Consider the following 247,374-nt stretch of genomic DNA (forward strand, 5'->3'; position numbering starts at 1 on the left):
GTTGTTGGGCATCACGTGCTCCATATGTGGCACAGAGCATCACGCAGCTCATACTGCCCAGTGAATGGGAAAGGAAAATGGAAATTCTAGTTCAGTGAAGCCTGTTTATATGTATGTTAGTCAGCAGGGTGGGAGGGGGGTTAAATAACTGTTACACACTATAATATGTGCTATCCTACAGCAAAATTTCATAATGCGTAACTCTCCTTACTCCTATTGATGCAATAAAAACACCTCAGGAAGCTCCATAATGCCAAAATTAGGAGCCAAGTCTCCATTCAGATCTCAAACTAGGAATAATCCTGTATGGGGACTGTAAAGTTGTCCCTGTTGTCCCCAAGGGAGACCTTTGAGCTGTGGCACATCTCCTTTCCCGGCAGCAAGCCCACAGGTCTGGCTCACGGCTCGTCAAAATGCAGTTCAAATATTGTATTTTCTGGAGGCCAAGTCAAACACAATACTCAAACAAGAAGAATGTGGATAAGGGTGACCACACTCAGTGGATCCAGGAGATAAATGCCATCTCCAGCCTGGGTTCTGGGGGCCACTGAAGACTTACATCCCCCCCAGTAGCTGGAGAGCGGATGGAAGGGGAATTCCCTTGCCTGCTCCCCTGCCTGCAACAGGGCTCATTTTTTAACCAGGAGTTGTATAAACCACGAGAAATGCGATTGAATCATATGCTTCAGGGTCCTGGCTAATCCCTGTTCTCGTAAAACACAAAGGTAAACAGAGATCAGTTGTTGCCTGGGTTTATCAGGGTGTATTTGAGCAGAAGCCAGGCTGTTGATGCTTTATGTGGACAGGGAGGATGCATCCCTACATTAATCTGCTTTTTTTAATCATAAATGACATTTGTTTCTCTTTTGCTGACTTATTCACTCCTGGTTTTTAATTGAAATCTACTTTACTGAATCCAAAACGAGGAAACAAAACTCTTCATTTTCCCACATGCTCTGCACAGAGTAGATGGCACCAGCTCCTTCCTCAGCACAAGTTTCCAGCTCTGTTGAGGGCTGGTTTCATGAGACTGAAAACATCACCTCAGATTAGGTAAACCTTTTCATCAAAGCCATTAACTCCTCTGCAGAAAAGCCCGGTGGATTTTTCCATGAGATGTAATTTCTAAAAGCCTGTCTTTATAAATGTGCCAAGTTAAGGGCCAAGAAAATAAGTATTAAAAAAAACCAACACAGAATGGGTCACTGTAAACAGCATCTCATTTATGTACAAGCCACCTGATTTCAAGAGCTACATTACCTCTATTATCTCTACACCCAGCCTGCTCCAAAACTCATTCCTCAAAATGCGTATTTTTTAGCATTAGACCTAACTGATTTAGAAGCAATACTATTATTTTGTTTGCGTTCTGGATCAACCTTTTTTTCCTATCTACATACTAGTAGAAAAACTTATTTTTTTCGTCAACTTTCCAATCCTTTCCCTGCATTGTAAAAGCAGAATCCTTTTGCATACTAACTGGCACATCAGTGATGAAAAACATGCTGTCCTAATATCCTCCCCCAGCACTGCAGAAGATTGCTTGAAACCTATTTACTGCTAGGGTGTGCATATTAATGTCTTGTCTTATTTGCCTCAACAAACAGAAAGAAGGCTATTTTAAGTTACTAGAAGATAGACAAACTAACCGAAAATCCAATCTTCATTTTCTAGAGAAGCCATCTGGCTCACATTCCTTCTTCTGCATTAGAGTTAAAAGTATTTTTGGGGTACGCTTATGGACAGCACACCCCTGTGTATCAAAGGAGGGTGGTTAAAGGGTGGCAGCCCCATGCCATGGGTACCTACAGCAGAGACCCAACATGTACCAAGTCATCACACCAAAGCCAGCGGAGCCACAGCCACACGACTCGAGATCCCGTTAGCACCTTGTAAGCAAGCTGAGACCCTGATCACTGATAATGATATAATGAATACCAAATTAAAACCTAAAACTATGCTACCACAGGCTACGATCTTATCAGTCTCCCCCGAAAGCTGAGCTGCATCAGGCCCTGCCGGTTCTTCAGTAGGAGATTTCAACTAATATCCTGCGGGTAATTCAATCCGTGTCACCCTGCTCTTCAGCAGCACTCAGCCAAGGCTGCATTATGATATTAAATACATGGTGACTTCAGAGGTGTAGGCTTTGGCTCATTGTCCTTCAGCTGAGATACCAAATCAGGTTGAACAGACCTGGAATGACCTAGCCAAAATAGTTTGGCTGAGCTTCAACTGAGAAATCGCCTTTAGTCCAAGGAAACCTCAACTATGGTTAGATCTGGGTAACATTTTCGCCTTCAGTGCTTGACCCTTCCCAACACTGCCCTTTGGCTTCAGCAGTGAGAAATCGTCAGGGAATAGTAGATCAATAGAAACGTCAATGACAACAAACTGTCAGATCAATAGAGTCCTCTTTTTTTCTGCAGTGCCACCGGTTTCAGAGCAGATGTGCAGTGCTCTCCTGTGGAAGAGCTGATGCCATTTAGTTTCAGCCCATGGGATATTCACAAACCTTTCCTTTCCTGCTCCTGGGATGACCGCAGTTATTCCAGACATGCAAAAAGCCACACTTCTGTGAAAAACAAACAACAGACAATAAACTCTCTTATTTGCATGCAAAACAAATGCACTTTCACAAACAGCAGCCTCTTTTCAAATCCGAGGGTGAGCAAAGCCCTGCCCATTATTAGCAGCAAGATGGATAAATCAAGCAGCAAATTAAAATGTCCAGGAAGCATTCACTTTTTTTTTCCCCCTCCTTTTCTGAGGTAAAAGAAGGTTTGGATTTTTTTTTTTCATTCAAGCAGAAGCAGTTCAGTCTCTGGGTAAATTTCAGCAAGTTAATGCTAAAATACTCTGAAGACCACTAATATTAACCTGACGCTCTCAGCAGTAGCAGGTAAGCTACTTGTGTACAAAACTAAAACAAATGCTGTGGCCTAATACTGCTTTTACTGAGGACAACAGAAACAGCTTCTCCTGTGCGTGGGCAGCCCAGCAGAGAGTCAGCTGGACCTGTCACCATAGTGTGTCACAGCTGGGACAGGTGGCTAGTGGATGCTCCCAGCCCTGTGTGTGGCACGGTAGGTACTGTTGCCCACAAGATGTGGGTGATGGGAAGCAGAAATGAGTCCAGGACAGGGGCCATGAGAGGCAAGAGGGGAAAAGCAATGGAGATTTGACACACCCTGGTGTGTGCAACATCACATCCAACCCAAGGTGGCTGGCAGGTTTTGGAGAGCTTAAATATGCCGCGTAGGTGCTGCTCCTCTGGACGGTACCCGACAGGAGTCAAACTCTTGCCTAACATAGTCAGAGATGTTACCCAGTGGTGAGTCTACATCCAGAGTCATGTAGTGCTGCCAATAAATTCATCAAACATCCCTAGGTTGGTACTGGTTTTGTGCTATGGTACTTCATCTGTCACTCTTGGACCAGATAAATAAGAGCAAATTCTGCCACCAGCTGCACCCCTGTTACTTCAACTGAAATCCAGAAGAGTTAAATCCACCCGCAGGACAATGGGAAATGATACTCAGCAATGTATCAAGTTTCACTTGGTTAAGATATGATCATCATGGCATACATGGTGTGACCTGGATGGACAGGTTGCAACTACCAGCTACACAGTGGCCCAAAGCATTAATGTTAAACTGTGGGATGAACAAAATGAGAAGGCAACAAACACACTTCTGCCTGGTTTTGTTGTTAAAAACAGTCTTCTCTGGATAAGAAAAAAATAGCATGTGGTCCTTTAAATAATGCAGCAGCCTTCGAACACTGAATCATTTAATCCCCTCTCTCTGGCGGCTGCTTTATCCCAGCCTCTCCCAAAGGCACATCTGCAGCCCCAGCACAGGAAGGGGTGCCCCCCTGGGAACTGCAGCTCTCAGTCCCCAAGCTGGGGTATCCCCACATGTATCCTCCACCCCACAAAGCCCCTGACCCCATCACATGGGTCTTTATCTGCCCGCGGCTGAGATTAATGTAGCTGTTTTGGTGCTTTCCTAAGAGCCAGATGACACTCTCCAGCCATCTTTGCTAAATGATAAGTGTGTGATGGAGACTGTGCCTTCAGGCCCACTTGTCCAACAGTAGCTGCTGGAGGGACTGCAGCCAATGGACACAGCATGGGAGAAATGCTGCAGCTTTTCCCTGTTGCTGCCTGGTGGAGCTCGGGACCAAATGTTTGAAAATACATAATATGTTTCAATTCTTATGCCAATTTCAAATGCAGTTTCTGACTGGAATTTGATTTAATTCCAAAATAGTTTTTATTCTACAACTTCATTTGTTTCAAGTAGCTTTTTCTTTGTAAACATAACCCAAACCAGTGTGTCTTTGCAAAACCAACAAAAATATGATGGGTTGACAAAGCATGCATGTTTGAAGCCCAATGTAAATTCAAGGGGAACCCAAGCTATTTCTCTTGAACAGCCCATTAGTCAGTTTTAATGACGTCAAAACATTTGGAGACATGGCATTAAGGAAAATTCATCAAAATAAAGGAATTAGAGAGGAGCCTTTCCTTTCTGAGGAGTTTTCATGAAGGTAAAGAGGGCTTACGTGGTGTTGATGCTGGAAGCCCTAGAGGGACTTGTAGGCCAGCAGGCCAAGAGTATGTTGACTGTTCTAATAAAAAGCTCTATAGACAAAGAAATAGCTCAGAAAACTGCAGGAACTGTGATATTTAAACAGAACAATTAATTAGTCAGAGATCAGACAAGTATAAGGGGATTATGAGAGAGGTAAACAAACATTTTAAGAAAAGGAAGAAAGAAAGTAAATTGGGTGGCTTCTGCCCATGTGTATTCAGAGTCATAAAAAAGACGCTTATGTCCCACGAAGTTGGAAAGGCCACATTTGACGCTAATAAGCAGAAGAGCTGAGATAATGAGATAGCAGCTGATGGAGATCCCTGCTATAAGGTGCTATTGAGGCCAAAGCCTTGGTCAAATTCAAAATAGGATCAAGTATTTAAATTACTAGTCAGACAGCCACTTGCTGTTACTGAAAAATGGGCAGAAATTATTTTGATCTAGAAACTAACTAGTGCCTGGGAACAGAGGAAATTCTGCCACAAAGGTATCATCGTGTGCTTGGTTGCTATGGGAAATTTCACTCTAATCTGAGGGTGATCTTGCTGATAGGACTTGTCTAGAGGGTGCCTTGGCCTCATCCAGTTCTTTATCTAGATGACAGACTCACCTTTAATCAACTTGAAGAGCACCATTAGAGGGACAGCTGTAGAAATTCATCTTCCTGCAAGGCTGGAAGTTAGAAAACTCATGAGAACAGGGCAAAGATTAATGAGGAAGAGCTTAAGTGAGCCTCTGACAAAACATTTGTGCCTGTTATTACTCAAGGTGGTGGCAGGCAGTTTTGAGTAGCTAAGGGTGGGTACCACTTCATAAAGCAGAGGCAAACGTATAAAAAGCAGATCAAAGTTGGATTGCAATGGAGTCTGGAAAATTATTATACAGCAAAGTCTACCAGAGCAAGAGGTCTGAGCAGCAAAGGGAAGGTGGAAAGCAGGATGATATGGTGGTGCTACACAATGACTTATAGAAACTTGGATGCTAGGAGTATCTGCTAAGAGGACACAAAAGCCCCTCTCTGCTGATAACAACCAAACGATGATAGGTCAGATGTGCTGATAGCACAGCCTGCGGTTCAGCCCTCTGGGTGTGCAATCCCACACTCTGGTACATCAGGCTCAAGGAAGAAATACGACTTGAATGACTCTGGAGCCACACACACTGATAACTCCCATTAAAACTCAGCCACACTGACAATAATTTCAGAAACATCCCCCCCTGTGTCCTTTACTCACACAATCTACAGCCGCAAAGGAATTGAATGTGAACACAGAAGGCTGTTGGTGCTGCCAGCTAGAGTCCACCATGGTCTTAGAAGTGCTGCATAACAAAATGCAATAGCAAATGGAGAAGCTTCTCTGTTTCCTCAGATTTAGTCAAAGGGAAGGTCCCAAGATCAGCCATCCACAGCTGTGTCTAGTGTCCACAGACTGAGCAAAAGCAGCTGGGGAAAGCCAGTGAATGAGAAGAGAAACAAGAACCAAATAGGAAACATGGGGACTACACACAGGAAAGCAGCTGCAGCTCTGAGTGCTGCTTTCAGGCAATCAAAGAATAAGGAAAAGGAAAAAAAAAGGGGTTTCAGAACTGCTGCTTGTGAGGAGGGTAATCAGCTGGCTGCACTTTGGCACCAGTGAGGCTTTTTCTGCTGTGTCCTATATGGTGTGATGTGTGCTGGCCAGAGCGGCAGGAAGGGAACGCAGCACTGTGTCATCCTGTGATGACACCTTCTGCTGACCAGCAATAACCTGGGAGAGATATTTTCTGATCTTGTTTGGGAAGAGAGGGGCTGCAAAGGGACTGTTGCAAGGGAGGGAAGAGAGGTAGGCAAAGCCAAGCTGAAGAAAGGAAAGAGCCTGGTAAAAAAAACTGGGAAAATTATGGCACTCATCTGAAAAGCCACAAAAAAATGCCACAGAAATCAGCAGCACGGGAAAGGAAATCAGAGATGACATGTGGTCCACTATCCTGCCCAAAGACAGATCATGGACACCCTGGCTGGGTTTATCTGTGTGTGTCACTGTCTGCGGGTCGCCAGAAGGTCACTGCTACTGATGCAGTTCTTGTCAGTGTCACTCGTCTTGGGCAAACATTGGCTTCCTGAACTGAAGCTGAAGTATCACACCCCTCATTTTTACCAGCAGACGTTTATTTCAGTGTTTAGAAAATTAATAGCTTCTTTCCACTTGAGACACACCTTGCACCCAGGAATGGGTCCTGTTAGATGTTACAGCATGGAGCTGTAATGGAGACTGAAACCTGATCCTCGCCAGACATCACTGGAGCTGAAAACATTTTGGATTTGATGCCAATATGGTAAGAATACAGATACAGAGAATAAGTGCGAGCAGCAAGAATCAATAAATAAAAATGCAATAAGGAAAAACAAGGAATTATCTTGAACATGAATTCCAGCTACCCTCAAAAGCAGCTATGGATATAAAATATACCCTGCACCTGATATCTAACTCCTCCCAGCTGGACCATGCAGAGGGCTGGACAACACGGCACACTGCAATACATGAGGTATTATTTTAGTCCTAATTCTGCCTGTTCCGGGATTACAGTATTAACACCCAAATCTCACAGTGCGGTTCAAGGAGAAAACAAAGGGGGGATCACCGTCTTCTGTCCCTGGGGTGAGAAAAACCCTGTTCCGGAGGCAGCAGCCAGGAGAGCTATTTTTCAACAGCCAGGCGATTTGGGGGAGGTCGCCCTCAGGACACCTGGGCAGACAGAGAGCACTCGGTGGGTGGGGACGTGGCCGTAGGGGTGGCAGCCCCATGCAGGGAGGTCTCCCGGGAGCGGCGCGGCTCGGCCCGTGGGTATTGCCGGGCGGTCACATGCAGCAGGCGGGGAGAGAGCAGAGAGGGGGAAGCGCTGAATAATTGAGGAACTGCAGCGCCCTCCTCCCTCTCTCCTTCCCTCCCTCCTCCCTCTCTCCATCCCTCCCTCCGCCCTGCGTGCGCGGCCGGGAGCCGGGGCCGCCGGTGCCCAGCGCAGCCCCCCCGCCGGCTGCAGCAGCGCAGCCGCCCCCGCCGGGGTGCGCGCCCGCGGCTGCTCCGCAGCATCGCTCGCCCGCTGCCCTCTGCGCCCGGCGGTGAGTGCCCCGGCACCGGGAGGGGAAGGGAAGGGGGATGGAGGGAGCTGGGGGGGAAGGCGCTTCCCCACGCTGCCACCCTCCTGCCTGGGGGGAGCAGCTCGGAGCCTCTCGGGGTGCGGGTGGCCCGGCTGCCACCCCGGGAAAGGTCTGGCCCAGCGCCCGGGGAAGGGTGAGGGCGGCCGCGGTCTCCCCGCGCATCGGGGGCGGCTTCTGCCCCGCTCGGGGCCGGCGCGACAAGGGGAGAGCCCCGGCACCTCCCGGCCGCGGGGGACCGAGTTCGGGGGACCCCCAGCCCGCTTGGGCATCCGGCTGCCCCGGCCAGCCTGCGGCCCCGTGTTTACAAAGTGTCGGGGCACTCACCGGGGAGGAGATGGGGAACGTCAGCGCTGACGGCACGGGATTGATAGGAACAGGGGAAAAAACAGAGTGAGAGGAGAAATACCAGGTGGGCTGACTGAAGCGACAGCTCTCGCTACAGGTTGCCGCACACAACACGCGTGGAGAAGGTCGGGACACTACGGGCAGGGGGACAAGAGGCAAAGAAGAAACCGAGAGGGAGGCGGGAGCAGGTTAGACCCGCGCGGGAGGGAGCTGGTGGCGGCGGGGGCCGCGGTCACGCGTGGGGCCGGGCGGGCGCTGTCCGCGGTGCTGGAGCCCTGACGGGGCAGCCCCCGGCGAGGCCTGTCACCCCACGGACCCGCGTCCGGCTTCGTTCTCCCGCCGGCGCCTGCAAAACTCTCTCTGACTTAAGAGTCTGGTAATGGAGTTAAGCTTCCTTTTTACGTCATCCGCGACTCGGTGCTGTTTATTGATTCCACACGGGTATATTCGAACTGCCTAATGCTGACTGTCTGCCCGCCTCAGCCCTGGGTAGGTATGCTTCAGCATCACCGTATTGAAAAATCTTAATCTCTTTTTCTCAGAATTGCTTTCCAGCTCAGGTTTTGTGGCCTATTAAATGCTAGTTTATACAGATTGACTTAGTGCCTTCCTGTCACAGGCTGTACCGAGAGAGCTCTAATATAGGGCTTCCTAAATCAACACAGACTCTGGGGAGGAGGAAGCAGCATCACTCTTGGCGACCCCAGAGAAGACTTTTGGCTCAAAAGGGCCATGTCTGATTTAATCTAGCATATTAACTAATTAATCCTCCCAGTGTCCCTAAGTAGTAGACAAGTACATTTTAGCATGCAAGAGCATTTGTTTAATTGCCCAAAAACTGTCATGAGACTGAAAGTCTGATTGCTAAAGATATTTACACATCTTTATTGGTACACATTGCTGAAGCATATGACTTACTGTAGTTGAACAACATATTGTAAACAAACAAAAAACCTCAAACAAGCCCAAAACAATAGCTGAGTGAAAAGCTACCTAGATTGAACTCACTAATTATCTGTTCTTAAAACGTACTGCTCCATGGGGAATCCTTGTTGCATGAGAAGAGAGAGGAAGGGATTCTTGTGAGACCCAAGTGCTATTTCCCATTTTCATCTATCAAAGGTGCTGATCTTTGCCAACAAAACAGAGACTGATGAGTAGTAAATGATGCCAACAAAGAATCTTGGGTCCTCTCAAAGTCAAGTCAAATGTACAGTACATATCTGAGAAGACAGGATAGAGGCAATATCTGCAATATAATAAGCTCTTGAATAAGACTAAGGAAAAAAAAGTCTCATACAATTGCTTCTCAGTAAGGAGAGATGTAGGAAGGAAATTTTACCTCAGCTCTTGGAAACTGAGACTGCTAGAGTGCAGCAGACATCAACAAAAATGACAATAGAATTGGAAGGATAAAAAAAAAAAAGAAAAAGACAAAGCCTGTCAAAGAGCGGAGAAAGGCCCTTACAATGGAGGAACTACAGCACCAGAGCAACTTACTTCATTAAAACAAAGGGTGGGAGGCAACTTGATTCTAGAATCTAAGAGGCTCTACAGGAAGCAATTTCTCAGCACTGAGTTATTCCTCCATCTGCCAAAGGCAGGCATAACGTGAACTAGTGCCGAGATGCTAAAGCCGAAACATTCTGATTTAAGTGAGGGATCACATTTTTGAACAGCGGAGGGCTGATGACCTGATGAAGGAGCTATCAGAAAACCTGCTGGATTCTCCATCTGTTTATGTCAAGACTTGATGTCCTCCCAAAAGATGCAGCTTAGCCAAAGCAAGTCATTGTGCTCCCTGCAGGAGTAATTGCCTGGAAGCTAATGGCCTGCAATTCAGACAAAGTGAACTTGATGAACTTAATGGTACCTTTGATCTTTAATTCCTCAAGTTAGGCACAGAGATGTACAACTTTGCTGGTGCCCCAGCCTCCCCTTTAGACAAGCACAACATTCCCAGCAGGTGGGATCTTTGACCACATACCAAAAGAACAAATCACTGACTGACTTCTATTTTGACCCCCCCCCAATTTTCCAACTTATTTCATTAATTAACTCTCCCTAAAAATAGCCTCTCTCTTTGTGCACATTGCAGTAAAGTGAAGTAATGTAAAACATAAATAATTTTCCTTAGTGAGTCAGTTATGACTCCTAAGTCAAGACATATCTTATCTTTCTCTGTTTTATTAGGATCCTATGAAAATGATTAAAATTCATTCTTTATGGAACTCAGAGTCTCTGATGGGATTGTATCAGAAAGTATTCCAGCCCAAAATATTTTTAAAGATATATTTATAGGCTAACTTGACGCTACTTCCTTCTTGAAGCACAAGACAGTCTGTTTTCTCAGTTCTGAAATCACACACATATAATAAGATTTCATTCGTTTTCCCTTGAAGGCAACAGGAGCTTTTCTAGAAAATTCAATGAGAACAGGATAACCTCTCAATACCTGAATTAATGGTTTTCCTGTGAAGCCTTGCAACATTCAAGCAAATAGGATGACAAATACTTACACAAACATAAATACGATCCTGGGCTCTTTGTGAAGAAAAAGAGGATAACAGAGAAGTCTATAATAGGATATATTTAGTCTCTCAGACTTCTTAGCCCCCAAATAATCAAAACTTTGCCTTCAGGGCACCTGAGCTATTCAGATCATCATAATGTATATGTTTAATCAACATACTGTTGTTTGGATTATTAAGACATTTTAAAAATTAGAATGTAAAAACAAAACAAAACACAAATACTTCTTCATCCGTGTGTGGTAGTGGGATCCCTATGTCACACCAAAGAAAATTAGCAGGTAGGTAGCATTTGTGTCTTTCACTGATTAAAAAAAAATAATAATCATTTTTTTAAAAAAATCAGTCCCAACTTGTCTCTCTCTCTAAAATATGAAGCCACTCTTGGGCCTTAACTTGTTATTCTTGTGAGAGACAGTAGATCTAGGGATGCAAAAGGATCCAGAATCAAGAAACAGAGTAGGCATTTTTAAGCTCATTCCTATGAATACAAAAACCTGGCCAGAGTCTCACCTCGTCCCAGGGTGAGTCTGCTGAACTCAATAAGCCACCCACAGTGCAAATGGGAGCAGATTCTAGCTTAGATCCATGAGCTACAGAGATTCCTAAAATATTTTTAATTTACAAGTGATGAGATATAGCTAAACTGTGGTTTTCAGCTGGAACCTGCCTCTCTCTGGCACTCTAGTACCAGTTTTTCTCTTCTATGTGTTTTCTTGGCTCATGGAATATCAGCCCTGCCTCTAGACTATGCGGCCATCAGCACAGGGCTGGGTGCTCCAGCTGTCATTGACACTGCCACCACAGCCCGTCCCTTTCTGTCACCAGGTTGGAACATCCCTAGGAGAAAACTATTTTTTCCTGTAATAAAACTGTCAGAGTGAAGCCCAAACACTTAGGAAACAAAACCAGTGAGGTGGAGCCAGGCAGCACGTGACTCTATTGTTTCTGTTCCTCTGCACAGCAATTCTATCAATAATTTACTGAAATACATGACACCACAAATTAAATCTACCTGGCAGGTGTACAGAAGAAGAGCTTTTGCGGAGCAGGTTTTTCAAGCACTACATCTTAATTCTGCAAGGACAGAGTTACAGGATTGAGTGCTTTGCTGCCCATAGCGAAATGGGTCACTGCTGCCACACTACAAGTGTTTATGGGGGTATCTGTACCAAAACTTTAGGTAAAAGTCTACAAAAGCAAATGTGGGGGTTTGAGGGTGGCTCCTCTCAGCAGCCATTGACTCCTGCTTGTTGGAGCCATGACTCAAGTTGGTGGTTTGGTCCATTCCTCCAGCTCCCTGAGTGCAGGCTGGGTCTTACTCAACAAGGTTTTTTAAACCTGGGGATGGAGCAACCTTCCTGTGTTTAGATGCCACTCGCGCATCTAGGCACGTTCCACCTACAGCAGCACAATTAAAACTTATCTTTAGGTGTGTGCTTATGAATATTATTGAACTGGGTCTTAATGAGGGACCTGTTAAGTTGTACTAAACGAGCAACTATTCGCTAGTGCCCAGCAATACCAGGGTGGCCTCCAGGTAGGATTAGGACACCCTAGGCTGGTAATGAAGGAAATGTGTCCTTCTCCAGCCTGTTCTTCATCCTCAGCTGGGAACAGGCAGGAAGCATTAGTGACAGGTCTCACACCACTCCAGCCCTGCAGCAGGATGCTCAGGAAGCATCTGGGGATGTGAGCACCTTGTCTAAGGCACCTGGGCAAGAGCAGGTGTGTTCCACTCATTAATCTGCCTTGGAAGCAATGGGGACCAGGAGATGTACAGTTAATAACAAAGGTCAACAGCTCTGCAGAAAGTAAATTAAGACCGAAAGCAGAAATGTGTTAAGTTCCTTTGGCTGAGAGCTCTGGCACAAAAAAAGAACTACAGCAATAATATTTCAGTGCCTATATTCTCTGCTCTTAATTGCATGTGGGCACACCAGATGAATTATGCTTGCCAGGCAGGGTGATACGCCATGGGGAGGTTCTTGCTGTAGCTGGGAGACAAACATGTGTTGCCTCAATGAAAGGTGTTGGTTTGGGGGTCTTACTGGTAAGACATCCTAAGGGCAAATATGCAATGAGCTACCAGAATTTCAATTACAAGCAAATTTTAAGCTGAAGGAAATCATGTTTGCTCATGCTGATTCCCTTGCTACACAAGAACATCCCCAGGCATGTGTGTGCATCACTCAGGAATACTAGAATACCTTAATTTTTATCCTATTAGCATTTTTCAGATTCATTCTCCATTTAATTCTGCTTCACTAGTACCATCCTAGACACTGATTTAGTCTTGGTTGTGCGTTTGTAACTCACTTACCGGGAAATGTCAAAAAGCCCTCATGCTACAACACCAGGTGTTACTCACACTACACACTGCTCCAGTGTTGCAGTGCTTCTGCCTGACTGATGATAAATTACTAAACACAGAAAATCTATTCTAAATCATCTTCTTTGATCAACTTGTGCCCACATTACTCATATAATCGGTTGTGTTGAAATGCAGGAGGATTACTCATGTAAGGCAAGGATTTTTTGTCCTAGTGAATAAGAAGAATAAGCAGCCAAACGTAACAGAAGCATCAGAAGCTGCTATTCACTTCCTTGGAAGTGCGTTGGATCTACCTCACACTTCTGTTGAGGAGTTTAGTGACACAGGCTACAAACAGCCAAATTACTCCACAAGCTCTAGGCTCACTTTTTCATATGCAAAACACCCCCATAATTTGCATATACTACTATTGCTTCTTCTGGAGCCTTTGGCAGGCTCAGGGTTGAAAAATGTGTCTTTCCAGCTTCTTCTGAGGAAAGTTTCTCTTTGAGAACCTCTCATGCATTCATTAGATGATAGCCAAAATCATGGAAACAGGGCAGTGAGGCATAATCAATTACAATTGTATAACTGCTGATGGAACACGATAACTAATTAATGAGACCATGTGCACATACAAAAGAGAAATGCATTTGAAAGCCAACAAGAGCTGAACCGTGTTGGTAAGCCTGATGTGTTTACAGTGTAAAAGGCCAATGAAGACTCCTAATAAATTATTACAGAAAGCCAGAAAGGCTGATGGTAAGTGGGAATCAGTGTTGAGAACAGAAAAAAAACCCACCAAACAAAAAACCCACCAAACACAGTTCCTTAGAGGGGAGTAAAAGAATCTCTGTAAAAATGGCAATCTTCAAAATAAAAGTAAAGGCTTAAAAATAGTCAATTTTCAGATCCTGTATTTGATACACAAGTTTGTTTGTTTTTTTCCAGTTTGGATGACAAAGCCAAAGTGTTAAATTGGTAGTTCACTGAAAGATTTGACTTGGGATTTTGCCTCTGAAATTCAACATGCTACCCAGAAATGAAATAAGTTGTCGTAACGATGCATCAGCCAAACTCTTGCAACAGTAAAAATCCATTTTGTTTATAAAGCCTCACACATTAATAAATAACCCATTCTGTGAATTATGTCAAATGAAAAAAGCTCTCATGGCTGGCCTGGAGCAAACCATAATGACTTTCCTTCTGCAGTGTAAAAGTATGGATCCACAGAGAAAAGAAAAAGAAAGCACAACCCAGTAATTACAGAGATTTCCTCCAGCATGTTGTTAAAGCAAAGGCAGTTTTAAAATGAGTATAATTCTAGAAGAGACTGTTTGGTAACCCAGGTCTAAACATTTCAGTGACACAAAGACAGCCCTTGTCCACTCTGACAGTGAGACTCATTACAGAAAATGTGTATCTCATCAAAGCAGTAATTACTGAAAGTATAACCCATCACCCAAAACCAGGAAAAAGCCCAGAGCTGCAAACACAAGGCTGAAACTGCCCACTGATGCCGATGACAACTGCACTGCTGCGACCATACACACCTACCAGGGCAAACAGGCAACTCACTACCGTCCAGAGAAGATACCGTACGATCAGGAAGATGCTTTTTCCTCTCGTGACAGCTCAGGGTCTGGAGCTGTTACTGTCAAAACCAGAGGAGAAAAATATGTGCCAGCACATGAGATGAACCTTGGTTCCCGGGCACCCGGCTCACAGCGTTTTAAACGCCTGAATTTCAGAGGTCAGAACATTAGTCCTTGAAACAGCCTGAGCACCCAGACCTGTGAGCCCAAAACTCCTTGAGGAGTTTCATGTGCTTGACCATGCCATGGCTCGTGGCTGCAAAAGGATGGGGGAGGCTGTGTCTGATCATTGGTATCAATATCTGCACTTCAGATGCAAAAATCATGCAGCTGCCACAAACGAGCGCTTGAAGGTGCACAGAGCCACAGGGTCCTTCTGCCGATGACCATGAGCAGGTGCAAAAGCAATATTGTTTTCAACAAGGTACGAACAGATGAGAGTTTATAGTTTTTAGCGTGGTTTCTCTCTTTAGAAAGCCCAGCTGAATTAACCACTCTGTAAGGTAGCTGCTTTCTCCATGTTACTGATGGAGAAGCAAATTTACTCATTTCATCTGGTGTCGTCACTCTCATAGAGGGAGCCTGTCAGAGCATTTACAAGAAGTTCCTGGTTCCCTGTCTCCTGATCAGCTCACCCCTCTATTGATTTGTCATTTCCCTGCATTAGCAGTGTCATTACATTTTTTAAGGCTTTTACTTTGCTGTCTTAAGACAACAATGACAAACTAGACCTTTTTAAAAATGTGCAAATTGATTCTCTCTCTTTCTCTGTAATTATCTTTTTTTTTTTTCTTCTGGTGATTAAATAGCTTTTTTGCAAACACAAATGGAGCACTTCATGCATATTGCATTACTTACAGCTCGGCACTCATGGACTATTGTATCTGTCATAAATACCCTATACACTCAGGTCTATGCCACTCTGCACCATGAGGAAACATTGGTACCCATAAAAAAGGGCAGAAAACAAGTGGAAAACCAAAATTCCAGGCATAGGACTGCCTTCCACAGACACAGGGGAAAAGGACAGTAGAAACGCTTATGTCTTGGGGAGATGGATTTACTGTCTAAGGGGAGGCGATGGGCCTGCAGGGATGCCCATGAGCACCTCAGAAAGGATGAAAGGTGCCTTTGGTCCCAAGGGACCCTGACAGCCTGGACAAACTGCTCATGAGGTTGGCATGTAGTTAACCTTGGCAAAGTTCAGAACAACCCAATATCAAGGAAGCTGCTGGCCCTCGCCATGACCAGCTCCAATTTCACCTCTGAACGTGTTACTTCAGCTCCCACCCATTCTTCATCCAGGCAGGAAGGTGAGCACTGAGACACCTAAACCCCCTCATTGCTCACCTGCATATACACGGGGCCCAAAGATGGATGCTGAAATACTAAATCAGCTATTCAGCTTAAGAATTTGGACCCGCCAGCTGCAATTATTCCCCAGTTATTCAGGCAGCCCAGTCTCTCCTTGGATACAGCAGCAGGTAAACCAGCACACTGTGTTACTCCTCTGAAGGCTGGAGAGAGGCAAAAAGGGTGATCTCTATGTGCATGCCAATTATTTTACTGGATTACATGTCTATGCTCTTTTGACTCTTTCTTGCACTAGAGACTAGAATACAAAGTTTAAAGACTACTAGGGGCTGGCTCTGGATGTGTGGCTACCTTGCCTTATGTCTTTGGTCAAGGTAAATATTTCCTCTTTTATTTTACTTATTGTCAAAAGATTGTAATGGTGTTTATCCATTTTACAGCAGTGTTAACACTGGTAAAGCACTTCAAGTAACACAGATGGAAGTAACACAGGAAAGTGCTGTTCAACCCCTCCGTTTCCATTTTGTTAAGAAGACACACAAAAAACTCTTCGAATATAATTTTTCAGTTGATGCAAAATATAAAGTTGGTCTTAAGCCTGAAATACATCATTAGTTTAATTTAGTAAGAGCTTTAGTTAAATTAACTACAGCTCCACTTGAATTGCTCAAGCAGAGGTAAAAACGGAATGATTAAATATAAAAAGAGCCCAAAATTCATGGCAAAGGCACAAGGCCAGATTGCTGAAGCTGGACCCATGTGAGAGGCACTGGGACCAGCAGGGACCAGCCCTCACTCTTGGCTCTGTGCCCGGCTTTTAAATCCCTTTAAGGAGGGCTGATGATGGAGACAGAGCCAGTTCTTACAGTGGCAGCCCAGCTGGGGATCAACACTAGAAAAACAAGCACAGAAAACTCCAAATCAAATTGCATCCGCAATGAAAACATCAACGTGCCGAGCAGCCGCGGCAGAAGGCATCCATCCCTCTGCTCGGCGGCTGGAGCTGCCGCCCCATTCCTGCCGCGCCGCATCGCCCCGCTGACGTCATTCCTCTGCCTGTAATGAAATTGAGTATCTTGTGTCTCTTCACAAGTCCGCCCCACTGTTACTGAGCCAGCAATTAAAATTAAAAGGGGAGGGGAAGCAGGGAAGTCAGACTGGCACATTTCTTCCTCCCTCTCTTGTCCTTTACCTGAGATTGCAGTGGGTTTGCTGACAGGAGCCGCCTCTCACATTGTCTTGAACCACCTCTCGCATCCCCTTGAGGCTTTTGGGCTCGCTTTCCCCAGGGGCAATGCTGCAACCCAGTTCTGAGTGCATCCCCTATGTAGAGTGGGGAGGCGGTCTGAGGGCTGTTGCTCCTGCTCTGTAAACTTCTGTGCTACTGTTTCTGAGGTCCACAGCAGGCAGTGACTCAGGGTTTGAGAGGAACCTGCTTCTGTCCCGCATTTCTGGGCCCCATATCCCCTGGGTGAGGAGGAAGGGGCTTCCTCCATAAAAACCCCTGCAGCAGACTGGGTGCTACTGTCCCCTGTGCTAGGATCATCCTGACCCAGCTGCTTGCCAGGGTATCAGCAAGATTTTTCTCTATAAGAATTACTTCTGTGACCCATGAAAACCAGAGCAAATCCAACCTCTTCCTCTTAATGAATGTGCCTGACTGGCTTTCTATCAATACACCACCAGCAGCTCTCTTTTTTCATTTATAACCATCAATGTTCTGTTTCTTGTTACATTCCCAACATTTTTTTAATAGGCATTTTTGCTTAAGGATACCCCTATGGACTCCCGGACAGAGGGGAGTCATTAACAGGAAAAAAACATCAAATAAGCCATCTCAAAGCACCAGACAAGGTTTGGGGAAGCTGGAGCCATGGGGGGTGACAAGAATGGGCAATGCCAGAAGGTACCATGCTACACCCCACCAGCATGGGACAGCTGGCAGAAAGCAGTTTTACATCAGGAATAGTTAAACACTGACCCCAGCACCAAACAAGGTCCATGCCTGGGAATACCTAAGCCTCTCCTTCTGACTTGATTGCTGTTTTAGTTAATTTACACTAATGAAGAAGAGTGTTTCGGTACAAACAGGAGTTGCTAACAAGCACGCGGTGGCAGCAGTAAGTGCCAGCCGGGAAGGTGGCAGCCGGGGAAACATCATGCCAGCCTGCCTGATGATGGAGAGCTGAGCAGCTCCCTTGAGCTTCCTGAGTTTATAATGAAGAGAGAAGATAAAAACCACAAATAAAAACTCTCCTTCACTTTCACTGTGTGCTTCTAGCTAGCAAAGGTTAGCGGAGCAGAGCAAAAATGAGCCATCTCTACCCCATGTAAATGGTTTCCATCCATGAGATAGTTTTTTATGGCTTCAAGTGAGGTGAAAGGATGTTTTCCAAGCTACAGAGCAGCAATATGCTGATCTCACTTAAACATCTGGAATAGTTTCAAATGATCGCTTTTGATTGAATATAGCGGCAATTATAGAATTATTTCGATTCAGATGCTCTGTAGGTTTTTCCCCTTGGTGACTCAGGAGGGGCTGATGAATCCCAGGGCAATGGGGAGCCATGTAGGGAGCATCCAGTCCCAGCCTGGCCCCGGGGAGCTGGAAGAGTTCAGCAGCCTAAATCTGGGCACATCACAAATCCACCAGCCAGTTCCTCCTTTAAACTTAAACGATTTAAAATATTTAAGTTTTTCATTATTTTAGGCATTAAAAAAATATTTCTGGACAAGACTGACATGTCTTCCCTTGAGGTTCTTTGCAAGAAGTGGAAAGACATTTCTGTACCCTGCTGTGCCTTGAGAGCTAACTGGGCTGTCTGAATCAGTCATGCCCAACTCTGTTCAGTTTGGGAGATGCACTGATTGTTCAGGTGTGGATGTGGATCCCTCCTGCAAGACCTGAGCATATGCCGCCCTTCCCAGTCTCTTCATCAGCCACCCACAGACACTGCAGATGAGATGATGAAAAACTGCTGATCTCAAACCACATCAGTCCCAAACCCCTTAAAACATAGGGCAGGTCTGCCCATGCCAAAGCACAAAGCTGGTGAGGGGACCAAGGACCAGCCCACAGCCTTGGCACTTCCATCCCACACCATCCTACCTCTTCTGGTGGCCTGTCGGCTCCTCTATGACAAGCACAGCCTTCACAAAAGCACCAAGAAATGGTATAAAGACATAAAGAGACACAAATCGGCTCTTCCTAGTGTTCATCTCTTCCTGTGGTTAACCACCCAACTTTTGTTTTTCCAGCCTCAACTTCCAGACACTGATTCTCATTATGTTTTTCTGTAGAAGAATTAAGAGCTGACTCTTCAGTATCTATAATTTTCACCTTGCAATGTTTTTTCTGTAATGAGTAAACCAAGGATGGACACACTTGGGAAAGATATTTTCTTACAGTACAAACTACATGACAAAAACTTTGCAGAAATAAGGGTGTTTAGATTGTAACTGTTCAAAAACCAGACAGATACTTCTGCCCAGTTTCTTGGCTAGTTTAAGTCAAGTTGGTGCTAACCTAGGCATAGCAAGCTCAGCCTTTCAAACTCAGCTAGGAGCATCCTAAAATCCCAGTAAGGAAAATAATTAAATAAAGGATGGGAAGTGGTTGGGTGAAGTGCAGCAAGACCTCTTTGCCAGCCTGTGCTTCAGAAAGGCTGTTCTTTGGACAAAAGGAGGATGAATTTTGGGTGGTAATCACTTTGATTAGAAGAGTTATTTCCTCCATGGCTGAGACACAGCTCTGGCAAACCAGAGCCACCCTGGTGGCACCAGCACAGGGACATGTTGTCCCAAGGGCTGCTCCGCCTCATCCCATCTGGCTCAGCTGTCTCCATCCAGCATGAACCTTCCTTTAAACCAGAAAGTAAAACCTAGTCTGAGATCCAGCCCATGCTGCAAAACAGCTGACCCCTGGAGCAACCCAAACCCAGTTATTATTCTCAACCCAAAGATGGACATTTGTTCAAGAGCAGTCACAAATTTTCCTTATTATTATTCTTAATTAGAACACCCAGCCTTACAGCTTTTGGTTGCTTGAGGTAAAAAACTCAGCACAATTTGAACTGTGATCAACCAAAACATGAAATGAATGCTGTGTTTTATTTAATAAACTCTAGCAACACAAGGCTGCCTGGTAGACACAATGTAATTTGGTTTGAATGCAAAGATGGGAAAATAATGGGTTTGTCTTCAAAGCACTTTAAAAGAAGAGATTTCTGTATTAACAGGGAAGAAGCTGCCAAGCTAAAATTCATATTTAATAAGCTATTTTTTCTGTTCCCTTATATTAGCATTCTGAGATTGTAAATTCTTGTTATTTTCCTCAAAGTCCAGAAGTCGTCATGTGTCACTAGAAAGTCATTACTGCTGGTGTTAGGAGTTAGCCTGAGAACTATGCAGTTTTCTAAAAAATGGCAGAAAGGAGAGTGGGAAATGGCAGTTGCTGAATAGTTCTTCAAAAATATGACTCAAGATGAAAAAGCACACAGAAAGAGCAAAACAAGATAATTCCATTGTTTCTAAGACAATCTCATGTTTTGGAATAATAAGACAATTTTAAGACAGTCTTAAAGCATCTGCTGGCCTTCTCTCTCAGCTTGGTTTAACTACACAGAAGACAAACCCCAGAGCTTGTTGCAGTTACTCCAGGGAGGGGGGAAAAAAATCCTAAAAGAGTATTTAGATAACTACAAAACTGAAATGATAAATTGAATGAAGAAACCACACCAAGGACTCTTTTTAACTGCACGATTCATTGTGACCCTGACAAGCAGCACCCTTTAAAACTTTCCACTCTAGAGTTCACCAGGATAATGGTAACATACAGAAAAGAAAAAACAACCAGAGTAATCAGAGCTGCAATGCAAGAATCGACCTCTATAGCATGAAATAAATCACCTGTCCCTGTAAGGGCTACTTTGTGGTGATCATTTTTTGCAATGCAGATGGAGCACAGCAATGTCCTGCAGAAGGTCCCATGTGGTCAGGAATGGCGATGGTGCCTGACGCATGGTGCCCACAGGAGCATCCCCACTCCCAGGATATCCTACAGTGCTGTCCAGCTTGGGGTCAGGCTTGGTCCCCACCAGCACCTCATGGTTCTACAAAGCCATCATTGCTTTTAGCAGCAATTAAACCACATAATGAGCACTTGGAGAGTATCAGGTTCCTGCTGCTTATGGAGCTGTATTAATAACTAAAACCATACAGACAAAGGGGGGCAGAGCATCTCCATTGTACAAAGCAATTGGGATGGAGAAAGGAGATTTCTCCAGAGCAGCAGCCCTGGCAAAAGCAAAGCTCCCCTCAGGACCAGGGCTCTCCCAGTGCTGGAGCTCAGCCAGAAACCAGCTAAGGGCCCCCTTTTGGTTCCTCCATGTGGAGCACGTCCCTCTTTCTTTGCTGTTTCAGTTGAAAACTGTGTTACTCTCTCTTGCAGACGGGCCACCAGTGCAGGAGGGAGATGCAGCCGCAGCCCTGAGCAGGTGCTGCCGAAACCATCTGTGACCGACCTCCGTGGAGCCCAGCACCAGCCATGAGCGGCTTCTTCTCGCGCCTGGACCCTCGGCGGGTGCCATGGGGGGCCGCGGGCCATGCCCTGCGCACCCGCGTCCTGCGCACCAAGCCGGTGGAGTCGATGCTGGAGGGCACAGGGACCACCACCGCCCAGGGCTCCAGGCTGGCCAAGGTCCTCACAACCCTTGACCTCATCTCCCTCGGCGTTGGAAGCTGTGTGGGCACTGGCATGTACGTGGTGTCTGGCCTGGTGGCCAAGGAGATGGCAGGGCCCGGGGTCATTGTTTCTTTCATCATTGCTGCTGTTGCCTCCATCTTGTCAGGTGAGTTGTGCGAGTGGGTTTTTGAGTAACGTGACATGTCATGCATCCTCTGGCTCCATTTATGGGTGGACAGCTGGTAGGGTCCGTGCTCAAGAGCATAGGCTACAAGGAAGTAGCGACTTCCCCACAGACTGAAAAACCATTTTCCACTGGCCTTACCCAGCTCATGGAGTGCACTGTCTCTCATTGCCCAAACTTCAGACAAAACCTTGTACTGGGAGCCAGCAGCCCAAGCGTAATTACCCTGATGAGCTGCTGATGGCTTCCCCAAAGATGGAGCCTGTGGTCAGTATGTTTTGAAACATTTGAGAGTTTTGCAGCATGTATCCCAGGCAGAGAACGTGGCCAAGCCACAGCACTGGAGCAAAAGCATAACATGGCTTGTGGGAAACTCTGTTTCAACAGAAAGGGAATTGGTGGCTTGGGTAGCACCAGGCCTGGCTTTTTTTATTCTGGACATGGCTAACAGTTAGAAAATTCTTCAATTAGTTTTGGGGTTGATTTTATTAGCTCCTGTTTGCACAGGATGACACACTGAATTTCCAAAGAAAAAACCCAACAAACAAATGTATGGAGAGAGAGGAATTACATATTTGAGTGAAAAGCTGGTGAATTCTGCCTCCTCTGTAGGAACCCAGCTGAGCATATGGCTCGAGCTGCGGTTTCCACATGAAGCCAGTACTGCTGGCATTTGTCCTTTCCAGATCAGTGCTAACACGATGATGTGATGTTCCCTTTCTCCCGCTCAGAGGACTTTGCACGCTGTGTCAGTCTGGTATCCAGCTTTTATCCGCAGGTTGAATAAGGAAATTCGAGTAAATGGCAAAGGGCTTTGATAGAAGATGGGAACAGCAAACACAGCAAAATGACCCACCTCAGCTTTTCAAGTCTCTTGATTTTTGTAGCGGGAGGTGGAAGCATATCATGCTTTGTCCCTGGGGGTTGCGGTGCGGCTCCATGGAGACCCCACCAGAGTCTGTGTGAGTTTGAACCTCCTACGCCCCTGCACTGCAGAGGCACAACCCTGGCAGAGCCCGGGGAGGAGTGTCATGCTGTCCCCAAAGCCATGCCAGGGCAAGATCGCAGCGATGCTGGCTGGGGACCACCACACCAACAGTCCTGCCTCTCTGCTCCCCGGTTAGACCCCAGTGACAGGGCAGCTCAGACAGATCTATCACTGGTTCAGTCCAGAACAAGAGCTGAGACCACGCAATGAGATCCAATGCTCATTTGAGATTCCAACACAACAAATGAATGAAACCACTCATTTTTTAACCAGGGCAGTAGATAACATCAGCGTCTTTATCCCTTCCCACCATCTGCTCTCTCTCCTCTGTGAGGGTTTCACTGGCCATGAGGGAAATCAAGAGCAAACAGAACCGGGGTGGATCTCATCTTAAAAAAAACACACTGTCCTCCAAAAGGGGCTTTTTCACCCCAAATGCGAGCCCTGCCCTGCAGCGGGGAGCTCCTCTCACCTACAGGAGCCCACGCCGCTTCCCGCTCAGCTTTCATCTCCGCTTGCTTTTATAGCCCTGGGAAAGTGTTTTGGGAAGGATGTGGTGTTTTGATAGTCTCCTTGACCGCTTCCTCACTTCATCATTGACGCTGCTGTTGTTTATAACAGCAACACGTTTTTGGCAAGTAAAACCGAGTGAGGGTTTGGGAGCTGGATGGGCTATGGGGCTCACGGAGGAAGCGATTTCAGCTCTCATATCACAGTCACTCCCAGAGCACTATGTACTGAGCTCATATAAGTGTGCACAGACAGATTTTAAGGAGTTTCTCACGGTTTTAAGGCCAGATGGGACCACTAGATCACCTGCTTTCTCTTGATGTATTGAAGATCATAGAGTCAGATCCCACTGCCTGCAAACTGAGTCCAGGAGGGGTTTGAGTAAAAAAAGCCCATTCCAGAAAGCCGTCAGCTCCCCTGACAAGCAGTCGCAGGGAAGCCCTGCCAGGCAAGTCCCACTGGTGGGAAACCACTCTGCACTGTTTAGCCTGGTTTCAGGTAGAGATTTTTCCAGTTTCATCTACCTGAAAAAATTCTAGTTATGCTTTTCCCTTAGTTTAAGCAACATGTGCCCCATGAGGGTACTTACAGAGATAGTATAATCAATTAAACTGATAAATTAAATGAAATCGATCTCTCTCATTTTCTCACTAGAATGCCTTTTATTCAGGTCTCAATCAGAAACATTTGTCCAAATTCCCTCCACAAAGCCTCCAAAGCTGCCCTGGGGACAGCTCAGGCTCTCTCCATCAACTGTGACCACTGGGATTCTCTGCCCTCACCCCCATTTCTAACCAAAACCACTTCTTGTAAAAAATCAGCAGTTTGCATCTTACCCAACACTGTTACCCTCTCCACAGCCTTTTCCACAAGCTGTTGCTTGTCCCTTTAGTAATCTCCTTTCTTAAAGTAGTACAGCCTCGTTGATCACATCTTACAAACTCTTCACTGTGAGCTGAGGCTGGGTCCTCCCCCACAGTGGTTACCAGAGTGGGATAGTTTGCTCTGCCACACAACCCCACAAGCTTGGGTGCCACACTGTGCAAGAAAAGAGACTTTCTCTCCCATGGGAACTGCTCTGCTACTCCAACAACCCTTCCTGGGAATTTCAGGCACTGAGCCACACAATTTTGGAGCACATCATGATGCTCTTACCTGGTACTGCAGACTCAGCAGCAGCCAAGAGGCACAGTGGAGCAGGGGAGAGCTGAGCATGTGCCTCAGGTGCTGTCACCCTGCAGGACAAGAGCCGGGATAAGGGGCTCCAGCTGCAGCTCGTCATGAGCTGCTTGGGTGGTCCTGGAGAAATGGGAGTCCTTTTTTTCAGGAAGCTTTATTTATGGAGTTGCCTTTTATATATCTGCACACAGTGATCATGAAACACCCTGGATATGCTCAGCGGCTTGCTGAAAATGGGATTTTGCCCTATACCTGCCTCAATAAATTGGCTGTTCTTCTTTAACAAAGGATAGTCCCTCTGGATTTCTTGTGTGGAAACATGAATTAATTGGTGTTACCTCCAGCACTGCTGAAAGGCCCCTCCCCAAAGGCTTGTTTCACCTGAAACATCACTCCCATAGTGCCAGTGGCCTATAGAATGTCTCACGGTGCCTCTGTGTCCTCGTGCCAGGTGTCACCTCTTACCCTCAAACAAGATAACCAGAGAGTGGAGAGGTCAATTACTTCTGAAAAATGGGGGCTTGTAGATGGGAGCTAGGAAGGGACAATGTCATGGACCAAACTGCTCAGCTGTGTTTGTGTTCTTTGGAATAATGTCAATAACACTATAATTACACCAGCAGAATGACTGTCACACCAATTACACAGTGTAGCTGATATTCAAGGAAAAGAAATGGTCTTCTGTAAAAAAACTACCCTCCCAAACAGCTACTGTGTTGGTTTGTTTTCTGCAGAAACTTGCAAACACTCTTGACTGGTGGAAAAAAATAAAACTGTCTCCAAATTCGAGGAATTGTGTCAGGAGTGGGTGCACTCCCAGAGCTGGGCTGGCTGTGCAGGGCCAAAGGGAAAGCTGCATCCCTCTGGGTGCCAGGGGATGAGATGCCAAATAGCCAGGACTGCCAAGGAGTAACTGAGCAACACAGTTTTATTTAGCAGTTTAATAATAATAATAATAATAATAATAATAATAATAATAATAATAATAATAATAATAATAATAATAATAATAATACACTGCTGATGCAGCAGAGATTAGTGAGATAAAATCTGCATCCTAATAAATTATATATTGTCTTCCTTTTTAAGCAGAGAGGGAAGGTGGTGTGAACCCCGTTTCTGATGTAGGACCTGCAGCACCTCTAAGTGGTTTGATTAATGTCACCCAACATGGGCAGTGGCAATCAGGGACTGATGGCAGATCTTGCATCTTATGTCCGCTGGACTGGATAGTGCATATTATTATAGAACCAGTTTGTTTTCTTAATATATGTTGATACCTAATGCAGATATCCACAACATGTTGCAATACATGGTGAAAGATTACTCTTCTATTTTGGAACCCTAATAGAGTAATTGAAAACTCAAGCATTTTATACACATTAATATCCTTGCTTTGCTGTTATCATTCTGTATCAATAACAATCCTCTTTAAGCTTTATCTTGTCATTGGCTAAAAGTAGAGCTGCCTTCAAGAAAGATTATATGATTTTTAAGGCCATCAAAGAGAGAAACTAGATACTTGTCCCCATCAGAGCACCTGTTTTATAAATCATTCAGGCCTGTAGTTATCTGTGAGTGTCTTACCTTTGCTGAGTGCATGCATTTTTCATCATCTTTAAATAATGACTCTGTAGGGCTGGATGATTGGGATGTCTTGCAGCTCCTGAGGTTGGGCCTGCTTTACAGAAATCAAGTTTTGAAGAGTCCCATTGAAAAGCATGGCCAGCAACGTGCATGCATGTTAAACAGTGAATGGAATACCAAAACCTTCCAATACCAAGAAAAGAAGTAGCACCAAATTCAGCTTATGGGTTCAATAATTCTGCAATGTGTCGGGGTCAGGTTTTTATTGAAAAGTATCCTGACGTAGTAAGTACACAAGGAGTTTAGAAATTATTAAGGTCTACTGAAATCTTTTCCTGAAGAGCTGATGCTTCCGGGCTCCCCCTGATGCTGCCTACAGCCCTGGGCACCTTCTGTCACCTCCAGGCAGGTGGAACAGAGACAGTTTTGCTTTTTCCTTTTCCAAGCACATTTTCCTTACGTTGCTTCATATTTTAAACAGGTGTTTGCTACGCTGAGTTTGGTGTGCGGGTCCCCAAGACCACGGGCTCTGCCTACACCTACAGCTATGTGACAGTAGGGGAGTTTGTGGCATTCTTCATCGGCTGGAACCTCATCCTGGAGTACTTGATCGGCACGGCCGCAGGCGCCAGCGCCCTCAGCAGCATGTTCGACTCGCTGGCCAACCACACCATCAGCCGCTGGATGATCAACAGTGTCGGGACATTGAACGGACTAGGTGCGTCACACTGTGTGTAGCTACCTGTATTCATTAAGGCCTGGAAAGTAATTGGAAGCTTGTCAGAAGACAGACAAGGATATTAGGCTTCATTCATTATTCAAATTTCTTCATAGAAAGGGTTGTCAGGCATTGGAACAGGCTGCCCAGGGAAGTGGTGGAGTCACCATCCCTGGAGGTGTTTAAAAGACACATAGATGAGTTTCTTAGGGACATGGTTTAGTGCCAGTGTTTGTTTCATGGTTGGACCTGATGCTCTTGAGGGTCTTTTCCAACCAAAATGTTTCTATGATTCTATGATAATTTACAATCCATCTGCCTCTGGTATTTTGCCTTTGCAGTTTTTTCCCATACTGGATTCAGGATGTGTGGGATACACCTATAGTTTGAGTTCCTTTGGGATGAGCTGGCACTTAGCAGAATAAGCACATGGAAAAATTAGTGGAATGTCAGAGGCTAATGACGGTGCACGAGCACTTCACCCAGTGCAAGCACTTTGCTCGGTCCCATTAAGAGTCTTTTTAGAGAGTACAAGCCAGTGCCTGCCATGCTGCTGTGTAGAAACTCATGACCAGCAGTTCCAGCAGCAGGCCATGGTTCCTCCCAGTGAGTAAAACGGCTAGCTATCCTGTACCTGTGTCATGAAAACTTAATGTTTGAGTTTTAATTAGTAGTTAGCCAATATATTTTGTGCAAACTGGGACCTGATCATTTGTTTGCTGCCCTCACAAAACTCCTAACAGTGTCTTGAGGGATCAGGATTTATCACCTTAATAAAACAGTGTTAGCTAGCGGAGGCAGGGGCATCTGGAGACCACCTTTGCAATGAGGTCAAGGAGTTTTGCAAAGCCTCAGGGTCTGAAAAGCATTTCTAAAAGCTCCTGTAGAGTTTCTGTAGATAGTGTCCACAGCTATGGATGAAGAGTTACACACCTCTTTTCTCTTACCTAGGGAAAGGAGAGGAGTCCTACCCTGACCTTCTTGCTCTAGTCATTGCTGTCATTGTCACCATCATTGTAGCCATGGGGGTGAAGAACTCGGTGGGGCTGAACAACGTGCTCAACGTCATTAACCTGGCAGTCTGGATCTTCATCATGATTGCTGGTCTCTTCTACATCAAAGGTGACAACTGGGCTGAAGGGCAATTCCTGCCGTTTGGATGGCCGGGGGTAAGTCCTGGGTGCACAGACGGACATGCAGCACCTAAGCAGTGCCACCACCTGCCACACACTCAGCTTTGCTCTGGTATATGCACCCCACTTCCACTGCCCTCCCCAAATCTCAACCCTGCCAAACCCACCTGCACTTTGGCCAGGGACCTCCAACTTCCACCACTGCAGCCTTGGATCCAGACCTCATCACTCTTCCAAACCCAAAGGGTATGGCAATGCTTTGTCCATGTCTCCTGCCACCTCTTAGAATAAACTCAGAACTTTTCCAAAACATCCTCCTGGAGAAACAAACTCCACATGAAAATGTATGTCAGGAAATGCCACTAATTGCCCGGCAATGGAGCAAGATGCGGTGGCCATCCAAGACAGGGCGCTCAGGAGGAGCTGGCTCAGCCTCTGCCGAGGGGGAAATACTTATGTTGGCTGGTTCTCAACAACAATGTTCTCAAGCATTTGTTTTGAGCACTTCATAATGCCACCTGCCAGTACTTACTTTATGGATGTTCCCTCAAAGCTTACTAAGAATTTGGACATATTTGGCTTTTTTAGCTTGCTTGCACTGGTTTGTATCCAAGGATGAACAGAGACTGAAAATATCTCTGCTGGCCTAAACCCAAGATAATTTCTCAGATTTACACTGCTCGACTCCATCAGGGTTTTGTACAGAAAAAATAAGCAAGAAAGAAAAGTAAACTAAAATTCTTGATTACTGAAAGGTTCCCAAGCTGCCATACAACCCCTGCACCTCCCTTCAGTAACTCAGTACCTCTCTACCAGAGAACAACACTGAGGAGAAGAGCACTGAGGCCCATTTGAAAGCAGAGATCATATTAACCTTTAAATTGTGCTTGGCTTTTTATGCCACACAATAGAGATGAAAAAGACCAAACAGAAAATAGCTGTTTTGCTCTAGTTCAACCCACCAAATATCTCTTGGCAAAAATATATATAGTTTTAAAAGATACATATCCAAAGCACATAAAAATCAATAGAGCCTTCCCATCGTTTTCAGCTGGTTGTTTGTCTCCCAAATTGTTTTTAAAAGGAACTAGGAAATCCACCATAGCACAAGCATGAGATCCCCAGGAGCATAGGGTGTACTTTGAAAAGGCAATTACAGGTAGTCACCTGAAATGAGTGAATTTTACTGTCTGTTCCATCACTAGACAGTTGAGATGACAGAGATGTGATGGACATGTGGTATCCAGCCAGCTAGCTAGATGTATGTGAGAGTTTTACAACTGCAGATCAGCTTACTCCTTACACCCACACAGTCTTTACCCTGCTTCAGTGTTTCTTCCATGTAAATGTCCTTGCAAATATTTTATATTTTTTTAAAAATCACATTAAAAGTAACTAAACAGTATAAATAATTCCTCATCCAAGTGCTTCAATGTGTGCTCCCAACCTGTCTGCAGCTTCCAAGCAAAACAGAGGTTGTTTGGAGAGCGGTGCATCTGACTGTTGCTGCTCCCTCCTGCTTCTTCCACTGGCGGATCTTGCTGCCACATGAGACATCTCGCTAAGATGGAATCTGTAAACATGCTCCAAATCCATACTAATAGAAACAGATTTGGGGTGGATTATTGTGAAAGAAAACCTGAAATTAGTTAATTGTCTCCTCTATTGCTACTGGGATCTCCCAGCACATTCGGGCACTGCATGGATGCAGGTCTGTGGTACATCATGGGTGAGCTGCAGATGCCTTCAGTGACTCGGGCCACACATTGAAATCTTTTCCGTAGACCAGATCACTGGGTTACAGGAGCTCCCAGGGTCAGTCCCCAGATGGTAAGACCCAGCTTAACATCTGTACCTCCTGATCTGCCCCCCTCACCCCTTAACTCAGACTGAACAGAACTGGGCTCCTTCATCTTCCCTCAGTTCCCTCTCCCTGGGTGAGTGCCAGCCTTCCTCCTGTCACTCAGATGCCTGATCCTCCATGCAGGTGCTCAAAGGGGCCGCAACGTGTTTCTATGCCTTCATCGGCTTCGACATCATCGCTACCACAGGAGAAGAGGCGAAGAGTCCCAACACCTCCATCCCCTATGCCATCACGGCCTCACTCGTCACATGCTTGACAGCATATGTCTCTGTAAGTACCAGCTATGTGTAAATGTACATAAATTTATATATATGTATATATATTTTTTAAAAAATACATATAGAGCATGCCCCTTCTGGGTATCTGCATGGCTTCCGTCCCCATGAGCTGGGGTGCCAATCTGACCCTCAGACAAGGGCCCTTTCTTTGGTGGGAACTGAGACATCAGCTGTGCTTCCATGTGACTGCAGTGTCCTGCTGAGGCTCCCCTCGGCTCCAGCTGGGTTTGTCCCCAGGCTCCTGTCACCCTGCCAAGATCCCTCTGCTGGCTGCAGGGAGATGGTGGCAGCATTTTTTTTCCCCATGCCTCATCCCCATCTGCAGCTGGTTTTGCATCCAGAAGTGCAGCAAAGCTGAAGGAGCAGCAGCATTGCAGCAACATTTGTCCATGTTCTTGAGGGAGATGTGGAAGAAAGATGTGGAAGAGGGTCCAAGTGGAGGAGTAGGATGGGCAGAGATGGCTATGAGAAAGATGTGGCAGCAGCAATGTCCAGCTGCTCTGCACTCCAATAAATGCATGTTCGTACTTAGGGATTTTCTCTCTAAAAGAGAAAAAATATTTTTCTGATCTTTTCAATGAAACTCAGCCACTGCCTCTCCTGCAGTATGGTGGGCTTCCCTCAAAGCCAATTTGTCCTTGGCTCAGATAAGACCAGTGTTCCCAAGTGATGCCATCTTGGGTTTGGGGTTGTCCTGTGGGGGTGCACGACTCCAGTAGCACTGTGTCCGCACAGGAATATGGCAGATGTGATTGTTACTAACCCCACCGAGACCCACCAGCCTCCTGCATTAGCACTGCAGCGAGGTGCAAGGTGTCACGTTCTTGCCTTCAGATGGCAGAAACCGAGGCCCTGCAGTCCCCTGGATTAACCACCCCACAGCAAAGCACACACAGGCCTTACCTCCAGAATTTACATCTCCTCCACAGGCGACATCCGGGTACAAATGCAATCAGACTTGAAATTTTTTAGCTTTCCACCCTTTAGAAGCAGCCCTCACACCCTGTGAGTCCCCGGTGGCATCCAGAGCTGCTGCTGACATCTGTGCCCTGTTCCTCTTGCCTCCCCCAGGTGAGCATCATCCTCACCCTGATGGTGCCATATGATGCCATCGACACGGAGTCCCCACTGATGGAAATGTTTGTGGTCCACGGCTTCTACGCAGCCAAGTTTATCGTTGCCATTGGGTCTGTGGCCGGCCTGACCGTCAGCTTGCTGGGCTCCCTCTTCCCGATGCCGAGGGTCATTTACGCCATGGCTGGTGACGGGCTGCTCTTCAGGTCAGTCATGCCCATGATGGCATTTATTTTTGTTCTATTGGGACCTGGATGGGAAAAGTGCTGGCTGGGACGGAGTCTGTCCTGCACCCAGAGAGCCCTGTGCTTGCAGAACAGGGCAACACCAAAGCAAAATCCTGGGGAAAAAGAATCGGGAGAGATCTACGTAAAGGTTTCCCATTTGGTGATGGTACCTCGAGATTCAGCTGAAGGGAGGCTGAGCATTTCATTCAAGAGTTACTTGCGAAAGAAAGAAGTTTATGCATAAAATTTTGGCACTTATTTGCAAGAGTCCTAGTGCCCATTTCAGATTGCACAGAACTGGTTAGACCTAGATCTAACTCCAGATCCAGCCTCAGCAGTATTTCCAGTCTCTGGCTGTCTGGATGTCCAAAAGGAGCAAAAGGGTTCACAGCTCTGAGCCTGGCCCCTCCAGCTGGGTCAGGGTTATTGCAATAGGGAACTGCTACAATCTGCTGTTTTAACTTCCTGCAACTGTTTTGCACTCCAGATTTTTGTCCCACGTCAGTTCTTACACGGAAACTCCCGTAGTGGCTTGTATCGTCTCCGGATTCCTTGCAGCGTTGCTCTCCTTGCTGGTCAGCCTGCGGGACCTGATAGAAATGATGTCCATCGGCACACTGCTCGCCTACACACTGGTCTCCGTCTGCGTCCTGCTCCTCCGATACCAGCCTGAGAGCGACATCGATGGCTTTGTCAAATTCCTCTCTGAGGAGCACACCAAGAAGAAGGAGGGCATCCTGGCTGACTGCGAGAAGGAAGCTTGCTCCCCAGCGAGTGAAGGAGAAGAGTTTGCTGGCCCACCAACCAACACGTGTGGGGCAAAAAATCTGCCATCACTGGGGGATAACGAGATGCTAATTGGGAAATCTGATAAATCTACCTACAACGTGAATCACCCCAATTACGGCACAGTTGACATGACCTCAGGGATAGAGGCAGATGAGTCTGAGAACATCTACCTCATCAAGCTGAAGAAGTTGATTGGCCCTCGCTACTACACAATGCGGATCCACCTTGGACTGCCAGGGAAAATGGACCGACCCACGGCGGCCACCGGCCACACAGTCACCACCTGTGTGCTCCTGCTCTTCGTCCTGATGTTCATCTTCTGCTCCTTCATCATTTTTGGGGCAGACTACATCTATGAGCAGAGCTGGTGGGCTGTCCTCCTTGTCGTGCTGATGATCCTGCTCATCATTGTGCTGGTGTTTGTGATCTTGCAGCAGCCAGAAAACCCCAAGAAGCTGCCCTACATGGCGCCTTGCCTGCCATTCGTTCCTGCCTTTGCTATGCTGGTGAACATCTATCTCATGCTGAAGCTCTCCACAGTCACGTGGATCCGATTTGCTGTCTGGTGTTTTGTGGGTGAGTCCCAGGGTCATTTATTTTAAATTTTTTAACTGATACTCTTCTGAAAGGATGTTAATAATAACTTCCCTAATTAGAGTGCTTAGGCTGATGCTTCTTCAGCGGGGACATACCCAGTGCTTTGCATTTGTCCCTTGTCATCCTGAAGTTCTTAGAAACCTCGGTCAATCAAGCCCCTGAACCACAGCTAAATTGCAAATTACACCTCCAGAAAATGTCAGTTTGATGGAAGTAAACTGCTCCATGCAAAGGTGACTATTTTGATGAGTCTTTTGATACAAAGTACTTGGGTTCTGAAAATTACCTCACAGGCAGGTTTTCTACAGAAATCTGCCTGATTTCTTGCTATCTCACCCACTTGAGCTCTTCAGCAGCCCACACCAAAATCTCAGCACTGTGTTTCCAAAATCCAGAGCCACCCAACCCCAGCATCCCTGGGAGAGACAGAGCCGAGGGATCTGTGGACCATATCTCCTTTTCTTGGTCTAAGTCCTAAACTTTGTGGCAGTGGGATCTTGGGACTCACAAGCTCTGTAGTGGGCCTTTTTTTCCCAAATTTAGGCTTCCTGACACATAGCCAGGAGCCTGTCATATCTATAGTTTCCCTTGCTTTACATTGCAACCCACCTACTCCATAGACCCCAGAGACAAAGAGCAGATCTCATAGCTCCTGCGGAGAGCTGACAAGTCTGGATTACAGAGAACTGAAGCAACAAGACAATATCAACGCCAAGGACTGTTTACAGAGAACTAATAACCCTATGGGTAAATGTATACATCGCAGCAGCCCACAGGAGCCCCAGTTGCAGACAACAGACCCTGAGCATGGTGTCAGCACCCAAAAGGTCCATCCCTGGACAAGTATCCCACCGGCAGCCCTCCCCTTTGAGAGCAGGGTTCATGGTCTTGGCTTGAAAGGGAGAAAGTGATGGGGAAAGAGAACAAGGACTGATGCAAAGGTCACAGTCAGCTGCCACCTCCCATAAGGGCAGGAATCACCTGGAGGATGGGTAGACAAGCACACGCCACCACACCGGGCTCACGAGCCTTTGTGCTTTTTCTCAGGTGCTCCTGATGTTTGTAGATATTTTACCTTAGTTGGCAGAACCAGGAGATGACAGGATCAGACCTTGGATCTGCCTGTGGCATCTCAGAGGGTTTAGAGTAGTCACATAGTTTCAGTCTTTCAGGGGGAGGTTGCTACCTCATTTTTCCTCCATTTTGCCATTCCTACTTTTGGTTTGTAATGATGATGGCAGCTATGCTGAGTACAACTGAGGTCTCATAGTGAAGCTCCATCTCTAAGAGTTCTCCAACCCCAAGCTGAGCCATTGGGTAGCGGCTGCCATGTGCACCCTTTGGGCAGGAGAAGACTTGCTCAGTGCTTTGTTAGACATGAAAGGCAATAAGTGAAGCTGCAGACCCAGTAAAAAAAACCTTCTACCTGGAAGCAGAGTTACTCCAAAGCATCAACTCAATCCGCTGTGCTTAAGTACTTTCCCCATGGGTACATTTAACACCTGTTCAGCTGCCAGCAATGGCAACGAGTCAATCAAGCCACTCCATTGAGGTGGATGGGCTCCACCAGCCCCATCCAGGGCTGCTCACCTGTTGGGGCAACCACATTCCACTTGTTTTTCTGGCAGAGACGCGTGGTCCTGCTGCACAGATTCTGAATTTAACCTCATAAGCAGTCTGTGGTGTGTGGAGAAGTCTGTGTTTCTCCATGCAGATGTCTGGGGCAGGTTAATCCCAGAATCCACTGGAAATTAGATTTCCAGATACATTTGCTTCTAGGGAAAGCATTGGCGCAAGAAGGTGAGATCAAGTAGGACTAGAGGGAGAAGATGAAATGAAACTCCTGAAGGGGGAAGGACAGGATTTCAGAGCTGTTTTAATACTGAATACACTGATCCTGACAACCCTGAGGCACATGTGGCTGTGAGCACGAGCAGGAGAGAGACAGAACATAAGAAAACTCCAAAGAGAAAAGGATATCTGGGAGGGTAATGGGGTGAAGAGGGAGACTGTCAGAGCTTGACAGCCTCCACATGTCTTCTGGGAGCTGCTGTCCCACCAAAGCTGCAGATGGCACCATCACATGGACAGCAGTGATCCCAGCTGATGTTTAAAGCATACAGCCCTTGGGTCACAGGTGGCAGCTCAAAACCACAAACTCAATAGGTTTGAAGAGCAGATACCAACTATAAAATAAACTGGCTTAAAAAATATAGGCATATTTAGACACACCTAACTCTCACGAACTGGCACCAGCCTGGTGCTGGATGGGAGGATGCTGGTGGTGAGCTGGGCTGGATCCCAAACCCAGCCCTGATGTGGGTTTGGGGGGCAGGTGCCATTTTGGGGCATGATGTGTTTATAGCAATGTGTTAGCTGGGGTCGTGGGGTTGGTGAGGGCAGCTGGGGTCCAACCCTCTCCCTCTTGCCCACCACAGGTCTGCTCATCTACTTTGGCTATGGGATGTGGAACAGCACATTGGAGATCAGCGCCCGGGAGGAGGCCCTCCACCAGAGCACCTACCAGCGCTACGACGTGGACGTCGACCCCTTCTCTGTGGATGACGGCTTCTCCTACAACACTGAGGCTGAGGGCTACCCAGGCTGGGGTCCCTCCGAGGACAAGGGCTTCTCGTACCAGCAAATGGCAGGAGCAAAGGAAAACCATCGGACGAGTAGCAGGTCGAAAAGCAAAGGCAGGCACAAACCACCGTCAGAGGCCCTCATCGCCAACGATGAGTTGGACTACTCCCCTGAGTAGTGGGGCAGGCAGCAGGGTGCTGCACTGCCCAGACGATGAGGAAGGATCTCCGTGGCTCCCCCGTCCCGTCCTGTCCTCCCCAGGTCCTTCACACCGCCCTGCTCACCTCTGGTCCTGGGGACGTGCTGTGCAATTGCCGTTGACGCCGAACCAAACACACCTGTGGCCCATGCCGGTGCCACTGGTCGGATCCCACTCTGGTGAATTCTGGCTGATCCTCTGGCACCAGTTGATCTCTCAATACCAGCCGCACCAGCAGAAGCGGTGGACTGGGAGATGTGCCAAACTGGGAGAGCATTGAGAGGTGGAACGAGCCACATTAAGGAATGAAACAAGTTGCCCCTGGGGAACATCCACCCGATGGCTGCAGCCCCAGGATGCCACTCTTACATTTTTGGCACTGTCTTAGCATGTGTATTTTTTCCTTTGAACCACCCAGAAGTAATATCTGAGCCAGAGGGACAGAAAGGTAGGTAGGAACGAAATGGAGATGGACAAATCCCTTTCAAGGGAGTAGCTCAGAGGTGGATCCAGGGATGTTGGTCCCATCACACAACATTTCCATGGCCCATTTTGGTGCAAAGGCACTTGGTGCACACAATAGTGCAACCCCTGTGTCCATCCCTACACCCCGAACCCCAGCATCCCAAATACTGCAATTCAAAATTAGTCCTTGTCTCAGTCAAACCTTGAAATCTCAGTGCAGCTGAATATCCCAGATCTGCAGCTGGGAGCCTGGTCCCATTTCTGGTCCCTGCTCGTGGCTTAGTCCACCTTATGCAAATGGTCGACAAGGACCCCACACCATTTCTCTGAGCACCACCAGTCTGAGGCTGAGTGCTGTTTCCACCACGTTGTGTCTTTTACAAAAATTACCTCGTCATAATTCCCTCCCTGCAGTGGGCACGTTTCAGCACTGGCTCTGGCCTTGGTGTTTCAAGGACATGTCCATGCCCTCGCAAAATAGCAACGTCTGTGGGATGCCACATCTTGACAGAAGACTCAGCTGCTGAAATCTCCCTCCCTGCTGCCATCTCCACCTTGTACCTTTTTCTCTGTTTCTGACCCTGGCTTGGTGGATGTTGTATGAAAAAACACCAAAATGTTGCTGATTCTATACATGTCCATATTTCAGTTTGAAACCAAATGGAGCCAGTGGCTCACAGGGCAGAGGTCGTCGTTTGTCATAGTTAATCTCTCTGGTGTGGCCAGAGCATGGCCATGGCCATGACCCCCCCAGCAGCACCATCAGGTTCCCCATCTCCAGCATCCCTGCAGGACTGTCAGCGGTGATGGGGTTTGGTCACAGCCACCACCTCCCCTGACACAGACAGCAGCCACATTGCTGAGTTAGTGATTAGCAGACGGCACCTAGTAGGTCCATTTCTGGAGCCCATTACTGACCTGCTTGGTTTAAAACACTGCAACAGAGGAATATCTTTTTGAATAAATAATAGCAAGGAAGCACCCCATCAGACAGAAACACCCATCCTCCTCCTGGGCGCTGAAGGCTGCTGCTGGATCCATCCCTTGGGCTTCCCTGGAGGAGCCCAGACCAGCCCCCAGTACGAGGGGCTGCTGTTGGCATCGCAGGGGACCATTTGACATTGATGGGGTGTGAGGCAGGATTTCCAACATGTGATGCTGAGAATCGTTGGTTCACTCGATGAAGCTCAGCCCCCCGAAACACAGTGCAGGGCCTGCCTGGCACCCTTCATGAACAAGGGGACTTCTTGATGCAGAGGGTGCCTGGAACTGCAGTCATTCCCATTACTACTGGAGCTCACGGGCTTGATGGAGAGGCCCTGGCCATGTCTGCAAAAGTTTCACACTTGCAAGTCCTGTCTCAAACCGTCACAAACTACAACCCTTTTGCCAGTGGAGAAGAGCATCTGATTCTGCAGATTTTAATCTTGGAGCATCCCAGGCAAGGCAAGGAGTTTGGCCTCTGCTAGGGCCTTAGTATGGGAGCGAGGATTTGGCAAAAGGACACGTAAGCTTTGCTCTGGCACCTCCTCCTGCTGCCCACCCCTACCACACTTCTACAAGAAGAAATCCTGAGCATGTCCCACTAAAAAGCTGTTTGCAATGTGTGCATCACAGGCCAGTTTGGAAAACCTCTCTGCTGGTGTTGAGCACCTCTCGCAAAGGTCACCTGTCGTTTGTGCTTGACTGCTCTCGTCCTTGATGCCTTAGAAGTACCCAGGAGAGATGGCACCTCACAGGTTTGGCTTTACAATTTCAGGGAGAAAGATTGATGCTATTTTCCTACCAGCTCTTGTACTATACCATATCTGGGGTAGTTGTCTTCGTCCTGCTTCCACATGGTATTTAGGCACCTGCCCAGCCACAAACTCACGCCCAAATACCCTGTTGAATCGAAGCCTGCTATTCTTTTTGCAGCCTTAAGATCTTGCTACAGAGCAGTTACCAGTACCAGTGTCTGTCGTCATGTCTGCTCTAATTATGCCGTTTAATCTGTCAAGGGCTTGATCCCTTGCTCTTTGCTGTCTGTAGGAAGCTATCCATTGGACCCATGGACTGGGTAAAGCCCTTCGGCTGCTCTTGTTCACCCATCCTCCTTCCCCTTCCTGGGGAAGTGATGGGCCCAGACGGCTGTACCATGTCCCCAAGACCGACGGGAAACAGCATTTGATGCCACAACACCATCTGATGCGGACGGGCTGCTGTCAGCCCTCACTGTGGCAGGGGGTGGGAGCCGTACCCTCCTTCTAAGCTCATGCCACTTAATGGAGGAATATAAGGAGAAGGTGACCTGGGTTTTGTGACCGGTGTTCAAGGAGGTCAGTTTGCAGCAGGGTCCCCCCACCCTGCTCCGAGTGACGGTGCCTGGGGGACACGTGGGTCCAGCCCCCATTTGGGAGCTCTCGTGTTTTCCCATGTAGAAGGTGTCGGGGTCTTCAATGGGCCCAAGCAAAAGCTGCAAAGACCAAAATATTCAGGCGTGTCCAGCACCTCTGGGCACCGCTGGCCCCAGGGTCGGTTTCAGATGCTGGGAGGAGGTGCAAGTGCTTCTTGTGCTGTAACCGCAAAATCCAGCCTTTCCCCCCGGGGTGTCCTCAGGGAGGTTCTCACACCCCTGTCCCATCAGGAGGACACAGGCAGAGCTGCACCACCCCAATCCCACCACCGGCGAGAGACACACAGCCCCTCCACGCCTGACTGCCCTCCCCGGGGGCACCAATGCATGGTACAGTTGGAGCATAAATACCTCAAGTCCTCCAGGCCGACTCTAAAAGATTTCAGTCCCTCTGTAAATTCACTCCACGCAGTTACAACCACTTGGTTACGAGGCCCAGCACGCAACAGAGGAATCACACCCCGAACAACGAGGGATGTTGTAAATCCAGCTTGTAAATGATCTTCAATTCGTTTTGTTCGGTGTTTCTGGTGTGTATCTTGCTCTTTTTTTTGCAGGTGGTAACTTTCTGGTGTAACAATTCTCTGCAGCTCTGATATGAAATTGATGTATTTGTTAAAAAGAGTTTGTTCTGTTAATTTTTTTTTTGTGGTTTCCAAAAGCCCATTGGTGCATTGTACAATGGGATCTTCTAGTGTGTCATGAGAAAGAACAAAAATATGCAGATATGTTATGGAGTGATTTTTATTTTCAGATGATTGTGTTGTTGACAACTATACATGTAATATATATATATATATAATCAAGATACTGAGAAAAAGATCTAAATTTACCAAAATCTGTATATTTTAATAAATGCATAAAGCTTTATTGTGTGCCTTTACATTTCAAAATCAAATAGGAACTAATGGGTTTTTAAAGAAAGCTGGAGACAAATGTGTCTTAGTTTCCATAGTAATGTAAATCTCTTAAATGAAAGACTAAACCAAAAGATAAGAGATAAAAAATTCCCATATAAATTTTGTTAAGCCAATCAGTACCTGAAAGTCTGATGTTTTTTCAATGCTAAACTGAAGCTAGAGATGAACAAATCTTGACTCAAGTGCTTCAAAATCTCATTGTAGAAGTTCCATTTGAATGGGCTGACTTTGGTATTTACTTGCACTGTTGTGAAAAAAAGTGGCTGTCAGTTTATGCAATAAAAAAACCAAACCAAACAAACCCTAAAGCCAAAGAGCACAGGTTTACTATTGCAGTGCGAAGCCCTGGGGAGCTCCAACGTCTTCCCGTCTGTTCACGGTGCTGCCAGCACCCACCTTTTCCAGGGGTAACTGGGGTGTCACGGCACCGTCCCCCCTGCACAGGCACGGGGGTGGTGAGAAGGCCTGGGGGGCCACGGCCACCTCTCACTTTTGGGGTGCTTAGAGCCACCAGCATCCCCCCATGAGGTCCGTCGTGTTGTTCCTGTTATTTGGGGAACAGGGAGGCTGCAGGCACAGTCCCCATGATGGGGAGCCATGGCTGGTCCTGGTGGAGCCAGGGAGGGCTGCACTGCAGCATCAGAGACCAGCACCTCCACAACAGGGTAACCACCAGAGCTCATACTCACCACTCCACAGCTGATAGCAGGCACAGCATGGAGCAGTTTTTCCATCCGGCAGAATTATGTTTGACTCAATTTTGAGGCTTTGGGTCAGCAAACGAGCACTAAAAGCCTTCAAGAGCCAACAGCATTGTGGCCAACCCAACCCAGAACGCCATGGGGGGGTGGGGAGATTTGGGAGGGCACAGAGCAAGTATTTCAGCTTTGATCCTTTAAAAACTAGAGAAGTTTGATGTTCTTTATGCTTTCTCCAAACACTTCCCCTCTGCAGCGCCAGCACTAATATGCCGTCCCATACTTGGCCCCTTCTCCTTACACCCCATGGTTGCAGATGTCTGTTTTAACTGTGGTTGCTCCAGGGTTGTGTTGTTTTGTTTGGGTTTTTCTTCTCTTCCCTGAAATAAAGTTTCTTCCTTCCTCCAAGTAGTTTGCCCAGGGTCTTTTAAGGGATGGATTTGGGATCAGCTGCCAGTAACCTGCAACCGTGGGCACCAGCCCCTGCCAAGGGTCTCCCAACCCCTGCCAAGGGTCCCCAGCCCCAGGTGCCTGAAGATGTCAAGTTGCAGCCCAATGATTTGGGCAGCAAAAAACCTATGAGTGCTGCGTGGCAGTGCTCATTTCTTGTTGGGTCATGCACTACTGCCCAAGCACCTCCAGCAACACCAGCACCTTGCCAAACCCCCCCCTCAAGAACCTCAGCCAGGTTTTCCCATGCTTTTTCCTCCTGTTCTACTCCAGGGCTGTTTGCAGGGCAGTGTTCCAGCAGCTTTCTGCTCTGAGGTTTCCCACAGCGTGGTCAGCCCTGGGGTTAACCGGCAGAGCCACCTCTCAGCTCAAGCCGCAGTGCACAATCCACAATCCCCGGGCAGCCTGCACAAGCTGGCACGTCTGTGTGCCGTCCTTTCACCCGTGGCACCCGCACATCAATGGCAGCACTTATCGCGCCTCTCCAGTGTGTACAACAACTGCCTGTGCCCTGCCTGTGATGTAATGGGCACAAGTGTCCTGCCACCAGCCCAGTGCCGCTGCCCGCCTTGGGGACATTGTATGGGATGGCAGCGATGCAAAGCTCAACACAACAGAGATGCGTTCAAGACTGCTCAGGGTCTTAAAGGCAGATGCTGGGCTTGTGTGTCAGAGCTGGAGAGTGATGCACAGGCAGCCCAGGACGTGACCAGCTCCTTCTGGAGCCCCCTTGTTCACTTTTTTCATAGAATCATAGACTCATTTTGGTTGTAAGAGACCCTTAAGATCATCAAGTCCAGCTGTTAATCCAACACTGGCACTACACCATGTCCCTAAGAATCTTATCTCCTTGTCTTTTAAACCCCTCCAGTGATGGTGACTCCACCACTGCCCTGGGCAGCCCATTCCAATGCCTGACAACCATTTCCAGAAAGAAATTTTTCCTAATATCCAAACTAAACCACCCCTGGTGCGACTTGAGGCCATTTCCTCTCTCTTGTCCTATCACTTGCTACTTGGGAGAAGGGACCAGCACCCTCCATACTACAATCTCCTTTCAGGTAGTTGCAGAGAGCAAGAAGGTCTCCCCTCAGCCTCCTTTTCTTTCCTCTTCTTTCCTTTAAATGCTCCAGCCTCAGGTTCCTGCATGGAGGCGGTGAGGTGTGGGAGCTGCAGCATCCTTGCCCATGGCCATGTTGCCCCGTTTGGATTCTTCGTCTGACTTAGACCAAGATGAAAGGACAGACCCTAATCCACTGAGGCTTGACTAGCAGACTTGTTTCCAAATTCTTCTCCATCACCTCAAACAGTTTTGTTGATCCTCTCCTCGGCTTGTTCATTCCCCCTCCTCCTACACACAACACCTGGGCTGTTCCCTTCGTCCACACCAGAGCTATTACTCTTTTCCTGCTCCTGAAGCTTGGCTTACACAAATCATTTGAACTGAGTTAACATCCCCGGGAACAGATGGGATTTTGTATCAACGTAATTAAATTGCTACAGCCTCTGGTAAGGACAGAGTTAGATCTTGATCTTACATGGTTTTAATCAAAGAGAGCAATGACCCCAGATCAGACTCTTATTTTAGTTGAAAGCACTTCCAGCAACACGACTTATCCACTTCAGCACACCCAAGCAGTGCTGGGGGCACATGTCCACCGCTTCAGTGGGTTTCTAAGTCTCCCCGATGAGAAAAGTACCAGGAGTCAGTACCTCTGGTGCAAGATGCTATCGGGAACATCGAAAGAATGAATGGATAAGACAGCAGTCAGTACCATGCAGGAAGATTACTCATATTTTAAATATGAGACCCTCAAAAAAAAAAAGAAAAGAAAAGGCCCACTTACTTCCACAGCAGAGCAGAACCTCTCATCCTGAACGGCTGTAAAAAATATCTTCAAAATCATTGGAAAACCCCTGTCATGGAAAAGCTAGCTATGGAAACACACAGGAAGGAAGGAATAAAAGGAGCCAGGGGTTGCAGGTACTCTGTTATTTATTGTACAGTATTTCACTGAAAGTACAAAGGCATCATCAGTATTCACCAGAATTGTAACAGGTACATTATACTCCGTGTTAAAACGTGCTACTTTAATGATGCAAGACAGAACACAAATTTAGAGGAAGAAAGCAAGGAGTTTAAAAAAAATGTAAAAATACATTTTTAGTAACTGATCTGTACAAAGGAAATAAAACAAAACAAAACAAAACAAACAAACAAGAAACCAAACCAGAGTGTGGGGATTAGAGCCCTCAAAGTCATTTAAAACGACGTAAAAAGGCACTGTTATCTACCATGTAATTAGGACCTTCAGGTTCTGCTTCCTTCATACTGATGACTGTGGGGGTGTGGGAAATACTGTTACTAAAATGATCAAACTCTTACAAAAGTATTTACAGAGAAAGGCAGAAAAATTCCCCTACTGTTGTTCCAAAAGAGAAACATTTTCCCGGTTGCAGAGCAGAGCCTTCCTCCCTACCCTCTCGCCCCAACCATGCCAGAGCTGTGACCTTGAACAAGCAAGCGGTGACGGGGTAGGAGAAGCTGCCAGAGTCCTTCTAACAATGGGAAAGTGTCTCTCTCATCTCTGCTTTATTGCTTTAAACTCTCCTATAATCAGGGGAGCTAGAAAATAAAATAAAGCCCCTAAACCCCACATGAAAGCCCCAAACCATCTGAGTCATCCTTGCTCCAAGAAGATGGGGCAGGTGACCAGGACAAGATGGGGAGGACCCAGAGGAAGAGCTGGCTGGAGCTTTCTTTCTAGAGAAGAGGGGAACAGATGGGAACAGTAACATTTCAAACTACCAAACATTTTGTGCCGCTTTTCTAAATCTCCTCCTGGGAGCCTGACAGCGGTGCGTGTCAGTAGGAGCAAACCCAGGGCACACAAACCCAACAGCCAAAGCATCTGATGGCAGCCGTGGGACATCCCCAGGACGCTTACACATGAGCACTCTTTGCGTGGGTTGGGGAGCTGGATCCTGAGGCGTAGTAGAAACGGTTTTCACCGAATGTCTGGGCATCTCCTGAGCAGCAGACGATGACAGAGCCACCAAAGAGGCAGAGGGCAGAGCCGATCCAGCCCGTGTACAGGGAGTAGCCGAAGCTCATGATGGTGGTCTCGCGGTGGGCACACACGGGAAACCAGATCGTTGCAACGACACCACACATGGCTGGGGAGGGATGGAAAGGAGAGGTCAGTCCAGCGTGTCACCCCACCTTGGGGACACAAAGCACACCAGAGGGAAGGGAAGGATCTGCAGGACAGGGGACAGAGACGAAACCCATCCTTTCTTTGAAGTCCCATCGTGGAGCTCAGAGCGCCAGTATCAGGGCTTGGTCCAGGAGATCTCCAAGCAGGAGGCAGCGTGGGAGCCTCACAGGGCGAGGGATGAAGACAGAACAGGCATCGCTTTCAGGAACCAGCAAACAAACAAAAAAAACCAACCCTGCTGCTTGCCACAATCTGATGTATTTATTACAAGGGAAATAGATTTGTTCCCTAGAAATATCTTTAAAAGGGAAGAATAAAAGTCATCCCTGAAATTGATGCTCTGGAGAGCTGCAGAATTAGGACTAGACTAGATATGAAGCAAGACCACAAAAGCCGTATGCATTGGTGAGACAATAAAATCGTTGGGCAATCTCAGCTGGCTTAAATCACTACTACTGCCTGATCTTACGTGCTATGTCCTCAGCCCATGTCAATCAGCATCACTGCAGTTGCCCTACTGAACGATCACATTAACTTTAATGAAATATCCCAGCACTTGGTAAGACAGAGTCGAGTTTATAAAATACAAGCAGAAAATGGGCAGGGACAAAATAAGCAGCTGTACAACATTGATTTGTTGTTTTGTTTTGTTTTTATGGAGAAGGAAATGTCTCTGGAAAGAAGATTCCACTTCCCTATGAAAAAATTCTCTGTATCAAGTGATGGGGACAAATGCAACAAGGCTCTCCAGAAACCTATTGAATGGAATAGAAATAGGACCTCACCTGAAGCAAAACCAGTATTTTACCTAGCGTCTACAGTGGGTCAAAAAATTACTGAGGACTTCAAATTTTGCTTGAAATTTCCTAGTTTTGTTTCCCACGAAAAGCGGGAAGGCTGCTGTGGTGGTGCTGCAAGGACTGTGGGGCAGGTGACATGTTAAGGAGAAACCCTCAGGATGGTAAAGTGGGCTCAAATCCAGCACTTTGCAGGCAGCCAGGCTAGAAATCACCATGATTTCAGGGTGCAGCACGCATGTATGGTTTGCTCCAAGCAGGGACAAAACACGTGCCCTGCATTCTTCTCATGCTACACACTCACTGCCCTCACCGAGGGTCCCATCCCCATCCTGCAAAGTCCCCACATGCACCAAGGGCAACAGGAGTCGATGGTGTTAATCACCTCACAGGAGCAGGTCCTAAAACAGTACTCCTTTATGGCCTGTACATGTGAGAAGAATTAATCTGTCAATATTTACTTGCCTCTGGGACAAGCTGTGCAGGACTCCATCCTTGTGGCTATCAGAGTATCAGAGCAAAACAATAACAGGAGCGTGGCAGCAGTACAGATTTCCACCGACCATGCTAAAAGGTATCCGGAGACAGTGTCAAAAAATTAAGGTTTCAAGAGGAAAAAATAAATATATATGAGATTAAAAATAAAATTGTTTAGTTAAAGTGGAGAACAAACCATAGCTCCTGGCCAGTACAACAGAAAACCCATCCCTGATAGCTGGAGTTATTGTGAGAGAAAATATTTTCTTATGGAAAAGAGAAGAACATTTGAAGGATGCTAATAAAGCCAGTAATAATTTTGGACCTCCTCAAAGCAAGGACCCTGTGGCTTTGGAAGGAACTTCAGGAGAAGGCAGGGAGGGGAGAGCAGCATTTTTCCTGCCTGTGGATCAGTCCTGCAAACAGCTCATGAGCCTCTAACGCTATAAAACAAAAATGTATCAGTTGGAAATCTGCAAAGCATTCTAATGGGCTCCAGAAAAAAAGCTTCTTTGTTATCTGAAAAAAACACAATAATCTTTTCTTTTTCTGTCAGCAGTAATTATACATATACATTTATGTCCATAGACTATAAGAGCCTTATCTACCCAGATCCTCCCCCACAACACAGGACTGAAGAAAACACTTGCACTGGGGTGAGAAGAGCTCTCAGGGACGCCAACACAATGGCATCTCTTGTACAAGGGGCTCAGCTACATGTAAAACCACCTTATCTTAATGCTGACAATACTAGAAAGCTGTGAAACACAAGCCAAGGACTTTGCACGGGTTAGTTTGACCTCGAGGCCACCAGCTGCCGTCGGTCACCGCTGACCGTGTCACTCAGCAAGAGGGACACCCTGAAACAGGACTGGATTTCATCGCTCTGTGTAGACTAGATGGGGTTGTAAATCCTCCGAGAAGATGTGAAAGGGACAGTTTGCAATTGCAATGTTTCTTGGTGAACTCAAATTTTGGTCTAGCTGTATCACAGAGGAAGGCTTAAAAGGCTGATCTGCCAAGAAACCCAAAGGGATTGCAAAAGGCAGTTTAGGGCAAGTTTCAAGTACTAAAAGAGCTGCCTACAAGGATGAACACTTTGTATAGAAATTATTACCCCTTTTCTTTTGTGCTGATGACAAGGGACTCTTTGCCTCTCTCTAAATATGAGCATATTCAGAGAGTAGAGCTGCTATAGTCAATATAATCTAGTGGAAAACTAAAAGAAAAGTCTGCAAACAGAAGGAATATTTTCTATCAGACCATGTCAGCTGGAAAAGCATGCACATATTGGGGCACACACATACTGGAAATCTTGCCTGCTTTTTGCAGCTGGAGTAGGCAGCCCTGCAAAATTAACCTCAGTAATACTCAGTATGGTTGTCCTTGCTCTATCGGATCACTGTAAATCCACAGGGACACATCCCAGGCTCCCGGCATTTCTAAGTCGCTTTTGAATATGGACTTGCAGTAGCTCCATCTGTTGAGCTGAAACTCATTACGGGCATAATTTAATTCAGCGTTATTCTACATATTCTGCGTTACAGGCATAATTTAATCAGATGGAAGTAACATAGACGAGAAGCACAGAAGGTACTTGGGGAGGTGGGGGAGGTGGAGCAGGATTTCTGCAACTCAAGGGACAGTGAGTCCCTGCCACATTCCTTAACAGTAAGTTAAGCCTTTCTGCGGAAGCAAGAATACTTCTCTTTCACTGCCAAATTTAATTATTCCAAGTTGCTGACTCAAAATCACACAGATTTCTCTTTCAAAGCGTTTGGTCAAAATAATAGATACCTGTGATTCCTTTTTTTCTATGTTCAGTGCAATCATTTTATCTTGGTATCTGTTGATGTACAAGTAAATCTCATGCAGTGTCCAGAAAAACTTATTAATATCCTTTATTTAGTATGCAATAGCTAATATGGTCATTTTGCAGTCGTGATTCCCAATAACTAACATATTTTTTCATCTGCGTTTTCCAACGGCTCGAATCCCTCACCTCCATTAGGAAAATGCCTGCTTGGTTACCAGCACGGGGTCCCCCGAATTAGTATCAACAACACAGGATGGGCCAGGGTTTTTCCATCAACACCAACACATGAAATGTTTTCATACTGGCTGAGAGCAAACCTCTGCTGGCGGTTGTTTTCGGCAATAAATCGATTCTCTTGGACAGATGGGATCCAGCAAAGATATAAACACATCAGCAGGCAGGATAGGAGGGTGTGCACACAGGTTGTGCTCTGCAGCCTGCGATTACCAGCGGACAGAACAAAATCAATGGAATCTCTGAGCCCCTTGTTTTCCTGGCAAGTTTTCAACTTTTTTTGTGGTTGGTTATTTTTTTTTCCACACTGTTTCAACCCCTGTTTTCCTTTTTAATTTCAGTGACAAACTGCCATCCCTTCCCTGAGCAACAAATGAAGTTGGCCATGAGGCCAGCTCCCCTGTTCGCATCTCCACTCTGTATCTCTGCTATATTAGTGAGTGTTTGGGGGTTTGTTTTCTTTTAACCAGAGCTCTGGGAGTTGGTCTCCACTTAGAGGAAAAGACTGGAGCCTGTGCGGGTGAGGAAAACCACACATGAGAGTTCAGTGCCCAGAGAGTAAGTAAGAACAGTCCAGGGCACATTACTTCCAGAATATAACAAATTTTAAGTCAGTATTATGACTTTCGAGGCCTGATTCATGCTTATTAAATGCTCTGGAATGGTAACACCTCATTTCGTAAATAACAGATCATTAATCAGCTACAGTAATGTCGAAGTCCCAAGCTCTGTACATGATTCTCCTTCCGGTGGGACTGTCTTGCTGATCAGCCTGGAACATTTGGGGTTTGTAAAAATAAATGTGGGTTAGTTTGGTTATTTAAAAAAAAAAAAAAAATCTTCAGAGAAAAAGGAGCTTATTTATTCTTCCTTTGTGATCTGACAAAAAGAGTATTATTGCAATTGTGACTAAAATATTATTGTAATTGTGACTAAAACATTGTGACCAGGCTGCTGTTCCCAGCCCAAATCATTCAGGGTTTCACCAGCATGAACAAGCCACTTCACCTCCAGAGACTTCAAAATTCACAGGAGTAAAAATCAGTAAGAATTCCAAATTCAACCCAAAGAGCATTTGTCTGCCGGTGTCTCTGTAAATACACATTTCCTTTCCTCACAGGATCTACTTAGCGGGAAAACCATGGTCTGAGGCAGAGAGGAGCCTGGCTTTTGGGGCACCACAACTCCTCTATCCTCTTGCATTTATTCTCCTGCTAGGTGTTACACCCCAGCAAGACCAGGATGGGAGAGGGGCACACAAGACCCCAGACCCTGGTGCAACACTGCAAGATACAGGATTCCTCTTATTCTAATGCAGCGTTAGCCAGTACTGCCACTGCAATTTGTCTGCCGTGTGTGCTGGTCCTGTAATCCTGTTGCCCTTTCGCAATGCAGGTTTAAGGGCAATGCTCTTGCTTCCACATCTGCAGCCATGTGAACAGGGATGGTATACAGCACAGTTCTCCTTGACTGGAACCCAAAACTCGTGCTTTTTGTGACAAAGTGCAGCTCTGCTGGGCTTCCTCCATCCTGTGCAAGGAAATCCAGCAGAGAAGACTTGTCTAGTAGTAAAATTTCATTATCAGGGAGAAAAAAACCCACACTTTTTTCTTTCACTGTGCCAAAGCCAAATACCTGACTCCAGGTTTCAGGACAGAGATGAAGGTCACACATTCCAATACCTAACATGGCTGTTCATGATCGGCATGTCCTAACTAGGCCCTATAAAGCTGATTTTAGGATTTCCAGCTATGACAACGTGCCCTTAAACCCCACGGATGTTGGCCCCTTGGTATCAGTCCCTTAGATTTTGGATGTACTGACTCATACTAACTGCTTCTCACCAATGCATCAGAGGAGGGACCACTTGCAAGGAAGGAGCATCCAGAGGACAACCCCTCTGAGCATGTAGCTGTATCCAGTGCCCATTTCAAAAAGAAAAAATAAGGAGAAGAAGCAAGAAGATGGACATGATGTCAGTGCAGGCTGCCAGCGACCAGCAGAGCCACACAAAGAGGCCACTTTCCCTCCCCCATCCTTCTCTGCCACGCAGAGGGGTAAAAACAAGCCACCGCAGCCTGTTGCTGAGATGACGAGGCTTCAAGAACATGCAGGTGTTGCACTGGGGACAATGAGCCAGTCTGAGCCACTCAAAACAATCTCCTCAGGCACTGAGGGTGGGAAGAAATTCCCAGGGGGACCTGGAGGGCAAGGCTGGCCAGAGGGGTTGGGAGGCACCGGGGACATGCCACCTCCTGGCTCCCTCCGCTGCTGCCCCTGCAGCATCAGCACCCCTCAGCCACGGGCTTCCCCTCTCACACATCTCAGCTTAAATTGACTTGGCTGCATCCGCAATACTCAGAGAAATTTGCAGGATATTCCTTCCCTGTAAGCAGGCTGGGGGTTTGGACCCTTTTCCAAAATTAGCATCATTTCCACAGCACACCAGCAAAACAAGTGCCTCCAGGCGGCTGCCTGTGTGCAACCGCTGTCCCCCTCCCACAGACACAGGCTGTGGCTGTGCCCGAGGTCTCCGCGAAACAACACATAGCGGGGGTTTCACAGCCCTCCCCTCATCTCCCTGCTTCACTCCCTGACTCCTGTCTTCATCCTCCCACTCCCGCTCGTGCCTTTTACCCACCCCAGAGACCACAGCGGTGCCGGAGAGCTTTCAGGCTCAGCCCAGCCTGGACAGCCACACTTTCAAGTGAACGCACTGAACCAGCTTGCACTACACCGTCCTGGAGCAGAACAAACCTCCAGCTCTGCACACACGCAGGGCTGGTGGGTGCCTTACCCAGGAGGATGATGAGGATCCCTCCCAGCTGGGAGCGCCGGTACTTGGCCGCTCCGGGCTCGTGGCCCATCCGGATGCAGGGCAAGACCGTGATCAGCAAGAAGATGGCGGGCAGACCCAGGACGGAGGCGGCGATCATCAGCGCTCGACAGGCTTGGACATACCCTGTTGGCAAGGCAAGGAGAGAAGATTTTGATTGCAACCTTTGGACAAAGGCTCCTGTTTGATTAGCTCCCAAGACTTGCACAGAGAATGGGAGACATGTTCAGTCCTTTGTGTAAGCAATTAAATCTTCACTGTGCATAAGACAGTGAGACTGCAGAGCAGTGGGTGGTGCAGGAACACGGGATGTGCAAGCTCAAACTTTTCAAACAAACAGCTCTGACTGGAAAATACATGCTTTTCCCAGCAAGACACTGAGAAATCACAGAGCTGGGAAATAGGGGAAGGGAAAGTAAAAGAAGCAGCTAGAAAGGAGTTTTCCTACATCTTCACAAAGACAGCCTTGGTGAAATAATAAGAATTTAAAGTATTAAAGAACAGCTTGCTGTGAGCAGAGAAGGTGACTATGGAGAGAGCTGAATAATTGAAGACTCACTACTAAAGCACGCAGGTTCATGAGATACCGCTACCAGCTGCCCTGAGGACCTGAGGATTGTTGAACTGGAGGAGCAGGGATGCTCACCAACAACAGCCATGTCCCGATGTTTATGGTGGAGTCTCAGCCCTGTGGTGGGGTCTCAGGGGAGCCCCCATGGCTTGAGCTGATGGCTGGCACAGCTCTTCCTTAGGATATTTTAAATATATATATATATATATATATATTCTGTCTATATAATTTATTTTATGTATAATTTTCTATGTGTAATTTGTATATAAAATATACAAAACCACATGTAAATAATAAAAAAAAAAAAGGTCATTACTTGCATGCAAAATAAGCAAAATCAGTGCCAGGTTTGCTCCAGTGCCTGGTGAGCCTCCACCAGCTCTCGGGACAACCTCAGCAGGGCGAATATGCTGACTGCCCTCTCTTATTAACAACATGAAGCTGCCACATGCAGACATGAAGCCTTGTTATGCCTCAAACAATATCAGCAAAAAGGGGCCTCAAGCATGTCCCGCTGACATACAGATAAGACATCAGGAATGAGGATTTTACTGTTCCTGGAAATGTAGATTTTGTGTATATTGGATATTTGCTTGATTTTTCAAGAGGAAACTTGACAAAAAGAGCTACCTGAGTAGTTCAGGGCAGAAAACGAGACCCTGTTTAGGGTCTGGAGGGGGCTGGCAATGCCCAGTGCGGTTTCTGTGCAATCGATCCCAATTAAACAAGCACACAAACACTTTTGTTTAAGGACTTGACTCAGTCAACGAAAGACTCTTAGCACATTTCACCTATCAGGCACACCAGGATACATTTCTCCCCCCTGGAAAGCTCTGGATATCCAACAGGTTACAAGCAGAAGCATCTTGCTTTGTGATTTGTTTCTGCTGGAGAGAAGCATTGCATTCTGCTGCTGAAAGACCTATTTACCTATTTATTAAATTTCATTCAATAATGTTTTTTTTCAGGACAAGCCTTTTCTCTGCCTTCTGTGCTGGATCATACTGAACAATAGTCACAATAAGGAAGGTAAACCTGCTAAAATCAGAGTATACGTACACAGAGAAAGGGAGAACAGAAGCTAGTCTGAGAGATTCAGTGTTGCCAAGCACAATGCAATACAGACAAAGCTCTGTGACAGAGAAATTCAGCAATAATCTTTCTAACCTTTTATGAAAACATTTTGAAAACAGTTTAAACAAGTAAATAAGGAAACAGTAAAGAAAACTACAAGGACTGGTTGTTTCTACCCTGTCAGCTATGGAAGAGGCATCTCTGAAATGCGGGAGGAGGTGCAATCTAAAGCAGCAGAATGAAGTGCTAGGGAGTTAGAAGTGATTGAAATAGGTAAGATCATTACCTAAAGTTACACGGACAAGGCCGCACAAGAATTTGGCAGGTTTAAGTGGCTCAGAAGATGTATTAATACTGATGAAACAACTTGCTTAATTTTTGCTTTCAGTAAACTAGATGAAAATTACTAAATAATTAGAAAATATCAAGACAAGTTAAATGTAGTTGCCATGTAAGTTCTGTCTTGTCTTGGAACATGCGGGTTGCACAAGACCGTCAAGACTAACAACAATCTTCCAAAAGGTTAAAAGCCATAGCAGCATTAAAAATAGATGCTGAAATATTCATTATACTAAAAAATCATTTTAAGGCATAGAATCTTAACATCTGTAATGGTTCATCATCATCCCAAAACAAAACTGAAAGTAGTCTATTATATCTCAAAGTACTCTATTATACCTCAATAAACTACGTGTTTTGCAATGCAATCTATATACTAGATGTGAAAGTAACAGCAAGCAATGATTAAACACTAACTGGACTTTAATAGCCACAGATAACACATGATAGCTGGGTATGATTAAAACCAAGTATAATTTAATGAGAATCACATTAAGAGCTATCATTAACATTCTTTAGCATATTTAATGGACCATCTCCTGCGCTGATGAAGTTGAAGGAGCTTCCCCATCAGTCCATCCTGCAGCAGGACCTGCCTGGCTCAGAGCAAGGCTTGGGTGGGAAGGAGGAGGACAGGGATGCCCATACCTGGCAGTATGAGGATGTCCACGAGGGGCTTGCAGTGATAGAGACCTGTCGCCATCACACAGTCTGCCCACAGCCCCTTGGATCCCAGCTCATCCATTTTCCTGCAGGTGGTGATGGTGTAGCCGCAAGTCACCACCCAGTCATTGGTGGACGTGGCCACAATCACCCCGATCCACCCGATAAAACTGCAAACAACTCCAGCCAGGTGCAGGCAGGTGGCCACCATGTCGATCCCTTGGTGGGGCAAGGTGGACAAGGAGGGTGTCCGTAGGGGTTCAGCAAAGCCGGGCACCGAGATCCCGGCTGTGGGGACCTACTGGGAGCAGAAGGGACGGGGTTTGGTGGGAAGAGGTCCCTGAGTGCTGCTGCAGTGCTCGGCTGCCTCTGCCCAGCTCCCTCCTGGGGAGGGGTTAGAGCTGCCTCCAGCCCCATCACGCATGGGAGGAGCGAGCCGGGAGCCCCAACTTCTGCCTGCTCATCAAGAGAGTCGGGGGAAAAGGAGGGTGTGGAGGGGAGGAGACACAGGATTACACCCACCCGTGCTGGAAAAACAAACCAGGCTGCTTGATTCAAATGGAAAAACAGCCTGACTATTGAAAATATAGCAACAAGGGAGAAAAAATAATGCAGCGTTTTTGAGCTAAACATAAATAATCACACTTCATGGAAAGATAAGGCATGGAATGTGGTGGACAGAGTTACTCAAGAGGTGGGACTGATCGCCTCATCAAAGCCACCAGCACAGCTGCAGTAAAGGGACAAAATCTGTCTTGGGTCTTTCCTGATGTTTTCAGTAAATACAACATGATAAAAGACCCATTAGTGCATTCTCTGCTTGTGCTGGGGTTTTCAGCAGTATTAACTAGCACTCAGAGAGTCTTAAATATGTGTTTAATAGCATCTTATTTCCACTTTTGAATGCTAAAATAAAAACAAGCAACTCTTTACTCAGACTGATCATGGGTGTAAATTTTAGGCTGCTTGCTAGAACAAGGAACAGCCCACTTCAAAACGCCAAAAGAAAAACTCCACAGCCTGTTCTGCATCAGGAGAAGAAATAAGCAGGGAGGTTATTTTGCTAACTTTACTTTGTATTTTCACAAGCACGTATATACGCTATTGGGTGCCAACACATCCCTAATGAAATTTCATCCTTGTGCGTCCTCCAGTGCTGCTGATTTTGCAAGGGGAAGTGGTTTTGCAGATAGAACGTGCGTGGAGGGACCACTAGCGGAGAGCTGTCCGCATTGCGGCCAGACGGGAGAAACCAGGCAACGAAACGACAGAACAATGAGTTGGATTCACTCCTAGGGCTGCTAGTGAAAATGAAACACAGAAAGCTACACTCCAGGATTAAGGTGCCAGGAGGGAAATATATCCTGCTCCTCATCCAACAGTATTTTTCCCAGTCTTTAGCAAATAAAGTGAAAAACATGAATGAGACCATTCTAAGCTCCATTTGTCACGTGTTCCTTAGATTGGAAATTCCAGGACACAAGGCCACAGTTTTGTTTGGTCAAAGCTCCATCTGAACACTGGAGTTACTATATAAATAGCTGAAAACAATCCTCGAAGAGGAGCTTTTATAATAAACAGAAATTTAATAGTAGTTTTCACATTTGTTTTATATTGTTGGCTATTTCTTGGGGTTTTTTCTACATTTGATATTATGGTATTTTTGGGAAGCCACACCGCCACAGACTTCCTTGCTGGGATTCCACCTCTCTACATCACTTACTCTTCTTGTGCACACACTTCTGGTTGAGCAAGCTGTTCCTCCCATCCAACCACCATTTTCATGTTGCCTAGGGTCCTAGACATATTTAATCTTCCCACAAACAATATTCCTGCTTATTTAATTATTCAGGCGATAAACTTGCCATCTCTGGGGTGAAACTAGTGTTGTTCCCCTTCTTGGACCACACAATTGCATTGGACAGATCACATGTCACCTCCCAAATTTGGAAGGGGACGGGCTGACAAATGAACACGCTCCTGCCTCTCCCCTTCACTGACTCACTTTGCATTTTTTCAGTCCAATATTTCCTCCATCTAACCCTACATCATTCTGTAAATTAAACACCTGGCCTGTATAACTGTACTTAGCTTAATACTGCTCTTTGAATACCAAGCATGAGGATACTTAATCACTTTGGGATGACTGACCCCAACCTCTATCATCTAATGATACCGTCACCACACAATCCTTTGGAGTTTAAAAACCATGCATATTCTCTAAATCACACTAATACTTAGATTTCTAACATCTTTTAAAGTATTTTTTCTTCAAAATACGAGAAAATTTTGCAACATGTTGATATCCCATTTCATCACAAAGCTGGTGATAGTGCAGGACCATTCTAATGCACACAAAAAGAACAACTTTTTAAAATACAGCAGGATATGAATGCACAGGCTGTGGACATATCCCACTGTAATTCAGCCTCCTGCAGTTCTGTTTCCTTAACCACAAAAGCTTCTTAACACTGCTGTTTTCTTCCCAAATGTGACATTTCAGCCACTGCAACTGTGCAACTGTGCCCGGTGGGCACATTAATTTCATTAATGTCGACAGGGACGTGAAACATTTACTGTTTTGTCACTGTTATAGGTAACACTACCAATATATAAGTGAATATAAGTTAGTGTGCTACAAGTGAAAAATTATTCACAAGATCCATACAATCAGAATCAAAGAATGACTTACCAGCTATACGCTAAGTAAACAGATACGCTTAGGGCAATATTCTTAACATTTGCCATTTTTAAGCAAGTGCTACGCATGCATTTATTGCAGCAAGCTTCAACACCTTAAAAATGAACCTTTTTACCCTGTTACTCAAGCAGCTTTTGCTTGATCAGCAGTTTTCTCTGACAAACGACATGCATTGCAATTAGTCATTCTTGCACAAGCTACCAACACCCTATGACTTTTCCCTCGTACAGGTGACTCACCTTGAGCCTTTTCTTTGTGGGGTTTCTCAGCCCGAGAGCTTCTCGTTGCTCACAAATACAGCACTATCAAAATATAACATGGGATGCAGAAATAAAGAGAGTTAATTCTTCAAGTGATACAGCTAGTTGTTAATTTTCTTCCATACTAAAGGCTGAGCTCATCAAAATGCTACCAATTTCATCTTAATCCTGGTCAATACTGCTCATTTCTCTCTCTTCAGCTGTAAAATACAGGCAAGTACATGGTACATTAGACTTCAGAATAATCTGAAATGTAATGAGGATTTCCTATATGCAAGACCAGTACCTTGAAGCAAGGACAAAGCATTTTTACTCTGGTTTAAGGGGAAGGAAAAATATCTGTCTAATATGTGTGACTGCACTTGCTTATCTGTCAAAAAAGCCCAACGCTTGGCATGAACAAAATCACTTAGAAAATCTCCAAAAAGTTGTATTTTTTTTACTACAATTTGTATGTTTGTTTTTTAAAAGTCACCAACAGAACGCAGACTATTGTTGTAAGTGGTGGAAGCTCAACCTAAAGGAAGCCCCATTGACATACAGCTTACAGAACAGCTCCCTTCTTCCTCTCTACTCTAAATTTTCTATTGAAGTTCCCTGATGGTTGGCAAAAAATGTTAAGCAACTTAATAACGTGATTTACAGAAACACAGAGCTCCTGAAAGTCACTGTAGGGCATATTTTTCATCAGCACACAATGTATAATTCTCATTTCTGATTCTAGCCTTTTATAAAACTCAGGATTTTATATGGTGATGTATTAATTATGTTGCTCATCACTAAGCTATTAAGGAGGAGTGTGAATAACTCATCAAGTAGTCTCAACAGAAGCTGTGCCTCAAGAGAACAGGCCACATATACAAGTGGTTGTATTTACACATAAATACCAACTTTATGTCAAGATACACCAACATTTTTGGGTCAATAGTATCTTCACAGTGCAATAAAAAAAGATTTAGAAGATGGACTCATGGTGAGGGAGGGCTATTGATCCTGTAGATTTTGCTAAAAATGCCTATAATTTGCTAATGAGTTCCACTGTAATCAGGTTTAAATTCACTATAATCAAATGAAGGAAGACTCTGTCCTCCTTAGACAAGCGCTGTTGTTAAACACCTTCCAAAAAGTCAAGTTTACAACTCAGTGTACAAATATATTTCAAAGCCAAGTGTTCTGACATTACAGTTCTTTATTTGTTTTTGAATGCACAATCTATACAGGTATTTACAAGGCATGAAAATGGATAACAGCACAAAATACAATTGAGGTATAAGCTAAGAGCACAGTATGTCATGTTTCAATAAATATAATTCAAAATTTGTAAACTAAGTGACCAGATAGATGCCTCTTGTTTACTAAAACCATATAAAATATCTGTTCAATCTCACGTGAGGTAGAGGACAGTTTTGTGTGTCATGTAATGCAACCACAGCAACTCTGACAAGAGGACTGTACATCATTGGCAAAGTATTAAAAACTGTTGAATGCACTGATCATTGTTCACAAGCTTCCCTCTGGTTTCAGAATAGTCATTCAACCTGTTGCCTCGAGCTAACGCAGACTCTTGTTTTGCAGCTACTTTCTGTAATTTCAAATAATTACACTGGCATGTCAACATCAATAAATACTTTCGAGAGTGAGTATGAAAACAGAGAAACAGATTGAGTCAATCACAGAAAGCAACATAATGGCTACAAAATATTTTAGACCAACTTTTTATTTCCTACAATTAGTTTAAATAGTACAGCTGTGCTTTCCTTTAAGTGAGGTATCTATATTTGAAGAAAAAAAAATCCATTTATATTGTTACATTTAATCAATTCTCAAATAGCAAAATTTATTTGCTGTGCTTGATGAAGTGCCTAAAACTCATTTTTCAAACATTTTCCAACTGAACCACTAACCCTGGAACAAACAATTTTCTAAGTAATGGAGACGCAACAAAATTATTGTGTGATTTGTAAGCAATAACTGCTTTCACAAAAGCTAAAAAAGTGATCTCTTTTTGAAACAGAAATAGGCAGCAAATATTCTACAAGCTTCCTGTAATGAAAACTGATGAATACTTGCATTGCAAACTTAATGAGCAAAAGAAAACCGAAATTTGCAGCTTTCTGCTGCTTACCATTGACAGCTTCAATAAAATTACTGAAATATTGCAAGCACAGATCAACAGGTAGGTGTAATTACATCTTTTGTCAACTTCACCATGTTACAGAAAACTCTGTTGTGTGGATTAATTACACGAATTAAGTGCAGAAAAAATACAATGTTATCTTTACTGACAATCAAAATATAGACTCTACGAACAAGTGAATTCTAGGAAGATGATCATGATGGCATTTCAAGGCCAACTTCATGACTAATGCTAAGAAAGTTTTGCAAAAATTCCAGAACACATTCTAGCTATCCCCTCCCCGATATAAAACAAGAATGTATGAATAAAACATTGTGACTTCCAAAATATGGGCCAAGCCTTATTTTTTCAGGCCACCAGTAGCTTTACGCTCCCACTCAACTTTTCCTACTTCACTAATTGCATTATGCCTCTACTATATACAAATGATTTTACATCTAAGCTATTAATATATTAAATATAGAATAAAATTAGTTTAAGAATGTGAAACATAACTACATTTATCTAAATACTCAAGCTAAACTATATGCTTTACAAAAACTAAAACACAGACTTAGTTAAGTTTGGAGATTTAGATAAAAATCTCTTTCATCTAGGGATACAAGAGTTTCACTCTCTAAGCTCTTATATCTTCTTGTTGATTAGGGTACACAAAGCATGTGAAAGCTCTTTTTAAAAAAGTGTAAGAGCAAAGTAGATATTCACCTTGAATCCTACTTAATTTGTTCCTCAAGGTGCACTAGGCAACTTTGACCTTGGTCTAGGTGTTCAATAATGCAACTTTCTAAATTATGGACAATTTTAGGATTTTTTCCCTACAGGCTTCATGTCACAACTATCTGGGAAAATGACTTTTTGGCTGGGAGATCAGCAAGCAGTAACTGAAGGCAAAACAAATAATAATACATAAAATGAGCATGCTGTGACCAAAAGCAAGGACCAAATGACAATTAGTTTCTACTGGGTAAGTGTGCACTTAAGTGAGGGCCCTTAAGTGTGCATTCCAAGTTTCTGTAAAGTAAACCACTCGATATAACTAGTATAGGTAGTGAAAAAACGTCAACATGTATTTGTTCTAGAACTTATACAGTATTATTTACAATTTACTAAAAAACTATCTTTCAAAGAGTGTGAACACACAAAATCTATGGCACATTTATGTATACATTATTACTTAAAATCAGTATAAAATTAAGTCTACACATATGAAAATTACTTATGTAAAGAGCCTGAAAGTAATATTGAAGAATTTTAAGAGGATTACAATAATTTAAAATGCATTCTAACTTTCAGTTAACTAAATGGAATATTTACAAAGCTACTTTTAAAGTCATTTTAATAAATGTTCCATTTGCTTTTTCAGCCAGATGTTTTAAAACGATTAGGAGGCCTTATCTGCAACTGGAATTGCTAAAAACTTCACAGAGTTGCTTGAGTTCTTGCAACAGTGAAAGTACTAGCACAAACAATGGCCACCAGCATTTTAACGGTCTCCAGCACAAGCCAATTAACAGCTGGTTGAGAGGTGGTTACGTGCTGGTTGAGGCACAGGAACCCGGGCTTACTAGTACCCCACTGCAACTGCCACTGCAGAACATCTACCCGGTGACAAAACAGGAAATTTGGGCAGAATTCACACAGCATAGGTAAGACCTGAATAGAAATGGAATATACAGTATTCCAATATAATAATGCCATGAGGATTCCATACATTCAACAGCTAAGCTATAAATACTGTGGTAAATTCGTTACTGCAGCTGTATCAAATGAGTCTGCACGGCATTATCTACACTGACAATCGAACAAGGCTGGTTCAAAACACTGATCCTGAAAAGCAACTAGAAATTATCTCTTTCAATCCCTTAATAATACCTCGATGAAACTTTGAATTCAGTTTCCCAGGACGGTATTTTTTGACTTGCCCATGTGGCTAATCCAACGTAGGTTCTGCTGATCACACTGGACTACTTCAAACTCCATCCTCTAATAATCATACTTTTATCAACATTCTTGCCAACTCTCCCCATAGCCACAGTTTTGCTGGTTGTTATAATAAAATATTGTGTTTTTAAAGCAAGGAATGCATACACAAGCAGCATCATTTATACTCAAACACTTCCTTCCAAACCAACACTATGCTGCAAAGACAGGCTGTCTACTTTCCTGTTTTCTTTAAAGCAATAATTTGGAGATGGAGTTGAAGAAGGGAAAATGTGACCTGCGTCCTCTTTTATGGTCAACACTGACAAAGAAATTGTTTGATATTTTTTCTGAACTGCTGAACTGCTTGAACCGTCAGTGTAAATATGCCACAAAGTCCATAAACAAAATTATGAACAGTTATAAAAGAATTATCCTATGACTCCACAACATTTAATTTAACACCTCATTTCTCATTCAATGTAAATATATGTGCAATTTTATCTTTCTCTGTGATATTCAGTCCTGTTATACCACTAAAAGAGAAACAAAAAAGAACTTAAAGCTTTTCAGTTTTACTAGTTCAGGAAAAAAATAACCCAGGTAGGCTTTTACTAGTGGTTTCATCCAAAATTAACTCAATTTTTAAGAGAATAATAAACCTAAGTACCTCAACAATAGAAGCTAAAGCACAAGTTAAAATTATATAGTAAAATACCAGAACTACTAAAATATTTCTAGTCACTGACATAATCAGCTCACATCTGTCACCTCTATCAAATGTTTTGCAGAGAAGTGCAAAAAAGTATTTCTTCATCCAACTTTGTAGTCATGCGTCTAATCCACTACGAACCAGACTTCCAAAGTACTCAAACATTATATATACATAGAACAGTAATTCTGTACAATTACACATTTTCAAATGTTATAGCTTAACAAACATGCTGTATTTCTTACTTCATGGTAACATTACCATGCCATTCAAAAACAGAGACTATCAAAATTATTTTCAAAGTGCCGTATCTCAGAATTTTCTTTTTTAAGCTATTATCGCAATGTCAGTTAAGGCCTGTTCTTTGTAATGAAAGAAAAATCCACAAGTTGGCAAGAAGCTCAAAGAGCGGAGGCTTAGGGTACTAAAGAAACGAATATATATTTTTAATATATATTATTTTTCTTGAAAGCACTGGTATCTGAAAACCAGTCAAGTCAAGCTTTCTCAGTTTCTAGAAGGAAAAGCCACACCTTTAAGCCTTTCATTAACGTTTCTTTCAGATCTACTATATAGAAGGAAACAAAAGGAAACGCGTGAATTTTTAATTTCCAAAGATTATATTGCTATTGTAGATTTTTTCATTTACAAAAAACCCCTAATGTTTTCTTCTTCCAGCACGGCAACCAAATGCTGGCTCTAAAACTCTTTAGATTGATAACAAGTTGTTAAATACAAAATACTGAAACTATTAGCTTGACTTCACGTAACGAAATTATGGGAAAATTCCTGCTGGTAAATCACTTTTGATGATCAATCATCTATCATCATGGCAATTTTGCATCTTACCTTACAGGTGAAAAGCTGCCTTTACTTTACCCCATTTGAGAAGACATAATTCTCACTGAAACCCAAACTCCTTTTGACCTTGAAGAATTCAGAATATTTTTGATGTACTTCTATAACTGGATGTGCAATTGATAGCAAACTAAGATCACTACATACATTTCAACAGACAAAAGGTAAAGAGTCCTCATGACTGCATTAGAAATAGACAGAAACTGGTCACTCTAAATTCAAGAGTTTCATATTTTTCATTGTTTGAGAAAAACGCCAGTATAAATAAATGCAGATTTTCATCGGTTAGGAAAATCTAAAAATGTACACCCATCTCTGTTTATATATATATATATATATATATGTATATCTTCATCTGTCCTTGTCTGGGAAATAGAAATCTGTAAAGAATACTTTTCTTATCATGCAGAAACTGCTCACAATTCATTAAAAACCAAAACACCCTGTTTGAAGGACGCAGTCACGCTTCCTCTTCCAATTTCTATTTTCCTTTTCCATTTCTTGAAGATTTCAAGATCTGTAGCTTCAACTCCTTTATCATCATCTCTAACTTTTCCCTTGCCTCTCGTTCTTGTCTCAGTTCATCCTGAAGCTCTTGTCTGTCTGCCTCTGCGTGATCCAATCTCTGTCTCAATTCTGCCAGCTGTAAAAGAGAGAGGACGGAGAGGCAGAGCAGATTTTAGCAAACTTATTTGTAAATGTCAACTATTCATTTCAAGATGCCACTGATGACGACTGTATGCATCAGATACAAATATTTCTGTTCACCGGTACTTATCAGCTCATCTTCTACAGTTACGCAGTTACCTGCTACATCATTAGCAAATGACATTGATATGGAAAGTTGCATAAACATCAGAGTAGCATAAAAACATCGAGAAGTCTAATTTTTAAATACATATAAATTGTATTTATAAGAACTGTCACACTAGACCATGTCAAATATACATATAATCTGTTAGGAAGAGTGTGATGATGTCTGCATCAGATGGTTCACAAATCCCAGAATAAACAGTACTTTTTAATTTCCCAGGTTCATTTCCCTTATCTGACAAAATATTACTTGTTTATTTCAAAGCCTTAATGAATATCTAGAACTAAACGACAATCACTGTTTTCTGATACCCTTTAACATAAATGAAACAGAATTACCAGAAATTAGATTCAGAAAATTTTGAACATACTGCCTGTACATTTGTGATCACAAACATAAACATGAGTACACTCCTTTTTTTGTGAAATACTTTGTGTTTAAATACAGAAATTAGATTTCTTTTTCACCTTTACTTGCTAGAGTGTCATCAAAACTTATTTACAGTAAGATCTGGAAAAGCCCAATGAATTTTTCAAGTGTGGGAAAGTTACTGCCAATTATTTATAGATATACTACCAGCAATCAAAACAGGGAGGAGAATGGAAACCAGTTATGTTCTCTACTGTTGACTTAAGGGATTATTTCTTACAAAAAGACTTCACCAGATCTAAAAAAATCCACATGCCTATATAAAAGACAGGTACCTACCTGATCCAAATCACCACTAAACACACACCTCACCAAAAATGAGGAAGACGGCTCATGAGAATGAAAGAAGCAGAAGCACATGGGATCACTGCTGTTTGCAAATTGCTATAAAATGTACCAGGTACAGAGCTGCTGTGCTGATTTTAGACAAACATCACATTCAGTGAATCTTCATCTCCACTCGTATAATCATAAATATTTAAATGGTTCTTAGTGTCATCAAAAATATTTGAGTGGTTCTTAGACAGCAATATTTTGCTTGCAAATTAATGCCAGCCTTCTGACTCCACTACCTGGATGAAGTAAACTGCTGCAGCACGACAATGCCCACTGCCTACGTGTTACAGCATGTTCTACATAAGCAAGTCTCTGGCTGAGTTTTGATTTCCAGCTCTAAGGAAAGGTTCCAATACTGGTTATACTGCCCTATTGTGACTGACAGGGTAAAGCAACAATTAAACAAGACGATTTAATACATTAGTTAAAAAGGAGGAGAAGACATTAAGTGCATCTTCAGGAAGGCTTAGAAAGTAGAACAGATATTTAACCAAGTTGCAAATCCCAAATTATTCATTTTGCTTAATGTACAAAGAGGGTTCCTCCCAGTCCACAGTTCTCAGAGAGGAAAGGCAGCCTGGGCGACTGCTTCAAAAAGATGGACTAAGGGGTTCTTTTTCAAATGTTGTATACACAGCCTGGGCAAGTTACCTGCTGCCAGAACTTCTGTTTAACTCAGGTACTTCTGACAACTGCTTGGAACCTAAGGACCAAAATCTATTGTAAGGTGTGATAAATGGGAGAAAAAGGTTCAAATTATATGTTGCAAACAGCTCTACCACACAGGTAACAACAGAGTTTTCATGCAAGTTTTCAAAGTCTAACTTCAAAAGAAAGATCTAACCAGTCTCCTTGGGGAACAATCTAGTTTTTACCCTCTAAAGAAAGTGAGCTACACAAGCCATATAAAACATGCTATACATTATTATCTTTGTAAGTTAGAACATGTCGTTACTTGCAGTAATAGGGCTTGTACCAGATGTTTAGTAAATCAGGCCTTAGTCAGAGAGGATTATTTCTGGCAGCAGAGGCTAGGAATCTGTGGAGTGGGATGTCACGAAATTAAATTCATGAGGAGGATTTATGATGCTCGTCTCTGCCCTACTCCCCAAAAATACCAAAACCTGTCTCTCAAGTACTGCCTGTTTCTTAGTTCAAGACAGTAAGAACAGGAAATGTATACAGCTATAATCTAATGATCAAAGCTTTACTGAAGTTTCAGATTTTGTTAATTAAAAAAAAAACTGTGAAGACTAGTTTTCCACGACATGGTACAAAATACCTCAATATACATACAATCATAACTGCAAATGATTTTGAAAAGGGGCATTCCAAGGCTCCCTTTGGTGTTAACTGGATCTTTTCCATTGAATTGATACGAATAACCTCCAATGTGAAAAAAACAGTAGTAAAAGTTAAAAAGAAAGAAAAAATATCTCCATAGGTTTTGACATATGAATCCAAGAGACAGGGATAGAAGACAATAATATGATTATTTCCAAGAGAACTCTTGACACAATCCTTTGACAGAGCACAGAAGAGGGCTGATCAGATAGCACAGAAGATTCTAGCACCGAGGAACAGAAAAAGCCGCAAGGTATGCTACTAACCTGACAAAAAGGTGGTTGTGAGGTTTGGATTTTTTTAACGAAAAAGGAAGAAAAATGTTATAGCTTGTTTCTGTAACTAATACAGGAATGTTTAATACTATAACATGGGCAAGTCTATATACATGAAAAAAAATTTGTTATAAATGACAGTGCAACAGACTTTATGTTTAGGATTAGTACTTCGTCAATAACATCATACAGATACCTGGAAGGAGAATCCTGTAACACTTGCCAGGTGAAGGGTTTCTGTAAGTTGCATTCTACCACAGTTGTAATCAAAGGACAGGGAAATAAATATTGTTCTCACTGTGACCTACTTTGGCATTAGTCTCTGGTATCAGAACACATGGAACAGGTGAAACCTTAAGGTGGTTGAGCAACAGCTTCACTATTTCTTGATACATTAAACACAGTTTGGTTTGAAATAAACTTTCCCTTCTCACCTGTGCTGCATACTCAGCTTCTTTGTCTTTTTCTAAATTGGAGTCACAGCTACACTTCTGCTTCATCACTTGGTCCAGTTTCTTCTCCAAGTCTCTCTGCTCAAAATAAAATTCTTCCATTCTTTGAGCATGCTCTGTTTGCAAGCATTCAAGTTCTTTCTGTAAATTCTGTTGCTCTTCAGTTAATTCCTTCATAGCTTTAGAGTTGTTTAACATTTCCACTTCCTGTCAAAAAAAATCAGGATCACATACACCTTGGTTCTAAGACCAGAAAAGTAAAAAACATAATTTAAATATGTATATGGAAAACAATGGGGCCAAAAAGAGCACATTTATCTATCAATAACAACAGCCGGATAATGGTGTTTATCTACTTATCAATGGCAGCCTGGACTTCTGGAGCAAGCATTTCAATATAAAGAAATTATTTATATTTTCAAGTACACAGAGTTTTCTGAATCAGATTCACAATTTCTAGCAGTGAACCTCGGAAAACAGTTGTAAGAAGCGCATAATCAGAACACAGAATAAGTGAGTTAGATTTCTTTTTCCCCTAGCTTTTTGATAATTTTTAAAGTCTTAAATTTTTTTAAACTTAGCTACAAGCTTTACCTCCAACAGCAGAACAACTTAAAAGCAGCAGTTCTAGGGCCCTATCTGAGCACATGGATTCTCAGCTTAACATAAAATGAAATAAAAAATTAGGTCTGGTCTATGAATGTAAGAAGCCAAGACAGTATTTACCTGAATGTAGAAAACAGAACTGCAAAAATCACAAGTGAACACCAACTTCTAATGTCATCCATTACTAAAAAAAGACTAATAAAATCCCCCTAAAAACAAGGGCCATCAAATAAAAACAGGAGGGCAGTACTCTTTTTTATACAGGGCAGTGAAAAGACCATTCCTAGAATACTGATGTCTGCATCTTTAAAGTCCTGGAAACTGAGAAACTTTAGAGGACTTAAACTATATTTGCCAAAATACTTAAATGTTTGGAAAACATTTTAAAGTGAAAGCGGTACTTTTCATTTGGATAAAATGAATGAAGGAGCTGCTTGAACACAGTAGTTGCAAACTGAAAAGACACCATTTTTTACTGGATTCAAACCTAAGAAGTGTAGGGGTATTAAAGATTCGGTGTCTGGACTCAAGCTGGGGGAAAAACATCAGTGTGTTCTGGTGTTTCTAAATTAATGTAATCTGTGATATTTATTCTAAAACCAACAAGCGAAAGTCAGTTTTCCAATGACAAAAGTGAAATGCACTCAGACTGGCACTGTACCATTTGAAGCTGCTGTTTCCTCCGCAAAATAGAATTTAGTTTTTCTTGCTGTTTGATGTAGGTTTTCATTACTTCTTCCATGATCCTTCCCTTATCATCTTCACAACTGATGTCTTTCATGAGAGTAGGGGACAAGGTTCGCACATCATTACCTACTTCAACACGGCTGGAGTCTCTAGTGATTTTGGAAGAAATGCGTTCAGTTTTTCCACCTCTTGCAGAACGAGTTGACATAGGGGGATCTATAAAGAAAAGAACACAGCATAACAGTTACAGAAAATTAAACTTCCAGAGTTAAAAAAGAAGCAAAGAAAACTGAAGATTTATATAAAACTCAAAAGAGTTTATGGAAAACTGAAGTGACATCACAAAATACTAGCTTGGTGTTGAGATTTCCGAAATTATATGGTATAAAAACTGAAAAATCTTCAACATAATTTTCACTACTCACCTAAACATTTATGCTGCTCCACACCAGTTTTCAAGTCTATTTTTTCCTGTTCTTCAAGAGAAAGCTCTGGATAGGAGGCAGCTTTTTTGTGCTTTCCACTACTGAGCTTCTTCTCTGACTGTCCAGGTGAAGATTTAATTATTTCTGAAGCTTTGACTGTTGTTTTTGCAACATCCTTGTATTGTGATGCAAGAGATACGTTTGGGGCAACCACTTTATCACACATATAAAGGTAGTAACTGAAACAGTAGAACAGTAAAATTAAAGGTAAGGCATAATAAATGATGACTGGTATAGAGCAGTAATTTTAATTTAATGTGATTTCAAACTGTGAAAGTTACAATGAAAAATAGACGTCCTTTTAAAATTTTTCCTATGCAAGAGGAAATCCTAATGATCCTCTTAATCTTTACTGAGTAGATTATCCAGATAAGGTTTTGAGGCTATCAAACAAAAGGATTTTCTAAACATGGCTGATTAAAAAAATCATACAGAAAATCATATGAAGTCTTCATTTAAATGCAAAAAGTGAAACTAGAATGCCACTGAATCCAGACTCTAGCATTTTCATAATCCTTATATTGCCAATGGAGGATGGGTGAAGTGACCAGTGTAGCACAAATGAGCATTTCACTCTTTAAATAGCAAAGCTGTGTACAGACAGTGCTGGGGCATGACAGGGACCAATGTTGTGCACTAGTTTGACGCGTGTTGTTTTGATGCACGCTGCTAGCCAAAAGAGTCTGATCTCACCCAGATACAGTAAATGCACAACCGCATGGGGATGAGGGTAAGAGGTACGTCAAGCGAAAGAGTTTCCCTCGATGCAGACGACAAACTGTGTACTATGTTAAGGAAATGCACTTAGTTTCTAAAATCGTGAAACTAATCAACAGACAATTCAGCTGTAGCCATTGTTCCAGTGTGGAACAAAGCCTTCAAACACCTTTCACAGGTGTTTTTTGAAACGAAATTAAGTTACGCCCATGATAAATAGGCCCTATACAGCTTTCCACATGCATGCACTGTGTTGTAATATGAAAGCTTAAAAATTACCTTCTGTCATTTCTAGTCTGAAAAGGAAAATTGTAATTACCTTTCAATTGTATTGCCTGCTGAAGAATACTCATACTTCAGTGCTGCACCAAAAACCACTCATAAGCAGTTCATTAATATTTACACTAAGAAATCTATTAAAAGTTAGGGTTCAATTATTCCTGTGCAAGCTCTTAGAGTTTTGCTAACAGTTCAGGTTGCAAGTACATTTTTTTCAGTATAAATTATCTTTAAATAGCAAAAAATATTTAAATACTTGTGTATACAGTGCTTACAGTTCTATAGAGGAAATTCAGTTACCTGGGATGGAAAAAGGAGGGTGGTTGAGGATCAGTTTCTGCTTCTTGCTTTATAACTGGATACCACTGCGATAACTCCAGGCTCTGCTGTGATTCTGCCTAAAGAAAACAAAATAAATTGGTAATTGGAAGATGGATACATGTTATTTACATTTTCAGAAACACTCCTCAGCGGAATGGCATTTATACCATTAATACATACACATCAGAGAAACCAGGGTACTGGGAAGTGGAGTGTCTTTGGCAGAGATGTAGGGCGATGCAAGCTACAGATGTTCTTTCATCTCAAATTTCCCATTACGTACAAAGTATCAACAAAATTAAAAGAAAATCTCTTTACAAACCTATATAAATGCTCTGGTGAGCTTCCAGAACTCTGCCAAAGGCATGCTAAAAATGTTTGAGAGAAACATAAAGCAGAAACTAGAATTACCAAAAGCCTGTAGGAGCCTTTTGCAATAAAATATCCATATCATAATAAACACCTGCCAGATACTTTATTACAAAATAAAACCTGTGAATAAAATGGAACAATTACTGGTGTTCCAGAGATAGAACTTTCTTCAGTTGTCATGAATTTGTACTACAGAAGTGAGCAAAGCTGCTGCAGTAACACAACACCACCATTCCCACTGCAGTAAAAAACAAAATTAATTCAGGTGCATCAGAATCTATTATCTTAAAAAACTTCTGTGCATTTTGTGTTTGGAAAGCACTTCTTTTTCTGTCTCCAGAAATATTTTTGGAATTACTAGTGAAACATTGTGCTGAACTGCAAGGTTACTATTACTTTCAAGTGAAAGGTGTCTTGTCATACATTAAACAAGACCCATTGCTAAGAAATTGGTTCTTCTTTTCATCATATTAAAATAGCCTTGGGAAGCGGGTTTTCAGGCAAGGTGTGGTTGGTTGACCCCAGCCAGCAGCTGAGCACCCAGGCGGCCACTCCCTCCTCACCAGCCCAAAGGGGATGGGGACAAGGGCAAGACAGCTCCTGGGTCAAGATACAGGCAAACTATCATTCATTACCTCCCACAAGCACAGTCTCTGAATAACATCCACTTTGGATGCTAAAACATCCTTTCTTCCCCGTCTAGCCCAGTTTTCACCACCAAGCATGACATTATAAAGTATAGAGTATCTCTCTGGCCCCTGCCAGCCAAACACTGGTCTGCTACCAACACTGGTTTAGCCACAAATCCAAAGCACAGCACCATACAGGCTGCTACAAAGTAAGTTAACACCGTTCCAGCCAGACCCAGCACCTTTGGAAGCCAAAAGAGTACCCAAGGACACAGGTGTGGCTGGTACCAAGGTCTGCAGAAGCGAATGTCACTTGACCATGAGAAAGACCAAATCCCATCTACAATATTCTGGTCAAAATTTCCAGCTGACTAAATTCAGCTCTAGCAATGAAACCAAAATGTAACTCCACCCTTGAAGTTCCCCAAATCAGTTCCAAGATAGATAGATAGAAAGAAAAGAGGGAGGGTAACAAGGAAGTTAAGCTGCAGAATAGTAAATTCATTATGAAGCCTTTAAATACTAAAGATCTGAAACACAGCCAAGAACCTCTAGAAAAACAGCCTCATCCTGACACTTGTGAAGCTTTTTCGCCTTAGTCGTATCATTCTAATAATTTAAATAATGTACATATTTTCTTCTACTTACATTACAGCTAGAACACAGTAATCCAATTTTAACTTCTGATTCACATCTTGTCCGTGTTTTAAGACCCACATCTTCCCACATTTATGTATTTACATATAGAATTATATATCAGGTAATCTGTACTTTCAAGTTATTAGGTCAGATTTTTACATTCCCAGCTATTTCAAATGGAAACCAACTGTACTGTCTACCCATTAGTGTACATTTTACAAATGAATTCCATAACTTGCAATAAAAAAATTTTACTTAGGAAAGAAAATGAAAGGTAATCAGAAACAAACATGATTCCTTCCTCACCTTCTAGGTCAACACAGATAAAGCCTCTATGTCAATATACACATGTGTATTTCATAACCTAACAATCTGTTTAGTTTAGATGCTCTTAAATAATTCCATTAAGGCAATATAACCAAGTAAACTTAAAATCGAATTACTCCTACCTAAACTGGTCGAAAGGGCTACATGAAAAACATGTCTTATTTTTCTTCTAAAGCTAGTTGCACAAAGCTGTTCTTTAAGGAAAAAAAAATAGATAGATAGATAGATAGATAGATAGATAGATAGAGTAGTGGGTTCAGACTAATCATTAAGCCAGTAGCTTTAGCAGAGAAGGGATTTACAAAAATACTCAGAAGAAAGGTTAACTCTCCACATCGTGAGCTTTTCCCCACGTGTGGTGACCAACTCAAGGAATTAGTCTGAAAGGCAAGACAAAGCTTTAGCGCAGAGCAATTATCAGAAACTGTTGCAAAGTCAAAAGGAATGAGGATCTGCCAGCACAGAGATCAGCAGCGACTTAGTGACAGCTGTTCCTGTGAAAAGCAGGTGGATGTCACGCTGCAGAGTCTAGAACTCAACAGAAAACAAGAAACACTGAAATATATAGCTTACAGCTTTCGTATTAGCACAAAGAATAGAAGAAATTAACCTTGTGAGTACACTGCCTGCTCTTAAAACACTGAAAGCAAAAGCGCATTTTCACTGATAAGTGAATACACTCAGAATGAAATGCTAAGGAGAAAGGCAAGGCATAGGATCTAGGATGCTCCAGACTATGGGATTCAATTAGTAATTGTTCCTGGATGGACAAAGGCCTAGTCAAGGGCAACTGATCTTCCTGGGCCCTCCAAGATAACCTCAAAGTTGCGTCAGCACTGTTGAGGACTGACTCAGCAAAGGTGGTAAGAAGGTGACAAACAACAAATGGAACATCTGAAAATAAATTTCCTAGAAGTGTAAGAAAAGGGAATGTCTACACATTGTATGCAATACCTCTCACACCACAGAAATGAGGGAAGGAAAAGGCTACTGAAGCTGTGCAAGCTTCCCCAGGACAGGGAAACAAAGGCTGTGCTCCAACACCCCCCTATTAAATTCTTATAATCTTTTGTACTTTCGACATGAATATCCATGAAACACAAAGGGAAAAAAAAAAACACACCACCACCTTTTCCCCAGCATTTTATCTTTTCACAGTTTCTCTCGCATTGTGATTTCATATGCTGCTTCGTAATAAAGAACTACACAGGTCTGCAACAGAAGACTCCAGAAAGTGTTTGTGTTTCATTTGCACTAGTCCAGTCCAAGTTACTGTTACTGCTAATTTCAGCTGTTGTTTTCATCTGTACACATGAAACTGAAAGATCTCATGATCTGAAATCTGCTACTGTGAAAAGGGAGGCAGTATTATAGGTATGAATACAGAAGACTATTTCCACTGATGCATCCATTATACTATAGTTTATGACACTGGCACTACAAGGATAAAGACTGTCAAGTCTTCATCAGATGAAAAGCAAAGTCTCCTTGCTATGAACTTACCCTCATCTTCAACCAATTCCTCATGCAGAAGCACACAATACTGCAGACTTTCATGGAAATTTTCTGATAAAATCCCTTACCGTAAGCTGACACAACTGTAAAAACACCTGTTACTGCAGGAAGCCTTTCCGCAATAATAACTTTTCAGCTTATGCTGAAAGTTTTCACCTTACAGCACACCTTTGTGGGCTCAACCATCTGGACTGCTCTTGCTGCTATTTTGAAATCCACCACAAAACACTCGACAGGCAAAAGGGATATATAATCAAACCAGTCGCCATCACACAGACATCTAAACACCAAATACACAGAAAAGAATCAGTCATGGGGCAGGAACTACATTAAAGCATCTTAAGTTTAAATTATACCCCCAAAATTGTACCTTCTATGAATGGAAACATATATGATGGTCAATATTTATCGTGTGCTTGTCTCATTATTTAACATAGAAGCTCTCCAAGGGAAAAATAAGCACTGTATTTTTGAACCACAGCACAGACTTGCAGCAGTATTTTAGGAAAAAATACAACATCTAATATTAACCATTGTCAAGATACCAGCCTACAGCTCATTACTTGGGCTGCTTAAAACCCCCTCTTTTTGGCATATTTCTCTATACAACTGGTTTAAACAGAAAGCTACTGCTGAACAAGCAGACTTCGGGCTTCTAAATAGCAACCCAGCACGCAAAGTCATGAGATGGGTGGTTAGCAAGCTGGTCGCCACACACCGCACATGTGTGTGCTGGAGTAAAAATAACAAATGAAGAATTAAATTGTAATACTTGACTTTCAAGCTCCTTTCTGCTTTGCTCAGCTGCTGCAACACACACCGCATAAAACATTCTCAAAGGTCAAATGGGAGAATGAAGATTTCCACAATAGCGCCGAATTTTCCAGAGACTGTATACCTTGGAACAGAAAAAGAACTAACAAAGCCAAACCAGCTTGCATGTTACTTATAGCCCAAAGAGGCAACAAATTACGACACCTTTTAACAAGAAATGTATTTCCATGGTGAAGCAATCTCACAAATTTAACTTAAGCTTGATTTGACAAGCATTCCCATTTAAAAAAAGCAAGTAACACGCTTCCAAAACAAGTATTTATGTGTGAGCAGAAAAGATTTGTGAATTTTACAAGCGTAGGTGAACTTACTTTGGACCGAGTTCTTTTCTGATTTTTCTCGCTGAATTTCTCCTTCATTTCCTCCAAGAGATGTTTCAGTTCCCGCTCCTCTGACGTTCCTAAGTATTTTTGGTTAATATGCAGGTAGCAGTGCCACTTGGCCGACTCAAATCCCCAGTGGCACGTTCTCTTGTCTGGGGATCTGTGTGAATGCATCACAAACGTCTGGGGTGAGAACATCCCGTAGCACTCCAAGCACTGGATACACGGATCATCCGGCGCAAGGTAGAACTGAGGTGCAAACAAGCCCTGGCACTTGCCCAGGCATTCGTGCTCTACTTCAAAGGCACTGCCAGTCTCTTTCAATTGGGCCAAGGTGTTCTTACCAGGAAGAAAACTGCCATTTTGTGGAAAAGTGCGAGGACGCAGTAAAGCGTTACATAGTCTCTGAGCATCAGTCAGCGTAATTAGCCCACAGGACGGAGCATTAAATGGAAGAATTCCCAAAACCTTCAGAATATGAAGCTGGTCAGAAGTGCACCTGGAGCAGTATATATACAGTTCGTCACACACTGTATTGATCTGCTGCAACGAAAAATCTCGGAGAACTGAATTCAACACTTGAGGCAGGCAAAGTCTTTTCTCTCCTCCAACTTTAAAACAAGAGATAGATTCCCCCTCCAGTATAGTCTGGGTGAGTTCTGTAGAGCTGTCTGGAGGAATAAGCAGCGGACCAGAAAGTATTTGCGGTGATGGAAGAGGCAAGAAGACAGTGGGCGACATACTTTCCTGGGAATAACGAGCTGAAAAAGCTGCTGGTCCACCCAGTGAACTCTGGCTGCTCAAGTGGAACTGTGCCAACGTGTGTTTCAAACCTGGATTTAAATTCAAAGGCTCAGATAGCGAAGTGCTGTTTGGCTTGGTGGTTTCCCCATCAGCCTCCGCAGGAGTTTCATCATATTCATCCAAGTTTTCCTTCTTTATTGTTGGCAATTTATTTATTACAACTCGTACGTTGCTATTTACGTGCATTTCTGTCATTGCTTTTTTTAATGGAGGACTCCCATCCTCTTGGATCCCACTCCTTTTTTGGTCTGAAACTAGACCTAGAGGGAAGTTTATTTGTGGGCTTTCCATTGCTAAATGCCAGAGCTTTAATTAAGTCAGTCTTGAGTGTGCATTTTCCTGCTTGTTCATACAAAAACCAGTTTCAAGTGGTCTCAACTACCTCAGGTACACCAATTTTGCACTTCCAGTAAAATGTTATTTTACAGTCCAACAGTAAAAACTGTAACTTGTTTTGCACGTAATACCATAAAATTAGTAAGAGAGGTTACAGTTTTTTCTTAGTTCTACAGTTACTTGTTCAATTTTCTCTTATAAAAACTGCACCGCAATATGTATACAAAAGGCTTTTTTTCATACCCTGCCCATTATTTTACACAGTAGTCTTGTACAGCGATTTAGTAAAAAATGATGACTTGATGCAAGAACGTCTGTCCCTGATCATTTTTTCTTTTTAAAAATATATTGTCTTTTCAAATAAGTCTCTATTTAAATACTAAAATAGAAAAATGGGTCTCCATTTGAAGAATGCTGATCTTAATGCAACTGATCCAAAATTTAGTTTAAGTTACATGAAAATTTTATTCAGCACTTTCAGTTCTTGGAGATCAAACACAATCTTAAGGGCTTGCTTTATTGTGCTGCCAACTTTATGATTTCACCATCACCAGAGTTACTATGGTAGTTCACAAATAAATCCTCAAATTAAAAGCTGATCCAGATCGCCGGCAAAAACCTAAATGTCCCCTAGAGAGTCACCTTTCACATAGATGTCACTGGTGTGTGTCAGAATTTGCCCACCCCAAGCTATTAGTAATAGAGGTAAGATCCAGGCCATGGGCTAAATCCGTGTCTCGTGCTAACACAGATTTCTATCAGTCTGTCCAGACAACCTGTGAAAACAGAAAGAGGCCAGTCGTAAGCCACCCAAAAATATGAGTTCGATATGTCAAAGAAGGGATAGGTTTCCCGATTAATTAGGAAACGTGAGCGGGCAGAGGGCTTCCCTTTCAGCCCGGGCAGACGGGAGAAGCCGGCGGCAGCTCCCGGAGCGCCGCATTCCCCGCCCGGCAGCCGCGGGCGGGCCGGGGAGGGCGGCGGCACCGGAGCGGCTCCCTCACGGCGTGCACCCCGGGAAGGAGGGGTCCCCCGAGAGAGGAGGGGCCGCTCTCCATCCCCTCCGCCCGGCAACCGGCTCCTCACCCCGCATCCCCTTCCCGGAAGGGCCCGGGACGCCGCATCCCGCCGCTCGCCCCCTGCTCCCTCCCTCCCCCGCCGTGACTCACCTCAGCCCCGCCGGCACCGCTCCGGGCAGGACTCACCCCCTCCCGCTCCGGGCTCTACCCTCCGCCCTGCCCGGCTCCCGCGGGGGGCCGCTCCGCCGCCTCGCTCCCTCCCCGGCTCCCTCCCCGGCCCCCTCTCCCCGCCCGCACTCCCCTTCCCCCAACCCGCCGCCACCGCTGCTTCTTCCCTCCCCGGGACGGCGCGCCCCTCCCCCCGGCTCAACCCCATCCCCCTCAGGCGCTCCCGCCCCTCCCCCACCGCGGGGCCGCCGGCGCTCCCTCCCCCACCAGGCACCTCTGTTTCCCCCTCCCCGGTAACTCCCCGGCTCCTCACCCGGCGCCGAGGGGGCTCCGGCAGCCCGGGGAGCGGAACAGGCGCCGCGGACGCACCGCCCACCCGTGACCTCACTGCGGAGACGGCGGCGGCAGCGCAGACAGCGGCGGAGACGGCGGCGGCGCGCGGGCACGAACCCGCCGGCGGCGCGCACCGCCCCTCCCCCTCCCGCCGCCGCAGCCCCGCCCACTGTCTGGGGCAGCGGCGGGAGCGGCCGCCCCTCCCCCGCCCGCCGCCGCCTCAGCGCCGGGAAACCCTCCCCCAGCGCTCCCCGCCGGCAGGAAAAGGGGGGGAGCGTGTGTGAATAAAAACCCACAGGAAAATAAAAAGTTATTTCTGTTAGTCCTCCCCCCGCCTGCCCTCAGCTCACCCGGGGCAGACCCAGCCCCAGGCCGCCCTGCCGCCGCAGAGCCCGGGAGGGCACGCAGGGCCGCCCGGGAGGGCCGCTCGCAGCGCCGGGGAGCGCCCGGGCGGCGCCGCTGCTGGGGCCGGCGAGGCGAGGTGGGGCAAGAGCAGTCGTGGCAGAAAGGGAGATGGAGCCAAGGGAGAACGCAGGCAGCGAAGGCGGGAGAGGAGGGAGGGAGGGAGGACGCTGACAGGAGCTGTCAGGTGTGCCGCTCCCCTGAGGCGCGGCGGGCAGCAGCCAGCGTCCCTCAGTGACTGTTCCTCAGCGAGAGCCTCTCAGTAATGGCCCCTTAGCCACTGTCAGTGAGAGTCCCTCAGTGACAGTCCCTCAGTGACCGTCTGTCCCTCAGCGAGGGTCTGTCAGTGACCGTCTGTCCCTAAGCGAGGGTCTCTCCGTGACCATCTGTCCCTCAGTGACCGTCTCCCAGCGAGAGGCCATGGGCAAGGTGGGCTCTGCCCTGACCCGCCACTGCTGGGGGTCATGGGGGCACGGGGAGGTGATGGTGTCTATGCCCGAATCAGCTTCACTGACCATTCCTTCCAGTGATGGGCTCTTGTCAGGCGGCACTAGGAGTGAGGAGATGCTGAAGCATAGAAGATTTCAATTCGAAGACGGTCAATACCATCACCTCTGCAGAAAGGCATTTACATGAGGGGCTTCTCCCACTTCAGGCTTGTTCCTGAAAGGCAAAGATGCTCTTCAGGGACTGCTCAGTCTTTGTACAGCTACTTTATGTATTGCAAGTTTCTTCTGTCTGCAAGAAGCCTTAAGGCTTTTGGTTTACATCTTCTTTGTAAAGGCAGCGCTCCAGCTGAGATTAAGGCACAATCCAATTTGCTGTTGCCTTTCATCCTGTACAGTTACATATTTTGATGCAATGTGAATATAAAAGCACAGCAGATGAAAATGGGGCAGTTGTACAAGCACCAGGCACTGCTCAACACCAGCCAGCACTGCCCACAGTGAGCAGTGTCATCTCCTAATGCCAGGCCAGAAGGACTAGCAGAGAACAAAAAAAACCCACTTCGCTGCTGAGCATCTGATCAACAGAGAGGTTTCATACACTTTAATCCTTGACTTTGCACCTTCAATATGCTCATCCTGGCAGGGTTTACAGATGGAGAGGCCCTTGAGAATCACAGCAAATCTTCTTTGTGAATCACCTCTTAACTTGCTTTTAAACCCCCTAGCAGTGGCAATATTTTCAACAATATCTACACCAATTCCTTCTGATGATGGCCAGGCAAGGAGTGATACGGGACTATTGATCTCATTTTGTGTACAGGTTTTGCCCTTGATGTTAACCTTAGATGGCCACATTGGTAGGTAGGAACTATCCTACTCTATCTTTGCATAGCAGCTTGTGCAATCTTTGGTGGTGCTTTATATTGCAAAAATGATAAATTGCTGACAGTTTTAAGTAGTAGAATAGGGTTTAGAATAACTGTATAAATAGCAGTGTCTGGGCTTTTAACAGTAATTCTGTGATCACAAAGACAATGGTTGTATTTATTTTTTAAAACCTAAAGAGAACCAGTTGACCTTTCTATTATTAAATAATTCAGGTACAGACAAAGGAATTGTAAAACTGAAATAGAGCATGACCTCAATTTTTATATTCAGTGGAAAGTGCTGTAACAAGGATCGTTGTTTTATTGTTGCCATATTGCAGCACTCAGGCAGAAGCATTTCCTACAAACAAAGTGGTACCAGAAAGAAGCCTTCATTTTGTCAGGGGATCACTAAAGATTGACTCAGTCTTTCCTCAGGGAGTATTTATCATAATAATTACCATCATTATGGGAAGGACATTTTTCCTTACTTATGTTTAACCTGCTACTTTCTGCCTCCTTTTGCCAGATTTAATCGCTGTAACTCCTCCATAGCAGCAGAATCACAGATGAAACATATAAACACATCAGGCTCTACATATTATTTGAGTTTCATGAACTGAAGGATGGTCAGGACTGACACGTCTGTACTTTCCACTTGAGATTCACCACAAAGAGGATTTGTGTATTTAAGGAAATTTAATAGATGTTGGACCATAAACCTACTCTTGGCTCATCTTTGCATCCAACAGCATTTCATCTAATTTAGCAGCACACAGTGGTTAATAAACACTGGCCATTCCACCTCAATATGCAGTTTTACATCTAGGCTTGTTGTCTGTACTTTTCAAAGCAGGGACGTGTTTTAAACATGTTTAAATGAATTCCAGCATTGTGCAGCAATGTGTAGTACCTCAGTGCTTTTCATAATGCTGTTCTTTAGTCTGCAGCAAAACAATTACACATGATTGTGCAAGCATCGTCTCATTCTGGCTACTTCATCAAATGCTTCTGCATAATTTCCAGCCTCAGACAGAAAACGGGATTGCTTCATGAAATGACTCTGCAAAAGCATTTTATAAGTATTGGCATTTTTCCTCCATTTATATTTAAGCAAACAACACAAGGCCAAGCAGTTGCCCGAGTACAATCACTGACCTTATACAAAAATGTGAAGTGCTTTTGTGCAGGGAGGCTAAGGGAAGTGATGGAGAACGTGCAAAAGTGCATTTGTGTTTGATCTCAATTGTCTCTCTAAATTCTGATTAATGTAAATGTTTGAGGGTAGGACAACAAATACTTTACAGAAAAATAAACATGTTTGTGAAGAATACTAACACTGTGCTTACTTACTAAACAGATGTGAGACTTGCTTAAAAGCCACAATATAGAATAAAAACAGATTTCTGAACCTATGAGCTTTTGCCGCTGATCTTGCAAGACATGGACCAGTGCAACATATGTAGGCAGATACTGCATCTTTTATTAGACCTATTGATGTCATGGAAGCTTAAGAATTCACTGTCGTTGCTTAACTTGGGGTTTTAAAAGTTCTGCACATTTTCCATTTCAGGTTTCAAATTCTGGTAACTATTGTGCGGTAATGATAGTGTTGCTATAGAGCTACAATAATTAGGCAATGTAAGACAAAGTTTGTAGGTAGAGGATTGTCTAAAAAAAGATGTTAACTCTGCCTACAACTTCTCTTGCAGACTGTAAAAACCAATTCCAAAGAGACTGTGCAGCTAAAACCCAAGTTACAGACATATGCAAGATGTAATAAATTGCACTAAGAGTGTCATGGTTTAACCACAGCCAGCAATCAAAACCATGATAGCTGCTTGCTCACCCCTGCCCCCAATAGGAGAGAGAATCAAAAGGGAAGGGAGAAATGTGTGGATTGAGATAAAAACAGTTTAATAAAATAACGTACTACTAACATATATAAAACGGAAAATAGAATATAAGAGATACTCAATGCAATTCCTCATGAACTCCGTCCGTGCTGAGCAGCCAGTCCTGGGCAGAGGGAGATCACCCTGGTCCTGAACAGCCGATCCCAGGCAGAGAGAGAAAAAGGCAGAAAGGCCCAGAGGCCAAGCGCAAAATGTCAGGGTGGCAAAAGGCTGACCTAAAAAAAACTCCTGAACGGAACTCCCCCAAAATGGAGCAGAACCAGAACAGGTTCCCAGCTGCCTCACACCTGCAGGCAGTGCGCCCAGAAAGACCTTGGCTCCCAGAACTAAGATAACAGCGAATTCTTACATTCTCTTTGTTGCAACTCAAAACCACTGGAAAGTCACTTGAATGAAAACATTAATTCTGTCCCAGGGTGTTATCTGCTTGTTCTCACACTTAATTCAAACAACGACTGCGCTAGCTGTGACAAGAAAAGTTTCTAACTGCATGAAGAAAATTAACTTGTTTTCAGTCAAACCAGCACAGAGCATAGAAGGAATTTTACTTTAACTCCTCTGAGCTTTCAAGAGGTGCTGAAGGTCACAAAATTAACATTTAAGGTTGCCTTAAAACACAGTTCACAAATAGCACCCTCACTGCTTGGTTTCAACACCTTAACAATGAGGCAGCCTGTACAGAATTGTTGTCTTTAACATTTTAAGTCAGCTCTAAGAAAAAAAAATAAACTATTTTTAAAATATTTTTTTTATTTTACAATTAAACAGTGACTATGAAAATTTCATTTTCAGTTAAAATAAAAAATGAGTGATATATAATAATATATGGGAAACCAAGCAGCTCCCTAGGATGTGTGCGATTTTTATTTTATATATATCTAAAATAATATCAAGCAGGACACACTCAGAAATACAGATCTATAAAATATCATGAAGCTAAAAAATGGTGCTTAAAACAAAAAAGAGTAAGTCCCATCCTCCCCACACACATGCCCCTTTGAATTGCTTGTAGGGCACCTTTGACAGTCACTGGGGTTGATACTTCTTCCATTCACACACCAGGAAAGGGGGCAAGTAACACCAACTGATCTGCATTTCTAACTGCAAATAAAAATAAATCCTTTAAAGTACTGCATATAAAGTGCCAAATACCATATTAAAACAAAATGATATTTCAGTTGAGCTGGTTAACAGATATTAAGTTGTTTGTCAAACTGCTAAGCGTGTAAAGAACTTTGTCACTGTTTTGTGAATAAGATTCAAGTTGCATATTTATGAACAAGGGGGTTCCTACAGAAAAAGAACTTTTTTTGAAGTGTTTCCATGTACACAGTCTCTAAAGCACAATTTAATACTGAACAGAGAACAAAAATTGTGCATTTTCTTCTCTCAAGAAATTAGCTTGTGCATTTTAGGAAGAAAAAAAATAACTTTAGTGGTGATTTTTAATGGTAAATTGTAATACTTAAGACCACTCCTGTGAAACCACCTATGACAGATAAAGTAACACAGACGAGATACCATATTAGAAATACGGTAAGATCTATAATCGAGCGAAGCACAAAAAGTTGACAGATTTTAGCATGAACCATATCTTACAGGACAAGTGACTTTGCAAACAGTTCTGTACAAAACACAACAGCTAATGAAGAACCTGAGCTATGACTCTGTTTCTACATCTGAAATCACAGTCAAAATTCAGCTGTTCAGCTCAATGCTTCACCATCCAATGTAAAAGGGATCGAGACAGTTTGATCAAGCTCAGAAGTCAAATGCGGACACAACAGATTTCTGTTTCTATTTATGCATGCAAAAGCCCACCTCCCACAAACGCCAAACAGATCCAGGAGGCAGGTGCTTCTCTGCCTTTAATCACTGGTGATTAAATACGTAATGGTAAGATCACACATTTCAAGTATGCAGTTCAGATTCCTTTATCAGCAGCAGGAAAAAAATAAAGTCTTACCCCTCCCCTCCGCCCCCCCCCCAAAAAAAAAAGGTAACTGAGCTTTTCTCAAGAAAATCCAAGATGCGGTAAAATTATCTTTTTCTGAAAGGGGCCCCAGTACCCCACTCCCTCTTCCCAGGAAAACGTCATTCAACTATAGGCAATTTCAAATCCCTTTCTTGCTAAAACTGCTTACGCTGTCCATCATGAGGTGAGGATGCGTGCTTAGCAGCTATCAAGTATATATAGATTATACAAGCTATTAATTTCTTTTATAGAGCATCTTAACACAAACAATTGCTCAGACTGAGCCGAGAGCAGTTGGCCACCAAACTGAACAGAAACAAGAAGTGTGTGTGGGGGGAGGTTAAGCATTTCAGATATGCAACCATCTGTAGCATTTGCCTGGGACTGTGTTACATATAATAATGAGCCAGATCGCAAGAGGAAATATCTTTTAAAATATAAATACAGAGACACTGAAATACAGATATATTAAAATACTACATCTGTAGCAGGGTATGAGGTAAGCACCCTTGCCCTCTGTGTCAGACATCTCAGAGAATGCAGGGGAGGAGTTGAAGAAACAAAGAAAGGAATCACGCAGAAGTAAGGACAGCGGATGAGAGGGTTGCTCTGAACTCCAAATGCCCAGCGCTGGCAGCTGACACGACATCTTCAAAGTTCCAGCTGAAAAAGGTCCTTGGTCAAGCAAGCTAGAATTGCATTTTATATTTTACTTGAAGCGTTCTATGTCTGTGCAACTGATTGAAGCCTCACTACTTACTTTTGTTTCATCACTGGTGGTGTGATGAAAGACAGAGTCCGCACAGATGCTTTTTCTCCGTAGGGCACGATGAATGCAAGGCCCATGAAGCATGCTGGAGAAGGACTCACATTCTGAGATTTGTTTAGGAAACACAGGCTGAGGGAGGTGTTTCTTAGGTTGCTATAGTCTATTGCAGTGTGATCTTCTAGAAGAAATAAGATTAGAACAACGCTCCCGTGAGACCTGGATAGTTAAGGCTCAGATGACAATCCCAAGCAAAGTCCAGCATTTCACAGTATTTGTTTTACAAGTTAACACACACAGGCCTAATAGAAATGTTTTATTTAAAGTAAAAATTGTGCACAAATAAAGGGAATGATTACACAACAACGTTCAAGACCACATTCCATATGAAACAGTAAAATAGTAGTGACAATATTAACTAGCAGAGCACCCATGAGAATCCAACTCGTATACGCAAAGGAGGTTACTCCACATAAACACATCATGCTTCTGATGCAGACATATTCTCCATAAGACAAAGCCTGCTGCACTGGATTATACACCCAATGTCCCTTCTGAATATTTATGACACAAAGAAAAATAACTGTTAATATCATGGCACTTTGGAGAAAAGGAAAGTTTTAAAATAGATTTACAGTCATTTAAGATGTTTGTCACTTAGCAACATTCTTAATGGTTAGATACGTAAATAGAAAAAGTATCTTTTCTGTGACATTATCTATATAAAAAAAATTGCTTTAAGCACAAAAGACAGTGTTTTACTCCATTACTCTTCTGTGATGAACAGCAGAAATGCCGTTCCTTACATAAAGCCATTTTGCTTAATACCCCATATGAAATTAAGTCACTGTAGAGACAAGGCTTTTATTGATTAAGTAACTTCCAAGTTTAATATCAATGAAGTCCTGATGTCTAATCATGCGGGTGTTTAAGTCAATGACTTAACAATTAATCACGTTTCAAACTGCATGTAAGCAGTTCACTTGACACAAACTAAACATGCTGAAGTTATCAGCTGCTCTTCAAAAATAGGTTCACTCTTATATTTTATACAACTTGAATTTAAGAGAACCTGGTTTTTAACATTGTGGAGGTTCAAACATTTCCTGAAACTGAGGCCCCTCTAATCACTTCCCAGTTTTGAAAACTCAGCTCAGTACTTAAGAGTTTCCTATTCGTGTTGCACTAAAAAAAAAAAAGGAATTAAATCCCAGACCATGACAGTACTGCCTATTTGTGCAATCTCTCTCCTTGAAAAGAACATGTAAGTGAAAAAACAAACACTGGAAGATTTGTGCTATGAATGTACAGTGTCGCCAGACAAGGATTTTCAAGGACAGACACTGACCAAGCAGAATTTTTATTAAAAGCTTCAGATAAGTTTTTCTATCTTGTGCTTACAGATACTTAGATACGCTTTCAGAAACACTCAGCTTGCTTTACAGCTCTTAGTTAACTAACACAGATCTTTTTCTTCAATGTCTTTTAATCCCTTTTCCCTAAAATAAAAAAGTGGTACATTTGGCATTTCTCAGCCTAAGACATTCAAAACTATTCCTTAAACATTAAAAAAAAAAAAAAAAGAATTATCTGTGCTGTGTATTACACTGTCTACTAACATGAAATGTAAGAATCACACCTCCCAGAAGTCCCAGTTTGAACCGTTTTCTCGATCTATTCCAATTGTTTTACTATTACCTTTCAGTCTACTACCAACATTGAAGGTCTGACTGTGATTACAAATCACCACCTCTAAGTGGAGAAGTTAAGGGAGTCATTGTGAATAGCACCTATTTTTTTTCTACATGTGCTTTTTCCACTGGCAAAGTGGAATACACTTTCAACAGCATGGCAATAAGATCAAAAAAAACAAAAAAGAAAGAAAAAAAATGCCCTTATGTAGGCCATAGCTGTAACATATGCAGTTCTGATACAGTTAAGACGTAAGTATAAAAGCAATAAATAATAGTATGAGGTTCTGCATCCATCAACATCAGCCACCCATTGCTGCTAAATTACACTCTACAGATTTACACTTTTTAAAGTATTAATTGAATTCCATTTATTTAGACTGACACCTTATACTGTGTAGAACCCTCACTGAAAGGGGCAGGCTCAGAAAGGCACTCTATGGATCAGCCTACAATTCCTAGTGTATCATTTTGTACCAAAATCTACTGATTCTAATCTTAAATTAATCATCTCTTTTAGGGTAAGATCAATATTCCCTGTGAAAGCAGCCACTCTTGCCCTATTTGGTTTCAAAATCTGCTCTCCGTGCTGTCATGTCAATCTGGAGGGCAATAACATAGCTCTAAGTCTAGGAGGAGAGGCAAACCAGATGTTTAGAGAGAAGAGATTTACAACTACAGAAGTCATAAGGTCTTACTTGTCTTGCTGGAAAAATACAAGTCCTTTAATTATATTTTGTTACATCCCCTAATGCAACTTTTATTCTTAAAGAAATAAGAGAACTTTCCTTTATCAGAACGCTGTACTGGCAGGTTATACAGCCAGACCCCCTTGTTCAGTCAGGAGCCCCGCAGACCAACTTCTATATTAAAATTAAAGTTTGGCAAAACTGTTGGAAAGTTTAAAGTTTTAAATCTGGCAGCAAAAGGTTCAGCGTAACAACAGTCCTGGATGACAATACAAACAGAAAATTAGTTGAGTAATTCGCGCTAGGTGGCAAGGGCAACATGTTCAGTTACTCATTTTATGCAAGTGCATCCAAATGAAGAGATGTTTATCCGTGCAGAAACAGAGTAACAATTGGCACAGTCCAGAAATGGAGAATTCAGACACATTCCTCAGCTGACATCAAAAGAGGATTTATGTATTCAAAGCCTTCAAATTCAGACTGGTCAATCTTCTTCACAATATCACTATTAGGATTTAAAAAAACAGTCATTAGTTCAGCAAAACTGAAAAGATAACAATATTAACTGACAGCTTGTCTTAAAATTTAAGACTGGTACAATGGATTGCATTTACCACTTTTTTTTTTTTAATCAACTGCACCTGCATCAGCAACTTTTCTAAACTTTATTTGTACATTATGCATTTACAAAGGGATAAAGAAGGAACTTGGATCTCAGACCTAACTAAGGTACACAGGTAACATTTAATATTCACTGTTTGTATTTACATACTACATGAGCATTATACAACCCCCCCTCTCCAAAATTCCTAAAATGTGAACAGCGGTGGCTCAGTCAAACTAGAAAGGCCCTTCCCTCCTCATCCCGAATCGGGGCCCCTCAGGAGCAAGGAACCACAAATCCACTAACAAAAATCAAATGCATTATGCATTTTATCAAGGCTTTTCAGCCAGGACAATCTCACTTGACTACTAACAATTTAAAATACACAAACAAGCTAAACAAAGCATCTTCTCTTGTTCAGAACACACGGGATAAATTCAAGCTAAACACAACATTCTAGAAATATCATAGCTTAAAGTAATGCAAAAATAAACCACTTGATAAAACAAGTCTTTTTCCTTCACACATTCATTTCTTGCAGATGATACCTCTGAAACTTGTAAAATAACACTTATTCACCTTTCCCTGATTCTTTATTGCAACTTTCCCACTGTTAATTTTTACATGATGCCAGAGTATAATACTTAATCCAGACATACCAAGTCTACCAGAAGGACACACAAAAAATTTCTCCAAACTAACACAAGAAAATGTTATTTACTTCTTTACAGATACTGAATATACTACAACTACAGCTATTAAATGAAGTTTTACAATTCCAGTGACTTATCAGAACTTCTCAAATTCTGTATTACTTACTCATCATCTGGAGTGAGCTGCACAGGTTCATTGGTGAATTGGGAATCAAAGTTATCCAGACCAAATTCTCCAGATATATTTGGTTTAAATGGAGGCACCACTTGCTTTTGCTCCATCTAAGAATAAATGCACTTAGTGACACCAAGAATGAGTTACGACCTATTGAATTATTTTTAAACGAAGCTGGAAATTACCATTCACTTTGTTTTGTATACTTGCTACAATCATTCTATTAATCTACTGTATTTTGTATAAAAGGGTGAAAAGATTCTGTATTGTCATTATGGTTAAGAGCTCAAGGTTTTTGAAGTTTTTACATCATCTTTCATGCTCAAAAGAAGTTGTTAAGCCATCACTGTATGCAAAGTGAATAAGCCAAGGCAGTGAGCATTCACATACCAGATCCCAATCAACATTGCGGAAGAACGGATGCCCCTGGATATCTGCAAATCCTGTTTGAGGATGGCAGCCTAAACGTTCCTTTGGATCCTGTGCAAGGAAGAAAATATTTCTAAATGGATGCCATGGCTTACAAACAATTGAAGTACAAATGTCACAGATTCCATGAGAAAAGAAATACTGGAGTTAGAAGTGACGCTGAAAAACTAAGTTAGCATTGCTTATTTTGGAAACTGTTCCAATTTACTGTTTGAAATAAGCATGAATACTGTTTGTCACACATCAGTTAGTGAACAGGTTTAAAAAACAAACAAAAAACTGCTCTTGAGAAGTCTTAAATAATCCCCTTTAGCTCTCACCTTATTGAGGAAACTCTTTAGAACACCTGCTGCTTTAACAGAAAGGGATCGGGGAATTCGGATCTGTTTTTCCAAGATTACTGCAAGAAAAAGTTGTTCATATCAGCCTTTGTATCTGTAAAGTCAGATTAAAGGTAAGTAAAAACAAAGCACTCATGGTACATACCTTGGAAAAGATAATCTTCTGTGTTCTGATCAGGATTGTCAGAACTCCCAACTATATCAAATGGTGACCGGCCCGCCATCATTTCAAACATAAGTACACCAAGTGCCCACCAGTCTACACTGAAGCCTAGAATTCACAGGAGAAAACACCACTGCAGATATTTCAGAGCAAAAATACCAACACTTTGGGGGATAAAGACAGAGATGTTTTGAGAAGAAATAATTAATTAAAAAAATTGAGTACTGCCAGTCTTTCTGATTATCTGAATAAGGGGAGGTAACAACTGCACTAGACATCACTTGGTTCATTATGTGCATAAAAAGAGGGAATGCTGTACAAAGAAAAACAAAACACAAAAAGTTTAAAGGTTGGTGTTAGGACCTTAACAAAGGTTTAGATAATATTTAAACCTAGTAATTACCAACCAACGGTGCATTATCCAGGGTGATGGATAAGGACAAGGAGGAAGTATGAGATTCTTTATAGCAAGAAGACTGTCATTTATGGACCTGAACATATCCATTCTACTATTCACTGCTCAAGGGAAAAAATTCCAGTAGCTAGGGTGGGACTGATACAGTCTGGTTGGCTTAGGAAGTTTGTGATAAGGAAGGAGGACATGAAGACAGTCTGAAAGAGACATCCAATTAAAATAAGGTGGTAGATTTTCTCTTTTTTGTTAAATAGGAACTAATTGTAGAACTTCTTACAATTGTAAGGGAATAAAACAGATCAAAGATCTGCTTGGCACAGTATTGGAAGCTTAGGAGGAATGGATAAGTAATAGGAAACCTACACAGCAAGCATTCTATACTCTCTTAGGTCTCTTGCTTCAGGAACCTTGTGGACTTCCTGAAGAAGCAAATGCATAGACAATTTCATCTTTAAAACTAAGATTTGTGAAAAGGATGTCTACTACCTAGGCCCTTTGCAATGCGTTTATATCTAACGCTACCATTGCTGCCAAATGTAAAGCTCCAAAACTGAACACAATTCAAGACTGCAAGTATATCATTAGTAGTATCTAAAATATTTAGAAACAATAATAAATTTGGGAGACTCAAGCTATTCTGCTAGACCAATAGAAAGAATTTAAAACGAGGAAGACAAAGTATCTCACTTGGTCAGACTGATGTTTTCTGCCCTTCTTTTGAAAGCTTGATTTACTTTTTCAGACAGGATGTTGAATTAAGATTGATTACATGTCTAAGGGAGATTTATACTTTCTACTGCTAAACAACTTGAGTAAGAAGTAATAGACAAGGTGAAAGCTATATGGCAGCAGTGAAAAATTCAATTTACCATAATCCTCTCCCCGGAGAATTTCAGGTGCAATATAATTTGGAGTCCCACAGAACGTGCTTGTTGTGTCACCAGGCCTCAGGCCCTCCTTTAAGAAAAGGGAGAAAGAAAATACTTGACAGTTAGCCAAAGATCCCACACTCCCCCCTCTGCAAAGACCTGAATTTTGAGTCAAGTGTCCTGAATACACTGAGGCACAGTGGAACAGCTTATGTGACTGGGGAGTTGCAATGGAGAGATACAAGCTTTTCAGAGAAGAGCACGGGATGCAGATTTTGGGGGAGGTTACTCAAAGAATTTGTGCAGTCTTCAACTATGGAATTTCTGAGGAACCAAACCAAGTAAAGCCCATAATAACCTGGCCTGGTCTTACAGCTTACCCTGCTTTGAACAGGAGGGTGGATTAGGCTTCCTGAGGTCCTTTCCAACCTGTGTTATTTTATGCTTTTCAGTTGCTTAGCCAAAATTATAACATTTTAAATAGTTCTAAGAGATCAGCATAATGGCAATTCCATGGCTAAGTCAAACTTGTGCTCCAGTGTCTTTGTAGCAACAAAGTTTTTTCCAGAGAAAATAGGAAGTGTCACAGAATCCAAATGGGAACCAGTGTGACTGATACATTTCAACCTCTTGTTCTTTTTGAAATCAAGCTATCCTGACTGCTTCAGCCCAGTCAAGTTGACACAGCAGCTTTATAAAAACAAACAATAAAACAAACAATATGCATTGTCTGTGCATTTTGGCATTTCGTTTTCTTTCCATCCATTCGTAGAAGTGAAATGAGTATGCAGCCTATCCACACTGTATATAAATTAATACCTTGATATTCCACATTTTCAAGTCTCTGCATCTTTTAGTTTATGAAATTTCTTAATTGTTGATTTTACTGTTTACCAAGGAACTAGATCTTACCTTGCACATGCCATAATCTGTGAGTTTAATATGCCCTTCAGAATCTAGTAGCACATTATCCAGTTTTAAATCTCTGTAGATTATCCCTCGTTCATGTAAATAGTTCAACGCCAGACTGATTTCAGCAGAATAAAACCTAGTGCAGAAAGAGATATTGATTACTCAAGTAATAAAACCCAAACCACAATAACACAGTCTCGGTAGTATGATACTCTTCTAGATATAATTCCATGTATGCTATTCTTTTTCACCAGAAAAATTGATAAATTGTTTATAATCACACAAACATTTCTATCCACAGTCATTTCAAAATTACTTTAATTAATATTAACGTCTACTGAAATAATCCCTTTCATCTCACCATCTGAGATGTAGCATATGCAGCAAGCACTCAGCATTTGCCTGGACAGCTGGTAGTGGTTGTTGTAGGAGAAACAGTTAAAAACAAAAACACAACAAAAACACCACAAAAAACAACCACACCACCAAAGTGTTTTTCTAGAGGAAAAAAAAAAATGAGAATCAGACTGAAGTAATCTAGGGTAATGCTAATACAAACAACACCTATTTCTACCTTGAAACAAAAATATGGTAGCTTGAAGCATTAAAGGGAGTATGCAGTTTCACATTCCTTAAATCCTTAACATCTGGAGAGGATTTGCTAGCTCATCATCATAATCTCTGCACTGTGACACAAAACCAATGGTTCTGATGTAAGAAATCTGAAATTAGACATACCTGGCATGTTCCTCTGGCAGCTTTCTCTGTCTCTGCATATGAAACATTAGATCACCTCCATTTACATACTCTATAACAAAAAATAACCTGAAACACACAGGAGTTTGTTACAAAGATTTGAGATGTTACAGGTCTGTTATTGAGCAATGTCAATTCAACTCCTCCCACCTCTCTGGTAATATGGCTGGTTTCACCATTTTCCCTCCCTTTGAATAGGTTTCCTAAGTTAAAAATCAAGCACGCGACATTTTTCTAGATAATTCCTTTATTGCTAAAGGAAAGTAAGTAATCCTTCCTGCATCTCTAATCCATTACAGCTACTGCTTGCCATTATTAAATAGATTCATGTCAGTTTCTATACAGAAACCAGAATTCTTTTTTCTCATTTTCCTTCCTGATTCCTTTCATCTCCTTTCTTTGCTGTTAATACTAGTAGTATATTACATATACTCTTTCTTCTCACTTCCCTCCACTAGCTTGTCACCTTTTCAAACAGCAAGGAAATTGTTTCAAAATACAATAACTATATTTTATATATACTGAATATTATTACTGTATATATTGTAATTTATTAATCTACGGCAATGTCTTCTACATATAAACATGCAGGAAAATAATAATCTTTATCTCTTGCTCTGTTTTCCTTTTTAAAATTCAGGTACTATTTTCTGGGTCTTGATCAGAGACTCATCTTCAGAGGGTCCATGCAAGTTTAAGATCAATGTCCTCATTTTTTTCTACTTCTGATTTCTCTCTATAAGCTTTTTTTAACTTTCCCATTCTAGGTTCTGGTTTCTACCTAATTTTCTGAAGGCTTTTTTCTGCTAGCTGTACCTCTTCTTGTCCAGAATCCTTCCCATCATACCTACCAGTACTTTACATTCTTTTGCATCATCACAATCTGAAAAGCTTTGATGATGAAGATGGCCTTTAGCTCATAAAATGCTACAGTGATTTACAGTACATTGACTTTCACCACCTACCTAACACTTAATGCTTTAAACAGGCCTTTGAGGTGACTAACAGTATGAAATATTTTTTTAATAAAACTATCTTCTTATAATGTTATAATCTTTACCTGCTTTCTGTCTGGAAGCAAGAGTGTAGTCCAACAAGAAAGGGATGATTTGAAGCCTGTTCAAAGACGTGTTTCTCTGTCTGAACCCAATCAATATCCTGTTTATTTAGGGAAAGTGACATTCAGAAAAGGATTGTTGCACTTCTTCAGTCAAATATTAAATGACAATTAGCAGAAATATATTAAAGTGTTTTGCCATCCTCATTTTACTTGAAAGAAAATATTATATAGTTCTCCAATGTAAAGTAAGACAATTTAGCATCCTAAGTTTTTTTTCCTGTCTTGAGTGTCCCATACATTCAGCCTCATTGTTCAACTACATTTGGGAATGAAAAAAGACACATCTATACGGATAACATGGTGCAGACAAATGTAAAGTAGCATCAAGAAACACAGAAGAAATCAATGGCAGACTGAGAAATACACGCAAAAGCTCTTGCACAGAAAATTGCAGTCACTCGAGTCTCTTCAGAGTAGCCTTAAGAAACACAAGGGCAATCTTTAGCCACAAGAGGTGTATAAGCTACAAACAAATTGTTAAGATGAAGTTCTGGTTTAAAGAACAATTCAAATAACATTGTGAATTCTCCTTTGTGAAAAGAAAGCCAAACTTGACCATAAGAAAACCAGATTCCGCCCATTTCTTTTTCAGCCCAGCAAGCCAGCATAATAACAGAAATACTGAATACTGTTCCAAAACAAGGAAGCAAACCAGGCTTAAGTTGAATTCTGCAGGTGTACTACTGCAGACAGTGCTGATCACAAAAGACACTGTCAGGGGCCATGAGGCACAGGCAGGGCAGCTGTGAGCTACCAGTTTGTCAATGAAGACCTCAAAATTGGTTATCTATCTTGTGAACCTTCTATAGTATAATATGTATAAGAAACTGCATGTATAATTTCCTATTAGCATTGCAGACCCAGAAGCCTGGCTCCCACTTTGTGGTAGATACTGAAGCCCTTTGGAAGAGCTGCATGATTTATCAATAAAAAGCTCGCCTACCTCATCATCATTGACGAGCTCTTTCTTCACCACTTTCATTGCGTAAATGCGTTCAGTTTTCTTCAATCGAACAAGCAGGACTTTAGCATAACTGCCTCTTCCTATAACTCGGAGCAAATCAAAATCCTGAAGACCCAGACTAGAGGAAGCTTTGCCACTTTCTCTAATGCTCATTGCCTATTGATAAAGATACTTTGAAATTAGTAAGCAGACTTGCCAATTTTAACAACTGCAACAGTTAGCATTTCAAATAGAGCAGCAAAATTAATATAAACAAGTAACTCAATTAATACTTGTTATTCCTAAAACTGCACTGCCCTGGAAAGGAATGTGATGAGAATGGAGGCAGAGCAGACTTGGCAGATAAGAAATAAATGAAACTGGAGGAGTTTGGAATACTTGGTAAATCAAAGCACATCTCAGCTCAGGGTTCAAAATAAAACAGCTTGCAAGGCAGACATTTATATACCTGAGCAAGCAACCCAAATGTGATTGACGGACTATTAACAGTTTTCAGTTTGTGACAAATTAAATTACTAAAATCTTGAAACTGAAAAACAGACAGGCTTTTAGATCTCTGAACCCAGCATGGTTAAGATACTTCACCTCTTTTTCTTCACCAACATGGTCCAAGCTCTCATGACTTGAGGGATTGTACGGAATCACTAGAGGTGCAAGAAAAATTATTAGACTGATGTGACACAAGAGCTCAGAGAGATAAACAATTTAACTGCATCTATGTCAAGTATTCAAACTGTTGGGTTTTGCCTTTTTTTTTTTTAAATTAAACCATCAGAATAATTATTTTGCAATATTGCATTAACAATCAGATATGGTTAATATAAAACCCTGTAATGATATTTAGATTAATCTTAACTCCACACACAAAGAATCTTGTGCAAACAGTGGTTTGTTTGGGTTTTAAACTGATCATTGTCTATATGCAAATTCAAATGTTAGGACCATCACTCTGATTGCTACAAGAATCAACATGTTCAGCTACTGAGCAGGTAGAAACTCCGCTAATTCCATTAAGGGATGTTTTTGTTTGTTTCATCAGAGCATTTAAAGTACACAACTTACTGATGGAAAAACGTAACTGAGAGCCTAAATTCTTCCTTTTTAGGCAAGTTTCTTAAACTGATAAGACATGGAAAACTGAGCAATTTTTATATTTATGTCCCCCTTAGCATTAAGAAGCTGTCTTGTTTTTCTTGTTCTATGAAAAAAAGAAAGGCTTTTAAAATAATTTACTTAAAGTTATTCTGTTTCATTTTAAACCCCAAAGTTCATGTTTCAGCAATTTACAATAATTTAAAGAAAAAATTACTGGTCGTACCTGATTCCACATTATCTGGATGCACTGACGATGGATCCATAGGCATTATTGGTTCCTGCAAATATGAACAGAATTTTTGGAACCGACTGCCCAAGTATAGCAGATGAGAAATAAGACAGGAAAGCTCAAGTACTTCAGCACTACACACATTAGTCAAATGAATTCACAAAATGTAGACTTGTAGCTGTCTGCTTTTCATATCAAACCAGGAACAGTACTAACCTAAACTTTTCTGGGGACTTATAAATAATAATGATTGAATTTTGTGGGAGAAAACTCAAAACTTCTGCACTTCATCTTCCTTTTCTGTAAATGAGAAATAGTCTAATAAGCTAACAGATGTTTAAGAGAATTTGTTTTACCTGTACTTCAAGATGTAAAATAGTGTGTGTGTATATAAATATATATATATATACATACATATACATAAATACACACTATGTAACAACATTGTGAAGGATGAGATAAATATTACTTAAATGTTTATATCTGATACAGGAAAAAACAGCAGATGTGAAACTCAGACTCCCACCTTGCCACTAAACTGCCATTCTGCTGATTCCCAAACTTACTTGCAAAGCATCACAGTACCTATGAAGAATGATGTTTCATCTACTGTGATTATTCGCAGACTATACTTTGAAAACCACTAGTACAAAATGTTTTTTTTTTTTTTTGTTTGAGTGGTTGGTTGTTTTTTAAAGGCAAATTTTGAGATAAGTGTTACTTACTGGTTGCAGTGCATGACGACCACATTCTCTATTGACAAGTTTGTGACACTTCTTGTGAACAAGGAGTTTGCAATTGATGCATTTATATCCCTGGCGACCCAGGCCCCATATTCGGTCAGTGCAGATGGCACAGTGAGCTCTCTAGAATGACAAATCAACAAAACCAATTAAAGAGCAAAACTAAACAATAAAAACTATTCAGCCACATTTTCATTCACAAAAAACACAGGACAGGAAATCAGAGAGATCCCTACTGAACCTAACACTATACCAAGAATCTCTCTGAAAACTTTAAAGACAAACAGGGAGATATGGTACAGAGGAGCTCAAAAACTACCACTGAACACGAAGCAGCAACTGCCACACAGAAAGTCTGCGTTCACACGGAAAGGTGCAGGCACAGAGAGCCTCTTCTGCCGCAGCCAGAGAGACACAACCCAGCTCCAGGTGAAAAGCATCACAGCTGAGTCAGCAGGCTGCTGTGACTGAGCTAATTTGCAAAGTGTCTCAGATAAGTCCTCATGTTTGTACAGAGGAAGCAAACACTCCAACACATTAAACCACCAGATAACAGGAAATGGGAGGATCACCACTCACTGAAGTATATTCCCAAAACAACTTAAAAGAATCATGAAAACAGGGTGCCTACAAGAGCAAGAGTGGAAAGTGATTGAACTCTGGTGCCTTGACAGCCTTTGACCAGAAAGAGGTTAAAAAAAAAAAAGGCAGAAGTCAGATGTGAAGGATGCTCAAGATGAAGTTTAGTGGAGACAATCTCAAGCATTAAGCACACAATACATTAAGCTTAGAAAACAAGGGAAGATTATGGAAGCTGTCAAGGAACCTGGCTTATTAAAATATTTTTGGTTTGTTTTGTTACTCTTGTTTTTTCTAAATGCAGCAGATACCCTTCTTGGTCCTCAGCTGACTGCATTTGACCATGGCGTGCCATCATAAGCAGGCTGCTTGGAGAAACGTCTCAGGTTTTTTGTTTAAAAGTCATGAAAGAAAAGTCTGTGAATAATTTTTACTCCCAGAACTTAAAGAACTGAAAATGTACTTTCAGTTCACAGTCATCTAATGGCAGTGTTCAAGTTTGCCCTCTGGGAACACAGGAGCATTTATATAATTGGTATCACGGTTTCAGAGTATATATAAAGTGAATTGCAACCAATCTATTTTTTTTCTGTTTTAAGTTCCTGATAATTTAATAATGAATAAATTTCCTGAAACTACAGGGTTACAAAAAGTCTACATACTATAGACAAGTAACAAAAATAGGAATGAAACTACCTTATAATTTTTGAAGGCAATTACATTATTATTATGAAAGTAAGACATCCCTGTATCATGGTTTTAAGTACCCGACAAGAATCTCACCCTGTTAAATCGTTTGGCTTGGAAAGTGTGACCATTTGCACAATAGAGCTTTCGCCACCGGCGGGCGCCTCGGCGATAAATGGATTCTAAGAGGAAAAACATATGATTATATCCATAAAAATATAAACACAGAACTACATCATCTTCTCATGGGCATTTCTGTGTAGAGTGATTTGCAGAGTAAAGTTTCACTCCTGCATCTTACAGAAACACAGAGTAATGCTCCAAGTATATTTTTCGTTTTCTAAGTTTTGGAGAAAATTTGAAGTAGAATATCCCGATCAACTTGAAGTTAACTCTGCTTTTGCAAAGTTAAAAGTCAAGAGAAGGAAAACTGCCCAAACAATACAAACACTGGTGTGCACAGTATGCACCTACCTTACCTAAACCTGGGGAGGAGCTGTGGGGAAGGGAGAGGAGGAAAGAGGTCAGTCTTGGGAACATGCCCTGATTGGTAACATTGCTTGTGCAAATCCTCCAGTGTTTTAGATCCACAGCTGCCACTGTTTCTTTGGGGTTTTTTATTTTTATTACTAGAGGCATGTCAACCAAAAGTGAAAATTAGAATATACAAAACTACACCGAGTTGCTAATCTATTTCTGATTCAGTCCGCAACCCCATTTTTTCAGAAAAGCAGCATCGCCCACACTGCCAAATCAACTTGTAAGCATGCATGTTTACATTTGTCAGGGACTTTGATATCAAGCTGACAGATGTCTGTGTGCATAACATACACATGCTCTTTTATAAGACTTTAAAGAGGTAATTTTCCTTCTATGTTAATGTTTAGTACATCAGCTAACAGAGGTTTTCGGAGAATACTCCAGATAGTACCTAAATATAATTTAAAATTAATTAACCACAGATCTCTAAATAGTGATACGACAAGTCATTACCATTGGTTACAACCCTTTGCTCACATTAGTCCGCCAGCAATCTGGCAACTACCAAAAATACGGGAATAGGATAAAAAACTGTCACAAAGAAGAGGCAAAAGCAAGGAAAGCAGAGTGACATGGATAGTTAACAGGAATGTGAAATGCTTATTAACAATGATTCAGAAGTGAAACATTTAAGTTTAGCAAGACTTTATATTATTTTAAAATATTTAATTTGTAGAGATCTGCATTATTAATATTCATAGTTGTAGGGTGCCAAACCATAGAATATCAAACTATTCTAAAACAGGAAGTCTGAATTCCTGATTTTCTGTACTTCCTAACTAAAATGCCTACTTACTATCTTCTCCTGGGCAAGGCATGCCGGGACGTTCTGGTACACAAGGAAATACTGCAAGAAAAACATTAACTTCTGATTAATTTTTACTTCAGACAAAAAATAAAACTTTCTGTTCAATACAACGCTTCTGAAAGGCGTTCAGCCATTTAGGAAAACAGCACAGCCTGCATTTTACCAAAACCTTGCAGGTGAGCTGCAAAGCTGCCACAAAACCCTTTCACTGGACATAACAGTGATATACATGAGAAATACAAGCCAAAAGTAGAACAAAGTTATTTCCTAAGGAAAGTAACTAGAAAAGCATTTTCTTGTTTCTCATGTGACCAATCATCACAGTCAGTATTTGGAAACCTTTACTATAAATATAAATGTATGATCTCATCTGCATTAGCTATTTTTTTCAGTTTATTTAGCTTCAATAACTGTCAGAGACAAGTACAAGGGGGAGGGAGATAGTCCTGGTGCTGGTTTAATCAGAAGCTTATCAAAACACAAAAATAAATGGAGAGAGGTCAGATCAAAAAGCATACTCAAGTAATATATGCTGAAATAGGGAATTATATACGGAGACCGATTACATTCTTCTTCCACTTTTAAAGTTTTTGTGGGAAGCTGAATAGCTGTCTCTTCCTTCCAAATGAGCTGATGGTGAACTAGATTTCTGCATCCTTTTAGAGAATGACCGTGTTAAGACAATGTAGTGTAACACACCCTCTAACACACTTCACAATGATCCTCTGTTCTTCTGCTATAATCTCTGTTAAACTGAAATCTATCTTCTACTTGTAAAGACTTACAAACAGTAAGAAAAATGTACTGCAGAAGCTACTAAAATAGGCCTATAACCCTGAAAAATTAAAATGGAACAATTACACATCAAACAGGGCACAGTGTTATTAAGCTCAAAACCAGTCTAAAGTACTTAATTTTAGAAAAGTCAAACTTTTGACTAATCTGGTATCACAACTCATCAACTTTTTTTCCTAATAGAGATGCTGCTCTAAAGCACTTATTAATAGCAAAGTGTAGAACACTGCACTATACATCTTCTACCATTCATTGCCAGCAAGCATATGAAGGTATTTTGGATAAATAAGAGAGACAGGGGCTGTCTTTCACTAATAACCTGACAGCAAAGTATTTTTTCCTCCCTTAATTTAATAAAGAACACGGACAGGGTGCTGACAGCTAAAAAGTGCAGTGCATGGTCTTCAGCATCCTCTTGACAGAATGCCACAACAGGCTTTAATTGAGAAGGCTGGAACAGCACAAAAGTCACAGATAACATAAGGTAAAAATTCCACTTCTTCACAGGTACCACCATGAGAAGTAACAGAGTAAATTTCACCATACCATGAATTAGCAGCTCTGAATCCTTGTTTAGTTCATACAACCGAAAGGCCTCTTCTAACTCCAGCTGAGAAGAAACTGTACACGGATCTCCTGTAGAAACAGAACAAGACAAAATCCATTCCAATTAGGTCTGCGCCATTCAACAGTTCCCTCACAGTCAGTTCTAACAAATAATAATTATTGTAGTAAAACAGAACAATATTCTGAAGTGCAGTAGTATTTGTTTTTAACACTGTTCAGAGAGTGCATCTGAAAATATAGCCATACTCAACACCTTCAGGGAAAATAAAAATATGAGATATGCACAAGAGGCAAAGCAGATCATAATCACAAAACATCACTGGTTTGTTCTGCTACAAGCATGATTACACACCATTTCAGTAGAGGAGGTGCAGGTTATCGCACCTAAAGTCCTTCCAAGATTCCTTTTTAATTAGAACTGAGTCAAATCTATTTTCACAGCTGCTTCAATATTGCCAAGACCTCTAGTCTTTCCTCAAACCTCAATCAAGATACCGGACAAATCATGTAACTTAAGTGAAAACATCCCATCTTTCTGATATTTGGCTACTATTTTCATATAGCACTATTTGAAGTAAAATTCCTCAAAAAAAGGACATGAAGGCAGGAAAAAAAGCATGGTGGTTGTTTTGTTTGTGGTTGTTTTTCGTGGTTTTCTTTTGTTGTAAATAAAACAATTGCAAGCTTTGTTGACCATTTGAGATGGAAGAAATTATCGTATGAGCATTTGGTACGTATTTTAAAGTTCCTCTGAAAAGACAGCGTCGGATTGCTTAAGCAAATGTGTGTTTCAGAAGTAACAGTTTAGGACTGACTAAGGTCTCTGTAGATATCTACTTTGTATTTCTAAAAAAAACGTATTTCAGAATCATTAAACAACACTTAACATCAGGCAGATTTTGGCATATAGGCAGGTTTAAAACCTGGGGACAGAGCTGGGTGAGGAATAAAGGAGATCAAAGTTTAGGATCTGCTGTATTTACAAGCAGGAGTAACAACAATCTTAAATTTCAGCCTCATTTCATGTTACTTTGGACACGCAGCCTGTACTTTACCTGTTTCTCTTGACCTAAAAGACTTCATCTGATATTTTAACTGTGTCTGTCAGCCTTTGGAAGCTGCTATAAAGACTGAAAAGAACAACCCTGTAATAAAACATTTTCTTCAGTGTCCGATGCAGATTAGTAATGTTAAAAAAATTATGCCCTATAATAAGAAGCCCTTCTCAAAATAATACTACAACTGAAACATTTTTGAAGCAATGTTGAATGTGAATCATCACCACCCCAAAGAAAGCAAATACTTCCAATTATTAGTTCAACTTCCTCCCAACTCCACCTACACAAGATGTGCCACATGAGAATAAGGGATTTATCTCTGCCTGCTCGTAGTCCAGCACGTGAGCAGAACGAGTCTCTTTCTAGCCAGAACCCCACACGGCAAGTCTACTGTCATGTAGCATTTCCACTTTTTAACGTAAATACTACTTTCCACACCCTTAAGCGGTAAACTGGTTGTGGGTAAGTGAACTGGAGGAAGACAGAACAATTTCCATCTCAGCTGAACTGGATCCAATCCAAAAGTTTTGCTGCTTTGAGTCTTCAGTTAAAAGCATAGTTTAAAAGCCAACTAGTAGCTATTAACTATTCTTTTGTTTGTTTTGTACTACAAGATACAAAATTAACTCAGGCGTTGCTAAGGCTTTTCAGTAGAGCCACACACACAGCAGGCAAGTGGACATTTAAAACTCACCGTAAAGTTTTTCCAGTTAATTTCTTTTGTTTCTCATTCTTTTCTATTGCTAAAATATTAGTTATAAATGTAAACTGTCCATTTGTCTTTATTCTTTTCTGCATGTCATAATCTTCGATACAAGCCTTTGAAGCTGGCTGTAGTCATTTTTCAGAACACAACCTGCCCCCTACAATTAGCCTATCTGGCCATCAAACTGCCTACCTGCTGCACAAACTTACACTGTGCAGAGCACAGGGGAGGAGGAACAACAACTATATTCAGAGTCACTATGCGAATCAACAAACCAGTTTTTCCTCATCTGTTTCTGACACCTGTGCAAACGGTTTTGTCTTTCTTTTGGCAGAAGGAGACTCCTGAGAACACACACCGTGTTTCAAACCAAGAACAGAAGGTTTATAGATGTAGTCTTTCAACAAGTTATGAGTAGTACAAATTTTGCAGCCACTCAAAGACAGCTGAGATAAGTGTCATAGGAAAATATTTACTCTATATACATTATATAGCAAGAAACAAACTGAACACAAACATAAGACCAGCATCCATCCTATAGGACATTTCAGAAGACAGAGGTAAGATAAACTGACCACATGCACATAAAATAGAAATTTGCTGAAAATCAGATCAAGTTTTGTCAAATTTCCAGTTGAATCTGAGCATTTTTGAAGTGATTCCACTCAACTAAATCAGGTCTGCCTTTGTGCGCCATTACCTCTATGAAACAGAAGTAGTTATATACAATGCTCTGCATCTTGCAAAGGCTAAAAAGACATTTCAAATATGACAAATAAAAATCATGGTGACTAGTTAAATCCAGTTTAGTCACACATGTGATCAAGCAATTTATTCAGGAACTAGCTAAGAGATGGCCTAGCCATAATAACTTATCTTTTACTACAAGAAGCATGGTTAGTAGTATAACAAGTATCTGTCCACCTTATACATATTTCCTCATGCTACTATTAAAGACTGATCTACAGTTTTAGTGAAGAGGATGTGATACAGGAATTTTCCAAGAAAGCAAATTATGAGTTTCTAGAAAGAAACTCAACTAAAAAGTGGTGGAGACAAGAGGAGGAGAGGAGGCAGGGGTCTTGGCAAGAAGCCACACATTGTAGATACAAGAATTACTCATAATAAAGACAGGGATTTTTTTTTTTTAAACACACTCCTCATCACCAGATTAACTTCTCCACTGACAGTAAACTGGAAGTCAATGATTAAAGCGAACACAGATTGCTTGGGGAAATTGAATCCTACGTGAATACATGAAAAAAAAAAATAGTCTAATGCCTCTTTTTTAAAGCCAATCTCTGAAGAGCAGAAATTGAGACAGAATAGTTTCTTCAAGTAAACCATTGAATCCACACAAAACTTTCTACAAATGTTTCTTTAAAAAGATAGGTACTTATTACTATGACTGACTGTCCATCTTCAGTTAGAACTCTGTTCTACCCAGGATAAAACAAACCACCAAACTTACTATGAAGTAAATGTTCAACTCTGCACGGAACTTTGGTCATAAATATTGTTCACTTTCATGCTTCTGCCTGGTGTAAAAGACTTGGGAATGAGGAGAGGAAAGACAGGAAAAAAAAGAGAGGAAAAAAAAAGAAACCTGCTCAGATTCCCAAACCCACGTAGTCTTTAACACACCTGCCCATATAACACTCCCAAAAATCAGCTTTGGTCTGTGTTTAGCTTTAAGCTCTGAATAAACTGGGAGTCACTGAATTTTGAATGGGAAAGCTGTGAGAAGGGGAGGAAACAATTCTATAAGCACCGTTTATGCTAATCACTGCATACAAATACTAATCACTACCGACAAATCACTGCACATTATGGCCTTTTATATATTGCATCAAGTACTTAGCATGCTAAAATATCTCAACAGCTATTTCATAGTTCAGACACCTCTTTGGTGTAGCTCAAAACCTATGTGTAGAATACACCAATTCCACAAAGAAAACAGGAACTGCAAATAAACTTTTCAAAAAATTACTAATGTATACATCCAGTTCAAAACTGGATTACATATGTTGAGGAAAAGGGAGAACAGATTCTGAACTTGTTCCATTCAAGGTAAACTTTAACATGGGTAATATAAGTGCTGGAGATGATGAGTTCTCAGCCAAGGTTGTTACTACTACACGTTTGAAAAAAGCTACTTGGACACGTAGTTTCTCTTTCAATAGTCAGAAAAAGTTTTACTAATACCTATGTGTTAATACCTTGCTAAAAATATTGTACATAAATACTATAATTTGCATCACTTAAGGTTAGTTTAACGCAAAGATATAAGACTTAAGGGGAACCGTGTGCTTCTTCAGCAGTGTAAGGGAATACTCCCCATTCCCTTCCTAATAAATGCTATCATTGAATTCATGTTTTGATAATCACTGAGGTTTAATTTATTTATTCAGTGAAAACAAACAAAACACAACCCAAACAACAGAGGTCCCCACACTAAGTCATTTGAAACAGCGGTCTTTCCTTTAAGATACGCTTACAAAGATATTGGATAACCATTATTTTTAGAGTCAGATTTACTATTTCTAAAAACATACTTATGAAGTATGTTTTATAAGCTTGTCTTATGAAGGCAGAGGGAAAGGAAAAGATTACAGGAAAAAGAGAACTGGACAGCTGAGGAACATATTGATCAAATATTTGTCAAAAGACCAAGCATCGATTTACCTTCTTCATCAATCCATTTCATGGTGAAAAGCTGTTCGTTGTCAAAGGAGCACATGTCTCGAACTTCATTGCACAGTCCCTCAAATGAGATGGAAGGTTCAAAATACGTTATCATGATGTCCCTGAGAAAGAGAAAAATTTATTTGAGAAATCATACTGCAATATGTAGCATTTGATCATCAGCTGCAACACCTTCCATATACCACTAATATAAAACCCATCCCTGCTGCAGCTCCCTAAAAAAAAAATTAAAGTACTGATAGTAAACCATTAGTGCATAAGTTCTCTTCATATAGCAAAGTCAGGCTCCAAGTGATTTTTATTACCAACTACTTGACATTTAATCTTCCAGGTACCTGCTTAAGAAAAATTAAGTTTAAATGCCCAAATAACTATGAAGTGAGTTGCAGCAGATATTAATCCCACACAGAAATTATATATATTATACCAGTGGAAACGAAAGAATTAAATATTGCAAAAATTTTGAAGAACATTATCAATCTATTGCTGGTTTTGCCTACTCTGTGACAGCTATTTTGTTATTAGATATCCAAATGTTGTAAGAATGTATACATCTTATCTACACAATCAACATTTAGTTGTAGGTTATGAAAAAAACAATGAAAAATATTAAAGAGGTTTCCTAGCAGATTAGGATGGATATTCCAAATACTGAATGTGCCTTAAGAAAAAAAAAATAAAAGAGACCCATGATGCTTCACCACAAAAACAGGGAAGGCTGACAGAGACATACTTAGAACTAAAATTTACTACTTTACTGTTATGCGGAATGTGTATTTCTGTTATAATTAAGAGTTAGTTAACCTGGTGTTTTAAATGTTTATGTTAACAAAATGCTGACTCATTGTCCCGGTATTTGCTAGGCCTTAAAGAGGAACAGGTGACGCAGGGTTGCAACCCTTTAAACAAAGGATTTCAGTGATTCAGTTCAGAGGAAGGTGGAACTAAAAAAGAGAGGACTGTTTGCAACACTACTCTTCAAACATCTCATATAAGTCCAATATTTGAGCTATAAGACGAATCTATGATCTTGAGGGTCTCTTCCAACCAAAATGATTCTATGATTCTATCCTCCCATAAAACCTCGGCTAGCTGGGATTTGTTTCAGTTTGTTCCAGCCACCAGCGCTATGGAGGAAAAAAAGAAAATAACTGAAGCAACAGACCAAGTTTCTATCTGGTCAAAATTCACATCAATATGCCTACCAGACTGGAGTGTGCATATGCAGCTAGTTAAATGTCTTTAAATTGTCTTGTGCAGGGCCAGAGTGGAATAATGAAGGTAACTTAACATACTGCAGTCACTGAACCTGAACCACTTTCAGGAGTGGCAGAGAACACACGTGATAAACATGACTGCCTGGGGCTCCTTTAAGTTCAGTAGCACAAATAAAACAAACTAGCAATTTCTCAGTGCTACAAGAACAGCTAGCCTACTTCTGGATTTATGAGCATGATCAGAGTTAGGTTAGTTAGGGGAAAGACTCCAGTAAATAGTTATTGAAGTCATTTCACTATCCTAATCTCAATAAAGCAGTCAGAAAGCTGCTACATTATCTGGTTGAGGAATTGCTCCTCCTCTTTCCACGAGACAAAATGCAAGACAAAACAATATCTAGACCCAAGTACTGACACACAGTGCAGTGCCCTGGGACAGATGGGGCTTCGTCTGCAGTGCCAAAGTGTGCCCACGCCACAGGGCAAACCGTGTTCTCCCCCATCCAAAGGTCTCCCCTCGCATGCTCTCTCAAAACACACAGGCTGCGAACCCAACACTAACGTCTGCCTCTGTGAACTGAGGCAGATTTAACAGCACGTTATGGTTACAGACAGGCAAGCATCAACCAAAGAGCAACCCACAAGGCTGTATTAGGAGGCAAAGTCTTAACCTGTATTTCCTGTTTTTCAGGGAAGGGAATAAAGCATCGCTTACTTTGCAACTTCACCGAAGTTTACCATCCCTTCATTTATTCACATTTCAGTGCAGATAACTTTTTGTGTAAGAAAATATTCCGAAGTGAATGTAAGTTCTGAAGGGCAATGAGAAATCAGAGCCAAGTATTTCAAGTATTGCAGTTTCCTTTGTGATTGAACTAGTCAGTAATTGGAGAGGGTATGTTAAAAGCAGCAGTGACTACATGACTATGATGGTCAGACAAGCAAGAAGAATTGGATGACAGACCACAACCCTGAGAGACAATAATCACTGATGCTCTAGCAAAAGCTGAAGATTAAAAAAAGATTAGTAAAAGCTGTTCAGCAGTTTTTCAAAATTAATTATTTAAGTCCACTTAAAATAGATTTATCTTTATTACAGTGAACAGAAAAAGTCATAATGTTAAGAGGTACTGAACAGCCCAGGAATCCTCAGCATTTATAAAGCAAAAGCTGGTATCAACCGAAAAAAAAAAAAAATAAAAACAACCAAACCCCCTCTTCCTACTTGTTGCTAGCTTCAACCAGCAAAATAGTTGTCCTTCAAACAAAATGAGAGTTTAATTATTTCATAATTTAAGCAAGCTCTCCAGATTACTACTCTAATATCTCCAACAGGACATGTATCAGACACTTATTAAATCTATTTTGGAGATCTTACCAACTCCATTATAACAAACACTAATGGGTCTTTCAGAGTACCCTAGCTAATAAAAAAGTATGTGAGTATGAATAAGGTTCTACAAGCAATATCTATCACCCTTGTCCTAGAGCTGTAAAGCCAGCTTTATGTAACACAGAAACTGAAAGACTACAGGTCTTTCTACAAGCTTTATTTTTCCATTTTAACTACACAGATGACACTGACATTTTATACAGAGACAGGTCTCAGAGTGGTTCTGTTATCACATCTTTGCATTATATGGTGTTTTCCACACTTCTTGCACCTAACACCACATTGGTGATGACTTCATTAGGAAAAAGCTAATACATCAAATTAAACTTTACTGAGCATAAATATGGCATTTTAAACAAAAAGCAGCAGACTAAGTTAAAGAACAAAGGAAAGTCGCTATGGACCAAAGACTGTTGCCTTGCATGAAAAAATACAAAATACTTCTTTTCTACTAAGAGGTAGGAAAAAAAATTCTTGACAACAGCCCTTTCCTTCTTATGGAGATAAGCTTATGTACTACTTTTAATAAACATGTTTGTTATAAGGACATTCTAAGGCATAATATCCTTTTTATCTCTTCATGACACACATGGGGAATTGGAAGAAAACCTGATTCAAGCAGACTCTGCACCACCACATTTGGATGTGTCAATTAGCTCTTAGTTTGGAAACACCAGGTTTTTTAGAATTTACTTTCGTACTGTTATAATAAATCTTAATCAAGGACCTGAGAATAGGAAACATGAAAATAAACAAGAGAGTACTTGTCTTGAATTACTTTCAGTTAAAACGTTGTCATTTGTATCTTCCATAAACATTAATAAAGGATCATTTTATTTATACTAACAAAAGGCCTACCTAAATCAATACCCTGCAAATGTAAGAATCAGTAAAAGATAAGCCATAGGGAGACTGAGTAAATCCAAATGGTAAATACAAACAGGAACAATACAGAACAGATTTAAAATATCTGTAGAAGACAATGAGCCTCATCACTATTTTCCCCACCTTTCCTCTGAGATCAAACAGCTTTTGCTTTTGCATTTTCTTTTGCAGATCATTCAACAGTCATAACATCCTTTAACAAAAAAGACCCCACCTGCAACCAACCAAATAAAATTAAAAAATCCAATGCCAACAGTTAAATGCAATTCTATCCATATCTCATTTTTCACTTCTGAGTTTTGACTTCAGTGAGAACAATCCACTGTATGAACAGAGACTACTGCTGTAGATTTGTTTATCTGTAGCCTGAGATAACTATCACGTATTAAGTATGTGGAAATATACAGATACATAATCACATATCTACATATTCACATATCTATCACAGAACTGGGTCAGTCATCATTAATGCTTTTGATAATGTCTACTTATTATAGTTCACTGAAATTAACCCCTACAAGACTCCTGGCGAATTCTGCTGTTCCAGTACTGTTTCAGTACTGCAAGGTGCCGGCCCTGCCACTCAGAACAATTTGAAGCGTCCCTTTCCCCAGTGGAAGTCTGAGGTCTCAGACTGCCTGCTCCCACAATTTGTTTTTCTGGCAAAAAATATATCACCAGAAAATTAAATTGACGTTGAAACTGCAAGAAGGAGTGAAAATGTTAAATGCTTAAACCAAAGATTTCTTAAGCTGAACACTCTCCTATGTGGAACTTGATCCTCAATAGACAGTGAGAGACATTGAGCTGAAGAATTGATCAGAAAGTGCTCAAGACAAAGAATAACATACAGGATGTGAGAACTCAAAAATTCTTAAGAAATTTATTTCCTGTAAATATTTATGGAGGTGCATTTTGATTTTACAATTAAAGGTTACCATTTTTTTTCTCCACTTTTCTCACTCACATAAATGTATTAAAATTAAGAAAAAGCAGCAAGTTTAACGTGTATCATGAGGGGCCTGTCAGGATTATTCTTTATTTGAACTAAATCAAACTGAAGGTGGGCAAAGCATTGGTAACCTATGACTTTTACTACAGTAAAAGTCTAACCTACGTTACAGCCTACACAGTTAAAAGAGTGCAAAACAGGCACTGAAGAACAGAAGCTAGCAGTTCTAATCATGACAGAAAGAGAGTTCAAGTTTGTTCGTTTATTTTTTTTTAAAAATCAACAGCATTAATTCTACAGGATTCCTAGTGCACAAGCAATGTATTTCTCTACTGCTACAATGCAATCCTCCTCATATGTATTAATGATAACTTCTTGTACTGAACTGACAAAGAAGCATCTACAACAAATGAGATAAAAGGCAAACTCTGAATAATTTTAGAAAGCTGAAGTGGTTGTAATTACAGATGCTGTTCAGTGGCACACATTGGAAGCTGCTACACTTTGTTACTGTATCAACAAAAATCTACGTAAACATTTGGTGTAATAAATTCAGTTCCTAAGAACTCAGGGGACAGCTCTAATACATGCACTGCACAGATTACAGTAACTCTTTAAAACAGATAAGATTATTTTCAGCATTTTAAACAACCAGCCCTATGAGAAAGATCACTGTGGCTTACCTGACAGAAGGAAATACCTGGATAAACTCAATCTAATGCCCTAATTCCCAAGTCTCTGGGAATTCCCATCCTCTTATTCTCATGATCTCAGTTCATTTTAGGAAAATTTTCTGAGAAAATTTTCTATTTTACATATTTCATGAACTTAAGATAAATAATTACCATTGTACAGTTGAATGAAACAAAGACCCTTCAAAGAGTTCTTGATTAAAGTCTTTGTCTCGGCTGAGAAAGGCAATTAGGCTCTAGGCCAGACTTTTCGATGCTTTGGGGATTCAGGTTGGGCTCTTTGCTCTCAGTGCAGCCTCTCCAGCTCCAGGCAAGCGTCCTGACTACCTGATTCCTAACCGTTTCAAGAGTAAATCTGTGTTTCTGAGTTGCTGGTTTTTTGTTCAGTTGTTTTTTACTCAGAAACTCCTTCTGGAAGTTGAAAAGGCAAGACTTTCACATTAACTTCTACAACTCACTTAAGTGCTTCTATTAAAAAAAAACAAAACAAAACAAAACAGAGATTAACATTTCCTGATGAACACCATTTACCATTAAATCCTTTATCCAGCTCTAATCTTGAGATAGTTTATTTGACAAAAGGGGAAAATGTGGCCTTTGGTATGAGCATTTAGATCCTAAGCTTTCAAGTCATTTCAGTAAGTGCAGGTGAAGTGCTGAGCCTTACCCACTTCTTGACAGTGCTAGTCTGAGAAGCGGTCTCATACCTTCTGTTGTAAGAAAGTAGAGAGAATAATTTGATAGATCTCAAAACAAACCATGACTAAGGCACTCAGCTTGTTAGTTTGTTGGTATTCACAATGGTTAACAAACACCCCATATGACTCAGTGTCATTATTAAAGGAAACTGATAACTGCATTAACAGGATAAAAGGTCAGTAGATGAGACTCAGAAGAAACATTCCAGTGTCTGTGAAATTATTACCTAATATTTAAAGTGTCATGAGCCAGCATTCCTGTCTAACGCAGCAGTTTCCATCCTCACTCCCACAACCCTGAGCTGCCATCTCTCTGTTCTTGCACCACAGCCTCCTTGTGCTAAAGCAAGAATTAATGTGATTGCATGTGGAAATGATCAAGATTAAAACTGACCTAGCAGAAGAAAAATAAATGGTTTTAACCCAGAACAGTTCCCACTTTAGTTCACTGCCTCACCAAATGAACACTTCTGCCAGCTGATAGCCAGGGGCACCTCCACGTCCTTAAGAAATGGTGGATTAAAGGGACTGTAAAGCAAAGAGCTTAGAATTTCACATATTATTACTCTGACAGTGTTTTACATGTTCTTTAAAGCCACAGATTGTGCCAGTCTCTACAGTACTTCCACAGACTCTTGCCAAGAAAAGCCCTAAAGCAGACACAAACCAGAAATCAAACTCAGTAGCAAACACCAAATGCTCAGCATAGTTTCTATACCGCTCTTTAAAATTATAAATCTCGAGATATCAGATAGTACATACCGTAAATGTAATAGATATTTTCTGGTACTTGATACAGATAACTGGAAGGAAGCTGTCGAGAGTATCATGTGTACAATCTTCATCTAAAAAATGCAACCTACATTTTTCTCTGCTTAGATCACCTCCTCTTAAGCTTAATGGCCCAATGAACCACTGTCAACCCTTGCACTCTAATTTCTAAAAGCCAGGTCCTGTAACTGTTGCTATTTAACAGACGGTTGTGAAGCCGAAGCAGAACACTTCTGCCTTGTATGCTATTGCTGGAAAGCCACTGAATTAGACCACCAACATTCAGATTTTCATTGTGCAGACCTCTAGCCTTTTTTTTTTTCAGCAGAAGCTTCACTGACAGTAGATGCATCTTAAGTTACCATTCACAGACTCCCTCAGAAGCCACTCAGTCCCTGGGAAACAGCCTAAAAACTGATTAAATAGGTTTTCATCCAAACATCCTCTTCCCTTAGACCTGAATATCACGTAACACGCAGAGACCAGGACCAAAGATGGACCCTGAACATCTTAAGTTTGAATTTTAACATGTGTCCCCCAGTAAAGTGTTATGAAGGAATATGTACTTATTACTGACAACAGGTGAAGAACCAGCGCCCGGGTGTGTGGGAAGCAGGGCGAGCAGGGCAGAGAAGGCCCCGCAGGTTCAACCTTGTTTACCGGGAATGACAGAGACACCGCGGCGTCCGGCAACCGCTCCCGTTCAAACCCACACCCGGGAGAGGCTCTTCTCACAAGTCCTGCCCGTTCCCCCGGTGCAGAGCAGCACTTCAGCACGGCTGCTTAGCTGTGAGGTTCCTGGGGTTTCCCCCTCCCCTTCTTCAGGGCACGGGGCCTGACAGGACAGCCAGTTTAGCTTCAGTCTGGAGGGGAGCCGGGGATCTCCCCGGCCCACCGCAGTACTCGAGGGGAGCCGGGGATCTCCCCGGCCCACCGCAGCACTCGAGGGGAGCCGGGGATCTCCCCGGCCCACCGCAGCACTCGAGGGGAGCCGGGGATCTCCCCGGCCCACCGCAGCACTCGAGGGGAGCCGGGGATCTCCCCGGCCCACCGCAGCACTCGAGGGGAGCCGGGGATCTCCCCGGCCCACCGCAGCACTCGAGGGGAGCCGGGGATCTCCCCGGCCCACCGCAGCACTCGAGGGGAGCCCCCGCCCAGCGCGGCCGCTCCGCCCAGCGCCCGGAGGAGTCTCCTTCAGACCCGGGGTACCGGGCAGCGCGGCGCCATCCCCATTGCCCCCCGCCAGGCCCGGCCGCACCGCTCCGGCCCGGGCTGCCACAGGCGAAACGTAAGCCTCTCCTCACTCCGGCCGCCGCCGCTCTACCGGCCCAGGCCCCACCTCCCGTCTCCGGGACTCCGCGCCTTCACTCACCCTTTGTAGTAGGCTTTCACCCGGACCTGGTGGGCGCTGTCCCCGCCGAAGCCGCCCCCTACACCGCCCGGAGCCGACATCGTGCTGTTCCCGCTGCTGTCCCGCTGCGTCGGCATCCCCCCCGCGGCGGGCGGCACTGCCCGGGCGAGGGGAGGGCTGGGGGAGCAGGAGGCGGCGGCGGCTGCGCGACCCCCGTCGCCTCAAGCGCGCCGAGCCCCGAGCGCGCCGCGGCCCCGCCCCCTCCTCAGGGCGCCAGCCCGGGGCGGGCGGGACCACGAGAGGTAGGGGGAGAACCGGACTGGGTAGAGGGAGAGCGCGGAGCCGGGCGGGACGATGCAGGAGGGGAGCACGGACACTCCCCCAGCAGGAAGGAGGAGCCCCTCCGGGAGCAGCCGGTCAGCAGCTCTGCCGCCTAGAGAGGGCAGCCGCCACGCCTCGTCTGTCGGGTCCCCCGCCCCGCACTACGTGGGCTCGCCCCTCGCGATTCCCACGCACACCTGTGGGGCGGAACGCTCCACGCCGAAGCGGAAGAGGGGAAGCGGCGGCGCAGAGGCAGCCGGGATTCCCGTAGCGAAGCTACCGGAGCGAGGCGCTCCCAGTCAGGCGGGCCATAAGCCACCCGACGGCCCCTCCTCTCCCTTCCCCGCGCCCGGAGCGGGGGCGCGCACGGAGGCCTCCTCGCCACTTGGTGCGGCCCGCGGCGGCCAGGCTGCCGCAAGGCATGCTGGGACTGCTGGGCGCCGGCTCGACGGGAGCCATAAGGGGCTGGCGGAGCCTCGTGCACCGCGCCAGCTCCGGTCCGGCAAAACGCTTCCCCGCGGCCGAGGTGCCCGGGTTCGGTGTGCGGCGGCTCGTTCTGTGGGGCTTCACCACGGCCGGAGCTGCGATGAGGGAAGGGGTGAAGGAGGAACTTGTCGTTTTCCTGAGGCACGACTCGGATTGTCCTTCTTTCAAGGTTTAAGGAGCCAGAAACACCTAAGGTGGTGGTGTTGGTTTCTTGTTGTTGCTGGCGTTTTTTGTCACTGCCAACCTGATTTGAGAGGTGCTACAGAAGATTCGGGATTTTAACACAAAGCCGTTGCAAATGTAGCGGGCTGCCCTTCAGCTGCCAGCGCGGAGCTGAGCAGAAGCAATAGCAACGTGTTTCTTACAACTACCATTCACTAAAATACTTTCTGTAAGAATTCTGAAGAATCCATGCAGCATGCACTGCACATAAGACAGTATATTCAGTTCACATGAAGCTTTAATGACCACATATCGAATGGCTAAGGTATTTTTTAGGAAAGAAACAGGAAAGATGCTTTTGAACTAAAGGGAGGCAAAGAGGGGTGGTTAAAACTGTTAATCATAAGCCACCTTATCACTGCAAGGGGTATTTCCTTCCAGCTTTGCCTATTTAACAATACATCACTAGCTTCTTTGATAACACATATTTATATTGTCCAATGCTTCCTGAATACATGTATGTTCTTTGCAATCCTAAGAAATAGGGAACCTTTGTTTTGTTCTGTTGCAGTAAAAACAATTCATGTTTTTCCTGTCTCCCTCCACGCCCCAGCCAGCATCACAGCAGGATGGCTGCTGGAGCAGCGGGGAGTTCAGCTGCTACATGAGATAACACTTTCCAATCCACACACCTTCCTCTTTCTTATATTGGTGATAAAATAACGTAAGGCCTTATTTGCTGTTTACCTTTGGTGTAGTTACGAAGTACAGAACTTTTTTCATGCTACCTGACGTTCCTGCAGCGGTTGATCTTTTTCTTTTCCCTCAAAATAAAGTTATTTGCTCTACCCAGCTTCCACAGTCTCACATACATTTAATATATCAGGATGCACCTCCCTCTATCTGAACTCACCCATATCTTGCACCAGGACTTCCGACATATTTTCTATTTCCTACTAGGTCTCCAAGAGTATTCCAGTCTAAATCTTAATCTTCCCTACACCTCCTTTTTTAACCCATGAAAATTCCTATATTCTCCTATGTAATCATCATATGATCTTTTACAGAAAAGAGGCATCCTCATTAGACCTGATAAATTCTCACTACTTATCACACGCAGTCCACCTGTGATCAGGGTGACTGCTGCACCCTTCAACAGTTTAAGCTCATCTATGCTGCTTTGGAAGGTATCTGAGTACTGTAAGACACTTGCCAAGATTCTCTTCTTTGTAAACTACTCATCTATCCCAAAAAGCTGCTAGACATCTGGCATTTCCCCCCCACCTTAATTTCCAGTTATCAGCTGGTCAAACTGCATTATGGGAGGAAACAGCAAAAAGAGGTATTGCTGAGCTACATTTTACTATTTGTTCCTATTGTTACAAAACTTTTAACCAATTTCATTTTCACACAACTGGTTCTCCATCAATATTTAAAGTGTCATGAGCCAGCACTTCTGTCCAATGTAGCTGCTTTCTTTCTGTATCATTGAGAATACAAGCAGATTTGGAAATAATACTGTACCTGGAAGCTATGTAATAACATTATGTAATTCAAAGATTTTTGGAATGTATTTCTTCATCAGAGGAGAGCATTTTTTGAAGAAGAGAGGGCAAGATTCTGAGTCTGTCAAGATGCTCCATGCAAGACTGGAATGAAGCCTATGTGGTATAGTGGCTACTTGTCTTTATGGAGGTTGGGCTTTGCTCAGCTGTGCCAGGTAACATGCAGCGGCTGCTACCACCTACAGAGGGGAATTAATTAAACTCAGATCAGTTAGGGTCAATTCAAAGGGTGAGGTGGTTGTCTCCACTGCAAGGAAAGGCTCAGAGCCATCATTTCATAGGAAAGAACTGGAAGCTAAGGTAATGGGGCTAAAAGACTCAGATTTCTGTTTCGTATCTCTCAAAGAAGTTTCCAGTTCACCACCAGAATCCTGGTTGGAGCTGCTGAGGTCCCTTAGCAGACAGTGCAGAAAAGCACTACAGGCTGGTATTGATCCTAACCTCCCCAAAACTTTCAAAACTGCATATATCGCCTCCTTCATTTTCCTACTGTAGCTAAAGCATGAAATAAATAAAGCTTATTTACCACAGGCCTTGGCAACATATAGCTGAACTGTGTCACTGCCACAGAAGAATTAAAGTAACTGTCCCTGCAGCTGCGCTCAGCTAAACGCACAGCACCGCTCACCACAGCGGGTCCTGAGGGAGGCCAGACCCCTCCTCCCCGGCCAGGCCGCTGCTCTCCCACCACGACCCTCCCGCGTTGGCGTGAAGCCAGTCGCTGCCCCGCCGCGGCACCTCACGAACGACACCTCTCGCAAACGACAACATGGCGGCGGCCGGCGTCACGTGCCCGGCGCCGGCCGTGCCCAGCGCGCCTGCGCAGCGCCTCCCCCTGAGGGAGGCGAGAAGATGGCGGAAGCGGAGTGAGCGGCTTGTCCGAGGCGAGTCTCCCGGCGGGACGCGCGGAGGAGGGGGAGCGGCAGCGGCAGGCCCGGGCCGCGGCGGGGCGGGGCGCGTAGGCGGGGACCCGCGCCCTGACAGCGCCCCGCACACTGACAGCGCCCCGGCGGCGGCCCAGCCTTGCTTGGAGAGCGGGTGCCTCCCCTCTCGCCCACCTTTCCGCCCTCCCCGGCGGCGGCTGCTGCCTGCGGGGCCGCTGAGGGGGGCGGTGGCGCTGGGCCGCGGTGTGGCTGCCGGTTTTGGCGGCGGGACTGGGCGAGGCCGCGGCCCGGTGTGGGGGCTGAGGGGGCGGGTCAGCGCGGCGGGGAGCACCGGCCGCGGCCGCCGAGCGACGCTGGCGCTGCCCACGGGACGGCCCGGGTCCCTCAGCGCGCGGGCCGGGCTGCCCCACGCGGGGCCGCTCCCTGCGAGTTGTACCGCGCGGCGTCCATAGGGCACAGTTTCGACTTCCCTTTTTATTGTTTATCTGCTTTTTTTTTTTTTTTTTTTTTTTATTTAAAGCAAAAACACAAGCCCCAAGGTTTGGGCAAGGTTGGCCTATGATTGTAGCTAGAGTGAAGGGAAAGAGAGAGAACTTACTTCAGAGCCTTCAGTCATACACAAAAATGCCTGCAGGGACTAGACTTGGAGGAAATTTTCGTTAAATTTCTGTGTTTCGTACCCTTGCAGGCACAGGGAGAGGTCATGAATGGAAAGAATAAGAATAAACTACATTTAAACAAACAAACAAAAAAGAACCACAAACTATTTTCAGATACCATTTATGGTTGCAAATTCTCAGCACTGCTGTTACCGTGACATTCACCAAAAGTCAAACTTTCTGAAACACGGGTAGTGACGTTTGTGTCCACTGTGAAGGTAGTTTAATGTTATCAGTATGGAATAGCAGGTATTTTTTAAAATTTACTTATTTGCTTTGACCAAAAAAAATAAAACAAAACTTCTGAATATTTACATTATGCACACTGTAATTTGAGATTATGTGGTGTCTCATACCATTACTACTTGAATAAATACTTATTTTCAATATCGTTTTCTGTTGTGCCTTGTATTTTGTGGTTGCTCAAATGCATAGTCATTTTTTAAAGCCAGAGTTCAGTGCATTTTCTAAAACTTACTTTGAATTACAGAGGTTCTTTTGACTTTTAAGTTACTCACGTGCAACATCCTTGTCATACATTTAACAAAATGAACTTTACTACAAATGGAGGAGGTTTGCCTTTTTTACTTTTTTGAATACTTACATGAACAATCTCAAAAGATTATTTTCAGTTGTATCTGAGATATTTTTTTATAACTAAAGGTGGTCTCCGCATATACAACGTTGTAAAGGAAGTGAAAGCTTCACTATAAAGACAGTCTGATTTTAAGCCTATAATGATAAAATGACATAAAATATCCATTTGCTAAATTGTAATGGATTCTTGGTTTTCTTGTTAAAAACAACCACATTTTCTGTATTTTCTCCCTAAACATTCCACTTCTCACTTAAAGAGAGGAGAGGTTTCTAACAGGTGTCATTTGTCGAAACGCTTGACTGTGCCTTCAGCCGAAAGAGGGCACGCGATGTCTGCCGAGGGCTGCGCTGCGTGGTGCTGGTGTTGCCGTAGGACAGAGTGGTGGCAAGAAAATGTGTCGCACCAGCTCCGAGGAGTTAGAGCAGGTCGGGAGATGTGCCTCAGTGCCAGGCCACTCTGAACAGAAGTTTAGGGGCTCTTTCATTGTACATCTGTTGCAGGAACAACTTGGGCAATGACAAAATTATTTTTGAAAATAAGATTATTTCAGATAAAGGCTTAACAGCTCTCATGGGGTGAAGTTCTGATGTAACAGCTTGTAGAGTGGGATACATTGAACTTCTCACTAATAATACATCTAAAATGTGGCTTAGAATGAAGGAAATTAGACATCCAGTGTTGTTTTCTTAGGCTAATTTAACCAGATGCATAACTTTCTGCAAAAACTAGATAGACGAGTTGTAGGTGTAAATATTTTTATGTGCGTTTAATGTCCTCTGGAGGAGACAGGACTTTTTTTCAGTGTACTTTTCATTAGCATTATGTGAAATTGATGTAAAGTGGTTTTAGAAGTGATGTTGGTTTTATTGCAGTTGAAGTGGTTAGCCCACGTATATTAGCTTGTGCTCTGATGTAGGTAGGCAAGTGGCATCAATAATGCACAATAGATGTGAATTTTTAACAATGAAGCCATGTTTTTTATTCAGTTCTAATACTAGGGATCTCTGTTTTTAAAGTACACTTTATTGCAATGAATTTTCTTTGATGGTAAAGCTTATGCAAGTATGCAATATGATAGCTGTGAGGTCCTTAGGTGACCATATATCTATTAAAGTTCAGTTATTCCAAGTACTCAGGAACTACAGCATCATGTGTGGTTCTGTACTTGCGAAGTAGTCGTGTTTGAGAGGTGAGGGCAGCAGCTGGCAGTGCTGCATTCTGCTTTCAGCTGTGTGAGGTGAAAATCCTAATTATTTTCCTGTCCACAGCATCCAGTGGGTGGTTTGTTAAGCACTTGGCAATGCTGCTTTTTAACTTGTACATTGCAGCCCTCTCAGTGATTATTTGTCTGGGTTCTTTATTTTAAGAAGGAAATGTATCTTCTCCCCACCCATTTTTTTAACATCCTTTTAAAAGCAATAAACTGCAAATATGCTATTTCCTTTTAATCATAATACTAATACTGAAAAGGAAACTAAACACCCCTCATATATTGAGATATGTGATTAATTTCAGTTTTAATGACAACATTTTGGGAGAGAGATTGTACTCTGCAACAGAGGAAAGTCTCGTAAGGCTGTGGAAGAACCATCAGAGTTGCTTAAATAAGTAGTTTCTTCCTCGACTCTTGCTGTATTTTGGGAGGTATTGCTGTAAAAAGTAAAAGCAATTTTTCTCTACATCCTTTCCGTATCTTTCCAAATAGAGTGTGCCACAAGTGATTTTTGCCAAGAACAGGTTTGGCTGAAGGTCCAGAATGGTCAGCTGTGCTGTGGGGAGGAGGGATGCGGCAGTGCTCCTGTGTAGCTTGCTGGAAATCTTGCATGTATTCCTAAGTTGCTCACCTGTTGCTACTCTTAATAGATCTTAGGAGGTTATTACCGCATCCCTCAACAAACCCCATCAAGTAATAGTAAATCCTACAAGCTTATCCATTTGAAAATTGTCCATTATTCTCAGTGAAGCTTGGATTTTTTTTTAATTTTTTTTTTTTCCTTTAAAATCAGCATGTTCTGGCTTTATTTATAAGCGGCTTTATTTTCAATTCTGCCAGGCTAGACGAACACTGCCCAGCTATGGAGAATGAACCAAACACAACAACATGTTCTGCTTCTACAACTACTATCACGACCACCTCCACGTCCCGGACACAGCTGCCACAGATATCTGTCTACAGCGGCTCTGACAGACATGCTGTCCAGGTACTGTCCAGGGCTGTGAGGTATTCTTTCCTGTCCTGTACAGTGCAGGCGTTGTGCAATACTTTACACAAGATTAACTTTCCATTCTTAATTGCCATCTTCTTTCTCAATACCTGACTTACTGGTTTTCAGAAGATATTGTTTGCCAAAGGGTATCAGACCATTTAAGAATAGAGCAGAGTGCAGGCCAGCATCCCAGACAATAGAGGGGGAAATGCTATGCTTGAAAGTTTGGATTTTTTCTCCGTTCCCTAGGAGTATGGATTATTAACAAAATACTTGACAAAATACCACAAAATGAAGCTGTTCATTTGACCAACATTGACTACAGGGATCTAGAGGTATCCGTGTATAACTGCTGCTTTGGATCCAGCCCCCTCATGCTGTTCTTTAAATTAGGTCCCCTCAAACTCTGTACAGTACATTGTTTGGTTTAGCAGTAGAGTCCCTCAGACTCTATTTGGATGTTTCAAAAAGGACTTGTTGACGAGAACCCAAGAGGCTTGGATGTTGCATTATGAATGATGCTGTATTGTCAGCTGATTGTCAGGCTTTCCTTGAAAACATGAATACATTTATGTTGACTCTGTTCTGAGAATTGGTTGAGAACAGTGCTGAAACGAGTTCAGTATTACATAATCAGCGTGAAAACAATTTATTTGGTTTTATCTCCTTGTAAAGGTAAACTTCAGCATCATGTCAGCATGGTATGTACTTTGTAATTGTAATTAATTACCTACTGATTCATCACAGGTTATTCAGCAGGCCTTGCATCGTCCTCCTAGCTCAGCTGCTCAGTACCTCCAGCAGATGTATGCAGCCCAACAGCAGCATCTAATGCTGCAGACTGCTGCTTTGCAGCAGCAGCATTTAAGCAGTACCCAATTTCAGAGTCTGGCAACTGTACCACAGGTGAGAGTGAAGATTGCTGAAAAAAAAAATGGTGTACTACTTTCTAGAGTAGGACTATAATTCTAGAGCGTTGTCAAATGTAATAACAGCTTAAGTGCCTGAGCTTAATGCCTCACAATAATTCACTGTTATTTTTAATGACTTCTTTATTTTAAATTGTATCTTCCCTCCAAACTGTTTGGAGGATTTGGTCCAGTGTTATAGATGCTCCAGCAGGCGACCATTCCATGCTTTAGTGCATACATTATAGTGCATCATGTAACTCATCGAACAGTAATAAAGTAAATATTAAAAATACACTACTACAATCTTCATCCCATGATTTTCTCTAAAAGTTGATGGGGAAAGCAATGAATAGCAATGTATCGTAGTGAAATAAAATAAAAATAATGAACACCTGCGTCTTAGTGTGTTTCGCCACAAATCTGGCTTCATTATAAGTAATGGCACAATTCAGTTTTAACCCTTGAGTGTGGAAATACAGGAAGTAAAAGACATTTCATTTCTGAAGCACAGCTTTTAACATTGGTGATCCCCGAAGGAGACCCATTTTGAAAACTCAAGCAGTGGAAAGATTTACTTTGACCTCAGTTGACCATGGATTGAGAATATTATCTTGCAGAGATAGGTAGTTGTTAATGATTTTACACATGCAAATGCTAAAATGGAGTTAAAGATTTCAGGTATATAGCTGTTTGTTGTCAGTACTGGGACTGACTCTTCTATACTCCTGGCTTTTTCTTCTATACCTTTTCCATTAGATCGTGGTAATATATTGATTTGTCATTTTTTGTGCTGGATTTGTGTGTGCATATACAGTTAACAAGACAGAGCTAAGAAAATTGGACTGGGGAAGGCTAGGAGGTTTTGGATTGCAGTCTGTTAATGCAGAAATCCAAGTCACTGTCCTATATTCACCTGAAGGGCTGGAATAGTGTACTGTTATATGTATGACATATGCATACATATAACATAGATGTGCATACATAAAGTATCATTCTAGAATGTGAGGGTGTTCATTACAGCATTTATAAAGTTTGTTTTATATTTAGAGCATTGTAATAATAAAAATTATGATGCGAGTTTTAATAATGACAGTTTTTAATGATGTCACATTTTAAGTTCTGAGCACCATAGGTAGTGAGTGACCTGATCAGTTAGCTCCATCGTTAACAGTTTGATAGACTTTACCTCTGATAGTTTTTGTTCAAGTCTTGATCTGCAAGAATTTGAGTGCCTGAAATTGGGTAGGAATTCAAGGTATTTAGCACCTTGCAGACAGCGTTCCATAGTGCAGAGTACACTTTGCTGAAAACTAATTCCCCTGAATAAAGCATTTTTACTGTTACCTCAGAGAAAAGGTAATGGTAGAGAGGGATGTTTCTGACAGTTTATGCAATAATATGAACATCACTTAAACACTTTTTGATTTCAATATTTGACACGTATTCTTGCTATTTAGGCAAGCCTGTCAGGTGGGAGGCAATGTACTTCCCCCACTGGGAGTGTCACTCAGCAGTCAAGCATGTCGCAGACCTCGGTACGTAACTGAACAAAGCCCTCCATCCATTCTCAACCCCTCGTGGTTAGTATATAATTACTTGGAAAACCAGAAAATATTTGAGTATTTAAATTAATGTGGTTAAAATTAGTATTAGAGAAAAAGTAAACAGAAGTTACGATGATTCTGTAATAGGTGTTGGTTGCACTTCCAGTGTCCACCAGTCATCTCGATGCGCGTTGCGTGTTGCTGACCAGGGTTGGAGCTTCCCCAGTCTCAGCCTGCTCCTGGTGCTCTGGGGGGCAGCTGCTTGCTCCACAAGCAGACCACTGCAGGAGTCACTCCCTGAGCTTTCATCTCTTACATGAGTTCTTATTGGATTTTTCACATTAGTTTCTTTATTCAGGGTGCTATTGTAGGTTAAAATCATAATTCTGTGTATCAGTGATTAAAGAGCACCAAATCTAAAGAATCCAAGTCACTGCTTACATATATAGATATGAAAATGATTAAATGTTTAAAGCATTCATTCATTTATTGATTATCATCTTTTATCATGCAACTTTTATGCACTTTCAATTATTTTATCCATATTCTAGGCACGTGCTCAGGTTTCAGTTATTAGCAGCTCTGTGGTCAGTTCATGCTGTATTTCTTTAAGTGGCGTCTTTAGACATCTAATTTGCACAATCTCTTATGTATAGCTCTACAGTTGCCTTGAGTAGGACTTTGTTAGTCCTGCAGACATCCTGCTTATTAATCATGCCCTCAAGATGTTCGTCACTTCAGTGCATAGCTTCAGTGATTTAGCTGTGTATTTTTTTAAGCTGTCATAGCATTGCTTTGGCTTACAGTTGTTAGAAGTAAAATAATTAATTCATTAAATTTAGGAGGGAAAGTCTTTAAAGATGTCTGATGTTAAACTAACAGGATAATTGGGCTGGGATTTTTCAAGGAAATCTTTTGAGTAAGTGATGAAAAAGAGCTGGGCACTTAACTCTGTTAAACCGGTTAGGGAAAAACAAAACAAAACCCACCACCATGAAAGCACAACAGCTTTTATTTGAGAAGATGCTTAAGAGCAATTGTTGAAGAGCATTCAATACAAAATTGTAGAAAGTTTTAGTCTCCAGTCATTTTTAAGTGTGCATGTGTAGAATGAGGAATCAAAGTCTGTATATGGCGGCACAAAGAATTGTCCTGTTCAGGTTGTGTAACAAGCATAACAGAAGATACCAGTCCAGTCAGATAGTATAAACACTTAAAGATGCTTAAATATTAAAATTCAGGTATTTTTCTTAAAATATTGCAAGCTCATGCTACATATTCTGTAAATGTATGTTTCTATGAGGTATATTTTCAGTTTCATGGTACCATTGTTTAGACAGGTTATTATTATTTACTGCAGAACGGTTGCTTGCAGTTTAAGAATGAAAATGTACAATCTTGCTAGTATCCTGTTTTGTGATGATTTGATCAATATATTTTTGTTATCTTTACAGTTCAGAGGTTTCAACTGCCCCTTCCATTTTTGTCAAAGGCTTTCTGGCTTTAGAGCCTAGGATGAATCAATTTCCATGACAGAAGAAATATTTTTGTTTCCTTAGATTAACCTCTCCACCTCTCCTACACCTGCACAGATAATAAGCCGTTCACAGACCTCCAATACCACCACCAGCAGTATTACCCAACAGACTATGTTGCTGGGGAGCACCTCTCCAACCCTGAGTGCAAGCCAGGCTCAAATGTATCTACGAGCTCAAATGGTAAGTTTCGCTTACAGTTCTTAAGCTTGGTTTTGGTCCTTCTGTTGTCCTGTCCCACTCTACACTCCTCCCTTCTCCCCTCTCCACAAAATAAATCTTAACTGTTTCAGTTTTTATTTTGTTTCTGTTATTTAGAAATATTTTTGTATACTTTCAGGTGGCATTGAGAATTTAGTCACTAATGCCTTGCAAGTTATGTATCTCTCTTTAAAATATTGCATTTCTTTCATATATTTTCAAAGTTTCAGTCTGTTACCAGATTTCTTTTTCTTGTTTAACAGCTCATTTTCACTCCTGCAACCACCGTGGCTGCTGTTCAGTCTGACATTCCTGTTGTCTCATCATCTTCCTCATCCTCCTGTCAGTCTGCAGCTACTCAGGTGAGCTTGTGTATGTCCAGTAGAGGGCCAAAACTGCAAAGTAAGGAAACATTATGCTTAAGTTTTACTTGTTTAGAAAAGCTACTAATGGGTACTGGTTATGTACAACTTCAGTGTCTTCTGTTTGCCATTGTCATACATTTAGAGGTGATCACGTTGTATGTAAAATTTGGATCATGGATATGACATTTTAGGTCTTCATAATTAGCTCTCATCCTTATTTTCTTGAATAACTTCATGTTATCAGCTGAACTTTTATCACCCTTTCATTGCTCAACATATTTGTATATCATCTAGAAAAAATATATGGCACACTGCAGGTATCTACAGAACATATTTGTCACAGTCTTCTGCTGTGGAAAGTGAACATTTAGGTAACAAATTTATGCTGTCATGAGGGATCTTCCCTTCTATCGTAGTTTATTTAAAAGCCTTTGATAAATGGACCTTGTTCAGAAACATTTTGGAAATCCAAGTGAATTATACCAGTTGGATGTTCTCTGACCTTATGTTTTTTGACCCCTTCGGAAGATTCTAGTAGATTTGAAGACCTTAAAGGCATGTCACTGTTCTGAGATAACAGTAAATCATTGACCCTTGTGTTCTCTTTGCTTTTCTAGTAGGTATGTGAGGTGGTCAGAGCTTGCTAGAATCCAACTGTATATTCATGCAGGATGTTGTTGAGCAAGCCCACAAGGTTAAGTTCATCAGTTGAGCCTTTGTTGAAAAGACAGACTGCTCCTTCAGTCACGGTATCAGCATGCCTCATTAGCATTTATCAAAGCTGCCTCGTTCCTCCAGATTCTGCAGATCAGGTTTGAAAGTGCGGAGAGGTTACTGGATGGGCGAGCAGCTCTTTTTGCATTTGTATTTTTTGTCTTTTGCGTTCAAGGTAGAGACATCAGTAAAACTCATCACCTTATGGTCTTGGTCTTTCTATACCATAGGCTTTTAGAGTTTCATTTTGCACAAGTCTGCCCATTGCAGAGGGACAGTAGAATCTCACTTGAGAGCATTATTCAGTCAGACGAGCTGCTGTGGTGACCCTGTCAAACTCAAGCTGTTCCTCTCCCCTCTCAATGTTCAGTACTGCCAGATGTTGTTAATCTTGTCTGGTAGTTTTCACAGCAGCGATGACATTGCAAAGATCCAGTTTCATCCGTAGTCAGTGAGGCAATGGAAAAGCTTTACACCGGTACACTTTATTTTTCTTACCTTGTGACAAATATGCCTTTAGGGTTTCAGTCAGCTGAGTTTAGAGAAATGTCTGTTTACCATTATGAGCAAACCTGAACAAGTAGGCAATGCCAGTTAATAAGGAAAAAAATGCATTTGGTTATGTACCCAGAAGTATATATTGCACTTAGCCAAGATGTTTGTCAAGTTACAGTATAGTGCTCTCGCAGTATCGTCTGCCACGTAGAAATACCGGAGAAACTCAAAAGTTCCTCAGTGATTAGCACTGTCTGGATGGCACACCTAATGCGGCCTGTTAGGCGAACTGACACTTCTACTTATCTTCTTCCCTTCGGCTTACATACTTTTTTCTTACATGTCCTCCCCATGCATGCCCTGGATGTCTCAGGTTAGTTACCTGATCTGTTAAGGTGTGCTGAAGGCTGATTTGTACTCACAGAGATATGATTGCAGTAAATGCCTCATGAATGCTAATAAGGAAACAATTCTGTTGTCTTCACAACAGGATTTGGATGCCTCCTGTGTTAACACACTGAACAGTGAGAAGTAAAATGTCAGCTAGCTGTTCATTACACAAGTACTAATTGTTGAATGAGGAAGGGAGTATGTAATAAAAATAGTGGATGGTGATAATAATTAGTCCTCTTTTTCATGTAAAGTATGAAGTAAATTAGTGCCACAAGGGTAGTCTTTACCCTTGAAAAAAAATTCTACCTCAGCATGTAGGACTGGAAAGCTGGAATCATTCTGCACAGAATCTTGCTATGGTATAAGAGGCATTAAATAATCCATGAAAATAATGTGTGACTGATGTACCTTTCAGAAGGCAAGCCTTTTGTTTCATGTGACATTAGAGGTGTCATGATGAAAAGGTGCATTAGTATTGCTGTAGAAATAAAGAAATAAAGGGTTCAGGTTTGTTAAGGCATGGATAACGTACAGCAGATTCTCGTCCCATTGATTGCCCAGGGCTCTGGTTTATGTTAGTCTCTGGAAACATACTTAGAGACCACTGCACTTCTCCAGTGTCTGTATAAAAATAGAATTGTATTTGTTCAAGATGCTTGTGTCATTCACTTTGAAGGTACAATAAAAGAGAAAAAAACGCAAGTTTAAATTAATATAACAAACAATTTCCATCTCTTTTAAAAGTTCAATAAGAAAAAAGACTTTCCTGTATTTTCTTTATCACTGAAGTAATTCAAGATCACTGTTCTCTAAATCTTGTGGCTTAGAAGATACTTTGAAATGCAGATTTTTAACTTCTCTCATATTTTGATCAGATGGGATGAGAAGCATTATATAACGTTATTTTTTTGCTATTTTTGCCTGGATGTTTGTCATAGATGTTCAAATGGTTTGTTTTTTCATATTTTGCCCATTTCCCAGGTTCAGAACTTGACATTGCGCAGTCAGAAGTTGGGTGTATTGTCAGGTTCACAGAATGGCCCACCAAAGAGCAGCAGTCAAGCACCGTCACTGTCTCTGTGTAAACCTGTAACCAGCTCCAAGGGCAGCCAGCCAGATCCCTCAGAAAGCAATAGAAAAGGCGAGAGCCCAACTCCAGAGTGTCGGAGTACACCAGTCACACGGACATCAAGCATACATCACTTAATAACACCAGGTAGGATGGAACTATAAGAAAGTTATTGTAATTAAATGTAATTTGAATGTTATATATCCTGTCAAAGAAGATATTTCTAAACATAGATCCGAAGGGTTGAAAAAGTTGTGCTGGTCTTACTTAAAGTAAACATCCTTTCTTTTGATATTTTTATAATGTTCTTGGGACTTAAAGAAGTAAATACTAATTGTCACTTTTTTTCCCCCCCTCACAGCTTCATATTCTCCATTGCAACCTCATTCTTTAGTTAAACATCAGCTTCATTCACCACCCCCAAAGATTTCCCATCATCAGCTGATATTACAACAGCAGCAGCAAGTCCAGCCCATTGCACTCCAGACCCCATCGGGTCAGGACCCCCCTCCATCCCAGCACTGCCTCCCACTCCCAAGCCATGGTCTTCCTCCAGCTCCCAGTGGTGTCCAGTCTCATTGCTCACCTATCCACATCCATCCTCCACCTCTAACACTCTCTCCTACCCCATCCCAGTCAGCTCAGCAGTCTGTAGTGGTGTCCCCTCCACCTTCTCACTCCCCTAGTCACTCACCCACAATAATTATTCATCCTCAAGCACTTATTCAGTCACAGGCCAACTCCCTCGTGCCAACAGCTCTTCAGGCAGAACAGGCTGCTCCTCAGCAAACTACCAGTCCAGTTCGACCGATTGCACAGCCACTTAATCTTCCATCGCACCTTCCGCTTCCATCTTCCCCGGCGGTACAGATAGATCAGCCCAGCTTAGTTTCCCCAGGCCAGCAGATCGTGTCCACGACACCACACCAGCAATATTCAGCCTTGCAGTCCACACCTATCCCTCTTGCAGCTCCTCCTCAGCTGTCAGCATCTTCAACCCAGATTCAACAACTGCCATTGCAGTCTGTGCCGTCTTTACAAGTGCAGCCTGAAATTCTGTCCCAGGGGCAGGTTTTGGTTCAAAACACTTTGGTTTCTGAGGAAGAACTTCCTGCTGCAGAAGCTTTGGTCCAGCTGCCATTTCAAACTCTTCCACCACCACAGACCGTGGCAGTAAATCTTCAAGTGCAGCCATCGGTACCAATTGAAACTCCAGTGGTAAGTGGTAATATTGGAGTCCTTTATTCTTTATCTTCAGCTGTTCTGAAGATCTGTAAATCTGGCCCGTTGGCTTCAGATGGAGCTAAACTAGGTGCTAAGACAGAGGACCAGAAGAAAACTCATTGATTACAGGAATGAGTTTTAAGAAAACAGTAGACATCTTCCTCTGTTTTTTGGGGGCTTTTTGTAATGGATTATCAGTCAAGAATATCAACCAAGATTCAAGAAAGTGTAACTTTTGGACCTAAAATCTTAATCTCTTATTGAAATTGCAGAGTATTTAAAGTTAAAAAAGCAATTAAATGTATGTCAACGCTTATGTCAAAATGAATGTTGATAAAATATACCATATGGACTGTAAGCTTTTACCTCTTTATGTTAATAAAAATATAGGCAATTGAAATTTTGAGTAGAAGAATCATCTCTATAGGTAGAGTGAAGGTGTGTAGCAGATTATTAAGATAATAGAGTTCTGGATAATTAATTTTGTACTAATATTGAAAAGATCCTCTTCAGAAAAAACGGGAATTTTTGATGCTATCTTGGCATTCCCCATCACTGCCATTTAATTTAGTTCAATGTCAGTCTTGGGCGTCTGTAGTTTATAGTTGACTGTTTCAGCTTCGCTCACACTGCACTACAATAATCTACAGTGAAATAAAATGATATGCATATAATGCTGACATTTAAGATGGCATTGCTAGGCTTTAGTGGTAACAAGCTAATGAGATTAATGTGAGCAAAAGAATCAACAGCTCTTGTAGGCTTTTTTTCAGGCTGCCAAAAGCTTAAGGAAGAAGATGTGCTGTTAATTTTCAATTTATATTGAGAGGGTAATGATAATCTCAACTCTCTGATATTTTATGTAGAAATTGGACAGAAGAGTAGAAGCCAGGTTTGCTTTTGACAAGGTGGTGTTTTGCACCCTAATCTGATAAACTGGCTGTCAAATAATTCAAGTAAATTTACTTTAACAGTTTTGAGGAAAATACCTTCTAATCTTTTATAACCGCTGATGCTGAGTATTACTTTTCTGTAATACTCAGTTTGATTACACTGCTGAATAAGATAGAGAACTATTTGCAGTCTTGTCATTATCTTATGAAGCTTGCATTTTGCAGAAGTGTTTAAATAGGTGTAAATAAAAATACAGTAAACAATGTAGATAAGACATTGAAAAAATGAAGTTTTCTGGTCCGTTTGATAGGAAAATTCTTGATGCTTTGCTGTCTGTAACAAAATAATTTTGCTCTCATGGACATTGTGATATGCCCAGAATTCAGATTTTTGTATGCGTTATGGAAACTATTATTTTATTAGGAGATTAGCATATTTAAACAGTCTAACTGGTAATTTATTTTAAAAACTGTATTTATGCAACTCTTTTAAGGTATTAAGATAGAATGGAAATCTCTCTAAAGCAATAGTTTGTTGGATGCAGATTTACCAAGTGGAGAATGTATGTGAAGAAGAGATGCCTGAGGAATCAGATTGTGTCCATATGGCAAGAACACCTACGCCCCCCACTTTGTCTCCACCAGCTATACCCTTGGGGAATGGAGAGACACTTAATTCAGAAGATCCTTTGTCAGGTGAGAGATGTCCAACTAAGGTAGCTGTTCTGCTTAGAAACATCTACTAGCTATTGACTGTTTAAAATAAAAATCTATTACTTTGATATTTTGTCTAATTTAGCGGTATCACTTTTCAATTAAAATAAACTATATGAAATATATTACAAAGCCATGTGATAGAACACATGATTCAGTCCAGAAGATGTAACTTACATATCTGTTTGGATAACATGTAGCCCAGAAATTGCATATTTGAGCTCTTTAGCATTTACTTTTATAATAAAAACAGCAGCGTCAGACTCCAGTTACTCTTTTAAGTGCTACCTGTGTGATATGGGCAAAATATGCTGGTTGATCCGCTGTGAAGATTGATTTTTCAGGGTTGGGGTCAGCAATCAGAAGTTGCCGTGAGGACGGTTAACTACATTGTATAGTTCTTAGTGGCACCATTTTCTTTAAATGCTGCAGTAAGGAGCTGTTCTAATGCGAAAGCTACGGATTAATATTTTTTTCTTCAGTGAAATGGAAGATATACGTGCGTATATCAGTTGTCCTGCAAACTAGTGTAACTTCCTCTGATGTGCTGAATATAAAAATATATACTATATATATATGTATATGCACACACTATACATACAGCTGAGTACTTAGTGGCTTGATGTTGTACAAAACTGTAGCCTTACAGGTTTCTGAGGCTCAAAGCATCCCTGAAAATAAATTAATCTCTTTAGAAATACCTCAGCTGCTCAGTCTTGAGAATCCAATGTTTTAAAGTACTGGTTTATGCTTTTCAGTTGTGGACTTTTGATCGGTGTAGGTAATTAATGGCCAATTGTGCTTATAATTAATAGGTACTGAGCAGAAGAAAATGTTTACATGATAACTGTTCATTTGTGGAATAGTCTGTCAAGGAAAACCATCTTGTTTTGAAGGTAAAATCCATAAACTGTAGGGAAAAGCCTGTGTTACAGGATGATGGGTGCAGGGATGAGTGTGTTTATTGCCTCTTGTTTCTAGAATTCTGTGCCAATGGTTGGACATAAGTGTTGAAAGCATAATATACTTAATTGTTTGGGGTTTTTGTTTGGTTTTTTTTTTTCAGAACATGGGGGACTACCTTCAGTGACATCATCAGTCAGTGCCTCAGTAATTAAATCTCCATCTGATCCTTCACATGCCTCTATTCCACCACCACCTCTATTGCTTCCAGCAGCAACAACAAGGAGCAACAGCACATCAATGCCCAATAGCATTCCTAGCCTAGAAAATAAACCTCCACAGGCTATTGTTAAACCACAGATCCTGACCCATGTTATTGAAGGCTTTGTGATTCAGGAGGGGTTAGAGCCGTTCCCTGTAAGTTTAAAAGTTGCTGTGAATTTTTTACTACTAATTTTTTAAACAAACTATTTTTAAAGATGATGTTATTTGTGGCCAGTAGCTGTATAGGCCTTTAATAGTTTTTCAGATGCTGGTTTTGACCTTTTTTTTTTTTTTTTCCTGACTGGTAACCTGTTTCTTACAGCACTTCAGTGTACTTGTATACTATTTGTATTATCTTGCATATATAATTGGAATTCATGCTACAGTTTGGCCTGCCACTATCACTGGATGACAAGGTACTAAATTAAAACAGAAACACAGTTGAGTAGAAAGGCTATATCTGGAAATAACTACAGAGAGTGATTTTTTAGGCTACTGTTTGCAATAATTTTAAGTTTGTCTGTCTCCTAGATTCCTCCACTTAAGTGATAGCTTAATTTAAACCTCTGAAATGAGTCTGTGTTAAAATGTTAAAATATTGTTCAAAGTGCTGGCAAGCCCCTTACTGAGCTTGGTGTGATTAGTACTTTGTCTGGTAAGAATTACTGTTGAAAATTTTAAATCCACAGGCTGATGAGCCTGCCTTATTAACTAATTTAATGTGTCTCTCATTTTCCCATGCCTTCATTTCTCTAGATACAATCTGTTTCTTCTTTTGTAAAATGTAATTGCAAACTCTGCAGAGCAGGAATGTATCTTTGTATTTGAGAACTCGTATTTAAAGCTTTGGCACTTTATAATCATGATTCATTGATACAGAATAGAAACTGTGATTCTAGACTCAGTTACAACCGCTAAGTCTCAAATACTATTTTCAATTACTCATTGTTCAGTTAATCACTGTTGCTTTACTTTTATTGCAATAGGTAAGTCGTTCATCTTTGCTGGTAGAACAGCCTGCAGAAAAAAGATTGCTAGTGGAGGGTCAAATCATGAGTGTTGTGTGTGTTGAATCAGACTTGCAGAATACAAAACACGCAGACAACTCCTCGGACACAGAGATAGAGGATATGATTGCAGAAGGTTTGTAGTTTTTGTTTAAATATCCATTTTTTCCCTTCTGTTCTCTATGTATTACAGAATCCCATCCCGTCTGTACTGCTGTAATCTTTCTCCAGCCTTTACGCTATCTCTACTAGAAACTATTTTCAAATGTTTTTTACTAGCTACACATCATAACAGCAATTGCTGTAGATGCACAGAGATGTCAAGCAACTATGCACTTGTCCTCCTTAAAACACAGCAGTCTCCAGCACAACTCATGAGCTAGAAGTGTCAGTAGCGTTACCCATGTGTACCCAACATCATCATCATCATCATCATCATCATCATCATGGACTTTATAGGACTCAGCAGTCAACTATTTTGGATGTATTACAACACTTACTGTTCAAGCCCAAATGTAGGATACCTCATGAGCATTATGAAATTGGAATTAAACTATGGCCCAGAAAAGCCAAGTTAACTCACGTTTTGTATAAATTCATCCAAGATTTGAAAGTCCAGAATTTTACAACCACCTCTGGATTTTCTCTTCCACAGCTTGAGCAGTTGCCCAGGAGCTGTTTTTAGTGATCTGTTTAAATTTGTCGTAATGCAACTCTTAGTTTCATTTTCTTAAAATAGTTCTTTTCCCTCTTTCATATCAAACTGTAGTGAGCAGGGTAAGAAGGGTTTGTTATGGGAGGTGGCTGGAAAAAGTCTGGACAGTGTGTCCTGAGCAGCGGTAGCAAGTGTCACCATAGCTGTGCTTTGACTACTTCCTACTATGCGCACTGTAAATTGTCTTTTAATTAAAACAGTCCACACCCCTGATCTTTTCTCATGGGAACTCTGAAGATCGCCACACTGATGGCAGGTGTTTGTTACGGTGGTTTCTGCCTTGGTGAATGGTACTGAAGTGCAGTAGGGAAGTTCACTGCATCCTATGTGTATCTCAGCAAACAAATTAGCCCAAAATTCAGTCTTCTAGATTAATAGATTCTGATGCATTAGTTTTACCCCAGTGATTTATATCCATTACTGCTCATAAGTGTATTGGATCAGACCCAGGTCAAAGATTGCTTTACAAAGCATTCTGAATTCAAGAAGAGTATTTGTTGGTAGTGAAGTGGATATTGTTGGAATTTTTGCTTCAGGTTGATTTTCTTTACTGCTCAGGCAATATGTATTTGCTTAAAACGAAGAGTGTATTTTTACTTGTAGCACAGATTTTTAGCAAGAGCTGGTTTAGCTCGGAAGCACATCACTGAAGTCAAAAACTCTGGAAACCATGCCTGAAAATGAAATGTAAAACAGGATTTCCTAAATTATGCCTGATTATATGATTGCATTTACTGGTATATCTCAGTATGGTCCTGAGCCCTTCTGCATTTTGCAGTAACAGCCTAGTTTAGGCACTGGCAGGTATTTTAAGTGCTTTGCTTTTGAACTGTAACTTCCTTTTGATTGTGTTGTAATTAAGTTGTCTAAATGGAAAAATGAAGGAACCATTTTTACGGAGTCCATTTTTAAAATATATTACACAATATTCTACTGTAAAATAATTTGAGGCCCATACCTTATGCACAAACCTTTGCATGGGCATGACAGACTAAATTTTGGAAGACAAGCATCTGGCGTATGAATAGTAGAGGGTTGCAGTGTGTCTGGAAGTTTTCTAAATCTTTGTTTCATTTAATTTAAAGTTGCTGTTATTTTTTGGTATCATCTCCTAGTGAGTGCTTCCAGTTAAGCAGTTCATTGAGAGGCAAGTCCAGTGACATTAAAGCATCAAGCACAAGCAGCTTTAAGAAAAAATGTCATCCAGTAAACTGTATGACTTGTTTGAGATTTTTTTTTTGTTCTTTTACAGCTTAATGGAATTATACTGCTTTTTCTACACACAAAGCTCATGACTCTGCTTAGTAAATTGCTATTAACTAAAGTTGGTTTCACGATCAAGAGTACAACTTTTTTTATTTAGCGCCTTGTTTCACCCAATATATTTCAAACAAAAGGAACTTTCTGCTGTCTGGTGTATCTTCTAGAATATTTGCAGCTCTGTTTGCAATGGTTATTTCGCCTTTAATTTGTTACAGTAGATCTTAATTCCTTTTTCAATAGCATTCCCTAAGAACTTTTCAGTATTAACACTGCATTGTTTCTCAGATTTCAAACGGCTTGTCTGTTGTTTTATGGAATTATTCAAAGGTTCATGTTTTTGTTTTTAGTTACCGTTCCTGACAGGTGGTCTTAGGTTTATGTGTACAATTTGCAACTCCTCATTAGGTGAGCTAGGAAACATCCAGCACTGAGACACATCCACATATGCAGAAGTTGAGCAAAGGAGATTTTCTGATTACTAAATTAGAGTCTGGTTGCATTTATGGTAGAAACACCTGATACGCAAAAGAAAAGGCTCTTGGCATCAATTTTTGCTTCACTCTGTTTTCACATTTTTCCACTTAATGTGACCTTATCTGGGAGTGAGATTATTTTTTTTTTAGAGACAGAATGATTTATTTGAAGGATGCATCTCTGGCATTTATTCAGCTTCATTTGCAAGGTGGGTCAGATTTGGTATGTTTCCAATTTCCAGTTTTTACTTCCTGTGTGATACCAGTTTATGAAGTTGGAGGGTTGCAACTTGGTAATTTTCAGTCTGACACTGCTGGAGGGTTTGTTGGCTTCACTTATGTCATTGAGTCCTGATACATCAAATATGTTATTCAAGTAACCTTTTCAGTATTTTCAGCTCTTTGCTGCACTGTTGCTTTTTTATTTGTTACCTTGTCAGCACAGTAGTTAGTGTTAGCGAGCAGTTTAGTGAGTTAAAATCACTATAACAGACTTTTACAAGCGGCCATGTGGCATGCAGTTCTTTTGTGCTCATTTAGGCTAAGTAAATGTTACATTTCAGTTTGTGCCCATTGTGCTCCTTGTGATGTATTTCACGGATGGTGCGTGGGAATAAGGGTGGGTTTTTTCCCATGCCAGAAGTCAAGCTGTTTTGCAGATATGGTGGCATTCTTCTAAATTGTGTACAAACCATGCTCTACCCATGAAATACACTTCCTGCAGAGGAGAGGACAGACATTCAGCATGTAACCTGTGAGCTGCCTTGTTGCCTTGTACAGCTTCTTTTGGGCTTTTCTACTTTTAGTGGTGCATCTCTCAGTTGGTGTTTTGAGTTCTTCACAGGGAGCAGGGAAAGTCCCTCCTCATCTCACCAATAACATAATATTCTGCAACAGTGGACTGTAAATTGGTAGATACTATAATATTTTTCTTTCTTAAATGCAGCTTATCTTTTTCATAGATAATGCCTAGTTCCCTTAATGAGCTCTTTATAAGCAGTTTATGAGGACTTCTCTTTAATTATTCGCCATGTTTGAGGGCATACTTGCTCATGGACGGCTTGAAATTTAACAAAAAAAGCTGATTAATTGAATAACTTAACTGAAGGTTCAGTTAGGTTCAGTTTGCTCAAAATTTTCTCTATAGAGAGTGAAATCTATTACTTGCTTAGTTTTGAATAATTTTCTGTTAAAGTATTTAATTAAACATATGAGATATTTTAAAATCTTCCTGCCTGCTTGTGATGGAAATTTGCACATAAATTTGTGTCAGTGAAACTGATTTCTTTATGCCTCATTCCTTTCTTTAGAGGGACTGGATGAAATAGAAAGTGATCTTCTGAAGTGTGAATTTTGTGGAAAAATGGGATATCCTAATAAGTTTCTACGGTCAAAAAGATTCTGCTCCACATCCTGTGCCAAAAGGTACTCTGTCTAGTTATTGCTTATCACTATCCGGTTAATGGAATAGCACCCAAATAGTATCTGACGTTGAAAAATAAACAGTAAAACATGGACTGCCTTCTACCCAAATTTGTAGAGTATATGAGTACAAAGGACTATGGTAGATTGTAATAAGTTTCAAGGAGATAGACAGTAGAATTGTGGACCTCTTTCCAGAGGGTGCCGTGAATGCTGTTGGGCTTATGGGAAGGTGATGGGGATCATTGAAAAGAAATCCATTAAGAGTTACTAAGTGTTTGGAAATTGGTACAGAGGTTCATAGGTCACAAATAGTTATATATTTCTCATATTTGTATTGCCTTTCCCTTGATGTTGAGAAATGTCAGAGAAAGAATGCTGGGCTGGGTGGGCTTTCTTACAGTTTTGTGTGATGCTGGAGAAAAAAACTCACTGAATTCATCTTGGCATAATTGAAATGCTGCATAGACAAAAAAAACACTTAAATGTTTTCAGTAACAGTGTAAAAAAACCTTTTTTGCATAGAGTAAAATAGAAATATTCACAAACATAAATAGTTTAGTATTTTCTAAAGGTTCTCCTTTCTTGAAAATAATAAGTGATGCCATTTTCTTGGATGTGGTTGGCAGAGGAAAACGGCTGGTTTCTGTTTCTCTTTGGGTTAAGTATACTGTTTTTTATTTTGTTTTGGTTAAGAGAGGAAGAATTCATAGTCAACATCTGTAAAATCTTCCATCATTGCAGCTGGAAAATTGGTATTTAATCATAGCTGTTTTAGAAAGGGGAACAGTTTCCCATTTGTAATCACCACTTAGTTGTTTTTTTGCATCAGTGAGCCTTGAGACCACCTTTCCCTTATGTCTGGTGCTTTTTCAATCCCTACTGTGAGACATTTTCATTTTAAGTAGTGGGAATCTCTGTGTTTGATTTAGTACTTGTTGGGATGCTACCAGTGAAATAATCTTAAGAAGGGATTTGGCCCTTTTGCCTCCTTCTTCCTTTGACTGGGTATCAGCTAAGTAGAGCAAATGGAAGCAGAAGATAGGTTGCTTTAGGTTTTTAGTGGACATTCAGAGAAGCAGGATCAGACTTGCGTGATAAAATGCAAAGATATTTCTGTAATGGAAAATTTTTAAGAACAGAAGGATGGACATTTTCCAGGGATGATCTAGATGTACTTGATCTTGCATCAAGACAAGAGATTTGAGTAAATGACCTTCGAGATACCTTTCTGTTATATTTTTGTGACATCAGTTGTTGTCTTTGAGTAGGCAGAGTTTCTGTAGACAGCAATGTAATTTTATTGTTACTTGATTGAATGCAGTCCAAAAGCTATTAGTGCATTATTGAATATATCTTACTTCTTTAGGCACAGCCTTAGTTGCACTAAGAAATTTGGGCTGTTTACATCAGACAAGACCAGTCGTTGGAATCGGAAATCAGATAGCCAAAGTCTTGGGCGACGCGGGCGTCGACCGAGTGGCCCTGATGGGGCGTCACGAGATCATTTTCTTAGACAGGTCTGTGGAATATTTGCTTAAAACTATGGCATTGCTTTGGGAATTACAAATAAAATATAATACTGTAGTGTATTTGTACTGCATTTTCCAGCTTCCAATTACTTATCCATCTGCAGAAGAAGATATGGCTTCTCATGAAGATGCTGTTCCGGCTGCCATGACCACCCGTCTGCGAAGACAGAGTGAAAGAGAGAGAGAACGTGAACTTAGGGAACTAAGAATTAGGAAAATGCCAGAGAGCATTGACTTGCTACCTGTGGTGCAAACTGACCCGTCAGTATGGACTGTTGATGAAGTCTGGGCCTTCATACATTCTTTGCCTGGTATGTGCAATAACTTGCCCCAGTTTTTTATAACAGTAAAGCTCCTTTCTTTCTAGCATCAATGTGATGAGGAGGCGGTGTGGCAACAGCACTAATCTACTCATTAGTTGGTGATAAAACTGCAATGTGATTTGTTTCCTCTTGCTTATTCCCTCAGCACAAATCCCATGTTGATAGAACTAGTCCCTCTTCTGCTGTTGCAGCCCAACTGGTGGGGAATTAGAGCTGTTCCTCCACACTTTTTTCCCTTTATGTTTTTCTTCTCTCCTTACTTGCTGCTTTTTCAGTAGAAGAAGCAAGAAGAGAGTTCTTTCCCTTTATACAACTGAAAAATCTGAAAGACCTGTCCTGATATAAGTCATTAAAAAAGAAGCAAGTTTCTTCTATAAAGCTAAACTGCTGGATCTGGGGTTTTTTTTGTATTCTATAAACAAGGTAATCTTGATTTTAAACAAACTTCTCTCTGAGAGAGAAGGAAAGACCACTGGATTGAGAACATAAATATATTTAAATCAGGAAAAACGTGGCTGTGGGGAAAGAAGCTTCAAATAAACAACTGACAATGAGTGCTCTTATTCATGGTGTTAGAAGATGTTTGTCCATGTTACAGAGCTGCCTTACAGCCAGGCATAACTGGCTGTTTCTGCTTAACAGATGTCCAGAACATCTTTTGAGGAACCTTTTGTTTCCACAGTGTTCTTCAGTGGAAAGGGGCCCTCAGTTACCCATAAGAGTTCCCTTTCTTGTGTTGTAGGCCTCAGTAACCTGAGACCATGTTATTTTATGTTCAGAAAAAGAGTTTATAATTTTAAACACCTCCAACTAGTTAAAGTTGCCCTAGTGAAGTGACTTACTGCTATGTATAGAATTTTCACTCTGTAACTGATGATAAATGTCTTCATGAGACAGTTGTGCTAAAGCCCATAAATCAAAATTCTGTTTACTTAACCAAGTGGCGGTAACATACAAATGGAATTAACACCTTTTGGAAATTGTAGCTAAGTGAATTTTCTCACTGAGTTGTACATAGCAGTACAATATGCATATATTTTTATTGATGGAAAGAAGCCACTCAAATTAATGCTCTTACTTGATTCCTATTTCAGTGGTATTTTGCCCGTCTCTTGCAATTGTGAGATTATGATGGTTGTTCGTCTTAATGAAATGAGAAAGCTGTCTTTCCTAGGAATTTCCAATGAGTAATTCTCTAATAGTTACAGTGTAATTAGTGGCTGTAGGAAGAATTACTTTCAGATTATCTTGGAAGTTACTGTCGTAATATTGAACTCTTGCATGTACCTAAAGGCGCAAGCACTGGAAATGTGTAGCTGAAAAGCTCTAGGGTGGACAGAGTCATTGCACCTAAGAATGCATATTTCTCACCCAGTAATTCTTTGTTGCCTTGTAGGTTGTCAGGATATTGCGGATGAATTCAGAGCACAAGAAATTGATGGACAAGCTCTCCTCTTGTTGAAGGAGGATCACCTTATGAGTGCAATGAATATTAAGCTTGGACCTGCATTGAAAATCTGTGCACGGATCAATTCATTGAAAGAATCCTAGGGTGTGAACATGAAGGTTTAAACAACAGTTTCTCAGTGACAGAACTGCCAGTAATATGCCAACATCTTCACTGTGGCATGAGTATTACTGTGATGTTTTGTTAAAAATACGGGGGTTTCCCCACATAAAGACTTTAAAATGTTCCTTTGAATTATACCAGGTAGTCCTCTGTAGTTTCCAACAATTATTGGGTTCATGGTAAAGCATAAGTACTTTGAGTTGAAGTGGGAGTTCATGGAAAAACATGAAGTGAAATATGCTGTGATAGGTTAACTATTCCCCAAATTTATAATGTAAATTTAAGGTTAATACCCCAGCACCCACCCAAGTCTAAACACCATTTAAATTGTGTTGCTGTATTCTGAAAGTTTTTTCCCCACATACAGCAGTTTTTGGACTGAAATAACGGAAGTTTCCACAGAGCCTGTGGAAGCACTAATAACAGTCAAATGCTATGCATTTAGTTGTGCTCTCTGAGTTTCTTTTAGTCTTGAGTAAATTGTAAGGAGTAGGTTGGCAGCCTGTTTCCCTTGTGTAAGCTTACCCTCATCTCTTCCACTGTAGTATTTTCTTGAAGTCTGGAAATACTGTAAACCACATAGATGGCTCAGCAAAATCCTCATCGTCAGGCTACTGAAATGCAATGGCATGACACTCTTGCCAGAGGTAACAGAAGCACATGTTACTTTACTCTTTGTATGCTGCTATGCACTAAGAGGGCATTAAGTTGTTAGGTATGTAGTTTCGCACGCTGCTAGTTAAACTAGACCAGCAGTTCTCAAATAGGGGTTCAGAGCGGATCCTGAGAAGGTGTGAGAACACTCAGGGTTCAGGTTCCTAAATGCCAAGGTGTAAGGGACTGAAAACTGCAGCCAGGTTGAGACAAGTGTACTTTAAAGACTGAGGGAGAGAAGGGACAGCGTAGCTCAGATGCTCTTTTTCCTGATACCTCTTCTAACTGGTCTTTCCCTGTAGTGCATTCCCATTGCCTCACTGGAAGCTTCCAAGCACCTTTTAGTTGTCCGCTGACTGATGTGAGCTGGGCTTGCTGTAGTCTGAGGAAGGCACATGGTGAGTTGCTCAATGAGCTACTGTCAGAGTGGGCTGTTGGAGCTGCTGCAGGAGAAGTGCCACCACCAGGCAACTCTGGGACAGATCCCCAGGGGTCCTGCTTTGTCCCTCTGGCAGGAGATTCTGACTTGGATGCTGCAGACCCAGGCAGTTTCTCCTTCCGTCTTCCTTCTCTCGCACTCTGTGCGGAACAAATATGTGTTTCCCTGGTTACTGACACTCTCAGAAGCTGCTTGGGCTCTGAGGCCTTTACATCCCCATCGCCTGTGTACAGATGTTTGTGGATGTATTTTGTACCTTCTGTTCCCTCCCTTTTGCAGCTCTACTCCCCTGATGTACAGACCTAGATCCCTAAGCTCTTGTACAGGGAAGGAAGGGTATGTGGGCTGATAGAGTGATGTATATTTGAATTAAATATGTGTATGTGTCTGCAAATAATGTATTTTGTGTTTTATGCAAATTAATGCATAATATATGATTGTGTAGGGAAATGTTCAGGGGGCCCCTAAAGTACTCCTGGAAAGAAGAGGAACTGACCTAAAGTTTGAGAACTGCTGACCTAGATCAAAAGGAGTCAATGCGCACACACTGGCTGAAAAGAAGGTTTATGACAGGTAGATTAATATGTATATTATTTAACTGAAGATTTAAAGAGTAAATTGGGATTACAGAAAAATCTGTGCTTTATTTTCCTTTAATTAGACTATTGCTTTGTTTCTACTAACAGACTTTCTACCATTATCTTCCAGAGATCATCATTAGAATTATGGTTTTTAATTACAACTGTTTGAGCTTACTAATAGGAGATGTTATTAATATTTTTATTAACCACTGAAGCTCCAAGTTACGACAACCCATTGCTGTTACGTGCTAGTATGTGGTGAGAGCTCTTATCCAAATGGCACCAAAGGCTTTAAAGGATTAATTGATGTCTGGGTTTATTTTGGAGGGAAATTGCTAAGCACTTTCTAATTTGTTTTTTTTCTGTCTTCAGTTATTGTTGTCAAATAAACTTCTTAGTTGAAGGTTCAACATTTGGCAAGCTCATTTGAAAGTTATTCAGATGATGGAGACAGTAGGTTCCCATTTGTAGCATTTCTGTAAGATACACTGTGTAACATATCTATAACATAAGTTCTAAAGGATGCATTCTGTTTTGATGAGCTAACTGAAGACTAAAGATATCTTAGATATTTATACTTTGGCTTTTGTCTTAAAGATTTATTATTTTTTATACGAAAATTTCACTGGCTAATTTTTATTCTGTCTTCTGATTGTATTGTTCTTTGGCAATGTAAAAAGTAGGTATACGTAAATGTGATTTGATAATGGCTTAAGGCATATTTTAAAATGTGGACCTACGTTACAAGTCTTATGTAGACCTACAGTTAATCACAGTGTTGTTACGTGCATGACAACTTCATGGTTGTTTTAATTTTGTTCTATTAGAGAACTTCTACAACTCATGTTTATATATGACTCAGACATAATCACTGACAGATGCCGGGAGCTCAGAGTAGACCTGATAAATGCACGTCTGTTCTCGTTCTTCTGGTATGCTACATTTTCTCTGTGGTTTTGGGAGACTCACAGATAGTGAGTTATGCTTTAAATATTCATGAACGCAGCAACTAAGAATGTGGGCCTTATGCATATTGAAAGTTTTTTCTCCTTCACTGATTTTGGCATTAAGCAGGAATTTAAGAGCAGGCACAGCTATACTAACCTATACTGATAGAAATGCACATGTATTGGAGTGTTTGCCAGTATAGCTGTGTCAATTAAATCTGTTTAAAAAAAAATCACAACTGTACATGAAAGTAGGCTGGAAAACTTCCAAGTGCAACTAACGTCTACTTCAGAGGTTTTTTAATTTCCTCAAAAAAGCAATATAATACTGAAGAGTAACATTTCCTCTAGAACCATTTTGCATACCAATGGCTTGTTTCTGTTCAAGTGAGGTTTTGCCAGGCTTTTAGTACCATTTTCCATGGATTTCCCCACAAATTAAGCTAGATCCTCTTACAAAAGAGGAAGTATTGCAGGTTTTAATTGTCTGGTTTTTAACACTTTCTCCTGCTGGGTGTGTCTAGAAGAAATCTTTTTTCATTATCTTTATTTCCTGGGGTTTTGTATTCTGTATTCAGACTGCTGCTGTTGTGGGCTATATCTCATGGTAATCCCTGCAATATTTCAGTTCTTATAGAAAGGAATGTAGGATGCTGTGGGATCTTAGCTCACAAGGGAGCCAGGTTGGATGGCTTTTTCCCTTCTTTTTTGTCCTCTGATGGCCATCCTACCCTACACCTTAACGCAAACAGCAGCATTAGCTCAGGGCAAAACCTTCTTGCAGAGCACTGGGCTGAATGTGACTGCCAAGATTTCTTCCAGTAGATTTGTAACTATTACAGTTGCCTCAGCTTCAGAGTTTATTTGGGGTTTTAAAGAAATGCAACTGAATGGTCAAAATGGGTATGCAGGCTGCTTTATCTGGCTTATATCACTCAGGAACGCTGATTTGCAGTCAAACCAGAGAACTCCAGCAAGGAAGCTCAGCCAGCTCCACTTATGGAGCTCTCGGCTGCTCCTTGTTCAAAAATAAGCATTGCAAATGAATTGCCTCACATTTGGCACGTTCATATGACTTTATCACCTTGCTTACATAGAGAATGACAAATAACCATCTTGTCAAGTTAAACTGTCAGTTGGCTTGGATCACCAGAGAATGTTTGAAGGGTTTTTTAGCAGACTGCATTGTAAATCCATTCTTTGCCCATTAATCCATCATAGTTTTTCCAAAAATGAAGTTCTTGATGGAGGCTAAAAGCTTTGCTAGATTCGTGTCAATAAGATACCACAAACAGAATGTTTGTGTCCTGCAAGCATCCGTTTCTTCATCCTATCTTGTGAAAGCAGTTTTTTCCCCTAACTTCTTCTTGGACAAATCACAAGTAGGAATCCAGCCTTTTGGACAGAATAGATGGAGTCCATCATAACTGCAGATGTGGCAGCAAGAGGAAAGAAATGGGATTAAAAATAAGTATTTGAGCAGGTTTACGATAGCTTTTGAATCACTTCTTTATCTCTATCTTAGCTGTAAGGAAGTGTTAGGTATAAAACCATTTCTGAACTGTAGCTTGAACACAAGTTTATGTAGTGAGGCTTGGCTGGGTGTAATGTGTCGCTGCCTGGTGTAGTGGTTAAAACTAAGCTGATTTCAGATGACTGCTCTAATTTTGGTGTCACAATATCTACGCAGAAATATACAGCTCAGTAGCTTAAGAAATTCCTTACACATTGACAAATAGATAGCTCTAAGTGATAAGAGAAATCAGTGACAGCTGTACTGCTAGTCCTGCTTTTGCAAATAATTAAGACATCCACAGAACTTATAATATGAGCAGTTATGATTTGTATCGAGACTATTCATATTAAAATTAAGCACATGTATAGAAGCTTTCAGGGTTATTACCAGTATTGCATAGAGATTTCCTGTTAGCATATATTTAGATATATTGTTGTCACTCACTAGTCAGACTTCCACTCATCAGTTGTTCTAGGCTGCAGATAATGACTCTGCAAAAGAATCAATATAGGATAATTTTTTTTAAACATTCACCAAAATTAGTTCATTAGAGATGGGAACTGACATTTCAATATATTTTGTTTTAAATATACTCTTTCTGTTGAATGCTGAGTAGAACAGGTATGAACAGAGCTATAAATGCATAATTTCAATGTAAGGTGTTAATAGTTGCTCATAGTGAATTAATTTTTAAGTCACTCTTATACAGTGAGCTATAGTTTCAGACAGGAAATATTGTGAGGACAAAGAAATTTAAATTCATTTAATGCTTAATGCATTTAAGCTAAGCCTAAATTAAGTTAATTTTAAAAGAATTTGCCTTTAGTCATGAGAATTTATTTAGAACCTGTCAGTTCTATGTAGTTACATCCACTGGATCGCTTCACATATAGTGACATTTAAGAAAAGAGATGGTAATTGTGATACAGAGAAGCGCCTGCTGTGTAGATGCTATATCTACTTTCTTTTTTGAAAAGCTGTCTTTAGTGTAGTCTAAGAGCTGGTGGACAGCCTGTGCCCTGCGATCAGAGCCCTGGACATAGATTGAGTACAAAAACAGCACATGAATCTGGCTGGTTTGCTTTTACCATCTTCATCACTTCAGAGGGGCTCTATCACATGCCATTTTCTTCTCCATATAGATGTATATATGTTTTTGCCTTGCTGGATGTCAGCTGTGGTGGCTGGAGCATTTTGTGTCCTACTTGTCCCCTGGGTCTCATGGTTGCAATTCCACATGTATTCCAGCCTCCATCCTAAACTGCTGTGTAGGTTTGTGTAACCCCTGCATTAAAGCTTACACACAGTTGCTCATTCACTTGAGGGGTGTGTGTATTTTTGGAGATCTCTTACAGCTAAGTGGAAGGAAAAAACCAAAATTCAGAGATGGGAATATGTTTGTAACTGAAGGTATGTAGGAAGGTATGTAGGAAGCTTTTGTAGCTGTTGATGTAATTTTTCCGAAGCACAGTTCTAGGAGTCAGTGTTATGAACAGTTTTCAAGTTAACAAATTTTAAACTTACAGCATGTATTAGCTTCCTGCTGGATTGTCCAAAATGACTGTGTACAGTAAGGATCTGAAGATATTTTTTTCTATCTAGGAAGAATTATAATTTGTGCACAATTTTACATTAATAGAATAGTGATCATAAATATCGTTTAAGTGCAATACATAACACTTGAGCATTTTAATTGTGCGTAAAAAGCACTGTATTGTTATGTAAAGCTGTTGAAAGGTTTATAGTATTGTTCATGGGTACTAAATCAGGGTATCCTTGCTGATGATGGGATTAGGCGAGAAGCACAAATATCATTGATTCATGAGGCATATCTGTTTTTTGAGGACTTATGTTCTCCTCCACTACCTGGGTAGTGTATTGGCAGCTGGGATGTTGCCATCCTGTGCCAGCTTTTTGTAAAGTCGACATTTGAAAGAACAAGAAGATATTCTGTGCACCCAACTCCCTTTTTAAGCAGTTTTTGTGTTACTGTGTTAGCAAACCAGTACAGATGAGGAAAAACTTGTGTAAAAAATGAAGAGGTTTATTAACAAGTGCCAAATACTTCTGTTTAGAGTTGAAAACACATAGAATATCTCTTCAAAATTAATGTTGATTTTTAAGGGATTCTTTATTTGAAGAGAGTACAGAAATTCCTCATAAAGGGTTAACACTTTAGCTGCTGTTACCATTAATATAAAATAATCCTGTAAGATAGACTGTGATTTATTTGAATGGTATAAAGCCATTAGTTGCCGGCACAGCACCAAGTGATGTCCAGAGTAGACACAGCAGCAGTTGTCTGTAGTTCTTATTATTTCAGATATTAGCACCTTCCTAGCATAGCTTCTCTCCTCTTTCTGTCCAGCAGTGAAGCTGTAATCCTGTTCTGCAGAGTAATAGATTACAGTTACACGGCTGGACTTGAGGCTCAGTGGTAGGGCTTCCCAAAAGCACCAGAGAAAAGAAATTGCACAAAGAGAGGAAAAGAGATCGTCTGTGAGAAGGGTGATAGGATAAAGATCACTTCACAACTGGTAGCTCCCTCCATAAAAAGTCAGGGATAAAAGCAGGCTTACAAAAAGAGCTACTATTCATGTATTATATCTTAAAATAGTTACTTAGCAGCAGGCTTAGACACCACAATGGATGCTACATGAAGACCTGTAGTGCCACTGTTACCTACTTGGTGGGTGTAGCAACAGCCTAAAGGTTGATGAAATTTGACACTTTTCCCCAAAGAATATGGAAGATTTAATTTGATAGTAATACAGTGATATAACATCAGTACCTTAATATTTGCTTTGTCTGTGTGTTGTGGCATCCCTGTAAAAAAATTAAAAGTTTAAAAACTTTGAATGGCTTTAGAAGCACTGCAGCAGCTATGGGAATTCTGTCACGTCGGGATAGATGGGGTTGTGTAAACTTTAATTATGGGTTGAGCTGAACCACACTGATAAATAAAAGACAGCAGCAGCCTTACCCAACTTCTTGCCGTTCCAGTTCCGTGTATGTTAATAAATCAGAACAGAAGCATCCGAAATGTAATTGAAAATAACTTTGCCTTCATCTGGTGTTAAATGGATTTTAAAAGAGGAATTTTCCCTTGCCTGCCGAGTCTGTAGGAATTAGTTATTTCATGATCTTCTGAAATGCCTGGTGCATTGCTATATTTGAGATATTTGCTGGTTTTTAAATGGAATTAGGTTTTGTAAATATTTTGTCAACCCCATTTCAGTGGGGGTCCAGTTTATATAAAACCCGAAGAAATGCTGTGTCAAAAAATGTGTTTAGACATAGTTTATCCTATAGCATCTCAAGTGCTAAATAACAGCAATTACAATTTGAGAGAGGAGGGAGCAATTGCTTAAGGTTGTTTTTTGAAGTTTTGTATGTGCTTTCCTACTTTTAACATGAAAATAGAATTTCCTCAAATAAATTTTCCAGCATAAAGGATGAAATAATTTCTGGTGCCAAACACTTCAAACTCTGTTGCTAAGCTCTGCCTCCTCTTATTGCACTAGTTTTAAAATTCAGTTATTATTTACTTCCATTTTGACAGCCTTTTAAAAATATTTTCCCCAAACCATTTTCTACTGTTTAAAAATGCTCCTGTCCTTTTGATTACATCACTGAAACCTCAAATGAATTTACCACAGACTGTGGCTGAAAAAAGCACTATGTGGGGTGAAGTTATAAATCAGAGTGATAATTGGACTTTGATATATTGCCAAAATGTAAGAATATATGACTGAGGTATGATTGTGTATTCTATGGAGCGATATACTGGAATATTCTTTTATAAGCTATTTTAGCCCATGTAGTGTTAAATTCTGCAATTACATCTATGTCTATAATTGATATATAATGTAAATTATAACCCCCAAATTAAATTTTACAGTTGAAGAGCACACAGTGAACTGTGTAAAAATATGATCTTGACTTTGTGAATCATTTTTTTAAAAAAGCACTTTCCTATTACCAACTAGCATGTGAATGAATTTTAGATTCTCTCATTTGTTATGATCTGTAGAAGTGAAATTTCTTTAATCTGTCTGTTAATGGATAAATTCATCATACAACTGCTGAAACAAAGCACCTTATACTATGCTGCTTAAATTTGCTTGTTATTGCACCTTTTGTTATCTGCAGATTTTTCTTAAGGAGTATTCTTGTGCGATATCATTGTTCCCTGTGGGTCTGAGTGAATGATTAACCAACCTACAGCATCATTTACTTACATAGTTTCTATTTCAATACAACATTGTATTGTGAGGTCAGTGCTTCAGAAATAAATGCTACTTCCATTTGTCTGTTTAGTTGTTTATCATTTATTTCTCTTCTACAAGACCTTCATAAAACTGTAAAAATTTGAAAATTAAGTGGTTTTGCTAGAAGCCTAATTCTTCCCCTACTGAAGTAGTCTCACTTCAAATTTAACTATTTTAATTTTAAAGTAATTTTGGCCCCAAAATAAATTTTAATTTAAACCATTCTTTAACCTGGGGCATGTGTATAGCAACTAACCTTATTGCTCTGACGGTAATGATTTAATTTTTAGTATGTACATATATGCATTAGGGAAGCAGTAGCAAAGGATGAAATATCAACACCTTTTCTATAGTTGTGGAAGTTACACATCTTGCCTTATTTTTGTACTACGTAAACAAAGTACATTTCTGTAGGAGTTGTATCTTTATATTAACTAAATTTATTTCTGATTAAACAGACAACAACCATTAACTTAAATCAAACTGACAAAAGGTTACACTTTAACAAGAAAATATGTAAAAAGATGACAGGAGTTGTTTGAACCTTTGACAGTACGATAAGGGGTACATAACGGATAAAAGGGCTCCAGCTTTAAAGAAAACTTCATTGCCTTTAATACTATAAAACCTGAGATAATTCCATTTAAAGTGAGTGTAAAATTCTAGTAATGAACATAAGGTTTAACTGAAAACTTGTTTTTTGGAAGTGGTGGTCTTTTCTTAAACCCGTACTTTGTAGTTCAGTTCTCTGAACTGGCAGGTGCCTATTTCCCGCTGGCACCCAGCACGGCAGTGTGCAGTGTCCCGCACTCTGGTGCAATATGCGTTATAGTGGTGGACATTGGACTTTTTTCCACGAGCTTCCTTGTATTATCTGTAAGAACACAGCCACAGAACGTCAGAGTACGCGCTTCTCTTGTGGGGCACTGATGTGCAGTCGTTTCAGTCAGCAGCTCATTAACAGATTACAATTACTGTGCCTGGTTTATCAGCTGGCTCTGTGTTTTCATTGTTAAATGGCATAAAGCAGAATTTCCAGCTGACAAATGGATCTGTAGACCACATCTCGTCTGTCAATTCAACATCGTGACATCGACACCAGTACGCTACTGCAATGAGAAAGCTGTTGATGAAATACAGCCAGGGGACATTCATCTCCATGTAGGCTGGAATCCGAGCACCAAGAAACAAAACAATAAATTGAAGAAGAACAAAAGGTGCCCAAGTGCCAAGAAAACAAATGAGGAGTCTGGTCAGGAGCTGCCACTTGAAGCAAGTGCCGTTGTTGTTGGACACATAGGAGAACATCAGAACAGGCTGACTGGCAAATGAAGCCACCCTGACAGACAGCAGCATGGTCAGAACATCCTTCCGGCAAGCCAGGAGAGCCATGCCTATGAGAAGCACCATGGCACACGAGATGGAGTAGCTCTGCACGCTGGCATACAGAGGACACTGATACGGAGAAAAACGGTTCTGAATTTCTAGTTCTTCATAGACAGCGGGAACTTTCAGAATGAAAAAAAGCCCTGATATCCATATAACAACCACAGCAAATACATACAGTAATCTTTGACCTCTTTTAGGAAATTGAGAGGTTTGGGCTATAGTCATGTAATAATCCAGACCAGCCAGAAGATACACTGGGTAATGTAAAATGCCATAGGTCAGAGAAATTATCTGAGTGAACAGGCAAATGTGGTACTTTGTAAATCGCACACCCCAGAGTGCAAAGTCCTCAAAGTGGAAAATAAAAGATATACTCATCAACAGTGTGAAATCAAGAAGTGCCAGTGAAACACAAAAGTATCCCATAAAACTAACTTTCACATTTTTTTGCTTAACTTGCAACGTGAAGAAATCAAGGAACACTTTTCCAAACATAATCAGGAGCAACACGCAGTTGATTTCAAGAGGTTGGTTGACCTGGGTGTAGCGGTACTGACCAGAACAGTTTTCACAGAGTATGGCAGCCATCTTCCAAGGGGAAGAACTAGCAAAGTATGTATCACAGGGCACAGTACTTCATCTCTGAAAAGAAAAAAAAAAGCCTTGTAAAACTTTATTTCTGGGGTACTTCTACCAATCAGTTAATTATCCGTCAAAGCAACTACCAAATTTATGTCTGAATTTTCCAGGTTCCTTTATTAAGGGTAAATAGCTTCACTAACACATCATTAAATTGTCAAGAAGCACCTAAATTTTATCTTCTTCAAATTACATTCTCCTGAGCGTTAAAAGGTCAACATAGACCTTAATTTACTTTTCTAGCTACTTTCCTCAGGAAAAGTTTAGGAAATAAGTTTGACTGTGTTCCTTTCCTTTACAAATCACGCAGGTCTTCCTGTCAGTCTGGGCAGAGGGATGGATGTTTCAGAGCCCTTACATATTTTGAAGAAATTAGATAACCACATAGGATAGAAATCATGCAAGAAACCAGAGTATGGCTTAACAGTTCTTCATGCTCATAAGATCCATATGGAATTGAGCCTGCAGAAATATCCTGAAAGCAGAAAAAGCATCAACCCCACTCATCCTTTTTAGGCACTACAATCCTGGAAGTCTGAAGCAAACCAAAGCACGCAAGCTTCATTAGTTGACTGAGCATTTTTTTGTTTGTCCTTTAGCAATGTGAGTACTGCAGTGATAGACACCTCAGAACAACTGGTTTTCCCCTTGGACTTGTGTGAGTTTCCTTTTGATAACTCCGTGTGTTAATTCCTAAGGAAAATGCACACAGGGCAGCTTCGTGTATGCCAGCAAAATGTTATTAGACAAAGCTCTACGTGCTTATCTCTTTCCTAAAGAAGAAGGATGGTGTCAGCATTCTCAGCGACAGCAGAGAAGAGCTGAGAAGCCAAGGCAGCTGTAAGAAGGAATCGCCTCTTAGGATCCTTGTTAACAGTAATTAATTTGTATTTAAATATGCACCTACATTTTATTACTAGCTCACCAGACTTAATGAACATTTGAGCTAGTGTCTCCTGAAACACAGAATAACTATTAGAAGTACTTGACAGCGAAACTTGAGATGTGTCCGCTGAAATCAGTTACAAGCCTGCTCGGGCTTGCTGCTTCACTCTCCACCTGCACGAGTACATTTCATCCTCTAAAAGCAAACACATTTTACAGCACAACTTAAAATATCTTTCCGTCTTCACGTAACGGATGCTGCACCTGTGTATGCAGAAAGGAGGAAACCTGCACGCAAGACACATGTAAGCGATGACCCAAATCCTTTTGTATTATTATAATGTCAAATCACCTGCGCACAGGTGAGGCCTTTCGTGCCGGGCAGGGCGGCTGAGGCACCCCCCCCCCGGGGCTGCGCTGCCGTCCCGCCGGCCGGGCTTCCCCGGCACCGCCGCCTGCAGCCCCCGGCTGGCGGCGCCTCCACCTCGCTGGTCCCTGACGGGGCTCCCCGGGCACCCCCCGGCCCTCCCCGCCGGGTTCCTGTTCGCTGCAGGGCCCCGGCGGCCGGGGGCAGCTCTAAGGGGACGCCCGTGCTGGGAGCGGCTCCCGCGGTGGGGTCCCGCCCGGGCCGGCCCCTCCTCGCCCGGGAACTCACCTGCTGCGGCCGCCGCCCCTCCGCGCTCCCTCTCGGCGTGTGCTGCGGGACCTTCCCGCGCCGCCGCCGCCACCTCAGGCGGCCGCCATCTCCGCCCCTCCCCATGGCACGGGGGCCCGGGCGGGGTGGGGACGGGAAGGGCTCGGCTCGCCGGGTGCGGCCGGTCCGATCCTGCCCCGCACCGAGCGCAGCGCAGCCGGTCCGGCCGCTCGGCGACCGCCCGTTTCCCGCCGGCTCCGGAGCGCCCCAGAGCGCAGCCCCGGCCGGGCGGTGAGGGGCGGGTGTCGAGGGGACGAAACTGCCCTGAGGAAAAGGGTTAAATATGTTGTGTTTAATCCCTCCCCCCACACACTGGCAGAGGGAAGTGAGACGGCTCCGGGGGCGGGAGGTGAACGCCTGTGGTTACCTGACCAGAGCGGCTCTCCTGGGGACGCTGGAATGGTTAGATACGCGATGATCAACATTTTCTGTTCTAAAAACGTGACGTGTGTGGGAAAATTAAAAGGGCAGCAGAGCGGTGTCGGGCACCGAGGGCCCGTCACGGGTGTGGGTGAGAGCCCGGCCCACAGCGCGGGGCTCAGGCACCCTCAGCACTTGTTTTCTTGGCAAAAAGACTTTTTACAAGTGGCTCTCTCAACTCTGTTTTGCTCAGTCTTAATAATTAAAAGTTTAAGAGAGACGTTAGGGAATACCCATTATTTGTTTTAAGATGGTGAATTGAAGGAGGTTATACTGAAAGTATATCTAAAGCCTTCCAGAGCCCAGTCCTGACACTCCTCTGCCTCCACGGGATCCTCGTTGGTGAGCAGGAGCTGCTGGCGTGAGTCTCTAGGTGATCTGGGAAAAGGTGTCTAACGTCCTGCCTCTCTCAGATATTAGGTACTGGTGGGAATAAATGACATATTTTAGATACTTTCTGCAGATTGGACTGCCTGAGAAATTTAGGCAGAACATCTGATTTCTGGGACCTAAGGAGGGGAGTGAAACCTTTGGGAGCTTTTTGGATTTGTTGACTGTTACTCAGTTTAACCTGTCTTTTGTTGGGCCTATACTTCTGTTGTTGATCATAGACCAGCTACATTTTTAGCATGTCTGGTATCCACCAGGAGGGAAACTTTATTGTCTTTCTTGCAGGGTAGATTGCAAATCCATGTTTGATCTATCTGTGTGTGATCTGTGTGTACAAAAGTATCAAGTGGCTGGTGGCTCTTCTGAAAGCAACTAACTCTCTGGAATTAAATTCAGATGTAAGTAGAACTTTTTTTCTTTTCCTTCCACAGTTCATCTCAAGGATTAAATAACTTCAGGGGAAAAAAAAAGGGTGTTTGGTTTTGTGTTTTGGTTTTGTTGCTTTTTTTGGTTGGTTGGTTTTGGGTTGGGTTGGGATTTTGTTGGTTTGTTGTTGGTTGGTTGGTTTGCTTTGGGTTTTTTTTGTGGAAAACCAAGATGATCCATATTGTATTCTGAAAAAAATGTGACAGCTTAAAGTAATCTCAAGCAGCATTCACATTGGCGATATTTACTTATCCAAACAGTACTTACTAGGACTGTTGCACAAATTTCAATATCACAATAAAATGTTTACACCTGAGATGGGTATTTTACATTCTGAACACCCAGTACACAGCGTGTGTCAGCATGGTCCCACTCACAAGTATCTGAATGGTGATGCCCTCAATAGTAGCCAGTTTTCTTCTTCTTAGTTCTAATCTAAAGTAGAGCAGCTAAAGTGCTTTTCCCAGTGGCAGCTAATGAATTGTTTGGATGGTGTCTTTCTGATGTTGTTTGTTTCTGATCACGCCTGTCTTTATATACTGGCCTATGTAGGGAGGTACTTGGATGGTGGAAATGAGCAACCAGGAGGGGACAGGGACAGTTTAGACATTTTTTTTTCTGCTGATAAAAATCCTATCAAGTGTATGAGCTCCAGGGTATGCAGCGCAGTGTGTCAGCTCCACGGCCTGCAGGAGCACTGTGCTGCCCGTTACAGCCTGAGTTAATGCTGGGACTACTTCTTGGCTTCCCTTTCTCTCTACCAGGGCCCTCTGTGGTGCTTATTTGAAAGTTTGCTTATTACTCGCTGATTACTCTCAAGTGATTATTTTCTGCTCTTCAGTGTTACATCTCATCTTCCTGTTTTTCAGAGAAATGATAGTGCAAGATGGGTTGCCCTGGAAATCAAACAAAGTGCTTGGCGTTGGCAGGTCCTTCTCACTGTGTCAGAGCTGCTTACACCGAGTATCAAATCAGGTCAGGCTCTTTAGCAGCGGCTCCGGTTTGCAGCTTTGCAGGAAAATTTGCAGGTACTTGACAAATACAGTGCTCTGTGAATAATTATTTCGGCCCATCCTGCTTGATTAAAGAGGCTGCATTTATGTTCATGTGCAGTAATAGAAGGGTTTAAGAAATTAATTTATAGTTGCATGCAGGCAGCTGGGTGTGAAAATAAGACAGGAGACCGTCTTCTCCAGGAACAGTGTACGTGAATGATACATCTAATCTCTTGCAAAAGCTGTTTATGTGTTCCTCAGATGACCGTGTTGTGGTTCTATGTCCCCTGTAGTCACAAGATATTTGCATAGACGTGTGCTTCCTTCCTTCTTCAAGACTGTTTCCTGCTGCTAGTTGCTTGTATTTGGGGTTCTGTTGTTGAACTTGACTGTAAGGGCAGGAATTTAGGACAAAGGGGAAAGGAACAAGGAAAAAACCAAACCAAACTAACTTGATCGGTTCCTGAAAGAAACAGAGTGACTGAACAAGTGTCCTCATAGAAGAAAGATCGGTCTCTACCCTCTCCTCCCTTGGGTGACGGAGCTCAGCACTGCAGTTCCACGGTTCACTGCAGCTTCTGAAGTCACCTAGAAAGACCAGTGAGGAATTGCACAGCTTCTGTTTGCTGTTTCTGCTTCATCCGCAGTGCTGCCTGATTTAAGGCCAGGAGATTTCCTTCAGACGGGGGTAGGCGTAGATGATAAATACAACTTTTTTACCATTATGCGAAGGAGTATAAGGTATGCTTCCTGTGTAGTTAGCTGCAAATCTTTACTTTTCCCCAGTTCTTGCTGTTTGGGACGTGCCGTGCCTCAGAAGCTAGTTGCCATCTGCCCTTTTAGCCAATTGAGCAGAAGGAATAAATTTAAACCTCATCTTTTGTATTTCAAGAAGTCTTATGTTGATATCTTGGACACCTCAAGTCATGTATGAGCAAGACAGGGCAATCAGATGCACATTTATACATTTTGATGTCGTGTGCGGACAGCTATACAGTGTGAGCTCCTGGAAAAAATGTTATGAAAAATCAATATCCTGAGCAGCAAGGAGCTGGGTTGTGATGAACAGACATGCCATGAGCAGAGCTCACAGTTGACTGCAGAGAGAGCAGAATGTCGTCCCTGGAACGTATTTGTAGGTGGAGATGAGTGCCAATCTGATACAGCCTTTCCTCAATCCTTTTATTTCTCACAGATGTGCCTTTAATGGGGTGTTGCCAAGCTGAGAACATTTAATGCCCTATTAGATTTTATGCCTTGTCAGCACAGGATTAGCAAATGGAGTTTTGCAATGGCTGCTGAGGAAGCAGTGGTGGAGTGACTGTTCCTGAAAGGCTGGGTGTCTCAGAAAGACAGTATGGTGTTCATGAAGATTTTAAATTTTTAATGATATTTAACTAATAAAATATTTAACTAACTTTATTTTTTTAAAGAAGAAAATATTTGACTAGTGTCCCATTTTCAAAAGGTTTTTATTTATTTTTCAGGTATCTTTTAAAAGAACAGACAATGTGCATTTGGATGTTGATTTGAATCATTCAAGGTGCTCATCCTAAAAGTAACAGGTTTGTTCTTGGCAAATTCTTGTTGAGAAGAAACTGTAAAAATTTCCATAATAATTTTAATTTGAAGGCATCTTGTTATAGAATTCTAGCTCTGCTTATTCAGTGAAAATCTAGTAAATGCAGGACATAGCTGATGAATTTTCAGGAGTGTTTCCTTGATTTGTGTAATGGCAGAATGCTTTCATTGTACAAGGTGTGACCTTTCCCGGTGCTCATGATGACACTGCAGTCTTTTTATTTTTTTCTTGTCTTTGAAACAAATAATTTTTCAGGGAACTAGAAGAAAGATGGGAACCACAAGACTCTGAAAACTACATTACATGAACCAGTAATTTATAAAACCCCATTCATGGCTTACTGGTTACTAAAATCTAAAATGTTAAGCCAACATGGAGTGCAAGGTGTGATTTGACTCTCGTGTTGCTCACAAAAAACCAAAACCTGAGATAGTAATTTTCTACAACCTTTTAGTATATTACTACCTCCTGGTAGACTTCTATTTTAAACAAATTCTGTAGTGGCACTTTTATTTAAAGGAAGGTAAAAGAAGGGAAATGTAATTTTAATTGCACCCTCAATCTGAAGAATTAAAAACTCCGTATTCTGATTCCCAGCCAACAACCTTTCTTAATTATTGGTTGAAGGCTTATATGCCAGAAAGAGAAAATAAGAATTTACTGTTAGGGCTGGTGGGAGTCACTCAGTCCCTGTTCTATAGGACTCTTCTCTGCATTTCATTTATTGACTAGTAAAGGTAAACTGAAACAGTGTCTCGTGAGCACCTACATCCTTCGCTGCATCCAGGCTACAGAGTACTTTCAGGGATCATAAGCGTGACCTTTTTTGTGTTTGGTTTCTGTTTTACATGATGAGGATTAATGGTGGTTACCACCTGTAGAGAATACTTTGATCAGTATCTAAAGCATGATCAGTGTTTACTGAGTGCTGTTAGCTCTCTCTTTAACTTGCACTGAAACTGTTTGCATAGTCCTGTTACTAACTCTAAACTAATTCCTCTCTCAAAAGTCTTTTATCATAAAATAATTATTTTTCTGAGTGATTATTATTTTCACGTAAAGAAAATACGCAGTGTGAAATGAATGCCTGCTGTGTCAGCCAGTAATGGACTGTTTGTGGACACAATCAGGAAATGTGCCTTTTGTTTTCCTGCACCTGTTGCTGTATGACAAATAAAATAATCCAATGTTTTATTAAATAAAATGAGAAGCCTTAATGAAATTGTACCAGCCATTACCAGGAAGTCTATTGAAAACATCCAGCAGCTGCTCAGTCTCAGTTCATTTATACTGATCGGATTGTTTTCTCCTTCTCCTTAGACTCCAAGTGAGAAAGCTGCAGTGCCGTGTCAGTGTACAGCAGAGCCTTGGACCATTTCATACCACTCTCCGCGAACTCTTTTCGAAGAATTTGATCAGAATCAGTAGCAAATCATGCTCAACAGATAAGTACCTGTGACCTATTGTTAGAAATCAGTGTCCTGGGGCTTTAAGTGTTTTGCAAACACCAGCTGATATCCCCTTGCAGCACAGTGGTAAAGCATGTAAGGATCTACGGCATTACTTTGATTTGATAGAGAGGGATTGATGAGAGAGGTTAAGAATCAAATCAGTCAACCCTTCTTATTCAACAAAACCCCTAAGTAGCCTGAGGAATCCTTTGGAGTGAGCTGGGGATCAACTTTATTTAATATTGTTATATATCACCACTCTTTCTCTAAAGAATTGATCTCTCTGTCTCTTCTGTATTTAAAAGTCAATACATCTATCACATAGCTGTGCTGGCAAGTTGGCAGAGACTCTTTTCATAGACTAGACTAGTTCCTAGCAAGAGTTGCCTAATTTAAAAGAAAAGGTAACCCCAGCAGTAATCTCCATGCTAAAAACTGAACAGTAGATCTTACATTAAACCTGCTAAGAAGTTTTATCCTAACCATAGCTGCTTTGGGTGTTGGAAGATGGTTGATAAAGACTTCCTTGTTAAAAAAGTTGGATGAAATGTCAGCCAAGCAGTAAGTGATACAGCCCTCCCTTCCCGCAGCAGCCAGGAAATGGGCAGAAGGTGCGGTGTGAGGACGCACAGTCCCTCAGCATCTCCTGCTGCAGCGTTTCTTTCTGTGAGCAGAAACTTTACCGCCAGAGTCTGCCTTCTGTTCCATTTTTGCAATGTTACAAATTTGTGGATCTAATCTGAATTTATCCCAGTGTAACTGCATGAAGAATTTAAGACTCAAATGTAAGGGAGCAAGGCACATACAAGCTTTCTAGAACTTAAAGGAATAGTATGTAGAGACTCTATATGTATAGGACCTTTCTATCTGAAGTTAATGTGCTGCAGCGTGACTCATGCAGTTGGTGAATGGCTTTGACATCTGCAGTTTGGCCTGGCATGAATAAAGTCAAGCCAGGGATCCACTAGCTCTTAAAATCAGTGTCTGCTCCACTGTGCTTTATTTCACAACTGGTCTTTTTGAGCCCGTCCTACTGATGTTTTCAGCCACCTTGAGATGTCCCTTCTCTTTTCAAGCACTAACCTGAGAAGCAGTGAAAAAGGGAAGTCATTTGGATGTTAAAATGACTTCACTCTCCCTGAAGATGTAAGTTAAAGCCAGAACATCTTTCATGGGATGTTTAGGGGGTGGTCTTTTGTCCTCACAGTGGCATCTCAATATCCTGATACTGAACTCTTCATAGTGCTTTTTTTTTTTTTTTCCCAGGTGGTATTTAGGTGTATTTTATTCTGTAAATTGCTTAGGTTTGTGGCTGGGGTATTTAAACTGTGGCATGGGGACAGCAAGGGGTGAGCAGCTCAGCAACTGCAGGAGGGAAGAAAAGTGCATGGCACAACTGCAAGGTGGATGAAAAGGATTTATTTTGTAAACTCAGCTCACTTGGGATGAACCTGCCAACAGATTCAAGAGGGATTCTGACTTTTCCTCTTTCTTTGCATCTGCTTTTCATCCTTTGTATTTGTGTGTGTACAGGGCCCTGAAGGAGTCAATGAATCCCACGTCTGCTGTGAGGTTTGGCAGGAACCAGAAGTGATCCCTTCCTCCAGTAATGAGCCAGATGATAAAGAAAAGGATACAGCAAGCTATATTAAAAAAAAAAAAAAGGATTTTTTTTTAATGGTAAACACCCACATTGTACAACTATGGTTTAACAGATATCCACTGCTACCACCCACCCAAAGCTGGGGACAGGGGTGACCTTGGGGAAAAATCTCTCATTCTGCAGCAGCATAATGGAACAGTTTGTTCTCACCACATCTCCCCCACCCCATTAACCATGTATCTTATCTATGATTTAGCTCTGCTAAAGAAATACAAGCCAAAGAAAGCTTTAAAATCCTGGTTACACCATTCTTACTACTGAATCTGTACATATATACAGTTATTGGTTTTATTTTCTTGTTTGTTTGTTTGGTTTGTTGTTTTTTTTTTTTTTTAATGGAAGCTGTAGACAAATCTCCACTATACATTAAACACAGGTGACACAAGCTTGTGCTTTCATTCTGTGGCCCAACTCTGACACCCAGTGGCCAGGAGGGAAACATTCTATGTACAGAGACTCCGTCTGGCTATTGCCAACAAACAACGTCCTGGAAAGTGAGAGTCACAAACCTCAGCCCATGTTTATCAGGTAGCCTGTGTTTTCACCCTGTTAGCGATCGCTGATGGTCACTGCCACCCAGTGCCCAGCTGCCAGACTGGACAGGTGAAACAGCCTTGGTACAACTCATCTGCCCAGCTGGGCTGACCCAGAGGGATTATCTAGATGACACAAACAAGTATCAAGACGTATAAGGATTAAAAAAGAAAAAAAGTTTAAAATGTGCTGAATGTTAACTATTTGCAATAATCACAGGGGAAAAAAAATCACCATAAAACAGTAAAACCAAGCATAACAAAGCAGATATTCAGTTTTGAGGCCTGGGATTCAAGAGCAAGATACAAATGTAAAGCAGGTCAAGAAAACATCTGACACATGAAACAAGAACATGCTCCATACCTTATTCAGTAGGTATTTACTCTTCTGCAAAGCTACACTGACACACAGGCACCAACAGTCTCCCAAAATTCCTTGTTTCACTTGTACATCCTGCAGATTGATTGAAAATAACTGAGGAGTAGAACAAATGTCCTAAAATTAAAAGAAGGGGAGTTAAAGCCAAATCCTGTGTGATAGTTTAAGGAGATGTGTCAGGGAATGGGAGGGCTCCAGAAACCTCTCACAAAATCATGCAATTTTTACCCCTGGACTACTTGCTTTTCAGATGCAGCCTAAGCAAGCAATAACAAATTACTGCCTTGTGACTGTTTTTGCAGGTACTTTATGTGACATAAATCTAGTTCCCACATGGATTTTAGTAAATAAATATCACCACCAGATGCTACTTTAGCAGAGGCACCAATAAGTGAAAGACAACATAATTCATCAGCTCCTTGCCAGACATAAGATCAGCTGTGACAGACAGAACTGATGCCATTCACATGGCACTGCACATCCCAAGTTACAAAACAAATCTCCAAATTAGCATATGTATGGGGATATAGCGAAGATTTGGTGAGGAGATTAGTTAAATGTAAATATGCTCAAGTGACTTGGACCTGTCTGTAAAAAAAGCACATACATCACACTAATTGTTTTACTGACCTTGTGTGCTTGATGAGTAGAACCTCTGTGTTAGATAGTCCTGTGAGAAACTCTAGGCAACTTATCACTATGTCTGAGATTCCTGCTTTGTTGTGAGAAAGAGCGGGAGGCTGCGCCTGCCTGAAGCCTTGAAATACAGGTGAGCTCAGCAGGCCGGTGATCATCCCGCAGGGCTGAACTGACCAGCGCCTGCGTCCCCGCTGGTGTCACCTCTGCCTGGGAGCTCAGGTGTGGCTTTGGAGATCCCCCAGTAGAGAGGTAACTAAAATAAAACGTGCTCTTTGCAATGCATTCATGGCCTCTGGCTCTTCTTGCAATGTGCCTGCATATGTGGACACAGCATAGGAGAAAACCTTTTCCTAGGGCAAATAAAAAGAGATTACGTGGTAGCAAAACAGCTGATTTCAAATGCAAGGTCCTGAACATTTAAACAGATCTCAAAGTCAGTTTTTAAAATGGTTCTTTTCTCACCTGTAAACACTGCAAGAGATGGAAAGTAATTGATCAGCCCTCAGTAGTAATCGAGGTGTAAGGTGCAAAAGCAGAAAGGGCACACTGGGCCGCCCTAAAGTAATTTGTTTGCAAATTCTACCTGATAACCAATAGCTCTGTCACTGCTCTACAGCCAGCGCCAGATGCACGGCAGAAAAACAATACCGCTCAGGACAACTTATTTTTTTTCTCCATTACACGTTTATAGCCTTTTTTTTCCCCTCCACACAAAGGCACTACCATGAATATTTCACTTTAAATAAGTGAAACTTTTTAGCTCTTGCATGGCTTGCTCTGAAACCCAGCTGTAAGTTTAAGAGCAATACAAGTCATATGACAAGTTATAACCTTTAAAAAAAGGTTATTATTTCTTTCTTGTTGTCAAAGAAATCGACTGAAAAAAAGCAGTACCCTTCTGAAAAACTCTAAAAGCCAGTTATTTGTTTTCAAGACAGTTATGCAATATATCTAAAAATTTGGGAATGACATAATGCTGTTTTTAAACTTGATATAGACACTATTTGCACAATGAAACACATTTATAACAAAATATCTGGACTTCAACTACTGCCATGAAATTCAAAAGTTCTATATCAGGATTTAAATCAAACCTACAAACAAGCACCCAGACTTAAAAACTAGAACACAGGTATTGTTAACACTGACATACATTGGTTTTTATCACTTCTGTATTTCTAAACAATAAAAACACCCAGAAGCAGTCCTTCATTGACAACTACCATTTACTTACCTTAAAGTTCAGTTCTGCTAAAATCACAGTCTTACCTAACTTAAAACTCACCTTAGGCCTCAACCAAGATATCTGGCCTCTGAATTGGGCAGGTGGGATACAATAATAAAAAAATACAGAGGTATTGCTGGCTGGGAATGTGGGGTCTGTGTAAAGGTCTCTTTTCACCATTATTCAATTTTCCTCTCCCAGCATCTTCAGCACAATCTGCAGTAGCTCTGCCAGCTACTTCCATGACTTTATATTGCCAAGCACCAACCTAGAACAGAAGGTTCCTGAGCACAGGCGGGATTCTGCATCAGGAATTCCATGGAAGAAACGGTTAATTCTCCTGCTCGGAGCTGGAGGAGGAGGGAGGTGCAAGGGTCACCTGAACAGCCCTGAGCGGCTGAGGGAAACAAAACCAAACTGTTGTCGGGAAGATTCTAACAGAGAAACTGTCAGAGAAATTGTTGATCTTCACAAGGTGATTTCCTGGCAAAAATCACATTTTCAGATATTTTATCACTAAATAGTTGTCCAGTGACCAGAGGTCCTGTGGTGCTGACCCAACGTTCAGGCTCCAGTCCTGCAGGAACTCATCCTCAATTTTGTGTTTCTGCTTATGATGATGAATACCTGGCTTTTGCTGTTGCTTTTCCTGCTGGTTCCTCAGTTCTTGACAGACGTATTGTTGCTACCGTTATTGCTGCTGGTCCAGCTGCATCGTGTGGGCTGAATGCATGGAGATATAAACAAGCTCTTTAGCAGCCAATTGGAGAAACCTGTGATTTTACAAGCAGGAAGCCAATCTGCTGGTGATCACCAGGCACTTGGGAGGCACGCCAGGGCAGGCCCCTGGGAGCACACCCCAAACACCACCTGGGAGTGGCTCTGTGTCATAATGCTCTACAGAGACTTGGGGCCCTAGGGTTTGGGTGTTTTTTTGTTTGGTTGGTTGGTTTGGGTTTTGTTCGTTCTGCTTGGTCTTGTTTGTTTGTTTTGTTTTTACCAGTTAAGTGAAATAGCCATGTATTTAAAACCAAAACCGAACCAAACCCAAAACAAACCTCAACAAACAAACCCAAACAAAACAAAACCCAAACCAATCTTTTTTGCTGTTACTAATTCAGATAATTCAGACATAGTTGAGGTTGGTAGCACAAATGGTCACTATCAAACTGTGTCATGACTAATTACTCTCATCTTCCATATTTAGATGAGAAGCCTGTTGTAAATATGCCAGCTTTTTTGTGACATGTTTTAGAGCACTGAACATTGGTTCTGTTTAATGATTGGGGAAACCCTAAAACACTCTGACAACAAAGTAAATGTAAGATAGATAAACATTTAAAAAAAACCCCATGATAAACATATTTTTCAACCATATTTTTAAAAGGACAGCAAACACAATAAAACGTTTTTTATATAAATCCGGTGGCTAAAAATCTTCCTAGCTGCAGATACTCTTTCTGATCAGCTTACGTACCTAAAAAAATACCAGAAGAATGCAATGCAATGCAATGCAATGCAATGCAATGCAATGCAATGCAATGCTCGTGTCCCTGCGGCCGCAAGATGGTGCGGCGACACCGCACGGCAGCCCCGGCGCCGCTGGAGAACCGCTCGGGAGCGGGGGCTACGACCTGCGCCTGGTACACACACACGCATATGCAACTAAGCAGTGTGCACGCACACACACACACAGACACACAGATACAGACACAGACACACACAGAGACACACAGAGACACACAGAGACACAGACACACAGACACACACAGAGACACACACAGACACACACACGCATATGCAACTAAGCAGTGTGCACGCACACACACACACAGACACACAGACACAGACACACACAGAGACACACACAGACACACACAGAGACACACACGCATATGCAACTAAGCAGTGTGCACGCACACACACACACAGACACACACACGTATGCAACCAAGCACGTGTGCGCACACACACACACACACACACACGCACACTCGCTCACTTGGGGAAGCACCCACCTTACCTGCCTTACCCGCGATGGGCAGCTCTGCTGGGACGTTGCGATCTCTCCGGGGCACGGCACAGGGTGGGGCTGAGGGCCAAGCCCGGCCAGGTGAGTGCGGGACTTGCCAGCGCAGGGCCCTGGGCTGGAGCCCACCCTGCAGCCACATCCCTGGCTGGGCAGGACTTACCCACGTCTCCCTTGGACACCCCAGACCATACCCGTGCCCCGGGGGTCGGTGCGAGGCTGCACCTGGGTGTCTGCGCTGCCGAGGGGAGCGGGGTGGGCAGCGGGGCTGGGGCGGGCAGCAGGCAGAGATGAGCGCACCAGAGGCAGACACCCACCCACCACCTGCCCACCACCAGGCACCTGCAGCCAGGCCACACCACACACAGCCACAGCCCAGTGCCCATTGGACCTTAGGGACCTTCACCACTTCCAAAAGATACACAGGCAGAGGCAGTGGAAAGAGTGTTTCTCCACCACAGGAACTGTTTGCGCAGAACTAATATATACGTTTTAATGATATTTGAAATATACAGGAAACACAAAGCTGGGAGAATAAATACCTCAAGGCCAGCTCTTGCGGAGAGCTTGGTGAGGGCTGCTGACCACAGCAGGGGGAGCAGAACAAGATGAGGTGCTGGTTCCCAGCCTGGTTTGGAGGTAGCCAAAGCAACATCAAAGCAGGAGCACTTGCCACAGCCCTAGGGCGCAGTGGGGAGTTCTGGCAATGTGGCCTCATCCCTGCTCCTTGCCATGACGAGGACACTGATCTCCAGCACGCCACAGCGGGAGCGCAGCACCCAGGCACCCTGATATGCTGGCCCGGGCCCCGCAGCCTGCCCAGGAGGAAGAGGAGGAGGGAGGCGAAGGCTGAGCTGCTGGCAGCTGGTGGCATTGCAAGCCATGCTCACAGTGCCCTCGGGGTTGCTGTAGGTGCACTGCTCCGGAGCATCCTCCCCCAGCACCCCCTCCCAGCCCTCCTCTTTGGGGACACTGGGTGCTCTGGGGCACTCCAGCTGTCCTTGGGAGACCTCCAGCAGGGACCGTCCCTGGAGGGCAGCGGGGCTGGTGCAGGAGGCTTGTGCATGGGTGAGGGGTTCAGCAAAGCCCTGCAGCCAGCCCAGGAGATAGGCCAGGTGGCAGTCGCAGGCCCAGGGGTTGTCAGTCAGCCCCACGCGGGCCAGCTCCTCGTTGGCATCAAAGAGCCGCGGGGGCAGGCGGGCCAGGCGGTTGTGGTCCAGCGCCAGGGCGGTGAGGAGGGGCAGCCCAGCCAGCAGCTCGGCCGGCAGGCTAGAGAGGTTGTTGTGGCTCAGCTGCAGCACCGTCAGCCCTGCCAGCCCCTGGAAGACCCTGTTGGGGAGGTGGGCCATAGCGTTGTGTGAGAGCACCAGGGTCTGCAGCACCGAGAGGTTGGCGAAGAGCCCCTCGGGCAGCCTCTCCAGCTGGTTGCGGGCCAGGGAGAGCTGGAGGAGGCAAGGGGTGCCAGCAAAGAGGGTGGCAGGCAGGGCAGCTAGGTGGTTGCCCTCCAGGCTGAGGACAGTGAGGTTGGGGAGCCCAGCGAAGATGTCAGGGGCCAGGCTGGCCAGGGCATTGTGCTGCAGCTGCAGCCGCTGCAGCGCTCTCAGCCCAGCAAAGGTGTCAGCCGGCAGCTCCTGCAGATGGTTACCGTCCAGGTGGAGCTCGACCAGCCGGCCCAGCGCCCCAAAAGCACCAGGGGGCACCTGTGCCAGCAGGTTGTCGCTGAGCTTGAGGAGGCGGAGGGCAGTGAGGGGGGCCAGCAGCCCTGCTGGCAGCTCAGCCAGGACGTTCTGTGAGAGGTCCAGGGTCTGGAGACGGCGGAGCGGGCGGAAGATGTCGGGGGGCAGCACCTCGATCTTGTTCGTTGCCAAGCACAGGTCCTGCAGGCGGTATGTGGCAGCGAAGAGCCCCGGCTGCAGGAAGCGGATGGCATTGTCGCCCAGGGAGAGCTTGCTGAGGCTGGGCAGCCCCACCAGCACTCCCGGGCTGACCGCTGGCAGGTAGTTACCCGACACCTCTAGCTCAGTGAGGTTTGGCAGCCCCAAAAAGGCACCGGCCTCCAGCTCCTGGATGGCATTGTTGAGGAACACCAGCTTGGTGAGGGTGGTGCTGGGGCCCAGGTCGCCGCTGTAGATGCTGTTCAGGGCTGTCTCCACGAAGAAGAGGTGGGTGGCGTTCCCTGGCAGACCTGCTGGGATCTTCCGCATCCTCTCCTCGGAGCAGAAGACTTTGGAGGTGTCGTAGCACTGGCAGGCAGGGGGGCAGGACAGGGACAGCACTCCTGCCAGCAGAGACCCCAGCCCCAGCAGCACGCAGACCACCAGCCTGCACTGGAGAAGGAGCCAAGCCTCATCCCCTGCCTTGAGAGAGCAGAAATCTGGACCCGCAAGCAGGTGCTGCTGGGGAAGCGGCTTCTGCAGCCAGAAATGCAGCAAGAGCAACCCGTTGGGACACATAGGCAGCTGCCCTGGCTGTGGGACATCCCTCCAGCCCTGGTCCCCGACACCACCCCAGCGCTCCCCTTGCAGGAGCACTGCCTTCCTAAATCTCTCCCCACCTGCGCCGTGCTGTGCATCAGGGCTCTTCCCTGCACCCCAGCCCTGCTCCAGCCCATTCTGTGACAACCAGAGCAGGGCCACCTTTGCCAATCATCCCCACATCCTCCAGAGTGGTGGCCAAGGTGGGAGCTGTGGGGTCCTGTGGGGGTCTTGGGGGAACCCATGGCCTCTTGAGACATCTCTGCGGGCTCAGAGCTGGACTGTGGGCAGGGAAGCACATGAAACACCAGGGTGTGCCACACACACCAGGCAGTGCGGACAACACTGCAGGGCTGCTCTGCGCCCAGTGACAAAAGGAGCGAGCTCCACTGGTTATATTTCTATTATAACTGCCCATCAAATACTTCTTTCCCTGTGGGTGGCCGGAGCAGCATTAAACCTGCCTGAGGGATCTTCGCCTGGACCGAATGCCTCTTCCCAGCACACGGGAGACACTTTTTGAGACAGTTGAGACAGTGGCCTCCAGACCTCCACCAGTCCCACCCTACTCAGGACAAATGCTGGTGCTGGCAGGTGCTGGAGGGTGCTGCCCGCCCCACAGCAATGCCCACCTGCAGACATCCCACACAAGTGGGGCCACCCTGGACTTATGCCGGTGCTCAAAGCAGCGTTGGGCTTGGCTGTTCCTTCCCACCACCTCACTTGTTTTCACACAGAGCCAACAGCAGCTCCCACCCATCCCAGGCCACCCCAGCCTACCTGAGCAGTGTGGCTGTCACTTACCGAGCATGGCATCATGGAGACCACCACCGAGCCTGCGGGAGGTTTGCAGGGACACTGCTCGCTGAGACGGGACAGTGTTTTCTGGAGCGGATGGGAAGGGACAGGCCGTTCCCGCTGGGGCGGAGCTGCCCTCACTGCTTATCGGCAACAACAACCCGTGTCCTTGGAGCGCTTAAAAAAATAACCCGGCCTCAGAGGAACTGGAGGTGAGGCCAGAGGAAGCCATCAGTGAACACCCTGGCAGGGAAGCGGGGTGCCAGCCGCAGACGTCCACTGGCCCTGTGACAGTGGCAGGGGGCTGCTGTCACAGTGGCACTGGTCCCACACTGAGACCAGCATGTTTGCTTCCAAGAGCTCCCCAAGAGCCTCCCTGGACTATATTAAATCTGTGTGGGGAACAGGGCTAGCAAACATCCTGTGTACAAGAGGAAAACAGGTGCAGCCTAGCAAGGCAAGGCAAGGCAATGCCATGGCGGGGGGAACCACCCTAGGACCATCATGCTGAGGTGCACCAGGTGCTTTTCAGTGCAGGACGTGCACGCAGCCAATGGTGGGATGGCCAGAGGGACCTGTGGGCCAGCTGAACTCCCTGGGAGCTTGCAGCCTGCCCGGGAGAACAGCATACACCACATTAAGGACTTCCCTTCAAGGGCTGGTGTTGGAACAGGCTGGGGTAGCAGTGGCCATGGAGGCACCCCCGGGGAAGAGGAGAGACACTTACGTGCATTCAGCTGGACCAGCAGAGCAAACCGTGCGTGACACACGAAGAAACTCAGCTGACACAAGCCAGTGGCAGCCAGCTCCGAAAAGAGCCACATGAGCTCCCCACCACCCCGGGGTGGCATTGGGTAAACCCTCGGGTCCTGCCCCAGGGAGGAGGACCGCACAGGAGGCTGCTGGCAGCTCTGGCAAGAAGCTTGCTGAGGCTTCAGCTCACTCAGCAGAAGCCATCATGCTGCTGTTGGATAGTCAAGCCCTTCTAAGTCCCTCACCCCAGGCTGGCGCCCAGGCCAGTATGGGCTGTGCAACCACAGCCCGCTAAGCCCGTCTCAGCACCACCAGCCTGTACAGGCTTTTCCTCAACATGAAAACACCTCTTAGCAGAGGAAATCAAGCACAGTTCCCGTCCCTGCTGGGTCATTCCCTGGCTGTGCACGGCGGAGGAGCAAACAAACAGCTCTTGGCACTGGGGGTGGACAACTGTGCTTTAATAGAGAGGTCACAGAGCAGCACCAAACAGCCCTGCAGCATGGTCCCGCATCTCCCGACATCATGCAGGTGCCAGCCTGGAGGAGCATCCCATCATGTGCAGGAGCATGGGGCTGTGTGTGCCAACACTGGCTCACAGGGTGCCCTGAGCAGCCAGCACCATGGGGTGCACACCAAGTGTGACCCCTGTCCCGTGGCAGCAATCCCCAGGCAGCCTGGGACCACATGCCGGGGTGAGCTGGACTCTTCCACAGCTGGAGAACGCACAGTGGCCACTGGAGAATGGGGGGTGCTGGGGGACAGTGTGTCCGCTGCCTGCGATTTGCAGAGCAGCCAGCGCTTGCTGCCCTACTCCAGCATGCACCACCAGCCTGGGGGCTGCGACAGGCAGCAGGCCTGGGCACACACAGGGGGACACACAGGGTGGGAAGAGTGGGAGGAGAGGATGCAGCTTTGCCAGGTGCAGCAGGGCCAGGCTGCTCACTGCCTGGCAGGGTATGCACAAGGGGGTCGGGGCAGCGAGGACCAGGGGTGGGGGGCAGCAGGAGCAGTTCCATGGGGCAGCAGTCCTGGGGGACCGCAGCCGTAGTATACTCAGCACCGAAGCCGCTCCCATCCCTCGCAGGGGAAAAGGCGTTTGCAACGTGCCCCCAGGGAAGCGGCAGCCAGCACAGCCAGGCAGCGGGTCCAGCTGTGTGCATTCTTCGTACCCATCACCTACCTCTCTAATCTGCCTCCAGCAGGGTTGGTGCAAGCCAGGACACTGCAGGCAGGGGCACAGTCGCGGGGGGGGTCAGCACCAGCATGAGGTGGGGGCTCAGGGGAGCTGCTGCTGCCCCCATACACCAGCTCGTGGCTCTGTGGGTGGGAGATGCACAAGGGCAGGGGGAGCAGGAGGCTGCTGGGCGCAGGGGAAGGTGCTGGCTGTGTGCTGGCCCGTCCCGCCTGCAGGCAGGGAGGGCAGCTTGGACACAGCCGGGGTGTGCCAGCCCAGCCCTGCGAGGATCCCTGCCTGGACACAAGAGAGCTACCAAGCAGCACAAGGACACGCAGCCCTGCTGGGGGCAAAGGTGCTTGATGCATGATGGACACGTCTGCCTGCCCGGGCAGGGACAGAGGCTGCAGGCGTGGGGACGGGAGTGCGGGGGCAGGGGGCAAATTGGGAAGAGGGGCCAGGGGAGGGCAGCAGGCAGTGCAAGGGCAGGCAGTGCTGGAGAGGACAATGCAAGGGGAAGGAGAGGGAAGACTTGTTGTTTGGAGTAAGCACCATCGTGACCAGGCTGTGTCTCCCTGCTCGAGGAGTCCCTTCTCAGCACCCCACACCCTGGGTGCCACCCCCAGGCTGGGAATGGGCATGGAGGCTGTGCTGGAGGCAGGAGGGGCTGGGGACAGAGAGCAGCTGGGGGGGTCCCTGCAGAGCAGGGACAGGGCAAAGCAGAGCGGGACAGGAGGACAGGACGGGGTGATGCTGCTCTGTCCCAATCAGCAAGGGCAGCTGATGCAGAGCTACTGTTTTGTCCTTCAGCCCTGTGGGGAGGGAACACCCTGCCAGCACCGCTCCCCCCAGGGTCTGCCAGGCACTCAGGCTTCATTGGGTGCCTTCATCCTCATAAGCACAACGTGGCTCTTCCTCCTACAGCCATAGACCACTAGTGCCACGAGAGTAGCGAGCAGGGCCACGCACACCAGCACGATGACCGCCACCACCACCCCACTCTGCGTGCGCGTCAGCCCCCACCAGCCCCTCTCCTCCTCTTCCTCCTCCTCTCGAGGGGAAACCGGCAGCCCCACAGGAGGCTCCGTCCAGGCACCCTCCGGCAATGCCGCCTCCGAGGGGTGAGTGGGGAGGGGGGTGCTGGGATGGGGGGAGGCAGAGGGGGACCGAGGGACGAGGAGTTGGTCCCGTGGTAGCCTGGCAATGGGGGTGTCCCGCAGGGCAGGGGGCTGGGCACACAGCGGGGGTGTCTCGCCCACCTTGTGGGGGTTGTTCTCCAGCCAGCGCCATAGGGGCAGGATGCCCTCATCACAGCGCCAGGAGTTGTTGTGCAGCTTCACCTCCCGCAGGGTGGCCAGCGGGGAGAAGATGCCAGCAGGCAGGTATTCCAGGGCGTTGGAGTGCAGCTGCAAGTGCCGCAGCATCGGGGTGGCCCCAAAGAGACCCCGTGGCAGCGCCTGCAGCTGGTTGTGGTGCAGAGAGATATTCTGCAGCTTGGGAAGCCCCTCCAGGGCCTGGGCATCCAGGCGGCGCAAGGCGTTGGAGTGCAGCGACAGCTCCAGCAGCTCCCCCAGGCCCTGGAAAGCCCCCGGCGCCAGCGAGCGCAGCCGGTTCTTGCTGAGGACCAGGAGCTGCAGCTGGGTGAGGTTGCTGAAGACAGCTGTGGGGAGGGTGGAGAGCTCATTCTCGTAGAGCCACAGCTCGCGCAGGTCAGGCATGGGCCCAAAGGCACCGGGGGAGATGTTCCGCAGGCGGTTGACGTGCAGGGTGATCTTGGTGAGGGCGCGCAGGGGCAGGAAGATGCCGCTCGGCAGGGTGGCGAGGAGGTTGTTGGACAGGTAGAGCTTCTGCAGGTTCCCGTTGTGCAGGAAGAGCTCCGGGGACAATGTCTCCAGCTGGTTCTGGTGCAGCCCCAGCTCCTGTAGCTCCGGCAGCCCATCAAAGGCACCCACTGGGATCTGCCGGAGCTGGTTCTCATAGAGCCGCAGCACCTGCAGCCGCGCCAGCCGCTCGAAGGCCCGGGGCGGCAAGCGGTTGATGTTGTTCCTGGCCAGGTTGAGCTTGGTGAGGCTGGTGAGCTGGTCAAACAGACCTTCCTTCAGCTCCTGCAGGTTGTTCCCGTGGAGCTGCAGCTCCCTGAGGTTGCTCAGGTGGGCGAAGTGGGAAGGCTCAACCTGGAGGATCTGGTTGCTGGAGAGAAGCAGCGACTCCAGCTTGTCCAGGGGCTCGAAGACCTGCACGGGAAGCTCCTGCAGTTTGTTGCTCGCCAGGCTGAGGTAGCGCAAGTCAGGCAGGTACTGGAAAGCCCCAGGGCTGATGCGCGACAGGTTGTTCTTCTCAATGCGCAGCCCGATCAGCAGGGAGGCGTTGCCAAAGGATGCGTCACCCAGCTCAGTGATGCGTGTGTTGATGATCTGGAGGGTCATGGCGTTTGCAGGGATGGGGCTGGGGACCACGATGATGCCGGCACCGGAGCACTCCACCTGGGCAGTGCGGACACACTGGCACTGCTCCGGGCACTGGCCACTGGCCAGCTGGATGCCCACCAGTAGCAGCAGCCACCGCCACCAGCCTCCCTGCTCCATGGGCCTGCAGCAAAAACAAAGGAGGGAGGCTCAGCCGCTGTGACTTCGCAGCCCCCCAGGGCCACTGCTGGGCTGGATGCTGCTGTGTCCCTGGAGAAGCCCCTGAGGCTGCGGCCGCTCTCCTGCCCCAGCGAGGCAGAGCCGGGGGCAGGCAGGGCCGGGCACAGCCCAGGCAGCAGCGCAGAGCGGGATGGAGCCGGGGCGCCTGGCTGCCATACCACAGCAATTAGTGGCATCACTGGCGTCCCCCTCGCTCAGCTCCTGTAGCGGCCAGGAGCACAGTTTCCCATTTTACAGCGAGCGTGGCGAGTTGCTACCAGCAGCACTGGCCTCCTGGCATCACCAAACAGCCAAGAGCTTCACCAGAGCTGGCCCACAGCACCCACAGATGAGTGGGTCCCAGGGATGCTCATTGGGGGCAGGAAGAAAGGTGGTCCCCACGCCAGCACCCTCCTGGCTCTGCTTGGCAGCAAGCGGCTCTGAGCTCCTGTCGCTGAGCCAAGAGCAGTCGGTGCTGGTAGCACTGCCCAGGCGTGTTTGAGATAAACCCTGCAGCAGCCTGGGTCAGTGGGACCCTCTGCCAGCTCTCCAGCCCAGGCTGGGTAGGGGGGTAGCCCTGTCCACACCCCATCCCTTGCAGAAGGTCTCAGCCCTGGCCGATTTTGGCGTTGAGAGCGGGGTGTCTGGTGTGGGCACCTGTGTGCAGGCTGTAGGGTAGTGCCTGGAGCCCAGGGGATCTTTAGAGCCTGCGTGGAGTGAGGGCTTTACAGGACAGTCCTCCATCACTCCACATGCACAGCCACCACGGACACCCTCTCCTCCCTTCTCTGGTTTGGGAGGTTCCTCTGTCTGCAGATCAAAGCCGCAGCCTTGTGCCAGGCTGGCACCAAGCAGCCCCCCACTAACAGGTTGGAGTGGTACAAGGGAGGGAGAAAAACTCCCCCATCCTCGAGCACAGCTCGGCCAGATGGGCAAACCTGGCAGCACAGGGGTCTGGGCATGGCCCCCGGCTCGCACAGCACCCCAGGGTGCTGGGGGCTCAGCCCCCGCCCTCTGCCCCTCCAGGGAATGTGCTTGCTCTCCAGCAGGGAGGGAGGAACCCTCCACAAGCCAGCGCAGTTTATGTTTCCCATATGGAAACAATTTGCATCCAAGAACAGCTTTGTTTATAGCGAGTCATTTATAAACTTCCCCAAATGCTCTGCACATCAAAAGTCCTACTCATGTCACTCCCTGTTAAGGCAGCTCAGAGCGCATCCAAGCTGGAGCGCCCTGCAGGAGCAGCAGCTGAGAACAATTTATCTCCTTTTTCTTCTAGGGACAAAAACCTTACAGACCAAGGGGCTAAATATTCCCTACCCCTCAGCATCCCACTGCTCCAAACCTCAGGCCCCCCTAAATGTTACTTTCCACCCCTTGATTTTCTTTCTGGGTTATTATTTAAGATACATCGCCTATGTAACTATTTCAGCACCCACAATGCCTAAGCGGGCTCCGTTAGTTGGAGAACCCTAGCAAGACAAATATCTCCATCAAATCAAAATATGCTGAATAAGCACATCCCGCCGCCACCCCTCAGAACTGCGCTGGGAGTCCCCCAGGCCCAGCGGTGGAGAAGAGACTTACCCGAGTGTCCTGCAGCCGTGAGTGCCGAGCGAGCACAGCTCTGTGCTGGCAAGAGAGACGAGTGTGGTTCACGCTTCCCCTCCCAGTATATAACTCGTCCAAATCAATGAATCAGCGCAGGGGCAGTGTCGGGGTTAGGGAAAGCACGGGAGCAGAGCTGCTTCCAACTCCTGTTTCCTCACCAAACAAAGCAAGCGTCTCAAGGATGGAGTTTTGGGTTTCCCTCTCCTGAACCCCAGTGCTCTTGTTTGAAGACAAGCAGCCGGTTGCACGAACACACCGCTCACATCAGCCAGCGCCCGGGGAGCAGCTCGGCCCTGGCAGCCCCCTGGTCACCGGTGGGATGCGGCTGGGCACCCCAACCCAATGGGGGCAGGTGAGGCAGAGCCAGGCCCCTGGGCATGATACTGCCCTGTGCTGTCACACGTACACACTGGGGCTGCTCCACAGCATCACCTTGGCCCACGCACAGCACTTGCTGTCCCAGCTACAGCCCCTACAAGCATCAGGACCTCTGGCCATGTCCCCAGTCCACGGCCAGCAGCGCAGGCAGCCCCCCAGCGTGCCAGCCCTGCCTGGGGCACAGCCCTCCTTCACTCCCTCCAACAGCAGATGCAAACTGGCCATGCACCCACAAGCACCTGCTCTGGGGCTTTGCCCTGCAAACACCTCGCCCGGCCTGGCCAAGGAGCAGGCACCAAGCAGGGCTCAGTGGCGTTGTGGTGCCAGCTCGAGGCCAGGCTGCTTCAGAGAGCCCTCGGCATCCTGAGCGGCTCTGACCAGCACCGCCGCACCTGCGGGCACTGAGGGACCCCCTCAATGCCAATCGCTGCACATGCTGCCATCTCCCAGGGGCTGCTGTGCAGCCCATACTCCACTCTTTATCCTCTGCAGCCCTGGGACATGGGTGATGGAGCCCAGCACCAGGTGTGTTTGGGAAGCAGGGCACAAGCCCGTCCCATCCATTTGTTCCGAGTCACCTGCTGCCACCTCTCCCCTGCTCCTCCAGCCCACACAGGTGCACAGGGGTGCCCTTGGTCCCCACCACCCCGCCCAGGTCCCCCCCTCACCCACCTCTCTGGGGCAGCCCCGGTCCAGCAGCCACCGGGAATGGAAATTCAGGAGGAAGCAGCTAAGCGGAGCCAGCTTGTGTGTCCCCTTCAGGCTTCCCGGAGCCGGAGCAGCCCCGTGCTAACCACGGGGCAGCTGGAATTTCCCTGACCACGTCTAATCCCGTCTCAGCCCACCCATGTTTCCGCCGGCCGCAGCAGCCCCTGCTCAGGTCCCAGCCGGCACTAACGAGCTGCTGCAGAAGGAAACAGCACGGGGCTGGCTCCGTCCCCATGTCACAGTGTGCTGCGAGGGGTGGGAGGGCGCAGGGGATAGGGACCCTGTTCAAAGAAGGTACCAGACCGGGATAAACAGCAAACCACAGGGGTAAAGAGGGGAGTTTCCAGCCAGACTGAGAGGATGGAGACAGGATCGTGGGAAGTGGGATCTCAGCCGGAGGCAACTGCTGCTGCTATGTCAGCTTGCTTGGGGGTCCCAGCTGCCGTGGGACATGCTGGTGGCCATGGATCCCTCCTTGGCCAATGTGCGAGCACTGAGGCTGGGGCTACACCCCCTCCCGCTCCCTGCCTGCCCTGGGGAAAAGACCAGAGATTTGGGCACAGAGAAGGGGCATTTTGAAAACACCACCCGCAAGTGCTTTAGCTGATGCTCTATTGACATAGCAGATTTTCCCAGTGCCGTTGTTCCCGAAATAGCCTCCCCGCTTCCTTGAGAGCGGTGCAGCGGGAGGTCAGGCAGCAGGCTTGGGATCTGCCCACTCCCTGCAGCCCTGGCAGGAGAGCAGGGCTCTCACGGCCTTATCTCTCCCTTATCGCCGGCTCTGTCTGCCCGCTGCCAGCGCCAGCACTGCTCTGACTCACCCCAGAAGCACACAGCTTTTCAGCAAGGCAACACAGAAATTAAACCCCGGCACTTCCGAAAATAAAACACCACCCAAGCCCGGTCTGACAGAGGAATGTCAGACTCAGCTCCTTCCAAGCAGCGCTGCCCCGGAGGACAGCAATGGGGATGCAACGGTGGGTACCCCCAAACAGCCTGCCGCCAGGAGGGGGTGGTCAGGTTATGGTCCCAACAGCCCAAAGTTTCTGAGGACCCCAGGGAACAGCCCTGCTAAAAACCCTGCTGCCTCTAGCTGGGCCTCGGGAACCTGGCTCCAGCTCCTGGCTGGGAAGGAGGAATCTGTTTTCAAGACATCTCTAAAAATAAAGCAAGGCTGAGTAACGGCACAAGCCCGTGCACCGCACCCGCAGCACAGAGAGCAGCGCTGGCAGAGGGGAGCGCAGAGGAGCTCGCTCCAGGCTGCGCACAAGGGAGAGGGGCAGGGGGTGTGAGAGCTTGGGACAGCAGCACAGACACGCTCTGCACATCTGGAGGGGAGAGGCAGTTCCCTGAGACAGCATGCGGATGTCATTGGGGGTGAGATAAGTGTTTTGCAGAGGGAGGCTGCTCGGAATAGCTAGGAGCTCACACGGCACCAGAATCAATGGGAAAGTCTCAGGGTCCAGCAGTGGCCTGGGGACCTTCCCCAGCTACAGCCGCACCAGTCAGAGAAAGCCTGAATCCCCCAGACCACACTTGAGAATGCGTGAGGTGTTACTGCCCTGTCCTTACACCTCCAAGGGGACAATGGAGCCCAAGGATGGGTACCTGCCAGCCCCTGTGTCCTCATGAGATGGGGCTGGGAGAAAAATCCATGGTCACAGCTGGGCTGGGGGGGGTGGCTCCTTTCCCCAGAGCCCCCATTTTTCCTCAATGTCTGCTGCCTGCACAAACAGCTTTCTGATGCCTCACCAAAGGCCAGATGCCACCATGAAGGGAAAAGCCAAGAGTGTGTGGTGCTGCCCTGCAGCCCAGCCCCTGCCCTTCCACCCGAGAGCCCCCAGCACCCTCTGCAGGCATTTCTACACGTGCTGCTGATCCCACAGGAGAGCTGGAGGTCCTGGGGCAAGTGGTCCCAGCTAGTGTTACCCCTCACATGTTGACGTAACCCTGCCTGGGGCTCCTGGGGAGCAGCAGGGCCAGGAGCAGGCAACCCTCAGCCACACTGTAAGCCACTTGCACTTAACACAGTCAGGGCTCGCAGCCCCACCAGGGCTCCTGGCTGTTCTGTGACCTGTTGCCCAAGCCATGGTACTGCCTCATGCTGACCACAGCCCTGCCAGGGATGTCCCAGGAGCCCCCAAACAGCAGCATCTCCTATTTTAGAGGAGGTTCACCTCACTCCTGGAGAGCAGGATGGTCATGGGTCCATCCATGCTGGTAGGCCTCCAGCACATCCCCACGGCTGGGGTGCAGCAAAGCCGAGCGGCTCTGAATCACCAAGAGACTTGAGACTGCTTGGAAAAAATCATGTAATCACTAAAATTAGCAGCTTGTGGGCTTGGCCGGGACAGCGCATTGCTCATCTACCAAACAGCTGAACACGCTCACCCACGCCGCAGGGCTGCACAGCCCAGCGGCCCCAGCCCCTGCTCCTCGCACACCTCCAGCTCCGGCGGCATTCACACCCCTGGGAGGGGTGGGACCTCCCCAGGCCCCCACAGTGCAGGGCTGGGACCCCCCTGTTATTTTGCACTGCTGCAAGCACCCCCCACGCTATGAGAAACCCTCACTGTGGCCCCCGGTGCTCACAGAGACCGTCTGGCCCAGGGCATCGGGCCAAACTCTTCTCTGCTGAGCAGAGAAGGAGGGTGGAGGGCTGGGGTTAGGGGAGACGGTCCCCTGGTGCTCCAGTATGGGGGGTCACCCCTGGGCCTAAGCCATGCAGCAGGACACGTAGTCTCAAACCACAGCTGAGGGGTGAAGGAAGGTGCATTAAGTCACCTGGGGACTGGTGGTGGGTCCTCCCCCCCAAGAGACACCAGCAGTCCCTTCCACACCATACACCCCCTTAACTCTTTGAGAAGCCCAAACTAGACAGCTCCTCCACAGGGCCAGCAATCCAGCCCTCATTGTTTGAGGCAAGTCAGGCCAGGGCTGCCTCGCTGCTCACAGCTCCAGGCTGCCCCATCTGCATCTGGGGCAAGGGGTGGGGATGGGTCCTGCCTTCTCTGGGGAAGCACTTGTGCAGAGTGGGAGCTTTGGGGAGGAACAGCAGCCCCAGTCACTCCTGGCAGGGCTGCAGAGCTGGCCAGCAGGCTAACCTCCATCCACGCACCAGCATGAGACACACCATAACCCTCCTGGAGCTCAAGGAACATGGTGTTTAGAAACTTGAGCTCCAGCAAGGCTCGCCTGGCCAGCAGGACCATCTCCTCCAGGCTCAGCCCTGGCCCCAGCCCCGAGCGATAGCAGCAGCACGCAGGGCTTGGCGCGGGCTCAGGGCAGTGCTGGGCTGGAAGGAATGTGGGGCCTGTGGCCAAGTCCGCCTGGAGAGATAATCCAAAGCGGAAAGAGCTTATCCGATGTGTGCTGTGAGAGGGGGGAAGGACCGGCTGGAGCAGGAGTAAACGGCGGTGGGCTGGCCCTGCTCATGCACTGCGGGTGTTTGCCGGACCAGCTTCTCCCTGTTCTCCATCAAGCCATCCCTGGCACCAGGGCGTGCCCAAGGGACCCCTTCCCAACTCTCCAAAGGGGAAGGGGCCCCATCGCTCCCCAGTGCCTGGGGGGAGCCAGTAGAGGCAGTGGAGCTGCTGCCAGGCCTCACTGGCTCCTCGCCCTGCGGTCTCTTCATCTAGAGACACAAAGGCACGGCTGGAAGTCTGCCACGTCATGGCAGCGACTGCACAGGCTCTGGGTGCCGCTGTAGCAGCACCCCTCACCCACCATGTCCCAGGCAAGAGGCTTTGCCAGGGCTCATCTGCCCGTGAACACCCAGCAGGGAAAGGGATGCGAACCCAGATGCCAGCTAAGAAAATGGAAGCATAATACCTCCATAGCTTGCCCATCTCTGCCTGGAGCAGGGGCAAAGCAGGAGCTTCAGGCTTCCCGATCACTTTTACAGCCTGTAAACACTCGCAACCCCAGCCTTGTCCCACGGGTACATGCCTTTGGCTGCATCTCCTTCCAGCTATTCTGTCATCCCTAGGAAATACTGTGCTCTGATATCATGGCTGCTGAATCAGCTTCCTCAGGGAAGTTGTGCTGGTCAGAGGCCTGGGGGAGACAGAGCCAATGCTCAGTAACATCAGGCAGAGGATCCCAGAGCTCCTGCCTCGCAGCCAGCAGTCACACGTGCTCTTGAACCACAGAAGGCTGCTGGGCATCTCCTCCAAGCACATCTGCCACCACCCGCCTTCCCTTTGCCGCCAGGAAAGGCAGAATCCGAGGTGCAGGCTCCGATCCTGCTGCTACAGGCTGCGAGGCTGAGCTGCATTTAGTAGGCACCTGCCTGAGCTCACTCCCCTCTGCAAGCAGCAACAAGGGCCCTCCAGCAGCTACTGGCCTCCTGTGGCAGAGGTGACATGGAAAGGGCAGATGCAGGGGTGCACATGGGTGCTGGTGGCTTTGAAGGGTCCCGCAGCAGCTGGGAAGCAGGCAGAGCTGCCGGCACCTACAGCAGCAGTTAATTCCCTCTTTGCCACCCTGCTCTTCAGGCTCTTAGGAGGGGACTCCATGCACTCAAGTCCCAACAAGCAAAGGAGAGCAGCAGCTGCGGTGACATCGGGCTGGAAACATGCTGCGTGCTCCCAGGGCCCAGCACAGCAGCCAGAGGGTCCCACTGCTCCAACACAGAGAGAGCAGGAGCAGCTGCTGCAGGAACAAGTGTTTGAGGGAACCAAGTGAGTTACAGAAGACCCTCAGCCAGGCTGCCTCGGTGATGCACTCTGAGCACTCCCCAAGGCAGCTTCTGGGACTCAGAGGTCTGGTTAACACGCAGGGCGGCCAACAATGGCTCTGCAGCCCAGGCCCGTGCAGCAGCCAAGGGCTGATCCCCTCAGCTGCTGAGTGTGGACGTGCTTTGCATCCACCCCTCTCCCAGCAGCCAGGATTCTCTGGACCAGGGATTAGATATCCCCAGCCTTTTCCAGTCCACTGTCCCCAGGTCCAGCCTGGTGACAGAGGCCAGGCAGCAGTTTGTGAATGTGTGGGCTGCAGGGACTGGGAAAATCCTTGCCAATACACTGGCGATGGCAAGACATCAGCATCTCCAGACACCAGCAAAGCAATGCTACCTGGAGACAGGGCTCCAAGGAACACTCCGAGCTGCTTCCCTGCCTGCCACAGCCCTGTCCTGCTGACCTGGAATATCATCCCTTCTCTGGGCTAAACAGATGGGATATAAATAAGCATACTCTTAGATTTCTCAGGCCAGGGAGTTCTGGAGGAAGGGCTGAGCAATGCTGGGCAGTGAGTAATGAATGAGAGGCAGCCCAAAACAGGACACCTCAGAGGAAGAATTAGTAAAACACCCCAGGCCCTCATTGCTCCAGCCTTTTGTTGTCTGGTGACTTCACTTCCCCGGCTGGCTCCAGCGGGGAAAGCCCGATGACAGCCTTCACGATGACAGCATGTGAAGACAACTCATCCTCCCCTGAGCACTCGACTGTACGCGGCCGCTGCCAAAGCCCCTACGTGCCAGAGCTCAGCGACTGCTGAGCAAGAGCCAGAGCAGCAGCGCAGACCCGGCTGGCCCCGCCGCACGGCTGGGTGGCCAACCCAGGGGTCAGAGGGATGGCAGCTGCCTCCAACCCGCTGCTCGTCCAGAAGTCGGACATCGGGGTCTCGAACACCCATATGGTGACAAAATCGGTGCTTTTGCTCAGAAATCAGACAGTGTGCATCCAAGCGCCTGCAGCCACGAGTGCATTTCTTCAGTGCCTCACCCTTGCCAGCCCAGATTACACTTATCTCCTGCCTGCTGCCAGCAGATGCTTGCGTGGCACTGGTACGACGGTGCTGCAGCTGGAACAACACTAAGTGGTCATTACAGTTGTCCAACCAAGAACCTAAATTTGTAACAACTGCCTCCTTTTCAGCAGTAGCATGTAACTACCCAGAAACACCACCATGAAAGCCTCATGTTGGCTTTGTGTTTCTCTTAAACGTATTGCAACAAATATTCTGGTGCTTCTGTTTATGAATTTTGTCCGAGTTCGCTTTTCACCAGCTGCAGTGACTTGCAATTCTCCCTCTTCAGAGGTAGCTCTACCTACTACTTAACCAAGCTGGCTAAATTTTGTTAAACCTCACCATCAAGACAATGGTTATTTAACACCATAGAAGCACATTGCTTCTTTTCACAGCCCAGAAGAGGAATCACATCCAGCAGCAGAGCACCCTGAAACAAAGCAGTCTGTAGTTTATCTTATTCTCACTGCCTAGAGGAGCACACAGCAGGGAACGAGCCGCACACCTGCAGCAAACACAAGCTCTCTTCAGCTCAGGCTTGTAAAGTGCCATTTCAAGGCCACGCAGGAAAAACCTCAATAGTCAGAAAGTCAGTTAGACTGTGAAAGGACTCGCAGAGCACAGGGTCTGCCCAAGGAGCCAGGGAACCACATCCAGAGGCACTTCAACCCAGCTCTAGGTTTTGAGCACAACACCAGTGCTTTTAAGAACAAGCTAAGTCACATAGTTAAGATAAAAGCTAATAGTGAAATCCAAGAGCTAACAAAGCACATAGTCTGACAGCTACCCATCTGCTTACAAGGAGAGTCCTATCATTCAAAATACTAAAAAACGTTTCAGTATGAAGATGGAAACCCCAGACTATTGCCTCATTGTCTTTGTATATCAACACTTGAAAGGGCTGGAAGTCAGGCAGTAATACTATGGAACAAGAAAAGGTAACAAGTACTGAGACTGAATATGCTACTGCCTACAACAATGTGATGGAGAGGGGTACGTTCCCCAGTCAACTTCACTAAAGCTGGTGACACTTCAGGGCCCTGAGGTCAGGCAGAGCCCCTGCCACATCGCTGCACACCTATGGCCTGGCAGCCAAGCCCAGCAGAGACTGTCCCCTTCTTGCCCAGCCGAGTCCAGCCCAGCTCCCAAACCAGCCCCCTCCCCTGCAGCCCCAGCCCCGGGCACCGGCCGGCACGCTGGTTTAAACACTCACGGCGTCACATAGCAAGTTCAGACCACTGGTCAAAGTTTGAGGATGAAAGTGTTTACTTAAAATATATACTTGTAGTAAATGTTACAAAGCTTCCAAAAACAAACAAACAACAAAATACCTCAAGATTATACTTCCAAGCCCGGCATCTTATTTATCTTCCTCTGGCTAAGCTAGACTAAAGCACTGCTAGCTTTAAATGGTACCCCTTCCTCCTGCCATGCCCTGAGAAGGGGCTGAGGACAGAAAACAAAAACTAAGACATTTGCACCATATCGCTCTGCCCCCACCTCTATTTTGAAAAGGTATTTTCCAGCATCTCCCCTTCAAAACACTATTTCTTTTCTCAACAAGGAGACAAAATACTGCAGGTGGTATAAGGCATTTGGAGTACCATGGCCAACCTTTAAAGCACGGTTGAAGCCATGTTCCTACGCAGATGCCACGTCCCTCTGACAGCAGGCGGGTGTCTGGTGGGGACAGGCCTGCAACCCACAGCTGGAAACCAATACCACACACAGAGGTGACCACAGGTTGTCTTTCAGCTCTCCCTCTGGGTTCGCGCACCGAGCGCTGTAGCAATGCACAGTGGTTACTTTTGGCAAACCCTGTAAGGTACATAAAAGTACATTTTCATGATGCTGTGAAAACAAGGTCTTTATGGTTCTTGCTATGAAGATTTGTAATCCATATCTGAATCAAGTTTGAACTGCCCAAATACTCAAAACGCATCCAAAACAGTGCTTCTAATCCTCTCTCTGGCTGGTAACCTCTATCTTCTCAAAAATTTTATCAGAACCACAGGCTGAGTAAGAGTATTTCGGGAGTGCAAGAGCTGCCTGGTTTTACCCATCACATACAAACTGAGCACAATGGTTACAGTCTGGAGCACTAAAATCAAAGTGTGAAGGCACAAGAATAGCTGACAATACGCAACTCTGGTATTAAAATAGGGCTTGGCACTCCTGCGGGCTGGCAGCTCATCCCACCAGGCAAGAGTCGTTAAATCTGTTCCTCTGACACTGTCAGTCTCTATTACAACGCTGGGAGAAGCTCGGGTTGGAACAGCTGAGACATGAAACCAAGGCCATCCAACATCTTCAACATGTGAGTAGGTAAAACCTGGAGCTGCAAGAGGCGTTGATGTGGGTGTGCTGGTGTCCACGTCAGACACTGCAGTTACAGCAGTCTCCCGAGGTGATGTCAAGTGCTCCGTCACAAGAGAAGTTGAAGCCGGGGAATAAGTTGAGCTGAACACCTGGTCTGCAATGGCTGTAGTTGGCAGGCACTTCAGGTGACCATCTGTTAGAGCCACAAGAGAAACATTCTGCAGGGCCAGCGGGCTGTCACACATCAGAGATGGCACATTTCTAACTATCTCCCCGCTCTTCTGGAGCCACTCTTGGAAGCCAAGAATTTGGCAATCGCATTTCCAAGGGTTGCCATCAAGGAAAACTTCTTGCAGCTCGGGTAAAGCAGTAAAGATTTCTCCAGGAAGAGACTGCAGCTTAGTGCTATTGAGGTAAACTTTCTGAAGGTGCTTGAGATTGTGGAAGAGGTTTCTAGGGAGAGCCTCGAGCCTGGAATCGAACAGGGAAATGTTGTGCAGTTTCTGAAGGCTCTGGAAGATGCCCTCTGGCAGACTGGAAATATTATTTGTATGCAGAGAAAGGCCCCGCAGTTCATTCAGACCACTGAATACGTTCTTAGGAAGAACACTAAGCTCTGGATTAAAACTCAGCACAAGAAGCTCTAAATTTGTCAAGTTACTGAACACAAGATCTGGTATTGTCGAGAGCTTTGTGTGATACAGCCACAGGCTACCAAGATGCCTCATTTCTCCAAACAATACTTCTGGAAGAGACTTGAGGGGGTTCTTGTACAAGGTCAATTTAGACAGGTCATGCAAGTGCAGAAAAAGCCCAGGAGGCAAAACCTCAAGCTTGTTTCTGGAGAGCGTCAGGATTCTCAGTTTCTGAAGACAATGAAATGCATCAGGAGCAATGGACTGGATGTTATTGGAATGCAGGAAGAGTTCCAGCAGCTCCCTCAGGCTATCAAACAAACCAGACTCTACTGAAGACAGCCTGTTAAAATACAGCATCAGCTTCTCAAGCCTGGTTAATGCACTAAATATATTTCTAGGCAGCACTGCCAAACAATTTCTCGACAAATTCAGTATTTTGAGTTTGGCAAGTTTCTTCAGGACACCAGTAGGAAGTGCTGTGAGTTGGTTTTTGTTCAAGAAAAGCTCCTCCAAACTAGCCAGTCTGTCAAACAGATTTTCTTCGATGGATTTCAATCTGTTATTTTCAATGATCAATTGCTGAAGCTGTACCATGTCATCAAACACTTCTGGGGGAAGTTCAACCAGCTTATTATCCAGCAGTTTGAGGGCTTTTAGCCTTCTCAAGCCTTTAAAAGCCATTGGTGAAATCAGAGAAATGTTGTTTGAAGACAAGATGAGATGCTGCAGTTCCACCATCCTAGAAAAAACATCCCGCAAGTACGTCACATTGGTGTCCGTTATGTGAATCGCCGTCATGTTGCAAGGCAGATTTAACAACTCCAGGTCTTTTACGTGGGGACCAGAGCAATGAATTGCATTTTTCGAAGAGCAGTCACACTTTTCAGGACAAACAGATGCATCCAACTGGAAGAAAAGCTCGATCATCACTGACAAATGAAACACCAGCATCCTTGTTGACGTGCCAGAAACATTAGCTGTTACAAGAGATAAGAGAGAATCAGGGTTTGATCACAGGTAGTTGACAATTTAGCAGCCAAAGTTGTGTGAATATATCATAAAGCCTGCAAAAATGTGTGTGAAATCTCTCTTGGCTTGAAAGCAAAATTCAAAATCTCTGTTACTGTTGACTGCAAATATTTCTAAAGTGCTCTCACCTTACACTGAGAAGTACAGATAAAGCACTTTTGTAAATCAAGTATTCCTTGTTTATATTAGTACTAGTCAACTATAATAAAAGCATATGAAAATCATTATGAAACTCTAAGTAGTCATAAGGCATGTATTTATTTGAACAGAAAAGCACTATATTCAATTACATGCAGAAAGGCTTAAAAAAAAATAAAATCAAAAGGTCCTGCGCCCACGATATTTTTTTAATTGTAGGTTACCTGAGGTTTAAAAATAAAGATTAGCCTGCAAAAATAGATAATGGAGGTTAAAAGGGTGTCCTGTATTTTAAGTGGCCAAAAGCAGAACAGCACACAGTTCTGTTAGATCATCTCTCCACATTTGCAAGAGTTCACTTCTTGGAACAGCCCAAGAACACACAAGAAGCAACAGGCTATTTTTGACATAGCCTGAAATAACACACAAGAGCTCAAGCAGCACAGGACAGCAGCGAGCCTCTGATAACCGACCAGTCTCATTTCAACAGCTTAACACAATATTAAGTTATCAGTGGTATTAAAAACATGATGAAATGAGAGGAAAGAAGTGCCAAGCTGTACCAATACAGGTAGATCTGCATGAAACATACCAAGAAGCTGGAAAGTTGTACAGATTTCCAAACAAAAAGAGGAACAGGAAAGCAATCATTGTAGCTATAATGATAATATTTAAAAGAGCAAGTCAAACAGAAATCCACAGTTTAGAAATACTTTCTGAGTGAAATCACCAAGTGTACCAGAAACCTGGAAGTCGAGCGCCCGGCTGAGCAGCAGCAGCTGGGACCAGTTCTGCAGACACAGCTGGAACAGCCAACACCCCCAAGCTGGGATGGGTCCATCCCAACACACCCGTTCTGGGGGCGAGGATGAAGCTCTCCCACACCAACCCCACAAACAGACATGGGGACAAGCACCACCACTTAAAAAGAAGTCAGGTGGGACAGCAGAGCTTCTCACATGCCTGAACTGCTGACAAGAACACACCACCACGGATCAGAACCAGCTGCTGCATCAAAAAAAAAAGCAAAATGGAGTACTTTTTAAAGGAAAAAAAAAAATCTTGGTTGGGTTCAGAGTACGGCAGACTGGTAAAATCTGCATCCCTTCCTCGGGAATGGAAGGACACAGTATCTAGTGGTGTCAGCTACCAGCAACGTGGTGCTGCAAAGCAAACCCTCACTGGCCTTCCTACAACTCTTCGAATGAGACTGTAAGTCACCAAAAAAAGGCCATGAGATTTCACCCTTCCAAACAACTTTTCCATGTCAAACAAGAACCTTTCAGAGAACCTCACCCTCTTAAGTAGCTCCCCCACCTGAAAACTGGCCTTCTCTCATACACTAGTGACACCATCACCTCAATACACTCGAACACCAGCCTGTCCCTGAGTGCAGGATGCCGGCACCGAGCGCCTCAGCCCACAGGCAGAGTGGGGGGGGTGCTTAACTATGGTGCTTAACTTTTTTACTTTCTTGCAGGTTTCTAAACTCATATGAGCATGAAAATGGAATTTCGGACTGTACCTTAAAAGTTTATCTGGTTTTTAGAGGACCTTACTAGGAGCATTGCAGGCAATCAGGCTTCACCATGATTCTGCACTTTAAATGGGAAGTAAAACAGCAAAGCGCATCCTCTAGATAACACTTTCACCCGTATCTGCGTAACTACTGTGAAAGGCCAACGAACATTTTAAGCTTCAGAGCAGATTTTGCCTACATTTAGCTGTGTAAGCAACCCGCTTCCACGGATTGTAGGCAACTCCAAATGTAGAATTTGAGAACACTCACGGAACAGGAGAAGGCTTGAAGGCACACATGCAACAGCGCAAAACACACTTGTAGCTTGTTCGACAGTGATATTGGAGTATGTGTTTCAAGCAACCAATGCAAATCTGGGTAAAGTCAGAAATGTACATTTCAACATGAATTACGGTCAGAAATTTCAAATGTGTTATAGATGGTTTCAGTCTGCTACACAGGTGCATTAGGTTTTAAAGGAGTGGACCCATCTACTTTAAAGAACCAAGTGATTGATATGTACCTTCACAGGGCTGCTCTCACTTCTACTTTCTTGCAGGACTGGAGTCAAAGCAATTTGAGCAAGGAATGAAGAGTCTTTTTACTTAACACTTTGGATAAGCAATCCAGGGTTGACCCATCTGGCTTCTGTTTTTCCTCCAAGTCTTCTGGACTCCCAGGCCAACAAAACCTAAAGCTTCAAAGATTCTGAAGGGAGAAAAGCTTTAAGTTATCAAAATATGAGCTTGGAATTGAAAGATTAAGTTTTTGTAATTAAGTAACTAGGTATTTCAAGTATCTTGTCTTCAGGTTTAAAATAAAGTGCTCTGCCAATGAATGCTTAAGCAGGTGAGCTGCAGGATGGAAAAGATGTCTTCATTTCTGTGTGATTGTCTGAGGAGACTGTGCCAACGGCAACAGCTCACAGCCAGAAACCTTTGCCCAAGAGACTTTCCAACATAATGCCCCCCATGTGTCAAAGAACAGAAGGCACAGCTGGATAACGCAAGGTGAAACGAGCTGCTATCACATGCACAAGGTTTGGCTTTAAAATGTCTCTCAAAGGCAGGAGGCACAAGCATGGTCAGTATCATCCCGCTGCAGCAGAGCCGCGCTGCACCCATCCTGCTCCACCCGCCCTCACCAGACACACGCTCTTCAACACACTTTGGATCTAATTGTATAAATAATTAAAAGTAATTTCATGAAACTGATGAGAAGAGTTAAAATATCTGCTCATTTTAATTTTATTTTCAAAGAGCTTCAGTCACAAAAATGATTTACAAGTCTATTTACAGTTCTATTGTACAGTTATTCATGTATGCCTCTTGACAACAGGGTACCATTCTAGAGCAGCAGTACACATTTTAAATACAAAGACATGGTATAATTTCAGATCTAAAAATAAAAGGAAGCTGAGCTTCTAGAGAGCACTGTAATGAACATTTTAATCTGTGTTAGGCTTGATGAATTAATGACAAACTGACTAGTTTCTGGTTCACATAGTTATCAAACAAGCTGCAGTTTGTTGAAAATAGCTTTAAAAACCTGAAGCTTTACTGTATAAAATCAACATATTCAAGACTCTAAAAATTGTCAAAACCCCACAGCTTGTCCTTAGACATACAAAAACCTAAGTTTACAATTCAGAATTTCATGGGAGAAATCCTACAGAACTTCAGCTCTCTCATTTTGTGATGACCAACATAAGCGTTAAAAATTTGCAGCATAAAAAGGACTCCACATCTGCCTAGTATTATACTGTATACACATATACAGTACAGGATTATTTACCCAATTTGGGATGACTGTTCAGCACAACCTTCATGAAGAAAGAAAAAAATAAATAGAATTAAAAATCCAACAACTTTTAAAAGTGCAGCAGTAAGAGTTTCCAATTTAAAGTTACGATGAATATGGACAGTTAGTTCTGGGGGTTTTCTAGCCGCTTCTATTCAAGCATTATTCGCAGCATTTTCTTTTTACAGTAGATTTAGTCCTATAGTACATGAAACTAGAGTTACTGCTAATTGAGTCTGAAGGGAAGAGGAAAAAAACAACTTTAAAAATAACCCTGAGGGATATACAATTTACTGATCTTGCCATTTATTTCTAAAAAGTAACATTTATTATTTAGCAATTGCTTTTCTGGATAGACCAGTCCTTTAAGTATGTGCATAAATAATATTTAAAAATCAGTAATATTTACAAATCCTAATACATCAAAGTAAAATAGGTACAGATTAAAGTCTGCATACACAAATAATTTAATAATAAATCAAACTCCTCGATGTAAGGCCAAAATATACAGCAGGAAGAAAACATCTACCAGGTATCTAGTGGAGCTCACTAAATTGGTCTGTTCACCTGAATTTAGACTTCCAAGACGAACATTACAGAGATTTTTTTCTCTACGAACTGAATTGCATCTTACTTCAAAGCAGAAACTGAATACGCTAGTGCAGATCTAGTTTGCTGCATTTCTGAAAACCAGAAAAACTAAACTGCTCATAAAGAGAAAAATTATAGGTGGCCCAGCTCGGCTCTTGGGCAGGAAGGCATAAATCCCAATAATCGCAGAAGATGCAAAAGCTCATTTTGTGGCTGAACTTGCAACAACAAGAAGGATTCTCAGAAAGGCTGATTTATTATTCTTGACCAAGCACCAGAAGCAAATAGGTCAGAGCTCAAGCATGCAACCTCAAGAACATTTACTAACTCTGAACACATACCTTGAGGAAACCAGCTTCCACTTGCAAAATATCCCACTTTAATGGGCTCGTGACCCATTAGTCACTCAATCAAGTGGAGACACTTGGCAAATTCAGTTTTAGTAAGAGTTCCCTAAGATGTTCTCCAAAGACAAGCCCACCTCCACAAGCTGTTTCCTCCTCACTTTCTAGATAAGTCTAATAAACCAGAGTAAGACTGAAAGAGTAGCTTCAGAAACCAAAGAGAGAAATTATCAGTTTAGAGAAAGTATTAAGCAAAAGCATGTAAAAGGGAAAGACACAAATATTTTCTTTCATTTCTGATGGAACACCCAAGCTAAAAATGGCCAATGAAATGGAAAGCAAAAGCTTATGAGTTTAAGGATAAGTCACAGCTCCCAGGTCCAAGATGCATAGCTTCACAACAATTTTCAACTAAAATATTATTTTTCTTTAAATTTGAGTGTTACTTACGCAGCTAAGAATTATTCTTCATCAATTATTCCATGCTACAAAAATCTTGTAAAATCAACATCGCCAGAAATTAGCCAATGGATTTAAGTTCATGATTAATTGATTTATCCAAGTCCACAACCTCTTCAAAGCTACCAATGTTGTTCAATGTTTATGAACATAAGAAGCCATGATAATAAGACTTTTACATTGCTCTGTTGAATGAGTGCTAAGAAAACCACTTCCCCCTTCCTCCTGCTCCACTCCTCAAAACCAACCAACAACAAAATCAGGAAAAGAGCTGACAGCTGGACTGGAGGATAGTACAACATATACATATTGTTTCTGAGGACCAAGTACTAATAACTTAAACACCCAAGTTCTAGGAAAAAGTCTTCCAAACCATTTAGCACCACTTTTAAATTCCCCGTTGGCACGGTGTGTTCAGCGCTGCAGAAACCACAACGTGAGCAGTGGGGGCCACTGTCGTTCTGCCTCACAGGACAGCGCAAGGGAATTAGGCCTGACCTGAAAAACTCCCCGTATTAAAACAATGCTGGAATGAAATTGTCTCCACAGGAATTTAAAAAAATAAAAATTGAAAAAAAAAAAAACCAACCCAACCCACAAACACAAAACCTCAAATTCCATCATCAGAATACACACACTTCAAAATGACCCCAGCTAACCTGAAAGTTTGGGGCCCTCCTTCCATGACTATTCTAAAGGACTCGTCTTCCTTCTCTAAAGGATCTCTACAGAATTGTGACTTCTACAGATCCCCCCCCAAAGCCGGGAGGACTCTGAACCAGTCAGTTGCACCTGGTCAAAACACACTGATCAAGACGCGATATTTTATCATCTTCCCAAAGACAACAAAGATGACTTTTCTGAAAGTTTAGCAAGGTGAAGATGGTTTGGAGATACATTTGTTTTGTGGTTTTTTTTTAACAAAAGTTTTAAGCTTTGAACATGAAGATGATGCTTGCCTCTACATCTTTGCACACCTATTTTTCTAGTGGTCTTGTGTTTTTGCCACCGCCTAATGGCAAAATGATGTATCACTACCCCAAGTGCTTAAGCAGCATTATTGGTGATGCAAGCATTTTTTTTCTTTTTTTTTTTTTCTTCTTCAATAAATGAAATCCACATAAGCCTTATAGTTCTGCAGCAAGACAGATTTTAGCTCATCTATTTAATCTTAATTTTGTTTCATACAGCTACATATAGTGCTTAAGATACTGGCAGAATCTTTGAAATGCATATGTTCTTAACATGCACAAATCCCAAGCGTGGGCATTTGAAAATATTCCTCCCTCCCACCCCCATTTCCCTTGCAGCAGTAACTCTGGCCTCACTGCTTCAAGGGATACAGGAAAATTATCTTAAGATTTACAAAAAAAACCCTGGTGCACAAAGGGATAATCCAACCCTTCCGCTGGAAAAAGCAAGGTCTGTGGAGAAATGCATAGCTAAATGTAATAAAACATGAGTCAAAGAAAGTGTTAAGATTCTCTAGCCTTCCTTCTCCAAAAACTTGAGTGTAGCCAAGTGCCTCCTTCTCTGGAGGCCACCTAAGCCCTCCTTGGGGTTTAGCTAGAAAAGAAGCAAAGAACCCACTTGAAAGCAACGTGCTTTCTTCTAAAGGACAGAGCATATTGCTTCTACAGCATTCCTAATTCCTGCTGTGGCAGACTAAAGAATTAAACTTAAAACCCAAACATGACACCTGGAAACACTCCTTACTGGCAGGGACAAACTTCAGAGGTACACACACCAAAACTTTAGAGCTGTTCTGAGGCACAAAGCTTTTTGACAGTGAATATCAAAAAAAAGGCATGACAAGGTTAACATGTGCCTCCAGAACGACCATGAAAGCGTCACATCATAGGGTTTACATGAACGCGTGCTCGGGTAAGCAGGTTAGAACAATGATTGAGATACTCCAGGCAAAGCAAGTAAACCTGTTTTAACCGCCCTGCAGTTTAAACCTTCAAATACATCTCATTTAGGAATAATGAACTTTGAAAGAAGGTGGAAGGAAACGCAATCATTTTTGTTCTGCCTAAGGTAACCTACATTTTTAAAATGTATAGCCATAAGATGTCTGGCTCTGAACTTTGTATTCCGAGAGACAACACAGTTAGAAACATCTGCATTCAAATTTGACATTTTTAGTACACCGCAATTTCAAATGAAGCCTTACAATTACATTCTTCTGAACACTACTAAAGACACATGCCACCAGGATCCACTGCTACGTTACAGTGATGATTTGATATGAACCATTTTCTTGGGATGGTACTTTCGCTTCTGTTGTTGTTCTGGGTTTTGGTGGCCATTCTGGATCAACCAGCAGTTCCTGAGCTAGATGCATATACTTGGCTTTTGGTGTCCTCTCTCTACAACCAAACAGGGAAGAAAGGAAACAGGCTCCACAGCGAACCACAGACTCCTGCAGAAGTGAAGAGATTTGGAAACTGGATTACCATGAGAACAAATTAATATCACTAACAACACAGCAAATCTCTAGAAGAAAAACTATTATTTTAGTTTCTAATTTATTATTTCCTTGTCACATTGGACCTAGAAAGTATAGTACAGAAAGTCGTCTGTTATACCATCTCTTCTACACTATGGTAGCAATAACATTTTTAAAACATTAAGAAAAAATGAGTATTCTGCATTGTTGTAACATCTAAGGTCCCCAACAGCTTTATTGCATATTTTATAATAGCTTCAATAAACACAGATATAACAGGCACCATTAAACAATGTTACTATTGAAAAATAAAAGCCTGGTCTAGAAAAAGCAGTTAAATTCACAGAGTCTCAAATCACTTTTTAAGCAATGACTCATTTAACTGAAGGCAGCCAACCAGCCAAAAGTGGCTGAATTTAACTTGCTGATACTGTGAAACCTAAGTCCTACACACATTAATAGTTATTAAAACAAACACAAATTATTGAGCTTAAGTCTTCCTTCCTGTTTTTCCTTTCCCAGTCCCAAATGCATGCAACTTAACCAGCTGGATAAGAGAAGCACCATTCCTCGTTCTCAAGACAGAACCAACCCCTCTCGTGTCTCAGAAAGCACCCACAGTCTGCAGGGCTGACATTTCAATGCAGATCAATTCTATGGTTTTCTTCATGCTCTGAATTTCTATCAGTTGGTGAACTGAACCAAACACGAGCCTTAAGCAGAACTTCCATTCTTCAGTGAACACAAAGCAATTTGTTCTCAAACAACCTCAAAAGGACAAGCCTAAATCTGAAGTGAATATGTTTAATAAAATTTAGTGCTGAGAAATAAACCATTGTAATTCTAGCAGGAACAAATGTACAACTAGCTACAAGTAATAAGCTGACAGGCTTAAAGAAAAAGTTTTCATGGAATTTGCATGGATTTCCTTCACATATTAATGACAGAGGGGCAGACCAGACCAAGATTCACGGTCACCTGATCAGCAGAAGCCAAATCCTTCCGTCTCCTAAACCATCTGAAGCAGTAATAACGTACTTTTATTTGCTATTTTGTTTCATTTCATTTGTACATGTTAATTACTGCTCTCAGACAATGATCTAAAACTCTAAACCAAAATAATTTCATAAAGAACTGGATTAGAGCCAGCAATTCTGCTTCCAAGCAAATCAAGATGTTTCCAGTCCTGGCATGCTAACTCCTGACATCACAAACAAAATTTGCTAATGTGCAAACTGAAGATGAAGTGAGAAAAGTCTTAAAAGCAATTCTCTGGGTTTGCTTGGCAGTTCTTGTATACAGAGCTAAATTCTTTAAGAGTCAACAAGGAAAAAAATCTAAAACCAGAAGCCTTTCCTTTTAATATTCTAGTTACAGAAATCTAATTTAAACAGTCCTAAGATTGAGATAAGACAACAGGCACTTATAGATCATAAAAAGACAAAACTGAATTGATCTGCATGCACTCAAATGATGACAGCAAAAGACTGGTCTCCAACCTGAGGCGGCTGGGGTATGGTGAGGCGATATTCTCCTTGTTTGTCTCGATTGAACACAACCTTCCAAAGGATCATATCAAGGAGGACATTCTGTGAGACATTGTAGTGAGTGGGAAGAATTAAAGAAACTAATGATCATTAGCGTGTACATTACAAATAAAACCTGAAATACTGTGTTAGGCATAACTTATTCAGTGCCAGGTCAAAAGGAGAATTTACATTACTTTTCAGTACTTAAGTGACAAACATTTTCATTCGTAAAGTGCTCACATGAGATTTAAGAATATGAACATGTACTTTAAATCAACAGCAAGAATGACCAAAACTGCATCCATAGATACAGGTAAAAATCATAAATACACATTTTAAATGTGTTTCAATACTCTAAAAAACCTGTGAAGCACCACAGACATGAGTGCTTAAAGCAGTTTCCCCTCAAACCATCTTTAACGTGACAGTGTACTTCGTGCTGGAGCTATGCTTTGTTCGTAGACTGTTTTCAACCAGTGACATTCCCAGAAAACCTCCAGTGGGGTGGCAAAGCAGAGCCACCAGCAGGAAGCCTGAAGGAATTCTGCAGGAGTTGTTCCAGATTTTGGAAAAGAGGGCAGAAGTTGCACAGTATGTTCAGTACATCTGGTTATTTTCATACAGCTGTGTGGGCGGACTCGAGAACCTTGAACAAATCCGGCAACACAGGTGTGAACCTGCATCTTCCGTGGCATTGAGCCTACAACTCTGATCTTTGGCCAGATTCCATTTTGAACAACTGACCAACGCCTGCCATTAAGAAATGGGAGCTGGTTAGACAGACTTTTACAAAAGATTTTATAATGCTTATGATTTTATTATATATCCAAATGTTGTAGTGCTTTTAGAAAGCATTTGCCAACAAATCTTCAACTTGTTAGATGTTCGTTTTTGAAGCCAGTCTGGCTTAAGTATGACTATACAAGGCATCAAGGCTAAGGAGGAACCATCTGCTGGGATCTGCCTTTGTTGTGCAATATATTCTATCATCTGGTGGGAAGAATATGCATGTTTGGTGAACCTAGTCTGGCACCTGCATGCAAGGAACAACAGTTTTACACAGCATTTCAGAAAATACATCTGGGACACAGTCAGAAACTATTCTTGTCACGGAAGCAATGAAGAAACTACATATGGGTAATAGTGTGACACAAAAGCATCAAACTGGCAAGTGTAACAAAAGAAGATATCCAATACCTCACATATCCCATAATTATGAGACATTTAAAGAGGCAATTACTGAGGGATTAGTCTCAGCAGCACAAACTCTAGGTGACACACATATAGAGTACACTGTTAAAAGAAATAAGGAGATGCCACCAGCAGCTTTTCCTAGATACTCAGAACATGACCTGTGGTACCCAGTAACACTGTAGTGAAAAGTGTAGGGAGCAGCAAATCCAGCCAGGCACACAGGACAGAAAGGCATAGAGCTGTACTGGAACTGAATGATCCCTGTGGTCCCTTCCAACCGGATATTCTATGAACAAAATAGCCTGTGATTTCTACACAATGCACTGGGCCCAATGAGTCAGCACTGCAGCAAAAAGCTTCAGGGAGCCTCGGGTCATGCTGCTGGAGTTGGACAAATAGAGTTCAAACGGAGGGACAAAAGCAGGCTGAAGTTACGGAAGGTGAAGTGTGTATCATAAAACAAGGTTCGGGATGTGAGATCACTAGCCAGTGCTTCTGTTGGACGTGCTGTACAGCAAGACAACTTATCTCTGTCTAAGCAAAGCATTCAACTAGCAGTGAAAGTGGAAGAAAAAGGTTTTAAGCCAAAGCAGAACGTCCCAAACAATTAATATCAAGAAAACTAAATTCCATAGGTACTTCTGCTCCACTACTGAAGTATGGGCAACAAGATAAATAGTAAAAGCCTGCTTAAAAGGAATGTGACAAATCACCCTACCAGTTTTGGTAATGACAGGTGAATAAAGTGTTCAAAGATGCTAATGCAGACCTGCATAGGAAAAAGAGTGGGGTGAGGTTTGAAATACTGAGTGAAAGCAAATGCTCTACACTAATTATATTGCTTAGGTTATGTTTAGCAGAAATTCAGAAGTTTACAGATTGATGAGGCAACCAACAGGCCCAGGAGTGGAACCTTATGAACATTTAAACCAGAGGAGAACCATCTGTCCTCGAGAGGCACGTGCTGGGACCTGGACTGACACACTGTACACACTTTCTACCAGATCTCTTACACCTCCCGAACAGAAACATCACCAGGTTGTATAAAAGCTAAAAAGATCACTGGCAGAACAAAGCAATTTTTCAGCAGAAGGTAAGTTTATTTCACTCAGTAACATTTATTACTGGACTGAAAATTGTAACCACCACCTATTTACACTCCACGTATCAACAAAAAGCTCAATTCCAGGGAATACTCTTAGTGCTTAAAAAGAGCTGAATTCCCAGAGGTGGTAATAAAAATGTCAGAACTGACCATAAAAAGTAAACAGGAAAAAAATATTTCTATCTAGGTTTGCTTTAAATTTACTGGAAGACAAAAAAGCCACAATTTTACAGCTTCAGCATAACTATTTTGTTTCAGTAGTAAAGATATCAATATACACAAAATTTAACTTTCAACAAAAAGGAGGCAAAAAGAAAACTATTAAGAGTTTAGTAGTACAAAGGAACAAAATAATTAAAGGGCATAAAGGAAAACATCACAAGCAGCATTAGAGTAAATATAAGACAAGGTAAGAAAGGCACAGGATCTTTAGGAGAGGATAAACTTGTTAATAAGGCAAAAGCCAAAGATATTTGCATCTACTGCTATGTTTTGGAAAAATCAAATTATTCCCTGTAATGTGAAAGCACTGAAAAACATGTTCCACTAGGCAGCAACATAATAGAATATATTGCAAATTCTATTTGGAACAACAGTGTGAACACAAAGCCTTGATAATTTTGATCAAAGTATAAAAAAAAAAAGTTTGTTTTTATTTTTACTAAGTCACAAATAAAAGGGAAAAAAAACCTAGTCAACTGGAAAGAATATTAACGGCATAATAATCTTCAAAGGTCAAATGGTATGATCCAAGCAAACATTATGCTGGTTACCTTCATAGCAATCCCTTATACATTAATGGAAATACTGACTAGAAGCTGCAGAAAATGTTATTCAGTAAAAGCAGGTAATTGTAGTGTGCAAGGGCTAGATAATGTTGAAAGGCTTTTTCAACTTGTGGAAAAAAAAGTGACTAATGGCTGCAACCAAAACCTAAATGTATTCAGGTTGGAAAAATGTCATCAGTTTAACAGGGAGAACAACTAACCACAGGAATAAATTACTGCCTTTGGATCCAGACTGCTTCTGGAAAATGCATCTGTCAGACTTTGATTCTTGGTAACAACACGGAGGTACCTGGATGAAAGGAAGGGCCTGTTTCTGCCCACGCTAACCCTGGAATCACAGCAGAAGAGGTCAAAATCCAGAGTGAATGACTCTGAACAAGCTCAGGGCTGGAAAAAGCAGATCTGCATGAACATCGGTACTTGGATCAGATTAGACGAACAAGTTATAGAGATCTGCATTACTCTGAACAATAAGCTATGCATATGATCCAACTGAATGAAGATGGGCTCTCCCCAGGATTTTATATAGTTCTTTCATATGTAGTGTTGTTCTGAACTGAATTAACACAGCAAATAAATGCTGAGAGTATTGTCCTACGAAACAGCTGAAATAATGTATTTGTCTTTCAATTTTTTCCACCTTTATAATTAAAAAAAGTTTTAGAAATTATTCCTTTAACACAGAAATCCTTGACACCTTTAATCTAGCCTACAAGGACATTTTTAGGAATACAAGCCTAATAGTGGCCACTTACACTGGCATGCTGTGAAGAGAGGCCTTCTAAACAAAAGATAAACACATACCCTGAAAAAACACATTTAACAGCCAAGCATTTTTTCCATTTGATTTTCTTACCTCAATCAGCACAGATACAATTGCATTGAGAATAACAATGACCAGAATTCTTAGGCGCCACTCATGTGGCACACACACGAGCTGTGAAAAAAGTTGCCAGAGGTTATCAACACACACATGAAGTGAACACACGTTCAAGACAGGCTCAGAGTTACAAATTCTCCCTTTCCCCCAGCAGAGATGTGAAGTTAATGCTCTAAAGGGCCCAAGCTTGCCCAAAAGGCAGCCTACCCTAGGAAGTACAGACACCTGCACATCTGCTGAATCTTACCTCAAGAAATGTGTCAATAGATTCAACAGGATGCAACATGATGAAAAATATGAAGACGTAAAGAACTATCACAGATATAACAAACAGAACTGTAAAAGAAGAAAAGGTATTTTAATCAGACCATCTCACAATCAGTTTTAGATAGTTGTCCCATGTATCATGGGATTTTGGCAACACAAGTTGCACTGATAGCCATGAAGAGACAGAAGGCTAGACTCAATTTCTCACTGGCTCACTTGTGGAGCTAAAATGTATACACACATATACTTCTCCAAACAAAGCAACCATTAACACAAATTTATCCATACGGTTTAATACTTTCCTATTTCTACCTCCGATTATCAGAGAATAATTGTGCTATGTTCTCCCAGCAACACTATTACTGCTGAAGTGGCACAAGAGAATTGTGAGCCATGAATAAACAAGTGTGCAGTCACTTGGAGTTTTACTATTGAACTGTATATAGTAAGAAAGGACTTACGATTTTTGTAGCATGGTTGTCTAAAGGGCTTTCCTTTAGAAAAGACAATTGCCACTATGAGGTACTGAAAACTGGATATAAAAAACAAAGTTGTGTTTTCATAATTTTTAATGTTATGTTCATCATGGAGAGTCTCATTCCCACCACCTGCAGAGCTGGTGTTTGTGGCATCCAATACATTACATGCACTACAACATAAAAAAAAGACATTTAACAGTGAGTTAAGGAGAAGACAAAAACAGGCCTACTTAATAACAAAAGTAATGACAGAACAAATTGATACAGTAGTAAAAAACGTTCATGCTTGAAAACCTATTGCAAGTAGTAAGAAATAACTCAAAACTGTGGCAGGGTGGCAGCAATTTCTGTGAATTCTGAGCTTTGAGTTCTTTTATGCTTCCAGTTTGTCAGTTAACTATATGAACTGTTTAGAAACTATCACTGTACATACACTTTAAAGACAGGTAAGAAAATACTGCAATCTAAAACACCTCTTGATTTTCACAACTATGAATTTGATTTACTGGAACTCTAACAGAAAACAAAACTTTATAATACAGAAGAGTCTGAATAGTTAATTTAAAATTTCGATCTCAGTTGTCCCAAGGTTGAAGAGTCTTCAAGACCACACAGTCTGGCTTCGACCTAATTCTGCATTTCAGCCATTGGTAACCCCTGCATATTAGTATGCTTTTCACAAAAAAATCCAGCTAACAAGCTGCCACACAGAAGCTTTATTTACAACGTCCCCAAAGGGGGTCAATAAAGAAGAGAGCAATTATTGCCTCCAGCTTTCCAGTCATCACTCTATCCTGCACGGAGCCACTGAAACACTTACTCAGAGTCCGGGGTCCAAGGCTCATACCAGGATTGCTGTTTAACCCACAAAAACCCGAAGATCTGGAAAGAAAAGCTGATGATGATCTGAGACAAAACGGAACACAGAAGTGGACCTGAGATAAGCCCTGATGGGGGCCTTCGCGCAACAAGCTCCTTCCAAGCAGGGTTCAGACTCACTGCAAAGAGAAAGAAAAACAAATTACACATTACATCATTATGGTTTCCAAGAATTATCCTGTTCCCATTCTGTGGAATTAGAATGGCTTGCTCATGACATCACTTTAAAAATGAATCCAGAACTGCAAGTATGAAACCACCTTGAAAAGATTATATACCACGCTAGAATAATGTCACAGTGCCTTCTACTGGCTGGTGACCCCAGCAGCACAGGACAGCAGGGAACAATAATAGAGGCCATGAGACTTAAGGAATTAGGGGTGTCTGGCCAAATTCCCTGTGTCTGGCACAAGGACTTACAGCTCGTCTCCTCAGCTTTGGTCTGCCACTGCTTCAAAGAAGCAGTTTCTAATAAACTTGAAAATTCTACTGTTAGACAGTCAACTTAGTGGTAGGTTCATATGTGGAATTAAATATTTCACTAGACAATAGTTTTCAAGTATAACATCTTGTGGACAGAAGTTCAACTAAAAATGCAAGAAATCAAAACATATGTGAAAGATGATATTGGGAAAACTCCTGTTTTGATTCCAAAACCAGTCTCCCCATGTCAGTAGATATAACTTCCTGTACTGTTAAGAACTTCTTTTCACAACCTGCATTTCATAGGAGGACATTTCACAAACTTCAGATGAATCTAATTCAGTATACAGTGGTTTGGCTTTTTTAGTGCATATACTCTAGTAGCTGTAACATCTTAACTGTATGTCACAGTGCTGGCTCCAAACAGCATGTAATTAGCTATTAAAGAAAATGTGACCAAGCAAAAACTGCTTTATAAAAGCCAGCAGTGATAATTCAACACAATACTTACTAGTGAAGACAACCACCAAAATGATTGCCAAATCAATGAAGAGAAACTGGAAATCTCCCAAATTGCTCAGGATCTAGACAGAAATCACAACTGAAACATTAGGGTGTTTCTCGGTGTGAAGAAATTACGACAGTGACACTCCTATGGCATTAATTCTTTAAATTTCACTTTATAAATGAGACAGTCTCTTGTCAAACTGGCTTCTTTCATCTGCAGGAGTCTTGAATACTCTACAGTTCATATAGATGAATTCCTGAAGTATCAAGGTATGAAAAAATTTTGAGTTTCAAGATGCATAAGCTATTAGTAATTGAAATTTGTAATCAAACTTATATTACTGAATCTCACAAACCAATGAAATAATAGCTTAGGCCCAGTTCTCTAAGCACCATAATCTTAATACATATACATACAGTTGTCAAAATTTCCACCTCAAAGGTCCTTTAATACTTTGCATGTTTAACTTACTCAGAATACAAATTAAAATACACACACCATATTGTGAATTAAATCATATTAACAGGTAATACTCCACTTTACTTTTTCCCTCTCCTAACTCAACACTTGCAAGCTGCTCTCTTTTCAATCCTTACATAAAGGAAAAGCATTGCCCTTTAAATAAAGTTAGGTTATTTTAAAATGCTGTCAGTTTTTAAATAATGCTTAAGCACTTACAGAATACTTACAGAATACAGCAGAGTAACACTGATGTACTGGATAATGCTGTATAATGCCATGAACTTAAACACACAGAAAGATGTTATTAAAGCAGCACGGCCTTCCCTGTCAAAACAAATCCAATCAGGTAACTAGAAAGCCTTCTGTGCAAGCAGTTAAATTCTGCTTAGAAAAATGTTAGCTTCAATTAAACACATCAACAAACCCTTTGAGGAACATTAAGCTGAAGACACACAGAGAAAAAAGGGGTCAGAATGGTACATATTCAAGCACATCGAAGCTGTGAGCATTCCTTTTGAACTGAGCCACCACCTTACTTCAGTGTTCATTGGACTTTATGTGGTTTTCCAATAGAGGTTTTAAAATGAAGGTCTGCTTGCAAAAGCTTCTATGAAGTGCTAGTTTACATCTCGGATTGAATGAACATGCAGCCAGCCACAGAGCTGCTGACTTCAGAAATGTTTCTGATTGTGCATTACTTCATCAGTCCCACACAGACTTAACTAGATTCTTCTCTGGCTGACCTTTATCCAAAATTATTACCTAACTTCTAATTCCTGAATCAGAAGTTGGTCAAACCCTATTTAGAAAATTTGTTTTCTACTTCATATAGTGCTGAGCAGTTATCCAAATAATTTTACTGCTTGCAATTACACATAGCCTTTTTGGAAACTAGCATAGTCACTAAGACATCAAATTACATGCTAATGTGTAGAAGCTTGCTCATGCTCTAAAAAATTAACTTTACATGGACAAAACGTTTTATAACAAAATACTGAACGATGTCATGCTATGACAAGCCTTTGCCCAGAGTACCTTCAGTAAAGAAAGAACTACTAATGTCTCGTATGGCTTGTTCTTTAATTCAAACTGGCCTCCTACAGCATCAAACATATACTAATATAGGGTATGCAAAATGAGTTACACGGACGCATTTAAGCTCACAGTAAGTGGCATTACCTGATCAGCTTTGGCACGCAGGCAATACTAGGTGTCCTGGAAGTGAATGGTGATGCCACAGAAGCCTCAAGTTCAGACAAAGATATACCACCATGTGCCCTCTTTAGTGCCTGCCAGGTAACATTGAAATAGAGAACATTTAAAAACTTGCTTTCAGCTGTAAAGTTTAACTGAACAGTTCAGTATGGAAAATAAAAATACTTACACCACAGTCATTTGCTCCATCTCCACACATGCCCACATAGTAACTATAAAAACCAAACAGATGTCAGTATTCTGGACCATTCCCTAATCATAGTCTACTTAGCTCATTTCATTAAATACTTCTATATTATTTGACTTATTCAGGGTTTGCATAATAACAAGTGATCGTTAATGCTAAAAGCAATTACTGTTGCCATTTTACATGTAAGGAAGTAGACAGAAAAGTAACATGCCTTAGCCAGGTGAATCAAACCAATCACGGTTATCAGCCCTTCGTCATTCCAAGGTGGTCTAAAGCATCTCTGCTCCAGGCAAAGAGACTTTTGTAGCATTTTGTACGGCTGCAAGGCCTGACACCAACAGACAGTGATGTACTGACCATATGTGAACAGGAGTCATCCCATTAATTCTTGTTTAATACACAAGAGACATTTGACAGATTTGTTTATTAGGCCAAGCAATGAGACTTATAAAACTTGTTAGTCAGTTTAGTTATTAATCATTTGTAACTCCATGAAAAGTCTGAAACTTTCACAAGCAGCCAGCAGATGGTACTACTCTCACCCCTGCTCAGCTAAGAGGCTGATTTACCAACTCAAGGAATTGATATTAGCCCAGTCTCTTCCATTTGGCAAAACAGCTAGCAGTATACATAATTTCTTCCTCCTATCACACCAAACGCTGTCAACCCTCCTGCTTTCTATGCTTAAGCAAATACTTACTCTACATTTTGTAAAGCTTCCACCAACTGAGTTTTCTGATCAGGCGCCATGCGAGCAAACACAGTGCCATGTAACACAAGCTGGAAGACAGAATATTTCTTAATGCTTACAGGGAAAAGTCTGTTCACCATCAAAAGTGCCCATACTCAAGTAAAATGCTCACCTTGGGTACCAGGTCCTGAAAATGCTCCAAAATCACTGCAAATGACTTTCCATTCATTGCAAAATGGTATTTGGTCATCTGGAGATCCTCAAGGCTTTCATGGACCAATTTAACTGGAATATCCTACCAAAAATAGTTTAATGTTCTAGCTGCAGTGTATTTACACAGATACCTTGCAATTTCAAGCTAATACTCAGAGGGGTACTCCTAGAGATCCTACACTAGAGGAGGCTTCCAAGAATGTTACTTGAAAGAAAACTTCATACAATGAAAATACTTATTAAACAATAAGAAAATGTGGTTTAATGTTTCAAAGACAAGCAGCTAGACCAGTCTTAACAACTTGAAATGTGGGAAAAAACCCATTCTCCTCCATAACTAAAATGTCAAATGTTTTATCACAGTTGAAAAACTAGCTCCCCCAGCTGTTTTACTACTCTTTGGTATTAAGAGATCTGAAAGTTAACTAGCAAATCAATTTTTATTTGACACTTAACAGTAGATTTGCTATTCAACAGAATAAGATAAAAAGAAACTCAACAGTAAAACTAACTGCTTATACTCCAACAGCATGAGAATGCTCATATTACCTCTGAGTTTATGGCTGGTGATGAACTAGTGCATTTTGCGAGGGTATCTGCATAATGCCAGTTGATCCTGGCAGCCTGCCCATCCTTTGGAGGTAGTGCTTCAGCAATAATGACCTTATCCTGAGGTAGAATCATTCCACAGTCTCTGGCCACAGAGATAGCAGTTAACATGTTATCCCCTGTTAAACAATCGCATTTAAAAAGTTTCACTTAGAAAAGGATCGATAGCATATACTGATATTCCACATAAGAGAAAATCTAACAAAGCCAGTTTTAAAGGAGGAAGAGGACTGTCTAATGTACCAGTGACGGTCTCAGGGCAAACCAAGCCTAAAGACAAAATTCAAGCTCTAACCCGTTAAACCCCTCCCCTGCACTAACATCACTAGAAATTTTGTATGCTTCTTTCAGCCACAAATATCTCTTAATTGACCAAATCTTAGTATATATTGAAAATTGGGCAGAAAACATGCGGCCATTTAAAATACTGCTTTTTAAACATGGTCACACAACATGCAAACACTGAGTTGCATTACTAGCCTATCAAAACATTATTCCAAAGTTGAAATACCTGTGACTTTAAAAACAAACATGCATATTGCATGGGAAATGCTGAGTAGATACCTAGCCCACTTATGGGGACATAAGTCATTCTTACAAAAAAAAAAAAAAATGGAATAGAAAGCAGCTTCTAATTCAAAATGTTAGGGACCCTCGGAGGCCATCTAGTCCAACTTCCTGCTCAAAGCAGGGTCAGTCATAAGATCAGACCAGGACTTGGACCTACTCTGATTTGAAAGACCTCTGAGGTTTTTCATGCTGCAATTCAGTATAAAGTAACTTGTGCACAGAGCTAGGGAGAGGAAGCTACAAAGTAGAATTAATCCTTATATTGGTTTCTGATGTCTGACTTTCCAAAGCAACTTTCACCCCAAAAAGAAACAGACTGGTGTCTGAATACTCTCACAACAGTTTCTAAACTTCCCTATTGCTATAAATACAGTGTAACTCCAAGCTATTGACACTAAAACTTGACTTAATGCACTATAATTAAAAATAAGACCAAAAAGAGATGGATTTTTATCTTTCAAGTATGAATGTTTACATGCTAACCTGTAACCATGACAGTGCGAATGTTGGCTTTATGCAATTCTTCAAGTACAGCAGGGGTTTCTTGTTTTAGCTTATTTTGCATTATAATCAACCCCAAAAAATCCATGTTACTTTCAATAGCATCTCTGTAGAAAAGGAGGCAATGAAGAGAACATTAGAATCACAAATGTTAGATGGAGATTAAGAGCCTGATTTTCTGTTTATCAAAGTAAAGAGAAATGTTTATTTTTAACAATGAATAGTGAAAAATTTGCTTTATAACAAGTGACCTGAGAGACATCATCATTCACAATTATATATTTCCCCCGGTTTAGTTGAAAACCGGTATGAGAAAATGTTGTTTCCTCAAGCACAATTTTTAATTTCTTCCACAAGAACTCTTCCTAAAAGAAATTCCATTCTCAAAAAGATTATTACTAGAAGAAATGTTCCGAAGCTAACTGCATTCTCAGCCAAATTTTAAGATTTGTTTAGAATGCACATCTCTAATTTCCATATTAGCTGAACCTTAGCATAAAAGCTACTAAATGATGTTGCCAATGCTAGTAAGATTAAGAGACATCAGCTAATTAAGTAAAGCAACTAATTAACTTTGGTTTACACGAAAGTCCGTATATTTACAGGTCTTAGGTATTATACTGCTACTGTAGATTTTTACACTTTAAATTAGAAAACCCATTTCTCTGCTTTGCAAAAAGTTCATCTTGTACACAGAGCTGATAGAATAGAGTCAAAGCCGGCACTTTCAGACACTATGGAAAACATGCCATTATCCACAAAACCAGGACCAGCTGAAAAATAATTAACAGGAAATACTACTCTTCCAAGTTAGAAACCTTTCTACCTTCCAAAACATTCTGACAAGCTTTGCCATGAGAAAACGGACATGCTGCCTATAGCAGATGAGGAAACTAAATCAAACATGCACAGGTTGCCACTATGTGCCATTATCTTTAATAGACACAGATTATATGAGTATGTTGAAAGTAACAATGAAATCAGATGGTGTTTTCTGCCATACAAGAATAAATTAAACACCATAAAAATAATATTACAGTTCATTCCAAGCTTAAGGGTGTTTCTCAGGATTCACATTTATTGCAGAAAAACATCCTTATCTTAAACTTCTAAGTATTGTCCAGGGTACAAATAAAGAATGCAAAGAACTACATATGACAAGACAGAAGAAAGCTAAAGAAGAGTAGTAACTGATTTAACCATAAATAAACATTACATCATTCATCCAAAACATGCAGCTTTTAAAGCCTGTTACTAATTAAAAAAGTGAAGTCACTCTTACCTATTAATAGTCTGGACTTTGTGCCACGTAAGCTTAGACTCCAGTTTTCTGTGAGCAAGAGCAATAACGCGGAAGCCCTGCTTAGTGTATTCTTCCAGGACACACTCAAAGTCAACAGGAACTTTAAAAAGGGCAAGTTTAGAGTTATTAAAATTATTCATGTTACAGCTGAGCTACACAAGAAATAAAAGCAGTTTGTTCCATTACCTGTTTCCTGCTTACACAAGCTGGCAATCACTTCAGGGGCACCTTTCATGTAAGCATCCATTCTCTTCTCCCCTAGAACTCTTGCTATTACACACATCCGTTGCAAAACGGAAGAAAATGGAAACTGGCGCACAATTCCAATCTCGTAACTGGTCTGTGTCATACAGGAAGGAAGGAAGAAAAGGGTTATATCCATGTTCATTCTAAGAAAAGAGGCAGATGCTTAATTGAAAAAAAACATACTTACCGAGAGCTCAAACAATTCCTACAAAAAAACAAAACAAACATTTACTGTAAATATTTTAAAATATTTTTTCAGTTACAAACTATTTCAACATAAATCAGTAAACAACTCCACATAGCACTCAATATTAAGTATTTGCAATGGATTTCATAAAAGCTGAATATGAATACACTGCATCTGTTTAGTATCCTTTAGGTGAGACACAGTAGAACTTTAGAGCTTGTTTTCCTGATTAGAATTTGCAAGACCTTTCACAGTCCAACCTGTGTCTGTTTAGCCCATGCAAATGATTAAAGTACTATGGTATTTCAGAACGAGACCATGATTATTAAGTATATCCCAAAAATATCATGTAATAAGTTTCAAGAATGTTCACGTCAACTACCAAACAGTAGTTACTGCTGTGCATGTACACCACGTTCTGAACAAAAAAAGATGCTTCTATTTACTATATAATACAACTCATACAGAGGAACCAACTTGCTACACCTGCTCACTGCTCTGCTCCATGATAACCTGGATATACAGTCACATGCTTAAATTTCCTCTCCTGAAGTCTTAAAAAAATACTTCAACATACAGATAGGAGAAAATTTTAAGTCTGCCAAGTACATTTTATTTTTAACTTGGCACTTAATTAAAGCATACGTCTCTAAGGTACAGCAGTGGCAAGAATTCCATGCTGTGCAGTGATGCGAACGAACGACTGTTTTAACTGAAACTGCAAGGTGAGCACCCCACAGAACTTCATTAGCACAATAAGAATCTGGTAATGATACTCGTATTAAAATGCGTAAGCTCAAAAGGCATTACAGCACTTTAGAACTAGTCCATAAGGGTAATAATGCTGACAAGTCAATCTGCTCATGTTGAAAGTGGCATATACTGAACTATGACCTCCAACAAGAGTTGAAACATGTCTGCTGTATCTTTGCCATCAAAAACCACACAGTTTTGATCCTGTTTGAATTACATCAGCCAGAACACAAAATAAGGTAAAATGTATTTGTTTAGCATAAAGGATTACTTTAACTCAAATAATTGCTTTGAATTTTTATACCATTTCTTGATTTGTTGCTTGCTTGGACTCTGGGAAAAGTTGTTTGGAAGGTCGAACCACTGTCGGCATGATTCGATTATGAAGGGCAGTCTCCTCTTCAGTTGCTTCTTCTAAAATCTGTATTAAAAATAATCAACTAAGGAATACATTCATTAACTTTGATTTTCTCATAATGTAATTTTCAGGAAAAAAACAAAACAAACAACAAAAAACCAGGCTTGAAAGTCAGCCCAAGGTGCAATGATCTTTCTAAACAAGATTTCCTACGAGAATTAAATGTCTTAATGTAGCAGTTAACTTAAGATCCACTTAGCTATTTCACACATTTATTATATGCATCAAAACCTTGCCACACACATCATCAGAAAGCAGTAAATCATCTCTTCAGATTCTTTCGGTTCTATGAATTGCTGCACACAACACATTTTAGGAACATTTTCATATTAATACTTGCTTTGACACACAGGCATTGTGAAAGCCCACTGGTCTACAGTTACAGCTTGAAACAGCGTTTAATGGCTGCTCTTGTATGTAACAGCATAGGAGATTTCAGATTACCGATCTTAAAAACATTGCTTGTCTTGAAACAAGCAGATACTTACCCATCCTATTGCTTCAAACATCTTCAAATCAAGTGGATCCCCAGAAAGCACCCCTTCAATTTTCGTAAGGGAATGACAAGTTGCCATGCAAGCAACAAACTCAGACTTGAGCAAGCTCTCACTGCAAGCCCTCTCTTCCGGCAAAAGGAAACTAAAACAATGAAGTAATAACATACTTAGCACTATAATTATTTATTATGAGCCAATTCAAAAGGTTTGTTTAGATTAACAGAAGCAAATTGACTGTACAAGTCTCTTCACTTGTATTTTCACACATCACAGAAAACAGATTAAGACTCTGTGCTGGTATCTTCAGAAACAGTAACAAATTCTGTCTCCTTCAAAAACTCCATGTGAATTCACTGTCTCGTTTGATTCCTCATACAGAGGCCTCTTATCACTTGGTACTTATCTCAATTAGCTAAGCTAATTCATTTTAGCAGTCCAAAAAGTCATCAATTAGGAGCACAGGATTAAGGAAACGTTATACTTTAACTGCATCATTTCTGCGGTATGAACCTAATGAAGTCTCCGACTCTAACAAATTAAATTCCACCTCAGCCTTGTAAGAGTTTTAACTTCCCTAACACCTAAACCGTATTTTCAGTTGCATTCTTACACCTCATTACAGAAATGCAAACATATTTGAGCCCATATTGAATTTTCTATCCTATTCTACTGAAGCTGTTAAAACACAATTAAGTATCACATTTGCTGTCAGCTCTGAGCTCATCCTTACCGAGCATTTTCTACCCGTTGAATTCCCCAAAGATCCAAGCCATCCTCAGTAAGTGTGCCAGTCTGAAAAATGGCAAGAAGAAAAAGCCCTCAGAAACAAGTTACCCTCAGGTAAAGCAAAAATTAACACCTAATTAACCAAATTACACCTGAACAATATATTTTCTCTTGTTTTCACTCAAAAATCGAGACTTTGGGACAGGAAATACAATCTGCCCCTTGCTTTTTGCTAGTAACCAAGTTCCAATTCTGTTAAGTAACTTTAAGAAAATCATTCAAAGCAATCGCACCCCTCCTTGGAGAAAGGACAAATGAAACAGACCCTGAAAATCCAAAGATGATAACTCAACATCTCTATATTCAGGAATTGGTGGTGACAGACAAAAAGGTGTGAAACCCTTAGTTCTACTGTCTTACATAGCTAAAACAGTAACCGGAATATATTTACAAAGGAAATAATACATTTAGTGTGGGTACTTAAGACTTTAGACCAAAAAAATCTAAGGATGAAAATGAATTTTATCTAAGAACTAGCTAAAAGCAAAGGATTCTGGCCAGTGTCATTACTGCCTTTCACTCATGTTTCTGTTAAAAAAATAATAACAAAACATACTGGTTTGGCTTTTCATTGAAACAAATGAAAATGAGAAACAACTCTCATTTCACACTTCAATTTTCCAGAAGCCTGTGTACCACGTACAACTCTTAACAGACCCCCAACTCTCACATTTCTGAGGTGGCAGTAATAAGTTAGGACTTGGGAGTCTCTGAGATAAGAAAGCAGCTCTTGTATTGTTACAAATTTTCAGCACAGACTAAATTAACACACTTAACGGGTGGCAAACACTTAATACTTGGAAGCTAACAGGACAAAAACGATGTTATATGAAAGTAATGAATTTTCCTGTAGCTGCTAGTCTATAAAGATTCCTGTTTACAAAACAATACCTCTCTAGGTGGCAACACCAAGTTTCAAAATTCATCTAACCTTATCAAAACACACAAGATTCAGCTGGCCACAAATATTTATCCTTTGCGGGCTGATGCAGAAGATGCCAATTTTTTTCAGCCTCCTTTGTGCATAAACGATGCCAGCAGTCATGGCAGCAGGGAGCGCTGGAGGCACCGTGATAGTGATAATGTCAAGAGACTCAATGATGATGATATGAGCTGGAACCTGCAATAAAGGTCAGAGTTAATGAACAAGAACTCACTACTTAAAGATTCACTATCCCACTGGAACATTACACCACTGTTATCAAATCCAAAATCCACACATTGCTTTCCCCAGTACAGCATGTTCTGGGTTGCCCAGAAACCCAGCACAATCTTCACTCATCAGCAGCAGCCATGATGATCCAGTCCTAAATTATTCACAACCCATAACTTCACGTTTTCACTTTTCATCCTGCAAATATATTACTTTAAAACAACAACTGAATAATGCAAACCTTTTGGAGAGAAAAAATTTCATGGTTAAGATTTATTTCTTCCAACTTGATATCAGGCAGGTGGTAATCTTGAATATAATCAAGATAAAAGTCTAGCAACTGGGTCAGTAGAAATTGAGGTAAACTTGAATTTCACTGTAATATATTCAAATCCTTTGTTGAATTTTGTTCCCAGTAAGTTTGCCTTTCTAGTTCCATCAATACAAAACAAAGCAAAGAAATTTTCACTTAAAATCAAATTGTTTCTCATTATCTGAAGTGTGTTTGAAATCATGATCAACCCTTTACTAAAATAAGGCAATTCTGGTCAAGAAATGAAAACATACCTCCTTTAAGATGCTATTGACAACCGTGTAAAGAAACCCAATGCCTGCCACCACTACCAGAGACAGGAGAAACAAATAGGCATCTCTGTAGAGTTTAAAATCAGTTGGCTTTGGATAGAGTATGGAACGAACAAGCTGTCCTTTAGCAGTACTAAAGCCTGTAAATAATAAAGAGCAAGTTATTGAAAGTATGAACAAGAGCAAAGCTATTAAAATACATTAAAAACCTCAATGAAACCCTTAAGCTACTGATTTCATTATGACTCTTTCTCAATATACAGTAACAGATGTTTAGCAACACTGTAATTAAGGTGTTTCAAAAATGTATGTGCACATCACGCTAAGTGTTTCTCTCCCACGGCAATGACCTGCAGCTGCTGCAAACACTCTTTTTTGTTTGAGCACCAGTAAACCCTCAAACAGTTTGGCCTGGACAGGTCTGTTGTAAAGCATGCTGCGCAGAGCTAGTGGGTATATTAATTAGTTGTCTAATTAAGCCAGTCCTCACAAAAAGCAAATGAACTTGCTCACAGAGTCCAACCTTAAGTACTTAAATGGCAAGTCACTGTAAGCTCCCTTGACAGTCAGAAAGATTCAGAAAAAACCTGCAGTGCACAGAGTCATCTTTTGGAGAAACCCACTTCTTGATCGCATGTTGACATCTGAGCAGTAGACTAGACTTCTACAGGTCTTATAATCAGAGAACCAGCACATAGCCTGAGATCCTCTTTGAACCCTTGTCTCTCAACACGTGAAGAAGCCAACACCGCTGCCCCATTTTGTAAGCCTGAAACATCTTGTATCTGCCTAGACTTCAAAGTCTTATTATTACAATCTCAAAATCAATGTCAGGTCTGCTGGTAGCTCCTTGACAGCTTCTCAGCCTGCACATTGTCCCAGCAAAGGCTCAGCCCTCCACACCGATACTTGGCTTACAAGATTCCACCCGAAGGAAGCAGCTATTGCACCATTCTTACAGAGCATGAGTCCATCATAAGAGGAACAAGGTATGAAGCCTCCAGGCTTTGTATTTGCTACTTAAGAATACAACTATGGGCCTGTTCGGAGAAGTTCAACACGTCAGTAGGTACTTAAGTATTTAGTCACAAATGCTTTGTAATTTGACACAGCAGTCAAAAAAAAAAAAATCAGAACTACTTTTAGGATTTTTTAAGTGGTTTTGCATTAGGTTCTGTAGCCACAGAGGCTAGGATGCACCATGCTAAAACAAGAAATGGAAACCTCATGTGGTGTCTTGAGAACACACTGGACAGACAGCCTCAGCGAACTTTTCTCTAAAAAAATTACCAGGTTTGAACTCTTTATAATTGCAATAGGAGCCAAAATGACACACATATTAACATATCCATGAACTGAGCTTCAGAAGCAAATTTAGTTCACTGGTATTTTATGTATATTTCACCTGTAACATCAAACATCTCATGTTAAAGGCTTAACTCTGAAGAGTCTGTGAGTACAGCCCCAGCAGATCAATCGTATATCCTGATTTACAAAAAAGACCTGTCTTTGCATACTAACCATATGCAATTTTGCTCTCATAGAATTATTTCAAGAAATAGATTTTCTAGTATCTTCAATTTCGTGGCATCCCCCTCCCGCAGATAGAGATTTTTACTTGTATCTCACTAGGTAAGAATTACTTTAGTTCTTACTACCAGACACCTTAGGAGTGACAAGCTGCAAGCACTGTGACATCTATTCGCTTCTGTAGAGTGGGAAATTCCCTGCTTGCCTAAAAGCCAACCCTGCAATCCAAACAGGAAAACAGAGAGGAGTTTGTATCCCTTGGCTCCTCTCTCTATTTATAGTCATAGCAGGAAAAGTGTTCTTGTCCATATGTGAAATCTGAACAAGGTCCACAGACCCAAATTCATCCTGTTTCCAACACAGGAGCTAACTCTGACCTGCCGTGGACAAGGAGCGGATTAAAAAAAATGACCTCAAATGTCATGGCAGTAAGACTCTGTGTGTTGGAAGCAATTGCAGTTTTCCTTGTAAGAGTTCCAGACTAGAATAAAAGCATTATCCTTCCCAAGGAGTAGAAGAAATAAGTCTTCAGCAGTTAATTTCTGTTGCGGTTTGGGCCACCTATCTGTATAGACACATCAGGCTGTGCACATTAAATTGATTTTTTAAGAAACAAAAGAAGTTGAGATGGATATTATTAAAGGACAGTTGTGTCCAAGGGAAGGGAAATATTTTTCTTTGAAAGTTAATAAAAGCCTCTAGAAAGACATTAATGAATTTAACTAAAAAGTCAGAACACTTACTGCTACAACAGACTAACAGAAGGTGAAGACACTACAGAAATAAGAGGCTAATTAGCATGAAGTTACTGTTGGAAAACTTGCTTTAAGTAGTATTCTAGCCAATGCAGCCAAATGTATTCTATTCAATTCTGTTGTAGCGTGCATTATAGCTTACATTTGTCTATTTTGCGGTGGTTTTCTTCAGACCATATTTGTAAAGCAGAATCCCACAACTACGGTCTGCAATTGTTTTTAATACAACATCTGTATCATTTAAACCAAACCTTTACCATATTAGCATGGGTAAGCACTTCTGTAGAAAGGGCTAGATTTAACACAATTTTTAAAGCAAATGTTATGTGCTTTGGCAAAACTACGGGCAAAGAACATCTGCCATTGACAATGACTCCACTAAAACAAGCCGTTCTCCACTATCCGCACAATCTAACAGGATGCCAAACCTTTTCAAAGAGGGATATGTAATTCAACCAACATGCCGCAAAACACACCTCAGGGACCTGAAAATGCATTCAGGTAAGTTTATATTGATGCTAAAGACTGATTCACTTCCTTGGTTGCCAGTTTTCCAGGCCATCAGCTAGTTCTATTATTGTTGTAAGACGTTTATCAAACTATTTGGAGTATACTCATTTATACAAGTGCAGCAACACTGAACACAATATTCAAAGTAACAGTTGACATACACCTACAAAAATGAGTAGTATGTTAAAGTGATAAACTTAACAATCGATACCTGTTCTCACTACTAGAGCTTTGACCAATTCTCCAGTATAAAAACGGGTTTGAATGACATTGGTTCCACAGAACAGAGTATGCCGTTTGTGTACTTCTGGACTGTATATTTCATCTCCTGTTGCTTTTGGATCTTCTGAAGGATTTGGTAGATTAATCTTTGTGACAGGAACACTTTCACCTTAAAAGGAAAAAGAGCCTCTAAGCAAGATCCAATAAGAACAGACATTTTTTCCTTCACAATTGCAAGTATAATAGAACAATATAATCACACTTCATCAGCACAGAAGCAGACTTACAGAAGAAGTCATATTCCTTTCGGCATGTTATTAGGTACTCTCACTCATTAGCCTCAGCTGACCAGCTTCCTTAGCCAAATCCTATTGAACTCTATTCGTTATTCATCAATACAGCTTTTGTGCCTCTTAGAGCGAAACAGGTAGGTGTAAAATACAGTTCATAGAAAGAAAACAGGACAAGCTTCCTTCTCCTGCTGCAAGGCATCACCCCATCTTTACTCAGAAAAACTAGAAGCTGAAGAAAATTATTCTCAGCTTCTTTGGTGATGGAGTGCACTCAAGCTGGGGCTGCAATCAGTTTTTATCAGTTGCTAGCAGCAGCAAGAGGCTCAAGCATATGCAAAGAATTGAATATGGTAAAACACAACCTCTGAACTACAATTTTCTAAATGCTGCCAGTCTGGACAGATTATCCTACAAGTAACAAAATGTCCATCCTATTTACTGAAGCTGTCCTTCAAATACATCAGGTCCCTAGTTTCAGAGGATGCAGATACAACCTGAGATAGTAATTCCTGTTTTTCAATACAGTAGAATGTTCACTCACTACCTTCATTCCTGGAAGCAGCTAAAAAGTTTGGCCAAAAATTTTCTGAAGAAACTTACTGCAGAACTCAATCTGCAATGAGAACACCAAGTCAAGAGGCAAGAAAAACTATCAAGAAGAAAGCTTTTCGATAAAAAACCATCACTCATTTCTGGAGTTGCCAAGCAGTACCAGGCAGCTTTTGCAGATAAGCAGGACACAAGTATGTAAGTACTTCAGAGCATGTGTAATTGCAAAAATGAACACACTTCAAGCAAAAACAAACACATCCACTTCAGCTAGAACATACTGCAAGTTATGAACGCACACAGGTATAAACTAACACATTTAGCCACGTAAAACGGTATCAAGTTTACTTTACCTGTTAACATACTTTCATTTACAATGCAAGTACCACTGAGAAGTACTGCATCACAGGGCATAATTGTCCCATTAGATGGAATCAACATAATATCTCCAGGCACAAGGTCGGTGGAAAGGATTTCTTCTATTTCTGAGTGTTAAAATACAAACAAGTTTATCAGAAATTAGCCACCATCTACAAAACCCAATAAAGATCCTCATGGCCAAGATCATATGCTGTTTTATTAATGGCATTATGAGAAGTTTTTTAAAAGATATAGAAAAAAAAGCCACTGATAAACCAAACTCCATCACAGATTAAACTCTAGAGCACATGGACATAGTTCAGCAGAACTAAAGAAATAAATCAAGCTTGTACAAAAGATATTAACAATTAACTACAGCATAACTTCAGTATAAAGACACAAGCAAAACACAAATGCATGTCTTACAAAACACTACCACGCACCACAACCTGCCTTCAACTACTGTATTATCTAAATGAGCAGAAGTCCAGAAATTGATTTGCAGCCTCTGCTGGGTACTAAATTGTAATGAAAACCCACCACAGGCACGTCTTTAAGCCAAGAAAGAAACTACAATGACAGTTACATATGTGGAGTGGTAGATAATGAGAAACAGGAATAGAACAAGCACTTAATCCAGAACAAACCTGATACTCAGTAAAAATACCATCTAGAAGGGTAATCCTGAGCAGATTATTATACCATCTACATTCCACTTTTCCTTTTCCCATGCACTTTTGCTAAGAAATGCAAGCATTTCAAGCTGATCAAAACAAGAACTGATGAACACCAACTTTGCACTACACTTAATGAATGATTTCAACTCAAACTGTCAAACAGCCTGCAAAATTTACCTTGGTTTCCTCTGCAGACAGAAACCCTGACAATGCTGTGAGCTGCTACCATGTCATGTAACATAACATATTGCTGCAAAGGGGAGAGAACAGTTTGTTATTTAAAAGCACATATTTTCTTCTAAATACACTCTATCTATACAAGTAGAAAGGATGAGATTCCTTACTAACATTCTTTTACAATAAAATGTTACTCAAAACATTCTCTTGAACTTTCAGGAAACTTTCGGGCAAAAAAAGTTTTAGTGCATCAACCCGTACAGGTTCCTATTTTCAGCGTTCTGGAAGCAAATATACACTGCTACGCAAAATGTTACAAAAATATTTGGTCATTACACGCAAGTAAAAACCGCAGTAGTTATATGAACTTGGATTGAGCTTAAGAGGGTTTTTTTGTCTCAGGTCTGAATTCAGAGACTGCAGCTTAAGGATAATTACTACTTTGGTTTCCATCAGCTAAGTTTTCAGAGAAAAAGGCATCACTAATTTAACAATCCAGCAGGACATAATGCAAGATGGAATCACTACTGTCAATACAACTTGGTACACAGACTTGTGTCCAGGTTTTATTTAAGGGAGGTTTCTGTCATGTGAGGTCAACCTACTGATCCAACAGCACAGAAAGTCAGAGAACAGTCTCAAAGAGAATCGTAAATTGAAATTCTTTGAGGTCAAAGAGGGAAACCCATAACTATTACATCTGTATACCTCTCAAATATTTCTTAAAGATTTGTAGGCAACTTCACACCAAAATAAACCAATCAGTAAAATCTGAAAAGATGCACCTGTTTTCTTTGAACTTACCTTTCTAATGGTGTAGAGTGAGCTAACAATGGATATTACAGACATGATCACAATTGCTAATGCATAGTAGAGATATTCATCAGTGATCCACAATATCACACTGAACAACTGAAAAATGTAAAAAGGGTTGAGAACCTAGAAGAATGACAAAACACTGAAGTTACACCAAAGTTACAAGCATTCTGCGTCAGAAGTCAGAATCATCCTCCTCCATAAAGGAGATAAACCTTTCAGTTCTTCATACATGATTTTTATCTGCTTGGCAAACTGATCCCTCTTTTTCACTACTTCCTCAACCCCTTAAAAGCACCATTCTCACTAGAATAATGCACAAACTTTAAGACTGCATGCATTTTCCCCTACAGCTCAAACCAAAATGAAAGGAACATCTCATGCACCTTCAGTTACAGCTCTGACATTAATTTGGATGTTATTAGCTATTTCATAATTATAATTATTGCTTATTAACTAATAATAAATTGATATGAATATAAGTGCACTAACATCTCAAGTTCTTACTCTGTTAGTTCAGGTTGGAGAGTTTCTATGTTCAAAAGTTTCTACCATGCATGACTCCAGCAAATTGATAAAAAGTCAGTTATTCAAATCTACCTCATACAAGGAAAATGGAGCAAATCCAACACAAGAATATGCAAGAACACATTTGATTTGATGTGTATGTTGTAATGTATAAACCCTGGGCAGATACTGGAGAAAACTATTGGTTGTTTTGTGTTTGAATTTAACAACAAAATTAAATAAGATGCATACCCTTCCAAAGAATCCTGACACTTTTTCTAATGTCCTTGCTAAGGCACCAGGTTGTGAACTCTTTGAAGAGGTCACAGCTGAGGCTTCTTAAGTCTGGAGAGCTCAAAAAACTAAAGGTCCATATAATTTTGCTTTACAGTGCTGGGCTTTGGGGGATGGTTTCTGTTTCACATTATTGAAGACCAGTCTAATAGTCATTGTATTTAAAGTCACTTTTGTTGTTGTGGGGTTTTTTTGTTTTATTTTGTTTCTTTAGTTTCTTAAGGAAAAGATCTTACCTCCTTAATCAGAAGCTTAAAAATGGAAGGCACTTTCACAGCAATTTCATTTACTCCATAGAAAGCTTTTCTGCATTAAAAAAAAAAAAATCAAAAGACAGTTAAAGTTTGTATTAGAAATGTTAGTTCAAAATAATCCCATTAATTTGAGAACGGTTAAGATATTAATGTGTGGCCCACTCAATCATATTGTTTCAAAACATGTTTAGTAGAAAACATTTACCCAGTGAGATGTTCCAATACAAAGATAATTACTTTATAGTTCAATTTAAACAATTCTTTCATAATAAGATTACCCTGTAACCTGTGTATAGGTCCAATGTTATTAAACATGCCATTCTCATTAACTTAAAATCAAACAAGTATTAACTCATACCCTGCAGTAACACTGTTTTCATGGTTCTGCATGTTAATTTTACTCTTAGCATGAAGCCAAATCAAGAAGGGGGGAGCAAGAAATTAACCTCTGATGGGATCTGAGCTGGTTAAATGACAGTGACATAACAAGGCACTTAAAGGATGTTCTCAAGGAAAAGGTTTGTATTGTAGGATAAGACACATATTGACAGAAAATGGAATGATGAGCAAGCAGATGCTTCCACATTTTAAACTCCAAGAAGGTCTCATTTGGAAAAAAAAGAGGCAGGAATGCAACAAAACCCAAACTAGAATAGTTTAGTGTATCAACAAATTAGGATACCAGTCATTAAGTACTTATCTACATTTTCATGGTATATATTCCACCTTGCTGTTCACATGCGCGACCTAAGAAATCCCTCAACTATGTACCATTTAAGGTTTTTTTCTAGACTAAGTTCTTACCTACCTGTGCACTTCAGATGAGTCCCTTGAAAGGCATATTTACTCCATTAGTCTAAAGTAGCATGTTAAAGAATTAGTATTTTCCCCCGTTATTTCTTGCCAACCAGAGTTAAAACAAAAGGTGAGGAATGCATTTAGCCTCAACCAACCACAGACCAATCCATAGAAGCTATGGGACACAATCATGATACTAACTAAGCTTTTAATATTAATGCCAAAGCGTAAAACTTGGGAAGTTTCAGCATGATCTTCCCAAAATAAGAAATTAGTTGTGGTTTAGGCCGGGTTTGCTCCTTCCTGACATTAAATATTCCTTATTAGCCATGTAGTACACTATCCCCTCGCTCACAATGACCACCAGCAAGGTCAGGAAAGAAACAAGCAGCAGAGTGATCTCCCTGAGCATTCCCCTCCAGCCTTCAACAATCTGCAGCTTGAGACAAAGCATCTTTCCAGCTAAAGAACTCCTGATGGACTTTTCCACCGAGAATCAGTTTGACTCTGAACCCATACACACTCTTCAGCAATGACAGTATGTTATGAGAACATTTATGCCAATTAGAGGTGAGTGATATGGAAAAAATACCTCCTTTGCTTTACCATCAACGGCCAAATTTCACTGTATACCTGCCAATGTGGTTGAAAACTGCTTGCTATTCTTTCTGTACACATTGTATTTCAAAATGTTTAGTAAATACAATTTCAGAAACATATTTTGAATTGCTTTAAGCAATAGTTCCAATTCCCACGGTCAGTGGCATTTGAGAAAAGTCAGTCAATACAATATCAGTCTAGTTTCTAATCAACACATAGGTAAGAAAAACAAGAATTACATACATCTAACAGCCTTCTTTGAAGCAAGTGTGAGAGCCTGCCTGTAAACACCAATCACCCAATTGTCTTCTGCTTTTGTTAACAGTTTGAACACAAATAATGGAATGAAAACAATTCTTCCCTCAAATACTGTAACATTACCTGTAATCATGCGTTCCCTTTGCCAGTCCTGTGCTGTGTTCCTTATGAATTGAAGAACAGAGTGTAGATTCATCTAGACCTCTAGGTAAACGAAAAAGTCAATGAGTTATTCAAGAAACCTGGTATTTAAAATTAATTATTCAGTAACCCAAAAGAGTTAGGTCTTTGCCAAGAATTACACTGTATTATACAAGAAGAAAGTCTACGGGTTAACTTTTTTCTAGCTATTTTCGTCACAACTGCACATACCAATGGGATGCTAAAAACACTCCTCTCGTTCACATGTCTTACTCTGTAGGACAGTCACATCTCAGTCAAAACGGAGATACACTTAAATGAAGTAAAATACTAATGTAACTAGTATTCAAAGGCCTCCAAATTAAAAAAGTGAGCATGTTTTATAAAACATAAAATGAATATAGACTAATATTTCTTCATCATTTAAGGGTTCCTAAAACTAAATGCTGTATGGGTCACAACAACCCCGGGCAGCACTACCGGCTCAGGGAAGAATGGCTGGAAAGCTGCCCGGCAGAAAAGGACCTGTGGGTGCTGATGGACTGATGGCTGAACATGAGCCAGCAGTGTGCCCAGGTGGCCAAAAAGGTCAACAGCATCCTGGCTTCTCTCAGGAATAGTGTGACCAGCAGGAGTAGAGAAGTGACTGTGCCACTGTACTGTACACCTCACTACAGGAAAGACCTTGAGGTGCTGGAGAGAGTTCAGAGAATGGCAACAAAGCTGGTGAGGGGCCTGGAGCACAAGTCTGATGAGGGGCACTTGAGGGAACTGAGGCTGTTCAGCCTGGAGAAAAGGAGGCTGAGGGGAGACCTCATCACTGTCTACAAACACCTGAAAGGAGGTTGTAGCGTGGAGGGTGTTGGTCTCTTCTCTGGAGCAGCAAGTGTCAGGACAAGAGGAAATGGTCTCAAGTTGCACCAGGGAAGGTTTAGACTGGATATTAGGAAAAGTGTCTTCACAGAAAGGGTTGTCAGGCATTGGAACAGGGTGCCCAGGGCAGTGGTGGAGTCACCATCCCTGGAGGTGTTTAAAAGATCTTCAGACAAGGCTCATAGGGACATGGTTTGGTGCCAGAGTTAGGTTAGGTTATAGTTGGACTCAGTGATCCTGAGGGTCTCTTCCAACTGAAATGATTCTATATGCAAATATGCATATCTATGTGTGTAATGTCCATGCAAAGACAAAGCTTCTAGCAGTATGTTATCTTGCTTTTTACAGTACTGTTACAGTACTGAATTCCCAGGGCATTTAAAAAAAAATCTGCATGTGCAGAGTTTATTACATAAAGCACTCATCAACTCAGATTTAGTTGACACTAGCTAAAACAAAACAGACATATGAGGTCAAAGTTGCATCCCCTTTGGCTATGTGACCAAGTCTGATTTAGTTGAAGAACAATTACACTTGCATTTCCTGTGTTTAAAACAGTGATCTTTAAATTACGCTATTATAAAAAGAACAATGATATGAAACTCAAGCTCTCATAACTAAATTAGTTGCCCAAGAAATCTCAATTTGCTTCCCTTTTATATTGTGCTAAGGCTTTAATTACATGATCAAACTGTTCTGTCTCTGGATACTTGCACAATTGCACAGAGCGAATCTATCCTCACGATGCAGTCTTGTGCTTAGAGCACAACTACAACTGTCTTGCTTGCCTTATGGATTTTACTATAAAGCCCTCAGTATCACAACCCATCTCTCTACAAGTATTAACTTGATTCTCTGCCATGTTATTAGGTTATACCAATTTCTGTTTTTTACATAAGCTGCAGAACAGATTAAGAAAAAGTATCTTGATGAAGGCCAAACATTTAAGACTTCTTTTGAGAATACTTATTGTTCAAAAGTTCAGCTGTTATTTCAGAGGTGGTATTTAATACTTCACTACATGATCATACCTAACTCACTTGAGAGAAAAGTTACAGCAAACTCTCATTCTCATTTAACCTTGTGCAAAAGTGACTTTGTACTCTGCCGTTGTCGGATATGTCTCAGATCCAGCTGTTTCTCCTCTTTACTATCCAATTGCTAAATAATGGTGTCCAGCTCAGCTACAGTACCTGACTAAACAAGTGGTCAGGCTCAGTCATTGCTAATACATCAAACAAATGAAAGTTTGGCCTATCAGCAAGAATGTGATTGAATAAATGCTCACATAACTTCACAGGCATATCTGAGATTTTTTCCAGGGCTTATAAATTGGCTGAGTTATCACAAGAACATCAAAAGGCACAGTCAAAGAGCCAACAAATGCCAAGTTTCAAGTCACTGCTTTAATGCTAAGGAATAAAACTTTTTTCTAAATATGTAGAATCACATGATTTTTTTTTTTCCCATACGTGTCCTAAGCAGAAAAGTATAGTTCTAATTTGAGGGTATTTTTCTACATCTCATCTGTGGGAAATACTCCCTTTGAACAGTTTAAATTAGCAACACTATAGGCATGAAAACTGGAGCCTGCAATGCAAAATGACAAGCATCACTACCTGCACCACTGTGACTCATTAGAGGTTTAACATAAAAAATGCATTTAAAGCTCTTAATTACTTACACATGAACTGAGACATTTCCAGTCTCCTAAAAGAGGAGATCTCACTTTTGTAACTGCTCAGATTGTGATTATTTCTTTAAATTGTTGTAATTTCTGGTAACTTGCCATACTACTTGCACATTTTTGGGGGAAACATAAGAAATTTTTGCAAAGTATGTTTCTTCTTACACAAATTTTGGCTATTTTTCCTTCCTTCAGTCACTGGTCATTAATTTTTTCTGCTTCGAATTTTCTACACGATGGTTCAATGCAGTGAACATTCATTTGAGTTTTAAAAAGGTTGTATTTCTGATCTGAAGTTCTTATTTTAACAAGCAGTTGTCATAAACAGAGAAGTTTGTGTTCATTTAACTTGTTAGCACTATGAGAAGGCCTTATCAGTAGCAACAATGCATTTGGTGAATTCCCCTCTTCCTAGCTACTCCTTTTGGGTCTAGCTCAACAGCAATGAAAAAAAAAAAAGGAAAGCTTTTAAGAGTTTATAGAAGAACTACTGTCTCTAAACAGGTATTCTGATTCTCAAATAATACTCCAACAACAGGCAAAATGCTTGCAGAGGCATGCAGCCTGCTACCCTGTACGAATCATGCTTGATAAAGGTAGATTAAACAAATACATTCCTTCCAAAGTCACACTGAGTTAAAATCTCCCTGCCCTAACTATCGTTCAAAAAAAGACTCAATGAGCTAAAACGTATTCAGAATATGATCCCCATTTTCACTATGTTCTTAAGCATGCTACTGTATTTTTTAAAAATGCAGTTTGAAACACAACACTAAAGAAAAAGCATTCTTACCGTACAACATCAAAACTTTGAACCAAATCATTCCAGAAATACTTCACGCTGTGATGTGTGAAATAACGAATCTGGAAGGGCAGACAAAGATATTAAACTAGCACCGCGTAACACCTCTTACTGACTTCATTATGAACAGTGATAGAAAGTAAATTCAGAGAAACTTCACTGAAAAATGAAGAGTTTTCTTTCAAAATAATCATTCAAGCATTCCACAACTTCCAGTAACAGGCTATTGAGGAAAAGATTTGTGCTCCACCCAAAGAATGAGTTAGCCTTTCAGACAAAAGAAGTAGCTCACATGCACTGTATTGTGTATGTTTGCTCTAGATACTACTTGAGATACTTGTGATGATTAGCCAGCGTAGTATTGCACATTTACTTACAGGCAAATATTTTTTCAAATCATTTTTATTCTCTTCTGCAGCAGATTCACAGAGATGAGCAGCATGGCCATTTGAAACCTTGTGTACAATAGGGTTCGGATTCTGTAAAGGACTGGCTCCCAAAGAAGGCATAATGTGAACCTTTGCACAAAACCATATCTTGAATTCATCCTTAAAAGGAGGGGGGAAAAAAAAAGAGTTGGTTGATACAGCATTTAAACAGCATTTTACTACAGTAGCCGTAGCAAAATGTGTCCACAATTGCCAGATTAGCAGAGCCCATACATAACTACAGAAGATATCCCCAAGTTAATATCAGCTATCTTAAGAATACGTTTTATTTCAACAATTCTAAAAGCATATTTTTTGCACCGATATATTTATTTTTAAGCAATGAGTCTTGGTACTTGAATTTTGACATCTTAAGCCCATCACAATTTAATACAGTTGTTCAGTAGTAGGAGGAACTATGAGATTCCTGTGCATTCAGCTGCACCCACCCTGCAACTTCAAATAACTGAGGACTTAACACAAGATCATATCCAAGGACTGTACACAGCAATGGCGGAGGAAGAAATCAAACCAAGCTTGGGTCCACAGTTACACCTTAATTCAACAAATGTATCTTGCACAACAAGGGGAAAGAAAACCTGAAAACCATGTTATCAAGCTCTACGAACAAGGTATCTGTTCTGTAACTTTTGATGACAACAGCATTCGTGTGTTTAATTCTTAAAATACAAAATCAAAGACTTTCTTTTTGTTATGCCCTCTGCAAGCAGCTGTCAGTCTTCCCATATCGCAGCAAAGCTGTGTACAGTACCAAGCAGCACAGCTCTGCGGTGCTGTAAAACAAAATCACGTCTACATTGCAGGGAAGGATTTCTGTATTTTAGCAAGCAGCAGGAGGGATGTGAAACAACGCACCCTCCTATAGACTTACAGTTGTTCTCAGCAGAACCACTTCACAGTCTTTAAGTGTAGTCCTTCTGCACGTTGCTTTCACACGCCACTGAGGCATCCAGTAGAGGAGGAGGAGGAGAAAGCCACCAGAACAGATCACTCCTACAGTAACTAGCACCAACTTCCAGCGACACAGATCATAGCCATAGATCTCCTGCATGGAAACAGAGAAACAAATAACAAACCATGACCCTCTTAGCTACTCTGGCTTGGAAAGCCCACATTAATTTTTCATGAACTGCAGTATTTAAAGCAAATCAAATTTCAAAGCCACTTTCACCTTTTACTTTTCTGGGAGAAAGACAGACTTTTTACAACTTAATATACGATGGAGTGACAACAAAAAGGAACACTGGTTTGCTTGGTCAGAAATACAAATGTCAGTAAAAGCCTGACAAAGGCTGAACATCCACACCATTTAAAACATTTCATTGCAGGACCTGCCTCCACTCTGCATCGCTCCCTGAGGACTGAGGTTGCAACACAACCTGCCTTAACGCTCAGTGAACCATCAAAGTTTTGACCATGACACAGCACAAGCCAGCTAAGCATTTAAAAGCAAAAGCACGTGTGGTTTTGTCAAATGCTGATGTTACCACATTATAATTTTATTAGCTAGCGCACATAATTTTGAATTACTGGTGCGAGCAGAAATGCATACTTTCTAAAGAAGCACATAAATATAATTGTCAAATAGTACTTTTTAGTAGACAAACTGGCTTATTTTGCCTGCCATTTAACAAGAAATGCTACTGTGAAACATTAGAAACTGCAAGCCACACTGTCAAAGGTTCTGTAACTCGCACAAGCTGGAGAAATCCTCTTCTCCCATTAAAAATCCACAAAGTATTAAATGTGCCTCAGTCAAAGGCAAGTACCAACTTAACCTGATGACAGCCAGGAACAGAAAATAATTCAGTGACTTACTAGATGCTGTGTTACATTCCTGAGTTTCACATTACATCATTAGATTATATTTCCTGCTGCAAAAGGGCAATGAAGTTTCCCTTTGAGTCCCACCCACATTGTTCATAATGACACCAACTTTTTGCAAATTTTTTTGTACTTCTCATTAAACAGTATTAGGAAAAGGGTTTAAACAATTTCTAAGAAAAGGCTTTTCAACAAGTTTGGTATGCAGCCTTCTCAGCTGACAAAAAGCAGAGACAAAACCCATTCTGTTACCCCCAAAAGACTGGAGCCAGTATTCACTCCTTACCAATAAAAACAGGTGGGTGAAAGATAGTGGGAGAGGTTAATGCTGCTTTTGGAAACAAAACCAAAATTATTTCCTCCAGAAAATGTTTATTTTAGTGATCAGACCATAAGCATCTCAGTTTCATTTTTGGTGCAAGGTGTATTTGCCTGCTCTCCATGTTAGAGCTTTTCCTAGCAGTGTGCACAAAGATGGAACAAGGACTTCAATTCACAGGATCACACCATTATTAAAACCAAAAATCCCTGTATACCTCAAATAGTTTCTGCTTTCTCTAGAATGGGCTAGAAATGGGCTAGATGCCATTGTTTCTGCTTTCTCTAGAATGGGCTAGATGCCACTGTTTTCCTGTCAAAACTAACTGCCGTGTCTTCCAGGACATCATTGCTCTAGTAGAAAGCAAAGTTTATGTGCTACCAAACACTCATAAAACTGCTCACCATGTTTTAGGGAGTGGGTCTTCTCTGCATAAATATGAATATGCAAGAGTATGCAGAGTACACTCAGATTATGGAGCATTAACCTGTTTTAAATGACAAGAAAAAAGCTGCAGGGTTGGAAGGAAAAAAAAAAAAGACCAAACTCATAACCTACTTTACTTCCATTTTCTTTAAAAAAAAAAAAAAAAAAAAAAAAAAAGCTAAGTATCAAAATGTGTTTATGTACTGGTCTACTGAGCTCAGTGTAGCCAATCCAGCACCTTTGCAAAGCCTTTCAAAAGACACATTCCCTATCCCAAGACTACATTTGTTAATACCAAAAAAGATTACCAAGGATAACCTTATAAAATTCGTAAACTGATTAAAACCTAGACAGTCCACTTCCTGATGTAATATGCCCCATTTAGAGAGAAAACAATGAAAATGTGTTTCTTTCACTGTATAAGAATAGACAAACAGTATTCCTTACCATCTCATCTTCCTCTGCTTTATTGACAAATTTATTTTCTTCTTTTTCCATGTTTAGTATGATATGGAACTTCTCGTCTTGAGATATGGAAGACCTTTAACAACATAAGAATTAAAAATTGAAGCATGATTTCTGATTTTATAACTAAGTATTAGGTTGTTTTGAATTATTTCCTGTAAGTACATACCCATAAACCACACTGACAACATATTAATACAGATCTTAAATTTGCACTGTTACTAGTTTCCCGTAGTAACAACCCAAGGAGCTTTAGTAAAGCTTTAAAAGACTGAACACTAGATGAATACAGGTGAAATATTGCAGCAACAGCAGGCTTTGAGGGAAGGAAAAGAGCCTGTACCAATTCAACTTGGTTACATGCAGCAAGCAGTTTTTGGTACATTCTACAAACTTCATGATGGAAATGTAAATTAAACCTGTAAAAAAAAAGCTTAAAAGTAGGTCAAGATGATACGTTTCTATCATTCTACACATAAAAGCTCCAATCAGATACTTTCAGAAGCCAGGCTATCCTGCAAGAGGAAAGGTGTCGTACTGCCAAGATGTTCATTTCTCATCTGAGCAGTTTAATATTTCTAAGTCAAGACATGATTAATGGTCTGTTAGTCGTCTTTCCAATTCTTTTACCATTCAATTGGTATCAATGAGTTAATTTCTTACTGTAAATCTCTCATAGCTGCAAATCTTGAGGGGTGATTTGAGGATAGATTCCGACCACAACTTTCACAAATGGTAACATGAAAATATATGAAGCTGTCTACAAGCTGAACATACTGCACACAGATCCCTATTCCAAAAGGAAGAACTATAAACAAAAGACTACAACATACTATGAGGCTCACCAGAAGTTTCAACATGACATAAACAAAGAAAATCAAAAGGTACCAAGTCAAAAAGTTCAGATTTTGAAATTAAAACTGCATCTAGCCTTCATTTGGGCACCCCTGTAGATGCTAATTGTGCACAGTTTACAATTAATTAACCTGTATCATATTTCCACAGGACCACCTACCATAGTTAAAACCACTGGAAAGCCAACGCTCACCTGCCAAGGCTCAGTCTCAGTGTCAGTCTCTGCACTGACACTGTACAGCCTTTGATTTTATATACTGCACACATATCAATCTCTCAAAAGACAGCATATAAGCAGTCCTCAAGTATTAAGAATTCACTGTCATAGTATTATTGTAATAGTGATTTTTCAGACAGAAAGATGTTAAAAAAAAAAAAAAAAAGATGAAAGCCTTCCACTTCATCTCAGCTGTCCATTGAAGACTAGGATGCCACTATTTAAAATACTTAGTATTAAGTAGTATTGTGATAAAAGCACAACCATTACCAAGTTCTTTTTGTCATTAACTCCCCACCGTTTTCACAAATCAAATCCCCGGACTCCAAGTCAGATCCTCTCAGCGCCAGCCCCTGGATCCAGCACTCACATGCAGCAGCAGTGCCAACTTCCAAAGGTCCTTCCTTACTCCCGACTCCTGCAGTTTATCAGCATCATCACATGCCCCCGTGGTTTCTGCAAGTGTCCACCTCCTTTCCAATTGAGCCAAGAACTGAAGCAGGAACCCAACAGAAAAGATTTCTGGGTCTCCCAGAAATCTATGCCCTATGCTGGACAAGGTCTTGGTGGAACAAACACAGGGGGGAAGCACAGAACTGCATCCCAGCCCAGGGGCTCAGCCACAGGCCAAACAAAAACTCAGCACCCCATAAACCAAATCTTAGTCTGCACGAAGGAAGCTCATCAGTAACAACTGTGTCCTCTGATAGAAAGATCAGCTCACATGCTCCTTGCCTTGTTAAACTGAAAATTTTCTATTACTATCCAATACTGAACTATGAATACCTTTCTTACTGCAGATTAATTTGGAAATCAAGCCAGAAGATGTGCACCACTGATACCTCCTTATCTGTTAAACACGTCACATAAGATCTAAAACACATTTTTGTTTAAACTGCCATTTGTCTTCACTAAACAGCTTTTTATCCTGGGAAACACATATATATATGAAACCAGTTAAAATCTGTTCTAAACCTATAGAGGATTTCTAAGAAAGCTCCCGAGAACAATCTTCAAATTATTAACATCAAATACCTTTATGTACACTGTGCAAATAGCATTTTCAATCAAGTCATGCAGCTAGAAAAAGTTTTGTGTATTTACAGATTTACACTTCTAATAGAGTTCACAGCTCCATAAGAGAATGATTCAATTTATCATGCTTGAAGTAGTCTGCTCTTAAACAAACATGCATTCCCCTGCTAAAGTATATTGCAACGTCAAAAACCTGCAGGCAAAACTCCAATCTTGACAAACACATCTAACAACCGTACTTGATACAGGAAAGCACCAGGTGGCAAAATAAATGCAAACAGCCTCAAGATCAATAAATCTCAACCGAGACTTCCATATGGCCAACACATCAGTACAGGCACCTTATGGGACACCGCGGCAGCAAGAGAGAGAGGTGCAATTGCTTTAGTTTAGGGCTGTTCCACAGCTGGGAAGAAGCGCCGAGCTTCGGTCTGCAGAAGCGTGAAGGGAAATCTCAGCACTGAGAGCACCGGCAATAATTCCTGCAATTCAATGAGTTCTTGGAACAGCTGGGTAGAATCACACAGGGAATACACAAAAAGCATTAGGAGGCTATTTCTGACTCACATCATTAGCTCCATCTGCATTATTTTATACAGACTTATTTACTGAGCAACCTTCAACTAACACACGCATTCTCAGTATTTCACATACTGCCTGTAATTTTCCATATTAAACTTAAATTCAAATATCTAAAGTCAGAACATTAGAGATCTTTTCTTAGTTGACAGGCCATGAAAATCATTACTATTCATCAATGAAGAACAGCACACTTTCCCCAGTCTTTTCCCTTTGGTACAACATCAGCCCGAGCTCATCATCAAGAGTTCAAGTGCTTTGGGTTTGTTTCTCAGGGCTCAGCTGCAACCTGGGGTTCCCCACCACCCCCCAGGGCTTCAGAGGTGAGCTCAGCCTGCCGGGGCAGACTGAAGAAAGAAGTAGCAGCATTTCACTGGGTCAGAAGAGACTTCAGCAATCTGCATTTGATCTTTATGTCTTTCTATTGTATACTATTGTATAGCTAAGCATATTCTAGAGTCAGAAAAGTAGGAAGTATCAAAAAGGTCCATAAAAGAAATGCTGTTTGCCACTGAGACTACGAGAATGAAATAGCTTGCATCATCCTAGACCACAGGTATATAGACAGTTCAGACCCTGTTCAGTGTAAGTATTTCTAAGAGCAAACATTTGATCCACAAGCCTAAACAGTAAATCTGCAACTTTGAAGGAAAAACAAAAAGTATATCAAAATTAAGTTAAACTGCATTTGCTATTTGCCTCTGTCCTGAAGAATATGTAGCTCTGAGGAGGACAACACCTGCAGTTTCAGATTTAAGTCGATATTATTTTGGAGCTAAAGTAGATCACAAATTGGATCACTGGAGAAATTACAACAGTCTACAGACCTTAAAACTACATGCATTCCTCACAGTGAAGAATAGGCTGCACCTTCTTTTAATTACTACACCAGTATCTATTTGTTGATCTACCCTGACTAAACAACCAGGATACCAAGCAGTTCTACCAAAATATTTATAGGCAACAAACATTTGTTGCCAACAGTATAAAAAGTGCAAGTGAACTCATGGCATATTTATTAAGGAAAATGTTGTTAAAGAACTACACTAAGTCTCAATTACTATGCCTGAGGAGTTCTGCAAGCCACACTTCCAAAGGACTGCAAGCTCATCTGAAGTCAGTTTTCTAATAGTGAGCATAATTAACAAACTCCTTCAGCACAGATTTTCCCCTTCAACTTTGACTTGCGGGGCAGGAAGCAAACAGATTTTCCCTCTGGTCTCCTCGACATTTGTCCCAAGTCCATAATCCTTAAAAAACTAATTCTGCTTTAGCATACATACACTGTTGTCAACATCTTATTCCTTCTGTTTTCCAATTAAACTGGAAGTTTCATAATTTCATGAGAAAAATTTCAAGGTCTGGAAATAAACTTTTGATATCTCCTGCAGTCACTGGGTAATTTAAATATCAGGTTTCTCAGATGAAAACAATTTTGACAGCTCAAGTCTTTAGTAAAATTCATGTATGGATATGCATTAAAAAATTAACAAGTTGTTTCATACCCTTATGCTCTGTCATCATTTATCTGCTTAAAATATGCAAGTAAATAAACTTACAAACTTGTATCTTAAACATTCCCTATTTTATTCCTTTCAGATATCCATAAAAATCCTGAGATAACAAAGAGTTTCTCTTACCAACAAGCAGTCCAGCAGCTGTCCCCTGCACTTGCTTTTGTTATCATCAGTTAGTGAGGCAGTTCTTAATAACCAAGACCCTATCTACAGGGGAAGTCCTGACAAATGAACTATTTTGTCTAAAATCTAAAAAAAGTCTCCAAGGGCTTTTCAAACTGTTATCAAAAGATTAACATATCAAAGAAAATTTGGCACTGCTTGGAATGCCTTTTTTTTTTCCCTCTTCCCTCCAGTGTGGCTGAACAATTACAGGACTGTGGCCGGGCTGGCGCGGAGGCTGCGCTTCCAGCATCAGCCGCCCGGTCCAGCTCCTTCTATTCAAACCACAAATGCCTCCCCGGGAGCCTGCCGGCAAATTCAGGTCTGTGCACGAGTCCTGATATTATCTGCCCGGCTAAAAGCATATATGCTTCTGGCCAAACCCTTCCTTGTATTTACAGCTGTTGCAAGTGAAGACAACAACATTCATTTTGAGGAGCTAACTGATGATAAAGGTGCCAGTTAAGAAATACATTTATTTCTCACTCTCAGCATTTTACAGTTTAGCACAGATCATAATGAAGCAATCACATACACCAAATCAGATCACATTTAGAGATCAAGTGCTACAAAGCTAAGAAAGGGACTTGGTCACTATTGAACATTGCAGAAACAAGGTACTTTCCTGTACAAGGATCCATCAGTGCTGCTTTGTTGGGAACACAAGGGGGCAAATGAAAAGATTTAGCAAGGCAGACAGGAAAAGTGAGAGACATGCATGAAAGAAGCCAAATTTAAAAGCCACCAACATGCAGACATGAATACAAGTCAATCTTCTCAGCTCCCTATGTAATCACTGCCATTAAATAAACCACGCACTGTAAAATTCTAGGGGAAGAGAATAAGACAAAAAAACCCAAACCTAAGTGACCTATCAAGAAAAAGATCATGGTATAGATCAAATATGTATCACATTCCTGAAATCTGCTCTAGTGTCTCACTAACTGACCAGTCTGGCTCTCCTGTGTCCAAAAGAATCCAATACAGATCCTTCAAGGGCTACTGAAAGACTAAAAATCCTTATTTACAACAACTACATCCTCCATTAAGAAACACTTTACTGCTCTGCAGTTGGAAATCAAGTTTCTAAATAGTTTGATGTCATTACAAGTCTTCCAGATTTCTGAATTAAAAAATATCTGGAACAGGCATTAACTGCAGATAGTGTCTGATGTATAGCAGATATCATCATCACCAGTATCCTGACTAGCTGTCAAAACACAGAAAAACCCTGGCTTGTTTTCAAACTAGAAAGTCAACCATTCTTTCAGTCACTCAGAAATTAAAATTCTGCCCTTTAGAGCTGTACTTGCAACCTGTGACCACACCACAGAATCAGCCTCACAAGGTACGGCTTCTCACACAGGCCACGTTCACCACAAGCTCATTCTTGTTCCAGTCACACACCATTCCCACACACAGATACCAGTCACCAAACAGTCCATTTTTTCCACACATTATGGTAAAGGTTTTTGATATTCGTGCAATGGACCTACAGGAGGTAAGCAATCACTTTACATACACAAAACACCAACTAATGCTCAATCTCTGCTACACTGTCAGCTATGAAATTAAAAATTAAATACTCAAATTAGAAGAGCAGTAACAAGCCAGGAAGGGATATGAATGCATCTTCTCAGAAAGACATTCTAGGTATAAGTTAAGCAACTGTATTCTAGAAGAAGCATACTGTTAAGTGGAGCTATAAAAATTGAAGGAAAAGTCTTATCAGCTATTACTACCTGAGCTTGCAGCTCCTGCCCATGCAAGCTGCCAATGAGTTCCACACACAATACCTGAAAAGCTGAATCTAAAACACTGACTTCATTTAAAATGTGCTGCACCAATAAATAAATGGATGAGGACACAAAGCTAAGAAGATGTAAGGATCAGAAAAAATAAAGATCAAAAATATTCAGGAGCACACTCTTCTCAAACAGTACCACATAACATGCTGCATGCTTTAAAAATCAATCACCAAAATAAAAGTAAACTTGAACAGAATATTTCAAGCTTTCAAGAGCTGAAATCAAAGCTTCTGCCTACAGTGCCTTGGACACAAGTCTCATATTTACTTTTCAGTTCTCCTCCTTTATGTAAGAGATCCTACTTCAGCAACTATAAAATTAATGTTCTGTTTCCTAAAATCTCTCCACTGGCCACTTTTGAGAAGACTGGCAGAACCTGCAGCCACTGAAAATGAAAAAAAAGACCATTTTTAAATAGACTTGCAATTTGAAAAGCTAGGAGTTGATTTTAAATGCTATAAGAATGCCTTGCTAAAATCCACATTATGACATCTTGTCTTCAGTCTGTTATCAGGATTCATCATCCCTCACTCATTAGTCTTAGTATCTCCTCAAACAAAAGAGTTTCCAAAGTTCCTTTTTATCAATTCTCACAGTCTTCAAGGACCTTCTGAACACAAGTGTGCTTGTACTCAGCATTTTTACCACTGCAAGAGCGGTGAATGTCAGAGATGCAATTTCCACTTAGTCCCTAGCACCACAGCCAGGATTTGGGCGAGACAGGATAACGCTGCACCCTGGACTCGGAGGGATCCCTGTATCTGCAGCACGAGGCTGGAGGCTCCTCGCAGCACCTGGCAAGCCCGACACCACGCACAAGATGCCATCTTCACCTGCCCCCCAAAACATAAAAGCCACCTCACTCAAAGACCACTTCAAAACTGAAACAGATCACTTAATAGTTGATACAAAACTTAGCCAAAAGTCTGGGGATATCACACTTTTATGATCAAAAAAACCCAAAGGTTATAGCATTTTACTCCAACATACACTACCATGAGCTTATGTGTGTCCATTTAAATGTATTTGTAATGCTTCAGTATTATTTTAGCATACTAATATTTATTATAAATAAACGTAAAAGATACTTTCCTTGAGAAGCACCTTCAATCTGAGATGCACCTTACGTGAATGGAAGTCACTGCCATTTACAGTTCTCCAGTAGCTTGCAGCTGAACCCTTAAATGCAAAGTTGTCCACATAATGTACAATAAATGTTTGGATTAGACATACAAGCTGTAGGAGCTATGAAAGTTCAAAAACCCTCCAGCTATATTTTTAAGGGAGTTAAGGTTATAATTTGTACCACAAACAAAGCTTAACACTTTAGTCAACTAACCAAGCTCTAACAATAAGAATGACATAATAGTTTAATGAATACATGGAAATTTTACAAGTACACGAGCTAAATTTTAACAAAGCCCTCCACTCAATACCTATTTTATCACTTCCCATCTTGGGCTTTCTGTTATAATACAAGCTTTTGTTTCTGTGTTTAGGCTTAAGGAAGACCATTGTATCCAACAATCACCAAACCAAAATTGTATTTACATTTGTAGAGTGTATTCTTTGTAAAGTATACTTTTTGCAGGCTGCAATAGCAATTGCAATGTTTATAGAAAACATGCTACATTAAGGAAAGATAATTCTACATCTAACAATAAACTCAGTATCACAATTCATCATGATAACAAAGTACTGTAGCCAATACTATACTCAAAAACCACTTCCTAAGTGATCTTCAGATCATTATTTTCAGACCACTTAAATATTTGATATTAATGTAACAGCACATACACAAGTTGAAGATGTGTCAGAAGAGAATTTAGGAAAGCAGTCACTTGTATCAAGGACAACCAGTCAAGCGCTTCACCACCTAACCTTCCTGGCGTCTCATTTATCTTACTTCAAGCAGCACAGATTTACGCTAATGAAAATTTGGAACTGACAAATCAAGTGCCGAAAGTCAAAATTGCCCAAAGCTCATTCCCACTCTCTCAGGCACACAGAAACACAGTCTTTCCTTGTTTCCATTTTAGATTTCTGGATCTCCTACCTGGCTGCCATGAGGGAAAGGTCTGTTCCACAGTCAGGGAATCCAATACAGCATACATTTATTTTAGGTGCTTATTGTTTCTTTCCTCTCTTGGAAGAGTATACTAGACATTTGGGTTAGAATTCACAGACTTTGACAAGAGGGACAATGAAATGTTTTATTTGTTGTTGGAAGAGAAAGTTGAACTGTTTCAAATACCTTGGGTACGGCGTGGTACCATTACACCCAGTGTGAGGTTTCAATAGCTGAGCACTGAAGCTGTTTCCAAAAAGACATTCCTTTCTCACATGGGGCACGAACTTCACTCAGTTCTTCTATTTGATTAAATAACCAAGACTATTATGGTCAGATAATGGAGATGGCAAAGATGCCCCATCCCAGCACCAAGAAAACCGCCAGTACCCCAGTGGGGAACTGGGAGTCTGAAGACCCAGATCCAGCAACAATGGGTCCTTTCAAGGAAGCATTTCCCCTCAGGGGCCGTGCCAAAAGCCCAACCTTTCCTGTGTGGCTGCAGCCTTATTGTGCGATGTAGAGTATCTGCTTCCTGGGATATATTGGCTTTTGTAGTATGGATGCTCAGTGAAGGAGGCAATGACTTTTTTTCCTCTTCCTCTAAATTCTTGGAAAAATATTTTTGAGGTTAACATAAGAACATCTGAATCAAATTTCTCATTGCCTACAAGAAGATCATCAAGGACAACCAGACTAATCACAAGAGATTAACTTTCCGCTAAAGTTTAGACATTTAACTTATGTTTCCTCAAAAGCGTGTATAGTTGGCATACAGCTATCACTACAGCATAGTTAAGAGAACCAGTCATACTCATCGTAAGTCAATCTGCTTTAGTGCCTTTACTTTCTTTCCCACCATATGACTTAGTACCTTTTGTTGCTTTCAGCTGAACATCCTGAGATAAAGCAGCAGTATTTCTTCATGCTTCCCGAAGTCCTGATGTAAAACTCAGAATTTTCTTATAGTTTAACTAAGTGACTGCTAAATACACACACATAGCACATCTTCCAGATTAACATCACCAAATTGTAATCACTTCTAAAAGTTTATTCTGTAAGATTAATACATGTAAACAGGTTAAACTTCAGCACTTAAACTTGGGTTTTCTAATGTTTACTAAAAGTATATTTATTAAGAAAGTTACGATAAATTGATACAGAGCCTTAAGTATGTAACACATTCACTTAAATCAGAAACACTTCAAGGAAAGAGCTCTTCTTGTATGCAACCAAACCACCAGTCAGCAGAAATACTATATTTGACAGCAACTGCTAAAACTCTAAGTATCACGTAACAATGCTAAAAACTGAAGTTAAAAGGTTGCACAAAGGATTTAACACCATTTAAGATTTCAAGGAGGACAATTTATTTGCCCCGATCAAATTCTAATAACTGAAACATCTGCAAACAAGTTCCATTCAGAGATTAGAATGCTGTACAAGACTTTCTTCTTATGCACAGGAATTTATACAACCTGACAACTTAGCTCCTGAAAATTATTAATTTACTCTTGGAACTTCCATATGAGGTGAGACAAGAAAACCAAGGGGAAAAAAGTTGCACTCTATGTAACACTCTACACAAACTGAAGTTTGACAAAGACAAGAGACCAGACATACCGGACTGTAACATTTAATTCAATTCCTCCATGCCTGTAATGTAAACTTTGGCCCATGTCCATCTAGTCACTATGTCCCAGTCATTCAGAAGTGTCCTACAAACCCAGAAGAGCTTTTGCAATCTGGCAAATGGTTATCCCTCAGAGAAGGACTTGTGCAATCCGTGAAATTAAACAAACTCACAGCAGCCTGCTACAATACTTTCCATCACTGCCTTAAGCAGCTCATTCTAAATGATACTTTGCAGCACTTGTGTGTCTCTTGCGAATGATTTCCACAGCATCAACAGTGAGAGACATCTTCTGCATGAGAGATTTGACTGCAAAAATCTGACACACGATCTTCTTTTAACTGCTGCAATCTTCTCAGCACTGCTGACAGTCAGTAAAGGTCTTCAAACTTGCTTCTTCCAGTAAGCATTCTCTTTTGGCTATCACTCTATTTATAGTTAATTGTTATCCTGCACACTTCTCTAAAAGGAGAAGTTCTCCTTTAATATATGTCTACAGCAATATTTATGACTGCATTTTAGCTATCATTTTATTTTTTTTCTTTCCTAGCCTATAAACTTTTTTATACCAGTACTAAGAGCATCTGTCTTCTCTGCCTTGAGGAAAGCTACTTTTCTTAAAACCAAGACTGAAATGTTGTAAGCGCATTAAATGTACCAAGGAGCACTCTTTCCTGAAGCATTGACCTCACTAACTGAAACATCACGACTATCTAGCTAAATATTCAGAAGTAGCCTCTTCTCAGATACCTCTTCTCCAGATGCTCCACTCAGATTTCCCCCTCCTGACTTGTTTTACATAAATATTAGGTGAAAACAGAGCACCAATAAGGACTGCCATGATCCTCCACATACATTAAATGCTTAAGTAGCTTTTACTCTGTACCCTTTCAATGAAAATAACCAAAGAATAGAAAGCCTGGCTGAAGGCTAATAGAGCAACAAAATAACAGTCCCCAAAAGGTCAGACGAAATGTGCACTGGCCCAGCATCCAGAAGAGCAGCTGTCAAGGACCCATCATGAGTACAATGATACTGCCCAGTAGACTCTCTCCAATCCCCCTGACCTGCAGTTCAAGAGCTTTGTTGGCCAAATACCATATCGTCTTATTTAATACTAAATGGATTTTATTTTTATTATTATTTTGGGGCACATTTTAAGTATGCCAAAATCCTGCAGCAAAGAATTCCTGAGTTCACAGGGAAGGATGCTTTTTTCCTTATTTTGACCCTCCATCTACTAGTTGCAGCTGAAGTTTCCTACTTCTTGTATTTGAAGGGGCAGAGAAGTCATACCTTATTTACTCCCTCCCTGTCACCTGTGACTCTTTTATAAACTGTTTTATCTCCCACCTTCCATTCTCCATGCAGAAATGACCAACAGCTTCCCTTACAGAGGTCATTCCATACTCCTGATCATTCATGTCAACATCTTTCATGGATCTGCAATGCACCTTTCTTACAATGTCTCATCTGCCATAAGAATTTACACACAGCCAACTAACACTACAAATAAATCAGAAAACAATACAGTACACAATAGCTAATTAAGATTGGTTAGAAACCATTTTTCAAGAACACAAGTGTCTGTTTGCTCTCATACATACTCAGTCTCTACAGGTAAGGAGAAAAGAAGTCACATGTTCCAATAAGCACCTGCCGGTTACACAAAGTGCTGATGTTAAAAAAGTCATATATGAAATAGAAGCATTAAATATCATTATGTATGTTCCAAAAAAAAATATATATTCCATGTGGACACGGTACTGGACAACTGGCTCTAGGTGGCTCTGCTTGAGTAGGGGAGCTGGTGCCTTCCAACCTCAATGATCCTGCAATTCTGCAATTCCACTTACCATACCCAGTACATTTTCATAAAAGAAGATCCAAGCAATGATGGCTCACAAGATTTAAAACGAATATTTGAATGACTTTCATAAATAATCAAGGAATTGAACTGGCCATTACATAGGCACTAAATTCCTCATCAAGTCCCAGATCACTGAAACATCTCTAGAAGATGAGAAGATGATGAGCACGAGTCTTTCTGGATTTCTGCTTCACAGGATGAAATTAACACTGCTATTCCAGATGGTGTCACAGCATCCAAATCCCCACCCCTGACTGACACTTCAAACCCCACAGTAAAGGGACCAAGGGCAGAGCACAGATATCTGAGAACATTTCAAACACTAAGTAAGATGCCCTTTTTTTTTAGCCGGGCTTTCTACATAAAGGGAATGGACATTCACAGTTTATGTAGAAGTGATCACAGGGCAGCTCTGTCAAAGTTTACACCTCACCCTGAAGTTTTAGCTGGATCATAAGGCTTAAGCATGAACCAAACCCCTTGTAGAGGCCCTACAGAGTCCTTAGATTTGGATGCTTCTTACAGAAACTACAGCAGAGCAGCCTGATTCCATGTGCAGTAGGCTTTATTCAAGATACCTAACAAACCATTGTGATTAATACAGTTAGAAATCCACACATGCAACTTTCTGACAGACATTAACTTAACTCTCATCTTACCTGCAAAAACACCAGCCACCTCAGAGTTCTTAAAAATGCCTTTATCTACGAAGGTAGTACAAAAGAACTTGGGAAAGACCCAATTTAAATGCTGTTAAAACTCACTGTATGAATATGCGATTTTTTTTCTCCTTGGCCACAGCACTCAGGAAGGGAAATCTACAAGCAACTGCTTTATCTGAATAAAAGCTAAACAATCAAAAAGGTTTTGAAACAGACTGAAGCTCTGAACACCAGCTTATTTCTATGAAACATTAAGAAGGGAATCAGCCACAAGTTACTGTACTTTTACTATCTTTCAGGTTGATGTCACAGGTATCAATCCCATTTTCATAACTGTATTTAATAAATACATTACCAGACTTTAAAAATTAAGAAATATTAATTTAGCTAAAATCAAAATTAGCATCTAAGGAACAAGGAAGTTCCCTGATGGAGGAAAACAGATATAAAACACACACTTCAGCAATCTAGCAGAGATAAGATGGGAGGATACAGTGAAACACCATGCAGATGATTCACCACAAAATACTGCCCCATGAACTTACCAAACTCAGCTGCCTAGGTATAGCTCAATGTCCACAATATCAAAAATTTCAGTCTCCAAGACAAATGAGCTTTACAAAAGGTGAACTACTTCCATTTAGCAATAAGTCAACAGAAAGCATTTTCTCAGGGCGCACACCAAAGTATTCACAACCTGATACAGCTTCATCGCAGCACAATTACTGTCCGACTACAGGCTGCGTAGGTTCTCCTTACACACCTAGCAACATTCCAGGCAACTACTGCTACCTGACTTCAGCTGGACAGACAATTATGGCAGTTAACATACTATTGCTTCCCAGAAATTAATGCCACAGGAGGATAACAGCACGTAGAAGAAAATGCGGCACTCTACATTTATTGCACATGTGAGATGCAGACTAGGCAAATCCTAATCACTTGCACTGAAACATGAACAAAACACTCTGATCATTCTACCAATGGAGTTATGTGGACCAATCTCCAGCAAAGAGCCAGCAGCAGTTAAACACACCAGATTATCACTACTGAAATGACTACAGGCTAAGAACTGGTGTTACAAATGCTACTAGCATACTAGCACCAGCTTGAGGCACAAGCATCCTTTGTAACACACACTCAGAATGTAATTACACCAACAGTCTCACTACTGACAAAAGCTGTGTCCCTGGGGAATGGATGTTGCTGGAAAAAAGAAAGGGTGACACAGGGAAGAGTGCTACAAGGATACCTACACTTGCATGCTACACAGTAAGGCCTGTCAAGCTGACAAGATTATAAGTCATTTTTACTGTGCTCCCTGGCTACAAAAGGTGTTCAATTCGTGTGGTGAAACACTAAGTGTGTTCCTACATTTTCGCCTGTTCATTACTTTTGCAAAGGTATTTCTGCTGGAAAAGACATGCATGGTCACAAGTAAACGCAATTTACTTTGTAAACAAAAAATAAAATTTGTAGAAGAACTAATGAAACTTAGGATATCACGAGCCTGAGCACACCTTCAATCAATAGTGGCTGCACAAGAGTGGTTTTCCAAGCACTTCTGATTGCTCAGAGACATGACATCTGCCTCTGCTCCAGACACACACCCTTCACCCATGGCTTGATCTCAACCAAGCACTGGATAACTGCTGCAGCAATACAACTGTACAGAATGACAAACAGGCAGAAGCTGTGTTTCATGCATACACTGCTGGCAGTTAAAGTCTGGCTATCTAAACTAGAGTCAAAACCATTACTCTTTTTCACACCACAGGTCTTCCATACTGCCAGTATTAATGCTCAGCGGATTGCCTCCTGCAATAAAGCGTGGCTATGATGCAGGTAAGTAATGTCAAAACCCTCTCTTGAAATACTACTTAACTTTTTTGGGGTCCTTACCAAAGGGACCAACTGAAGACAGGGTTAATCCAAAGAATGCACTCTGCAAGACTGCACATTTGACAGCCCTTTCATGTTCCTGTTTGAATTACCAGTTGGTGTGAAAATAACTTCTTGCTGGCTTGTCAGATCTGGAGTACTACTATATTGACAGAAGTACCAGCTTTAGACAGCAGCACCCTCAGCCAAAGACTGCTCAAGCCAGTGGAACAACCCTTTAAATTCACTGGGCTTTGGATCAAGCCTTTACCCCTTAGTGATGATGGCAGATATGCTAAGATTCCTCCACTCCTTTAAGATAAAAAAGTTCCTCTGTTTGAGAAACAGGGGTAAGAAAAACATTCTCTCTGTTCAGACAAAAGAATTATCTAGCAATTCAGCAGTAATAGGACTTTTGGGAAATTCATCTGTTCCCGGAAGCTACACAGTCCCATAAATACTGTTATGGGTTGAAGGTAAAGACAGGCAGGTAACACAACATAACTGCCACCACACCATAAAATCTCAATATTGGAGGTCAACCCTTACCTGTATCACTGAACTTTCAGCTCCTGCTATCTACTACTGCATTAAACGTATCCTCCAGAAGATAAGCTCTTGCCAGCGTTGTATCTAAACACTGTGGCAGATCTAAAGGCCACAGTTCACAAGGGAAACTGTACTTTTCTTCGTTGATTTGGAGACATGGTATGACAGCAAAATTACACAGGATTAATTGCAATGTTTCCACACATTCCAGTTATCTTACAAATCAATCACCGAAACAGAAGGAATAGTTGAATCCTTTGTTTTGACATGCAGTCTACTGCAGACAATCAAAAGCAATTACAAGAGTGCCTGAAGATAATGATAAAATAGCAAAATAAAATTGCAAATGGCTAAATTCAGAGTTGGACTTTCCACTTTGAAATCTGTCCATCTCACTTAGATTCCTTGTACTGGTGAATATACCAAAGTATGTGTCCTTCAAAAAGATCTTCAAAGACAAAGGTGGACTTCTCTAAGTATGGACCAGAAGCATTAGGATTACCATCTCAGTCTAAAATACTAATCTGAAGCTACTAAAACTAGTAAAATGACTGAAAATTCCTCAGTGCTCCGCTACACTTAAGTTACACATGCATTATCGAACATCCACCATGGAAGTTTCTAACATCTCGACAGTACAAGAAAATTTGTTCTATTTGCAGGAATCAGCATCCCAGAGAAGTGATTAACATCTGGACCACATGTTTCCAGACCAATACAAGCACCACAGTCTGGCCATTTGAACCTGTGCAAGGTCTGAACTCACATGAAGCGACCCAGTGATGGACAAAAAGAATCCTGTGTACTTCCCCCTCCTTGGCCCAAACTTGACACAAACTACAACTAGAACCCTATAAAATGGGATGAAAGGAACATCAATAGCAGTCCTTCTCAACATATGAACTTGTTCTTAATGGCCATCAATAACAGACTTCCTTAAGTACCATTTTTACTGTGAGAAAGTTAAAAGCCTAATCGGTGTTTTCCTTGAGGAAACTTAATCCCATTTAAAACTGCCCATCATGGTCATTGAAAACAGCACTTCCTTCTTGCAAATCTTTTAAATACTTGAAATTTCTTACAGTTCCCTTAACCTCTTCATCTCTTGCCAAAATAACTCTGATTTTCTTCCATCTTTATGAAGTTGTTTCCTCGAACTGTGATCATTTGCATTTCTCTCCTCTGAACTCTTTCCAAGTGGTCCAAATTCTTCTTGAATTCTGGCACCCAAAACAGATGCTGTCTCCACATTGACAGCAAATAACACTGATGGATTAAAACTTCACATCTCACAGACAACACTCACATTTAAACATCCCAATAAGATAGCTGCCTTTCTGCAAACGGCATGACACTGACTCACATTCAACTTGTGATCCAGCACACCCCCAGGTCCTTTTTCTAGTACCTAACCACTTACTCCTCACACTGCATTTGCACAGCTGACAATTCCTGCCTAAGTACAGTCCTCTGCATTTGTCCCTACTGAATGTCATCCTATTTGCAGGTCATTTTGAACTCTCATCATGTCCTCCAACACATAGTCCCTGAGAATTTAATAAGCTCATTTAATCAGCCAGTTGACTGATGCTTTCATTAAAGGCAACTGTACCCAGGACAGAACCCTTCAACATAACCTCTCATTTCAACACTGAATCATTAATTACTGTTCTCCGAATAGAACCATCTACCCAATTTTGTATGTTTCCTAGACTACTTTCCCAGATCATGTCTCCATTTACTTCTAAGGCCATTAAAATGTGGGAAACCTTATTAAATAAATCAATCAACCAGGAGACAAAACCTCCACTGCTTCTGCCACAGCCACAATGCCTTCTGCTCTGCAGTAAAACAGTATTTGACTTTGGACAAAATTAGTTTTCCCACAAATCAGTTCATGCTGTTATTCTTCTTGTAGTTATCTTCCAAGCGCTTGAAAATAGAATGTTTGCTTATTAGTCTCAGCTGATGGAAAAAACTGAGATAAAGTGATCTGTCAGACTTCAACTCTTCTTCCTTAGCTTTCTTCCATTACAACTCTCTGAAGACTCATCCTTTGGCAGTCTTCTAGTACTTCTGAGTATTTCTAGATAATGATTTTGCATTTTTGAGCTGTTTTGAGAATCACACAGTGAAGCTTATCAGGGCCAGCTGACACAGGAACATTTAGCAGAAGCATGCTCTGGTGTAATTACACTACCTTGTCACAAGTATTAATAAGATAAAGCACCTGCATGACACTATGTTAGAGAAGCAAAATAGGCTTTAAGGACTTTAAATGTTCCACACCTTCTGTAGACATACATGTTCTCCACTGAATCAAGAGAGACATGTCCCAATCTTCCTCCTGCTATTAATGTTCTTCCACAGGAACCTTGCTTTTATGCCTCCTGCTAGTTGCAATTCCGTTTGCACTTCGGCCTTTCCATTATCTGCCTCCATTATTCTTTTATACGTGTTCTTCATAATGTCACTTACTTTCACGCTTTACATATATTTTTTCTTGCATCCAAAGCCAGTAAAAGCTTGTAATATAAGCTGGTCTTAGTTACTTTATTTCTCAAAAGCCTTCCCATTTTGATGTTCTGTCTCCCACCTTGTACAAGGACCACAAGCTCTGATTTCACAGCCACTAACATTTATCACCTTTCATTTTGAAACCCTCTAGCTAAAACAAAATTATAAAAAGAAGAATAAAAGAAGTTGCCATTTTTCTTGCTGTATGTACCTTCTAAGCTGAAAATGTCACCATCACTTAACTTTGATAAAGGTCAAAAAAGAAAGAGTTGAAGATTTTGAAGGATGGTCTTTTAGTCTTAAATACCACATAAAATCTCAATCCAACTAAAGAAGTAATAGACTTGCTATCATTTCCACCACGTCTTCCAAAGAGCAGCTTTAAGATGAATGATGCAATGCCACAATTCTAATAAACCAAAACCACAAAAAAAAAGGGCTAAATTTTTTCAAAGAAAAAATAAACAATGAAGAAAAAGATAATAGAGAACAAATGAAAAATACAGCTAATTCTGGTAGGACTGACGGGATTACTAACACTACGATTCCCCACTCTTCAGAGCAAGCAGCTGGACTCCATGACCACGGAGACCCCTTCCAAATCCCACCCCATGCACAGCACTCCATGCAGATGGTGCTGAAAATACAGATTTTAGAAAAGGAGCAGCAACATACAGCACTTCAGACTTTTGTGCAGACCACATCCACAACTCCTGAACAGTAACTATCCACCTATCCTTTTTTATTTAAGTCTGCCTTTCAGCTACCAAAGACGAAAGTTTACACTGTATTTCAATCAGGAATAAAAGTGTCAGACTTGAAGTCTAACTACAGTTTACTATAAACTGAACTTTTGTTCTCTGCTAAGTAGATTATTTAACAAAGGAAGTAGCTTTTTTATGAATGAAAACTATTTTTAGCTCACTGTCTACCAGTGAAAGGGACTAACACTTTAGCATTACTGTTATCTAGAACATTTTTTAAATCTCTAATTGCGAAATTAGGATTTTTGACCTAGATTTGTTTTGTACAAACTCTCCCATGCTGAACAACACCAGATTCAAGCACTAGTCAGAATGGTGGGGGTTTTCGTCCACTGAAAGAACACAAAACCTACTAATTTGCACAATACCATGCCTACAGACCAGAAGTACTTGACCATACCAGATGCCATGCTGTGGAGACCAGTAACCGCTGCCCAAAAAAGCATACACTTACATACACACTCAGTTCTCCAACACAAGTCTTTAAGCCATTCAAAATATGAGTCTAAATGTACACTGAAGAAGCACACATTTTTATGTTACGCTGATACTGTTTGGGCATTGATAAACGAAAATCGAAAGATTCTTATAATTCCCAAAACTCAGGGATCTGGAAGAATTAACTTTATTTCACAAGGTATTAAAGGAATGCAAGCTCCTCCCTCCACACCAACTACCTTCAGGTTCACAACAGACAGGTATTTAGGGAGGAAAGCATCAGCATAGTTCTCCTTGGCCCCTCTTAAAGATGATTAAGTGTACAACTCAGACGGTTTTCACATCAGAAGTAATAATTCCTACAACAGACCTTGCACAAGCTAAGTCACTGTTTTTATTTTACAGAAATAAAACAAATAGTTCCTTTCCAGAAAAAGGAGTGCAATGGTTAAGATGCTTAACAAAAACCTGGCCTTTCCACATCAGCTCCCAGTTCTAGTACAGAGATTTCATCTATGACCTGGGCAACCCACTTGAACTTGGCTATAACAACAGAAAGGTATTTTACTCCCACAGAATAAATGGAATTTGTCTCCATAACACTGAAAACCTGTGTCTTGTCAACTGTTTTATACTCCACACAGAAGACAGTGGGAATACTACCTCCTTAAAGCAAATGAGAAAAATTAACCTTAGGGCTTCGTGTCAATACCATTTTTAAATTTCTTTTTAAAAATAATTTATTAGGATGACAGCAAAACAGCTTGTCTGAAGCACTATGCCTGTCACATGGCACAGTAGCAGAAAAAGACTGAATCACAACGTTTCTCAATCACACTCAGCCATGATGCAACTTCCCTCCCTGCTGGGCAATCCCCACACTCCCCCACCAGGCCCTGCATGCTGCCTGAGCAGGCAGCTGGGACCTCTCATCCCTCTCTCTGCAGGTTTGGGATGAATTAGTACCTGTCCAAGCAATGAAGACCTTCACAGAGGAGAAAGGAATGAATGAAATACAATTACAGGACCAGACACTTGATTCTAGAAGACAACTAACAAGAAAATTAAGGGGTGAGAGCACAATGAGCTCCAAGTCTAGAAAGCACCGCTAGGAATGTAGCAAGTGGAGCACTCAGAGCTTCTGGAAGGTGCACAGGAAGGCGGCACCTGTTGCCCACTGGTTCCACTGCAGACAGTGTCTGCAGAACTGCTCAGATCCCCTGTGCTGTTTTCTCCTCCTTGTAGCATGGACAGTCAGCTTTGGCCAAAACCAAAGTTAACAAGATCTCTCTTACCCGTTTTCTGAAGTACTTCAAAAGCTGAGTACTCTGGAGCACATCAGTCTTCCCTAGCTGACCTAGGCACTCACACTTGGACCACTCCACGCTGCCAGACATCAGTGTTCTTCCTCACAGGTGACTACACACAGCATTTTTATTTCACCAAGTCATCTTAATGATACACTTCTTGGAAGTCAGGAGAGTTAAGTCAGTACCAATAAATTTCCAAGTCAATTACGCAGTTCAAAGTTTACATAGTACATCTTCTTTAGATATAGACTTCCTGAAGCTGTATTTGCAATCAGCCAACAAGAAAAAGCAGCTTACAAAACTAGCAGTATGTAGCCCTTACTGTCACATTACATATCAATACAAACGCTTCCACAGTGTACCTGCAGTCAAGATCTATTGCTGTCATCAGTGACAGTAAGTTGATGGCCTGACTTACACCACAGAGTATATTTAAACAATGCCCAAAAAAAGGTTCAAGAAAAGCAATATTCTCCAGCAGATAATACAGCATTGTACAAAAGCCAGTTTTACTTTAATAAAAGGCAAATATAAAAACTTTTTCAGATACAAAGGAACTGATGGCAGAAAAATATAGCTAACCTGTCTGAAGAGCCAGTGTGTGGACAAATCTCATACATACAACGGCTGAGTCACCTACAATTAAAAAAAAAATACAGTCACAGGAAAGAATAGGCTAAATGAAACTTAATCTTAATTGCTCCAACTAAAAAGAATACCATACAGTTCCAGGGAGTGCACACAGCAAAGAAAACACATCAGCAAATTCTAAAACTGAAACAAGTTTCTCAGCAAGCTCAGATGAAGAGGAAGCATTTGGTGCAGTCAGGCAACTATGAGCGCTCACATTAGAGCAGTGTGGAGTGAACCATCTCCCGCCGCTGCAGGCTACACTATCTCTGCTGAGGGAGGCAGCAGCTTCTTGAACAGCTCCAGAAGCTGCCTCCAACCACAGCACCTGCAGGGAGGGACACACAGCTCCCCTGGGCAAGCCACTGCAAGCTCTTAGAGCCAAGCACTGCAGATACCCAAGTTCCTCAAACATCACTTCAGTTTCAATTCTGTGCCTAATTCACCTAGCAGTTGTTCAGCCCCGAGGAAGCACAAACAGGCCTGCTCTTTGGGATGAAGCCGTGGCTGTCAGAGGTGCCTGCAGTGCAACCACCATCTTCGCAGCTCAGCTGGCAGACAAGTGCTCTGCAACCTCTCTGTCCGGCTGACAAACACGAGACGCATTGAGTCCTCGCCTTGTACTTTGGTACAGGGTCACTGACACGTCCCGCTGACCCCACCGCTACCGAACACCCTGGCATGTGCTCAGCGGCAAGACGCTTTATGCACCGTGTCTGGTAAGCGCGTCCCGCGGACAGAACCAGAAGCTGGGCGGAGCAGACAGAAGCAACCGGACTGCTGCTGGAGGTGCCGCCGGGAGCCCCGGGGCCGGACCGGCGATGCTGGCGCCAATCCGGGTGCGGGGGAGGGGGAACCCCGGGCCGCGAGGAACGCGCCGCACTTGCCCCGAGCTCCGGGCGGCCGCGCACGCTCCGGACACACGCCCGCCCTGCCCGGCCGCGGGGCTCGCTCCGAGGAGCGGGGGGGCCGCTACTCACGGCAGCGGCCCCGCCACGACCCCCGCGCCCGAGCCGGGCCGCCCCGCGGGGGCTGCTGCGGGCAGAGGAGAGGCCGGCGCGGCTGAAGGGCGAGAGGACCCGGGCCCGAGGCAGCCGCGGGCGGCGCTGGAAGCCCGGCCGGGCCCGCGGACCCTCCCTCACCTGCCGGGCCGGCCTGCCGCCCCGCGGCCCCACTCACCGGCGGCGCCCTCAGCTGAGCCCCATGCCGGCGGGGCGGGCGCGGGCCCGGAGCGGGACCGGCTCTCCCCCGCCCCACCCCGCCCGGCGGCGCGCGCCCGCGGCTGCCTCGTGAGGCTCGACCGGATCCGCCGCCAACCGGCTCCACGCGCCTCCGCGCTGGGCGGGGGCAGGGAGGGGCGCGGAAGTGACGTCGCCGCGACACCCTGCCTGCACCGTGTGTCACGCGCCGGAAGACCGGGGTGCCGCGCGGCACCGGGGTGGGGGCGGGGCCTCGGCGGGGGTGGGGCCGGGGCGGTGTCCGGGGGGCGCTCGGCGGGAACCGGGGGGTCTGGGGTCCATGGGGTCCGGGGTGCCCCGGCCGGCGGTGCCGCTGTGCCGTGTCTTGCGGGCGCCGCACGGTGCCCCCAGGCGCTGCGGGGCAGACTCCCCGTGGAGTCACCCCCTGTCCTCAGCCACCCTGAATGTGGCAGCAGCGTCCCCGGTAGAGTCACACAGGGACACTGAAACGGGCGCCGCTCTGCCTGGAGACTGATGGACAGAGAGAAACAAAGGCAAACCAGCCGTGCAGACCTAGAAACATGACCAGGATGAGGAGAAGCCGAGGAGCGGTTTTTTTTCTGGGCTGAGTATTGCCTAGTTCAGAGAGCTTGCCATAGGACTTAAAGGAAAAATATTATGAAGTTATTAGTGCTATTAAACAGAAACTCTTATTCTGTCACTCCCTATTAGTAATAAGAGTTAAGAGATTTGCTTTGATACATACATTTTATGTTCATCAAAATTCCTTTAGTCATTTTCAGTTAAAGATTAATTTCTCATCACATTTTTCAACCCATTGCACGTTCTAATGTATTATCTTTATCCCCATTAGAAGGTTTGCCTTAACACCTAATTGCTTTTCTTTTTCAGTCACTGGCAAATTCAAACTCGTTTATTGTTTCACAAACCTCAAGCCGTGCAGGCTTTTATTAATTCATAGATAATTTTGTGGTTGGCACGTTCCCTCCACCCATCTCCTTAAGCTGTTTCTCAGCTGCTTTCCAGCTCCGGTGGCGTCGCGCGGGTTTGTGCAGCTCCTGGCGAGCTCCGCTCTCCACAGCGTTGCTGGCGGCAGCTGCTCTGGGGAAGGGATGGGTCACAGGGCATCACAAAGTTATTTCTAGGTGTTCAGTGCTTTAAAAGCAGCAGGTGTTCAAACTGGTAGAAACGGGGGGGGGGGGGAAATACAAAAGAAACAACAATGTTTCGCTGTGCAGTTCACCTCAGTGCGAGTGGATAAGAGGAGGATGCGAGCCAGAGCTTGCGCTCCAGCACTGCCAGTGCTCTGGGAAATGCCACAGCCGTGCCCAGCCGGTGCAGCTCCTCCGGGCTTCACTCAGTGGTGTAGGAGCAGGCAAGCAGCAGCCTGGGGCTTGAGGACAGGAGGAGCAGTGAGTCCTGCAGCCTTTTTAATGGGCTTCCCATGACTACTTGGATTTCATAGTTACATATATTCCACCTGAACCTGCAGTGGGTACAAGTCCCACAGTAAAACTTACCAGCTCCTTTACAACTTTCTGCAAGTAGAAAAGTTTCCACAGGTGATGTTTCTCAACTGCTTCCTCCCACCTTTTCCCCAGTGTTGAGGGCATACACTGTTTTCCATGTTGGGCTTTGCCCCACCAAACCCAGGCGAGGCACAGATGTGCTGAACGATGCTCATCAGGTGTATGGCATTTAGTGAGTCTCAGGCTAACTATTCATGTTTTATGTTCTTTCCGAGTCTGACTGTACCCACTGTTATCTCTCATCTTAAACTGTAAATCCTCCAGAGCAGAGATCAGCTTTGTTACCTGTTATATATTACCTAGCTGACAGGGGCCAAGGGTTTTACATGCTTCAGCGATACACGGCGTAAATATAATCTTGCTTTAAGAACATTTGCAAAGTATTTTTCATTTGCACATGATTTCTAAATCAGCCAGGACAAGAACCTATCTGGAGACCACGTTCGTGTATGAAATCTATCTCATGCCAAAACTAAGATATCCAAGTAGCAGATAAAATAAATCAAAACCTACTGTTTATTTATTCAGTTTCTGTAATGTGTATATCTTAGCGTGTTCCATCCTGCCTTTTCTGGTAGTGCCGTATAAATACATACCTTAGCTCAGAGTAGGTTGTGGGACCCATCTCCACAGTGCACAGGCGCACAGCTGGCCACATCTGGTGCCAGATGCTGAAAGCACACCTCTGCTTGCCCTGTGCCCACAGCTGTGGGGCCTCCCTCAGGACACCTCTGGGCTTGCTTTTTGGCTTCCCTGGCAAGGGAGTTATATGCACAGGGGTGAAGTGCCCTTGGCCCAGTCTTTCTAATCCCCACACATCCCTAGGCAAATATGAGAGTGGCCAAGGCTCCACACCTTCCTCTGGGCACAGAGGGGAAGGAATTAGCTGGGGGTGGACATGGCATTCCTCCTCCTACCTTTATTTGTTTTCCCTGACCTCAGCTGCTCACAGGCTCTGCCAGCTGAGGTTTTCAAGTTCAGTAGGTTGGCAATAGTAGTGTCATCACTGCCACGCTGGGCTCTCAGACATAGACGTGGGATCTGCACAGGAAAATCTGACTCTTGAACTGAGTGCCAGAGCTCGTGAATGCACGGAGGGGTGTATGGTGACCCATGAAACAATGGCAATCCACAATTACAGCTTTGCTCTTCAAGATGATGAGTCACACTCAGTTAAAAGCCGTAAGTTTTAAGGTCTCCTTTGAAAGCTCCTTCAACTACTTTGGCAAGCCTAAGTTTTTAAACAATTTATTATCACTTCTCTGCCAGAAGAGCTTGTGAAACTGCTTGAAGAACAAATTGTACAAAGTGCCAAGATTGTCACAGATGTATACTCTCTTTTCTCTTGTGCCACCCAATCTTTTTTCCCCCCTCTCTCCAGACATCCAGTTGTTCTTGGTTTAAAATAGCCTGGCTAGTTATTTCCATTACAACAGCAGCATATCTAATAAGTCCCATGCCTCCAGCTGCAGTCAGAGTGAAAGGGGAATTCCTTGCTCCATTTTCTAGAAGATCTTAAATAGTCACTTTTTATAGTAGATGGAATAAATAACACTGTGTTTTGCCATTCCTCTTGCCAGCCCCATGACTGCCGTGGGAAGCAGTAAAGAAGGCCATGCCTGTCTCCAGGTTACTTCTCAGGCCCTTTGAAGGCAATTCCATCCCCAGAAGTTACCATCCCCTCCCCTGGCTCCCTGGTGCCACAAAGCTGTAACTGAATCACTGTGCAGCTACTTGGCACAGCCTTTTTGTTGATAATTGTCCCTTTCCCCTCTCCTCTTATTTTAAATAATGCAGAAGTCTTTCAGTCACTGCGACTGTCAGACTCTGCGTAACCTGTATCACACCTAAAGAAAGGTGGGATCTGAGTGCCTCTACCTGCTTTCACACCTTTACCATATTATTCCTTAACTCTGCCATGTAGTGTGCACCCAAAAGCTTACTGGTGGATTGTTTCCACCAAGGACATCGTTCTCCTGATGGCTTGTACAGGGCTTGTCACGTCCAGCCCCGAGGCTGGGCTGAAATCCTTGGGCATCACATCAGCACTGGCGATGGTGACAGTAGAGCAAAGGTTGTTGCACTATGAAGGAGGTTGAGTGTGGTAGCAGTTGTCCCAACCAGAGGAAATATTTCCAAGGGGACACAGCAGGTACCCGCAAAGCTACTGACTTCACTGGGAAGTATTCCAGTAAATGGGAGCTCCACCCACACCAGCATAAATGCAATACTAGGTAACCTGTTTACAGGTAAACTATCCCAGCACAGCTAAGAAAAATAAAGCTACTATCTGAACAGAGTTTAAAAAAAAAAAATGCAGGCAAACCTCAAATGCAAGATTCTTGAGAAGTTATCACTTTTACCTAGCAGAGAAGAATCAGCAAAAGACAAGTGCTTGTGCATTTATTATTTGGCTGCAAGTAATGGAACTGTGAAACGAATCTGCCTCTCAATACCCACCCAGCACAGAGGACAGATTCAAACCCTCTGGCAGCTTTCCTAGCTGGAAAAGGAGATATCCTCTCCAGCTGAAGAATGCACGCACGCCACTAATGGACCTTGCCATCTAGTAGCATGATGTTTTGATTTCATATTAGAATTGCTTGAAAATAGGGCCTGTAATACCTCTATTGTTTTACATTTCTCCCTCAAAATATGTTTAAAGGACTTAATCAGACTCATTTCCCTAATTTCAAGCATATCTCTGAAAAGATATTATCCCAGGCTGATGGCATCAAAGAGTGAATTAGGAATAAAGCCAAGTGAAT

At 42.5% G+C, this 247,374-nt stretch overlaps 10 protein-coding genes and 2 long non-coding RNA genes across 27 annotated transcripts; 3 read left to right on the forward strand and 9 right to left on the reverse strand.

Annotated features, from left to right (window-relative positions):
- Positions 1-21,320: 21,320 nt before the first annotated feature.
- Positions 21,321-35,620, forward strand: SLC7A14 (solute carrier family 7 member 14). Its single transcript, XM_082056392.1, has 7 exons — positions 21,321-21,688; positions 26,452-26,688; positions 27,640-27,857; positions 29,809-29,955; positions 31,035-31,243; positions 31,752-32,629; positions 35,089-35,620. The coding sequence occupies exons 1-7, from the start codon at positions 21,385-21,387 to the stop codon at positions 35,409-35,411; spliced, it is 2,316 nt and encodes a 771-aa protein (XP_081912518.1). The 5' UTR covers positions 21,321-21,384; the 3' UTR covers positions 35,412-35,620.
- Positions 35,621-42,346: 6,726 nt separating this feature from the next.
- Positions 42,347-52,740, reverse strand: CLDN11 (claudin 11). Its single transcript, XM_082056393.1, has 3 exons — positions 52,371-52,740; positions 49,700-49,864; positions 42,347-43,537 (listed from the first exon to the last, which is right to left on the reverse strand). Exons 1-3 carry the CDS (start codon positions 52,594-52,596, stop codon positions 43,305-43,307), a joined length of 624 nt encoding a protein of 207 aa, XP_081912519.1. The 5' UTR covers positions 52,597-52,740; the 3' UTR covers positions 42,347-43,304.
- Positions 52,741-56,517: 3,777 nt separating this feature from the next.
- On the reverse strand, positions 56,518-75,169 carry SKIL (SKI like proto-oncogene). Its single transcript, XM_082056561.1, has 7 exons — positions 74,998-75,169; positions 72,346-74,273; positions 67,698-67,795; positions 66,342-66,580; positions 65,891-66,132; positions 64,606-64,830; positions 56,518-61,616 (listed from the first exon to the last, which is right to left on the reverse strand). The coding sequence occupies exons 2-7, from the start codon at positions 73,450-73,452 to the stop codon at positions 61,455-61,457; spliced, it is 2,073 nt and encodes a 690-aa protein (XP_081912687.1). The 5' UTR covers positions 73,453-74,273; positions 74,998-75,169; the 3' UTR covers positions 56,518-61,454.
- Positions 75,170-81,692: 6,523 nt separating this feature from the next.
- PRKCI (protein kinase C iota) lies at positions 81,693-110,313 on the reverse strand. 2 transcript variants are annotated; one of them, XM_082055380.1, is made up of 18 exons: positions 109,666-110,313; positions 101,665-101,786; positions 97,195-97,284; positions 95,842-95,892; positions 94,602-94,687; positions 93,222-93,362; positions 92,491-92,545; positions 91,758-91,816; positions 91,152-91,328; positions 90,149-90,246; positions 89,071-89,157; positions 88,333-88,468; positions 87,421-87,508; positions 86,119-86,244; positions 85,953-86,032; positions 85,594-85,683; positions 85,195-85,310; positions 81,693-84,276 (listed from the first exon to the last, which is right to left on the reverse strand). In XM_082055380.1, the coding sequence occupies exons 1-18, from the start codon at positions 109,779-109,781 to the stop codon at positions 84,189-84,191; spliced, it is 1,806 nt and encodes a 601-aa protein (XP_081911506.1). In that variant the 5' UTR covers positions 109,782-110,313; the 3' UTR covers positions 81,693-84,188. The 2 variants fall into 2 exon arrangements, with proteins under 2 accessions (XP_081911506.1, XP_081911507.1); XM_082055381.1 differs by lacking the exons at positions 94,602-94,687; positions 109,666-110,313 and having other exon boundaries at positions 101,665-101,715.
- Positions 110,314-112,998: 2,685 nt separating this feature from the next.
- PHC3 (polyhomeotic homolog 3) lies at positions 112,999-138,140 on the forward strand. 6 transcript variants are annotated; one of them, XR_014184480.1, is made up of 16 exons: positions 112,999-113,062; positions 116,373-116,520; positions 117,274-117,432; positions 118,895-118,972; positions 120,541-120,699; positions 120,981-121,079; positions 123,666-123,900; positions 124,115-124,971; positions 126,416-126,566; positions 127,651-127,904; positions 128,738-128,894; positions 132,520-132,634; positions 134,001-134,151; positions 134,243-134,474; positions 135,883-136,197; positions 136,602-138,140. XR_014184480.1 is itself a non-coding variant. In XM_082057013.1 (15 exons), exons 2-15 carry the CDS (start codon positions 116,395-116,397, stop codon positions 136,035-136,037), a joined length of 2,928 nt encoding a protein of 975 aa, XP_081913139.1. In that variant the 5' UTR covers positions 112,999-113,062; positions 116,373-116,394; the 3' UTR covers positions 136,038-138,140. The 6 variants fall into 6 exon arrangements, 5 of the variants coding, with proteins under 5 accessions (XP_081913139.1, XP_081913140.1, XP_081913142.1 ...); XM_082057013.1 differs by having other exon boundaries at positions 135,883-138,140; XM_082057014.1 differs by having other exon boundaries at positions 120,574-120,699; positions 135,883-138,140.
- A 137-nt stretch (positions 138,141-138,277) lies between these two features.
- Positions 138,278-148,900, reverse strand: GPR160 (G protein-coupled receptor 160). The gene is made up of 2 exons (XM_082057018.1): positions 148,033-148,900; positions 138,278-146,495 (listed from the first exon to the last, which is right to left on the reverse strand). The coding sequence occupies exon 2, from the start codon at positions 146,439-146,441 to the stop codon at positions 145,422-145,424; it is 1,020 nt and encodes a 339-aa protein (XP_081913144.1). The 5' UTR covers positions 146,442-146,495; positions 148,033-148,900; the 3' UTR covers positions 138,278-145,421.
- Positions 148,901-149,169: 269 nt separating this feature from the next.
- LOC309441851 lies at positions 149,170-155,498 on the forward strand. The gene is made up of 5 exons (XR_014184483.1): positions 149,170-149,279; positions 150,177-150,335; positions 151,790-151,867; positions 153,205-154,481; positions 154,869-155,498. It is a non-coding gene; the product is annotated as an uncharacterized lncRNA (long non-coding RNA).
- On the reverse strand, positions 154,455-159,318 carry LOC309441850. Of its 2 annotated transcripts, XR_014184481.1 has the most exons (5): positions 157,012-159,318; positions 156,541-156,899; positions 155,896-156,027; positions 155,508-155,657; positions 154,455-154,978 (listed from the first exon to the last, which is right to left on the reverse strand). It is a non-coding gene; the product is annotated as an uncharacterized lncRNA (long non-coding RNA). The 2 variants fall into 2 exon arrangements; XR_014184482.1 differs by having other exon boundaries at positions 156,541-159,318.
- A 307-nt stretch (positions 159,319-159,625) lies between these two features.
- Positions 159,626-164,135, reverse strand: CPN2 (carboxypeptidase N subunit 2). 2 transcript variants are annotated; one of them, XM_082055398.1, is made up of 2 exons: positions 163,082-164,135; positions 159,626-162,130 (listed from the first exon to the last, which is right to left on the reverse strand). In XM_082055398.1, the coding sequence occupies exons 1-2, from the start codon at positions 163,094-163,096 to the stop codon at positions 160,484-160,486; spliced, it is 1,662 nt and encodes a 553-aa protein (XP_081911524.1). In that variant the 5' UTR covers positions 163,097-164,135; the 3' UTR covers positions 159,626-160,483. The 2 variants fall into 2 exon arrangements, with proteins under 2 accessions (XP_081911524.1, XP_081911523.1); XM_082055397.1 differs by having other exon boundaries at positions 159,626-162,160.
- Positions 164,136-164,271: 136 nt separating this feature from the next.
- On the reverse strand, positions 164,272-170,380 carry LOC309441032 (uncharacterized protein). Of its 2 annotated transcripts, none has more exons than XM_082055400.1 (2): positions 170,291-170,380; positions 164,272-167,594 (listed from the first exon to the last, which is right to left on the reverse strand). In XM_082055400.1, the coding sequence occupies exon 2, from the start codon at positions 167,588-167,590 to the stop codon at positions 165,872-165,874; it is 1,719 nt and encodes a 572-aa protein (XP_081911526.1). In that variant the 5' UTR covers positions 167,591-167,594; positions 170,291-170,380; the 3' UTR covers positions 164,272-165,871. The 2 variants fall into 2 exon arrangements, with proteins under 2 accessions (XP_081911526.1, XP_081911525.1); XM_082055399.1 differs by lacking the exon at positions 170,291-170,380 and adding an exon at positions 169,217-169,324.
- Positions 170,381-177,319: 6,939 nt separating this feature from the next.
- LOC309441812 (uncharacterized protein) lies at positions 177,320-182,822 on the reverse strand. 3 transcript variants are annotated; one of them, XM_082056891.1, is made up of 2 exons: positions 182,244-182,822; positions 177,320-180,011 (listed from the first exon to the last, which is right to left on the reverse strand). In XM_082056891.1, exon 2 carries the CDS (start codon positions 179,983-179,985, stop codon positions 178,060-178,062), a length of 1,926 nt encoding a protein of 641 aa, XP_081913017.1. In that variant the 5' UTR covers positions 179,986-180,011; positions 182,244-182,822; the 3' UTR covers positions 177,320-178,059. The 3 variants fall into 3 exon arrangements, with proteins under 3 accessions (XP_081913017.1, XP_081913019.1, XP_081913018.1); XM_082056893.1 differs by lacking the exon at positions 182,244-182,822 and adding an exon at positions 180,948-180,993; XM_082056892.1 differs by lacking the exon at positions 182,244-182,822 and adding an exon at positions 180,426-180,909.
- A 121-nt stretch (positions 182,823-182,943) lies between these two features.
- Positions 182,944-243,228, reverse strand: ATP13A3 (ATPase 13A3). Of its 5 annotated transcripts, none has more exons than XM_082056889.1 (34): positions 243,058-243,228; positions 241,831-241,884; positions 221,366-221,459; positions 219,221-219,394; positions 218,278-218,448; positions 217,892-217,962; positions 214,521-214,601; positions 212,724-212,793; positions 211,675-211,809; positions 210,871-210,943; positions 210,010-210,141; positions 208,804-208,983; positions 205,780-205,937; positions 204,991-205,179; positions 204,004-204,065; positions 203,265-203,415; positions 202,663-202,779; positions 201,606-201,623; positions 201,359-201,512; positions 201,152-201,272; positions 199,852-199,976; positions 198,739-198,917; positions 198,149-198,271; positions 197,986-198,065; positions 197,265-197,307; positions 197,060-197,169; positions 196,108-196,204; positions 195,422-195,494; positions 194,429-194,606; positions 193,591-193,778; positions 193,110-193,198; positions 192,839-192,919; positions 188,866-188,925; positions 182,944-187,339 (listed from the first exon to the last, which is right to left on the reverse strand). In XM_082056889.1, the coding sequence occupies exons 2-34, from the start codon at positions 241,866-241,868 to the stop codon at positions 187,142-187,144; spliced, it is 3,813 nt and encodes a 1,270-aa protein (XP_081913015.1). In that variant the 5' UTR covers positions 241,869-241,884; positions 243,058-243,228; the 3' UTR covers positions 182,944-187,141. The 5 variants fall into 5 exon arrangements, with proteins under 5 accessions (XP_081913015.1, XP_081913012.1, XP_081913013.1 ...); XM_082056886.1 differs by having other exon boundaries at positions 188,866-188,955; XM_082056887.1 differs by having other exon boundaries at positions 188,866-188,955; positions 243,021-243,228.
- Between the last annotated feature and the right edge of the window lie 4,146 nt (positions 243,229-247,374).

This window comes from Streptopelia decaocto, assembly GCF_964273445.1.
Source record: "Streptopelia decaocto genome assembly, chromosome: 6".
NCBI lineage: Eukaryota > Metazoa > Chordata > Aves > Columbiformes > Columbidae > Streptopelia > Streptopelia decaocto.

Bases quoted from the DNA above. Each gene is read 5' to 3' on its own strand.
- SLC7A14 (XM_082056392.1), top strand. From the start codon at position 21,385: ATGAGCGGCTTCTTCTCGCGCCTGGACCCTCGGCGGGTGCCATGGGGG. The intron at 27,858-29,808 runs GTAAGTCCTGGG...TCCTCCATGCAG, and splicing joins TGCCGTTTGGATGGCCGGGG to GTGCTCAAAGGGGCCGCAAC. The intron at 29,956-31,034 runs GTAAGTACCAGC...TGCCTCCCCCAG, and splicing joins GCTTGACAGCATATGTCTCT to GTGAGCATCATCCTCACCCT.
- CLDN11 (XM_082056393.1), bottom strand. From the start codon at position 52,596: ATGGTGGCCACCTGCCTGCACCTGGCTGGAGTTGTTTGCAGTTTTATC. The intron at 49,865-52,370 runs GTATGGGCATCC...CCTTGCCAACAG, and splicing joins GGACATCCTCATACTGCCAG to GGTATGTCCAAGCCTGTCGA. The intron at 43,538-49,699 runs GTAAGGCACCCA...ATCCCTCCCCAG, and splicing joins GATCCTCATCATCCTCCTGG to CCATGTGTGGTGTCGTTGCA.
- SKIL (XM_082056561.1), bottom strand. From the start codon at position 73,452: ATGGAAAGCCCACAAATAAACTTCCCTCTAGGTCTAGTTTCAGACCAA. The intron at 67,796-72,345 runs GTAAGTTCACCT...TGTTTTCTTTAG, and splicing joins AGAAAAGAACTCGGTCCAAA to GCAGAATCACAGCAGAGCCT. The intron at 64,831-65,890 runs GTACAGTGCCAG...TTTTTTTGACAG, and splicing joins GGAAACAGCAGCTTCAAATG to GAAGTGGAAATGTTAAACAA.
- PRKCI (XM_082055380.1), bottom strand. From the start codon at position 109,781: ATGCCGACGCAGCGGGACAGCAGCGGGAACAGCACGATGTCGGCTCCG. The intron at 91,817-92,490 runs GTACGACCAGTA...TTGCACCTCTAG, and splicing joins TCCAGATAATGTGGAATCAG to TGATTCCGTACAATCCCTCA. The intron at 86,033-86,118 runs GTATGTACCATG...TTTTTCTTGCAG, and splicing joins AGAAGATTATCTTTTCCAAG to TAATCTTGGAAAAACAGATC.
- PHC3 (XM_082057013.1), top strand. From the start codon at position 116,395: ATGGAGAATGAACCAAACACAACAACATGTTCTGCTTCTACAACTACT. The intron at 123,901-124,114 runs GTAGGATGGAAC...CCCCCCTCACAG, and splicing joins ACATCACTTAATAACACCAG to CTTCATATTCTCCATTGCAA. The intron at 128,895-132,519 runs GTTTGTAGTTTT...TCCTTTCTTTAG, and splicing joins AGAGGATATGATTGCAGAAG to AGGGACTGGATGAAATAGAA.
- GPR160 (XM_082057018.1), bottom strand. From the start codon at position 146,441: ATGGCTGCCATACTCTGTGAAAACTGTTCTGGTCAGTACCGCTACACC.
- LOC309441032 (XM_082055400.1), bottom strand. From the start codon at position 167,590: ATGGAGCAGGGAGGCTGGTGGCGGTGGCTGCTGCTACTGGTGGGCATC.
- LOC309441812 (XM_082056891.1), bottom strand. From the start codon at position 179,985: ATGCTGGTGTTTCATTTGTCAGTGATGATCGAGCTTTTCTTCCAGTTG.
- ATP13A3 (XM_082056886.1), bottom strand. From the start codon at position 241,868: ATGTATGAGATTTGTCCACACACTGGCTCTTCAGACAG. The intron at 218,449-219,220 runs GTAAGTCTATAG...CCTCCTTTTAAG, and splicing joins TGGTTCTGCTGAGAACAACT to GATGAATTCAAGATATGGTT. The intron at 211,810-212,723 runs GTAAGATCTTTT...TCATTCTTCTAG, and splicing joins TTAAGCTTCTGATTAAGGAG to GTTCTCAACCCTTTTTACAT.